This window comes from Scardinius erythrophthalmus, assembly GCF_964197995.2.
Source record: "Scardinius erythrophthalmus genome assembly, chromosome: 10".
NCBI lineage: Eukaryota > Metazoa > Chordata > Actinopteri > Cypriniformes > Leuciscidae > Scardinius > Scardinius erythrophthalmus.
This window is the reverse complement of record NC_138230.1, coordinates 35,812,697-36,101,054: the sequence shown is the minus strand read 5'-3', so window position 1 is coordinate 36,101,054 and position 288,358 is coordinate 35,812,697. Positions and strand designations below refer to the sequence as shown.

Here is a 288,358-nt window from a genome sequence, read left to right as displayed (position 1 = left end):
AAGAGTAACAGTTACTGGCACCTTTTTCCCCCACTTCAAGCACTGGCCTCGATTGTTGTAATATTCCTGTCTTTGCTTATTTTAACATTTTGAACATATCCCTCCACTGCATATTGCAGCCCTTTCTGTCGTGCCCTGGAGGATATGTCTGCTGCATTACTCCAAAACAATCACTTATACCGCTCCATACCTCAACCCAGCCATGTGTCTGTTTCTCCATTGTTTGACGGGCGTAGTAACAATAACTAGGGGGCGTGGCTTTTGCGAACGGTCAAATGGAACGTCCTAAGCCCTTGGTCACTTGGAATCAACTAGTTAATTTATTATTTACATTTTTTTCCCTCTAATAATTTGTTTAATTCAGCATCCAAATGTAAATAGGTGTATTTGGGTTGTTTAAAAAAAAAAAATCTATAATTAATATAGAGTTGTTTCAGACATTCTCTGGTTGTTTGTTGTGGTGGTGATTAGATGAGATTTGTGGTGACGTCACAATCGTACTGCATTGTGGGACATATAGGTGCCTGAAGTGTACATATGATGTAGACTCGCTCCCTCGGTCAAAATCGAGGGAACGAGGGTCTGTCCATAAACTTCCCTCATCCACTTCACGAAGTGGAACGCACTTAAAAATGGCGGCAGGGATTCCCCCGAGGGCGATATTTTTTTTCCCAGGATGGTAGGGGAAGACTCATGAATATTCATTAGGGAAGTCATCCCTCATTGGTCTGACGGGTAGGTTTAGGGCGGGGTTAAGGGTAGGTCATCAGACCAATCAGGGATGACTTCCCTAATGAATATTGTCATGAGTCTTCCCCTACCATCCTGGGAAAAAAAATATCGTCCCCTGAGGAGTAGGGTCTGCCTGCAGAGCCGGAGGCTGCATTTTCAGGACCCCACTTTTAGGACCCAAGCGGGAAGGAAGTCGACCGGAAGTTGAAGTCGACCGGGTGCCGCCATCTTGTAGCAGAACTTCACTTGCGTTAGCAATCCCATTGACTTCCATTCATTTTGGCGTCACTTTGACAGCGAATAACTTTACATCTGAGGCGTTTGAAGACTCCATTTGTCCATTTTTTATTTCTAAAGAAACACGACAATGTATAAAATGCTCCATTATCTTGTAGCTTATGTTATGGCCCCGTAGAAGCAGTTTTTGTAAAAGTAGGCTAACGATTGCGTCATAACCACGCGACTCTCTGTCGCACACTAGAGAGATTACCGTATGGACGGGAGGAGAAGCTCGCGGGCAATCGGGGAGACGTGGAGGCAAAATGACAATATAATTAATCAGAATACTTAGCAAAAGTTTCTCCTGCTCCAAGCTCATGGACAGCTCCTAATCACACTCTCCGTCTCTGCAAGATTCGGAAGGGAATGATTCAGATTTCTCTTGGCACAGCTACTAGAAGACAGACGGGTTGCTCACGTGGTCCGTGTAACGCTTTGCTCGGTTTGAGTCTGCGCGTCAGGAAAGGAAGTGCTAAGAAATCGCTGAAAACGGGCTTCACTTGTCTCAATTGAGTTCCAATGGGGTCGCTGTGTCCATTTCTTTTACTGTCTATGTTAGGACCGCATTTCTAGGACCCTAGGTTTTTAGTGACAGCGCCACCTACCGAATTAGAGGACCAGCGAAGATGGATGACAATCAGAGTGTGAGTATCAAATGCGAATAAATTTTTACAATTGCGATGCATTTAATTGGAAAGTTAACGTAGCAAACGTGATGGTGATTTGCTAAAAAAATAGTCTTGAATGCATAGCCATAGTATTTAGCCTCTAATGCTTGAAAATGAATTGTTAGCACGTTCATTTAACGGAACTGTTGCGTGATAAGCCTGTGTTGACTTATTGACAGCACAATAAAACTGTAGCATGTTCGTTCTGAAAGCTTGTTAATTACTCATTGTTCTTCCATTTTAATTCAGTTAAAATAATCTTAATGTTTTCACTGTCACGTGCTCACAGTCAGCCTGTTTAACGTTACCCACAATACAAGTTATGTGTAGTATGCGTCTACATGCGTCTCATCATTTTGACATGGTTTTATAATGTGTGCTTTAAATATTATATACATGTAAATGTGTATATATATATATATATATATATATATATATATATATATATATATATATATATATATATATATATATGGTCAGAAAAAAAGTCGTGTCAATGTTATTTCTATTCAGATTTCTCAATTGAGATGGGCTTTATTGACATGAGTGTTTCTAGAACCTTTGTTCCCACAACATCAAAACCTTTTTTTTTTTTTTCAAATCTTTGAACAGTATGCAATAATAGTATTATGAACATTAATTGATATGTGTGCACTGTTTGGTAACTAAGAAAAAAAAATTAAAGTGTAGAACATGTTCAACTAAATGTTCCTTATTTAATTCACTTCTCTTTCTCTCTCTCTCTCTCTTAGGAGTCAGTGATGATGTTGTCCAGGAAGTTCTGTTTGTGGTCCACATCATGAACAAATTTGTTTTTGTGTGTGTTCAAGTTCAGTTATTATATATTATTTTGTAAAATATTTTGTGTGTGCAAGTTCAGTTATTATATATTATTTTGTGAAATATTTTGTGTGTGCAAGTTCAGTTGTTATATATTATTTTGTAAAATATTTAGTGTGTTCAAGTTGAGGTGTGATATATTATTTTGTAAAATATACACAATCTACCCCCAGAGTCATTGTCTTCCCTCTATACTTGAAAATGTGGTCGATCTAGTGACTGAAAAGACTATAACATGATTCCTTGTTTATTTTACTTGAGTTATTATATTATGCTAGACCCAATAATTTCTCAACATTCCTAGGAACCAGGTTTAATTGCAATAAATAAAGTAGTATTTGGGTGTAATAAAACTGTAAAACTCTAATGTAGTTGAAACTGGGTGGGTGGAAATACTGCCTGGCACAACTAGGGTCCTGGAAATGCGTTCCTGAGACTGCGGTTCTCCGAGTCGGTAGGTGGCGCTGTCACAAAAACCTAGGGTCCTAGAAATGCGGTCCTAGAAGTGGGGTCCTGAAAATGCAGCCTCCGGCTCTGCAGGCAGATAATATTGCCCCTGAGGGGAAGTGCTGCGTGTCTAAAAAAGTGGACTGGAACGCAGCCTTTGTCCATCGTATGCACACTTCAGAATCTCGCCAGAAGAAGGTCATCCGGGTACTTTTTGCCTGCTCTTTAATGAGTACTGTGAATTCAGATTTACTTATTTTGTCATATTCTGTTTTTCGCAAACTATATAGCTAGGGAAATATGTGAGTGTGATGCTGTGCAATGAAATTGGTCTGCTGTTTAGTCCACTTATCCAATCACATCCACTGTTGAGTTTTTTTGTTGCGCATGGAGGGATTTATTTGGTAAATATGTGTTTCCAATGTAGTTTATTCGCATGTCTTCTTATTAGATAAAAAGTTTATGCGCCTCAAAGGGGTGGTATAATGCCCTTTTCACAAGATGTAAAATAAGTCTTTGATATCCCCAGAGTGTGTATGTGAAGTTTTAGCTCAAAATACCCCACAGATATTTTTATATAGCATGTTAAAATTGTCACTTTTTGAGGGTGAGCAAAAACGCACTGTTTGTGTCTGTTCCTTTTAAATGCAAATGAGCTGCTGCTCCCGGCACAGAGGGTGAAAATTTCACTGAAAATTTCAAAAGCTTTTAGCCTTTTATGTTCAAACTGGAGTCAGACAATGATGGAGAGACTCAAGAAGAAGAGGCAACATGTAGAATACAACAGGACATCTCTGTATGGTTAGTTGATGAATTTATGTAGCAAATGTGTAGTTATATTCTAGTCATTGTTTAGCATATTCTGTCTTGATAATCTATAAATCGTGTTCTGGGGCGAGGTTTATGTAAATTATAGGGTTGGTGATGTCACTAACCCTGGAGGAATGTTGTGTACCAGCCGTTTGTTGTAGTCCTTAAAAGGGAATTTCTTTAAAAGCAAATATCTCCCTTTGCTTTGAACTTTGAGCGTTGTAACTTTGCAGATGTTGTTTATGCTCAAACAGAAACATTACACTCTAACTAAAGATAGAAAAGTGAAGTCATAATCAGCCACCCCTTTAATTGAGCACATACCTTTTTATCCACATTTATAGTGTTATATAGTGTTTCCATCCAGTGTTTTTATGTGATATCCCAAAATGTGCATAAATAGGTGGATGGGAGTCATGGGACCATAGCTAGTGCCCATACCTTAATTGTAACATTGCCAAAAATCCAACACGTTACTATATCCGTTAATTTTGAAGAGCTCTCCCCATCTATTTGTTCACATCAGGAGCGGCCTTATGATGCAGGAGTTAACTGCACCCATCAGCAACATCTCCAGATGTTTGGCTCAGCGGCCGGTTGATCGAGCGCCTCGGGAATACGTGAATCCACATGGAATTTGCATTGAATTCCTTAATTTGCATCTGTCATGACGATCATGGATGTTTTACAGAGAAACATTTGGTAAGACACATTCACTTTGTATTTAAAACCGCGAAAATGCATGTCACTTGTATCCTGAAGGCAGTGTAATTACATTGTAAAAACGTCAAACATTGTCTTTTACAAAGTCTTTTTAGATTTATTTTTATAGCCGGCATTTTAACGTGATGATCCAAAACCAGGAGAGAGATGAGAGTAGCGCTAAACAAATGAAAAAACCAACCAATCTCTTCGGCCTCATGAAGGAAGGAGCTGATAGACTCAAACTGCCTCCAGATGTGTGCCTGTTCTCCAATATTGATGGCCTAGTTTTAGTAGCTTTTTATTAGAGCCAAAATGTGCTGTAAAGGTCAGTCGTTCACCTCCCAGTGACATTTTAACTGTTGAGTCACACTTCTCCCTATGAGTGAAATGCTTGTTCCCGGAAATCAGGGTTATTTGATGTCTCTGTCAGTCTGATCCCGAACAACAGGCGTCCCTCCCCCGACGTTGTTGATCTCCACTCCCTGTCAGGCCACACTGCTAGACTCAATTGGTCGTGTTCATCTCTCTCTCTGTGACTTTAACAGACAGTAATGTAATAACAGGGACCCTGTTTGCACAGACACAACACGTCTCCTCTGTGGTCGCGCAGATTATGCACTTTAAGCCAGTCATTATTTAGAGACACTGAGTCACTAGAGAGTTGAGAGCAATGCAAAACTGGATGTTTATCAGCTTTCTAAGTTTACACATTTGATGGTAAACAGCATAGTGTAAAATTGTTGTTCTACATGATGTTTACTGAGGTAGTATTATTCACATTTGCTTCATTCTAGACCCCATAGTATAACTCAATGAAGATGGTCATGTTCACCTACAAGATCACTTAGAGACATAAGTATCAATACTGAGGATGCACGATATATCGGCACCGTAGCGGTATCGGCCGATATACAGTGCTATGCATAAGTTTAGACACCCATGCTAAAGTTGACTAAAAAGAGGAATAAAAAATCATCTTTTGGAAATTGAACTTAATGCCTTAATTTAAAAAAAGTAGGAAAAATCCAACCTTTAAGGACACCAATTTTCTTTGTGAATGAATAATGTATCGTAAATAAATAAATGTTCTTCCTTGAAATACAGGGTGCATAAGTTTGGACACCCCTAAATTCCCATAGAGGCAGGCAGATTTTTATTTTTAAAGGCCAGTTACTTCATGGATCCAGGATACTACGGATCCTGATAAAGTTCCCTTGGCCTCTGGAATTAAAATAGCCCCACATCATCACATAGCCTTCACCATACCTAGAAACTGGCATGGTTTTATTTCAGTTAGCCTAATAGCTGGTTTGATTTGCATTGAGAGATGATCTTATGGAAAGTACTCCATGCCAATCTCTAGGTATGGTGAAGGCTATGTGATGATGTGGGGCTATTTTAATTCCAAAGGCCAAGGGAACTTTATCAGGATCCGTAGTATCCTGGATCCATGAAGTAACTGGCCTTTAAAAATAAAAATCTGCCTGCCTCTATGGGAATTTAACATAGGGGTGTCCAAACTTATGCACCCTGTATTTCAAGGAAGAACATTTATTTATTTACGATACATTATTCATTCACAAAGAAAATTGGTGTCCTTAAAGGTTGGATTTTTCCTACTTTTTTAAATTAAGGCATTAAGTTCAATTTCCAAAAGATGATATTTTATTCCTCTTTTTAGTCAACTTTAGCATGGGTGTCTAAACTTATGCATAGCACTGTATATGTTCACTTTTAATGTTATCGTTATTGGCCCGTTAAGAAATTTTTGCCGATATATCAAAGCAGATAAATAATGGATTATTTCCTTCAGATGCGCACTGTTCGCCATGATGGTTTTAAATTGCTTGAAATATGATTGGAATCACTTCAAAAAAGGAAAATACAGTTAAGTGCAACATGTACAGTGCAAGTCTGTCATATAGACTACATACAATTACAATGAGAACATTATAATTGTGTGCATGGCTTTTAATGATTAGACTTTTGTTTTTGTAATCAGGCTCTCAAAAAGTATTATGAAAATTTTGATTTATATTTATCGGCCAATATATTGGTTATCAGCTTTCAAATATAAAGAATTATCGGTTATCGTATCTGCCAAAATTTTCAGGGTATTTACTACTTGCTATTGCTAGTCAGGCAGGACATTCATTTTTATAATCATGTTTCTACATAAAAGAAACAAATTCTTCATTTGTTTCTTATGCTCCAAAAAATGCAATGAAAAAAAAACCTCTCAAAACTTTTTTTACTGGTTCTCAGGAGGTTAAGAGAGAGTTGTTGACTGTATTATACATGGATATGTATTAATTTAGTCACTCGCTTTTTGTTTTCATATTGATCCTACAGTAGACTACAGTACATTTTCTCTTTTTCATAAGACAAAGTATTATTGTAAATTAATTAGTCCCCCTGACTAAACATTTTTCAAACAGCAACGGAACAGATTTTTGCCCATTTCGAGTCATTCTCCATGGGGGAGAACCTTTCCACTGCTCACCATGGCAACCTACTTGTGCACTGGGCTGCTTCCAGATCATATGGCGTGAGGTTCATTCACAGAAGCTGTTTAGATGGCCCTTCTAGAAAGCACAGTCTAACAGTACATCATTAGTATCTTGTTTATTCCTCTATATGAGGGATAGCAATAAAAATATGTCAAATGCATTACATCAGACCCCCCCCCCCATCCCATTTAACCCAAACAGCTCCATGTGAGTCAACATGAGTCAGAAATGGAAACCTCCAGCATACCTTGCTATGGTGCCATTTTTGGAAATGGGGATTTTTAGTTAAGTGTTAAACTCAGCTTAGTCCAAGTATGCATTTCAGGATTGCTATATACGTACAAATCCTGGCATGATCAACCGGTAAACAGCTTTACGTTGTCATCGTTGAGGGGTCCAGACATTCAGAGATTCAGATGGGGTCTGAAAAGTCCTGAGATTATATCAAAACTCTTTTTGAAAAACAAATTTGGGAAAATTTTAAACAAAGAAGAATCATTAAATGGTCAAATAAAATAAAAAAAGATTCTGCACAATTTATAGTTTAATATATATAACTTTTACTGAAATTGGTACACTGATAATAAAATTCATAATTTTCCATAATATAATTTGTAAATTAATTCTGAAAAAAATAAATAATACAAATAGAAGCATTTTCACTATAGATCTTAGACTTTTGATCCTCATTGTATTATTTCCAATAAGCGTGAGTGGCACTGTTTGAGATGAATTCTTTTGTACATTTAATTACTGATGGGAATTTTGTTGGATTTGAAATTCTCTCAACAATATTGCCCTTAAACGAAATTCAAACCCCAATTCATTCTCCGGCATTAAGGCCACCATACCTATTGTGAGTACACCCTTAAGTGTCTGCTAGATGTCCACTGCCTGAATGCCTCTGCAAAGGCTCCTTTACTCCAGGGACTAGTTGTCTGCTCTCATCTGTTTGCAGCCCTGGTGCTATATTTAGGCCATACCAATATCCAAATCCACAGCGCCTGATGAGCTGTGTCTTCAGACCAATGAGTAGCCCTGGGTGACAAGGCTTTCCAATAGAGGCGATGTCATTGCTATTCACTGATGCTTTATTGAGACTCCCCATAATGTGGGGAAAGAGAAATACAGAGAGAGAAAATCCTCACACATAAATTAAACCTTCCCAACTTTGTTGCCATGGAAGCTCAGTCCTTTTGGCGAAGCTTCTCATTCTTCAATCTCCATTTAATTAAGGCTCCTGAGCTACCAAAGGCTGTTCGGCATACGACTTTGCGTACATCAGCTCTGTCGGTCACGCGCTGGCTTGACTTGATAATCCACAACAAAGATGCTTGATGCAAAAGGATGATAAACTCACATTTAATAACATACAGAGAAACACCAGCACAAAACGTTAGCACAAGACAATGAACAGACAATGACTGAGGGTTTCAATACACAAAGGTAACAAGAGGCTAAATGAAGGACATGTGTTAGTGATTGGATGGAAAACGAATAAATTGGAGTGAAGAAGAGATTGTTTCATTCTTGCCTTTAAAAAAAGTCCATACTTAAAGGATAATTCCGGTATTTAGCACTTTGAATCTCTTTTCTGGTTTGTTTTGGATGAACTAGAGTGGTGGACACAGAAATTTTGACGATGGGTCCTGTCTTGACTTTTTGACTCGTTTAGAATCGCCTTTGACCGCTTCAGATTGGCTGGCTACGGGCATGCACAAACATGTCCTTAAAACAACCCTTAACGTTCGTTTTTAAAACTCACCGAGTGGTTAGTGGTGTTCGCTGATTTCCAAAACAAGTAGCGTAGCGAAATACAGTTTCTGTCGTGTTTTATTTGACATATGGTAAAATCCCATTGATTTCTGTTGAAGGACTCATTGCTCGTTGATATTACTGCGCTATAACAGAAAAGAAGCTTCAGACTTAAATATCGACACCACTAATCACTCGGTGAGTTGCACAGTTTTGAAAACGAACGTTAAGGGTTGTTTTAAGGACATGTTTGTGCATGCCCGTAGCCAGCCACTCTGAAGCGGTTAAAGGCGATTCTAAACGAGTCAAAAAGTCGAGACAGGACCCATCGTCAAAATGTCTGTGTCCACCACTCAAGTTCATCCAAAACAAACCAGAAAAGAGACTCAAAGTGCTAAATACCGGAATTATCCTTTAAAGCAACACTAAGGAACGTTTCCTCTTCGGTCGCCCTACAGGTTGGAAGTGGAATTGTCCATTACCGCTGTCGTAAATAATTTCGCCGCCCGCAGCCTACCATCGCACAAACGCTCTCACGCACAATGAACGATGTCCACAGACAAGGTAGAGTATGTTGCATGATTTCATGAAAGCATGATGTATTGCGACATCAGAAACGAAGAAAAACTAAGTAATGACTATTGTAACGCTTGACATAAAGCAAGTCAAATTTGTAGTTTTCTTATGTCTCATTCGAACAACAGAAACGCTACCCAATCTGGCAAACTTGCATAGTGTGGTTAAAGCAGAAATAGGGCTGCAAAGCGAATCCAGAAGTGCCTTTCACCCTGTTACGACTTGATGAACCACTGATACGATTTTGGAAACATTATTTTAAGGTAAAAAATGTTACTTAGTGTTGCTTTAATAGTACAGTTGGCAATATGGCTAATACAAGAATGCGCAATGCTAGAACTTGAATGTAAACAGGTTGTATACTATGTTCGTCCAATCAATGACAATGACAAACACCACAGATATGCAAATAAGAAGGCTAACCCAGGGTTTAGTAATGTACAGTGAAACATCAACAAATGAGTACCCAGGATTAATTATTAACCCTGGGTAAATTATGATCAATGTGAAACGTGAAGGAAGATAATGAATGACCCAGGGTTTAGAATGACCCAGTGTAAAGCCCTAGTGTGACTTAGATTTCACAACTGCGACTTTGTTGCAATTTAAATGTAATTGAGGAGATAACAGGCTTCCATACTTTCTCCTAAGCATATGAAAACTTTTTTCGCATGGGCAGAGTTGTGGCGTTTCCAAACCTCTGGGAACTTTACCGTTATAATATGTTAATGGATGGAGTCTTTATCGAGTTTCGTTTTGAAAAAAATACTCCCTGGATGCCAATGGCAGAGATTAGCAGAGAAATGATAATCTGTCAAATCTAATTCGATGCATATGCAGATTCAGTCTCATTAATGCAAAGAGAGCAGAACGGAAACATTTGACCTTGCCGCATAAAAATAAGGCTCAGAATCCACTAGCATGACGCTAATTCAGACTGGGGTGTCCCGGTTTTTGTCCTGGTAATTAAGACAGTCACAAAGAGGCTAATTAGGGCAATCCACATTAATTAAAACCGCTCCCATGTGAAGCTGGTCTCAAATTGGACTTAAATCGAAGGACTAGTGCAAATGTGATTGATGTGTACATAGATAGAGCCTATGCTGCTCTCTGCTCTTTGATCATGAGCCTCTTAAATCGATGGTCTTGGAGCGTATATTGCGCAGCACTAGGGAGTAGTCCATAAGCTGTGGTTTGATTTTGAATCCTCTTTCATTCTCTGTTTAATTATTTAGGGCTGAGTCTGATAGCTTTGTAAACAGAGTAAATTACAAAGTATTTGTACATAAAAGGATACAGCGATGAGATTAACACTTGTTGAAAGTCAACACGATTACGTCAAGACCGTTGTTCAGAAATTGGTCCAGGCTGTGAGCTGACAGTTCAGCCCTGAATAAAAAGAGACACTCTGTTAAACAAGTGACTAGAAGTGGAGACATTTCCTGATGAAATGCGATGGCGGAGATGGAGAAAGGGTGAGAGATAATTGTACAGTAGATTTCACAGTGGAGACTTTTCACGTAAACAACATCAAACAGGGAAATGTTTTTAGTGAAGTGAATGAGATACTAAGATCAGCAGGATAGTTATTCCCTATAGGAAATAGTAGGGATATATGTTAAATTGGTACCATATTGGTCATCATCAACCAATATGTTTAATTTATTGGTATTGGTTGGTATTAAATCTTTCCTATATATACATTTAGATTAACTTTTTGCTGTCATCTGATGCTCTTTAAAAACCCTAATTATTTAATAACACTATTAAATGTAATCCTCAGCAAATCACTAAATGAATATGCAGATTCACATTGTACAATATAATCTTGTGATGCCTAAATTCACTTGAAGCAGTTTTTAGTGTTTTCTTTTTCTTTTATGTATATAGACAAAATAGTATATCATTTTAATATTGGTCGTTTATTGGTTATTGGCTGAAACAGAAGAAATTCTCAACAACTTTTTTCATATTGTGATTGTGAATGAGGGCTGGGACTGCAAAGCTTCAAAATAACAAAGAACGCCAAAAATGTAATAGCAATCCAATTGAACAGACTGAAAATTAAGTAATAATCTTCCCCTCCAATGAACTTTTAACAGTGAATCATTGAATCAGTGAGTTGAACTGAAGAATCGCATCAGTCCGATTTGTGAACCAATCATTCAGACTGGTTTTGTGCATAAGACAAATTTTTAAAAAGTGTACTCATTTGTTCATAAATCGGACTTCGCTACAGGTTTGGAACATGCGATAAACAATGTAAATAATGGTACTTAAATCTCTTTAATAAATACTTACCCAAGATAACATTTTTAAATGTTTTCCATTTTTAACAGTAGCGCCCTACAGTATAGACAAAGTGTGCATTACATCCCATGCATAATTGATAGGCAGTGTTCCACTCGCTGAACAGCTGAGAGGCGCGTGTAAAGAGATATGCACTCTGTTTTTGCCCAGCTAACCTACAAAGATCAGTACTGAAACACGTTCTGATATGCGCACAAAATTGATCTTAACTCACAGGTGCTCTCAGGGTATGTTGAGTCATAAGACCCAGGTGCTTTCAGGGTATGTTGAGTCATAAGACCCATCACAAGAAGAGTCTTATCTGACCACATCAACCCACCTCTGAATTTCTCTAGAGGTACAGCAGCAGCTCAAAGTCACCGTTTGGCACAGTTTGTTGTTTGAGGATATAAAGCCAATTACTCTACAGCATCACTTTAACAGGATTTACTGTTACTGTCATACGCAAATAAACTAATCTGGTGTACTGTAGGTGTCTGTTGCATAGTGAGCCCTCTAATCCACATTTATGCATAATATTTTGTACTCTAATGAAACCTTAACACGTTTATCATAAGAAAATAGTCTCATGTAGTGCTTTGTGACATCTTGCCATCAGCAACAGCAAGAGGGCAGCTCTGTGCATGTCACTGCACATGTGCTTTGATAATCGCTTCAGTCTCTGTGGGAAAGATACTTTGATCAAGAGTTGAACAGAGGAAGCTTTGAACTTCTCGGAATTATTCATTTATTTGGTGGTGATACATTCATAAGAAAAGATTATGATATTCTGGAGTGCCACTGGATATGCCTTACTGATTATGGTTGTATATTTTAATAGGTGAATCTCTTATTGATCAGCGTAAGTTATTTAAAAATATGCTCAAGGATTCCATTTAAAATAATTCACATTGCGAGGGCAATTCAGGAATGAATTATGCTCTTAAAAAGATGCCTTGTGTTAAAAAATTTATTCCCAACCACTCAGTCTTACAGCCTAATTGATGGCAAGATGATGTTCTTCTTCACTGTGTTATGTAATGGGTTCTGATTTGGGGTCTGAATATCCTGCAGGTCTTCCAGAGGATATGAGATGGTTGAATATTGTCGTGCTAAAGGGTTTTGATTTCTAAGTTAACGAATTATGTGTACGTTTTTCACACATGATCGTTGTGTGTAGGTAATCTGTAAATTAGTGTGCCATTTAAATGCAAGTGTTTCCCGAATGAAACACAAGAACTGTTAGTTTTGAGTAATGTGTCTAATGTAGGGAACTATGTTTGGCATTTTGCAAAATGTTTGTTTTAAAAACTGAGCGTAAAGCAGATAATGTGCTTGCAGTTTTGCAGACTTGGTCTGAAGATTAGGTACATGACTGAATGCTTTCACTGAGTGGGCCTCAAGAGTCAAGTACCACAAAAACTGTAATCTAGTCTGAGGTTGTGGTTTGTTTTCTTAATGGTTTTCTAGGATGAGGACATGCGACATAACTGGTCCAATTTGAAGTCAACCAAAAATGTGTTTTCTCCTCCCTTTAAAAAGATGGTAATTTTTCCCTGTAGACTAAAATAAATGTCAAGTCAACTTTATTTATATAGCGCTTTATACAATACAGATTGTTTCAAAGCAGCTTTACAGTGATAGGAAAATTATTCAGTGATGCAAACAGAGTTCATTTCAGCTGTACAGCAACTCTAAAAGACCTTAATGTTAAGGTAAAAATAATCATAAGTGGTCTGTCCATAAAATATGGCCAATACTTCTATACAGACATGCATAGGGTCATAGATCACCATCAGACTAATAAACATCATACTAAAACAATGCAATAAACAAGATCCAAAATAACATAAAATGTAATGCAAAACAATAATTTACATTACTTATATCATAAATAAGAAAAACTATTTAAACCTAAAAATATAATCATATGTGATCCATATGTGGTAATTCGGGGAATGTCATTTTCCTGTTTTTGATTGTAAATTATACAGTAATTCATAGTTTTTACTTGCAGAAATCATAAATTTGACAGTATTTTACAGTAAAATGAATGTGATTTTTACAGTTTACATTTTTTTTACCGTTTACCCTTCAACCGTACATTTTTACATTACTGTATTGTAATGTAACTCACAGTTAAAAAATTTATTTTCATGGCTAGTTATAGTTTAATATAGTAATAGAACATTATTTTATTGAAACAGACCTGCAACCCATTTGTTGATTGATTGTGCATCAACATTGAACCACAGATTGAACCGTTGAACCGCAGAACCTGTTCTGCCGTTTTAAACACAAAAGATTAGGCCTCTCTGCTCCAGTAAACCTGATTAATTTCTCTTAATTTCCAAATAAAAAAAAAAGGCGCATTTTCATGGATGTGTGTGTATGTGACAGTTGATCAGAGGTTTGCACTGTCTTTGTAGAAGTGAACAGATGAAACAAAGTACCACGGAAAAACTTTTATTCATTAGCTTTAATAATCATTGGCACAAGTGGCCATTTCTTGCTCCTGTGAGAAACTCTACACCCATTTGATCAAAACAGCTACTGTTTAGTTGAATGATAATAGCTGAGGAATACAGTTTATGAGGAGCATTCTGGGTCTGTGCAAAACACTCCGGATTGTAAATCAGGGAAAACAGCGTAGACACCATCGTTCATCTCAATAAACCTTCATAAATGTCTCTGTCTTAGCAGTAGCAAGTTTTGTATTTATTCCTAAACTGGTACTTATTTGCCTCAACACTTTTCTCACAGTTCTTACATCAACACTTTCATCCATCTACACTACATAAATAATTCAGCATTTTATGGGCTACAGTAAACCACCGATATGCTTTGGAAAAATGGATGGGTCACTTTAAGGATGGTGCAGATATTGATTTGGAACTTGTGAAAGCCAACCCAAGCAAATGAATTGGGTTGGATAGGAATAATTTAGAATTCCAGGAATAATAAGCCCAACTTTTAGTGGAAACTTATTGCATTGAAGCAATTGTTGAAAAAGTAAATTAAGTTTTTATGTAAATATGTGTGTATTTACATGTGCAACATTACACCGATTACTATACCTAATAACCTGACAATATGTAATGTTGAGAAAACACCTTAAACTATGTTTTTTTTTTTTAGGTTAATGCCGCTTGTAACCTATAATAACATAAGATACCATGATTTAACCCATCTTTATCTGCATGCTGGCAGATTATTCAATGTGCAATCTCTTTGGTGTCAAAACCAGAGAGAAATATTGTCCTGTTTTTTTTCTTGTGCTGTGAGGATCTAAAGTTGACGTTTGAAGCTTGTGAGCTGACTTTGCATTTAAATGCCCCGGTCTTGTCAAAAATAAGTCTTATATAGCTTAATAAGCAGGTAACATTATACGTCATACAGATAACAAGCTTTTCACAACGCTTCTAAGCCTCTGCACAGACGAGCATAGAATTCAGACCCTGTTTCTGTTCAGTTCTCATCAATATTGCAGCAACACTCTCCTGCTGCTGGTGGGCTCCACCATCATTATTAATTTAGCTTTGTTTTCTTTTTTCATTTTTCAGTCTCTTGCTGTTCAGCTGCTGTTATACAAGACTTTAGGCTGACTCTGGTATGAGAGCTGGGGCTGCATTGCAGATGTTCAGTGTTTCTTGGCTTCACATAGTGGAATATTTTGTGACTGAGGGTTTTCCCACAACCTTACATCAACATTTGTCCTTTAAGGCAATCCGCTGCTAATAGCAGTAGTGACATTGACAAACACTTTAATAATTCAAACAGTCTGACCGCAAGTGCTCTTACCACTTACCCTCTAAATTCATTCTCACATACAGCTGAATGCAACTGATAATGTTTGGCCGCTTTTGTTTATAGGCTAATGTTAAATGACCAGAATGGCGCCACCTTTTATATTGACAATGTAATATAAATTGACCATCCTTTTTCTTCGGGGTAAGTGATGCCATTAATATGCACCAATGTCATCGCCTCATCTGTGTACTGAAGGTACAGAATCACCAGGTATCTGATATCGATCCTGATGTCAAGCATGCAGATTGTCCTTGTTGCACAACACGTGTTGAATTTTAAACCTGCCATATGTAAAATTCCCTGATTGATAAACAAGGTTGAGAAAAACTGACTCTGATAGCTTTTAATATTATGACATAATTACAGTTGTTAGATATCCCATCTTTTTTGTAATGAACGTTTTGTTGTACCAAATTACAGATAATGCATTATTCACTACTCATTATGTTAATTCAATACTTATTATCATGACTCATTATGTTAATTCATTATTCATTATCCAACTTTTTTTTTTGTCTGTTGATGCTTAATTTAGTTTTAAATGTTGTAAGATGCTTTTATGGGTGCATTAAACAACAATACTAAATGGACAAGCAATGAGGTGACCTTTTTTGAATTATTTTTCTGAAATGCTATTGACAAAACCCATATTGTTCATTTTTACTTACACTTTGTCATATGAACAACCAGTCAGTAAATCACAGTTCACAGTTAGCTTATTTTAATGCTGTATCTGAATTCGAACATTCTTCCCTCATTATCTCTATTTTTGAAGAGAAAGGGTGTGAGGTCCAAATCGAGGTTTATTAATCTGCTTTCATGAGCACTCTCACTAATGTGCCTCCATGCACCGAGGAACATCCCTCTGCCCTGCCCTGTTGAAAGAGATGTTCTCCTCTATACATTACCCAGCCCTGCCAATATCATAATTACAGTAATATCCTTTATATAGGGAGGCTGCTGAGTCTAAATGACTTCCACATCGTGGAGAATACATGAAAAAGGCAATTTCCTTCACTCTGCCCATGCATCATTTATTTAGCCTAACCCTTTGGTTAGACCACGTGGGCCACAGGTGGCTTTGACAGAAGACATGACTTTATGAGACTAAGAAGCATCTGCTATTGTCAGTGATTGTGAATCTCAAATTACATACTGTATGCACACCGGTAGCTTATTTGACCTTTCAGTCTGCTTGGAGAATATCAGTTTAATATTGCTCTTCAAACACATAATGCACTGTGAAAAAGCCAAATGCATGAGTACCGCGAGAGCTTTGAGAAGATCTTCTCATTCATCCATTAATTCCATTCAGCGGTTTGTGCATCCATTTATAATGCTTTGCACTCTTTGGTTTATACGAGAACATCCGCTCTATTCAAGGTCAGAGGTGAAAGGTGTTCTAGCACCTAGTCAAAGCATTAAGACTGTGAAAAGCTCATTAAATCAATCATCACCTTGTGCTTGTGTTAAGACCTGTGTGCTTGTGTTCAGTGACCACACTTGTTGGGGTTGGTCAAACTTCTACTAAGATTATGGAGCGGCTTGTCCTGCTTCACCAGAAATAGCTCAACCCAATAATCCCCTAACTGAGCAGAGGTGACATGAACAGCGTAAGGATTATCTGTCGCTGAGCGAGACAGTGGCCAGGTGAAAGTGCCGCCTGCTTTACAGGTCTCTGAGTCTGGCAGAAATGTAACACCAGTAACCAGGCACATGGTTTCCTTTGATCGTGTGTTTTACCTTGCAGAACTGCATGCTATTATACTCTGAAGCAGAGGGCTTCCTCACTGGAGGACTGTTTATTTTAATGTTGAGGATGCATGCTGAGAACTTATGCTTGGTTTCTTATTGATGACTGAATCTGTGCCCACAGAATTTAATCTTTTCACTCCTCTGTAAGAAATCTTGCGAGGAGCACTGGTCGAGGCAAATTTATGGTGAAATTATTGTCTTTCCACTTCCGTGTTATGGCCCCAAAAGTGCTCACTGGACCATTCAGTAGCTTAGAATGGCGCCTATAACCAATGCCATCATTATGTTTTGCAACAATTAGGTTGTGAAGGTCTTGAGACAGCTCTTTGCTTTTACTCATCATGAGATGTGTCTTGTGTGACACCTTGGCAATGAAACCTTTTTGTAGGCCATCATTTGGGACTGAACCAGCTGTTATTAATTTCCACTGACAGGGGGCTGTATTGCTTTTTAATTACTGTAAGTTTTCAGCAGTTGTCTTGGCTTTCCATGCCTTTTTGCGCCTCCCTTTCTTCATGTGGTCAATACTTTTTCCCTGTGTCATTTCACATTATTACACATAACTTAATTTCTGAACTTATTTTTTTTGTTTCTTTGTATGTATGGCTTACTTGGGTTGTCACCAACATCTGGTGAACATTTCATGTCAATAGCACCTTTGGAAATATATTTACTGAGAAAAATGATGACGTGTTCAATACTTATTTCCCCGCTGTATTTCCTTTAAAATCAGGGCAGAACATGTACAATAATCTGCAGGTTTTGTCTAGGCCTAGTGGGTGCTTCCTTCTTTGTGGATAGACTGTTGTGATGTTCTCTGGGACTTTGTGTCCAGTGTAAAAACAAACAAAACAAATCCCTGAGGACAATGCAAACTCGTGAATACACAACACTAAAAGAGAGAAAATGCAACTCTGGAGCTTGGCTATAGAATAATGCTTGCCACAGCTAACAAACCAAGAGGGGGAATCGGATGAGGTGCAGTGGAAAAATTCAGTCGCATCAGTTTCTAATTCACATGGAGAGAGAAGAGAGGAGAGAGTTGAAGATATAGCAACACTAATGCAATCAACATCAGCTGAGTCAGAGCTTTGGCCTGGGAAAAGACTCCATACCAGTCATCTCAATACCAGTAACACGGCCACTCAAAACACACACACACATACTCGCTCTCATGGATCATAACATGATCATCCTCAGGATGTATTCTCCCAGGCTTTGATTAATGTATTTTCAAGTCGTTTGCCCAATCTTCCATGAGACTCTTCAGTCATGCTTTATGGACTAGACTTAGTAATGACCAGTGGTGTGATTTTAAAGCAGATTATTCTGTCTCCTATTCATTTCAGTGGATATTAATATCTTAATTTGTTAGAACTAGAATGTCTACTGTTATAATTAAGCTATAAAGTCCATTGTTCTAATCTTGATCTTGGCATTTTAGAAATCGATATCGGGATGGTTTAAAAAAAAAAAAAAAAAAAAAAAAACCTACAACAACAGAAAATCTATATTTTAATCCAGCACTATTTAAACAATTGGCAGATGCTTTTTAAAGTGACCTACGTTGGATTCAAGATATAGATTTTACTGGTTTATTCATTCCTTGGGAATCAAACCCATTAACCTTAGAATTACTGTGTTATGCTTTACTGCTTGAGATACAGGAAAACATTTGAACAGACCTCCATTTAACAGAATTGGTAATTTTACCTCCTATTCATTTCAGTGGACATTGAAATTTGTTAGAACTGGAATGTTCACTGTTAAATCTTCACTATTAAAAATTCAGCTCTTGAATTTGACGATATATATCGGGGTTGTACAAATCTAATACAAAGCAGTTATATGAATTTCTTTTCATTTTATTCCTTTTTAATTCTTGCATATTTGAATTATAACGCTGCATCCTATTTGCTACCTCAATTTAAATCGAGAAACTGAACCTGAGGAAGGCAATTTCAGTTCAATTCTGAGCCCTGTTGTCTAATAATCGAGAAGTTTTGTATGATATTGACTTTAAAACTATTCATGTTAAAGGGATAGTTCACCCAGAAATGAAAATTTGCTGTTGATTTACTCACCCTCAGGCCATCCAAGATGTGGGTGTCTTTTTTCTGAAACAGTGGTCCTTGGTAATTCATATAATGCAAGTCAATGGCTACCGTCACTTTGAGAGTCAAAAAAACATATACAGGCAAAACAAAATGAATACCCGTGGCTCCTGACGACACTTTGAGGTCTTGTGATGCGACAGGAAGCTCACGCTCCAGATTGCCGATGCTTTGGATTACAGGTATGATGCAGTAAATAATGTTCAGTTTTTTGCATAGACAGATCATTTCTCTTCATAAGAACTCAATGTATCGTCAGGAGCCACATAATTTTTTTTTGCCTGTACATGTTTTTTGCCTCTCAAAATGACGGTATATGAATCACCAAGGACCACGGTTTCAGCTAAACATCTTCTTTACATTTCTACTGAAGAAAAAAAAAAAAAAAAAACACCTACATCTTGGATGGCCAGAGTAAACTAACAGCAAATTTTAATTTTTGGGTGAACTATCCCTTTAACACGGTAACACAAAATGCCGCAAGTAGCTGCAAGTCATGATGTCAGAAAGAATGGAAGATTTTTGTCTTGATGTTTGCCTTCCTGGTGGGTCATCATGCATCTTGAGCAGATCCTGCTGGGAAGCTGTTAATTAGCTGGATCTCTGTCAAAGCTCTGCTTGGCTGCTATAGCCTTTAAGATCATGCATTAAGAAGTATTAAAGCTACTTAGTCTCACACCAGAGAGATCTCATGGTTAGGATCCTCCTCGCTTTATTGTGTTTCATAGTCATTTAGTGAAAGGAAAATCTGTTTTCTACATTCTGAAATGTCTAATGACTTAACACCATTGGAGCCTCAGATTCCCAGTATTGTGTCACCGTGTTATTATCCACCTCTCAGCAGTTGTCACGAGATCCCCTCATAGGATCTATCTATCTATCTATCTATCTATCTATCTATCTATCTATCTATCTATCTATCTATCTATCTATCTATCTATCTATCTATCTATCTATCTATCTAATCTGAACCATAATGCACTAGGTTATTGCTACTGCTGAATGTTTACAGTCAGCTATCATTCATGTTTCCCATGTGAGCTTCTTTTTTTTTCCCAGAAGGTGTTGCTGTACCCCTCTAAAAGGGCCCAGACACAGTAGCAGAGGTCCCATTCGGCGTAGTGACATCTTATTAAAACGGCACCACGTAATCCTACCAACACCCTCCCTTGCTTTAAATCCGCTCGTCCGGTGCAGTTCCGTAGACGCACAGCACAGCCTCCTCCTCTAGCAGAGCAGCGCCGCGGCTCGTGTCTCTACGGTAACATGGTGTGCAGCGCGCGGCAGCAGTAGACAGTATCACTGGACCGTAAGAGAAGGCGCTCGCGCTGCTTATCCTGCTCTCCTTCCACAACATATCAACACATCGAGGGAAACTTCGCGTTTTTTGGACACGGTAAGATGGCCAATCAACGCGTCCTGCGAATACTTACTGTAAAATATATATAAAAAAATTAATTCTTAATGACGGGAACGTTGGCTCTCCTCTTGCAGTGAGTCTGTATTGTCAAATAGCATCCCATCATAAGCACGCGTGAAATGACGAGGAAGAGATGGGGAACGATCCCAAATAAAGCCTAGTTTTAAAAAGCGACTAAACAATTGTAATTAGAGTGGAATGACATAAAATAACGCGGTTGCATTTTTTTTTGACCCAGTGATTAATAGTTCACAACACAGGATTTGGGTCATTGTACAGCCTCCGTGTCGTGTGAACAGTACTTTATGAATGAATTGATAGTTTTGTGATTATGACGGATGTAAGGAATGTTTGGATGGGTCAGGGGTCGCGCTCGACGGATGTGCGCGCTTCCAGTAATTCTGTTTTTGAACAGTCACGCGATGCTATTGTTCAAACTGACGAGCTTCTGAAGAGCTCGAGGAAGCGGGACATGAATCCTGCGCAGGCAGCACTAGGCTGCTGGGATAAATCATTAGCCTGCTCTAAAAGTGACCAATGTAAAAAAATTTTTGAAGCAATTATCTACAATGTTTATTGAATCATTATGAGCAGTAGCATACTGTACCTACATAGGCTGCGATAGACTCCAAAAGCAGTTCGGCGTGCATCTTGGGAAAAAAAAGTGACATATTTCCCTTTGTACTGCACAAGTGAGTGACAGAGTGAGTGTATATTTTATGAAGCATTTTTATGATGCTTATTTAATCTTTTCGATTAAAGATGCAAAAAACCCATAGGCTATAGCCTAGCTACCATGTTATATTCTTATTGCTTCACTGCTATTGTAAAAATCAATGAAAATAAACACATGGCCATGACATGGTCAATATTTTATTTTAATAGCCTGTTAATATGCACATAAAAATAACTCACACAATCTAAGGTCTTAGGGGTTTATACCAAAAAAAAAAACTCTAGACAAACCAATTAATGTATGCAATGTTGTTCCTTTTATTAATCTGAGTGACACATCCAAATTGAACTTGCATATGAATGGATCTTCTCCATGCCATTGATGTTGGTGAAGGCTAGGGAGACAGGCTCATCTGTAACAGTCTGTTTGTAATCAGGCTGTTGGTCCCACTGAATCCCTTCAGGACACACTTTATTCAAAGATGCACATTGATCTATGGAAGGGTTATGACATCAGGTCAGGGTGGGGTCAGGGACTTTTCATGCTTAAAGATGTGCTGATAAGTGTACAGTAAAGACTGGGGGGGGGGGTCATTCTAAATTATATTAAACACAAATTTCTATTTTTGTGTTCAATGGAAAAAATAAAACCATATGTATTTGGAACAGTGATCATGGAGCATAATTTAGGTTTTTGTTGGAGAAAATAGAAGATGACAATGACTCGAGTGCTATGTCGTTTCTGCATGCCATTAAACGCCACCATTTAAAGTAGGATGAGTGCTTGAGACACATGATGCATTGCCTTTGTGAGGCCAGAATCTCCTGTCGGGGCTTTTTCTTGGATTTCTCTTAGAAATCCCGTGGTCTCATTAGCTGTCTCATTAGTTCTCACTGTGCTGTTTTCTTTAGTTCGTCAAATCATGTGATCCTCTTTGGCAATGGTAAAAGGCTGAATAGAACGTGGATATCATCCACTCAGTATAAAATGTAACTTTATGGCACACATTATGGTGGAAACACTGGTCCATAAAACATCCACATTACTAGCTTTGAGTTAATGGACATTTGTGATAATATTAGTCATGGCACTTAATCTGAGATAAAGATGAAATTCATGGTCGTCGTTAAAATACATTAAAGTGCCCTTTGCAATTAAGATAATCAAGATATAAATATGGAAATCAAATCACATTAAGTGGCATTATTTTCAATGCAGCATTGAGACTTTTAGTGGTTCTACAATCAAAAAAGCCCACAAACATTTTGAACACTGTGAGTAACCAAGCTCTGTGTGTGCCTTACCTGACCACTGCGTTCCACTCAGCCCGATTGTGGCTGCACTGTGGGATGTGATTGTGAGTGTGAGAACCTTTTCAGGAGAGGATGTGGCTTTTGCACCCCACTGAGAAGTTCTTGCTTCCTTTTTTTTATTGCATACCCAGATCCAGCCTTGCACTGCGCCTTCCATTAGACTGCAAAAAGGCAGGCCAATTACTCTCAGCAGCCGCATTATGGTTGATTCTAAGGAGCTCTCTCAGAACCGCTATGTTGTTCTGCTAGGAAAGTGTGTGGTAGGATGTGAGTATTTGTGTGCTCAAGTGTTTCTAGGTTCGCCTTTGTCTGTGAGTAAATGCAATCGGTGTCATGCAGTTTTTAATGCCCGTTGGCTGCAGAGAAACTTAAGAGCAATAAAAAATCTGTGGCTATTGCTGGAAATGCATGAGTGCCCTTGTTAAAGTCCCCATGAAATCAAAATAGTCACAAAAAGTGTTGGGGCTTTTAGTATGAATATGTTAGCCTTAGTGTTAACTATAAGCTAGTGTGCTCCAAACCAATGACAAAATTCGCATTTAGAAGATATAATTATTTAAAACTAACAGTCTCTCACTTCTGCCAATATGGATCAATGATGTTGATGACATCACTTTGCACATCATCGCCCCCTACACTATAAATATAAGCTGAACCTGTGGCTGAAATCAGTAACTTGTACATACATTTTGTAAAAACAATGGGTTGTACATTAATATTAATATTAGCTCAAATGATCTATAGGGAATTTTAATAATTAATCATGAATATGATTAATATTTTGTATGTTACAGTTACATTAATTTATCGCAGCTGAACTAGATTGATATATGAACGATTACCATAACGGGTTATGGTTCGTCATTACATCAATTGTTCTTATTTCAGCTCGAAGTTATGGGATAACTTTAATGGAATTAATTTAGTTATCAAACAATCTGTTTGTCCAGCGAACAGATTGTACGTAAGATTAACTTAACTCTCAAGGAAAATTATCCTTCTTACAAACACGAGAAAGAGTATCTTTTCCAGGCCTTGAAAAGACAACTTTCTATGTTTGTAAAATTAGCTTACTTAAATCGTAGGCTACCAAGATAAAGCATATAGCTAAGATCGAACATTTCAGGGACTAAGTAACATGGGCAATTAAATCAGAGTCAGTCAAGGGCATATGGAATTTAATAATTGGACTAATACTACATCGAACTAAGGAATACAAGTTCTACAATTTACACGAGTAAATATGTATGTACAGGACACGTAAACAAAATACAAGACTAAACGGATAACAGATGAGAGAGGGAGAGGAAGGGAGAAAGTGAAACTAAAGTTTCAGGACGAGAGAGATCACCGAGATGATCTCAGCATGGCAAAAATCACAGACAGTAACCCGTAAGAGACAACAAAGAAATCACATTGTAAGTTCAATTCAATAATCGATACTTGCATGGCACATGGTTCTCTTTGTATTTGCTGAAGAAGAGCTCCTTTAAGAGCGGGGCGTGTTTCCTCGTGTCTTCGGGGCGCGTAGACTCGCGCGCAGTTTAAAGGTTCACTGAAACGTGAAGTGGCCAGAAACATGATTCAGAGTTCGGTTCCCTTTGTGGAGGGAGTAACGAATATGAAAATAAAACTTAGTAAAGAAAATAAAACGGAGATGAGGACTTCCTAGGTCCCATGGAGCCAGGAATTTCCTCAGACGCAGTGCTCGTGCACGTCCTCAATGAAGAGGAGCGCGCGCCGCGGGATTTTCAACAGAGTCTTTTCCTTTGAGTTGAAGTTGTCGGCTGAAGTTCGAAGACGAAACAAAACTAAAAGACTTAAAGAAAATAAAATATAAAGCCCCCTAAACGGGAGCCATTGATGGTCTCCCTGATGAGGAGGGTTCGAACAAGCAGGAACAAACAAGACGAAAGAAAATACCGAACTCAACTCAGCAGAACGCGGAGTGTAACCGCTTTTCTAGGGCACAGGAATTTCACTCCTCCCTGGGGCTTGAGCCAATTGGAATGCGAAATTCCAGGCGGGAGAAAAGTTCTTTGTCTCACTATGAGTTGGATTTGCATGTTTTATGGCAGTCTTAGGATCATGCCATTTCTACGTTAAACAATTATAACTGCAGTAAAATGCATTTTATCATAATTTGGTATCCATATCTTTCCTACGGGTATATGGAGGTTTAATTCAAGACCAAATTTGGTATGTTTAAAAGCTACGGCCTAGAAGTACCTTCTTACTCTGTAAGATAAGTATTAAAAGTTCGATTAACAAACTGGGAATAAGACTAACCTAAAATGTGATGTGCATTTACAAGTGGGAATGAAAATTGGACTTTTTAAAAAGATCCACATGGCATATCTATGATTGCAACAGGGTGCACATCTGAAACATTATTCCTTTAAGGTTTACAAGAATACAACAACCCATCACAGAGAAGAACAATCGTGGAAAAGAGAAATTACATTCAGGTTTACATATTTCTTCAATGGTTATACATATAGAAAATGTAGGATTTAAGTAAGGTTAAAGATTAACACTGCTCCACTCCTAAAATCTTTGTTGCTGGACATTCCTTTAGGCAATAAAACAGCAAAGTGGGGGGAAGGCAATTGCCAGAGAATATTGTTGAACATTCTCTAACTAAAACACTATTGATTAAAGAATAGATTTCAAAACCACACCTCTATTATAAAGCCAAACTAAATCACACATGCCTAATGTAATTCTACATAAATTAAAGTATATTCTATCCTAATTTAAACACAAAGGGATGTTTGTGTGTGTTTGTGTGTGTGTAGAAAGTTTCAAGTTTCGTTATCTCTCTGTGGTCCAGAGAGGGGAAAGGGGGGGTTCGGAATGTCTCTGAGGTGAAATTAGTGTCGTAAAAGTCAATTGGCCGACTAGCTGGAGCCAAAGCCTGATTTGCACTCACGAGTTCAAAGTGCACCAGCTTTTGTATTCAGGAAGAAATGTTTTTAGCAACACAGAGTATTTGAATTTGTTAATTCAAACCAACGACGAATGATTCGATAGCCAATGTTGTTACAATTTACTATTTTCTACATGGTGAATGGGACATAGTGCATTATAGAGGGAATAGGGAATGATTCAGACAGTGTAAATATGGTTTACATTGGGGCGAATGAAGTCTGGTTTCGCGTTAGTGTCACGCGAACCACCGCAGCGCGCACACAGTCTGCTCTGGTCCAGAGACACGATAACACAGAGCGGATCATATGTGCGAGCCGGCGCAGACCAGAAAACATATCGGACCCAGAATTCTGCACAGAATGTTATATTTTAAAGCGAGATGGAGGAGATTAGGAGGAGAAATGGTTAGAGATTAGGAGGAAACTACGTCTTTACCGAGCTCAACGGCTCATCACGAGCTGTGTTGTAAACTATTGGCTATTTAAAAAAAGGGGAGGGGCTGTTTGATATGTCCCACCCTCTATTCCTGTTTCAGTGAAAACACATTGACTAATGCTGCGCATTTCAAGGCACTTCAGTTTAAGTATAGTAACTTCCATACTTGCAACACTGAGATTAAGCTGCCCAAAATGTGAAGTTGTCTCAAGTACTTCTGTCTCCTTTTCTATGAGGTCATGCTGACCGACAGTGCTTCTGTACGTGGAGTTGAGAGAGCTCTTTCAGTGGATCTTCCCACTGTTCAGATGGGCTGGCTTATTTTCAACATGTACTGAGCCCTGGTGAGTCAGTTCCTTTTGCTGTCATATCTTGGACGACCTTTCATTGACACTGGGGAGTTAAGAGGACCTCTTGAACTTGATGAGAGTTGCACTTGGCATTTAGGGATGACTTTGCTGTAGACAAAGATAAGCAGAGGAAAGCAAATATAAAGTCAGTTGCGTAGGGTTTTCCTCATTTGAGAAATACTGGTTCTTTGTGCAAACGGAGAAAAAGTAAGCAGTGAAGTGTTTTTTTCGACAGAAAAAAAATTGGTAAACCTTCTATTATTCACCATTTTAACTTGTGGAATTAATGAATTATTTGTATTTATTGGCATTTGTTACCCTGAAACCTTTAAGTTAAAAAAAATAAAAAAAAAATAATAGATTTTTAGGTGATACAGCATCTACTCCACAAGGTGTCAGTAAAAAGTTCAAGCCCAATGTTGTATCAGTTATTTAAGAAGATGAACGAAAGCCAGCGAAGCCAAAAGAAAAAGCGCACTTTAAAAATACACATGACAACTGGAATACTGATAGAAAATTATGCTTGAGCATTACTTGCATATTACTTGCACAGCTGGATGTTTCTAACACTTCTAAAGAGCTTGATTACCTGGTTGAGGTGTGTTTAATTAAGGTTGGAGATAAACTCTGCAGGACGTTAGCCCTTCAGGAGCAGTATTGGGAATCCCTGCTCTAGAGTAAATCATAAGGACTCTAATAACTTTGACATACTATGAGAATCCTCTAAGGATTTGCGGATACTAATATACAAAATGAGAGCAACCGTTGAAGGTCAACGCACACAATTAGTCTTCAGACTCCCTTGGTCTGACAGACTGATGTTGAGAGTTATGTCAAGATGATAGTGGACAAAGGTCAACACAGTTTACACAGACACAATCATTATAGGATCAAAGTAAGCCAACCGCATGGCACATTTGTTCCCAGGCATGGGGATTGTGGGGCTTCTCTTCCTGCTCTGAGACTGTGTGCTGTGCTACATGATAGCGGTTGAAGGAGAAATTCGTGCTGAGGGGGCAATTTGCGTTCTGACGAAAGGGGATGTGTATTTTTAGTCTTGGCCTCATCACAACAGGAAATGGGATAGTAGGCTCCATAATGTCTCAACTAACATACTTTTTAAGACATTTCTGTTTCCCTTTCTCCCAACCCTTAACACAATTTTCCAAGCCCTCCCCCTAAACAATAGGTGGAATAGTTCATCCTTATTTGGGAATGTCGTGGCAGTAGTGTGAAGTCCTCAAATAGTTTTAGCATATAGATTTGTGTACTGCAAATATGTCTTAGCCAGACTATATACCCTTGTAAATCACCCTTTATGTTTGTAATGTTTAATTGAATCCACATTGGATTTGAATAGCCATATTGAGTGAGACACTCTCATTAACTCTTTCCCCGCCAGAGTTATATCTTTTTTATCAACACTTGAATGTGGGTAAGTTTCATAAAAATGCAGTATTTTGAAGCTGGAAAAAATTGTGTTTTTTCCAAGACTACAAGGTGCATAAGCAATGATTTTATAGTTTGTTGATTCTTTTTTGTCTTTGTTTTTGATTTTGAGATTCTGTACTTTTTCAGAAGATAAATAATAGCGCCCCCTACCGTTTAACAGTGAAAACAAGGAAACACCAGAAAATTCTGTCAATGGCGGGAAAGCGTTGTCTCATAAATGACGGAAAATTCAAACGAATACTTAAGGCACCACCCACACACTACAAGATAATCGGCTGATTTTGGTCCCAAATTCTCCCCTTTCGACAATCCTATAGGTAAAGTCCCGATTATCTTGAGGATTCTGCAGATTATCTCATCAGATTTTCCTGTGGTGTGAGGTGTGTTAAGAGTGGAGGACAAACGTGCAAGCACTCTGTAGATTGTCATGTGGAATGAAACGATACCAAATCAGAAAGCGAGAGATTTTGCGAGATTTCCCGTGTTCACAGTCGGGACTCTGGTTGTTTGTGACTCTGTTATTGTGCGGTCTGTGGTGTGCTGTCTTGGTCACATCCCTGCACTCCACACACTACAGCAGGGATCAGCAACTCCGGTCCTGGAGGGCCACTGTCCTGCAGAGTTTAGCTCCAACCCTAATTAAACACACCTGAACAAGGCAATCAGTGTTTTCAGGATTACTAGATAGATACAGGCAGGTGAGTTTTTATCAGGGCTGAAGCTAAACTCTGCAGGACAGTGGCCCTCCAGGACCGGAGTTGCTGATCCCTGCACTACAGGAACAAAGTTTTTTTTTATCATTATGTTTGTGGTCTCTAATAATCTGATAAGACTTTAAAAATCTTTTATTGTTGGCCAGCCTTTAGTCTATTGTACATGTTTCGTTTCTCAACCATGAGTTTGCAGAGTTTGAATCCAAATCTCAGGCGTGATAGGAAAGAGTTACTTGTCTTGCTGTCCTTTCATGGGACATGCTGAGGTTTGCATACTGTGCTGATGTGTGGACATCCATAAGGGTCAGCACTTTGAAGATCTGGCTGAATCTGGCCATTTTGAAGCCTGTTTTGCTCATCGTTGGAGACCTACGAAGTGAGAGATCAGTTCTCCTTGACCTGAATACTATGGTGCCCTGGGCAATTAAGGTGTGGTGAGAATAATTACGATGTGGGATGGAGGGTGTCCTCTGAGTCTGGCACATTTTAGTGTGTAGTGTTAAAAATGGGAATGAGCTGCACTACATTCTGCTTCCAATAATGGAAACTTCCACAAAACCCGTTGCACTCTGTGGCATGAAAAAAGTGTTTAAAAAAAAATCACAGAACAAATTAAGACCTGATATCTCTGTGAACGTGAGGAGGATTTATTTTTTGCTGTTAATCCACACTATGGATTATTCGATGGGTGATACTTGGAAATCTAAGCCTGAGTTTTTGGCATTGTATATTATATAGTAGTATAGTCAAATGATAGCAAATAAAATATCTTCCAGCATTATCAATTGCTGTAAGTTGATGAATTTAGATGAAGTATTACACATTTCTAATCATAATTCACTGTAAATGTTTGAAAACACCAATGCACTAGACTTTTTAAAGGCTGTCAGTAGATCAGCTTTTGGCTGATAATCTCAAATCAACCTGGTCAATATATCACTGCTACTGTAGATATATAAATAACTACTATTAAATCTATATACTATTAATAGTATATAGTATACTATCATATACTGTTATTCAATATCTAAATGATATAGTTTAATGATGGGAAATGATTAAATTAAAAATGAAATAATTAACAAAAAAAAAAAATAGACAAATCTGTTAAATATACAAATATCGTCTGATTAATTGTTATGGATGATAAATTGCTGTATCAATTTCCATAAAAGATATTCTTAATTTTATATTCAAAATGACCAATATTTAACAAAAAAATTAACAAGTAAAAAAAAAAAAAAAAAAAAAAAGACAAGCTAGCAGTTTCTTTCATCATCTCAAGTCGAAGTTAATGCAGTATGACACTGGACTAAGGGCCTTTATGAATTCTATCCAAAAGGAACAAAAAACAAAGCTAAATAAAGCTCCATAAAGATCACCTAAGCTTGTTCATTTAAACATGCCAGCCTGAAGAGGTAAACTGAACTCCCCAGCTGAGTCTTGGTTCCTCCCAAGCTTTCTCACGAATCTAACCTAAATATCTCAGGGAGTTTTCCCTTGCTATTGTCACTGCTGTGAGTTTTTCCGCATGAGGATTTTAAGGCACTACTCTGTGTATAGTTTGCTTTTAATGATTTGCATTGTCAAAATGGTTAAATCAATTCAAATTGAATTGAAAATATGGCGTAAAAACCCTGATACGATGTAGTCGTAGCCTCAGAGACTACAGATGGTGCTCTTCTGCTTACGCTCTCCCCACTGCCTGCTTTCTCTTTCCTCATTAGTGGATTCTGAAATGTTGGTAATGGAGGCTTAAGGAACATGTCAGTAGTCTGGCACAATATGGCAAATGGAACAAGCGTCTGTTGGAAGAACAGATGTGATTTGTAAGTCTATAGCAGTTGATGAGTGCCTGAAGACCACCAGAAACCAAGTTAGCAGAATTCACAAGCTCAGACAAGTGACTGCAGGCTGAACTGTAGAGCACAGAGATGTTCTTGTCAGCAGTAAGAGTTTTTAACCTGTTCTTTTGCCTCAGGGAAAACTGATCAACTTCTGAGCAGAAGGGGAAAAAAGAAAGAAAGAAAAACCCAATTTCATCTCTTTCTTCATACATAATAATAAAAACAACTGAAATTAATGAGCAGCTAAACCCCTTCACTTTAAACCTCTCTCCAATTTGCGTTGGGGTTCTGATCAACCTGTCAAGGTTTATTTTTCCTTGCATAACTAATGTTTTGCTCTTCCCTTGTAAAAAAGAAAAGTGCTTAATTGCATTGAATGTGCACTTTTGTTGCGTACTTCAAATCCTAAAAGCATATTTTTACTTGCAGAAAAATAACATTAATGAAATAAAACCTCTCTAAAAGAGAGTACACTTTCAAGACTGTTAAAAAGTGCACTTTGTTTGCTTTGTTATTATTATAATTGCTATTATTATTCTTTTATTTAATTATTTTATTTTTTATATACCATTACTGTTAATTAACATAATCCAAGGTAGTTTGTTATAGGTTGGTGAGGGATTGAAAATGTAAAAAATGCAATCTCTGTACAAACAATAGCATTTGTCTTTGGAATAAAATAAAGAGAAAAAAAAGTGCACTTTGTAATAGATTGTAATATTTACCATAAATGCTTCTCAGTACATTTGGCTGTACACTTTAAAGGAGAACTCCGGTCAATTTTAACATTGAGCTCATTTTAACATTCGAGTTCACGCGCGTGATCATAGGTAACTAAACCTATGCGCGTGAACTCGGCAATCGACTACTTTGGACTTCAACCGAAAACAGGATGTAAACACAGGTATTTGCGCTGGCTTTAATAACATCATTTTTATACATATCTTTCACATCTACTGCAGTCAGATTCACTCGTGTTCACTCTGAAGGAATCACATTTTCTGTGCACTTGTAATGACACATCAAGGATGTTAAGAGGCTAAAAGCAGGTTTAAAACTTGCCCCATTGAAGTCAACAGGGTGCAAATTTTAAAAATAGAATAACTCGGTGTAGGCAACACCTGATTTTTGTCGTTGTTCTCTGTATTGACAGCACTCCAAATGTACAAAAAAATGAGCTCAATGTTAAAATTGACCGGAGTTCTCCTTTAAGTTAATCATATGTCAAATACAATAGAAGTTATTATGAAATTACATTTAAAGAGTCCCACTTAAGTTGGTCAAAAAATCACTCTAAAGTTCAACTAATTGCATTGAATATAAATTCAAACTATAATACATTTTCATTGAATTGTAAATAACATGCAATTAAGGGTCAGGTTTACTTGCGCCAGCACAAACCCTCTGAACCCTCTTCGGGGTTTACTAAAGACACGCAGTGAAAAATTAGCGCTGAAAAGGTGTGGACGCAGTTGTTTTTGTGGCTGTATTGCATATGCATTTGTAGGAGTTTCCCATTCAGATGCCAAATTTATGGGCGGAGAGTATTTAAATTAATCATGCAACGCGATTTACTAGGTTTGTGCTAATTAATTTACTGGTATTTACAGCTTAATTAAATGCCCCCAAAAATGTCCTACTCCTGGTAGATTGCGTTGGTCATTATGGAAATGATCCGCCTGCGTCTGTTCTTAATATTTGATGTAGAAGACTTTGATGTGTCTTCCGATATTGATGGGATGATATCTTTGAATACTGAATTGCTCACAGCCCTTATCACCTCCTTCACTAATAAGATCAGACTCTCTGCGAAAAGCTATTTGTGTTCCTCGAGCTAGTACACTGAAAGCTGATGAGTGGGATTTACAGCTGCAGAAGGACTCGTGCAACAGGTAACTCTGCAGGGATGAATGATACGCTGCCTTCGCTTCACTCCACTGCGTTGCACGTCCCAGGGGGAAAATGGGAAATCCTAAGCAAAAAGTTACATTCTAATTACGTTACCTCCATAATTCATGTTCTCCTGAGCTAATGTGCAGACGGCAGAACAGGAAATTACAACAACCCAAACCCTTAAAAACATGGCCGCAGTTTTTAGAGAAACTGTGCCCTGAGTGCCCTGTGTGTTTCTCTACCCTGATCGTGACTAATGACCTTCAGGCACAGTTTGAGGAGACACTGTAGATATCAGGATTGGGCAGCAGCAGGCGGCTCCACAGCGCTTTGAAGTGATTTATGTGTTTGTGTCTTCTCCTGGCTGAACAGTCAGTTCAGTGCTGGACTGGTTTGCATGAGACCGCGAATCTGGCAGTAGGAACTCGATCCCTCAGCAACTTCAAGCAGGCGGACGTTTGAGGCAGGAATTAATGGATTTGTTAAACTTCAGTGGTTTTGCAGAAGTTCTGAAGTAACTCTCTGGGGTGAATCTAAATTGTGCTAATTGCAATATTTTAATAAGCGTTGCCATATATATTTAATCCATCATCGATAACAGAATACTAGATCTTCTGTGTGCGTTTGTGTAAGCAGGATGTGCAGAGTAAGGTGTTATCTGAATTAATCTGTGCTTGTACAGCTGGGAGATTATCCAGTTGACATATCTCTATGTTGATGTTATGTTGGCATAAAATGCGCATGGAGGTTAACAGTGTTGTAGTCGAGACCAGCTCACTCGAGTCCGAGTCGAGACCGAGACCAGAGAGGGTCGAGTCCGAGTCGAGACCGAGACCAAAGAGAGTCGAGTCCGAGTCAAGACCGAGACCAAAGAGAGTCGAGTCCGAGTCGAGACCGAGACCAGAGAGGTTGGATAACCTAAGGTTGGGTCTAAAAAACCAGACCTAAAGATATCTTCAAGAATATGTAAAATATTTGGTGGTAACAATAAAATTGGCACCATACTCAAACAGTAAATCAAATATACCATGGAATCATGTACACTGTAATGGTAAAAAGGCCACATAGTAGGTGGTGTGTAAAGGTCATTTTATTACAATTATTACTTACAATTATTACAATCAGTAAGTGCTCTTGTCCACATTACAATACAAATAATAGAGAGAAATATGTAAGGGATAATGTATAGCGAGGTGAAATCAGCCTGAATCAGCCTGAAGGGGTTGTATTCATAACAACCGCCTCGCTATACATTATCCCGCTTATTACATGACTACCTACCAAATAAATCAATAATTTGACACAAAATATTGATTTAAAAAGGAGCTTATTGATTTAAAAACTATTATATTGCTTCCAACTGCGTCCATAGCAACGCTCTGTTTTTCATGGCAACGGTGTGTTATTATACTTCGCAGCGGACTGTTATCAAGAAATATCAAGAAATAACAGCGTTTACGCGCGTCCGGGGCGTTTAGCGCGGCGCGGTGGACGCGAATTCGACTCAGTCGCGCGTCCTACTGCACACGAATTCTGTGTGGCTCTTATATGCAAACTGAATTATGGATGATAAGGCAGACATTTTCAATACATAGTTGAGCTAGAGGCTCCACATCACATCTGACCAGGCTCCTGCTGCATTTGCGTGGCGCGAACGTTAGTCTCAAGTCATGCGCAGTTACGCACAAGAAAGTCAGCAATCATTGGACGTTTCAATCAAACAACAATTTAAAGAAATATTAACATACAGTAACAATCATGAAATATTTTGAATGGGACTCGAGTGGACTCGGGAATAAGTCCGAGTCCTAATATGTTCGAGTACGAGTCAATTCCGAGTCAAAATGCACACGAGTCCATGACAAGACCGAGACCATTAAAATATGGTCTCGAGACCGAGTCCGAGTCTCGAGTACACAACACTAAACTAGGGTAACTGTGCTGTATTTTTTCCCCCAATTGTGTTATGTCTCTGTTATCTTGTCCACATTCATATTAGGAGCTGATAAGAGTAAAGTGGCATTTCAAATGGCTGAAAGTTATTAAATTGCACTGTACAGTTTTTTAAAGTCAACATGAAATGATATTCACAAGCCATTTTACTTATGTAATCTGACCTTTCTGGGTGAAATGGGATATACTGTGATTAAAACATGTTGAGAGAGAGAGTTGAGTTTATTCATAGGGAATTTATTGGATCTTGGAAAAACAAGTTGTGGAGAGGTTTTTATTGGCTGAACTTTAAGCAGCCTTGATTTACTGTATGTCAGCTGAATCAGAATCGTAAAAAGAAATATTTTAGTTATGAGTTGTGAGATTGTAGTCTAAATTGAGAAAAAGGGTGATGTAAAAAATGTAAAAATTCATTTTTTATGTTAAACCAACAATATTTTTTTATAGGGATGCACCGAAATGAAAATTCTGGATACACTTGGCCGAAAACCGATACCGAAACTGATTATATATAAATATTTTTTGTATAATTGTATTATTATAAGACTTTTTAATTAAATACAATAATTTAATGAATCTGAATTTAAAACGACTTATTTAAAGAAACATACAAAAATTGGACAGAAAATAGGCCTATATTAAATAATTTCAATATATTATTCTTCATTCAGTTCTATGCAACATAACTGTTTATGATAGTCAGATTTAACGGGATTATTTTTTAACCAATTATTAAAATAAAATAGTCCTATAAATCTATTATTATCAGAGCATCAGCCACACACACACGGAGCCGAATATTGAGTAGAGAGCGCACACAGAGCGACTGATTTGCTTTCTTAGTGTAGAAAAGGCCGCCTACTGATCTAATGCGTAAAAATCATGGGAAGTGCGCTAACCAGATGGGATTTAAACTTTAAATTTAAAGTTTGCGAGCTAATTTCATCCATTAGATCAAAAGATCTGAAAAGTTCATACATTTACCCACCCATAGGAATGCACAATATATTGGCCACCATCGGCAGATATATGTTAATTTTTAATGTTATCGTTATCAGCCCGATAAGAAAATCTGCCGATATATTAGACCCGATAAATAACGGATGATTTCCTTCAGCTGAGACACATCAGATGTGCACTGTTTGCCATGATGGTATTGAATCGCTTAAAATATCCCTTCAAAAAGAAAAATACGGTTAAGTGCAACATGTGCAGCGCAAGTCTGTCATATAGGCTATCAAAAATTATATAAACATTTGGATTTAGATTTATCGGCTATATTGGTTATCGGCTTTCAAATGTAAAGAATTATCAGTTATCGGTATCTGCATCAGTATCGATGCATACCTACCCAAGACCCTCCCCTCGAAGAAATCAGCACAGAAGTGGTCAAAAGTGGACAAAAGAGATGGATTAAAACACCAGGTGTGAATGGTTATGTGTCTCGCTCGTCTACTTGTGATCCTATCAACCAAAATGCATATTAATACCAGGTATAAACAGGGCCTAATTCACCATTGCTCTCAGTCTGTCTTAAAAATTAAAGGTACACTGAGTAGGAATTTCTCCCATCTAGCGGTGAAATTGTATTTTGATTCAAACAAATAGTGCTCTCTAGCGCCTCACTTTTTCTAATGCGTGTTGCAACTACGGTAGCCGTTATGTACCAAGAAGCTATGACAACATGTCGTCCAATAGCACTTCATCGAGTTTAACTATACATGTTGTACTGTTATGCTGCTAGAGTTGGGGTACTCGAACTCGGACTCGGACTCGAGTCCGGTCTCGAGTCCAATTTTTAATGAACTCGGAGTTGTCACGCACTCGGACGAATTTGTACTCGGACTTGACACGGACTCGGACATTTTAGACTCGGAAAATTTGCAGAGTACAGTCGAGTCCGGGCACTGGAGGACACAATATTATTCAAAAACGAAACGAAACGAAACTGCTTACATTGTGTTGTGTCAGTGTTGAGCATTGTAGCCAATCACAGATATGTATATTAAGCGCATGAACACAGTGGCCAATCAGAGGCGTTTTGAGTCACCATGCGGAGAAGTCACTCAAAGCGTTCAGAATCAGCGCGAGTTTGATCCTTTCGCAAATCTCCTAATAAACAACAAAGTCTTGACGCGATATAAATAAGAGATTCGCTGTGCAGTGCGGACAACTTCAGTGTTTATGACGAGAGTTTCAGTGAGAGTGCAGAACGCGGTAAGTAAGTGATGGCTTAAAGTGTGCGCTACTGACAATCTAAATAATATATTTTTTCATGCTTGTAGAGGACCAGTGGTTACGTTCACACTGTAAATTAAAAAGAGTGATAACTGCATTTAAATGTGGGAGAGAATCAGCAGAATTTTAGTCCTGTGAGTCATGAAATTGCGATGATTGTTATGATTTTTGTTACATTGATTTAGCCTACACTTTAGTCATACGTTTAGGCTACATACACCTTGCAGAATCTCCAAAATGTAATATTTATTTATTTTTTAATGAGGATGATCATAAAAACATTGTTTCTATTTAGTACTGCCCTGAAAAATCTTTTTCACATAATGGATGTTTAATAGCCTAGTCCACAAGAAAAAATACAAACACAAAATACAAGACAAATTACATAAGCTTGATTTTAATATTGTGTTTCATTACCTGAATGATCCACAAGTTTTTTACATGGTTGTTCATGAGGAAAAATCCTCCAGCTCCTGCACATTCTTTGCTTTTCCAGCATCTTCTGCATATTTGACTCCTTACTAGCAGTGACTATGATTGTGAGATCCATCTTGTCACACTGAAGACAACTGATGGACTCATACACAACTATTACAAACCCTGCAAACATTTAGTGATGCTCAAGAAGGAAGCATTAGGAGCCAGGGGGTGTACATTTTTAACTGGATCATTGGTGTAAATTGTTCTTATTTTATTTATAAACTCATTAATTAATTTAGTCCTGCCATTTAGAGGCTAAATAAGATATTAGCATGTAAAACAAAATAAGATAATCAAAATAAATAAAAATGTAAAAACGTCATCTTGCTCAAAAGTTTACTCCTGGCTCTTAATGCATCGTGTTATATTCTTGAGCATTACCTTGCAGAATCTGAAAGATGTACGATAGGTAAACGTATGACTGTAACTATACATTGGAATCATTTTGTAAGGTTTAACATATTAATTTAAGAGCTCAGTGTTGAGACCTTTCACTGGAATTTGATTGACATGCGATCTGACCAATCATAATGCAGATACCTGCCATTTTTGTCCGACAAACAAACCAAACCAGATAGTAGATTAAAGTCATTGGACTTGAACTTGAAAAATGGTGTGTATTGAATTCTTTTTGCAGTTTTGATGTTCATTCATGTTTAATTCGTGCTATAACTAGAAGATATTATCAGTTCATGTGCTGCTTGAGTTGAGGCCTATATTAAAGCACCACAAAATGGTGTGTATTGTTTTAATTTCATAAAAATTACAAAATTTGAAAGCTGAGACTTTATTTCATACCAGAAGTAGCCTTGTTTTGTCTGTTGGTGCATTGTCAGTGTCCTCTTTGCTCCGCAATATATATTTCACTGTGTGAGAACATGTGGAGTGAGAGCGGAATGGCTTGTCGGACGTAGTGACAGTAAGAGGGGCGGGTCTCTGTGAAAGGTCAATTTAAAACCATTTAAATCTTTGTGGACTCGGCCGGACTCGACTCGGACTCGGATGTTAAGGACTCGGACTCAAGTGCGACTCGGCCCTCTTTGGACTCGGACTTGGACTCGGACTCGATTGTTAAGGACTTGGACTCGACTCGGACTCGACAATGGTGGACTCGGACCCAACACTATATGCTGCCTATATAATGAATTACACAACCAAGCAAATTGTGATTTAGACCGTAACATTGACTTACCTGTCGAGAAGAAAGCAGGCAACTTCAGCGTCCCTTTCAAAGTCTTTCTCCTTCATTAGCTCTTTCCACCTGGGAAAAGCTATCCCGATATTTACCCTCATTTTATTAATTCGCCGGTTTCGTTTGTTTTTTTGGCGAGGAGGATTCCTTCCCGTGCAGTGCAGCCTTTCAAATTCGCCGATTTCGTTCGACAAGTGCCTCTCACTGATCTCCTTGTCCGTTTCAGCTGGTTTCAGTCACGTGATGCTGTCTCTGAGCGAAAACGCGTTATGGAAACGCGTTGAGGTAGGCTAGTGCTTTTTGTCCCTCTCTGCTATTATAGTTTTTCAAATTGACGGAATGACATGGAAGCCTCCTTGGACTTACCCGTCCAATGTAAATAAAGATAAGAAATTCTTTGCTTACGAGGATAAGTCAGATCATTGGCAGAGGTAATTTTACACCAATGAGGACATATATATATAAATAAAGACTTTGATTTTAGCTAATAAGATACTTAAAAAACTACACAGTGTACCTTTAATCAAGTTTTAGGTATTGTGTCCACAATGAAAAATAGATCAGTATAATAACTGACAGATTGTTCATATGACAGCTTTGAATTTTTTTTTTTTTTGCAGTAAACTCTCTTTAAAGAGTCTTTATCATGGCAGCATGTTTTTCTTTCACGCTCACTGTAGTTTTAACATCTCTATAGCTTAAATAAGTCCTTAGGTTACTTTCAGTGCCTGTCGATAATTTAGCCATCATTCATTTGTTGCTTTTGGGCACTCTGCAAGAGATAACACCACTCTATAGCCTACCCTTTGGGAAAACAATGGCACGAAATGTAATTAATACTAGTCACTGCCTGAGGGGTCATTAGACAAATGCTAAACCTCTTTGTTGTTTCCCACTCCCTTACACATCAATTCTACTTTGAGAAGGCTGTAAGTCAAACTGTGGTCATTGTCCAAACTGCACAATATAGGTGTGGTTCTCTCTCGGTTCCAGTGGCTTCTGTCTAAGAGCATTTTTTCCATTTGAACGTGATCAACGCTAACTTTATGACTGAGAGCAAACGCACATCTTATCTGAATTTTAAAATAGAGAGATTTCAGGTCAAGGGGTTGCTCATCAGTGCAGCATTTCAGAACAGTGAAGTAGATAAGCTGACTTTTATGAGCGCTGTTGCAGTGTTGCATGTGTGTATTTGTGTGTGCGTTTGCTGTCTTTACAGACTGTACAGTAAAGTCAGCCTGGGACCCGACTTAACAAAATGAATTATGTTTTGGCCTGAGTATGTGGCAGATGAATAGAGGATTGGTATTGGCACTTGCAGACTCCATATAAAGCTCTATATTGCGACGTAAAACCCACTGCCAAGTACACATCAATAAGGTGACAGGTAATAAAGCGAAAGACTCGGGTCAACAAGCTCTTAAGAGATCCTATTGTTATCTATTGAATTCCACATCTATAGCGGGGAACTCTAAGGAGGCGAATCTTGATTAGTCCCTGAGAATGAATTTTCATGAATCTCAATGCTCTTGAATTCTTTGAAACTGAATGCCTTTACACAGCCTTTAAACACTGCTTTGCCATCTGGGCTTTTGCTTGCGGCATGAAAGGTATTAAAGTGAATTCAAAAAGGTTGATGTTTGTTTTGAAAGATACTTTACTTTAAAAGACTTTCGTTTAGAGATGCACTGACAGTTTTTTTTTTTTTTGACTCAGTCGCTCTGGTGCATTTCTCAGATCACAACTGAAATTCTTGAAACTTCTTGTTCATCCTCCACACCATCTAGTCACTTGTGCACATCATAAAAGCAATTTCTCATTCTTTTGAACAAGTTGCAAATGCTTTGGTACATTCATGCAGTTCATCTTCTGTTCCCTACATTATCAATTGCTAATGTTATGTTTCTCTGTTGAATAGTCTTACCCCTCAAAACATCTAGCCATTCGTTCATTGCATAAGTAATGTCAAGTATATTTTCTATACATTCTATTAGACTTTTTTTGTAAATTTGTCCTGAACTGATGAATTGTGATTGTAATTGAAATCATTAAATCAATCAACCAATGATCAACCAGTCTAAAATAGCTCAGAGATGCATGTCATTAATCTTCAATTGGAAAGCATATTTAGACAGAGCATAACATAGAGTTACAATTCTTATAATTGAAGAACAACAAGGAAACAAAGAGGTCAACAGCTGGGAAGAAGAAGAGGAGTAGGGATGTGTGGTGGGAAGGGTAGGGAGGCAAAACAGAGGAAGAGTTAGATAAGTCAAATGACATTGGCACGTTTCTGATAAGGACCATTATTGTGAACCATGTTTTTAAATTATGACCTTACAATGGCTGAGGAGTGTTAAAAGGTGTAGCCCAATGATGAGAGAACAAACGCTTCCTCAGTCATTCAAGCATTTCGTAGACAGAACGGGTATGTATTTAAACAATGTGCACTGTACTCTAAAACTGTATACCGACTGGAATGGTTCATACAGTAGTATTTTTACACTTGTATTTTACAGTATAAAGTAAATAAACTTTATACACATACACATGTATACATACAGTATATATAGTTGTCTTTTTTTATATATATATCGCAATGACATTGTACTGTAATTTGTTGACAGACCAACAGTAAATGCATAACTGTGAACCCTGTCCAGTCTCAATCAATCAATATCCCATATACAGTATTGTGTCTGTAATTTGTAATGTTAAAATTAATATATGCCATACAGAAAAAGTGCAGTTTTGTGAATTTTCAATCCTTGTCATCAAAATTGTAGCCATAGTTTACACCTGAAAATACTGACAGGGTACACTATGTTAACAACGTCAATTTTGATGGCACTGATATGCTTATATTATAACTTGCACTGGTTTGCAAATGTTGAGGATGATTCGATAAATGCATTACAGTGACTGAGAATAACTCTTTAAGAATTAAGCATTTTTGAAGCAAATGAAGCATTTGACGACAGCAAAGGTGATACAATGTAAAAATACCGTTAAATTTAAATGATTTCAAAAATCAACCAGTAATCGTTATGATACTGATATATTGTGCATTACTACTTTAATTTCACTAAACTGGATGCCATTTGATGCAGTACCAGTGCAATGAATTAAACCAATAGTGAGCACGAGTATACAACTGAATATAAACAGCATTCCTTTCCAAAAGGTGGCTGTCTATTTTCTTTCAACGTCATGATCTGTTCCTTGTCTGTGAAATGCTTTAGTTAACCCTCCAGCCTAAATGTTTTATACATTCAGATCTTGATTTCATAGGTCATAGATCTCAGTTACATTAGTAAGTTATGTTGCTACAAATAATCGAAGCAGCACTTAGCTCATTTAAAGTGGAATGTGAAATAGTCTTTGTGTGCTTTTGTGCGTGTGTCCTTCTGTTATGGCTCTGTTCTGTCCTCTTGTGCTCTGATGCTGTGCCAATGTTGATGAAGGCCGCTGGTCCCTTTCTGTGACCCACATACTGTAACCATAAGTGCTTCTAAAAGCATGAGTTTTTCTAAGGAGGCGTGCTCGGGGGTGGACCTCTATGTGCCATTTTTTTTTTTAAACACTCCATCTCAATGTCATCTGGCTCAGGCCAGACGACTTGATAACTGGAGGTGTTTACAACAGTGAGAGGTTTTTCCTTCACAATGTAGTGGCACTTACTAATGCAAGCATCACTACTGCACTGTACAATGTCGTTCCAAACTTGTATGACATTCATATACATTCATCGCAGACACTCTTTTGACTTGGACCTGTAAGAAATCACCTAGTTACACACAGCACACCCTACTGTAGTAAACACCTATTCAAACTGCAATGATTATTAAATAAAAATGAATGTGCGATTATCAAATTGCAATGGCTGTGATTTAATTAAATACATATGTGCGCTGCGTGTTTCTTAGTGAAGCTCAGCACTTCATGTGTTCATGATCAGTGTTTTCAGGGGCCGTTTACACAACACCATTTTCAACTCAAAACTGGACACTATTTTTGCATTATGGCTGTTCATTTGCACGACGACAGCGGCGGCCTGAAAATGCAAACTTTTGAAAACGGTTTTTAAAAGTGCAAGCTTTTGAAAACGATACAGTTAATGTCTCAGTTTATAGGTGCGTAGTTTCTGAATGTTTCTGAACACCCTCCCATGGATAATGGCCTGGCATGGATAATGCAGCGTTTTTAATAATTTTCGCTGATCTGTAGCAACGGGGATTGCTTTGACAATAATAAAAAATAATAATAATCTGTTTTTAGTACATCGTTGTGTAAACGTGCCCTCAGAGTGGCTCAGTTCACAGTAAATGCTGCTCCACACAAACTTATCTCTGCATCTGCTCTGAGTTTGGGTCGCTTATAATGTGCATTTGGGAACACAACATTCACCAAACATCTTCCCATTTGTAATGAGAAGTGTTTATAAACAGACTGTTTTCAGCAAAAAAAGAAGCTTTAAGGTTTCCTTCAGTTTTCCACCAAAATAAAAGCTTAATTGAAAACGAAGAAACTAAGACAGCCATAATTATTTTTGTTGTAATTTTACCGTTGTACTGTAAAGTAAAATTATTATTATATTTTTCTTAAATACTAATTTTTTTTATTTTACAGTAAAATACTACAATGGTGAAATCTCTTATTTTGTTTCTTATTTTAATTTAATAACAATAGGACAGTTTTTTATTGTATTATTATTATTATTATTATTATTATTATTATTATTATTATTATTTTGTAGTCATATTGGTGTATAATTACAAAAAAATATTGGCTAAATTATGTAGCCCTAAAAACAGACACAGCAACCTTGTGCTTTTTTTAAATAAATAACATTTTAAATTGCTATCAACTTTTATCAGAAAAATCGCAATTTACATTTTTTCCCAAATCGTGCAGCACTGCACTTATCACATAAAATACCCTTTGCAAATGCATATAAATGTGCAAAAAACACTCAGAACACCTTAGCAACTGCGTAGTAAGGTCCTGACAATCACCCACAATACCCTAGTGTAGTGGTACTGATTTTTGCTAAATCTAGAAAATCTAGACAGAGGCTTGTATTCTATATGTTCCCACACAACTTACTCATCAAGTCACTGATAGAAAGCAACTTTTGTTGAACAGAATGACCCTCAGTCACTGTATGAAATGAACTGGGTTCCTTCTGGAGCCACAGTCTAACCAAATTATTGTTCTTGAAACAATAAACAACAGATGAGCAGTTATTCTCTTTTAGCACCATCTGCATCTCTATCCAGCTTATGACTTACAACACACATACATGCACGTGTGGACACATACACACGCACTCACGGACAGGTCACAGAGGTCATCCGCTCTCCAGTGATTATCAGGCTTACACTCTAAGAGCAGGTCTCTTTTGCTTATTATGATCAAGTGATCTTCCTACAGTATGCTTGCATGAATGATGAGACTTTCTTTATGCATCTCTTGTGAGGGTTGAGAAGGGATAGTGTAATAACGGCACACTACCACCGATGTGTCAGAAAGCTTGTTAACGGAAGTGTCGGTCATACGCTGGGGGAGATGTTCATAGCGCGTGTCCATCTGTCTGCTGATGCCATGTTTTTCTCACATATAATCTCTTTTCTCTCTCTCTCTCTCTCTCTCTCTCTCTCTCTCTCTCTCTCTCTCTCTCTCTCTCTCTCTCTCTCTCTCTCTCTCTCTCTCTCTCTCTCTCTCTCTCTCTCTCTCTCTTTCTCTTTCTCCCCCCCCCCCCCCCTCACAGAGTAATATCTATAATGCTCATGCCATCATATGACCCTACTGTAATCAGACTGAGAGATAAGTGTGTGATTCCTGTGTGATCCGCATTAATAGTCATGATTAAAACAGTGCTAGTGTTGTCTTAGTTCGCTTACAAACCCTGAGCTAGCTTAAACTCATAAAGTTTGTTGGATTTGATTGTTTGGAGTTTCGGTTATATGATGAGATTTCTACTACGGGGCTGCTTAATGCTTGAATCTGATTGGTTGACGAACGTTCTAATGTGTGCAATTATTTTCAGGGAAACGCATTACATTACAGGTCTTGAACACATTACAGTTCCTTATCACTACGCCAAATGATTTCAATTATTTCAAAAGTCCTTATAGACTACAACAGCAAAATAACCAAAACCCACAACGACACTGACAAAGCAAATAAGTATAGTAAACAACAGGATAAAAACAACAGATTATTTCCATGTTTTTATATACTCTCTTTTTCCTGCTCTCTCAAACGCACAAATACGGTACGGACCCACACTCGCACAGAAACGGGTTGTCAGTTTAACAACTGAAAACTACAAGACATTTCTCACTAGCGAAGTAATAAGGACGTTGTCCTTGAAGAAGATAAACTTACAGTTTCGCTATTAGTAGAGACGCTGCTGCCGAACACTGTTGAGAGACTCAGACTTGGGTAATTCACATACGCTTAATCTCTCTCTCTCTTTCTCCAATAACTGCATTAATAACTGCAATAGTCTGCTATCAGTTGCTGAAGCATCAGTTACTAGCTCTAAAATTACGTTTTGGAATTAGTAACGGAGGCTTTGGATGAGATGCGTAAGAAATTAGTCCCACACACAAGCGTTTTAAGGACAAAAACCTGACAAATGTCTTGAAATACATCATCTGAACAATGTTTTGAAATGAGGTAACCGTAGTATAAGCGGAATAACTGACTCCGGGCCGTTTAATTATTAAAAATAATGCACGTCCGAGGTGCATCACCTCAGGTGTGCATTATTTGTCTAATAATTCAAAGGCCCATCATCAATTATTCCTTACATATAATTTAATAAGAATTAAAAATGGAAATGGGAGTGATGCTTGACAATGCAAAATGAGTCACCACAATCCTGGGGTGTTCCTGGTCGGTTGCCAATGTGTTGCTATGCTGAGGTTTGGTTTTAGTGCATTGCTTTAAAGTTGCTGGGGGGGTTCTGCATAGTTGCCAGGGAGTTGCTATGCTGTTGCCAAGGTCTTTTGAGTGGTTTTTAGTGCATTGCTATACAGTAGGGTGTTATGCATGGTTGCCAGGGAACTACTATGCTGTTGCCAAGGTTGTCAGAGTGTTTTATTGTGCTGCTATAAAATTACTAGGGAGTTCTTTGTGGTTTCCAATGTGTTGCTATGCTGTTGCCAAGGTGTATTAAGTGTTTTCAGTGTTACAGTGTTACAGTTTCCAGGATGTTCTGCGTGGTTTCTAGGGCATTACTATGTTGTTGCTAATATGTTCTGAAGGTGCGTTCCATTTGACCGTAAGTGGACTTCGAAGTGGACTTCACAGGGTATTCCACCATCTTAAGTGAGATTCCAATCCGAAGGGAGCGAACATGTTCAGTTCGAAGGGCACTGCGCACGGCATAGGGAATAAGGGAACATCGATACATCACTTCACAGGAAGTGGAGAGCGATGATCACCCAACTGTCATTTCGCGCACCACATCATCACCAGTCAGAACGGTCATAACTAACGATGGAGGAGTTTACGTATGTGTGTAAGTATTCATACATTTTGCCATTGTTATACAAATGACAGTGTTTTTAACGGTTATTGTTGTGAATATTACATATACTATTTTTGATGATTAGAATTTACCTCAGTGAATGCAGCCAGCTTAGCTAGTTTGTGAAGTAAAGGGATTTTATTTTAGGTAGTTGTAAAATAGTGCAATATAATTGTAAATATATAATATAATAATAAAAATTAAAATATGAATGTAGTCCTATTATATATTTATGTTATATCATAATCTGCGCAACCCCGTCGTTGACTTTCTTTGATGACGTTTGCTGGGCGTTTCAAATGAGCGGTTATTGTCAGTGAAGTCCACTTCAACTGATATACCGTGCTCAGGGAGTAGGAGAGCAGTGAACACTGCGTATGGACCCTGTCGAATGGAACACACCTTGAGTGTTTTTTAGTTGATAAGCTGTTGCTAAGGTGTTCGGAGTGGTTGTTTGTGTGTTGCTGTACAGTTGGAAGGGTGTTCTCTGTGGTTGCTAGGGCTTGGCAAACACCAGTAACAAGCAACATTCAGGCACCTAATACTCAAAAATATTCTTTTAGCCCGTGGAATCTTCCATTTGAGGAGGCAGGGATTATGACAGAGACTTGGATTTGGTACAACAGTGGTTTGCGTCATTTCCTGACACCATTCTCCCCTCTTCTCCTCATAATTTCCTGTCCTCTCTCTACTGTCCCATCAAAAAAAAAAAAAAAGGCCAAGCCTCTCTCTATCCGCTTCTAGCCAGCTGATATCAGCTGAAGTCCCTGTTGGCAAGAGGTATGAAATGATGTCTACAATGTGAGCTGACTGAAGGGACCTCACTCACCGAGGACACAGCCTCATTCTTATTTTTACCTCCTTCATTAGCGTCCTTTCTTCATCTTCCTCTTGCTCTCTCTCTCACTCTTTCTCTCTGTCTGTTCTTGTTATTATGTCCTCTAGCCCCTCCCTCTCTCTTGAGTAATGTGAATTAGATTCATTGATTCAGGTCAGGGCTCAACCCCTACTGTCTTCATTAAATCCATACCTAACATAACAGCTGGATGAACCGAGCTGCTGTGTAATGCTACGCTCAAATGTTAAACCAAACATCTAGAAATGGCTTTAAAGTCTTTTCAGACACCAATGTAACGTCACATTGTTCAGCAGCTAATCCGTGATTTGAAATCTGCGTTTAGATATAGCGATTAACTGTGTTGTTGTACACTTGAAGAATGAGATTGGTAGGCACCCTTTAGCATCTGTAATCTTCAAATTTTTATGGATTGGGGATTTCAGCACAGTGTTTATAAGGAGAAGGTCTCTCCTTTATAGACAGACTCATATGTGTTCTTGTATGTCATCAAAATGTCAGCACAAGAATTCATTTTGTGTACATGGTGCAAAAACAGGTTGTAATTTCTTTCCTTACTCCCACACAGAAAGGGGGAAAAGACTGAAAAAAAGAGAAAATGGCTGTTTCAAAATGTAGTGAGCTGTCTCTCTGTCTACTGCCTACATAAGCAGCTGCCTTCTAAGAAAGTATATATCCATCAGGGAAACTCAGAAGTGACTGAATTTGGAACACAAAGGCAGAAACTCATATAGCCACACAAATAGACTTTGGCATTATCGTGTTACTAAGCTAGCAGTGCTCTACTCAGTATGCATGTGATATGTATCAATGTACAAGTGTAAAAATATGCATGAATATTTTTTCCACACAAGTTAAGCATGAACCCTATTCCACAGTCGATTTCATTGGGCAACTCGATGCAGTTACATATCAAGAACAGTTAAGATTTCATGGATTCAGTTCAGAGCTCAGAAAAAAACATGATGGATTAAATTGTGACAAACAGTATGCTATCTATCAGGATATGCTAGGTTAGGGTTGGGGATTAGGGTTTTACTTTATTTAGATGGTCCCTTTAAAGGTGCTCTAAGCGATGTTGGGTGACGTCACTTCTTGTTGACGTTCGAAGTATTGTCAAACAAAAAGGAGGCTAGCTCGACCCTCCATCATCCCCCCTCCCCCCCCTTCCGTGCTTCCTGAAACAGGCTTTTCCGATGTAAATTCGGGACATCACGCGTTCCTTCTCCTTTTCCCTCTTCATTGCTATTTGTTCATCGGAACGTCGTCTCTTTGGTCGTGTGTCGGCCATATCAAAATTCAAGAGAATATAATTCTATAATTTAGTCGTTGTTGTTGTCTAGGACATCTCTCTAGCTAACTCCCCTCTTTCATGCTTCTCTCTCCTCCACTCCCCACACCCCCCTTCATGTGCACGTGCACTAACCCCCCACCCCCCACCCCCACCCCCAAATCATTCTTGTCGGTTATTGGCTGGAACACTGTTTGTTATGTTTCGTGGTCCAGGTTGGCCCAGTTTGTTTCTGTTGCCGTTTGTAGAGCCTGGGCTGTCTACAGAAACCACCTTTTTTTACAGTGTGTTCAGGGGACAGGCAGCTAGCGGATAGTGAGGAGATGTTTGCTGTATGTGACAAAAAATGTTCAGCCTAAAAAACGCGTGACATCACTTAGAGCACCTTTTACATGTTCTGTTGACTATAAGTAACGTTATACCTACATGTCTACTAACTTTCAGAGTTTAAGTAGAGTATTAGGAGACTTTTAGATTAAGTTGACATGTAGTTGCAAAATTACTTATAGTCAATAGAATGTCTGTTGGGGGAGCATCACAATAAAGAGTTAGCAGATATTCAGCTGACAGTCTACTAATACTCTAATGAGAGTTAGTTGATATAAAGTTGAAAAGTTACTTATAGTTAACAGCACGTTCAAAAGGGAACATCAAAATAAAGTGTTACCAGGATTAGTATTTATTTCAGCATTACTGTATGTCGGCAATCAGCATAGAAATGTTTAGAATTGGCTATGACGCTGGGTTTGCGCTTAACTGGTCTGGAGCGAAAAATCACGTTAAAAATACACCGCATCCACAAATATTTTAAATTAGACAGTTTTAAAATATATTGTACTATTTTAAATGGATAGTTTAACAATGTATTGTTGAATAAAATATATTTACAATCAACACTTCTCTTACTTTATCCATCAATTTATTTTTCCTTGGTTTGTTCTTTAACATTAATTTATATAAAAGTCCCCCTTGAACAGACTGACAAACTCAATTGTAGTGTAATAGTGATCCACTGGAGGCAAGTTGTAAAGAGAACCCAAATGCAGCTTTATTTCAAATAAAACAAAACATAAAACATAAACATGGCGTGGCATGAAAACAAAAACCGTGGCATGAACTAGAACTTACACAAAAGCAGATTACAGGGAACAATACTTGACAAAGACACATGGCAAACATGAGGGCTAAATACACAGACTAATGACAAGACAAGGGACACCTGTGAACAATGATCAGACAATTAACCAATGACAAGACATGGCAGGATCACATGACAAACAGGGAATCTGTGACATGTTGCTTGTACAATGAAATAGTAATAGACTTGTGCAATGAAATGGAAATAAAACAATCTTTTTTAAAATGATCATGTTTTTTAATGTATTGTCTTTTAATTTATCTTAATTCAGGATCTTTTCTCAGCAAATAGTGTATGTATAGCATGCTATTAATTTGGTTAAAACTGTTAATCAATTGATAGCCTTGATTTTTTTTTTTTTTTTTTTTTTGAGCTTTACACAATGCATTATGGGATTGCCTTCCCCACCAGGGATACATCCCAAAATGGTGGTATAGTAAAAGGCAGCTTAATTATGCTATCTTCTTTTTGCAACAGCTGGGTGGGTGCCTATGATTTCTTAAAATGCTGCCTACAGAGACAACTCAATAGGGGTTGGGGGAAAAAAGGGAGAGAATATGAAAGGGATATTGTTCATGGAAAGGTTGCACAATTAGAATTAAACTTTAGAGGAATTAAAAGGGTCTTAAGCAAACGAAATGAAGGATAGAGCTGGTGGATTAAAAAGGAAGAGGCAGAGAAAGAGATGCCGTCTGATTTAGAGAGATCAAAAGTCGCTTGTCGGGTTAGATTGATTCTCTGATTACCTCTGTTTCTCATAAATGGATGAGAGATAGAAACACAGGAGTGGGGAAAAAAATCAATTCTGTCATCCTCTTTCCTCTGCCTTTTTATAGATGCAGGAATAAGATACTCTTGTTGTGAGATTCATCTTTTGGCTCTTTCTCCCCTCCTCTGATGCACTCTCTAACTCCCTCCCTTCATTTCTCTTTTCTCCTTTCGGCCTTACACTTTTATTTCACTGGTGTGCAGTGGCTCATTCACTCTCCACTCTCTTGCTGGCAGGGATTTTAATGAGGCTCTTGTGTTTCAGATATGCAGCCTCCTCAGCCCTCAGGCTTTCCCACACAGCAACAACAACAACAACAACAACTCTGAGGCGATTTCACTGAACAGTTGTGGCACTTTTGAATGCGGTACACTAACCGCCCGCAAACTGGTTTAAACAGGCAACAAATGCGCTGAAGTCTCTCTTGTCAGCGCAAACATGCCTACTACTTATGACCGTGCTTAAATCAATTTTTGTTTATGTTGTGCTGAATGATACTGCAGTTGGCACTATAGTGACACCTTGTGGTGCGGATGCAGCATAGTGTAAACGCGAAACAAACAGTGCAGTCCTTTTCCCTTCATTACTCTTCATTCATCCATCCCTACAGCTGGATTAGCGGTCCAGATGTTGCTGACCCACATAGAGGAGAGGAACAGCTGTCTGCAGAACGGGGTGGGAAGGCTGTCCTGGATTTTAACAGTCAGAACAACCACTAACACATGTGGGACACTGTGGAGATAGAGAGGATTACCCCTTAAGCCCAAACATCCAGAGGGAGGAACAAGAGAAACTGCTAAGAACAAGAAAAGGAGAAATACTGTTTGAGGTTGTGCGTGAGCGTGCTTCGGCACATCTGACTTTCTTGTATTTGCTGTCATAGGGTTTTTTTAAGAGCACTTGTCCCAATAAGCTATGTTTTAATGCACTTTTGTATTTGCAGGCTTTACCAGGTGAACATTTTATTGCTCAGAGGTTGCTCGTTCATAACTCAGGAGGCTTAAAGTCCATATGAAAACAGAAATGGTTTATTTACTTTCTTCATGCACTTGCATGTTAGTAGTCTGAATGATTCATCGCTGTACTTTATTTGATAAAGTAAATACTTTTATAATGTTACAAAAGATTTCTATCTCAAATGAAAAATGTATCACGGTTTCCTCTAAAAAATATTAATCACCACAACTGTTTTAAACATTCATAATAATAAGAAATGTCTTTTGAGCAGCAAATCAGCATATTAGAATGATTTCTGAAGGATCATGTGACACTGAAGACTGGAGTAATTATGCTGAAAATTCAGCTTCGCCATCACAGGAATAAATTACATTTTAAAATGTATTAAAATAAAAAAAAATAGCTATTTTAAAGTGTTATAATATTTCTCAATATTGCTGTTATTGCTGTATTTTTGATGGATTGGGGCCTTTTTGATGGATTGGTGAAATTTTGTCAAAAACATTAAAAAAAGTCATACAGACCCCAAACATTTGAACATTATATGCTATACTAAGATTGTGTATCACATACAAGATAGTATGTATTGAAATCTAAGTTTGGACTTTGGTATTTTGGCTAATCAGTTTGTTGAAAACCATAGTCTCCTCTATGAGGGTTTTTTTCGTAGGAGAAAATTCTAAGAGGCAGGATATTTAATCTCCTTTCTTGGAGAAACAAGATATTTAAAATATCTCACTTGTGATTTTCCCTTTGGAATTGGCCATGGGACAGTGTGAGAAAATGTAAGTGGATGAAGTCACTACATTCTTCATACAGTATATTGCCCTCGCCTTCCTCCAGATGTCTTTTGTTCCACTCGTCTTGGCTGGAGCTACTTTTTTTCTTCTTTTAACCATCGGTTCAGCCTTCTTTTATAAAGTCTAATGAGTGTGTAGAGTGCTAAAACTAACGTGACATATCTCAGTGTGAGTGATGACATTCAAGCCCTGGGGAACGGCACTCCTTTCAGTATATCAGCAGCAAGGTGTCTGCTACGCATAGAGAGACATGTCACTTGACATTGCACTGCTAGCCAGTTGGAGTTTTTCCAGCCGCAGATGCAGACATAATTACTTCGTCCTGCAGTTTCAGTTTTACATTGTCTCACCATTTTCTGGTTCTTGTGGAAGGGCAACATAGAACGCATATTCTGTAGAAATCCGGCAAATATCCACAAGGCTGGTCAAGGCACAAAAGCAGACGAAAGCAGTGAAAACACAGAGCCATTTGCTCATCTACTGGTCAGCCCAACACCAACACTTGGCAGTGATGCTCTTTCATCATCACTGGGCCACCCGCCAGTGTAAGCTGCTCCTGCTCTGCATTCTTGCCATTGTTGTTATTTTTTCTCTCTCAACCACATCCCCCCTCCCCCCACTCCCTCGTTGGCCTTGTTGTGGTGTCTGTGCTAAATCATTTACTGTAGCTTCAACCCTAAATGGCTCAGTCTGGAGATCAGCCTCTAGCTATAAGCATAAAGTGTTTGGGACATATAATCACAGGACTTGGCTGAGGTTAAAGACGTTTTGAACCTCAGGGCCTGACTGGGGGTGGGCGGATGGTTGACAAAACTAGTAGCAAGGATTTTGCAAGGAATGGCACAAATTTTAAATGTATGAACACTATCATCTAAATTAGGGCTGCACGATTTAGGGAAAACCCTTTTAAAAATGAAAACATTTATTTAAAAAAAAAAAAACAGGTTTCTTGTGTTTGTTTGTAGGACTTCAGAATTTGGTCAAATCTTTTTTGATATTATAATAATAATAAATAAATAATAACTATGATAACTATTGTAATATTTCACTGTAAAAAATAATATAATAATACCTTTATTTTACAGAATTTATAATTATTTCGTTTAAAAAAAAATGTATTTATTCATTTACAAAACAATCAAGCTTTTATTTTAAATTTCACCCAAAAATGAAAATTATCTCATCATTTACTCACCCTCATGTTGTCATAAACCTACTGTACATTAAGGACTTTCTTCTATGGAACACAAAACAAGATATTTTGAACGACTGCTTTTGGCATACAACGAAAGTCAATGGTGTCTAAATAAATGAACAACAGCAAAACATTGACAAAAGCGAATTTTGACAAATATCTTTTGTGTTACGTTGGAAAAAGAAAGTCAAACAGGTTTGGAACAACATGATGGTAAATAATGACTGAATTTTCTTTGAATGTTCCTGATCATGCCTCTTCTAAATGCAAACGTTTTAAAATAGCAAAAAAATGTACAAGCTAAGCTGAAACTTCATTGGCTGTTTTTATTGCAGACCCACCCCTAGCCACGCCCTTGGCCCCTGTGGTGTTTCACTAAACGATGTCTCCTCCCCCAGATCATGTGTAATACACAGCTAAAACAGTAGCTTTAAATTAGGTTTTCCTCATCTGATCTCTCTCCGCTGGGGTTTATTTCTCTCCCGAGAATACACACACTCAGCATGGGGGGTAGAAAATCAAATCAGACAGGCTGCTATCATCCGTAATCGCGCAAAAATTAACATCCCTGAAAGTGATACAGTTTGGAGGATGTACTTTTTCTCAATGCTTATGTAAGGTAATTTAGCTTAAACTCAAACCAGGCTTTTGCTTCTATCACATACTGTCAGATAATCTTTCTTCATTGAGCTCTCACCGATCCCTTAGCTTTTAAGATAAATGTTCCTAGTGCTCAGTGCTGGATGCTTTCATATATCTATGAAAAACTCTTGTTTGTGTGTAGGCTACTGATCCTCCTCCAGTGTTTTTGTCGAGATGCACGACTTGGCCTCGCATCGCTGCCCATCTCGCAGTAATTGTGGGCGACTCTGTTATTAATTAGCGCAGGTTCCTAACTGTGCTCTCAAAACATCCTGAGAGAACGGCTGTTTTCCTACCTCACATTCGGACCAATTAATTTGTACATTTCCTTTTGCAGCGTTTATTGGCAGCATAAGATGTATTTTTATCAGAGCACTTTTTGTACCCAGGATGTGAGAATGAGTCAGCTCAGAAGGGTGTTATTAATTCACTAATGGATATGTTCATACACACACTCACACACATTGGCTCTAATTATCCATGTAATGTCAGGGGAGACATTAAAGTTCACTGATCTCTGATGGGTGTCACACCAGAGCAAGAGAGTTCAAACATACGTTAGGATTTGGAAAAAGCTTGTGGTTTTTAATTAGCTTAAATTTCATGTTCACAATACCGTGACGGCCTCTAATCACTTGACCCTTGGCCTCGTAACTAAGACTCCTTCTTATTATCACTTGAACTTGCAATCTACTCTAAAATGTTTTCAGGTATCTCCTCATTGACCCTCGTGTCATTTTTGTCGACAGGTCTGACCCGGGGCCTCGGTGTTGTCACTGCGCACAGAGACGTATCATCATGGGAAAACAGAACAGCAAACTCAGGCCCGAGATGCTACAGGACCTGAGGGAGAACACGGAGTTCACTGACCACGAGCTGCAGGAGTGGTACAAGGTCAGAACATCTTGAAATATCCACAGGGGCCCCTAAAAGTATCTAGGCACTTGAGCCACACATGTATGACGTTCATTGCATTACAGACAATATCAAACCAAGCGCCATCATGGAAACAAATGATGCTAGATCTTTTCTCAGAAATAATTACACTTTTCCGACACACGTTGAACGTGTATTTAAAGGGATTATTATCTTTTATTTATTTAGATTTTTTGCTTGACATCTTTCTTTTGTGTTGTGTTATCTGATGCAGTGACATTAATAAATTATTAAGTGCACTGCACAATTTTTTTTGTGTATTTTTGTCTTGTTTTCCAGTACAAATGTCTAAACATTCTTAAAGATATTAAGTCGGTAACACTTTACAATAAGGTCTCATTTGTTAACATTAGTTAATGTAGGCTACATGTATTAACTAACATGAACTATCAATGAGCAATACATTTATTACAGTGTTTATTAATCTTTGTTAATATTACTTAATTAAAATTGATTGTTTATGTTAGTTCACAGTGCATTAACTTATGTTTTGAAATACAACATGTGATTGTTTTTTAATTTCAATGGTTGATTGAAATTAACAAAGATTAATAAATACTGTAGAAGTATTGCTAATTCATGTTAACTAAATAGTTTACTAATGTTAACTAATAAAACATTATTATAAAGTGTTACCATTAAGTCAAAAAATATCTGCCAAATGGGGTAATAAATAAACTGAATTAGTTTTCCCTTTGAATTAAGTTTATTTTATGACTCCATTGGCGAATATTATTTCTTGTTTTATGCATTAACTCACTAAACTTTGAACCATTTTTCAGAAAACTAAACTTAATAATAATTTTGCTTCTCAAGTAAATGTATCTTGATTTAAGAATGTTTAGATATTTGCACTGGAGAACAAGACTGAAAAAAAAAAGAAAACCTAAGGAAAATCAACTTTGCAGTGTGTGACTTTGGTTCCAAACACTCAGTTTACTCTACATGAGTGTAGCAGTACACTTATAGGAACTTTGAACCTTATTTACCCCTAAAATGTGCATATTAGTACCTTGGAATAGTAATATGTACCCTTAAGGTAATACTATGAACCTTTTAGTGGTAAATTAGTGGCAAAGTTTCCTAAAGGTACGATTGTTGCACTTTTTTTCTGAGAGTGTATGGTATTTATCCATATGCATATTTGAACATGAAAACAGTAACCCTTTCCCAAAAAGATGGTTAAATATAGCATTTAGTGTATGTCTCTATAAGTGGTGTTCATGGGAAATGACTTACAGCGAATATGTATCCCAGGGTTGTTTGCCCCTTGTGCCAGAAGGTTAAGGGCATTTGTATGTAAATTTAAGCTATGTACTGTATCATGAGCCACGGAGTCCCTGGGGCTGAAAAAGCTCAGATCATTTTGTGCATTTAAGTACTGTCGGAAATGACTGTAACATTTAGTTTGTACGCGTTTTGTGTAGTGTAAATATAGTTTATGGTCTGACAGGCTTGTGCAATCAAACTATATTTCCAATCACTCTGAGGCACAAGATTGATAAGATATACAGATTACACAATTACACAACTAATGTGCATCCTTTGCTTTTCATTATGCACTTAAAATGCTTTCCGTCTTTATTGGGAATTTACAAACGAGAGAAATACTGAATTGTCCAGTTAGTTATTCAAAAAAAATGACTTGAACACACATCATGTCACATCATGAAATCAATTATGATTTCCAAACCTGCGAGTAGGAACTTCCCAGGAGGACGTGAATGCAGCAATAGACCTTCTATGGCGTTATTATACTGCCAAATGTCAAAAACCACTTATTGTAACATAAGAGTGCATCCATGTAATTCACAAGTGTGATTCTCTTGGCTTACATGCAGATTTTCTTCGCCCTCGCACAAAACTGGACACATGCTCTCAAATATGCAGTGCTCTTTTATGAATTGCCTCTCAAACATTTGTCCTGTGCACTCGTGAATTTCTCAATCCTTGTGCGCTCTAATTTAATTCTCTCTGCTACTGCATTAAACAGTCATTGTGGATTTAACGCTCCTGGCTGTATCAACCAGTCAGAATAGGCTTCCATGACTGACAGATGAAATTGCTGAAAAAATTGCGCATTTGACATTTGGCAGTATAATAACGCTAAACCTTCCGTCTTGGAATTAAGCTCACAATCCCCTTGAATGTTAGTGAAGGATAAAGACATACATTAAAATTGCAGCATCATCACGAGAAATCATTTATGCTGAAATGTCAAATTCTTATAAAGGAGCCTCTTAAAGCATGCCACTAATGGCAATATATGTTGTTCACTCTAAACAGGGGTTCCTCAAAGACTGTCCCACTGGGCATTTGAACGTTGAAGAGTTTAAGAAGATCTATGCCAACTTCTTCCCATACGGTGATGCCTCAAAGTTCGCTGAGCACGTCTTCCGTACGTTTGACACCAACAACGATGGGACCATCGACTTCCGGGAGTTCATCATTGCTCTGAGCGTGACATCACGGGGAAAACTTGAGCAGAAGCTCAAGTGGGCCTTCAGCATGTACGATCTGGACGGCAACGGTTACATCAGCCGTGATGAAATGCTAGAGATTGTGCAGGTCAGAGTCATTCTGTGATGGTTGTGCAACTTGTGCTTTAATCTGCACTATGAATCCACTCTTAATAAAGCAAATGTTCAGTATATTGCATCCATACACTGATTTTCTCAGTGCTCTGATGATTTTGATAAACAAATGTGGATTATTTGGAGATTAAAAGTTTGATGCTAAATGCTAAAATGCTAACTGTCAAGGTTAGTGTGTGCGCAATAACCCTGAAATTTTGGTTAGCCCATCTCCCAGCCTTGTCAAACTCAGACCACATTCACACCAACAACGATAGCTATAATGATAACTATTTTAGCTTTCACACTATTGTTCCGTTTTGTCGTCTGTTGCTTTAAAAGCTCAAGGTCTGTTAGATTCTGATTGGCTATCATTGTTTTTTTCATTCATTAGATGGAAAAAAAAAATTTGTTCTGAAAGTGATTCTAACGATATTGTTTCTCTGTGACTATCGTTAAAATTGTGGTATGGACTCTGCTATTCTTTTATATATTCGATTTTTAGAACTATATCTTTATCATTATAGTAATCATCCTTGGTGTGAACGGACCTTTATGCTTTTTCAATAGGGTAACCATACAGTACGTCACTTTTTTGTGTTCTGTCCCCGACTGGAGTTGTCCTCGGAAATGTCTGTGTTTCACAGCATGTTTAAAACACCCTACAAATACACTACAATAAAGCGTTCTGGGTTGTTTTGCACACAATTTTAAATGTTAGCCATCAAAATGCAGTAATTTGTGATATAATAGGTAGACAGTGATATGAATACAATACATATTTGTGCTCAAAATTCAAAATAATAAGCCAAAGGATCCATTTCCAAAAGCACACACATAAGATAACATTTGAAAATTTAAAAAAAGCTAAATTACTGTATCACAGTATATTCACAACATTTAGAAAATTGTGTGTGATATTTATTTTGTTTATTTTTATATATAATATAACAGTCATAATTGTATATATAATATAACAATGTTATTTGCAGTGGTTATTATTTACTATTTTTCATAGTGTGATTTTTGGTGAATTGTGTTAAAATCAGTTCGGGTCTGTTTCACCTGCAAATATCAATAATTATTTATTATAATTATAATAATTCATGTATATAGAAAAAACTACAAAATATCATCCCCATGTTTTAATTCATAGATAATAAGTGATATTTCAATTATATTTTGACCACGTGAACTAAAACAATGTCCCCGGTTTCCATTTCAGAAATCAGAAATAAGTTTAGGCTTATTGAGCACATTAGTCTTATGACGGTTTGAATTTAGCAGATAACATCTCACGAATTATGGATCAAGAAACCCTCCTGTTTGTTGACTTGTTGAGTGACTTTGTGTCCTTATGTTGGATGAAAGAAAAACATTTGCTTTTATCTTTCATGAAATGAAAGTATGAAAATACTTGAAGGAAACAGATGTAATATTTAATTAATGTTGAGCAGTTTTTACCAACTAATATGTTACTTATTATCAGTGCTCATATTTCATGATCCTTTTTCTACAGCCTCAATATTTTGTCTCTTTTGTTGTTTCTCAAAATGATTAAAATTGATCATAAACCGACAGACAATGTTCAGGATAGCATACTACCATAAAATATTACTATTTCCACATGGTATAGAATGTACAGTATGCTGTGTATATACTACACCGTCTGGTTCTAAAAACAAATAGCACTGTATTCTGACTAAATTACATTTTTTTACAAAAAAATGTAATTGCTTTTTTATTTAAATAGCAATCTATATACTGCATAGTATTCAGCAAGTACGATTCCATTTCAAACTATACATTAACTATACAACAATTCCATTTCAAACTAAACTTACATTCTCCTTCTAAACCAGCAGTGGCTTCATGTACAGTACAAGTCTTCATAATTTGCAGAAAGCACAGAGATGAGAAGCCCGACCCCTGGCGGGGAGATCAAGCACAGACATTAGCGAGCTGTCCCAGATGAATGCTCCCCTGTCAGCCTGTGCTGTGGGAGAAGAGAAGCTATTAGCATGTGCTTAGCATGCTCAGTTGGTACCAGTCTCCCTCAACCAGGCTTGGCAAAGCTCAGTTCTGTGCGATGCCTGACTGGCGAAGCCTGTGGGGAAGATCGTGGCGATGGGGGGTAGCACCCACATTGGCTCTCTTCTCTGTTGGATTAACAAGTTAAATTTAACCGGGGTTTATCCCTGTGTGTGCAGAACGGTGGGATTATCCGCAAGCTCATGGAGGTTACAGTTGGCTGGCACTCTGAGATTGCAGCGTGTTGCATATTTTATCACAGCGGCTGCTTTTAAAAGGTGCAGGGCTAAGCCGAGAGTATGGCTCTAGCAGTCTGCCCAACTGTGAAAATCATTATCCCTCAAAAACATAATTACATAATTACATAATTGATTGACTTAAAACCGTCTTCTCAGATTTAGTGGATATGGCAAGTGTGCTTTCTACTTCATGGCTCATGTTGAATCTCGGTGCAGCATGAAATGCTAATGGAACAGAGTATTGGCTGAACCTGTGAAGGCCAGATAAAGGTGGTCTACGGATATTTTAGCTCTTTTTTTTTTCTTTTTTTTTACCTGGTTCATTCGTATCTCTTACAGGCCATTTATAAGATGGTGTCATCGGTGATGAAAATGCCTGAGGACGAATCCACACCAGAGAAGAGGACGGATAAGATATTCAGACAAATGGACCTGAACAATGATGGTAAGATGTGGACCAGTTCTTGACCGTTTGAATTCATTTTGAATTGAAATCACAAAATGGCCTTGTTTTCCAGCAAAAGTATGTGATTTACAAAATACTGTAAACGGTAAACTGTTTTCCACCAGAACAAAGGCTTGAGAATGTGGCGCAGCATCTATCAATTGTTCACTACCATTAAAAAGTTGGGATTTGAAAAAAATACTTCAGCATGGATGCATTAAATTGATCAGTAAAGTGACAGTAAAGACGTATATAATGTTAGAACAGATTTCTATTTAACCTTCTGGTGCTCTTCGCGTAGTGGTCAAAATTGACCAAATTTTTAAAATTTCAATAAAATTAATTTACTATATTTTAGTTCGATAATGTTTTTTGTTTAATATTTAGTATTTTTAGGGGATTTTATGGTACTAAATTATATTTATGCGGTAGTTATAATCCATTTATTCACTTTTTGAGCATAGACCTGGAAATTTAATTTCCAGCTTAAACTGTCATGAATCTTGAATGCTTTTAGAGCACAGACTTAAGTTTGATCTCTTTTCAAAGACGACACTTGGCAAATTATTGCTGACATGACAACTTAAAAAATGAAAATGAAAAATTTATTGTAATGAAAAATGCACAAAAAATTTAATTTTCAATTTTTATTAAATAAATATTTTCAAAAACACGTTTCACTCCAAAATAGCAAGGAAATGAAAGCCATATATCTAAACAAGTTGTGTTCCGAATGTAAGCTTGATATCTCAAAAAATGAGCTTTCAGTAAGATTTTGTTTGGCCGCAGTACCAAACGTTTCCACTAGATGAAATTGATTTCTCATTCGTTTCCAATTTTTTACCAAGAGGAGCACAAGTGTGACTGTTTTTTTCAGGATCATTTTTTCTTCGAATCATGTCCATGATATAAATTATTTTATTTTTTTTACCTTTACCAAGTTTCATACCATTCCAATGAAGTACAAAATTCAGAAAATATATAATTCTTTTTATAAAACATAAAATTTTCCTTATTCTTAACTTGTATTACAGTTTCCACTAAAATATTAAGCACAACTTTTTTCAATATTGATAATAAGCAATGTTTCTTGAGCATCAAATCAGCATATTAGAATTATTTCTGAAGGATCATGTGACAAAGAAGACTGGAGTAATGATGTTAAAAGCCTGAATATTCAGCTTTGCCATCATAGGAATAAATTACATTTTTAAATATATTATAAGTTATTTTAAATTGTTATAATATTTCACAATATTACTGTATAAAATCCTTAGTTAATAAAGTGAGGAGTAGGGTTTGGTTTAGGGTTACTTGTAATCATGTATGATTTACTGTTATTACTGTAGTAAGTACATGTAACTTGTAATAAAGATACTGTAAGATAAAGTGTCACCCAATAATATAGTCTTGACTGCATTCTAAAAAAATGACCAAAAGATCACTTTCAAGTTGAACTTTTATCATATCGCAATTCAAATTTCAATTATTAATATTATTTACTTATTTTTTTACTAAAACAAACCCAGTTCTTAGCAAATGCAAAGAACCCAGGTTTTAACCCAGGTCAGGTGAGGTCTTGCAGTGTCTTCTCTCAACTATTCCCCTAACCCTTTCCGTCTTCTCTTTCTAGGCAAGTTGTCTTTGGAAGAGTTCATTAAAGGTGCCAAAAGCGATCCCTCCATTGTGCGGCTACTGCAGTGTGACCCCAGCAGCGCTTCGCAGTTTTGAGTCACTCCAGACAACCGGCACTCAATGCATGAAAGCTCTTATATCTCATTCTTTGTGTTCCAGACGGAAGAGTTTTAAGAAAGAAAAAAAAAGTGCAACAATTTTACTTTCAGTTTTTTTTCCCAGAAAGGACATGCGTACATCTGAAGAACAAAGACAACACCTGTCAAGACATCCAAGTCTGCTGCGTGTCATCGGTCCTTGTCTCTGCTAGTGGAGTGCTTTACTCCACACACACACACACACACACACACACACACAAAAGGTCCAGATTTGGGAAAGGAATGTTCCTTTTTAGGAATCGTGCATGCATGCGCTCCCCACTCCTTACAAACCTTTTGTGTTTAACATCTGTGCTGTTTTGTTTCTCTTCCCCTTTGTTTTGTGAGGGCACAGTTCCCCATCTACTTTTTATATCGATATTTATGTGTATATACAGTATAAATGCATATTAGAACTACAAAGGAAGGCAGTTATAGACGTCTTTTTACTCACGTGCATCTTACGGCAGTATTATGTAGCTTCAGGCAGTATCCAAATCTTAGTCTCTAATTGACCCAGTGGACTGATGGACTGAATGTTGGGATTTTTCTGCTCTGGCGCTCATGATCTTTATTTTACAAAGAGAAGGCTGAGGATCCCATTCTTGAATTCTGTTGATTTGAACTTTTTGTTGTTGTTGTTGTTGTTGTAAATATGTGGTTTGCCTCCATATCTCTTTTATTTATTTTTGCATTTTTATGGTGTTTATTTGACCAAGGGTGATTTTATTACTGTTTAACCGAGACGTGAGTCACTTGGTGATGTATTATGAGCAAGTTGTTATTAATGCAAGGCTTTTCAATGCATTGTGGGTAATGTTTGCATCAGGGGATACATTCCGTTGTGTTTTGAATGGAATACACTATAGCACATATCATTTGAAGCGCTTCATCTGTGTGTGTGCGGTTTTATGCGTGTTTGTACGTACGCAAGAGTGAAGGTTTGCATGTTCTGGTGTATGTATGCGTCTGTGCTAACTTTCTAGTATCACTTTGTGTTGTGCAATACGATTTCTTTGTATGCAAGCAAGTTTTGAACCCAGCTCGTGACAACTTTATCCTGCATCGCATGGTACTCAAAATCACCTGCTTAGGTTTCCATCAACAACATAGACAGGAATGTACAACTCTATAATTTATGATCATGTCTCACCTTTAGATAAAAAGTTTGAATACTGAAAGCGATCACTAAGGGCTTATTTTCACTCTTGAATGAACAGGTGTAAAGAGAACGCCACTGCTTTGATTTTTCTTTTCTTTTTATGCAACGACTGACATTCCATGACCTGAATCCTCCAGGTGCTCCTGCTTTGTACAAACCCATCAGCTCATGAACTCAATACATGCCCACTCTCGATACATGTGTAGCTTCCATATTTGTACCGAGGCCATATTTGATGCTGCACCCTCTATGGCAACTTTCCTCTATTATGTTGCATGAAAACCTCATGCGAGGACATAATGATTGTCCCCTTTTACTGACGTTGAAAAATATACTTCTGTGTTTAGAATGTCGCCTGAGAGTGATTCTTATGCAAGTTAATGTTAGGAACTTATTGGTCAACCTGGTCATGTGATCACAAAGTGAAAAGGTATTTAGCGGGGTTGTGCGCCATTCAGAGTTGAATTTAGAATGCCTTTAAAATTCCAATACGATTCCTGAATTTTGATTGTCAGTAGCAAACAGGATGCAAAATTTCATTTGTATAGGAATGTAAGGATTAAAATTGATCATTAAAATTGAAATTTATGTAATTTAAGTAGAAAAGCGATAAATAGATATATTTGCATGACACTTCATAATCTATTCCTCTTTGAACAAACACACTTTCACTGTAAAAACAAAACAAAAAAAAAACTGCTATGGTAAAACCTGTTATTTGGTTAACAGTACGTTTTTGGAAGTGAAAAATTATTTACAGTGAAAACCGTAAATTGACATTCCCAGAATTCCCTGCATGGCGCTTCACATTTGATGTATTTTCATTGAAATAACTCTTTCTTCTTTTTTTTTCTTATCAGTTATGTACATTATGGTTTTATGTTACATCTAATGTTGTTAAATTAATGTTTTCTGCATTACTTTAGTGTCGTGTGTTACCATGATGGTGTTTTGTGTTTGTGTGAATGACATTGTGATGAGTTTTGATTCATCATATTACTTTCTCATCACCACCTGTGTTTGGTCTTTGTCAGTGTATTACAAAGATACAAAACAACAGACATTAGTGACATTATATTAGTTAATTAGATGTTTTTTTAATGTAAAATTTTTGTTAAATCTGTAACTACCATATTTTTACGGTAAATTTTTTTTACCGTTTTTTTTTTACCGTAAACTTCACAGATTTTTTTTTTTACAGTGTAGAGACTTTCTATTGACTTATAGTGAGCTATAGTTTTTCACTGTAAAAACTGTTGCTGCCTTAAATTCAAGTACAATCAACAATTAACTTACACTAAACTGACTTTAAAAATGAGTGTTAGAGAGTTAAAGCAATGCAAAAAAATGTTGTCATAACATTGATCATACATTTTTTTAACAGTTTAATGATAACTAACGCTCTCAGAAACCTTTCTAAAAAAATAAATTTTCATTAAGATACATTTTGTGTTTAGTAGGCCTTCAGCTTTTAAGGCCCAAAGCTATGACCCTCCAAAGTATGCAAAACCTGACACACTCACTTTTGTTTATCTTTCTAGTCTCTAGACTATATTGGCTATAGACAATATTAAATATATCTATATTGTATTGAGACAACACACGAAAGGTGATGATCCATGAGTGACAAAACATTAGATGCGACATACAATTATGTAACATTCGTCTGTCTTCGAAAGAGTTTAAATTGCCCTTGATCCCCGAATGAGGCCAGAGCCATGGTCCGGTTCAAAATCAGATCCAGATGCTGGACCGTTCCAGCGCCGCCCGGTTGAATGGGGATGCGGAGGGGTGTTGGCGGTACCCGGAGGACGCGGAGCGATGCAGGTGAGAGTTGCAGGGTGGCTTGTACAGCTTTGGGGGTCTAACGGGCAACCTCCGCTCCTCGTCTCCTTCACAAAGACTGAGTGAAGGTGCGTAGCGGGGCTCGGGCGCTCCCGGGGTTTTCATCTGAAAAAGAACACAGTGATGCCGCTTTACACTAGGACTGCAGTAGAGTCACCGAACACACTCGTATGGCAAGCCGTTTTAACTTAAATTGTACCCAGCGTTACTCGTAATTGCATTTTTACTAGTAAGAATTCAATTAGAGAGCTCTACAATTCAATTCTTACTAGTAGCAATTACAATTAGAGAGCTCTCTTAATCAATTATTACTAGTAAAAATTACAATTAGAGAGCTCTCTTAATCAATTATTATTAGTAAAAATTACAATTAGAGAGCTCTACAAATGAATTTTTACTAGTAGGAATTACAATTAGAGAGCTCTCTTATTCAATTATTACTAGTAAAAATTCCAATTAGAGAGCTCTCTAATTCAGTTGTTACTAGTAAGAATGCAATTGCAGAGCTCTGCAATTATACATATCTTTAATTTGTTTTTTTACTAGTAAAAATTCAATTAGAGAGCTCTCTAATTGGAATTGTTACTAATAATAATTGAATTAGACAGCTCTCTAATTGTAATTCTTCCTAGTAACAATTCAATTGTAGAGCTCCGTAATTAAAAATGAATGGAAGTCAATGGAGACATATGACTAGTAAAAATTCATTTGTAGAGCTCTCTAATTGGAATTGTTACTAGTAAGAATTGAATTGTAGAGCTCTCTAATTTAATTCTTACTAGTAAAAATGCAATTACGACGAGTAACAGTGGGTACAATTTAAGCACACGTATATGCGCACATACAGGGGGCCATGTGTCAGTCACACATGCGTTAGTATTCTCTCAAGCATCTATTAGGAGGACCGCATGAGTTGTCAGATGTACTGGAAACTTAAAGGATGAGTCCACCTACGCTAAAGCGCTGATCATTTTTAATATTGCAAATTTGATCTCTCTTGAGAATCAGTGCAGATTTGCTTGAGAATTCAGCACATACCAATCTGCTCTCATCTTGTAAATGTTGTTTGTGGAGGCACCAGGGCTGACCAAGGGAGGAGATGGAGACTTTAAATAAGCGGCATGAGAACACCATCTCCACTGCACTCATTAGTATCAATGGGATCCACAAGACTATCGTGGTGCCCTGAGGGAGAGAGAGAGTGAAAAAAATAATTAACCTTCATTTACTATTGCGAGTGCATATTTAGGCTACTGTAAGTGGCCTTGTATTTAGGCCACTTTTTTATTGTTTGCTCCTTTTCTGAATCTGTTCATTATACTTGTTCATTATTTTCCTTTTTTATTGAGATTATACAAGTGTGCATAATAACACGTCAGGGTATATAGAAAGAAAGAAAAAAAATACAGAAAAGTATCTTAAAAATGTGCATATTTGTATTGCATTCAAGTTTTTATCCCAAATACATTTTAAAGTCAGTTTTTAATTATTCAAACAGGATTTTTTCAAACCATTTAACTTTGTGAATAATTAGCAAATAGGCTTAGTAATTACATAAAAAATAAATACTAGATTTTTCAACATCCAACCTTAACATCACCTACAAAATTACCAATATTCTTAACCTCTTTTTGTAAATAATACTGTATACTCACCACATACCATACTGTACATATCATAAAGTATTTTATGTTGTATACTGGCCCATATACACTCTATGATACCTGGTGTGGATGCAGCATCATGCAAAAGCAAACGTTTACAGCTAACAACGCCAATCGAAATGGGTTATTTACACTTTGCCATAATTAGTTGATTCCATTAATTAAAATGTCCAATAACAATGGGGTTACTGAGATGAAACGAGTACTTTTTGGCTGTTTATGTGATCTCAGCTCCAATTAGGCCATTGATATGAAGACTACATCATTTTGAAAATTCACATTACTATTCATTTCTCTATCTGTAAAACTTTTTAATGAGAAAGAAATTAAGTGCACTTTTAATGAGCAGAGAGTCTCATTGAGAACAAAATGATCAAATCCAATGTGCACATTTAAATATCTTGTCTAAAAACATGGATTATGACAGAGGAAAAGGTTATTTCTACAACTATAATTGTGCACATTTATGATTTTTAAGTTAATTAGCACAATATAATGAAATCCAATGTAATAAAACTGCGTCAGAAAAGCAGCAGTTTAATACTGACTTCAACATTGGCAATTCAAACCAAATTTAGCCATAAAAGTTAAAGGCACTATGTAAGTTTTGGTCCTCTAGCAGTTAAAAAACAATACATGCATTGTGCATTTTTAGTTGTGCTTTGGCTCTATGTGACTGTGCGAATGAATTTGGCCCTTCGCAATAGATAATAAACTCTGTTAGAGAGATATTATGGCAATTTATCTGTTCAATAAAACACCTTACTCATCTGTTGAGTAATAAAAACACCATTTTCACATTGCTTTTACATTTCAAATCCCTCAGTTCTTGCCGCATCTCTGAAAAGCCAAGCCAATGTTGATTCTGGTTTTATTACAATCTTTTTGCCCGCAGACTCTCCTCTGTTCAGCATTTTATTTATTTTATAAAACGTATGATTTCTCAGAGGTTCGAGATTTGGCGTGCTCCACGTAAAACTTTTTTGCTCACGCAAGTGTGAGTGACATATGTACGCAATTTCCTGCGAAAACCATCCCAACAGGTCTAAAATAAACACTTACAGGGATTAAAGTGAAAAAAAATCTTCTGACTGAAATTTTTTTTTTAGGCCAAGTCATATTCCTTTAACTTTTTAAATAGTCGAGACCAATAGCGTTTTAAGGGGAGACGTTTTAAACCGCTTTAATATTGCCAGTAGGTGTATTTTAAAAGCTATATTTTAATCTATGAAAACCAGGCATGGAACATACTAATATAATTAATAATTTGCATATATATATATATATATATATATATATATATATATATATATATATATATATATATATATATATATATATATATATATATATATATATATATATGCAAATTATAACACGTTTACACAAAATTTGTTAACACACAAGTAAGTTACTTTTCCCCTTTACTTAACATAAATTGTAAGAATATGACTAATAGTAAAGACTAGTACTAATAAATACAGTGCTATGCATAAGTTTAGACACCCATGCTAAAGTTGACTAAAAAGAGGAATAAAAAAATCATCTTTTGGAAACTGAACTTAAAGGTATAGCGGAGGATCTTTCCGAATTTTAGATAAGTCTCGCCCTCTCCACTTTTTGAAAAGTTTGATTGATTCACCAGAATGATTGACAATTAGGAGGACCAATAGTATAGGGTATCCACCCGGAAGTAAAAAGATCCTCCGCTATACCTTTAATGCCTTAATTTAAAAAATTAGGAAAAATCCAACCTTTAAGGACACCAATTTTCTTTGTGAATGAATAATGTATCGTAAATAAATAAATGTTCTTCCTTAAAATACAGGGTGCATAAGTTTGGACACCCCTATGTTAAATTCCCATAGAGGCAGGCAGATTTTTATTTTTAAGTTTTTATTTTTAAGTATTTTTTTATTTATTTTTTAGGATACTATGAATCCTGATAAAATTCCCTTGGCCTTTGGAATTAAAATAGCCCCACATCATCACATAGCCTTCACCATACCTAGAGATACTTTCCATAAGATCATCTCTCAATGCAAATCAAACTAGCTATTAGGCTAACTGAAATACAACCATGCCAATCTCTAGGTATGGTGAAGGCTATGTGATGATGTGGAGCTATTTTAATTCCAAAGGCCAAGATAACTTTATCAGGATGCATAGTATCCTGGATCCATGAAGTAACTGGCCTTTAAAAATAAAAATCTGCCTGCCTCTATGGGAATTTAACATAGGGGTGTCCAAACTTATGCACCCTGTATTTTAAGGAAGAACATTTATTTATTTACGATACATTATTTATTCACAAAGAAAATTGGTGTCCTTTAAGGTTGGATTTTTCCTAATTTTTCAAATTAAGGCATTAAGTTCAGTTTCCAAAAGATGATTTTTTATTGCTCTTTTTAGTCAACTTTAGTATGGGTGTCTAAACTTATGCATAGCACTGTAAACATTAGGCCTAGGCTAAAGCTATTAAATAGCAGTCCCAAACTAGTTTTTGTTAATACCCAGGGGGCAAAACACCTGTTTTTTAGGAAATCAGACATGGGCTGCTGTAAAAGGTTGTCATATAAAAATGAAATCTATGATGTCTGAGGATCACAACCTGGGTGGCCAACCCGGTCAACAAGCTGCTGGAAACTTGTAATTAGGGTCAAAACAATGTTACCTCAAATTCGGCTTTAACTCCCAGAATCACCCAAACATGCTAAAACGGTTTAATTATATTCATGAATCGTGAGCCATATCTTCCTGATACTTTATGCTAGAAACAAACTGAGCACACCTTTAGAAAGAGTGGAAGATAAGCTTTCATCTGATGCCTTGATTGTACATGTAATTAGAATGTAAGAGTTAACAATGCCTCTTAGTTCATAGGTGGGCAAAAAAAAGAGAAAAAAATATTGAACATTCCATTTGTAATCGGTAGCATTCTTTTCCCTTTGTTGTTGTTACAATAAACAAATTACCATGTAAAGTTAACTTTTACTGGATGAAATCATATTTTGATTTTTTTTTACTAACCAGACAGTCCTCATGGCCCATAACACATTTAGAGGGAATTCAATGTCAAGCCTATAATAGCCTGTCAATTCAAACAAGATCCAAGAAAGAAGTTTACCAATAACTGTGTTAATTGTATACTGCTCTGTTTCTGTATGTACAGTATATCGTTTGCATATTTATGCAATATCAATTATTTGTATTGCAATGTCTATTTCTAATATTCTTTCACAAGTGGGATAGCTTTATTTATTCTATTGAAATAAAAAAAAGGGATTTGAGGATTTTGGGTTAGGCTGGTTACTGTTCAATCCAGGTGTTTGGAGTGTGAGACAAAGGTATGCTGAAAGACTAAAACACACAGGAGTCATGTGTGGAGTAGGTTTAAAAGTATTTACTGATTAAAACTGTTACATTAAGTAGCAATTTGTACCAAAAAAAAAAAAAAAAAAAACGAAACAGACAAACAGATTACAATTCAGGGTGATAGCTAATTTCTGTAATAATGTTTATACAATTTGTTTAGCTGTTTCGGAATCACTGCTGCTGTCGCTGCTCTAGTGTTTCAGCATGCTGTATCACACTACACCCCTGGCAGCGGCATCCTATGTAGCAGGAGCAGTTCTTCTGACAACCTTTAACCAGAGATGGGCACAAATACATCAAAAAGTATTTAATTAAAATACAAGTAATTTGTAATTTGAAAATACAAAAATATATTTTTTACAGTCTTCTGTAGTGTAAGTGTGGCGTTAGGTACATGTAAGAGTCTAGAATATTGCAATATTATTGTTTAGTGCAGAAGATGCGCTTTTAACGTACATGTTGCCACATACTGTCATAATAAAAGATAATTACGCATATAACACTATATTTGTATTATTTAGACAAAAATTAGTTAACGCTGCTGTGAGCGTGTTTCTAATAGCGCGGCTGTGACAAAGTTGACAACTTTCTTTCTTCCGACTGCCATTATCTATTTTTTTACTCTTTTTGAAAGTTGTGAAAACACTGTTGTGGCGTTTTTCTTTTGCTATTTGAGCAAATTGGAACACAAAAATATATATTTAATGTAGTCTTTCATTCACTGCTATAGAAGTTAACCCAACTATGATGCCTTACACTTCTGAGAAACCCAGAAATGTGAACAGGGTCAATAGGATGTGTCACATCACGTGATTTACTTGCCAAAAACTGTGATAGGCAATTTGGTAGTCCTATTTGTATTTTATGTCTATGGTCCTAGGGATAGTTCACCCAAAAAGGAAAATTAGCCCATGATTTACTTACCTGACGTCATCCTAGGTGTATATTACTTTCTTCTTTGAGAAGAATACAATCAGAGTTATATTAAAAAGTGTCCTGGCTCTTCCAAGCTTTATAATGACAGTCAATGGGTATATTTTTCATCAAAGTGCATCTGTCCATCATATGTGCATCTGTCCATCATAAAAGCGTATATATCCATCATAAAAGTGCATCTATCCATCATAAAAGTGCATCTATCCATCATAAAAGTGCATCTGTCCATCATAAAAGTGCATCTATCCATCATAAAAGTGCATGTGTCCATCATAAAAGTACGTCTATCCATCATTAAAGTGCATCTATCCATCATAAAAGTGCATCTGTCCATCATAAAAGTGCATCTATCCATCATAAAAGAGCATCTGTCCATTATAAAAGTGCATCTATCCATCATAAAAGTGCATGTGTCCATCATAAAAGTGCGTCTATCCATCATTAAAATGCATCTATCCATCATAAAAGTGCATCTGTCCATCATAAAAGTGCATCTATTCATCATAAAAGTACATCTATCCATCATAAAAGTGCATCTATCCATCATAAAAGTGCATCTGTCCATCATAAAAGAGCATCTGTCCATCATAAAAGTGTCTATCTATCATAAAAGTGTGTCTATCCATCATAGATGTACTTTTATGATGGACAGATGCACTTTTATGATGGATAGATGCACTTTTATGATGGACAGATGCACTTTTATGATGGATAGATGCACTTTTATGATGGATAGATGTACTTTTATGATGAATAGATGCACTTTTATGATGGATAGATGTACTTTTATGATGGATAGATGCACTTTTATGATGGATAGATGTACTTTTATGATGGATAGATGCACTTTTATGATGGATAGACGCACTTTTATGATTGGCACATGCACTTTTATGATGGATAGATGCACTTTTATGATGGATAGATGCACTTTTGTGATGGATAGATGCACTTTTATGATGGATAGATGCACTTTTGTGATGGATAGATGTACTTTTATGATGGACAGATGCACTTTAATGATGGACAGATGCACTTTTATGATGGATAGATGCACTTTTGTGATGGATAGATGCACTTTTATGATGGATAGATGCACTTTTGTGATGGATAGATGTACTTTTATGATGGATAGATGCACTTTTATGATGGATAGATATGCTTTTATGATGGATAGATATGCTTTTATGATGGACAGATGCACTTTTGTGATGGATAGATGTACTTTTATGATGGATAGATGCACTTTTATGATGGATAGATATGCTTTTATGATGGACAGATGCACTTTTATGATGGACAGATGCACTTTTATGATGGATGGATGCACTTTTATGATGGATAGATGCACTTTTATGATGGATAGATGCACTTTTATGATTGACACATGCACTTTTATGATGGATAGATATGCTTTTATGATGGACAGATGCACTTTTATGATGGATAGATGCACTTTTATGATGGATAGATGTACTTTTATGATGGATATATACGCTTTTATGATGGACAGATGCACATATGATGGACAGATGCACTTTGATGAAAAATATACCCATTGACTGTCATTATAAAGCTTGGAAGAGCCAGGACACTTTTTAATATAACTCTGATTGTATTCTTCTCAAAGAAGAAAGTAATATACACCTAGGATGACGTCAGGTAAGTAAATCATGGGCTAATTTTCCTTTTTGGGTGAACTATCCCTAGGACCATAGACATAAAATACAAATAGGACTACCAAATTGCCTATCACAGTTTTTGGCAAGTAAATCACATGATGTGACACATCCTATTGACCCTGTTCACATTTCTGGGTTTCTCAGAAGTGTAAGGCATCATAGTTGGGTTAACTTCTATAGCAGTGAATGAAAGACTACATTAAATATATATTTTTGTGTTCCAATTTGCTCAAATAGCAAAAGAAAAACGCCACAACAGTGTTTTCACAACTTTCAAAAAGAGTAAAAAAATAGATAATGGCAGTCGGAAGAAAGAAAGTTGTCAACTTTGTCACAGCCGCGCTATTAGAAACACGCTCACAGCAGCGTTAACTAGTTTTTGTCTAAATAATACAAATATAGTGTTATATGCGTAATTATCTTTTATTATGACAGTATGTGGCAACATGTACGTTAAAAGCGCATCTTCTGCAATAAACAATAATATTGCAATATTCTAGACTCTTACACGTACCTAACGCCACACTTACACTACAGAAGACTGTAAAAAATATATTTTTGTATTTTCAAATTACAAATTACTTGTATTTTAATTAAATACTTTTTGATGTATTTGTGCCCATCTCTGGTTAAAGGTTGTCAGAAGAACTGCTCCTGCTACATAGGATGCCGCTGCCAGGGGTGTAGTGTGATACAGCATGCTGAAACACTAGAGCAGCGACAGCAGCAGTGATTCCGAAACAGCTAAACAAATTGTATAAACATTATTACAGAAATTAGCTATCACCCTGAATTGTAATCTGTTTGTCTGTTTCGTTTTTTTTTGTTTTTTTTTGGTACAAATTGCTACTTAATGTAACAGTTTTAATCAGTAAATACTTTTAAACCTACTCCACACATGACTCCTGTGTGTTTTAGTCTTTCAGCATTTAGTTGTCAGTACCTTTGTCTCACACTCCAAACACCAAGATTGAACACTAACCAGCCTAACCCAAAATCCTCAAATCCCTTTTTTTTATTTCAATAGAATAAATAAAGCTATCCCACTTGTGAAAGAATATTAGAAATAGACATTGCAATACAAATAATTGATATTGCATAAATATGCAAACGATATACTGTACATACAGAAACAGAGCAGTATACAATTAACACCAGTTATTGGTAAACTTCTTTCTTGGATCTTGTTTGAATTGACAGGCTATTATAGGCTTGACATTGAATTCCCTCTAAATGTGTTATGGGCCATGAGGACTGTCTGGTTAGTAAAAAAAAAATCAAAATATGATTTCATCCAGTAAAAGTTAACTTCACATGGTAATTAGTTTATTTTAACAACAACAAAGGGAAAAGAATGCTACCGATTACAAATGGAATGTTCAATATTTTTTTCTTTTTTTTTGCCTACCTATGAATTAAGAGGCATTGTTAACTCTTACATTCTAATTACATGTACAATCAAGGCATCATATGAAAGCTTATCTTCCACTCTTTCTAAAGGTGTGCTCAGTTTGTTTCTAGCATAAAGTATCAGGAAGATATGGCTCAGGATTCATGAATATAATTAAACCGTTTTAGCATGTTTGGGTGATTCCGGGAGTTAAAGCAGAATTTGAGGTAACATTGTTTTGACCCTAATTACAAGTTTCCAGCAGCTTGTTGACCGGGTTGGCCACCCAGGTTGTGATCCTCAGACATCATAGATTTCATTTTTATATGACAACCTTTTACAGCAGCCCATGTCTGCTAAACCCCCTTTGCCCCCTGGGTATAATACAATGTTGGTATGAGCCACTACAGTCATTTAAAAATATAAAAAATAACAAAGAAAAATAGTGGCATTTTGGGGTTATATGGAAACGACAGTTACCATGGTGAATACACAATATTAACAATAACTGTTAATGAAACATGGAAACTGGTGAATAGAATGAGAATCATACCTGCATTACTTTTATTTCGTGTAATTTACAACGTAACGGCGTTGCATGCTCGTAGTTTCTTTTGCACTTGATCAGTGAAGCAATACAGCGCGCGCCGCTGAATTTGCGCGTGCAATTGAGTGTGCGCTACGAGAACAGGATAACGACTGACAGGACAAGAAAGTCCGTTTTTTTGAGGTGAAAAGCTTTATTTCAGCGTACACTTATGTCACTGCCTGCCTGGTAGTTCCTATTGTGCTGGGTTTTCTGAAGTAGTCATGATTCGCCTCTCTTAACATAACATGCTCTAAACACGCACGCAGTGTGGAAAAGGAGGAGCGGAGGCGCGGGGAGCAAGGATCACAGCGCAAATTTGAACTATATCGATGTGATATGGTCTAATTCCATATCGCATTTAAAAAATATATCGATATATTTTTTATATCGATATCGCCCAGCTCTACCTGCATTATAAGTGTGTCACTGAAATATAGTTCTACCTCAGCGCTCAGCTGTAGCCTGACATGCACTTTCCGTGAGCGGTAATTGAAAACCCGGAGTGGACTATGAGCGAAGTGATTACAGAGTGCTTAGAGTGGAGAGAGGAACGTGCTTTTGCTCCACTCCAGGCTTTGATCACATCCCCCTCAGCAGGGTGAATACACCTCGTCTTTCCTTAATTTAAGACCTATTCAAACTAAAATTAAGATATTTATTACACTATTTGAGAAATGAAAGCCTATTTACGGCCTTAAAATTATGAAAAGTGAATTTAAGACTTTAAGGACAGACTGGAACCCGCAATGACGGAAATCCGTCATAGACTTGCTGCAATTAACGGAAATCCGTCGTAGCGACGGAGAACTTTAATCCCTGCACTTATAATAGGCTTACTATAGTAAATCAGTGTAAGGCAAAAACACGTTTTAGAAGAAGGATTGATAATATCTCATAATTTACATTTAGTTCATTTTTGAACAAAAAAAAGTTACATAGTGTACCTTTAATGTAGAAGTTTCAATATTTAAGCACTCAGAAAATAATTAACTTTAAACTGCACATATTTCTTCAACAGCCATTCAACATTTTCTCTCATTTCTCCTTTGGTACTTACAAAAATACGAGTGGGGTCAAAAGGACACTCATTGGCCATGGTAAGATGACTCCTGCCATCATCTCTGTAGCCACAGTAAACGAGTAGTCCCTTGTCCCCATGAATTATGGTCTTTACCAAGGACACCGTCAGACCGGTGACTGAGGCAGCAGCCACTAAACCAGCTAGAGCACTTAACATGAGCAGTGACAAGGTCTGCAACACAAGAGAGATGTTTTAACAGTATTAGCAAAGAACAATTAAACTCAAGCATCAGGCAAAGGACTTTCCTTGCAGGCTTTTCTATAACACAGGGGGTTTTTGTACATTCTGAGCTCTGAAGGCACAAGCTCTCTGACAAGCCAGTGATCAAACGCTAGTGAACTCGACACAAGCCCTGATGAATGAGAGAGGAAGCAGGTGTGTGTCACTGAGGCAGAAAGAAGAAAGAGGGAGAAAAAAAAACGTACAGAGAAAACTGACAGAGAAAGCACAAACATAAATCAATGACAACAATTTCATGGGTTTCTTTCCTGAAAAAAACTCCTCAGGTATTTGTGCAATCATTGTGGAACAACAGCAGAAGAAACAAAATCCCTCAAGAACAGGTCATTGCTATTAGAACATGATGAGAGGGTGAATATATGCAAATTTAATATTCAATGTCACAGTTAACCCCAAAATCCAAAGAAGAAAACAATAAATTAAATTTCACAGTAAGAATAAAGCTTATTTTTTATGTCAAATAATATTAAATAGCCTATTGACAATTAAGCACATTTCCCCTCAAATTTCATTATCATAATATGTCTGAGGATATTTAGGTATATTGTAACTCCCATTAGACTCAATTGATTTATGGTAAAATATAATAATAATAATTTACCATTTAAATTATATAATTACACACCATTGTCACAATTATGCATTACCGTTATGAGAAAGATATTTTTGTTATTATTCTCATATTTCTATGAGAATATGAGGTGGAAATTAGCTTAACTGTCTTGTAAATAATGTTAACAAAAACACTAATGAACTTAAATAGACGTCTTACTTTTGATTATGAAGTGAAATATGAAGTGACCTGAGGTTTCATAGATTTAGTCTTTTAGGCATTACAAGAGAATCTGTGTGGTTTTAATTACAAAATGTAAATTATAGTTATAACCGAGACACATAATTTGTGTACGAGAAGTTCCTACTTACCAGTACCCTGTTCTTCTCATTTTTGGACAGAACAATAGTCAATATCCCAGTAACGACACCCTAGATAAATAGAACAGCACATTATTATGATTTCTTCTCAGCCCCCAAAATATTTGAATGCAAATATTTCGAAAATAGCCACACTTAAAAATAAATGAATGCCATCGCTCTAAATACACACAATGAAAACAATGTGAAATTTATTTGAAAGAAAAATACCACAAGAACATATTTCAAGCAAGATATTTCACAAAAATGAGTTTGTTATGGTTTTAAATGAAAAATAGATTACAACAGAAAGTATTTGGACAGTTGGCTGTCAAACATTAATGGGTCATGTTGATGAACTACACCTGTAGTTATTTTACAAGTTAAATATACTCTGTAAACAAATGGCTTGTCTGGCAGTATGCAAAAGACAGGACAAAATATTCCTCTTGTTGATAAGATCAAATTGCCCATTTTGCAGTTATGTCATGCCTCACCAGCAGGCCCGCTGTCAGGGCTATGACGTTAGAGATGGCGCTTTCCATGGCCTGTCCCCGCTGGAGGCTGAAGTGTCTCAGCACCACACCATGGACCAGAGCGCCCAGCAGGAAGTTCACATGCCCCACTAACACCATACTGAGGCCCATCTTCATCAGCCCCTTCTGCTCCTCCAGACTGCCACAACACACCCCTGAGAGAGAGAGAGAGAGAGAGAGAGAGAGAGAGAGAGAGAGAGAGAGAGAGAGAGAGAGAGAGAGAGAGAGAGAGAGAGAGAGAGATGATGGGATACCAAATGTAGCCAAGAGCTCTGTGCTGACTTTACTGTCATTCAATGAATTTACAGCCTCCAGTACTTTCCGCTCAACTACATAAACACTAAGTTAAGACTCGGAGAGGAGACAAGGGTCGTATCTTATTTCACATGGCTGTGCTGACAAGCGTTACAGATATTCTGCTGGTGTGCTCTGGGAAGGACAGTGAAAGCTGAAGGAAAGATTAGAAGTGGAGCGGAGTGGTGTGGGTGGACATTACTTCACAGCAAACACAAAGGATTCACTGAGGACTGAGTTTGGGCTGCAAGAGAGATGTCACCTCAGTTAATCATTACACACTTTGTACACTTGGCACAGCAAACTCAACAGAAAATGGCTCGTTGGACTTTTGGGAAATGAAAAACATTTTGCGATAGTGATGGGGAAATGCTACAGAGATACATTTTAACATGATTTCCTAAGTAATGAGTCCTGCGGAGTGTCATTTGCTCGGTACAACCATAAACAGAACTTCAATAAAGCATACTATTTCTGATATATGAAGTGTTTTTTCACATAATGACAACAAATATTGTACGGCTTTTCTCAGTATTGCAAACAGAACGAAAATCACCTGTCAACACTTCAACTCAGATTCAAAATCATTTATGAACATTTAGTTTGGTTGTCTCTGTAACTCACCTGAATTACTCATTGAACAATGTCCTCAATAGTTTAAGCCCTCGGTTAGGTCATGACACTGTATATATTCCAGGAGAGAGGAGTTGTACCTCCTGTCTGTACTGTCCTGATCACACGTGTTTGTGTGCAGGAATGTGCCCCGGATATTCCCTTACAGGTCAGCCGTTGAGGGTGGTAAGTTTATAAATCATTTGTTAAATGTTCTGATATTCTGAAAAATATTCCAGCAACTGGATTCAGAGTGTCTTTAATGCCGTGTATAATTGCATAAATGATGTAGATTCTCTCCACAAGAGGGACACAAACACAAAGGGGAAGAGAACTGCAAGAAACAGTTCTGCCAGTAGGCTAAAACGTTTTCTGTTGGAGAACGTTTGAATACATACGCCTATGCTTTCTTGTTGGTAATTTATATAAAAGTGCTCATGTTTAGGCTACTTTATAATTATTTATTACTATAGCCTACTAGGCTATACTTCTTTTATATTATTATCATCGCAACAAGTAAAGCATAGTAAGAGTGCAAAAGTGCCACTAGCTGAAGGGGGAACAAAACCAAAGCACATGATAGCCTACTATATATGGCAATAAATTGCAAGATGACAATGAAATGGTTAATAGGCATAATGAAGGCATGATTTTGAATCAATTTGAATTTTATGTTAAATGTGGGGCATGTCAAAGTTATGTCATACGGTGAGAGCCTTGAAAAACAGGCTGAGCCCATCACAGATATGTAGCGCCCTCTCTGTTTTCGCGGCGGTACTTCGGCTCTCTTTTCACACGGTATACCGCACGCGGGCATCATTAGAAAAAATACACCACCACACCAATGTATTACCGGTAAATAGATCAGATTTATATCTAAAATAAGATTTTTACGAATAAAATAATTCCTGTTATAATTGGTAATTTAATATTTTTATGGTTTCAACATGCTCATATTTAAAAACTGCTAATATAGGCTACTGGGTAATATTCACCATGCACTCTTGGGGTTCCATATATAACATTATGGTTCTTGTCTCAATTTTAAAGAAAGAACACTTTATGACAAAAGGTTTCTATATAATGAGAAAGGTCTTAAATGATAGCATAATACTTTCATGTTTAACGGGTTATTTCAATTAGAGATAAAGTTTACAGCTTCTGTTTAATTCATGAAATTTAATCAAAAATAAATAATGTATTTTAAAAAATTAATTAAACCTAATCCTTAAGTCAGGATTTTTTCGCTAAGTGTTTTTATTGCTCTTAAGTCATGACAAACAAGATTTTAAATGATATACATTTAAGAGATTTTCAGATGTCCACTTGAGTGGACAGTATGTGATTTTGGTTTTAACTGAAGATATACTAGGCCTATATTAAACATAGGCCTATATGTAATGTCACAGCAATATTGTGTATGTTTAACATGTTTTTTTTTTTTAACAAACCAATGAGTAAAAAATTTTTTTAAAATTTTTAATGATTTAATCCTGTGATCCTGTGAAAACCATAAAATATATACAAAAAACCGACCAGTATGGCTAGATGAAGAACTTCATACAAATTGAACTTTAATAGCCTATCAGAACATGAGGACATGATAAGATCAACTGTCAAAGTAGCCTATGTCGATTTACCCTTATTAGCTGTTCATTCTGATTATGTTCAAGATGGACACGTAGCTCTCCTCTCTGAGAAAATTCAGACTGAAATATATTGATCTATTGATGTTTTCAGATTGTGGAAAAATACAAGTTTTACGTAATCCGATTACTTTTTTGATGTAACAAGTAGCCTAAAGCATTCAGCATGTATTACATAATCAGATTACTTTTCTGATGTAACGAGTAAAGTAATGCATTACAATTTACAAGTAATTTACATTACTAAACATTACTACTCACATTGCTTTTTGAGGCTACATGCAAATTACATTCTAATAACACAGATACATTTATTATACAACCAAAAAAAGTTACTGCAGACAGAGTATTTTCAAGAACAGTCACAGTAATAATATGCAGCCTTTTTTCTCGGTTTTCTCTATAGTCACTTAGCACCCATTTGATTTTTTTTTTTTTTTTTGCCTTTCTACTGTATAGGCAGCCAAGTTTTATTGAAATCCCATTTTGTATCCCAAGTACACATTTAAGTGTGGGTTTTCAGTACAGTCTACAAAGTGCTATTTCACGTCACATCAGAAACTGTATAATAACCGTCTCGTTGGACTGCATTGATCTAGTAATGTTTATTCTGGCAGATAAGGGCTGTTTTCTATTTTCTGTATGGCCAATTTAAAAAAAGAAAAATAAATGAAGAATATTAAAGTGAAAGCTGAAGAAAAGTTCAAGGTGCTTCATTTTAAGTAGCCTTTACTTGCTCTTTGTGATGTCCTTTTGGCATTCATTTCTGATATATGACTGTATTTATATGACATTTTTTTTTAGAATGAGTAACTCAGTATCCTATGTGATTAAGGTTAATCGGAACCATTGGTTCGTCTTTGATTTGTAAACAATAAGCATTTGTTGCATGTTAATTTGGAGAATAAAGGAAGTCCAGTTCAGGAGACAGCCAGCAGCACTAATATCATCCGAGGGAGGATGGTCAGCAGACTACTCTAATATTATTGTCTCCTGGATATTATCTTGATTGTCTTTGCAGGCCGGAGTTGCTAGATGGATCATCCGTTTATGTCTGTGTAAGCTGGCTCACTCATATCAGCCTTTCAAAATGAGATACAGCATTTTCCAGAGGGGCATCAATGCACACCAGGCTGGTGATCACCAGTAATACAGCTGAGATGGATTTCTCTGTAGGCTGTGTCTCCTGAGGACAGGGCTTTTCATTAAGAAGATGAAAATGAACTGGCATCTAAAGGTGAACTGACCCTGCAGTAAAGTTCATAAACTTTCTGAAGACCATTCAACCTATTGCGGTTTATTACGAATGAGATGTCTGTTTAAACTTGTTGTATCACTCATGTTATGCAGCATGAAAGTATGAAACATTAAAAAAATGAAAATGGTCATGATACAGTTGCCTAAAGGGAATGCAAATTCTGACTCTCATCAATGTCATTTTCATACTGTATTTCTTGGTCATAGGATGGGGGAAAAAAATATTTTGTATCACAACCCCAAGAATGCATAAAGCGAGTCAAGTTGACCTGTATTCATTTCCTATGGAATTTTGAATCAACACAGTATTTTTGGATATATTTTTGTCAATAAAACTTATTTTGTTGAAACTTTATGGATTACTTTCAGTTGACTTTTTTGCACCAACCCTGTGTTTGAATATGCATATCTCCCTACTATATAGTAGGTGAAAAGGCCTATGTGAAAAGACATCTGAAGGCCACAAAAAAAAAAAAAAGGAAAAGGTACAAACTCTGGCCAAAAGTTATGCTTAGAAAGGTGCACATCTTATGTGGAAAGTTCTGTCTCTGTCTGGAAGGATCATTTTCACATGTTCTGTGAGAAATGTGGGTAGTGAAGGTTCAGACTAATAGCCTATACTTTACATTAGATCTAAATTAGTTAGTTTGTTTAGAAAAGGTACAACTGCATTTTAAATAGAATAAATGTAATCTTTTGTGATGCATAAAGGAAAGTGGACAAATAAACATGTTTGATATATTAAAAACATTTTTGGATCATCAATTATTTTAATTATTTAATTAAAGAAAATCATTAAATCCAACATAAATCCTCTTTGTGTATTTAGTTTTTATTGGTTCATGCATTCTAGGGTTAAAAAAAAAACATTTCCATAAAAGAGAACACATTGTTGGTTGTTCGTTCATGTCAGCTAATTTAATGTTAAGAAATGGGACTTATTTTTTTTTATATAAAAATGTTATCCAATAGGCTATAATAAAATAGTATTACATTGTTCACTAAAATATATGGTGTCTAACTTATTGTGTTGATAATTAAATATTTAAGTAATTATGTGGAATTGTTTATTTGTATTTAGGCTAATTTTATTGTTTAGTCTGTCTTGATTTATGTTTTTGTTTTTCATTCCTCTTGTAGAAGCCTCAATTTGATTGTGCTGGATGAAGGACTACTCATCTTGCACAATGCAATAACTAAATGATACAGGATTAATATAAATAAAAAACAAAGATTTATTTGTGGTCAGCAGTATGAACCTCATGTCGACAGTGCAAGTAACATTCCTGGTGCATCATTCACATTGCTGTGTGCAAAAGAGGAACGCATGAATCCATACAGAATAGCAGTCCTGCGAAATCGGACAAACGTAAACAAACTTGACAAAAAGTACATACATTTTATATTTCACATCTACTCCCGAATATTTGCCCAAAGAACTTGCAAAATCTTTTTACATGTCATTAAAGATAGCATGGGAGTCTCTTCTGGCATCAACTTCCTGCATCCACATGGGACTGTCGCTGCGGGTTGAGAGGTCAATTGTTGACTTCCATATATCCAGTAATATTATGCTGCGGCATCCCAGGACAATGTGACCCTCCTCGGATCACCTTCATTAGCTAGTTGAAGCTCCTCGGAGTGCAAGTGAGCGCACGGGAGGGCCAGGATTACACCCAGGGTGTGCACCGACCGCTCTCCAGCGGCACCAGCTCAACTCCGGCTGCAGTTTGACGGTAGCGCGGGGAGGTAAGGCGGATAACTGCGTGATAGGCATAGGCTATAGCTTTTCATGCTAGCGGCATTACAGTTACTTTAGCGCTCTGTGCATCAAAGCTGTGCTACTATGAAGGCATCTCATACCCGCACTCATAAGTGATATTGTGAGACGCTAATCCGTTACAAAAACTAAAGCAGCGCATTTGTTTGTAGAAGTGCACGACTTTTACGCGTTGTCTGCCAGAAGTAAAAACCGTGCCAAAGTCAGTGGGTTCAGCTGCAAGTGTGAAAACAAAGGCGAAGATAATTCATTTTTGTATGCAGTTGCACAGCAGCGCGTGCCCGCTGGGGCTAGCCAGTTAGCGCGAGCCTGACACAAAATAAAATCATGATTACAAACGTGCTTTATCTGTTATTGAAGGTCTTTATTAAAGCAGACGTAGTCGAGTTGTTTGTATCGTTACTCTAGCATGAATAACCGACACATGCTGACTGGCTGTTAGTAGTTATTGTGATGTTTTGACAGCCCCCCTTGTCCCCTGCGGGTGACTCCTCGACCATGCGACAGTGGTGCCTTCCTGCTGTGGCTCCACGCGCAGAACCGCTCCCAACGGGCCGATTATCACCTCAAATATCAGGTAGGGCAAAGAATATGATGTGAAGCATTTTTTTAAATGAAGATAATCAAGCTAGATTTGCATTTCCTGAAGGAATGTCAGTGTTTGCAACTGCAAGGTAGTTAAAGAATTGTAAAGTACAAAGATAAATAGATAAGAAAGATATTTGAGATTGGCAGTGATGTAAAATATAGAAGAATAACTAGATGTGTCCAGTGTACCTTTTGGAATTCACCAATATAAATATAAAAATAGAATATAAAAAAGGTGTCTTTATTTATTCACCCTTCATGTTATTTCACACCTTTGACTGTTTATTCTGTGAAAAGTGCATTTTTAAAGAATCCTGCTCACTATATATTATATAATGAAAGTTAATGGGGACTGGGGCTATCAGGCTCCAAAATGAGAAAAAAGTACCATACAAGTATAATTAAAGCTTGTGTGATGTATTCCAAGTCTTATGGAATAGCTTTGTGTTATTCAGTTCAATTAAAATTTTATTTGTGTAGTGCTTTTACAATACATAGTTTCAAAGTGTAAGGAACATAGTTCAACATACTAAACTTGAAGTAAAAAAAAATAAATCCATATTATTATGCTCTTTTTCTTCTTTTTTCCTGTGCAAAAAAAGACCACAAGCCCCTTCTCCATTCATAATGCGCTCTGTTTGTTTGAGCATTCCAACCAACCTGACACAACAACACTGGCTCAACCAATGGCATGAGTTTAGGGGAGGGACATCTGTTTTCCTGACCAATAGCAGATTTTTGCTGTTCTATAGTGCCCACCCACATTTCGGTGGCTTTGGTTTCCAAAGTATTTTTCTTATACATTTTTCCCCATAGGGATTTTTAAAAAGTCTTATTTTAAGACTCATAAGCCACTTAACCAAACCAGCTATGAGGTGATTGTGAACTTTTAAAAACAAATTCCAAAAACTTTTTTTTTTTTTCAGAAATTTTTGTCCAATTTTTAAATACTTTTTTCAAAGTTTTAAATAAATTTTTCAAATCAAAGTACAAGACTGTGTAACAGCTTTAGTGAAGGAAATATTAATGCAAACATTAAAATATTTTAGTTGTTTAAGAGTGTTGGGAAATTGACTTACATTTGCAGTGCTTCATGAGAGTGGGCGGCACAATTTGCTTGTCTCAATTCTTTGATTGGTGGAGATTTCTCTGCAGAATCATTCATGGGTAATGTAGATGTTCACTAGGTATTCTGCTATTAAATGCGATTCTTTTTATAAGAAAAGTTCAAATAAAGCGAGCTGTTGGCTTCAACATTATTACACACCATTGATTTAACAACTTTGTAGTTCACAGTAACTCTGTCTTTAAAGGTTTATAAGTTTTCATAATATAGTGTCCAGCATAATCTCTTGTATTTTACACTCATTAGGAATGGTATTGGTGGAAAAGTTTTTGGTGTACTGAAATCTATGTATTCTAAACTTAAATCATGTGTGAAAGGAATTGATGGTTTAACTGAGTATTTTGGATGTACCATTGGTGTACAACAGGGCTGTATGGTGAGTCCTCTTTTGTTTATTCTTTTCCCAAACGAATATCTAACTATGATAAAGAAAAGCTGTAAGGGTAAAGGTATACAGATTGAAAATATCACAGAAGTGCAGACCTTGTTGTATGCTGATGATATGGCCAATGTGTCAGATACAATTGGTGGATTGCAGAAGGAAATTGAACAGCTCGAAATATTCTGTAACAGAGTGAATTTGGGTAAAACTAAAGTTATGGTTTTCAGAAGAGGGGGCGTTTTAAATAAGAACGAAAAATGGTATTTTGCCGGGGAACAGATTGAAGTGGTCAATGCTTATAAATACCTGGGTATGTGGTTTACACCAAAATTGTCATGGTGGAAAACCAGACAACATTTAGCAAACCAAGGAAAGAATGCAATGCTTTCTTTATTAAGGTTTGTTCGTAAGCAGAAATGTAGCTGTAACCAAGCGCTGTACTTGTTCGACCATATGGTTGCACCTATCTTATATTATGGATCTGAGATATGGGGCTTTGAGCCTGTGGAATGTATTGAGAATGTTCAGTTGTCCTTCTGTAAGAGACTCTTATGTATCAGTTCGAGTGTGAGCAATGTAGCTGTTTTGGGCGACCTGGGTAGATTTGCATTATCCACTACCTATATAAAAAGATGCATAATGCATTGGATAAAATTAGTGTCCATGCCTAATTACCGGTATCCAAGAAAATGTTATAATATGCTCTTTCAGTTGGATGAAGTAGGTAGAAAAACATGGGTTACCTGCATTCGAGTTCTATTGTATCTCAATGGTTTCTCTAGTGCTTGGGAGGCCCAAAGTGTAGGTGATACAAGAATATTTACATCTATTCTGAACCAATGATTTAGAGAAAGAGCACAGAATGCATGGTACACATCAGTCTTAGATAATAAGAAGTTGAATATATATTCACAATGCAAATCAATGGTTGTACAGGAGAGCTACATTGCATCTGTATATAACATACAGTTACGATCTTTGTTGTTATTCAGATGCTCTGGACACTGTTTGGCTATTGAAACGAGTAGATGGAGTAATACACCAATGACAGAAAGAATTTGTAGTTATTGTAAACTAACTAATATCTCTGCGATTGAAGATGAGAAGCATTTTTTGTATGACTGTTCTTTGTAAATGGATCTGCGTAAGAAATATCTGAGTGATCTCATACTTGTTGGTGATGTCTGTGTTGATGTGTCACAGGTTTGTGAGTCAAAACATGCATGGAGATTAGCATTGTACATATATCATGGAATGAAAAAAAGAGCATCTGTCATGCTATTGTAACGTTGGAACTATGGGCCGAGAGGCCATGTATTCCTGAAATAAACTACTACTACTTATCATAAGAAATCAATCAATTCTTACTCCCAGAACCCCACTGTTCTGCTATTTTTGTTGTTGTGGTGACATTAGTGGTGCAGAAACTACACACTTCTCATCTGATGTTTAATATAAAATCAAAACAACATAATTAGCTTTTTTTTTTTTTTTGTCTTTTCTTCTCCCGCAGATGTCAGGATGGAGTGTTGTGATGTGGAGCCGCGCTATACCATTGAACAGATCGACTTGCTCCAGCGTTTAAGGCTGTCAGGGATGACCAAACCTCAGATCATTCAAGCCCTTGAGTCTTTAGAGAGGCTTGATCCAGACCATCGAGCCCCATGCTGCAACAATCACTCGGCCCCACCCAGCGCCCCTACCTCCGCAACCCCCGCTGCCCCCTCGTCCTCCTCCTCTTCCTCCTCCTCTCTTACCTCAGCCACCACACAGACCCCTGTCATAGATGCTGCATTATCACCCAGCAACAGCTACGATGCCTCGCCTCCACCCCTGTACCCACCCAGCGGAGTTCAGAGGTCGTTTAGTTACGACTTGGCAGAAGAAGACTGGGATCTGGAGGAGAAGGTGGAGGAATACATGAGGTATTTTTTTTATGAGAGCAATATATTAGCTGCTTCTGTGGGATTCTCTTCTCAGGTCTACTGAGAGGAAGAGATTAATATAACAGTTGATAATGACAGTGAACGTCCCTGAGCAACAGTGTAATTTTCCTAGAACAAGAGCCCTTTCTGAATCAGGTCAGGTGGACAGTTGGTTCAGATGGATACTTTTTGTAGCTTTTTTTGTAACTGCTTTGGGTCTGCCACATAATATTTTCCCCATTTAAACATATATATAATGCAAAACCCCACGTTTTATAAAATCTTTTAAAGCAGCTGACTTTAAAAGATTTTAATGCTTAATGAAAATTAAAACCTAATGTTTTGACTTTGTCAATGTTATGCTTGTCTTTGTTTGGACTGTAGGAGAGACAGTAACCTTGTGAAAGAAGAGATAAAGGCTTTTCTCAATAACAGAAGGATCTCACAGGCAATTGTTGGACAAGTCACAGGTACTCTGAATGCTTTCAGTCTCGCAATGGATAAAATAGGGTACATGTTCATTTTCTAATTATGCAAAACCATCAGAGAATGGGTAACAAAGTATTTTTTTACTAAAACCATTTAACCTATATTAATTTACTGTACATTCACAAAGTATGAATTATTTCCTGTGCTGAACAGGAGAAATATATTAGTAATGTTTTTATTTACTTGCACATCAAGAATGTCAGACAGGGAAAATCTAGGCCAACCAAAACATTGACATGGAGGAAAAAAATCAGCAAGCATGTGAAACTGATAATATCTTGCTGCAAAGAGGTCAGAGCTGATGAAACATGCGCATAGAGAAGATGGATATCGAACATGACTGCACAACAAACTTGCTTTAGTCTGTGGAAGCAACTGATTGCAAGTTCAGTTTGCATTTTCATCCCTTAGTTAATACGTTTCCCATTACTTTACACAGATTATACTATACAGTGAAAGATCAACACTGGATATTATAAGTTACACAGAGTACAAATGCTTTTACTATCAATAATCAGATTTTTTTGAGGACATATGCTTTTTTACTCATAATAGTGTGTTTGTTTGAAATTAAAGTTAGTTGGAAGTCAATATTACATCAATCACATGCAGGAATTTTATTTAATTTTACTTCAACAATATTTTAAAAATGGCTAGAGCCTACATATTTAGATAAAACCACACCATTTTAGTAATATTTATGTACTATTATAGTTTTTATTAGTATTTTGAATTAGCTTTTATATTTTCAGTTTTAATTTTTTTTGTTTTGTTATTTTGCTTTTGTCAGTTTTTGGAAACCTGTTGCAGCAAGATTCCATTTGTTCATTATGTTAACTACATTAGTTAAGATAATCTAACAATGAAAAAATATTCTAAAGAATTTATTAAAATCATTGTATGTTAATTTCAACATTATACTAATACATTATTAATTTCAAAAGTTGTATTTGTTAATATTATGTAACGGACCTGAGCTAACATGAGTTGTGTTTTTATTAACTACCATTAAAATAGATGAATAAATACTGTAACAAATAAATTGCTCATAGTTAATGTATTGACTTACGTTAACTATTGGAAACTTACACTCACCTAAAGGATTATTAGGAACACCTGTTCAATTTCTCATTAATGCAATTATCTAATCAACCAATCACATGGCAGTTGCTTCAATGCATTTAGGGGTGTGGTCCTGGTCAAGACAATCTCCTGAACTCCAAACTGAATGTCAGAATGGGAAAGAAAGGTGATTTAAGCAATTTTGAGCGTGGCATGGTTGTTGGTGCCAGACGGGCCGGTCTGAGTATTTCACAATCTGCTTAGTTACTGGGATTTTCACGCACAACCATTTCTAGGGTTTACAAAGAATGGTGTGAAAAGGGAAAAACATCCAGTATGCGGCAGTCCTGTGGGCGAAAATGCCTTGTTGATGCTAGAGGTCAGAGGAGAATGGGCCGACTGATTCAAGCTGATAGAAGAGAAACTTTGACTGAAATAACCACTCGTTACAACCGAGGTATGCAGCAAAGCATTTGTGAAGCCACAACACGCACAACCTTGAGGCGGATGGGCTACAACAGCAGAAGACCCCACCGGGTACCACTCATCACCACTACAAATAGGAAAAAGAGGCTACAATTTGCACAAGCTCACCAAAATTGGACAGTTGAAGACTGGAAAAATGTTGCCTGGTCTGATGAGTCTTGATTTCTGCTGAGACATTCAGATGGTAGAGTCAGAATTTGGCGTAAACAGAATGAGAACATGGATCCATCATGCCTTGTTACCACAGTGCAGGCTGGTGGTGGTGGTGTAATGGTGTGGGGGATGTTTTCTTGGCACACTTTAGGCCCCTTAGTGCTAATTGGGCATCGTTTAAATGCCACGGCCTACCTGAGCATTGTTTCTGACCATGTCCATCCCTTTATGACCACCATGTACCCATCCTCTGATGGCTACTTCCAGCAGGATAATGCACCATGTCACAAAGCTCGAATCATTTCAAAATTGTTTCTTGAACATGACAATGAGTTCACTGTACTAAAATGGCCCCCACATTCACCAGATCTCAACCCAATAGAGCATCTTTGGGATGTGGTGGAACGGGAGCTTCGTGCCCTGGATGTGCATCCCACAAATCTCCATCAACTGCAAGATGCTATCCTATCGATATGGGCCAACATTTCTAAAGAATGCTTTCAGCACCTTGTTGAATCAATGCCACGTAGAATTAAGGCAGTTCTGAAGGCGAAAGGGGGTCAAACACAGTATTAGTATGGTGTTCCTAATAATCCTTTAGGTGAGTGTATATTAAAGTGTTACCTTTCTGTAATATCACTTTTAATTTTTTTTTAGTCTGGCATCTTTGGTTTTATTCTGGTCTTTTCCTGTCATTTCCTTTTGTATGACTGTGTGATCTTCTGCAGGTATCAGTCAGAGCTACATCTCCCAGTGGCTTCTGCAGCAGGGGCTTGAGATGAGCGACTCCAAACGCAGGGCGTTCTATCGCTGGTACCTGCTGGAGCGTAACAGCCCAGGTGAGCTGTGCTTCCTCATCAGGGAGACGACTTTCCAAAAACAAGGGCGTGGCCTGAATTTTAGGCTTGGGGCTGGCTTATGTTCAGTTTTTTTTTTTTTTTTTTTTTTTTTTTGGGTCTTCACTTGCCATTCTGCCATATCTTCCCTATATAGTTTGCACGGTCCTTGAAGGCTTTACATTTGAAAATTCAGTGTTATTGAAGTGTTATTGTATTGAGGACATGCTATGTCGTCGCACCGAATTGAAATGAAATCAACTGGTGTCATTTCCCATCAGTTATGCGCTTAGGTTAATGCTGTTCTTGGCACATCCAAGAAGTGTAGGTTGCAATCAGAAATTAGCTTTAAAGCCTTTTTGGCTGTAACACCGCCAACACTCGCATCATCTCGCATTTATAATACAGAAAACATGTTGATGCTTGAAGGAGCTAATTAAGTAATGTGACGCCCTCCAGGACCACTTCTGCTCTTCATCTCCCAGGTTTGACCCTCTTCTGTAGCTCTCAGTCCTGATCCTGGGTTTGTCAAATGCTGGTTTTCATGTCCTCTTTGCACTGAAGTGCAACTAACACCTGACCCTACTAACAAAGCCCTGAGCATGACGCTTTTACATTCTCTGCGGCGCTAGAGAATTGAGCATGGCTCCAAGAACCTAATCACGTTGAATGTCTATTAACGCTGCTATCTACAATTAAGTTTTACTTACTTTAACGATCTACAAGGATTTTCATTGAACGCTATGTTAATATTTGTTTACGGTCATCACCATTAATTGCAAGTTTTCGGCCTCTCGAAGGGGCCCTAGTTAACACAGTTTTCTGATTGCCCAAATGGGTTAAAGGAATCAGATGGAGTGAAAACCAGCATGCTCAGGTCCCCAGGAGCAGGACTGACACTCCCTGGAATAGGCAGAGAGAACTGCTGATGCACCTCCTCCCCTGGTACTCTGCTCACCAAGCCCAGTCAGGTAACGTCCACGCAGCAGGGAAACACTGCTTAAGTTTACTTAATTACAAATGGTTTGGGAAATTAATATTTGTTCTCTTTGAGTCTTAAATCACCTTTTCACTATCTCCAACAAACATTACACCAGAAGTCATTCATTTCCAATGGAGAGTAGTATGTGAGCTGCGTAGAGTTTTGATTATATGCAATTTTTGGATCCTATTTGAACTCTGAGTGCATTAAAATATTTAAACTTTTGTGGCCAGACCTGACCATATGTGATGTATTCTAAGCAGAACTTTTTTGAGTGCAAGTTGAGAGTTACAGTACCAATAGTTTTGCACTAAAATGCGATTCTTTAAACACTACATAAATCATTTTCTGAAATAATTATTATATAATGATGATTTTTTTGTTGATTAACCCTAGAAAACTTACTATGCTTTAAAGTCTTTTAGAATGGCTATTTAGACTTAAAGGGATAGTTCATCAAAAATAACACCTGGGTGTCATTCTAAACCTTTAGGATTTTCTTTCTTGTGTGGAACACAAACTGAGAAATTTAACAGAAAATGTAATGCAATGAAAATGGATGGGGACCAGGAACAGCTATGGCTACGATTCACTTTCATTGCATTGAAAAGAGCAGTGTGGACATCCTTCTATAAATATCTCCTTTTGTGTTCTAAGGAAGGAAGACAGTCATGCTGGTTTGGAACAACTTTAGGGTTAGTAAATGACACAATTTGTATTTTCTGGTGAACCATCCCTTTAGTTTGTTTTTAGCTACATGTGCAGTGAATTCATATTCTACTGTTATTTTGGTTTGTGTGCAATAATGTTCATAACAGGCACCACATTGTCCATGCGTTCACTGGTTAAAGAGGAGCCCGACTGGAGGTTGGCTGCAAGCCCCGCAGACAGGGCAGCGGTTGGGCCTTTTAGACTGCGCAGAGGTAGTCGCTTCACCTGGAGAAAAGAGTGCCAGTCAATCATGGAGAGGTAAATGACAGAGCATTACTGTCTTTGGCACCATTTGGATTGTAATAGTTTCTCAGGGTGACATCTGTAAAAGAACATATGCATGGCTCCTTTAAGATAAAACTCACAAAGACAAATACATGCTGCAGTTAAAGGTGCTCTAAGCGATGTTGGGTGAAGTCACTTCTTGTTGACGTGCAAAGTATTGTCAAACAAAACTGTTTCCTGTTGGTTGGTTTCCAAGTCTTGTTCTGATTCACTGTGTTTGTTCTCATAGTTTCTTTATAGAGAATCAGTATCCTGATGAGGCCAAAAGAGAGGAAATTGCCAATGCCTGTAATGCTGTCATTCAAAAACCTGGTAAGTGATTGCAATCAGTATCTAAGCCGCCTCAGAACCAGACCAGTCATATCATAGCCATGCCATATTTGTTGCAAATGTACCCCTGCCTCACTGAATGCCAATTTACTTTAAATGATGAATTTCTTGCATAAATGTTGTTTCAGGATGCAAACTGTCAGAATTTGAACGAGTCACTGCGCTCAAAGTGTACAACTGGTTTGCCAATCGGAGAAAGGAGATGAAGAGACGTGCCAACATAGGTGAGACTGTAACAATCATAGCCTGACACTCGCTGATTTGAGTGAAACACAAAAATCAGAAGTTTATCTAGGATCCCTAAAGTTTTAGTTTTTTTCCTCCAGTACTCCATGTGGAATATTTCACACATTAAGCCTCCAAAACGAATATTTCAGTAACAAAATCACATAGTGCCTGTCTGTGGGCTGTCTACTTGTGTGATTATGAAGTACCGTTCAAAAGTTTTCAATTCAATTTTTAATGTTTTTTGAAAAACCAAGGTTAAAATGCATAACAAACAAGCAATATAGTAAAAACAGTAAAGCATTGTTACAATTTAAAAATATCTTTTACATTTGATTACATTTTAAATGCATTTTATTCCTATGATGGCAAAGCTGAATTTTCAGCATCATCATCACTCCAGCCTTCAGTGTCACATGAAGCTTCAACAATCATTCTAATATGCAGATTTGTTGTTCAAGAAACATTTCCAATCAGTTGTGCTGCTTTATATTTTTGTGGAAACCATGATGCATTTTTTCAGGATTCTTTGAATAGAAAGTTTAGAAGAGCAGCATTTATTTGAAGTAGAAATCTTTTGTAACATTATACATGTTTTTACTGTGACTTTTAATGAATTTATTGCAAAAAAAATCTTAGTGTATAATCCCGTGACTTGTAGACAGGCAATTACATGTTTTTTTTTTTGTTGTTTTTATTGGAAGCATTCATTTCAGTTTGAGACATTCTTTATTTTTCTTGACAGGAAAGCCTTTGCAGGATTTTTAAACTGTCATCGTTATCTCTTTATACTAAACGCTTTCTCTCTGTTTCACTCAGAGGCTGCCATACTCGAGAGCCATGGGATAGAGGTGCCGAGCCCCAGCTGCCACTCCAACAGTGAAGAGGTTGAGGCTCAGGAGTTTGGAGATCAAGTCATGAGTCAGCGTTTCTCTGAGCAGGTTGTTGTAAATGCACTATTCGGACTGCTTTTGTGGTCAGGATTGTTTGTTTGAATGTGACGGGTTTGTTTCCAGGAGGATCTCTCCCAGAGAAAAGACATTGAGCCAGAAGGTGCCATGCTACCTCCTGTGGAAGTGGTGTCTCTTCCAAGCCCGGCCTCTCAACTCATGGAGCGGAAACTGGATGAATCGAAAAGAGAGGCCATCGATGACGATTAAGCGATGAGCCGAGTCATACTTTTGTTCCAAAGTGGCTTGACGTGGCTGTTTCCAGCCAAGCCTGACACACTCAATTCTCTGGTGCCTCTAGTGGTAGGGAGGCCACTCTATGTATCTACAGTAATCACGCTTGTAGTAACGGCAATATTTACTCTATATAGTATATTGTGCATTCCAAGACCGTCTTAACGCTTCCTGCGAAAGGGAAAGATGCATAAGGTGCAAACTAGTAACTTTCTTATCACGCTAAAACTGTTTTCTTTCATTTCTCATATACAGCAGTTTCACCTGGTATTATCTCGAGCAAGCAGTCTAGAGAAACCTGCAGGACAGGTGTTTAATTTGACAGAAGGGGCGCACTGAACCCAGTTAGGAGTCTGTGTGAATTTTAGGAGCTGAACAGTCTCTTAGTTGTCATATGCAATAGTTAAAGGACAAGATGGGACATATACACCCCTGATAGATACACAAACTCAGGTAGAACCAAACTTGGCAGTTGAATGAGAAGATCCATTTTCACCATCATGGAAATCAAAAAGTGTTTCTCGCAATAATGGTTCATTGTGTAGAAATGTGACTTGTCAAGCTTACCAAACTGTACATATTATTTTTCACTTCTTTTTTTCAGGTGTAATCTGAAAGTAATATTCAGATGATCATGGCTCTCTTTTTGTATACTCAAAGCTCTTTGTATCCAGCCACTTAAGCTATACTGACCCTGACTAGTGTGAGGGGTCTAAAATGCTTCAGAAGTTTTCCCCCTTAAGTATTATTTGCTATAAGCATCATTTACTTACCTATTTAATAATGCAGTATGTAAAACTAAAAGTATAATATCAGCATCTAATGCAACAATGCAGCTGCTTTTCAATGAATTGACATATACAGTTTGATTTTCTGCATTTTAACGAAAGCCAAAGCTCGGCCAAGTTGTAAAACAATGCATTTTACATGAACATAGTTAAATGGACTAAACGATTGCTTACGGCACATCAACGTGCCACGGTGAGAAATGCTTTGAGCGTGTAAAGGCTTTAAGCTGCCCAGTGTGATTATTCTGGCCTATCAGCTTTGTACACACACAGGATATGATGCTGCACGCTGTCAAGGCCCCCTTACTGTGTGCTTTTTTCCTAATGACAAAACAATAAAATGAATAGACAAATGTAGTGTTGAGTTTGAGTTCAATTTATAAATTGTGACCCTGGATCACAAAACCAGTCACATGTCGCACTGCAATAGGTCAAAATTAAAAATGGACAACTTTAAAGGCGATTTTCTCAATGTTTCGATTTTTTTGCACCCTCTGATTCCAGATTTTCAATAGTTGTATCTTTGCCCAAATATTGTCCTATCCTAACAAGCCACTCATCAATGGAAATATCAGCTTTCAGATGATGTAGAAATCTCAATTTCAAAAAATGTACCTATGTGACTGGTTTTGTGGTCCAGGGTCACAATTATTGTTTTTAAGGTAAAACTTGCATTACTGGGCATGATGTTTGGGGTCGGTAAGGTTTTTATTATTATTATTTCTGAAAGAAGAGTCTCGTGCTATTGGGCCACCGTATAATGCTCAACAAAGTTGCATTTATTTGATATAAAATTCAGTAAAAACAGTAATGTTGTGAAATGTAATAATACATCACAATATTACTATTTAAAATAACTGTTTTCTATTTTAATATATTTTAAAATGTCATTTACTCCTATGATGGCAAAGCTGAATATTCAGCATCCATTACTCAAGTTGAAATAGAAAGATTTTTTTTTATATTCTAAATGTCTTTACTGTCACTTTGATCAATTTAAAGCATTCTTACTAAATAAACACATTCAAAAATATGTTTAAAAAAAATCAATCCAAGATATGAATACTCTCCTACTGACTTCCACTTTCTTCAAAATGTAATCCAAAGTAAAAATGTATGATGTATACTTTGCCGACCTACATAATCCTGTCAAATAAATTGCGCTTAGTCTGTTTTAAATTTGTTTTTATTGTGACTGCTGCCTTTTACAGTGATATTTACTGTTGTTTACCTTGTATTAAAGGTACATTTGATTTTGCTTTTCATTTTAGGCTCAAATGTGATTGGCTTTTGAAAATCTTGTATAGCAGTAATACAGCTTGTGTGTACGTGCTTAACTATATTTTGGGGACAAATTTGTACCCAGAAGTGACCAAAACCTAATTGGTAAATCAAATGACGTCCTCATTGTAAATCTAGTATAAAAATAAAGTAATTCAAGATTTCTTTTTAAATGCAGAAAGTTTTGTGTGATGGGTAGGGTTAGTCTAAGAGGATATAATATACAGTTTGTACAGTATAAAAACCATTACTTCTATGGAATGTCCCCATTTGGATATCCAAGTAAACGTGTGTGTGTGTGTGTGTGGTGGTCGACACCCAGCTCTACAGTGGGATGTTGATTGTGCAGCAGTACTTGATTTTTAACGGTTTTCATACCAGACGCCTTCACTAAAGGTATGTTTCACGTTGAGTATATCACTTCTCTTCAGACTTATTATTCCAAACAATGCGCTAAATGGGTGGTCGGTGGTTCAGCTATGTTATAAACTGCGTATACCGTTAAATGCTTGTTGTGTGTTTATATCCAGTTTATCCAAGACTGCGGGGTGACTGTTTAATGCCAGTTTAACTTTCCTGGTGTCGACCGCTGTCAGCCGTCCTGTTTTCTCTTTACATTCTTCTCAGTGAACGTTCCCACAACGTTCACTAATGTTTTGTAACGGTAACGGTTATGTAAACATTAAGTTATTAATATTTAAATAACCGTTACAAAACATTTAGCGAACATTTATACAACGTTCTTAAAATTATAATATGACATGTTGATTGGTTGTGTTGCTGTCCATGGTACTGCAGGTGCACGTGCGTCAGAGCAACACTGTGTAATAGACACTGTCGTACAATTGGAGGGGAGTTATAAATCCCGTCAAATATTACTGGAACTTGATCTCGAAAAATGAACAGAAAACTCTAACAGAGTCTCGAAAAATATAATCATTCTGAATGGTTGTTTGTCACAGGGAAGATGGATTGTGGAAAATTACACGACTTCACAATCAAGGCGTTAGGAGTGTTTACACAAGAACGGCTAAATTGCCTCGCCAATATTGTGGCGAATCCATCATCGCAAACAAGTGGCAAGTAGTCTGCAGCTCACTGTCTCTCCCTTTAAATACACTCACAATATAACAAAAGTATTTTGCTATAGCTAGTCAAGATCATTTTCACATTCTTGTAACTAAATAGCCTAATAAACAAACAGCGTATGTGTCCGCTGCTTCATGATAAATAGGTTACTGTCACTTTAAGGACAATTTTGTTATTTTCAACCTAATGTGCTACATATATGTGGAAAGCTTATGTGTCAACTATAATCATTAATTGTTGTAAATAAATGTTTATTACTGGTAATTTCTTTGTTCTAATGGGTCTGTTAGGTCTAAGTGTCTTTAGAGCTGATGGCAACATCACAGTTGCTTTTCTTTTTTCCCTGGACTGGTGTGTGAGGCTGATAACACATGGTCAATAGCTGGGGATTGGGCTGAGAACGAACCTAACAAGTCATGTATTTTACACGTGCATTTCTCAATATCTTGACTGGATTAAGAGCTCCATGGTATCAACTATTATATTCGGTGAAATTAAAAGCTATTAAGTTATTAAATTGACTTTTTTTATTGTTAGTATTAAATATTATCCTAATTTGTCATGACAAAGAAACTCAAGTCTCATTAATGATAGAACTGCTTTTCATTTGAGTTAAAGTTAAGGTGATTTTTGTGTAGGCCTTTGTTTGTCATTGTAATATACTGTACCTCTCTTAATGAAAGTAAAATTACAATTCCATTTCGCTGGGTGATTTTAGCTACAAATAAATTTTAACTATTGAAACATGAAATTACTTAAAAAACATCCGTATAAAGCAGTGCTTTCTTCAACAACAACAACAACAACAACAACAAAAATCTGATTTACTTGTAGAGCACTTTGGTCAGCAGTTGTTAAATATGCTTTATAAATAATGATTTATTTAATGACTGCATGATTTCACTCTTGATTTAATGTTTGATTTAATTTTTTTAAATATAGATTAGAGTTAGAATATGTTAGTATATTAATAATAATTGATCCATTTAAATACATTTAAGTCATCCCGTCGGCCCCTTGGAAGTTATCTGAGGCCCCAGTTTGAGAACCACTGGTATTTATGGGATGATTTCTCAGAACATGACCAGTAGAGGGCAATGATGTTTATAATGTATCTCTTGATACCTAATATGAGGATGAGACACTATTATCAGTGTATCATGTACAGTAGGGCAGTTTGCATATCGCTCAAGGCTGTCTTCACTAATTGTAGCCTAAGTCATTATCAGTGCTCGGCAGTAACTGATATTTAATCTGAAGTACGTAATTAGATTCCAAAAAATATTATGCTTGTTATTAGATTATATTAATTTTTTAAATATTCATAATCAGACTAAAGTTGTTTTTATTGATTACATACACATGATTACATGATTTTATTGATTCTCATTAATTCTTCTTTTTTTATCTTTTAAATTGTCCTTTCTAAAACAGCCTATGTCTTTCAGTTTTGTGGAATTGCACAAGTCAAAAATATAACTTTTTTTGTTATTAAAAACAGGTCTAACACAAAAAGTAATGTAACATTACGGTCCATAAAAAGTAACGCAATTAGTTGCTTTTTAGGGAGTAACACAATATTGTAATGCATTATTTTTAAAAGTAACTTTCCTCAACACTGGTCATGATAATGACAAACTTTGCAGTGAAAATACTGATACTATGCAAGAGTAGCTTTCCCAGTTTGTTATACATCAAAAAAGGGTTAAATTAGCCACAGTCTGCACAGTATAGTGTAAAATGGGGTGAGACGTTGTAGACACTGCTTCGAAGCACCAATACAATTATGGTAACGATTTCCCAGTTCCATGTTAAAGAATCAGATTTCCTGATCAGGAGAAACTTTCAGTCTATACAGACTACCTTATTTTCATGTTGACAGGAAAATATCTACCCTGCCCGTTCCTCTGTGTGGGTCATATTCCTTCTTTAGTGCTCTTTCTCTCCGTGGCCCCTCCCCGTGGGAAAGCTGGCCTCATGTGATTGCGGTGGCCCATACTGGAAGCTGTGGTTGCAGCACTGACTCTACTGGTGCCAAAAGAACAGAGGACTATTCCCACACGTCCACACACACACACTCATGCCTAAATATTCACTAACATAAACAGCATAAACACTCTACGCACAATCACACACGCCACTCGCATGAGAATCTGCCCAATGTTTCCTCGTTGCGCCACATCCCTCACAGACACACAGTCCCGCCACAGTCTAGCACACGCATACTCACATTCCATGCCCATTTTAAAGCTCAAACTGGGGAAAGCACACAACCAACCAAACAAACAACAACCCAAGAACCAAAAAAAAAGCATCACTTAGACCAACACTTTGATGTGTTTTAATTGCTCTTTTAGTGGTAAAGCACATGATTATTCCGTTTTCATGGTCAACGGCAATCTTAATTTGAGACCGTCTTGTAAATGATGCATACCATCTTTCCGGAGGTGTTGTTGGAAAGCTGCTCTGTTTCTTATAAATCAGACATAATGGATGCCCTGTCATAGCATTTGTTCATTTGTACTTTTGTGTAATTGCACAGCACTGTCACATCTTTTTATTCCTTATTTTTTAAAGTAGGCCTACCTATGCATCAGCACTTGAAACTTATTATTTCGCATTCAAGTCGAAAACATATCATGGAAGTGACTCAAGTAAAGCAAAAGTCTTATATTGCGAACAACAAACCCAAATATCTGAACATCTGAATTCAAAATGATGAAAATGATTAATTTCTAGCATTTTTAAATGGAATTACAACTTTATTTTCATGACATAAAGCAAACCATGAAAGTTGAGTGAACTTTCACTAACACCATTTGATTTTACTAACAATATTATATATTGCTGTTCCCACCATGTTTCAAATCAGCATGCCCTTTCCAACGTTACTACTCTGCAACGTGTGTATCTTTTACATGGAATTACTACTTTGTTTTTATGACATAAAGCAAACCATGAATGTTGAGTGATTAACTTTAACACCATTTGATTTGCTTTCTAATCAGTGATCTCTATACAGACATATTAAATTATCTATATTATATATTGCTGTTCCCACCATGTTTCAAATCAGCATGCCCCTTCCAACGTCACTACTCTGCAACTTGTGTATCTAGTATTGTGAGTTTCCTACTTGTAAATAGCCTACGACTTTGCTCTGTCATTCCTGTGATTGGGATTTGTAATTATATTTCTAACTCCACTGTGGAATATTTGATTATGATTGGTCAATCACCGCATTCAGTGATCAGATAACATTACCTAATATTCGCAGTCATCCATGGCAACGCTATATAGCCTATCAGGGCATTCATCCGGTATAGCCCCTGGTGATACTTTGGGAAAAGTTTCATGTTGTGTCAAGCCTTCTTAGTGTTTTAAAAATAGCGATTTATGATGCAATCATAGAAGTGCCTCAAGCACTCCCATTCAAAAGGCAATTTGACCGAAAACGAAAATACGGTCAAACTTAAAAGTGGCGTTTCCATTCTAATTATGATTTTAAACAAAAGTTTGCCTCGGGTAGGTTAACAAAAAGACCCTAGGTTGCATTTTGGCGAGAGTTACCCTTTAAGTGTTTTCCGAGACTTTGTTCTTGTTTAAAGGTAGGGTAGGTAGGATTTTTATAAAAAACTTTTTTTCAAATTAGTTTAAACTGTCTTTATATACCAATACATAATTCTGCAATAAACACAGCTCATTATTTCCATTCGGGACGAAACAATTGATTGGTTTGGGCGACTGTCACTCACTCTCTCAACCATGGCTACCACCCCTGTTGCTACACTCTAAAAACTGCTGGGTTAAAAAATAACCCAACCTTAACCACACTGCTGGGTCACTATTGGACAGAACACGCGCTGGGTTGGTTTGACCCAAGTGCTGGGTTTTCCCATTTGACCCATATTTCTGGGTCATTCATTTGACCCAACCAGTGGGTGAAATTAACCCTCTTGCTGGGTTAAGTCTTACTCATGTGCTGGGCTATTTCTTGTCTCATTGCCTTAATAAAATTAGAAACAAATATTTGTTATATTATGAATTTAAAATAATTATTATCTCTGTAATACAATAAACCAGAGAGGCCACTGTATGATTTCAATCTCATTTTTTATTTTATTTTATACATTTCTTTAATACTTTTCTTTGTTAATGTTAATCAATGTCAAAGGTCTGACATGTCCCCCTCATTTCATCCCTGAGGCACAAAATGTGCAGCAATTAACCAGTCATCTCATTTTGTAAATATTCAACCATGTTGGTCCTCACCTGTTGATCAAGTCAAGTCATCTCAATTTACAGATTGTATCAAAGCAGCTTCAGTGATACTGTAACATGAATATAATACAACAAAATTTGTTTCTAGAAGAAAATTGCATCATCGTCCACCTTAAGGCAAATCAATAATATTGTTGAACATTAAATGTCCCCAACTAAGCAAGCCAAAAGCCAAGGCAACAGTGGCAAGGAACCAAAACTCCATCAGTGACAGAATGGCGAAAAAAACCTTGGGAGAAGGTTCAGGCATTCAGTTCTCCTCTGGCTATCGAGCGAACAGTGTATGATTATGATCCAGGCAGCATTACAGGTCAGAGGTCAGATTGAATAAGAACATTCAGAATATTATCCAGTTCATTTGGTTGAAGATTGGAGTCATCACTCGCATATGGAGACGGGTTTGTTGAGGATCAGTCGTGTCGATGAGGCCTTCAGAGGGCTGATGAGGCTGGCCCTTCAGGGATGCGTCATGGATGGGTCCAGGCGCAGGTCCACCATCTGATCTGGATACGGCCTGGATCCGCCTGACTTCAGTAAACTTTAGAATGAACAGAAAGACATACATTAGCATACATGCCATTCTTCTTATTAAATAATGAATACACCAGGTGTTATAGGAAAGTGTCCCCGGTTCCGGCTGACCTATGCAGCCTAATAATCATTTAACTGATTTGAATAATAGAAATGTATAATGTTCTATATTAATTCCAGGTAAAAGAGATGCGTTTAAGTTTAAATTTAAACTGACAGAGTGTGTCTGCTTCCCGGACAATCACTTAGAGTGTTGCAATAAAACTGACATGCAAGTTAAGCTTTTTTTGTGGAAGTATCAATTTATTATTGAATATGCAATTAAAATTATTGCAAACATTACCAAATGACCAAATGTGCAAAACAAACAAAATGTCCTATTGCAAACTGAATAGTAATAGTAATAAAAGAGTAATTTTGACAAATATTATCAACATTAAGGCATTAAAATAAAACATTATTTTATTAAAAGTAAAATATTACTGTAATGTTGATACAGTGTCAACATTAAAATTCACAAACCCACAAAGCTGCTCGTTAATCTCCTGACTGGCAGCGCTGATGATCGCCTCGTTTAGATGTTAACTTGCACACAATATAAAATGAAAGATGACATGCATGGTGGTAGGTATCTATAGGCTATCATGTAAGTTTACATTTTTTAAGTTTTAAATATTGACGATCATTCGTTCAACTAAACGGGTATACTTTTCTTCTCAAAACTGGCGCTATTTCTCCTTTCCTCAGTCGATGTTTATAAAGATTGCAAGTCATACATTTACTAAAAAAGGCTATATCAAGGCTCTTGAAAGCCTTTTTTTTTTGGCAGAAACGATGGTTTGAGACATTACAGAAGACACACGCAGACTGTGCTGGAACTTACCTCAGTCACTTCTTCAGACGAGTATTTCTAAAACTACGCCAGCAGACTTTTCACTCACAACTCACTTGCTAGACTAACGTACATTAGAGACTCGTTTCCCGCTGATTTTACGTGCGAGCCCTTGTGAGGGAAACTGCGCGTATGGATTTCATACAAAAGCTTTTCTCACTTTTAAATACGCAACGTCCACAATGAATAGGCCTACGATAATTACATGATGAATTTAGAATGAAATTTTTCAGAAAGGCTGCTGATATATCTGGTTTAATTTCAACTAAGGATTTAACATGCGGCATTTTGTCAAAAATTCTAACCAGCTAGCTGTGGCTAATTAATGTTTCACAGAATAAATACCTTACCCCTCACACTTCCATATCAAAGACTGTATGTTGAACAGTGAAATTAGCTTGCTGCTACCACCACAACTTATTAAAAATATAGGTAAACATATTAACTTACCATAAAACACTGCCTGCTCCGAGTGGCGTGCTCCTCAAGTCAGAAGTGAAGAATCCAGAAAGTTCCACAAAGAATGAAAAAAGTAACCAGTTGCTGGGTCAAAATAACCCAACCAGCGGTTTATTTGTGAATGACCCCCTTACAACTCATTTGACCCAGCATGAGCAACCCAATAATGTGTTTACAGTACCCCAAACAACCCAACTGTTTGACCCAGCACAATCAACCCAACAATTTGTTTACAGAAACAACCCAGCATTTTTTAGAGTGTAGATCTGCCCATATGCGCGCACCCGTTTGATTTGAGGAGGCGTGGAACCTACGAAGAGTAAAATTATGGCAGAGAAAGAGCATTCAAAATTCAAAGCACCTGCATATTCAGTCAGCGAAGGCAAACAAGGCAAAAACTACTTCCTCGGACCCTGGTTGCCCGCACTCTTGAACGACCTCCTCTGCTTCGCCCTCGACCCCGGACCTGTCCGCGAACCGAGGATGCGGTACTTGTCACCGGAGTGTAACGTTAGTCCTCATCGGAGTCAACAATGTTTTCATCATGGAAACTCTTACATGCAAAACACCGTATATGTTATGAATCTTACACGAAATTCACCTTCATCACAGTGTAACTGATGGTAATGGAAAAACGTGTATCAATGCAACCTGTTTTTAGCTTTGCCTTATAAATATAGCTCGTTACCTATAAATATAGCTCGTTACCGAATCAAACAAAGTATATTTTAAACTAAAAGAAATCTTATTTGTTTATATTTATAGTGATAAAGTTAGGTATTTTATTACATGTGATTCTGACATGATGTCACTGCATGCACTGCACTCCTTCCTCTCCACTCGTCTCAGGTAAATAAATGCATCTTCCAGCTGAGCCTGAGCGTAAAGCCGAGTTCAGACTGCACGATTTTCAAAGTAGTCGGGTCACTGTTCTTTTCACACTGCGTGACTATCTGGGGTAACATTCAGTTGCTGGTGTGTTCACACTACACAATGCATCGGCGACAGGAGGTTTCGCATTGCATGACTTTCAGGAGGAAGAATCGCCGACAACTTCTGTCTGGTCCGCAAACTACGTTTCGCAACCAAACACATGCGAGAAGTGATAAGGAAATAGCGCAAAATCCCGCGTGCGTAGACCGCAGTTCTCGTGCGAGACTGAAATTGTTATTAAAAATTAAAGCCTGCAAGAGGCTTGCGATCCAAATTGTCTGTGCACTGATTTGCAGCGAAAAGGAGAAAAAGAAAAACATATTATGCATGAGGAAATGGCTGGGAAGACAAGGGGAGCAAGGACTGTGTGTTCTGCAAAGAGAGTTGGGGGTAAATAAATAATTTTGCAATGTGCTGCTGTTGCTGCTGGTCAAGCAAATGTTTGTGCTTGGTTTCTGTTTGATATAATTGTAAATATATCTATTAAAATACTGATATTGTGGCCTATAACTCCTCCCCGAACACCCCGCTACTCTGTATTTTGCTCTCTCATTGGCTATCGGTCACCGCCGATGTAGTTTTCAGTCAGAACACTTTTCACACAGCAGGATTTTGAATCGCCGACAGGTCCAGATATTTAGCATGCCAAATATCTCACGGGTGTCGGCGACTCGTCGGCGATTCTCTCAGATCGCGTCTTTGCTCATTCACACTGCGTGATTGTCACTCGCGTGAACGAGCACCGATTTGCCTGTGATTTCGGGCATTTGTCGGCGATTTCTCAAAACCTGTCGGCGAGCCAAAATCGGGGCTAAAATTGTGCAGTCTGAACTCGGCATTAGGCGTCGCGCGTTCATGTGTTTTGGGGGCGTGGCTTTGGAAGGAGCTCAGAAGGGAGGGGGTGGAGTGAATGGAAATAATGAGCTGTGTTTACAACAGTCGTGAGAGGTCTACAGACACTCGATTTTTATACTCTCTTTTTCAGAGTACTTACATTTTAATTATGTATTGGTATATAAAGACAGTTTAAACAAATTTGGAATGTTATTTTTTTTTGAAAAATCCTACCTACCCTGCCTTTAAATGACCTCAAATTACTTAAGTAGGCTATATATTACTGTTGCTATATTCGTCTTTGTTGCTAGGCAGATTTGTTTGTATTTGTTTTACTATTTTTGGCAGACACTGTAAGATTATATACAACTCAAATCATTATTTCATGTCCACGTAGCTATTTATTTGGTGCGTATGCGATGTAGGAAGTTTACAGTCAGCTGTTATTCTCCGTTCCGCGGCGGCTCCTGATCAACCTGTCAGGGTTTATTTTACGATAATATCCCTTATAATCTGTCTGTTTCCTGAATGTAAGTGTGAGAATGTGTGCGCAAAGAGATTTTTACTTCCTGCGTGTTTTGAAGTTAGTTTGGTTTCACTCTAATTACAGCCTGTTTGGAGAGTGGTTGGCAGAGGCACTGAGAGGGCACACAGTGTTCCTGGTTTCCTCTTGCTGTTGCAGGATCAGGGCCAGCAGCCACCATGGTTTCACTGTCTGAGTGGCCGCAGTACCGCAGTGTTCTCTTCTCATCAACCTCTCTGGAGACAGCTAAAGAAAACAGATGCTCTAAATGGCACCTTGCTTTAGAGTCTATAGCACCCAGAGGAGTATTTCAGATAAGAGTCAGTTTAGTATGGTGAGTAGGCAGCAGGCTACATCTCTGCTTTAAATTTTGTAGGCACTTTCTTTTATATTTGACTCACTTTTTAATTGGCTCTCTGATAAAATAACTCAGTTGGTGTCCAGTATAGAATAAATGTATATATGTGTATATATATATATATATATATATATATATATATATATATATATATATATATATATATATATAGCTAATAGGTTTCCATTGATTTTTTTTTTTTTTTTTTGATTCAGGAAAATTGTACATTCAGAATGTCCCTGAGAGAGTTGATCATCACATTTTGCTCTAGTGCTGCCATCTTTTGGTAGATATATGTACTTGAATACACAAGTAAGTGAACAAGAGACTGGAGTTATGGCTGCCTAAAATGTAGCTTCGCTGTCACATGAATACAGTAAATTACATTTTACAAGTAGAAAAGTTATTTTTATTGTAATAATAATATTTCACAATATTACTGTTTTTACTTTATTTTTGATCAAATAAATGCTGCCTTGGTGAGCATATGGCTTCTTTCAAAAACATTAAAGAATCTTACTGACCCCAAACTTTGAAACAGGAGTGCATATCGTGAGAAAACATTGTAGACTGTGAGAAAAGCATGATATTACAAAAACAACATGTTCTTTCCTCAACTGAATAATTGTTTTTATGCGCAGTGTATCTATAAAATAGTATCTATAAAATTGAATAAAACAGTTGTTTTTAATCTTGAAGGAATAGTTCACTTAAATTAAAATTCTGTCATCATTTCCTCACCCTCAAGTTGTTTCAAACCTGTATGTATTTCTTTCTTCTGCTGAACACAAAGGAAGATACTTTGAAGAATGTCGGTAACCAGACAGTTGATGGACCCCATTGACTTCCATAGTATTTTTTTTTTTCTTCCTACTATGGAAGTCAATGGGGTCCATCAACTGTCTGGTTACCGACATTCTTCAAAGTATCTTCCTTTGTGTTCAGCAGAAGAAAGAAATACATACAGGTTTGAAACAACTTGAGGGTGAGTAAATGATGACAGAATTTAAATTTTTAAGTGAACTATTCCTTTAATGATTTGCTCTCGTGCTGCCATCTTCTGGAAGCTCAATGTACTTGCACACACAATTAAGAGAAGAAGAGGAACGCTTTTTTTATAAGGCACATTTCTCTTTATGTAATTTCCTCAAGCATTTCCATCTCAAAAATATGATATATCATGTCAGAATCCATAGCAAATGAATGTATAAATGACAGAGTAAACAAATACACTAATATAAAAAAAGATAAAAGATCAGAGTTCTAGAAAATTCCAGTATCTGGATCTCAAAATCCAAGTTCAAAGCACCGAATTGCTTTGAGCATTTCAATTATCACATCAAGTCTCTCAGAGAGTTGCATTTACCTTTGATTTTGACTTGGATTATACAGTCCGTTTAATTTCCCTCCTATTTGTCTCTGTAAACATAATCAGACTATTTCTAAATGTCATTTGAGTTGGAATAGTAGATGGTACTGAATAAACATTTAAATTTGAATTGTCCAATGCTTTGTAGTTCCTTTTAAAGGTGGTAAATAAGTTCAAATGACCAAGATTTATTTGTCCTTTCAGACTGTCATGAACTCCGAACTTCTCCGTAATGCTGATTCAGAACGCCCCGATTTCTGTGCCCCAGGCCTGTGCGGACTTACTGGAGGTGCGACCTGAGGCTGGAGACCCCAGAGGGGCAAAGGGTCTGAAGGAAATCTGGGGAGGGGAGGAGTTGGAGGAAGATGAGGAGGAGGATGGGATTGTGTGTCCGTCAGGTGAGTGCTGTTGAAGTCTGTGAGGATGGCCGGGTATAGAGGGCAGTCGACGCACCGGGGTCAGCGCTTGACTCATTATCGCCCCCTGGGTGCCCAAAGATCCCATTCGCAGGGCCGCTGTAGGGTAGCCGAGCATGGCGGCGGTGGCATGGGGGAGCATATCCCGGCGGGCGTTTGGGGGAAAGTGGGTAGATGTGACTGGAGACGAGGTGGCTGCTAGCTGAGGGAAGGAGGGCCAGGGCCAGGGAGGAAAAGGTAGAGCGGTGGAGCTCTGGAGGACAGGGTCCAGCTCACTGGCGCAGTGGCTGAGGTGGGACACCAGGCGCGCGCCGATGGGGTCTGAGGATTCAACCCCCTCCAGAGAGCTGAGGTATCTCACCACCTCCCCGACACACTCCCGAAAGCCCAAAGTCCTGTAGTCCACTGCCAGAGCACGAGCATCAAAGTAGCCTAGGAGAGAGAACGCTTAAATGTTCTGTTTGAGAAATACATACAATAAAGCAGGAATTTTCAGACTTTTTGATGCCAAGGAGGACCCACAGTTATAATGATGGAGGAAACTCCTTCCTAAAATATAAAAGCAGCTATAAATGCTTTTCAAAAGTTTGTGGTCTGGAAAGGAATTTTTACTTTTACTCAGCAAGGATGCATTAAATTGATCAAAAGTTAATGTAAGGACTTTTCAAAATTGATAATAATAACAAATATTTCTTGAGCAGCAAATCAGTATATTAGAATGATTTCTGAAGGATCATGTGACACTGAAGTCTAGTTATATTGCTGAAAATTCAGCTTTGTAATAAATCACAATATTTGACAAACTTGTCTCACAATATTTTAGTTTTTACTGTATTTTGCACAAGACCACAAGACACTTCTTTAAAAAAAACATTAGTGTATATTGTGAAAACAATATTTAACATGATATTACAAAAACAACATTTTGTTTCTTCAATGAAATAATTGTTTATGTTGTAAAACAGAACAAAAAGATTAAAATAGTATCTGTAAGACAGTTGTGATTAATCTTAATGATTTCTTTACAAAGCAGAAAAAAATCGAATTCTGCATATTTGACATTTTTCTTTCTTTCTGAAATTTCACAGGAACACCCTGATTCCCTGAATCCCCCAAAAAGATATTTTGAAGAATATGGATGACCAAACAGGCCAGGGCCTATTGACTTCCATAGTATACTATGGAAGTAAATGGGATCCATAAATTGTTTGGTTATATTTTTGTGTTCAGCAGAAGAAAGAAATTCATACAGATTTGGAACAATTTGATGGTGAGTAAATGATGACAGAATTTTATCCCTTTACGTTGAATAATTGAGGTTAGGGGCGTGTTCAAATCCATAACCCAAAGTTTGAGCAATAGAAATAGTAGCAATATACTGTAATGAAAGCTCTTCTGAAATTTCGGTAGCACTTTATTTTACAGTCCCCATGTACATACTATATACTTATAGTAATTGCAATAACTGGGTAATAACTCACAGGAACCTACCCCTAAACCTAACCTTAACCCCTGTAGTTACCTTATATTACCCAGTACTTTCTTAAGTAAGCACACTGTAAGTGCACGTACTGTGAAATAGAGTGCAAATGAAATTTCTTGCTCCACATCTTCTCTCACCTTTGCCGCCCATGGCATGAAGCAGTTTCAGATGATCCACTGTCATCTGAAGAATCTCAGCCTTCTCCAGTTTAGAGGAGCCCTGGTCAGAAGGGGAGAAGGTGCTGGTTTTTATTACAATTTTGTTGAGCCAAAAACTCAAAACTGAGCCAGTCTGATCGTCTTACCTGTTTCTCGAAGGCACTGGGTACGAGTCTCCTGAGCTCTGACAGACTGTGGTTGATCCTGTCCCTGCGCCTCTTCTCAATTATCTGAGGAATCCAGCGGAATCAATTTAAAGTCAGAACGACGATTCGCAGTGGAAAGCATTTGCTAACTGAATTATTTTTGTGGCCGAGGCCTAGTCACAGCATTCTTAAGATCAGATTTTGGAAAAAATAACAAGTCAAAATAGGAAAACACAAATCAAAGTCAGACAAGAGGGCTCAAACTGTAAAAACGCACGTTGCTGCAGAGAGTCGTATTGCAGGCACTTACAGAAGAGATCATATATGAATGATATATTTGGTCTGTTCTTGAACAAGCAGGGCAAAAACAGAGCTGGATTGACGTAAACTCACCCCTCTTCTCTTCTTGCGCGCCAGGATCTGTGAGGTACTGCCTGGAGACATGGACCCAGTGACAGGGCTGAGCGAGAGAAAGAGCGAGCGGGGAAGGGGACAGATTAAAGCTTTGATGTCAATGCATATTGTTGTCATTACTGTACTTAATACAACGCAGAAACGCTGTTGCACATCATCAAACCCAATCTAATTTGTCTTTGGGCACAGCTAGACACGGGAGCGCCGGGGTAAACAGAAAACAAGATTATTTTGGTTTAACGAGTTTTTGGACATTATTGTCAGATGGCAGATATGTTATGATTTTCGCGTCGTACGAAAGCATTTCTTTTTAAGCTCAAAAGACACGATGATTACATATCCGCAGGGCAGAATGAAATAGTAGCTTTTGCATGCTCTTTGAGCACATCAGTACTCTGCATTATCCTTCAATGTGGATCTGGTTTGCATGGGCACTCTCTGCTCTGCCAGCAGAATGACACTGTTTGTTTTTGCTTTTACTTTCACGCATAACTATTATTTTTATATCACATTATTGTAACTCCTTTTAACATTAAGAGACTTAACTCACAAACATTCCGTTTGTTTAGAGGGAAAGAGTCAGGGAAAGAAAATGAGTTACAGGAATAAACTCTTGTGTAGAGCTTTTGCATTCTGGATGAGAGTTTTCAAAGATGAGAAACGATTGGTAGGGCGCAATTCAAAAGGACCAAATGGCAGCTGCGTGCGTCTTCTGTCTGCTCTTGATTTGTGTCGCAGCTTTACTGAAATATCAAAAAAATGCAAACGGACAGAGAAGGAAAAAGCATGCTGAGCTTTATGCTTGTCAGTGGCACAATAGAAGATACACCTCTCAACAGTGTCAAATAAGATCGTAATGGGCCCCTATCAGCCGTCCTGCTTGACGGTGGCCCTATTTGTGATTTTGACAACGTGCATGTCCGCTCACATAAACTCCTATGTCATTGCGCTCTGGTGACTTGGTGTGCGCTACAGTGTGTCTATGTCCATTTAAATTAGGGAGGGACAACAACAAGACGGTTTCTGTAGAATATTGGCTGTAATATTAGCAATTTGATGTTTTCTCAAATGTTTGTTCGACATGTCTTCACTGTCACCACATGCAGAATCTAACCTCCTATTTTAAATGTAAATAAGCAAACCTGGCTGAAAAACATAGATAGCACAATAAAAAAGAAATTGTGGTCACACTTTATTTTAAGGTGTCCTTGTTATAGTGTAATTACACAAATAAGTACTGAGTAATATTAATTACCAATAAGTACATATATAAACTTATATAAATTTAGGGTTAGAATTTGGGTAACATGTTATGGTTACACTTTATTTTAAGGTACCATTGTTACAGTGTAATTATATATTTAAGTACTGAGTAATATTAATTAACAACATGTACTTACTATAGGGTTAGGGTAGGATTAGGATTTGGTTGAGGGTTAGTTACATGTAATTATGCATAATTTACTGTTATTACTATGGTAAGTACATGTAACATATGTGACAAGGACACTGTAGAATAGTGTTACCCATTCTTATTTTGTTGCACATGTTAGTTAATGTAGTAATAACTATAAAGTATGCATAATTACATGCAACTAATCCTAAACCAAACCCCAATCCTAAAGTAAGTACATGTAGTTAATTATTATTACACAGTACTTAAATGCATTATTACATTGTAACACGGACACCTTAAAATAAAAAGTTTTGCTTAGTGTTAGTTGCTAGTAATTATGCATAATTTAATACTAGTATAGTAAACACATGTAATGTGTAAAAGACACATTAAAATGGCCAAATTAGAATTGCTTATCCTGGCAAATGCCAACAAATTTAATAAAAACATATAGCATGTTGTATGAATGCTAAACATTTCATATCTTGTTATACACAGCAGAGTGCATGATAAACGCCCATGTATAGTCGAAGATACAGCTATCAAAAAAACACCTTGCATTTTGACCATCAAAGCTGCGATTTTGGCACTGTAAAGAGATGTCACTTGGAAATTTCGAACAAAACTTAAACTCATCATGAATATCACGTTTATACTTTCTGAGCTGCAGTGTGAGCTCTACATGTAGAGCGACTGACAGCTATATGTCATCGCCACACGTCAGGTCCTCACCAGTAGCCGTCCTCCTGTCCGACATCGATCAGTTCGTCTGTGTCCGAGTCCGGGGAACTGTAGTCATGAGGTCTCTTCATCGCCACACCTCTATCCCTGCGAGGGGAGGTTGAATCGATGGAGCGATGGAGACGTGCGGTCCTGTCGAGATGATCTCAGATGATGGATTCCTCCTCTGTCCTTCAAATGCAACAGTAAGGAAAGCAGCCACCTTCTAATGCGAGCACGCCCCTCCCTGTTTCCCTTTTTTCCTCTCCACCTTCTTCCCCTCTATTTCTCCCTCTATCCTCCGTCCACAACACAAGCACGCTGCTTGGGAGTCTTATTAGACCTCTCTTGCTGACTAAGTCTGGTCCTTGTTTCTGCGTTTATGTGTAGCCGCGTTTTGACATATCTAGACCCCCTAAACAAGACAATGACAGTCCTCCTTCTTCTGTCTTCTCTCACTTTTCCTGGCTTTTTTTTACCGCTCGGCCACCCTGGCTACACTCGTCTTCTTGCTCTCTGTTGCAACAGCACAAGTGACCGAACTTGGGCACTTTGGAAAAGTTGCCAGTTTTGGCTCCCTCTTCCTTACCCTCCCACACTCCCTCCCTCCCTCCCAGCCCCTCATCAGCCCTCCCTTCTTTCTCTCTCTCTCTGTCATTTCTCTCCTTTCAATTAGCCTCTTCTCTCCACTGTCTCATCTTGCTCTTTCTTTACCCCCACTCTGTCCCTCCCTCCTTTCTTCTGTCTCTGTTTCTCTCTGTCTCCTCTCTTCCACTCTTTTTAATTAGTTCGCCTCCCTCTCTCCCAGGACAATAGGAAGAACGCTGTGGGAATAGTGTCTTGGATTTCGACCCATGCACACATACAGTGGCGCCAAAAAAGTATATGGGCACTTAAGCCACACTTAAAGCTCTATGGATGTCATAGTGTTAGATACGAAATATCAAATCAAGTCTGCAAATAAATGATGTTAAAACTTTTCTAGCCATTTTTGCAATTACTTTGACCTAACTGGTGTGGAAGTGATTTTTAGTGTATGTAGTTCATACAGGTGTTCTGAGTTTCACTAACATTTGACAACCAGAAATTGTCTCTAATGTTTTGCTTGAAATGTGAGCTTCTGCTTTCTTTAATTTAAAATAGTTTTCTTTAAATTAAATAAAAAATACATTTGAATTTAAAGTACTTGGACACATTCAATTTGATTTTGATTTAAGCATGTGTGTTTTATTCCTGTCATGTCAAAGCTGAATTTTCAGCATCATTACTTTAGTCTTCAGTGTCACATGATCCTTCAGAAATCATTCTAATATGCTGAGATTTGCTGCTCAAGAAACCTTTCTTATTATCATCAATGTTGAAAACATCTGTGCTGCTTTTAACTTTTTTCCCCAGGATTCTTTGATGCATAGAAAGTTCAAATAAACTGCATTTATTTGAAAAAGAAATCTTTTGCAACAGTATAAACACATTTACTTTCACTTTAGATCAATTAAATGCATCTTTGCTGAATAAAAGTGTCTTTCATAAAAGTTATTGATCTAAAACTTTCAAACAGTAGTGCATATATTGTTCACACGAACACTCAAACCTTCATTCTCAATGTGACAAACTATGTGGTTACTCTGTGAAAATTCACTCTGTGCCTTTACACATCGACTAAAATCACTGCAACACCAGCTGGTTTCTGAAAGTGCTTTTTGAGTGTGGTTGTGTCCAAATACTTTTTGTATCCAAATACCATTCAGAATCTGTTTTTTTGTAGCATCTACACAGCAGAGTTTGAGGCGGGATTATTTGTTCAATGTGTTAGGGAAGCTTTTGCTAGTGCTAGTGACAGATTTACCGACTTCACCTTTAAGAATCAACTTTCACTTCATTTTGATGGTCCCTTTAACACATTCTGTTGACTATAAGCAACATTGCACCTGTGTCTACTTAGAGTGTTAGTAGAGTATTAGCATACGGTTAGGGTTAGAATAAATTGACATGTATTTGCAAAGTTACTTATAGTCAGTAGAATGTCTGTTGTGGAGCATCAAAATAAAGATTTAGAAGATATTTAGCCGACAGCCTTACACTCTAATGAGAGTTAGTTGACAAAGTTACTTGCAGTCAACAGAATGTTCAAAAGGGAACATCAAAATAAAGCGTTACATGATCAACTGTTAATAAACATATTACTTGACCACTAATCTTAGTCTCTGTGTTAGTTACGTGCCTGAGTCTGAGGGACAAAGCAGCTCTGATAGTGACCATGAACTGATGCCCTCTGGGGAGAGATGAAGAGAGGTTAAGAGAGGATTTAGCCACTGAGTGTCTGAACAGAGGATCTCCTAAAGGATGACAGCATCACGGTTTCTCGTGTCAGACGCGCTGCAATTTCAAAAGAAACTTTTCACTTCACACTATATAGTGCTAAGCACGTACATGTTCACCCCCATCCACTATACCGTGGGAAACTGTAGGGCGAGAGTAGCCATGGTAATTCGAATTACAAGCGCCTGGCAGGAGTTTGCTGTCAGGAAAGGTACCTTACTGACCCAAGAGCCGCAGCAGCATGCCCTGCATCACACAATACCCGACCCACCCTCTGCCTTCCTGTTAGCCTGCTGCTTTGATTCCATGGGGCCGTATGCAATTATATAAGTTTCCTAGTGTGTATATGTTCGTGCCAGTGCAATTGTGTTGGACAGGCAGCCTCTCTGATGCAATTACATCTAGGTGCGGTGACCCCAAGAAGAATAAAAAAACAACAGATACGCTCTTCAGAACGAAGACAACTGTGTTTGAACACTTGTGGGTTATCAGATGTTAGTGGAACATTTTCATAGTGATGAACTATTCCAGGCAGTGTTGGGGAAGCTAATTAAAACTGTAGCTTACAAGTTAATTACAATTCCAGTCGAGCTGTTGTTTTGAAAAAGTAGTAAGCTATAAGTAACAAAGAAAAAGAAGCTAACTACAATGATGTGACTGTAAAGGCCATTGAGAAAAAGAAGTGTGCTTAATTGTATTGAATGTGCATTTGTAGTGTACTTCTAATCTAAAAAGTATATTTAAAAAAACTTTTCTTGCAAACAATATAATATTAATAAAATAAAAGGCCACTTAAGTGTACTTGAAGAGAGTACAGTTTCTTGACTTCTTCTTAAAGCTACACTGTGTAATTTTTTAAGTTGATTCTTAGCAAAAAACACTTTGTTCTTTCAAAATGATATGTGCTCATTAATGTGTAATTACTTCTACTAATCAAGTATTCTCGTAAGCGTAGAATCTGCCATTTAGAATACATACGAGCGAGTCGCTCGACTGGCGGCAGCCATGTTGCGCCTCCATCTTGAAAATACATTAGCCAAAGAGGGACTTACCTGGAAATTCAAGCTTCGCCTTTCGCGTTTTTACACTCAGTGGCACCGTGACGAATGCGAGGGGGAGATTACTCGCGACTGCCGGCAGATTTGAAATAATACGGCCACCGTAGGAGTTAAAACGCCCTCGGAATGGGAGGGGCTAGAAAGTAATATTCAGTTGGTAGTCATAAACAATTTCACCGCTAGATGGGAGAAAATCCTACACAGTGTAGCTTTAACTTATGTAAGAACACTTTTGAAAAGTACACGTGATAATAGATTAAAAGTTTTACTCTCTGAAGTACATTCGAAATAATTGTAATAATCTTCTGCATCACACGTAAAGTGCATGATTGTAATTTTAACTGTAGTGTGTTATTGATTAAACATTACATTTAGCTCACATTTCAATATATATTTTTTGAAGTATATTACTTCTGGAATAAGTACTCTTTTAAATCATTCTAAAGTGTACTTTTTCACAAGGGGGGCAATATGTTTTTTCAAATATAAAATATAACTGTTCAATTATATCATTTTTGATTTATTCGGGAACCATAATTTTGCTGATACAAAAACAATGAGGGGTTTTGAATGAAAGAGCAGTCTCAGTTAGGTGACAGTATCAAAAAGGTAAATTTATACCAAATACAGCCACAAAATAAAGACTAATTTACATAAAAGTTTTTTTTTTTTTTTTTTACATTTATCTCAATTTATTCATTTACACGTAAAACAGTTCAAGCAAACTGGACTTTTCAATGCTACACGACAAAGAGAGAACCATTGTGGATGAATTGATTCACTAGAGATAAAGCTAACTTTTTTATATGAAAGAAATACTTAAACGAACAATGCTAGGAGACAAAGAACTGTTTAGGATGAGTCAATTCACTTGAATAATTTGAAAGAAGACTCTTAAGTTGAGTACATTTCATTCATTTCTTAGCCCACACAGTAAAACAGTACACAGTAACTCTACTTTCACCCTGAAAAATATTAGTAGCACTGCTAAGACACCTGTTTAAAATTACTTCATACATCCACTGAAAAAAAGAGTTGTTTGCCATTTGGTTTCATACTTTATTATGATTTCAAAAAAGCATGCTTTTTTTAAGTGTCAATTGAGTGTCCAAATACTTTTTGGGGCCACTGTACATGCATGCGTGCGTCTGTCCATGAGTTTTCCCAGGGTGTGAGCCATATAAAACGCATGTTCTTGTTCAAAAGTCTCCTCTCTCCTCCTTTTAGAGATGGATGGTGCAGCAATTAGCAGAGAGCGGACGTATGGCATTTGACCGTCGCGGGAGGCTTATGGTTTGGTGTGTGAGTCAAAATGAGAGATCCCTTTATCCCTCCATCCTCCCCCGACTCCATCTCCTTTCATTACCAATCCCTCTTTTATTCGGATCTGGATCTCATTTCCAGAAAGCAAGAAGAAAGGATCTCGAGAGAAAATCGGCCTTTCGCCGTGTCTCTGCTGTTATTTTTGTTGTCCACCCGCTTCAAAGCCGAGCTTTCTTCTCGTTCTCCGTTCTGATTGTTTTTCTTTTTCAAGATTTTTCTGCATCCTTCGCTTCTCCCCCTTTCTCCTCCTCTTCCTCTTGGTTTTTGATCTTTGTCATGGCACACTTCCTCCACTGATGACAAATTAAGGGGGGGAAATCACAGTGGAAAATGGATGAGAGCAACAGGGGGAATTAAGTAAATAAATAAGTTGATCTGTAAAAATAGTTTGAAGGGGGAAAACTGAGAACAAGAGCCAGAGAACAAAGCGAAAGCTGGTATTGAGCAAAGCGGCTTCTTACGCTCTTGGTTGGCCACTTCAGTGCTTTTGCAAAGCCCTCCCTCTTCACCACAACAAGAACAGCTCCACAATTGAAATTAACAAGCTCATATTTTTACGATTCTCTCATAGAAAGAAGAGCATGCACACACACACACACAACCGCCTGCTTTCCGTTTTTCACATACAGTCGAGTCAGAGTCACACGCACAAACACACACACACACACACACACACACACACACACACACACACACACACACACACACACACACACACACACACACACGCAAGTTAATGTGCAACTTGCATATTAAATGTTACTGCCAAATGACAGCAGCCAAACTCACAAGCTCTTCCTCAAGCGGTAATCGTGTATTAATTCATGCTGACACACACACACCCACACGCCCACATGCTCTACCACATCTTGCACGACTTTTCTCCCTTTATGTGTAAATCTCAGCGGCTGACCCCAAAATCAGCCCGTGTTTTGATGTTCCTTTTCATTTGGCTCTCTGAGTGTTGGAGTGCTGAGGCCCCACTGCAAGCGATGGCAAATCCCACAGGGACTTATCTCTCCTCCAGCCACGAGAGGAATGCCAGACACTGAGGCCTGCCCACTTTAAAGCCCACAAATGACACAGGTCGCATTGCATGAATCTGTGTATATTCATGGACATGTGTCCTCAAGAACAAATGCCCTGAATGCATGACACATGTCACAACTGATCGTGGTATTAAGGCGGAGCCTCTACGGTATGCTTGCAATCACATGAAAATTCGTTAATCTCTTTATAGATTTAAAGTTTTTATAACTATGTTTTCATCATTTTTTTTAATTATGTAGACTACTTATTCTTTATATAAGTAAGTGGTTATCCATGGCTAGCTGTGCATTATGATTTCAATGCATGATGTGGAGGCAAAGAACCTCTGCATAGTGCATTCAACTCATTTAATGCACTGCTAGTCATGGATTATCCTGCTTAACCATGGTCATTTGCCAGCATTGGCAAGTTAAAGATGTTAATGATTTTTGCTGCACTCAATTTGACTGGAAGGGCCTCTCCGCTTTAAATCAGACATATGCTAGAGATAAAGCAGTGCGTTAAGACATTTATTTGATTTAATTAAAACATTTATTTGAATGAATTAGTCTGTCGAGAGAGAAAGATGTGTTTGAGTGAATTACCTGCTTCTGTGCAGCTTCTCTCTACTAGCAATGAAGCCGTGAGTTTAATTACTTCAAAAACAGCAATGTTACAACCTCCTTGCTGAGTGATATAACGTAGCAATTCAGTAGCGAAGTTATTTTATTAAAGCTGCAGTCGGCAAGTCTGGCAGATTGAGGGGACTTAGCCAAAATTTTTAATGTTTACAACTCTCATGCCCCTCCCCCACTACCACCAAGCACCCTCCCATTGAGTTTGTGCTCGTCAGTGCGTGTGCGCCAGATTTTCTGTGAACGCACCCGTCTCTTCAGCATCGAAGCATCATTTTCTTTTCCTTGGTTGTTTTGGACCTCCTAGCTCTGATTGTTAACCGAGGAATTGGAAGCTTTTTAGTAGATTTTCTCTCTGCCATCACGCTTCGTACAATCCAACACACCTGCGAACTTCAGGCGTGTGCATGTGATGTTGTAACGTGCGCGAGAGGGGAGGGGGGATCTGTGGCGTGCACAAACTGTGATTGACAGTCAGATCTCACACAGCCCTGCTGTGCTGATTGGACCAGAAGAACCGGGAGCGGTGGATTTTTGCTAAACAAATAACAGGCTCCAGGTGGAGGTAGATTTATGTTGTTCTGTCAGAGCATAGTGTCGGTTTCAATGAATATGATAAAAAAAATCTTTTCAGATCCAATTTGTGTGTCCCATGCCACTCTTTCGTTTTCCGGAATATCAGCATTGGTTTCTATGGCAATGACGTTACGTTGGTAGGTATATGCCAAAAACAACAACAACAACCGCAACATGGAGGGGTTTGCAATACAGATGTTATTTACAACATGACAATGTGTAGCCGCCGCGCTGGACTAGCTACTGCCACTTATGAGGCATTGGCAGAAACGTAGGAGGCTGTTTCAGCGGCTTTATTCCGTGCTGTCGTCTCAAAACACGTCACCGTTATATTGTCATTTTCTGCTCGTCCGGCACAACACAACCTTGTGTCTGCAGCAACTTTCAGCATGTTTCCTATAACAGCGTCTGACATTTACATTTTACGTGGCGTGAGAAAGTAAACCACGCGAAATCCAATCAGAGCAGTCAGACTGAAACGGATTTGTAAAAAATGCATTTCATGTGATTTTTTGTCGTTCACACTTGCTAAATCTGATCGGATTTCAATCGGATATGCACTGACAGTCTGACAGTCTGAACAAGGCTTAAGTGTGACCAAAGTTATGTAACTAACTATGCATGTATGTGCTGCAAAAAATGTAGTAGCAGTGGTCCCATCCAGTCAGTGAAAGGTCATGTTACCATGATTTACACGTTCATGATGACAGAGCGACAGCCGGCGTCTCCTGCTATCAAAAGGCCTACGATTTCAGGCAGCGAGTGAGGCGGCCTCCACCCTCCATCTCTGCCAGAGGAAGACAGCAACACTGTTTACTCACGCAGTCATGCCCGCCTCATCCGGCTCCCAAAAGATAAATAAGAAGGGCAAAAGCCAACAAGAGGAAGCAGAAAGGGCCCTTTGTGGCTAAGAGCGAGGTCCCTTTCAAGCTGTTTTCCCACAGCGCCGAGCCCCCGATAGCGGGCCTGACTGCGGTAACTCTCGCTGGTGCCGGTGCCCAGACGGGCCGGGTAGGCCTCACTAGGCCACAAGCAGCCATTGTCTGTCGCCACAGAAACCAGCGTCTTCATGTCAGACATGTTTTTCTGTTTGTTTTCTTTTTTTTGTCTTTAATGTGGCCAGGGGAATGTTTCCTCCCCTTCTCCCCCCAACCCATCCACATTTCTTTCCCTTTTTTTCTTCTCCCTCCAAATGTTGTCCTCCTCCCTCTCGTTCTTGCTCCATCTCTCTTTATTCCTCCAAAAGATTGTCATTTGTAAAGCTCTTGAGCGGTAGGCAGGCCCTATCTTTGTCATGGTGTTGTGGCCTGCCTCTCTCATTTTTTTTTTTTATCTTACTTTATGAGGTTTTGGCACAAGCTCATACTTTTTCTGACTTGAAACAGGGGGAAAAAACACTCAAAAACAACAAAACCTATCCCCAAAGAATTCTGTCGTTCCCACGCTAAGCCAATTTTCTCCTCTAGATTTAACAAGCTCCAACAACAGAAGGAAAAGGAGAGTGGAGAAAAGAGAGAAGATCTGGTTATGATTCGAGACTCTAAACTAAGAGAGGATGCCCCACAGACATCGAATGAGAAAAACAAATCTGTAAAAAAAGAGAAGTGTTTCTATTTTTAAGAGTCTAAAGAATGTCACTGTGTGCCATGACTCAAAGGATTTGCAGCTCCATGGTAATCAGTTCATTCTGACTGAGATCGTCAACCACATCACACGAACTACGCCATCTTTTATGAGCTGGGCAAGAGGAGGGGAAGAAACGAAAGTCAGAATAATTTATTTTGTGCTCGTAGCCAGTGCCACAGCATTGTTTTGGCAATGTTACTCTAAATGCTCTTCGGTATTCGCTTGCAACCACTGTTTATGTTAAAATGGATGTTTTATGTAGCTGAAATATCTTCTTGGTTTTGTGTTTAAATTTTCAAGTAATTTACAACTCAGAGGTGAATTCACTAAACATTTGCCAAACTTTTGCACACACAGTAATTCAGTGCAAAAACCTGCATCTTATTTACTTTACCTAACCCCAGGGTAAGCTTACATGACAATAATGTACTAAAAACATTTTTCACATACAGACGACACCATTATAAAAGTGATCCCCGTTCACACTGATCCGTGAAAACTATTGAAAACGCTGTATTATGCATGCCAGGCCAGTAGTTGGAGATGTCACTTTGTGAAGATACTACGCGGCTATAGACTGAACACGTAATAAGCATTCGCATGATGTCACCGGTTTTACAAATAAAAATAAAAAATAAAAAACTTGCACTTGAAACCCTTTTTCAAAAGTTTGCGTTTTCAGGTCCCCAAAATGTTATAAAAATTACGTTAACGTTACAAAAAACGTTACATATAAAAAGTACTACGTTTTTAATTGAAAATGGTGTCGTGTAAACATGCAGCCCCTTCTTTTACTCGCAATCTAGTTAAAACTATGCTAAATTAGCTGAAATTTGAAACGTTTTGGCAAATTGGGGCTTATTCTTATGAATTTGAACATTTTCTACAATCATGCTTACTTCTTCTTCTAAAAACATAAATTCATATGAAATCCTCACTTCGTAAAATAGGCCTAGTGGTTTTCTCAAGATATCAGGTTGGCAGGACCAAGAGTATTAACATTAATTTACATTGCAAACTTTTCTATACAGTATAACAGACTCATTATTAGGAGATCCTTTTAAATCATATTCTAAATCAAAATTTTAGCAATTTTTTATGTCAATAACAGTTGCATTTTTTATGACATTTATCAATTTAAATTTAATAAATAAATGTAATTTTAATTATGAGGTATATTGGCCCATGTATAAATGATTTAAGAAATTATGTGTTAACAAAACTTGGAATTTGATAGATTTTATAATAAAGAATGTGAATGTATCATGCGTTTTTGAAGTTGCTTCTAAAGCTAAAAAAAATTACCAAAACACGTGGTCATTTATATGAGATGTATGGTCCTAATACTTTGCATTGGAAAACCTATCATAGCATTCCAAAGAGAGCTAAGTTTAGCTTTCCAAGAAGAAGAGGATTATGTGTTCAGGACAGGAGGTGTTGTTGAAAGGATGGGCTAATGTTAAATTACGCCTGACATAATCAGCTACAGATTCTAACTGAAAGCTAGCACTAGTTGTTCAGTTTGGGACTGATGAACAGCCAATCACAAACCAAACCACAACAATCTTTATCTGAGTATAGTTGATTACTGGAATGGCTTATTTGGTGGTAGCATATTCAATATGTGCATGTCTTGTGCATGTCTGTTTACTTTATAAAGGGGTGGTTGATTATGATTTCACTTGACTAACTTTAGTTAGTGTGTAATGTTGCTGTTTGAGCATAAACAACATCTGCAAAGTTACAACGCTCAAAGTTCAAAGCAAAGGGAGATATTTGCTTTTAAAGAAATCGTTTTTTAAGGACTACAACTAACCTAACCCTAAAATTTACATAAAAGTTAGGCTACATACGCAGTCCATGTTGAGAAGAGGAAGAGTTGTGAGCACATTTGTGAGTCTGCTAAAGCTGTCGCATTCGTCTTTTCACATGCAATAGAGTACATAACACACATGCGATAGCATGTCACTCTGTAGGCATCTTACAACAGTTCCCACATGAGCGATTTTATTGATTATCATGACAGAATATGCTTGAAGATAGTTAACTCCACATCAGCAACATAAATTCAATAACTAACCATTCAGAAACGTCCTGTTGCATTCTACATGTTGTCACTTCTTGAGTCTCTCCATCATTGTCCGAATCCAGTTATACATAAAATGTAGAAAAGTGCTTGTCTGTGTGAGGTAATCGGAGCTGCTAACACACACGAGCTCTTGAAGCTCCGCCCTTCTGTGCGGGGAGCAGCAGCTCATTTGCATTTAAAGGGACACACAAAACGACACGTTTTTACTGACCCACAAAAAGGGACAATTTTAACATGCTGTAAAAAATGATCTTGAGCTAAAACTTCACATACACACTCTGGGGACAACAGATACTTATATTACATATTGTAAAAAGGGGCATTATACCACCCCTTTAATAAACAGACCATTTCAAATCCACTGTCAACTGAGAAAAACAGGCAGTTTCAAAAGTTAATGTATGCGCAGTTCTAATCAGAGTCTTGATGTAGCCTACATGTAAACTCAATTTAAATGGCTTTAGTCTGCCTTTTAGTTCAGGATTAGCTCAGCATGTAGTTTGGTCTTAGTTTCAGTGTTTGGTGGGTGTTGGAGAGCTGTCAGTCTGTGGTCAGCCTGGATGATATTGAGGGCTGCAGGCCTCCAGCTCTGTCCACCACGCTGCTATGTTTGAACTTAATTACAACCAGTCGGCCCTGTCATTACAGCCCGGAGCAGCCGAGCGACGGCCGGCCCGTAGGTAGTGGCGGCAGAATCCCAAACAACAGCGTGCAGTCACACACTCTCTTGGGCAGAGCAAACACACATTGGGATGGACACAGACGTATCCAAACCACACAGACACAAACAGAAACACAGATGCAAGCGAAGACCATTGTCACGCACTCCACATCAACACAAACTAAATCCTTGCCTTGCAGCAGACAGATTATCATGCATTCATAAATCATAAAATAATCATTCTCTATCAAAGCTGTTTCATTGACAGAACTGTGGTGTAATTAACAGAATAGTCGAACCAGAAATTAAAATCATGTTATTATATATATATTTATATATTACAATTTGTTTTTAAATGCTTTTTATTGGAACACAAAATACACACACACTTCCAAAAAGCATGCATACTTAACTTTACGAACGTAGGCTTAATGAAAAATATAAAAGATGGAAAAGATTAATTGGGGAAAATCAATAAATTTATGAATAAATTATTACTGCTATCATGTAAATAATGTAATCATGAAAATTTGAGCATTTTACAAAATAATCTAATCTTATTAAAAGTACTTCATTTTTGGAATCTGATTACATATAATCAGTTACTACACACACACACACACACACACACACACATAATAATATTATGACAGTTTTAAAATAACTGTTTATATATTATCTATTTTAAAATGTAATTTATTCCTGTGAATAAATATTTAAAATAATAATAATAGAGTAAATATACATAATAAAAAACATAAAAAATATACATTTGTTTTTGGGTGAACAATTCCTTAAATAAACAGAGGAATGAGAAGGAAGGCAATGAGTGCTGCAGATCTACAAAGCTCTGCTTGTGGCCGGAAGCGTGTGGTTGTAGCGACAGCAATTATTACTCTCCTTTGCCTCAAATAAAATGATAATAAAAAGGCTGACATGTTTAATTCTGGCAGTCGCCGGCCTGGGAGAGAAAAAGAAGACGCGCGGGGCACAATGAGACATCGTCTCTGAGTGACACAAGGACATTAAGTTGTAATTACAGAGAGACGAGATTTCCTTTCTGACCACAGAGGAGAGTGGTGTCTTCAGACTGCAGAGGGGCGCCGGTCCTATTAAGGCCCCCAAAATTGGTATCATATCACCAAGACCCCCAACTGCACCCCCCATCTGATGTCTAGATCCTCCAGACACTTTGTGGTGTATTATGACCGTTCCACCTCAAACAAACACACCCACCTACCCGCCCACAACACGCACGCACACAAAGGAGACAGTCGAGGCTCTGTGTCAGATCTTGTGATCAGTGTGCGAGGGGTCTGCGCTGGTGCCTCAAAACAAATTCCTCACATTCTGCGATAATTCAAACGTTTCACGGCGCAGTTTTTGCGTCCATGAGAGGCAGAGCTCGGGAATGGAAAATGCCACCATGTCATGGCAATCTCTCCCCATTGTCTCTCTCTTTAATCAGAGCTCTTCTGTGGCTCTAAATATCCCAGTGGTGTGCATCTACGCCTGGGAAAAAGCAGCTCTTTGCCCCGCTCAGTCCCAAAACACGCCATCGCACCCGCACTGTCTGTCTCCTCGCATATGATGACAGGAAAATTTTCACTTGCATTCTTCAATCTTAATGTGTAGGAGCACCTTAGGAGATCTGAGAATGGCAAAAAACAAAGGTTCATCATATTTATGACACATCCAAAAGTGGTGAATCAAAGCACTTATTTTGGCTCTTTTGTGGGGGGAGCGCTCCATCTTGAAGCAGGAGCATCAGCATTTGATTTAGGGGAGTTTAAAGTTTGCAGGATTCAGACAACACTCTGGTTTGTGTATATAGGAATTATAAGGATGAATAGTTTAAAGCCTTACAGCAGACATAGATTATACTGTACTTGTCATAATATAATAAATGTGTTTCAGTGACAGAACTGAGGCATGGTTAATGGAATAGTTTACCCTGAAAAGAAAATATCATTATTATATTTTATAGTAATAAATATTATTAGATTGTTCAAAACCCATATGCTATTATTTTTTTAATAGACCCCAAAAGAAAATAAATTTTAAGAATTTTTCAACAGTTGTTCATCGCAATCACTGGCCAGGAAATGTCATACTCTATATATATAATTATGCAATATTATAAAAAGTTATACGAATTTAAAATAACAGTTTTGCATTCTAATATATTTTGAAATGTAATTTTTTTTTTGGTTGCACACCTTATTTTTGAAACAACACACTATCGCACTATTGCACTGCATCTGTCTCCTCGCATGATGTTAAGAAAATATTAAGTTTTGGGATTTTTAATAAATATGGCCGGGGACTTTTGTTTTTGCTGTTTTCAGAAATCCTATAGGTTGCTCTTACATTAAGATTGAAGAATGCAACTTAATATTTTTTTGTATTTTCAGATTTCGGATATCTGAAAACGTCAAAAACAAAAGTCCCCTGCCATATTTATGAAAAATCCAAAAGCGGCGAATCAAATGCACTCATTTTTGGTTCTTTTGGGAGGAACACTCCATTTTGAAGCAGGAGCATCCGCAAGTTTACAGGGTTCAGGGACAACTCTGTAGCTTGTATAGGAATTATAAGGATGAATAGAGTTTTATGAGGTGCTATAAATTTCATTTTCAAAAGAGGGTGTATGGCGGCTTATGTCCACTCGCCTACCCTGCGGTTTACTGGGGCCACCATGAAGCCTTTGTGTTCTGTGGGTTTACCATGGGAAAATTCTGCAAACAAATAACTCACCCGGTGACCCATCAGTGTTAAAAATCACTTTCGAGCGCTGTGGATTGTGATGCATGGGTGCGGTGCAGCCTGCAGGAACTGCATGTTTGTTTTATCTCGATCCAAATGTTAAAAAATAGCTATTTTCAGGCTAAAGAGAGCAAATAAACACACATTCCATTGCAGACAATGAGGGTAGGCACATGGTCTGACATGAGCTGGCAGTACGGGCATGTTAGGATTTGGGCTTTGTGAAGACATCAGTCCTCACTCAGAGCAGGATCTATTTCAGAGCACATGTGAGTTTGTCATCTTGTCTCACAATGGTGGTCGACCACTATGCTGAAAAATAAACTACTTCTCATGAATGTGCTGTTCATCACCCTGTCAGCTGTGTAACAGTGCTGTAAATTAGCACTTGTTGAATCTTTTGACAATACCAACTGTTTCAGGGATTTTGCTCCCTCGTCTGGTGATAGTGGTAATTGCACTTTCTTCATTGCCCCTTTTTCATAGTAGCTATATCATCCACCTTATTTTTAAAGGGATAGTACACCTAAAAATGTATTTTATTTACTCACCCCTCATGTTGATCCAAACCTGTATGAGTTTCTATCTTCAGTTGATCACAAAAGAAGATATAGGCTACTAATGTTGACTGCACCCATTTACTATTTTTTTTCCTCCTATTGCAGGTCAGGTCAGGCGACGAATGGTAATAATAATTTTAGCCCAGTAAATTGACACGTGTCAGGTTTGAGAGTAAAAGAGACTCGGTACCGGCAGGAATATATAGCCTCTATAAGCTATAATAGCTAAGCTAAGTGATTACTGAATATTTTGACCCATGTTTCATCCACCAAACTATAAATTCTTCCTGTGAATTAAAGAAGAAAGTTAATGGCAAAAAAGTCCACAATTCATTCATCTATATAATTTAATTTAAATGAATGATAAATTAACGGTCTCCTTATTTCAATATATTTTAATGAAGTAATGAGTCATGACGACAAAAAATAAAAATAAAAATAAATAAATAAATACTATAATCAGCATGGCATATGGGAATGACTACATAACGGAGCTTGAAACTATCTCTCGTTCGTCAGAACTGAACTATTTCAGTTCGTCAGTCCTCTCTTCGGTTGTACAGTCTAAATCAGAGTGCTTGTAAATAAGTCGCTGACACCCAAAGTAGTGCACTGCACTATATAGGGGATAGGGGGCGTTTTCGGGGTTACTCCGCCTTACTCCGCCCGCTACTATGGCAGCGACAGGAAGTATAACGTAGAAATCAGGAAGCAGCTCGGCAGGGAGACATTTTTAAAAGACCATCATGAACAAAAACAAAACATACACTTGAATGTAAGTATTTAAAAAATCACTATTGTCTAAAATTCAAAGATATAATTTTTTTTTACATACTTCTTGTTCCGTGTGGACGCAAGGATTGCTTCCCATAATTCGGTTATTACTTAACTCCATTGCTGTGAAACACAATGGTAAAATAACATTTTGTTATTCGTCAATTATAAGCATTGATGTGTAGCACGAGCTCGATTTGGTCAATTTTTGATATTATTGTGACAGTGATTCGATTGTCTGTTTAAATATCCCACCTTAAATATCTCACCTTATGGTGAATTGTGCATTCATTTAACAGTGTGACAATGTTATGATGATCGTATGCATTTCATTCTAGTTGATTAGTTTCGTTGTTCAGTGGTCAAAATATCAGTGAAATCTTACAAAAAATTATCTGAATTTAAAACGGGAACAATGTTTTTTTTTTGTTGTTGTTATTTATTTATTTTATAAACTGACCGTAACTGGTTGTACAATTTACCAAAAATCACACTATAAACAATTATTACGGTAACCATTACAAATAGCAAGCAGTATACACACACAAAGCATTAAGAAATATTAAGAAAATTACTTAAATGCGTAACAAAAATAAATATGATTATGTATTAATTTAACTGTGAATATACCTTTTTACCTTATAAGGTGTTATTTTATGCTTTGTGCTTTTTGGAAATAGGTCTTTAATTGGGCTTATCATTTTATATTTTAGGCTCAAAGCACTAATTATGTGCTTTTTGCAAATGTAATTGTTGCAAGTGTTAGTAGACTTTAGTTAATGATTATTTTCATTTTTAATATCAGGATTTACTTCCACTCAACTAGTTTAGATGTGTGACAAAAAAACGGGGACGTCTCGTCACCCTATTTTATCTGTTTGTGAAGCTTATAAGAGTTTGAGAATATGCAATTATTTCATAGGATATCTTTCTCATGATCATTGATTGATTTATTTTTTAACTTCTACCCTGCCAGAGAAACGAATGGCTGTCCTACGGTGAATATGGAGGTTCCTTCCTATCTGTCCAGGCTCTTGACTGAGCTGAACGAACAGCGTAAGAGGGACTTCTTCTGTGACTGCAGCATCATAGTAGAGGGACGTGTTTTCAAAGCACATCGAAATATTCTCTTCGCCAGCAGTGGTTATTTTCGAGCTTTGCTGGTGCATTACCTGAAAGACAATGGCCAGCGACACAGCACGGCCTCTCTGGACATCGTCACAGCCGAGGCGTTCTCCTTCATCCTGGACTTTTTGTATTCGGGTCACCTGGACCTGCGCAGCGAAAATGTCATTGAAATAATGTCAGCTGCGAGCTACCTGCAGATGACCGATGTGGTGAACTTTTGTAAGGGCTACATTAAATCATCCCTGGAGATCTGTAACAGGGAGAGGGAGAGACACAAGGACCGGGAGGGTTTGGAACATAGTGCAACCCCAGTTTCAGTCACCAGTGCCCCTGTGGCATCCACTTCCGAAGCCGACCAAAGGACCTGTCAGGTCACCGAAGCCCTCAGCCCTGATGATGCCCCAACGGCTGCTATCTGCACACCAGCGGCCACCAGTAGTAAAGACTCAGAAAGCGAAAACTCTCAAGGAGCATTTCTCAACCATCATCCCATGAATGCTCCACTGAAGGTCAGTCCAGGCCCGGATTTAGTCAACTCGTCCACCCCAGGTCTGCTTCTGGGGTTGGTGCACCCCAAAATAGAGTATGACCCTGATGAAGAGGGCGAATCTTCACGAGAATCCAAAGAAACGACTCTTTATCAAGGCCCAAATCACGATGGAGAGCGAACAGTAAACACTAGCCCGGCTCCAAGCACCGAGCGCTCCTCCGTATCATTTGCTAACTGTCCTATGAAGCAGTTTCCAGATGTGCTGTACAGAGGGGGGATGAACCCTAACCGGGACGAACACTATTCCCAGAGTTTGGGGTACGTTGGGTTCGGCCGTGGCGATGATGTACTTGGTCCTGCGGTCCCCTGTGGGATGGAGATTCAGAATGACTGGTATGGGGATGATCCAGGTGAGGGATGCTGGATAAAATTGCTACAGCAACACAATCATTTTTGATTTGTGTCGTAATTTATATTTGTGTTTACACAGGGAGACTACACAAATGTCCGTTCTGCCCATATACAGCCAAACAGAAGGGCATTTTGAAAAGGCACATTCGCTGCCACACAGGAGAAAGGCCGTATCCTTGTGAGGTGTGCGGCAAACGCTTCACACGACAAGAACATCTTCGCACTCATGCAATTTCTGTAAGTCTTCATAAGCCCTGAGGAATATTTGAATGAATGTGTAGCTATAGAGCTGCCAAAGATTGCTTAAAAGTATTGCACACAGTTAACCCATTTGTCGAATTTGCTATAAATCTGTTTCATTTTGTTCTAAAGACTGGCCAGAGTAAGAACATGAGCAGGTGTCAATATTAAATGCATTCAACAGGTTTGAATCACTCAGAAAATGTCATGCGTTTAATAGAAATTGAAATTAAGATAATTTTATTTCTTTTGCGCTTTTCACAATACACAGTGTTTCAAAGCAGCTTCAATCATGTTCATCTTTTTTTTAGGGATGCACCGATTGGGAAATTCTGGGCCGATACCGATACCGATGTTTAACATAACAACTTGGCCGATGGCCGATGCCGATGCCGATGTTTTTTCTTTTTGTTATTTATTCCTTCTTTTGTGCCACTGAAACATACAAGTCTTTCGGCTCTTGATCACACTATCCTAGAATGAGCACAAATTCAATCAGACCAAGCAATTTATGAAACAAAAAAAACCTTTAATGTCACTTTCTGGTTGACAGTTATAACCTTATTTATAAGTTCTTTTTCAGTTGTTATGAGGAGCAATATGAGAGAGAAATTTGGTAATCATTGTCTGACCCAACAAAAAAAACATTATAATATTCATTTTATTTTTCGTGTTCGCATTTATGAGGGAAAAAACACGGGTGAATGTTCATATTAAATTTTAAACGCGCACGCGCTCTTCTGCGAGAGAGAGAGAGCCCCGACCGCGCGCGCGCTCTCACTCACTATTCAGAGCGGTCAAGCTTCCCCGTACTTTTTGACAAGCGTCCTTGACAGGGAGGCCAGAGCTTCTTTGCAGCTCAAGTCGGCGGCGGTGTGTACAGTTAACGCTCTATCTGTTGACGGCGCTGAGGGAAAAGCTCCCGCCACTGGAAGAAGCGGTCGCCGCCCATTTGTGTCCTCCTGCGCACCCATCAAAGCCGTGCAGAACGTCTTCAGCACTCGCGGATCGTGCATACTCCGCCGCTTCTTCTGCTACACACCATGGTCGTTCTTTTCTCGAGAAAAGGAGTTTTCTCATAGAAAAATAAATAAATAAATGCGTCATTGTACCCAGCACTTCTGAAAATGCACTTCCGAATGCGTCTCTGTCCCCAGCATATCAAACCAAACTGACGCCCATGTGACATCGGCGAATGTCATTTTTATTTCCCGATGGCCGATGGCAGTTAACGAGGCAAATATCGGCCGTTACCGATGTTCAGCCGATGCATCGGTGCATCCCTACTTTTTTTATATCTTCATGCCTATAGTTGCATTTAGCAGGTTAGAGCTGAATGATAAAATGCATTAATACAAATGCACTACATTAAAAATACAGGCAAATTGAGGTGGATTGTGATCAATTATTTTATCGATTTATGTATCAGTATATTTAAATCTTTATTTTTTGTTTTGAAGGTCCATCGCTCCACATGGCCCATTGTTTGCAAAGGCTGTCGTCGAGTGTTCTCAGGCATTGTGTCCCAGGGAATGAAGCGTTTTGGACTTTGCGATGGCTGCACCTTTGTTACTACAACTAATGAGGATCCCTCCTCCATGAACCTCAGCATTCAGTCTGAAGCCATGGAGAGGGGTGCTAGAGACTCTGATTGGCCCATGTTTATAGTGGAAGGGGATGAAGCGGAGGCGAGTGCTAGACAGGATGATAAGCAGAATGTTGCAAAGCAACTTGGGGAGAATGGCATGGTTGGTTCATTGCCATAGTTGCACTTGTTTACCAAAAAAAAAAAAAAAAAGGACTTTGCGAAGTACACATAGTTAAAGCCTGAGGCAGGGTGTGACCAACATTCTACTGGTAACAAACTACCGGTTTGGTCACTTTCTTTAATATATTTTTGTGGATTAGAAAAGACGGTTAATTATTGGGTGAAATTAAAAGATTAATTTGTACTCGAAACATTACACAGCTGGGAAGGCTTTGAAACATTATGTTTGGGTTTAGTACAAATTTACAGTAGCTAATTGTGGATTATGAACATATTTTGCTGTATGACAATGAGGGCACAACAGATTTGAATGTGTTGTGGCAGTTGTGTGAATAAATATTTTATGCTTTAAAGTGATCTACTTTAAACACTTTTCAGGGATTGTTTCAGTGGTCTTGTCAATTCACTTGTTAGATAATTATTTTTGTTATTTGCCAAGAAGTTATGAAAGTAAAAATGCTTGTTTTTTATTACATTTTGTTTTTGTGAAAGCAATTAAAATATCTTCTTTATTTATATATATATATATATATATATAAAAAAAAAAAAAACATTTACAGTGTATTGATCAGTACTGATGGGAAGTTGGGAACCCTTTTCTTTTTACTAGTGTAGTCTGATTCCTGAGCAGATGACTCTTATTAGCCTGTTTATTTCAGTGAATCAAAAATATCCAAAAACTTATAAAAACATAAGAATCGGGAACAACTGTTAATTGTGGTCCCGTCCCCATAGATATATAAAATAGTCAGGGATCTTTTCTTCAATCCACTTATGAGAGTTATGGCAAGTTGGCCGGACCAATATGGCGGCGCTGTTGACGTACGATCCAGCGGCCAATGAGGCGTCTATGTATTTTGCATGTGTCCAAACTGCCCATTTTGCAGGTAAGTCATGGGTTTTGTCTCATGTGAAATGTCATATGATAAACCAGGAAATAGAAACTGGTTGTTCGGGTTTTTGGTTATGTATATCAAGTGTTAAGGGAAGTCGGCAGAAATCTTTCTAGTGCAGAAATTCACTCTTACTGATCTCAGTAAACGCGCGCGCTCACGTCGGTGAGGTGTGATCAACCATGCAGGTGAGTGTGAGTCAGATATCGCTGGTTCTTTGTCTTCTATCATGCGCCTCATCAATTGGTGCTCGATATACACCAGACTGGGCCAGTCTGGACGCCAGACCTCTGCCTGAATGGTACGACGAGGTGAAGTTTGGGATCTTTGTTCATTGGGGGGTGTTTTCAGTGCCCGCGTTCGGCAGCGAGTGGTTCTGGTGGAACTGGAGAGGCGCACACAAATCTGATTATGTCCAGTTCATGATTAAAAACTACCCTCCTGGATTCAGCTACACGGAATTCGCACCTGATTTCCACGCGCAGTTTTTTGATCCTGACGAGTGGGCTGATATCTTCGAAGCTTCAGGAGCAAAGTAGGTACTTGCTATATGCAATATGCTTGTTTATTCTAAATATTTGTAATTTTGTTTTTCATTATTTTCAGATATGTGGTGCTCACGTCAAAACACCACGAAGGCTTCACAAATTGGGGGTCCCCATATTCCTGGAATTGGAATTCTGTTGATAATGGACCTCACAGGGATCTTGTTGGAGATTTGGGCAATGCAATAAGAAAGAGGTATTGTGTAGATAGATAATTGCAACAAATGCTACAGTATATCTTTTTATATATACATATTTATCCATACATTTTCAATGAACTGTTTCTTTTTTCCTTGGCAATAACTGTGCAAGTGTATTATCCCTAATTTAATAAAGTAACTTTTTCATTTTTTTTAGATCTCTGCATTATGGACTCTACAACTCTCTGTATGAATGGTTCAATCCCATCTATCTGAGTGACAAGGCAGCTGGTTTCAAGACTCAGGATTATGTTGCAAAAAAAGCTATGCCAGAACTCATCAGTCTTGTCAACAGGTACATTTGCATCAGTCATGTGATGATACAGGCTGGAGAGGGAAGAACAATTGTTTATAACATAAGCCTGATTGTTATGTTGTATTTTTCTGTGTAATGATAAACCTTTACAGCCTACATATTGTATGGTTTTACATTTAAGAATCCGTTCATTGGTGATGTTTTTAACATCTCAGGTACAAGCCAGACTTGATTTGGTCAGATGGGGACTGGGAAGCACCTGACACTTATTGGAACTCTACAGAATTCCTCGCCTGGCTCTACAACGACAGTCCGATCAAAGTGAGATCATCACTTCATGCCATTCTTATTTTAGAACGGTCTCAAATTGTAATTCTGATCATAATGACTGCATTATTGTGCAGGATGTAGTGGTGACCAATGACAGATGGGGGAACGGCTGTTACTGTAAACATGGAGGTTATTTCAACTGTGCTGACAAGTTCACTCCTGGACAGCTGCCCAATCACAAGTGGGAGAAATGTCAGTCAGTGGACACAAAATCATGGGGGTATCGCCGAAATATGAAACTAACCGAACTGATGGATCTACCATCCATCATAAAGGTGCGATGTGTTGCTATTGAGCAAGAGCACTTCCCTCAGATGATATTACTAGATTCCTGCATTAAAAATAATGTATATGAATGAAACATGGACACAAAATTGTATGAAAGTTCATGTGGTGTCTAATGAGTCAAGTAAGTTTTTAACCTCTCATATGTTGTGACCGCAGGACCTGGTCTACACCGTGGCCTTAGGGGGGAATTACCTGTTGAATGTGGGACCCACAGCAGACGGCGTGATCGCACCTGTCTTTGAGGAGCGTCTCAGAGGAATTGGAGTTTGGCTGAAGATCAACGGTGAAGCCATCTATGGAACTAAACCTTGGAGAGTTCAAGCTGAGAATGCTACTGTTCTTACCTGGTGAGTTGATGTTTTTATACATCCTCTTATCTTTATATTCCTCACAGGTCCTTTGAAAAACTTTCAGAAGCTCCAGCTTGTGTTGACAAGTCAGTAAACTGATCATATGATTGTCATAAAGGATTTGAATTATTCTTGGTCTATATAAATAGCCTGGATTTCTTTGATTGAGTCAACTAATAGTCTTGCTTCCTTCTCTCACTGTTTCTGGAATGTTGGTTTGGACTTAATTAGCCCACTCATTATTTTTTTTTAAATTTTCCTTCAATTCCAGGTATACTTCAAAAAACACCAGCACTGTGTATGCGATCTTCACCTCCAATCCCATGCAAAACTCCTTTAAGCTTTCTATGCCCAAAACCTCCGACAGCACAGTGGTAAATATTTATGAATTCATTCGAATTTAGGAATAAAATGTTTTTTTGTGTTTTTTTTGTAAGACATCAATGAATTATCTGTTGCATCTCTGTTCAGGTGACTTTGTTGGGGAATCCTGAGCCTTTGAAATGGGCTCCTCTGAAATCAACAGGACTGATAATTCTCCTGCCTGATCTGCCTTTCTCACCCGCTGAAGCCTGGACACTCAAGCTGGACGGGGTGGCCTGAAGCCTTTAAACTTTAAAAAAAAAAGATTTTAATGACATTTGTATAAATTAGGTTTTTTATTTTTATCGTAGACTAATTGATATGATTGCTTAATAAAAAATGACCAACTGAATGACACACCAAAACCAAATGTCATTTTTAATTTAACAATCTTATAGCATTGCATATTAGATACCTTGGAACCCAGGGCTAAAATGGAAACACATTTTCAACTGCTGCTAGTGTCATTTTATTATTTGCCCAAAATAAACAGACTTATTGTGAAGGGGAAAAAAACTTTGTAATAGACAAAGAGGGTGAGACAGGGTGTGCCTAATATTCTACTGGTAACTAACTACCAGTTTAGTCACTTTTCCTTTATATTATTTGTTCAATAGAAATGATTATTTGGAAATGAATTATTTGTTGGAATTAAAAGGTTAATTTTTATTGGAAATATTAGATGGGAAACTTGTGTAATGTTATGTGTAGGGTTTTGTATACATTTGCAGTGGCTATTATGGATTATGTTTGAATAAATATTTGTATATTTTAAAGTACACTTTTTAGGGACCATGTCAGTGGTCTTGTGTATTAATTTAAGTAGTTAACTGTTATGATTATGTCTGCTGTCATGAACCTAAAAATATGCTGAGCTGAACGCTTTTAGAGCGGTTGCAAAAGAAAAGGTGGTTAGTTAGCCTATATTTATTTAGGCTATATTGTAGGCCTACATTATTTGTAGACTAGCCTATAAACATTAGTTTTGCTATTTATCAAGAAGTTGTTCAAGTCATATTGCTTATTTTTTTTATTGTGTCTTTTAAAAGGCAATTAAATATTTTGTTTTATAATATTAAAGGTGGTAAAACTGGCATTTACCCTTTTACAAAAGGAACAGAGTGCCAGGGATCGGTTCGAACGGGAAGCGAAAGCTATTTCTTTCACCAGAATGTACCGATTCCTGTTCCCGAACAAACGTTAAAACTCATTTGGTTCCCCATCCTTTGTTACGAGTGGTTATAATGGAAGTCATGTGCTGTAGTCACATGATAGATGGCATAATGGTTAACCAGGAAGAAAATACAAGCTGGTTGTTTGGGTCTGCATTATGCTGAATCATAAGTTAAGTCGACAAAAATCTCGGAAAAATGCGGAAATGTGTGCATACTGACATTCATACATTAGTGTGTGTGTTTGTAAGTGATCAATCATGCAAGCGAGTCTGAGTCAGATATCGCTGGTTCTTTGTCTTCTATCATGCGCCTCATCAGTCGGTGCTCGATATACACCAGACTGGGCCAGCCTGGACTCCAGACCTCTGCCTGAATGGTACGACGAGGTGAAGTTCGGGATATTTGTTCATTGGGGGGTGTTTTCAGTGCCTTCGTTCGGCAGCGAGTGGTTCTGGTGGAACTGGAAAGGCGCACATGATCCTGAATATATCCTGTTCATGATTAAAAACTACCCTCCTGGATTCAGCTACACGGAATTCGCACCTGATTTCCACGCGCAGTTTTTTGATCCTGACGAGTGGGCTGATATCTTCGAAGCTTCAGGAGCAAAGTAGGTACTTGCTATATGCGTTAGCATGCTTCCTGTTTGTGGTTTACGTAGGCTATTTATAATTTTGTTTTTCATCCTCAGATATGTGGTCCTCACATCGAAACACCACGAAGGCTTCACAAATTGGGGGTCCCCAAATTCCTGGAATTGGAATTCTGTTGATAATGGACCTCACAGAGATCTTGTTGGAGATTTGGGCAATGCAATAAGAAAGAGGTAGCTATGTGTTCTTTTAGAGACTGGTAACAAATGCTACATTGTCTTTCCAACGCGGAAATATCTGGGGATACAAAATATATATTATCAGGGCAGGGCCTAGGGGGAACCATTACAAAACATACCTATATGCATACTCTAGTAGATAGACCTCGTCTTAGATCAAAATTCAGTCATTTAAGTATTACAAAATTATATTTTTCAGCAACAGGGATGTCTTCTTTTACTGTTGTTCTTTATAAAAATTAAAGAATCATAAAAATCACATTTAACTGAGTATGAATACAACTGAAAAATAAGTGAAAAATTGTTTTTGACTCCTCTTTAGAGAAATAACATAGCTAAGGAAACCCTTCCTTGAACATATAATAAAGTCATAAATGTCCATTTATTATTTTGAACTGAGTTTCTTTGACTTTGTTTGGAATTACATATTTATTGACAAATACATTAAATATTCTTTTTTAAGATGCATTTCGCCCCGAAATATTAACAAATTCCCCATAGATCACCTGAATAGCTGAAAATGTCTGTAAACAAATTTTTCCTTTGTTAAACTAGTCTATCTTAAAAAATAGACATACATAGTTTGAGTGCATAAGGAAATTTAATATAGTATAATTCGCAATGCTTCATGGGACTGTGTGTGACGCCCTTGCAGAATCATGGGTAATGTACTTTTTCACCAATAATTTGTTAAATGTGATTATTAAACTTCAACTTCAGCTGACACGAAGCCTTGCACATTCACATTTTTAAAAAGCAAATTCAAACTTTTCTGAATTTTAACCAAAAATGTTCAATTTGTTGTATTAGGTCTCTACATTATGGACTCTACAACTCTCTGTATGAATGGTTCAATCCCATCTATCTGAGTGACAAGGCAGCTGGTTTCAAGACTCAGGATTATGTTGCAAAAAAAGCTATGCCAGAACTCCTCAATCTTGTCAACAGGTACATTTGCATCAGTCATGTGATGATACAGGCTGGAGAGGGAAGAACAATTGTTTCTGACATAAGCCTGATTGTTATGTTGTATTTGTCTGTGTGAAGATAAACCTTTACAGCCTACATATTGTATATGGTTTTACATTTATGAATCCGTTCATTGGTGATGTTTTTAACATCTCAGGTACAAGCCAGACTTGATTTGGTCAGATGGGGACTGGGAAGCACCTGACACTTATTGGAATTCTACAGAATTCCTCGCCTGGCTCTACAACGACAGTCCGGTCAAAGTGAGATCATCACTTCATGCCATTCTTATTTTAGAACGGTCTCAAATTGTAATTCTGATCATAATGACTGCATTATTGTGCAGGATGTAGTGGTGACCAATGACAGATGGGGGAACGGCTGTTACTGTAAACATGGAGGTTATTTCAACTGTGCTGACAAGTTCACTCCTGGACAGCTGCCCAATCACAAGTGGGAGAAATGTCAGTCAGTGGACACAAAATCATGGGGGTATCGCCGAAATATGAAACTAACCGAACTGATGGATCTACCATCCATCATAAAGGTGCTTCCCTCAGATGATATTACTAGATTGTAAAAAATGTATATGAATGAAACATGGACACAAAATTATATGAAAGTTCATGTGGTGTCTAATGAGTCAAGTAAGTTTTTAACCTCTCATATGTTGTGACCGCAGGACCTGGTGTACACCGTGGCCTTAGGGGGGAATTACCTGTTGAATGTGGGACCCACAGCAGACGGCGTGATCGCACCTGTCTTTGAGGAGCGTCTCAGAGGAATTGGAGTTTGGCTGAAGATCAACGGTGAAGCCATCTATGGAACTAAACCTTGGAGAGTTCAGGCTGAGAATGCTACTGTTCTTACCTGGTGAGTTGATGTTTTTAAACTTCCTCTTATCTTTATTCCTCAGTTCCTTTGAAAAACTTTCAGAAGCTCCAGCTGTGAAAGCAGTGTCACCTAGAGACCTTTATCAGTATAACAGGAAGCATGTGAGAAAATGATAATTTAAGATTCGTAGGCCACTGCATTAAATTATTGCCAATTATAAGTGCCTCACCTAATTAAATTAATATTCATGATGAGCCAAGTTGATAGGGGTAGGTTGAAGTGAAAAAGTTGGAATCTAGAGTGAACACAAACTTTTACCCTGAAATGTTGACATGTGACCACATTCTTGGTCTTTTATAATTAGCCTGAATTCCTCAACTGTGATTTTGCTTTCTTTTCTGCACGTTTCTGGAGTCTTAGTTGAGTTATAGTTAGCCTGTGATGTAGTTGCAATTAATAAAGCTTTCACAGCTTTAATATAATGTTTCATATTTTCCTTCAATTCCAGGTATACTTCAAAAAACACCAGCACTGTGTATGCGATCTTCACCTCCAATCCCATGCAAAACACCTTTCAGCTTTCTATGCCCAAAACCTCCGACAGCACAGTGGTAAATATTTATGAATTCATTAGAATTTAGGAATAAAATGTTTTTTGTTTTTTTTTGGGTAAGACATTAATGAATTATCTGTTGCATCTCTGTTCAGGTGACTTTGTTGGGGAATCCTGAGCCTTTGAAATGGGCTCCTCTGAAATCAACAGGACTGATAATTCTCCTGCCTGATCTGCCTTTCTCACCCGCTGAAGCCTGGACACTCAAGCTGGACGGGGTGGCCTGAAGCCTTTAAAACAACTGATTGTTTTAATGAAATTGTCAGGGATGTGATATATATATATATATATATATATATATATATATATATATATATATATATATATATATATATATATATATATATATATATATATATATATATATATATATATATTTATACAGATTTCTGTATTCTCCTACTTGACAAGTATGAACTATGTGAATGGCGAAATAGTCTTAATCATGAAACAAACTGCAAAATGCAGTGTTTTTGAATACATTTATTACAGCCAGCTCTAAATGAGAGTACAAATCGGCAATGGCAAGTTTACAGTATGAAACTGTTGGTGTGAATTATCAAATCTCAAAGACTAAGATTCATTTATGTAAATATAGAGTTGGATATTTCCTCCTTTTTTTGGCCACATGCCTGGTTTTTGTAATACATGTGTTTTAAGAGTTTTTTTTATGAATCAAGTTTATTTTTTATTGTAAAGATTGCTCAATTAAAATGACCAAGTGAAAGACACATCAGAACCAAATGTCAGTTTCAAAGTTTTTTCATCATTGCATTTAAAGGGATAGTTCACTTTGAAATTAAATTTTGGTATGTTTTCAATTTTGTTCAAAATATTCAATTTTGATATTTTTAGGTCAAACCGTTCTTGTCTCATTTGATGCAGGTCTATGGACACTGTCTCAAAGAGCATGCACAGAGTCCAAATTAAAACAATTCCCCATCATCCAAATTAAACAATTCCCCATCGTAAGTACACATTGATGGCCTAAGACACGAAATTAACGGTTTGTGTGAGAAAACGAACAGTATTTATATCGTTTTGACCTCTTATACATAGCCACGTCCAAGTGATCTGATCTGAGGGCGCAGTATAGATATATACACTAGATGTCGCCTTAAAGACATTCGTTCCAATGAACTGCCGTAGACAAGGCGACATCTAGTGTATATATCTATACACCAGGATGCGCCCGCGCCCTCAGATCAATTGGACGTGGCTGTGTTACAAGAGGTAAAAACGATATACTGTTCGTTTTCTCACACAAACCGCTCGTTTCGTGTCTTAGGCCATCAATGTGTACTTACGATGTGGAATTGTTTAATTTGGACGAGGGGGAATTGTTTTAATTTGGACTCTGTGCATGCTCTTTGAGACAGTGACCATAGACCTGCATTATACGACTGACAGACAAGAACGGTTTGACCTAAAAATATCAAAATTGAAACTACTGCGGAAAAAAAGACACCTACATCTTGGATGCCCCTTGAGGTAAGCTAAAACATACCAAAATTTAATTTCAAAGTGAACTATCCCTTTAATGGTTTATCATTGCATGTAACATACTGTACCTACATGTGGATAAAATTGAAACGTCATTTCAGTTGATGTTTGTGTTATTTTACAAAGCAAACTTAATAACTTACAAAAGATAGTCATATATACTATTTAAATTTTATACATTGGTCATTTTATACATTTTCTTTCAATTAGGACAGGTTTTGTATTTTGTTTTGGGACTGATTGATTATAGATCTTATTGATCTTAGCCTCATTGATCTGAGGATAAAGTTCACCTCTGTGTAAAAGAAAGCCTGTAATACTCAAAATTGTTTGTGTGGTAGCGCAAGTGTGGCTGTAACAACGTATGCACAACTCTGAGGCCTTGATCTTTGCAAGCACATATGTGATACATATATAAACATGAACATAGTCCTGAACATTAATTCATTGTCAGCAGGCATATCACCTTGTAGCCCAAGACTGGTTGCCCACTGAAGCTAAGCACGGTTGATCCTGGTTAGTTCCTGGATGGGAGACCTGGGTAAATTAGGTTGCTGCTGGAAGAGGTGTTAGTGAGGCCAGCAGAGGGTGCTCACCCTTTGGCCTGGTTGGGTCCTAACAGCCCAGTATAGTGATGGGGACACTATTATGTAACAATACACCATCTTTTGAATGAGACTTTAAACTGAGATCCTGACTCTCTGCGGTCATTAAAAAGCCCAGGATGTCCTTCCAAAAAAAGAGTAGGTAAGTGCTTTGAGTGCTAAGAAAAGCGCTATATAAATGTAACAAATTATTATTATTCATTTTCAATGGAGGGCATTTTTGACCAATATAAGCTCAGATCAATAAGACCTACAATCAGTCAGTTTAAAAAATAAATACAAAACCTGTCCTAATTGAAAGAAAAGTTGCCAAAGAGATTAAATCCAATATTTGGTGATAATAGCTTAACAATTTTTATTAGCTATTTTTTGTAGGCCGGTCATTTTTTACCTTGAACACCGCAAGTGTAAAAATGGGGAAAATACGTTTTAGTCCAATGCGATAAAAAAAAAAAAAAAAAAAAAAACATTTTTGGGGATGAAAAAAAAAAATCCATTCCAACATCCAGCTTAAGGAATATAAAGCAGTGCTTGCAGTAACAAACAACAGACATTGAAAAATGATATTATATACATACTAGAAATAATTAAATGCAAAAAATCTATATATATATTGGTCAGGGATACATAGTGAGCATACAATGTGCAATAAAAAAGCTGTATATATAGCACATAGCAAGAAAACGATGTCAAAAACATTTAAATTAAAATAATTTTAATTCTTGGCTATTTCATACAGGAATTGCACATCTTAAATACAGTTACATGATTATATTTTTAGTGTACCATGTGGATCATAGCAGCAATCTTTATTATTTTTAAGTTCAAGGGTCACTTGCCAATGATTTCTGTATTTGACAACATAAAAAATTGAAGGACACGTAAAGTCCTCTACTACTACTCCAGCCCTCCCTCTCTCTCTCTCTCTCTCTCTCTCTCTCTCTCTCTCTCTCTCTCTCTCTCTCTTATTTCTCATGAGTCCAATCATTGATTCAGAGGAGCAATACCTCTGCTGGACAGGAGGAGCTCTGCACATACTGCAGTGCTGAGCTGAGCTGCAGTGACTGCGCTTGTGTGTGTATGTGTGTGTGTGTCAGACAGCCATAGGAAACACTTTTATCACTGCTACTGCTTCTGCCACTCTAGACTGAATGCAGGCGGAGGGGGGAAATAGAGAGAGGAGAGAGAGGGAAGGAGAGAGCGTACAGGCCTTGCCAAATAAAGCCATGGGGGCCTGGGCAGTGACGGCCCTTTCTACACTATAAATACGCTGTTCTTCAGCCGGTTCGGGTTTGGTGCCTGGAGCTCTGGACCAGTGACTGCACCAGCCCGTCTCAGGAGATTCTCATATACTCTCAGGCCTGTCACTATGCCCCGGGTGGATGCTGACCTCAAACTGGACTTTAAAGATGTCCTTTTCAGACCAAAGAGGAGCAGTCTGAAGAGCAGGTCTGAGGTAAGAGCATCTGCTTGCTGTCTCTTTTAAAAGAAATTTGTGCCACTGGCCTTGGTCTTGTTATACCTGAAAGACTCATTTAAACTGAGTACCAAGGGAGCACCATGGCTGTTTGGGCAAAGAATGAAACTGAAAATTAGGATGACCTTGATGAAGTTCATCTGTTTTTCATGGGGCCCATGTTTAAGCTTCAACCAGAGGCAGTTCATCAAGCTTGATCAGCAGACAGTGCTCCAGTATAATGTTGGTTTCTCTTTATCTTGTGGTGTTGTGTCTTGAAACAAGTCCAGTGCTTTTCAGGGTCAACTGACCAGGCTAAGGAAAAGCAACCTGAGAGCTAGTGCTTTCAAAACATGTTGGCATGCTTCAAGCCTATTTTTAAACATTAACAGAAGCAGATTCCACTGTGGTGTAACTCTTGGTCACACTATAGGTCCACCCAACAACACATAATGGGACCAAAACATATGATTATCTACATGGTTTGTATGCCTGTAATTCCTTCATATTTCTCCCAGACTTGTTCCAGTTAACGTGTAGCTTTCTTAGTTAAACAGCTGCTTTCAAAATCAACATGCTAATCTGTCAGGTTTACAACATTGATCATCTACTGTATATTCTGTTCATTTTTTCCTATTGGTGTCCTGGCTGATTCAGAGGAGATTTTCACTGCAGGATGACGTAAAAGTGCCGGTCAGATCTCTGCGGCTGGCTAATCTGATGGATGTCACTGTACGGGCAGGAACAGTGGTGTGATTATATACAGGCTCATTAAAATAGAAGAGCAGCTGAGGGTCTCTTTATAACCTGCAGTAATCTATCACTGACCTAGCCTTAAACATCAACAATAAACGAGAGGATCCCAATCTTATGCCTGGATTGTCCGTGAAATGTCTCTTCAAACTGGTGAATGGTGAATTTGTTCCCCACAGCACAAAGCAGTTCATGATTATTCATAGGGCAGTGTAGTGTGACTGATGTGACTGCAGCAGTTACTGGAACTGGAAATAACCAAGAACTGATTCGGAGAACCTGAGAACGTCTGTGCATGTGTGTGTGTGTGTGTGAGAGAGAGAGAACTTCTGTGCATATCAGTTTGCAATATTTTTTTCCCGCAAGCAGACAAAATGTCTTAGTTACGTATGTAACCCTCGTTTCCTGAAGGAGGGAACGGAGACGTTACGTCAGTGGTTGACGAAATGGGGTTTCGCTAGAGAGCCCTATCACCTCCGAGTATTAGAAAACGAGCCAATGTTATGAAAATACCATGGGTCTGCGGAATTTGCATCACAAACTCCGCTCCACTGCGTGGGTATAAAAGGAGCCGCGAGTGCAATCTCACATTATGTTGCCTGCTGAGGAGCCGAGACTGTGCGCCCTGGCCGTTTCAGCGGCACAGCGGTAGTGGAACGAGGGTTACATACGTAACCGAGATGTTCCCTTTCAGTCAGTCACTACGAGTTACGTCAGAGACTGACGAAATGGGGGTCCCAATCTAATTTCGCCACTGCAGCTGTCTTCCAGTGTCCTGCGCAAGCCACAGCTCACTGTTGTGAGGCTAGCACGAGCGAAGGGCCAGGCTAACGCAAGAATACCGAGGTACACTGGGTAGCATATCCCAGGTGGAATATGTAACACAGTACCTACCCGAGGGAAAGACACGTGCTCGGAGGAGACTTACCGTGGAAATACACACGTGGCGGGGAACCATGCACATGGAGGCACCTAGCCAGTCACGAGGGCTGACCAACCGGGCATGCACTCCGGTGATGGCATTAACAGTGCAGGAGGAACTCAGGGTCTATGGAGAACACATCTGAGTAAAATAGCGCTCGGATCCAGTCCGTGGAGTGGAATGGCGCAGCAAGCGATGACACAGAGCAGGTCCTAGCTACTGGCCACTGGGAGCGAGTACACGAGAGGACACTGGCTCTACACAAAGATTGTAGAATCTTGTGAATGTGTTAGGTGTCGCCCAGCCTGCCGCTCTACAGATGTCTGTTAGCAAGGCGCTATGCGCTAGCGCCCAGGAGGAAGCAATGCTCCGAGTGGAGTGTGCCTCATCAAAGGAAAATGCCTGCAAGTCCCCTACCGTCTTGACGGAGGCCAAAGCAACAAGGAGCGCCGTCTTCAAAGAGAGGTACTTAAGCTCTACTGAGTGCAATGGCTCGAAGGGAGTAGGACCACTGCAAGGTCCCAAGAGGGCATATGTGGGGAGCGGGGAGGATTTAACCTCCTTGCCCCTCTAAGGAACCTGATGAGCAGGTCATGCTGTCCTACTGTCTTTGACTCCACAAGGTCGTGGTGCGCAGAGATCGCAGCCACATAAACTTTCAGGGTGGAAGGAGACAGCCTTAAGCACCTAAACACCGCGATAGCCATGTTCCTGCAATGAGAACATGACTCATCCACGAGCGCTACCTGAGCGTGATTAAAGCCCAAACACGCGAGGCAGCGCTCGTGACCGTCAGGCGGATGGACCATGCGCCCACAACCAGAAACACACGGGCAAGACATCTTTAAAAAGACGTGCCCGTGCAGCTCTTTTAGAAAGAAAAAGCTCTTTTAGTAGTGCTGAAGCGCCCAGGGGAAAAACACGAGCCAAGTGCAAGCCACTGCACAGACCAGCAGCAGGATCGTGAATCCGCTGAAATGCGAAGTCATACCAACACCGACTGAAGAGCACTCTTTGCTTTGAAAAAGGCGAAGGAGAAGCACATACACACTTCGGCTCCGAAGCAAAAACATAATGCGAGATTGAACTCGCGGCTCCTTTTATACCCTTGTGGTGGGGCGGAGTTCGCGATGCAAATTCCGCAGACCCATAGTATTTTCATACCATTGGCTCGTTTTCTAATACTTGAAGGTGATAGGGCTCTCTAGCGAAACCCCATTTCGTCAGTCACTGACGTAACTCGTAGTGACTGACTGAAAGGGAATTATAGGGAATTATAAATGATTCAATCATATTCTGATTATAGGCTATACTACCGTTAGCAAGTTTGGGGTTGGTATTTTTTTAAATAGGCTTCTTACACTCGCCAAGGCTTCACTTATTTGATCACAAATAAAGTAAAAACAGTAATATTGTGAAATATTATTACAATTTAAATTAACTTTTTTCTATTTTAATATATTTTTAAATCTTTCGTATTTTCCAGAAAGTCGCACCTGACTATAACTCACACCGGGTCAAAATTGCATTGTTGAGGTTGCAATTTTATATGATAAAACTGCATATAAATTTTGATAATAATAATAATAAACAGATAAGTTGCATTGATGTGTCACATTTTATTATTACATTCAGAAATAATGTAAAATACCATAAAATAATAAATACCATAAAATACAATAAAAGCTTTTAAAAACACCTTTTTCCATTGAAATTGCAAACAAAAAACAACTAATAATAACAACAACAGTGTTACATCTTGTCAATCAGTAGAGCAATCTCAAGCATTGGCAGATACGCATATTAATGCACATGTAAATGTCAAGTAAACATATTTACCTAATTGACATGGTTAGAGGTCAATATTCCATTTTAATAATACAGCTTGAATAAATCTAATAAAAATTCACCTGAATATTGGGTAATATAACACCTTATTCAGAATATCCTTTGAACATTTATCTGAACGTGCAAACAAAGGTAAATCTGGGTGTATTATATATACTGTACAGACAATTGTATCAAGCTATTGAAGAAACACATTTTTGGATGTTTTTCAACAAAACAGCAGATATAATGGCAACAGCAGAATTAAAATAATAACTACAAATCGTCTGCTTATTGGTTCCTCATACCAGTAATCAGATGCTTAAAAATAAATACCACCAAAAAAAACCAAACATTTTGTTTAGGAAAAAAATACAGTAATATCCATTGAATGTGCATGTCTTTATTCTAAATGTGCTGACTACATGTGAATGAGTAATCCAATGGCTGTGGAGCATGGATCTTAATCAGAAAAACTATGCAAAATATAGGCTATACTGTATGCAATATGACTGCTTGCCTCACTCTTGTGTAATGTATCAATATGTTTTGTTTCAAATCTCAAACTAGAACAGACGGATACCCCTGTTTTTATTCAGAGAAAGCACTAGTGCACTTTGAACACTGCATTTGACATCCACCAGATGTGGAGAATGACTCCAGTTAGATGTGTCTAAATATCTTTCAGTTGTAATATATTTGAGTTCATGCTTGAATGGGTTACAGGGACTGGAGAACAGGATATAGGAGCACAGGATGTTTGGGTTGATTATGGGTTTATCCATTAAAATGAGGCTCTTCAGACGCCGGTCACATGTACTGTTTGTATGTTTGAAAAGTAATTTCCTCTTTATTTTTTGTTCTTGAAGGTTGACCTGCAGAGGACCTTCACATTCCGGAATTCAAAGCAGACATACAATGGAATCCCGATCATCGCTGCTAACATGGACACCACCGGCACTTTTGAGATGGCACAGGTGCTCAGCAAGGTGAGTGCTTCTTTAAACAAAGCACACTAACGGAAGAAACCCAGCACCTGCGTCTGAAATATAACCCAAGAAAAGTCTTGTTTTACTATGTTTTATCTCTGTGATTTATCACTGAAACATAATTAGCTGTGTCCTGTTTCCATGCACTGGGATCAAGAGGCTCTTATATTTCTGTCTGTCTCGGAGCCAGACACTTTGCTGGTCTCTCAGACATCTCTCTGCTCTGTCTTTCAGCACACTCTCTTCACAGCCATCCAGAAGCACTACTCCCTGGAGGAGTGGAAGACTTTTGCTGCCAGCCATCCAGAGTGCCTTGAGGTGAATGGACAAAAATGTTTTTCTTGCCTCGCTTAATCAAAAGAAGTTTAATTAAAAAGGTATAGTCTATCAACTGCCTAACAATCACATTGATTTATATAGCTCGTTTTACAATACAGATTGTTTCAAAGCAGCTTTACAGTGATTAATGCAACAAAGATTGTTTTGGCTTTACATCGGCTCTAGTCATTGTCTAGCTTAAAAATAAAAGTTTTTTATTGATTAATTTCCATTGAGCAGACATGACACTGTTTTCAACTGAAAACAGAAAACTTTTAATGGTTTCAAAGTGCACGTGTTTGAAAACGGGGTTTGAAAGCAGTTATCATCTCCGTGTAAACGTCAAAAACTTGAATCGTATAAGAGTTTATTCTATAGGAATGCACCTTTGAATGCGATTGTGCACAGGCGTGTTGTAGTCTTTCTTCACAAAGCGACATTGCCAATTACTTGTCTGGCATGCATAATACAGTGTTTTTAGTTGTTTCCGCGGATCCGTGTGAACGGGAATCATTTTTCGTGAAAAAAAACTTTTGTCATGTCGACAAATAACTAAGAACCAGGAACACCCTAGAAAGGCCTGGCATCCCCCATGCAGGTATTATCCTCAGATCACCCTAGTAACGCAATAGCAGCAATTAGCCAAAATACCCTAGCAACCACCAAGCAACTAGCCACAACAATCGAGCAACAGCTAAGCAACCACCTAGCAACAGAGGTGTAAAGTCCAGGGGTCAGAAAGTCAAAGTCCTGCCATATGTTTATTCCACCCATGAACTCAGCCTGATTTCACTAATTAGTTCTATCTCCTGGCTGAAAAACTGTGCTAATAAGCAAATCCAGGTGATTGGAACAAAATACTGAGGAGGACTTTTACTTTCTGAACCTGGACTTTACACCTCTGCCTAGCAGACACAGAAAACATTAGAAACCATAACAAGGCATATTCTTTCCGACTTCAAATCTGTCTATAATAACCTCAACAGACTAACACTATGGACGCTTGTTCTGCCACTGAATAAAAATAAAAAAGGTACCTTTTATCTCACAATTCTCACCTTTTTTCCCCTCGTCATTGTGAGTTTACATCTCACAATTCTGACTTTTTTTTCTCCGAATTGCCTAATATAAACTCACTGCGAGAAGGAAAGTCAGAATTGGAGATAGAAACTCGAAACTTGCGAGGGGGTAAAAGCAATTGCCAGTTTTTGACATTATAACTGGCAATTGCCAACTGGCAATTATATCTCACAATTCTGAGGGGGAAAATGTCATCAGAATTGTGAGATATAAAGTCGCAATCATCTTTTAAATGTTTTTATACCGTGGTGGAAACAACCTTCCATATTAAAACACACATTAGCACATTTAGCTTTCTAGATGGAAACTTTCTTATTTCTCCACAAAGTACCTGCAGTGAATCAATGAAGCCTTAAAGGGGTCATCGGATGCCCATTTTCCACAAGTTGGTATGATTCTTTAGGGTCTTCATGTAAAGTTTATACATACTTTGGTTAAAATTCCTCAATGGTTATGTAAAACAACACCCTTTTTACCTCCTCAGAATTAGCTCTGTTCACAGCGACCCATTTCGGTGCATGTCTCTTTAAATGATAATGAGCGACTGCTCACCCCACCCCTCTCTTCCGTGGGGCGCGTTGACACCAGACATGTAAAGTTCTGCCTTGGCAGACAGTATAAAATAGCTGAAGGTGGAAATATGCTAATACGGGATAGTTCGTCAGTGGTTGTGGGCGGAGCATGTCCAAATGGCTTGATTATTGAGAGTGTTTAGGCTTTTTGAGGATTAAAAAAAAGGAGTGAATGGATTTTTTTCATTGTATGGTGGTTGTGTCCACACACTGCAAAGACTCTACATTTATATGCAAACACCTTTAAGCATATATACCGTCTCATCCTCAGCATGTTGCGGCCAGCTCAGGCAGTGGAGTGGCGGATCTGGAAAAACTGTCCAGCATCCTGGAGGCCATTCCTCTCATCCAGTACATCTGCCTGGACGTGGCCAATGGCTACTCAGAACACTTTGTGGAGTTTGTCAAAAAAGTTCGGGAAAAGTTTCCTAAGCACACCATCATGGTGAGATTTTTGCCTAAACATAATATAACAAGCATCATAAGTATAGGCTATCTGTTTGTGTTTGTTGAACAACAAATGTCATATAACAAAAGGATCTTGGTCATTTAGGCAGGAAATGTGGTGACAGGAGAGATGGTGGAGGAACTCATTCTGTCTGGAGCTGATATCATTAAAGTGGGCATTGGGCCAGGTAATCGTCCTTCATATTAAACAGCATTCCTTGCAGTATCTGGAGCATGTTAATGATGTTTGACAACACTGTGATCTTTAGGTTCTGTGTGCACCACACGCATTAAGACCGGTGTGGGTTATCCTCAACTGAGTGCTGTTATTGAGTGTGCTGACTCGGCCCATGGACTGAAAGGACACATAATATCTGTGAGTGGAGTTTGAACTTCAGAAAGACGAGAAAGACGAGATTGAGAAAGACGGCAAGAAGTTCAATACTTTTTGTGCGCAAAAAGTAAACAAAAATAACGACTTTATTCCACTATTCATTTCCTTCTCTCTGGGCCTCGAGCTATTTCACGTAGTGTTTTTGCGTAGCGCGTCTGTGTTGTACGCATAGACTGGTTGTACGTACAACACAGACGCGCTGCGCAAAAACATCTTAAACTGTGTTCCGAATATGAACGGAGGTCTTACGTGCTTGGAACGACATGAGGGTGAGTCATTAATGACATAATTTTCATTTTTGGGTGAACTAACCCTTAAATTAAATCTTTAGTTTTTAAATCCATTAAAGCCATCCTTTGAAGGGTTAGTTCACCCAAAAATGAAAATTATGTCATTAATGACTCACCCTCATGTCGTTCCAAGCCCGTAAGACCTCCGTTCATCTTCGGAACACAGTTTAAGATATTTTAGATTTAGTCCGAGAGCTTTCTGTTCCTCCATTGAAAGTCAATGGACGGCATACTGTTCACGTCCAGAAAGGCAATACAGACATCAATCAATCTTAAGTTTATCAAGCGACGAGAATACTTTTTGTGCGCAAAAAGTAAACAAAAATAACGACTTTATTCCACTATTCATTTCCTTCTCTCTGGGCCTCGAGCTAGTTCACTTAGTGTTTTTGCGTAGCGCGTCTGTGTTGTACGCATAGACTGGTTGTACGTCACACGCATCACACATGACCAGCGTCGGCCAATAGTGAGCCTACGTGTGACGTACAACACAGACGCGCTGCGCAAAAACATCTTAAACTGTGTTCCGAATATGAACGGAGGTCTTACGTGCTTGGAACGACATGAGGGTGAGTCATTAATGACATAATTTTCATTTTTGGGTGAACTAAGTTTAATGCAAGGCATAGATTGGTAGTTGGGAACCCACATACAAGTGACATCACATTACCACAAGAGGGCAGCATCCTCAATTCTATTCCAGTGTTTCCATACCATGTCAGTTTTATTTGTTCCATCAGAAAGGCTCAAAGGCTTCATTAACACCAAAACAGACGTGTCATGTGACCTTTTTTTTTTTTTGGCCAACCCGGAAGTTGGCATCACCCTGGTTTCCTGGACAAAAACCCAATAGCTAATATTCCACTAACTTTTGGATTATTACATAAAATAAGTTTTGCGACCAACAAAAGTTTATGATTCTTACACATTTTGCTCATCATGATGAATTTCGCAAATGAACACAACTTTAATGAATTTTGAAACCTAAATAAAATTGGCATAAGCGAACTAGACTATGGCCGCATGACTTCAACATCACCATCTCTTTCAGTCTTTAAGGCTGTAAAAGCAGGGTTATTACTGATGAATTTTTATGTTGTGGAATAAATTGTTAAAGTATCTTGATATTGTGTTATTGTGTGGAACCTGAAATGTTAAAATGCTAACTCATTTGCGAGTTTTGGCATTGCAAAAATATGGCATCCCTGCAACACGCTATTAATTATTTTTATAAACACTTTTTAAGTAGTTTCTTTTCATCCTTTAATGAGACACATAAGCTTGTTGAGACACAATATTTAACAGTTCTAGTTGCAATCATGGAGAAACCAATGGTGAATTTATTTATAAATAAAATTCAGTTAAATTGCAATTTCTGTTTTAAAGGTTTGACACAGTAAAATCAAAATTCATTCCAAGGAGCCCAAAGCAACTTTGGATTCAAATAAAACATTTTATCAGCGCATGCATTTTTGGAAACTGAATAACTGGGAATAGACCTTTGCGTCAAAAGTGCCCCACTTTACCATTTGAGCTAAAGACTTTTAATTTTTGACAGGAATGAAAGCAATGCTCTTGAAAGTTGTGAGTGGCAAAATTAAGTGATCTATGACCTTTGTACAGCGCATGCCATTTTAAAGACTGTAAGTCTATCCCTCAATGCTTTCATCTACATTAAATTCAATATGGCGTCTAACCAGACTAAGGTCTATACGAATGCTTTTCAACTGTGCTTTACTTTATATGACCATATAGCAGTTTGTAAAGCTTTCTTTTTTCTCTAGGATGGAGGCTGCAGTTGCCCCGGGGATGTTGCCAAAGCTTTTGGTGAGCAGTGATGAGTGGTTTCATGTTTCAACAATAAAAGCATAATTTTACTGTTTTTGTACTATTATAAAAGTTATTATATCTATTGTTGTCCTACTATGGCCCATTCACACCATGTATTCTAAAGAATAGTCCACAGCACAACTATAACGATAACCACACCCCAGCTATTTAATGATAAAACATTGATAGCCAATCAGAATCCATCTTGCTTTAGGGAGCTCAGGAATTTAGGAGACGACATTGTTATCGTGCGTTGTGTGGATGCTAATATTATTGTTATAGTTATCTTTATAGTTATTGTTCTTGGTGTGAACGGGCCTTTAAGCTATCTAATAATACATTTTCATTAGGCGCTGGGGCAGATTTTGTCATGCTGGGAGGAATGTTAGCGGGACACGATCAATGTGCTGGTGAAGTCATTGAGAAAGACGGCAAGAAGTTCAAGATGTTCTATGGGATGAGCTCGGACACAGCCATGAAGAAGTACGTCGGAGGGGTAGCAGAGTACAGGTGAGGATGTTTTCATACATTATATAGGGCATATTTATGCCAATTCATTTTGGGGTTTAAGTGCATTTGTGGCATTAAGGATGTATGGCACCACAGCTACATAAATAACTGTGATATTGCAGGTCATCTTATGTGTACATCTGTTTATGTGATTTCAAGGGCATCAGAGGGCAGGACGGTCCAGGTGGCCTACAAAGGTGACGTGGAAAACACCATCAGGGACATCATGGGTGGTTTGCGGTCCACGTGCACATATGTAGGAGCTGCCAAACTCAAAGAACTGAGCCGCAGGACGACCTTCATCAGAGTCACACAGCAGTCTAGCCAAATGTTCACCTAGTCCCACAGGTTAAAAAAACTTGCACACTCACAAATACAGATTCACCATTCATCACCTAGGTAAGGAATAGTTCAGCTGCTAATGAACATTCTGTCATCCTTCTATCAATTTGAATTTTGGGTGAAATGAGCAGCATAATTCTACCATAAAGAGGAGAGGAGAGACATTCATGAACATATTTCCCTCTGTCTTCCAGTTTTCTGTGCTCCATTGATACTCAGGAACCTTGCTGTATACATTTTTTTTTTTTTTTGGAAAACCAGTGTTGTAGCATGGCTCAGTTTTGTTCATTTACAGCCTTTAAGTTCTTTAAAGTATGCAATGGGGTTGCATCTGTACGAGAGGATGAATAATGAAAACATCTAAGTCTCTTGACAGGAAAATACTAGAGTAATATGATTCATTCTTTGTAACTATGCGACCCATTCTCTCCCTATAGTATAGCAACTGAAAGAAATGCATGCTAGTGAAGAATTTACACACCAGCAGATGATCTTCTCTGCCACTTTATGCTCGCTCCTGTGTGTTGTGCTCTAAGTTTGAGTCGATTTGTGCAGAGATTGGTGCATTGTGTACTGTTGTGAACTATTTCTGCTGGCCTGCTTCCTTTGTGATTGTACAATGGGTGTGGTGGGATGTCATATCAGACCAGAGGAATGTGAAAACTCCAGCACCTCATTTCTTCAACATGCCTTGTGCAGTTTAGATGAGGTAGAAAATACTGGATTAAATGTGTTCAGTAAAATATTACATATGGAGGAATAAACATCTGAATGAAAACTGTGTCCTAAATACCTTTCCATTTTTGTTAAATTATGTGATCAAATATGTTATTGTGGAATAATGACCGGCTGATTGTACATACTTATATATTATCTTCATGCTTCCGTTAAGAAAAAAATTTGTCTATATAGAAAATTTGCCCATCATGGGATCATTTTATGTATTTAGTTTTAATTAATTTGAATTTTATCAAAGCTTATGAATTAAACAGCTCATAAACATACTTTAACACTAGAAAAATAACCAGTTTAAGGTACAGTAGATAACCTTTGGACCTCTAGCGGTTAAAAAAACAAAACTGCATGCATTTTGCGGAAGAACATTGTTTTGGTTGTGCTTCGGCCCTGTGTGACTGTGTGGATGAATATGGTTCTTTGTCCTATTGCTCATAAAACACTGGGCGTAAGAGAAATAACCAGTGTAGATGGAAAGGATCTCAAGCTAACTAGCTGAAGAGTTACTGTAGCTTTACCCATTAATAGACACAGTACTTCCTTGAAAATAAATTACAGCACTCACAGCGCTAAAATCATAATTAAATTACCCTTCACAATAGATAATGCTTCACAATTAACTCTGTTAGAGAGCTACATATGGCAGTTTATTGGTTCAATAAAATACCTTACTCACCTGTTGAGTAATAAAAACACCATCTCCGCGTCGCTTTTACAACATTTCAAATCCCGAGTTGCCATGATAGCAGACGTATTTTCACCATTAATTTTCCCCATAGGGATTTTTAAAAAGTTTTTGTAAAGAGTCATAAGCCATGAACTAAATTAACCAGCAATGAGGTGATTCACAAAAATCACAACATTTCACAACAGACTGTGTATTTGACGGCTTTAATAAGGGAAACTATACAATCCCATGACGCATTGTGAATGCCATGATCATGTTATGATTAAAAACAATGGATAAATATAAAACTATTGATTTAAAAGATGCTCATTGTGTAGAGACAACATAATTTAAGTTTATTGCAAAATATGTGAATTTTGCACGCAAATCTTTTTCTTATGCACTATTCTATAACGTTTTGTATAAATAGTGTGAGTAGCGTGTTCACACTGAAAATTCCAAATAGAAAATACCCGGATGCACTTAATTAACCGAATTGTGGAATGTCGGACACTTCATGCAGCTTTGATTACGTAGTGGAGGGGGAGGGGCTAGACTCAGATGTTGAATGACAAAATAACCTTATAAAATTCATATACTACGCTGAGTAGTATAAGTGCAGTGTATAGAGTGTCATCCCTATGGAGAAAATGAATGTGATTTGGAGCCTACTTCCGGAACCTGACTGTGGCACTCTATTAGGAACCCAAGCAAATCCCATTGGCTCAAAAGGTGCATTCAATAATTAAAAACAATTAACAATAATTATGAGATTTCAACGTCAGTGTTCACGTCCTAGTAGAGCTCGTATTACAACTTGTAAGCTGGGAATTTTTTGAGAGCTCCTACTTGTACCTGACCGCTGAAGATTCATTTAGGAGTCGATGGTGTTGCTATAGAAATGCATAATTCCTAGCCAGAGCTCAGAGAAGAACATCATGTGTTGTCATCTCGAAATTACAGTAATTACGACATGGCGTGAGCCCAGCTACAGACCCGATTTCTCACGACACTGGTTTCTGTTGATATACAGGTAGGCTATTCCTCTTTGCCATTGAAATATATGACGGCTGATTTCAGTGATCGACCAATCAGAATCGAGCATTCCAAAAAGATGTGAAATGATTTTTGATAAACATTCCTGTGCCTGGGGGAGTCTTCATCACACACAGATTTTTTTTTTCCATTAAATGTGTATATTCAGACTTTTATAATCAACTTACCTTCTTTTCAGACTACTGTACTGTGGTTGAAACTACATGGTAACACAAAGACAGACAAGCAGACAGAGCTGAATCAGTTTGGGCTCATTGTGCCAGCCATTGCGGTTTCCCACACAGTCAAGTGTGGGTTTGTCGTGTCTGATAAGATCTCAATGTCTTCCATCTAGACTTTTTCAAATGAATGATCCAGCGAATACTCATGGCCGCCACCTCCGCCAACACCCACACTCCATTGACTAGGTGCGCTGGAGTCAAAGAAGCCTGTGGAATACCTGCATTTGTTTGAGAGTGTGTGTTCATGTCTGTCGGCAAAATAAGCCCACTCTATCTGACAAAAGCACCTTTAAAACCCCGTTCTCACAAATCACAAACTCCAAAAAGGGTGCAGTTTGCAATTGGCACTGTAATTTTTATTAGTACGTGTATACTGCAACAATAAACTTGTACTGGTATACAGACAATTTCTTTTTTTTTAAACAAATTTGTTCACAACCTGAATCAAATATTGTTTTGTTGTTCAGAATAATGAAATAAGTTCTAACTAGAAAACCGGCAAGCACCATCAAAGAAAGGGACCAAAAAAATCCAAGAAACAACGTGAGTGTATCCTACAAATAGACACACCACAATTAGAAAATAGAATTTCAATTCAATTTTTTTTTATATTAGTTTTCTTTCTTAAAAAAGCTAGTGCAAGTACAATATTTTACACAACTTACAGAGTATGCACGCATATGGAAATAAAATGAACCAAAAGAGCAAAAACAAATTGCCTTTCACAATTATTTCCTGGCTTTATATATAGATATATATATATATATATATTTTACATATATTTTCCTTTATAAGTAAGGTGCAAAACACAACTTCCTGTCCCAACAGCCATCGCTTGCTACTGGCCAGAATCCTCAAATACAATTCCAAGAAAATAAAACCTCAGGATTGGATGTGACATTCAATTTTTCAACTTTAACAGTCTCGCTCAACATTTCTGCATGGTGTCTAACTAACATACTATAGGTCCAGTAAATCCACAGCACTGAAACTATGGAGAAAACAACAACACTGACAATATGGCAACCTACTGTACCTCCACTAAGTCAATGTTTTTGAACAGTAGGCAGAGGTCCAATCCGGAGGTTTTATGATCGTGGATCGTTCTGCCCAATGGCAAGTGAAAAAAGAAACTAGAAAAAGCTTCCATTTCCCCTCCAATGGAAGACTTCAAATCTCTTTATGACACGACCCGCAACACCTTTAGTCCAGCAAACATGGGGTATTACTGCTATATCTGAACCCACTCCTTCCTGAGGAATGACCAATGGCTTCCTGTTTCATGAAACACATCTTAACATTTCAATCTCAAAAAGCGAAAACAAACAGAGGGAAAAAAATTTCGAGGTGGCTGGACATGTGTGCACATTAAATGATAACCGAACTCTGTTCACCTGACAAGGTGTACATAGTGTTATTTCACCTCCTGCTAATAGTTTATCAGGCCTCAGCTTTCAAATCATGGGTCGATTATTCATGAGAAACTACCTTCACCATTCATTCAGAATCTACACAAAACATACTTGGAAATGACTGACATGTTAAAATTAGGCCTGAAAAGATTTTACAGAGTACAATTTTACAGAGACATCTTATTAAGCATTCATTGGCAAGAAATCCAGAATTACAAAATGACCTTTTTTCTTGACGATATGTATAGTTGTACAAATTCTGAAGGATAAATACACGTTACGAGGCTGTTGATTGCTATGCGTGAAGGTGATGTTGTGTATGTGAAAACAGCATCTGTACACGAGTCGGTTCCGGCCTGTGATGGTCAAAACGTCCCTGGCGTTTATTCTCAGTGGTTAACCATGGTTGAGTGTCCAGTTCAACCCAACAGTGACAAATACTCCTGAAGATTCAACATGAGTCTCATTCCTGCGCTCTGGTCAGGCCTGGCCAGATGAGGGTAACAGAACACAGGATGTACCTCTCTCTGAGGAAGCGTTTGTCAGTTTAGCGGCTCACCAAAACGACGTGAGAGACGAGGGCCGGGCATTCCTCCTTTTTTAAGGAGTGTGCACTGCTTTAGCACTGATATAGCTGAATGATCATATATCAATTATAGCATTAACAATAAGACTAGTTACAATACCCATATCAAGCAGCCCATACATCAGGGTGAAACAAAACCATAACGTGGGCTTGTAGAAGATTCTCAGCCTGAGGTTATTAATCCAGCTGTTTGGACAATTGACAAGATGTCAAACAACAGTCAAGTTGAACAGAGAAATCCTTACTGATTTTACAACTAATTTCAAAGAAAAGCAAACTCAAAATAAAGTTGTTTTTCAATGAGAGCCACAATAAAAGAAAAACTTTTGATTTATTTTTCAAACTGCTGAAACTCGCAATCCAACATTCATCTTTTTTGTCATTTGTGCCAGAGTAATGCAAGTAAAAACAAGGAAAAGTCAGCGGTGCTCCTCTTATGAGAGAGAGAGAGAGAGAGAGAGCCGTCACAGAGTCGCTCTTAAAAACATTCATTAAAACACTTTCTCTTGTCTCCTACCATGATAAAAGAGTGCTACAGAGGAGACCGAAGCAAAAGTACAAAGTCCAAAGTACATGAAGCAAGGTCAAATATAGAACCAACATAAAAATAAAACAAAACAGAACGATGGTGTTCGAGCACACATCAGTACAACAAAAAGTAAAGTCATCTCAGGTTCGTAGAGGACCATTCAAATGTTATTTCAACTCTCTGTCCTCGTCGTCTCAACCCGTTGGACCCAGGAACGGGCCGAGACGGAGGGAATTCGTATTGGAGGGGAGAAACTGCGATGACACCATAGTCTCACCCTATCTTCCTCAGGATTAGAAAGTGCTGAAACAGTATTATCAAGTCTATCTATTCTATAAATGACAAAAATGTGCATTTTGTTTTCGTTTGTTTCTATAAAAGTGGTCCCCACTTTGATGAGGTCGATGAATCATTTCTCAGTCTTTTTTTTTCAGTATCTTGCATGTGTGAGGATCTGGGCTTGTGACGTCAGAAGGACAACAGGCAGACGGACAGATAGCTTGTGATGCGGACAAACAGACTGATACAGACGCTTTCACGGAGACGGACAGAGTGTTTTAGGAAGGCCTCATATGGTGTAGAGACATTGTGGGAAACCAAAGCACAGGGCTAATGAAATGAAACTTATTCTGGTTACAGCAGTTTAACACACACAAGAATATATATATGAATATATATATATATACATATATATATATACATATATGTATCTTTACATGTACAAAAACCTTTCAAAGGTCACACAACCTCCTCGACACACACACACACACATTCACACCTCTTTCCCATCCCTGAGTAAGCCCAAGGAAAGATTTTGACCTTTATCAGAAAAGCAAATGATGTTGTCATAATGTCAGACACAGCAAACTCACCCCTCTGCCAAAGTAAATGAAATGTGCAACATTTCAACAAAGTGAAACACAATATTTGCCATATTTACTCACAAATAGCAAAATAAAAAAATAAAACCCACAGGCTACAAAGAATACAATTTGTGGGAGAAGGTGTATGGGTTACACTTTATTTTACAGTACGTGTACTTACAGTGTACTTACCCAAAAAAGTACTGGTAATATAAAGTAACTACATGGGTTAATGTTAGGTTTAGGGGTAGGTTCAGAGTTATAACCCAGTTACTGTAATTGCTATAATAAGTACACAGTATGTACATGCGTAACAGGACTGTTAAATAAAGTGCTACTGGAGTATGAATGGAAACAGTGCTACATGCAGATGGCACAAACAGTTACGCGTGAAACATGTCAAGCTTGAACAGAAGAAGAGTTTAGAACATCACCAGTGGGGTTTGAGTTTCATGTGACATTGGTGCTAAAAAATAGGTGTCAAAACAGCAGCCCCCACTTTTAATGTTCTCTTATTTCTCTTGTCTCTCAGCACTGGAGGTCATAAGAGACTATCATTATCAGCACAATAAACCACCAGCTGTACCATGTGCATCTTTTATTCTCTTTGTTTGTGATGACCATTAAATGTGATGGCACAGAACATCTGTGATGTTTCATTCATTCAGGACATCGCACGTCAAGCATATTTAATTCATTTGCAGTTGGACTTATTCCTCAATATCAGATAAACAAACAGCATGGATGTTCAAATTAATGTCGAAAAGTCTTTAAGTTAGAAGTCCAAATGCAAACAAAAGACATACTTGCAACACTTGCTTGTCTCCTGGTCGATAACAACTGATACTTAAAAGTCAACATGAATCATTTTTACGAACCTATTTACTTCCTCCATTCTCATTCCAGGTCTCATTGTGAGCAATTCATCTGTGCATGGTACTTCAGAGAATTACCACTTAATATCACTTAATGGATAATCTTAACCAATTAGCTATTTAGGTATTATTTTAAATCTGACTGCATTCTGGTATGAAAAGCCAACTTTTCTTATTTAACTCTGGAATACATCACATTATGGAAGCAAAATGGGTTGAAATGTCAATTCACATTGAATTCAATAGGTATCGTAGGTGAGTTACATTACAAGTAAATTACAGTCATAAATGACCCCCCCAAAAAAACTAATTTCGACAGGCCAGGCAATATGAAACTCCATCACAAATACTGTCAAGGTTCTATGGCTATGAATGAGAGAGAGACAGATTAAAAAGAAGAGAAGAGAAGAGAAGAGAAGAGAAGAGAAGAGAAGAGAAGAGAAGAGAAGAGAAGAGAAGAGAAGAGAAGAGAAGAGAAGAGAAGAGAAGAGAAGAGAAGAGAAGAGAAGAGAACGTTCTTCAACTGTAGCGGGTGTGCCGGGTGAGAAAGAGGTCGCACGTACATGCCAGGCAACAGAAGGTAGCTAACGGTTGCGGTTGGGTAAACATACTCTGAGAGAGGCGTACTGGTTCTGTATGGGCACCTGAAGAGCATCTGGAGGTCACTATCGATTACGGGTTAAGACGGCTAGGAGGGGACAGACTCTGTCACTGCATATTAATTTACATTTCTCCCTGAAGTTACTGAGGGCTGGCTGTGCAAACCGCAAATAAACCTAAAGAGGATAAAAGACAGATTGCTGAGGTCGAACAGAAGATCTGGCATTGATGTCCGGTTCTCTGTTTTTTTTGGTTCAGCACTAGAGACTAGGGGTTATTGCTACGTGCTTTTGTTCGGAATGCTTCTCGTGTACGTGGAACCGCACTGTGCAACCAGAAGGAGGCAGACTGTAAAATGATCGAAGCAGTGAGCAACATCGAAACACTGATCATTACATGAAGAGAAGAACAACAGTGAAAGATAAGAAAACCCAAACAAATGCAAGACCGATTCGCCATTGACAGTCATGTTCTTGGGGTGGTTCAATGGACAAACAATATCACATCTTATTTCTAGCTTTTGGCCCAAAATAAACACAATGAAAATATCAAGTTTGATTGGTTGAAGCAGATACATCCACACATACAATCTAAGCAAAACTAAAACACGCACATTACAAGGGGACAGAGACGCCATGTCAAATGGAAAAAAGAAAAAAATGCACGATTGTGGTGTTGATCTGAGAAACCCTGTTTTATTATAAAAAAATAAAGCATTTTCAAATAGTATATGGGGTGCACTCACCCACCCTCCACCATTCATTAAATCCATCCGTCCATCAATGCATCTTTTATTTTCTACTATAACCCTTCTTCCTGCCAGATCTTCACCAACCCAAGCTAACTTGAGTCTGGCCGCTCGAATGACGAGGTTTGCAGGCTACAAGCTATGACATCATCCACCCCTACGGAGCGAACGCCTTGACAAAGCACCGTGCACAATCCTGCTTTCATGTGTTTGTGTGTAATTCAAACCCCTTTAAAAGGGGCTTCTTTGTTTTCCTAATGAAAATTAACCAAACAGACCTGCAAACCAAGCAAACATGTCAAGAAACTGCTACATTTTAGTAAAAATTGGGTTTTCGGCCCTGTCCTGTGCTGGCAGAAAACAAAATAAATCGTGTTACTATCTCTCCAGATGTGCAAATTGCAATATTCTTTTAAGTAGAACTTAAATATCTATTTATAATATGTGTGGTATGTACACACACACACACACACACACACACACGCACACACAAACACTCACGCACACACAAATATTCTACAGATCACTAAAATTACTACATGACTGTTTTCACATACTGTACGTTCGATGAGTCATGGGGGACGGGACTAAAAACGTGCTCATGTAGTCTTACGCTCTCGTACAGTAAGATAGATATAGCATTTGCAGCTCTATACATGTTAATGTACAAAAAAATACATGACATATTTCAACATGATTGAAAATTACCGTAACCGTGTACATGTGTATAAGCCCGTGTGCAGCTGCACACAAACTCGCATGCGTGCACAACCACATACATTGCTAACAAACAGGTATATGACACCCTTCGATCCTCCAAAGATTTCTGTAGCCAGAGTTTCTCACTTTCACGTCAACTCTCATATCTCTTGTAAATATATAAACAGTCTCTGTATTTATTTCCATCTGCATTCACACTTTCATATGACTCTTTTTGCTTTAAATGACTTTAAATGGCAGTTGTTTAAAGGGCCACGGCCTCTTGTGCCCGTCTTTACTCAAGCCGTCAGCTTGCTTCAGATGGCTAAGCCAATCAGACGCAATGAAAAAAGTGCTTCCTTTAAAGCAGTCCTCTAGGGGACAAAATCTCATTGTTTGCTCTTTCATCAACAGTTACATTCATCCTTTCACGGCGACCCTTGTGAGCAAATCACCTTCCCACAGAGTGCCACACAACATCAAATTCATGATACGGCATACAGTACGGTGTTCATGTTAAAAGATCAACAGAAAATAGTAGTAGCAGTAATAATAATAATAGTAATAATAATTAATATAATAATCATCATCATTTGACTCAGTTGACTATCAGCTAGTGAGCATGACAGGTGTTAACTAAGTGCTTCAGGACAACACTCATCTCATCCTCCTCAGACAACTTTCGCTCTCTTTCTTTCAAAATAATCTACTTTCTTTTGTTTGAACAAAAAAACAGGTGAGACTGCACTAAAAACAAGGGACTACTCACCACTGTGTTTGTATGCATCAAGAAAGAACCCATCCTGTGTCTACGTAAAAAATTACCCCTGATTGCAAGGTTTACACATTCATCACAAAAAAAAAAAAAAAAGAAAAATCTACCCATCAAGGTATGATGGGAGGGTTTGTAAAGTGAGACAGAAAATTAAAACATGCAAACCTACAAAAATAGTTAAATAAAAGGTTAGACAGTTGGATATATAAAAATAGACTCGTCCATCTTCCCTGTTTAAAATTATAGTTTCGTCTTTCAATGGGGCAACTGTCCCCGCTCAATGACATCATCTCTCTTGGCCGGTACCATAGTATTTGGAAACCTCTTCTTGCATTTCAATAAATGTTAATATAATCTATGCTAGTCTAACTGCGCTGATGATGCTGCTCTATATTGTTAGGATTGATTTGGATAGTCTCTTTTAGTCACAGTTAAACAAGATGGCTGACATCATGTAAACTCCTGCAACCAGTGGAGGAGTGATTTCCGTTCTGCCACCATTAGCAATTTGTATTCACACCAGTTGTTCATCTTCCCTTACTAACATTTTCAGGTTCACTCAGCAGGTGAATGTTTAAATTGCCACTAGGTGTAGTTGAACCAAGTTTGTCTTAGGACATCATAGGTGAGAGACTGGAGAGACTTAGCCTTGTTAGCTGTGACTGATTGTATATACTGAAGCCTTCAGGATATCATGCAGTGCTCAGTTGTCTCATTACCTTCTCACCTTGTACTACATCTGCCCTGAATTTGACCAATCAAATGAATTGCACCAATTGTTTGTGTAATATTGAATACATCTATTACAATGTTAGAAGTGATCATGTACACACTCAGTCAATTTAGCCTTTAAGTATAGTAATCTGGATAGAAAAAAAGAACAAAACAAAAAAAACATTCTGAGGGCAAATTTGCTTTTAAAATCTGACAGTCCAAAATGTGTTCACTTGCCAATATTTGATCTGCCTTCGATACTGATTTTAACCTCTTGAGGGATGAAGGAAGGCTTGGGGAACGTTAAAGGGGGCTCTCCTTCAGGATTTTCTACTTTGCAGCCCTCAGGGGCTGACCACCTCCTTTTACGGCCTGTGGGTTTACCACCGGACTCTGATTCAGTGAGCGGTGGTGCTTTGCAGATGTCTCTTTCGCTAAACCTCAGTTCTCCATTCTCTCTATTGCCTTGACCGCCTCCACCTCCCTGATCTACACACTGCCCAAGTCCATTTTCCTGTTCTGAGTGCCGAACACCTCCACGTGTGCCGCTTGAGAGTGCTTTGGGTGGTTTAAGGGGTGGACCAAGGGTAGGCGCATCCAAGACTTGCCCCTGGCTCTTCTTAATGGAGCCGTTCCTCAGGTTTTTCAGGGTGAGAGAGATGCAGACGTCACCCACTGAAAGCTTGGTGCATGGCAACTCGAGCAGCTGGCTAGTCCGTTCTGGACAACAGGATGACCAGCCCTGGCCGAACACAAAGAAAGGATACTCTACTAGAACCTCCACGCTGACCTGCAAGAAAAAAAGGGAGGCAAAAAAGAGGAAATGGAATTCACACAGTAGAAGTCATGCACAAATGCCTGATGATATGAATGAATGTCTTTGCTAAATAGCATCTGTTAATCAGAGCCTCTCAAACTGACAGACTTTAGAACTGCTTTTGAGTGGGTGGCCCCATCTCAACTCCCAGACAAACGAAGCAGATTTTTCATACAGCCTACTCACAGCACAACAGAAGGAAGCAGAAATAAGGAATGACTCAATTCTGTCAGTGAATCCCACACAAACTAAACAAAGATGCCATGGGGACAGCCAGGGGAGGGATTATGGAACAGGGAGATGATTTCAGCTGCCAATTTACCCCACATCTAGTTACACTGATTGAGTGCAGGTGGAGTTCATATAGGAGAACATTCACACACTCAAAGCATATAAAAAATAAACTTAATGACTATCATATGGTTATTCAAACAGATGATAAAAATACATGAAAGATGTAATAAAGTAAAGAAGATCCCTGGGCATTTGTAAAAGGCGTAAAGATTTTTTTTCCCAGTGAGCACTGTTAAATATGAAATTAAATTAGCCATCTTTGGATACCATCCGCATATTATAAAAATCTCTTTAAGGGGCAAAATATATTGGCATATATTTCCACTGAAATTCCCCCTCTTAAGACAGAAGGATTCAAATGACTGTGATTCTAATGTGAATGATAATATAAAAAAAATGCACTTTATTTACCTAATAATAAACATTCCATAAAAATATACAGTATAAACATACTTATGAGCATTTGAAAAATCATTGCAATAGTAATTTAGCAAAAAACAACATGTGCTATCTGTTCATAGGGGTGGGCAACATAAGCAAAAATATATATTCTAGAAAACATTTATTTTGATTACAATATAATTACATAGGGGCTTAGCCAATAGTCAATTTCATTACATTATTTTTTCAAATAAATTCTTTTACTACCATGTGCCGGCGGTTCTGTACAATGATCATATAAAAAATGTATATAATTTGACAAATTTCTACTGTTATTTCTACTGATACAGTATATCGCCCACCCTTATCCTTGTATAAATGGGAAATAGAGGCTCAGGTTTGTCATCAAACATTTCTAGCAACTGTAAAGCAAAAATGTATTACCCCACCTGTGAGCGATGTTCTCCTACAGCAAACTGTATAATAGCGAAGTTAGGTGTATGACTGCTGTCGATTCGCTCTACAGTGCTGGAGTCAATCTTCAGCTCATTGCTGATCTCAGCACTCTGAATGAAATCCTCCGTCTTCAGGTCCTCCACCCGCTTTAGTTCTCCATCTGCCAACTGGATGATGGAGCCCTTAGTGAAGTAAGGGGGCAGGGAAGGGGCTGAGGGTGGTGGTGGAGTCGTCAGCAGGCTGGTAGGGGCTGGAACCACAGGCAGATGCAGCTGGGCTTGAACCACAGCTGGGGCAGGGTGGGAATATAGGGCTGGAGGTTCAAAATTCTCCACTTTGGGGGCCGTTGAGGTGACGAAAGCATGGGGCAGTGCCGCAGACAAGTGCGTTGTGGTCGATGTAGCAGTATCGGTTCCACTTACTGGGATGATGACCGGCTGAGTTCCAGGGATGACCAGGTGCTGGGGTAGGCTGGTGTGGTAGCTGAGAGATTGTTGGTGCCCTGTGCCGGCAATGTAACCAATGATGGGCTGCTGGGTGGAGTAGAAATTGGTGGAGGGGAGGCCCAGGGACAGTGACTCTGTGGTGTTATGCGTGGTCTGGATAACTGCATGAGGAGACAGTGTGGTAACTGCTCCCTTCAGATTGTCCACAGGTGGAGGGGGAGGAGGAAATGGAAGGGAGGCAGAGGAGGAAGAACTGCGGGACACAGGTTTGCCTGCACAAATCCCTCCTTTTTCAGTGTGGGATGTTGGGGGAGGCAGCTTGTCCAGTGAACCACCGGGATCAGCAATACTGGAGCTATGACTGTTTGGAACCAGCACCAACGAGGTCCGCATGGCTGTACTGTCCTGCGCGTATTCAGCAGGTAGCACCACATGCCGAGCCTCATAGTGACGTGGGCTCTGCTGCTGGTGAATGTGGTGCTGATGGGAGGAGGAACCCCCTTTGGCAGTGCTGCCCTGCTTCCCTGCACTGGACTCGGGAGATGGACCAAAGCGTCTGTCCTTTTCCAGCTCTCCGTTCAGCACCACCCTGGACCTTGTCTCCTCTCTCTTGGGTAAAAGTCCATCAGTGTACTGAACTAAGACCTGCGAGGGGCCACTGAGGGGGAGCGTGTGGTGAGGGTGTAAGTGTAGAGGCAAGTGAGCATGGGGTGATGGAGCAGTCCGAGGGGATACGCTTAGAGGAGAACCAGCAATGTGGACGTATTGGGTGGAGTGGGCTGAAGAGGTGTTGTCAGTTGTGACCAGGCCTGAACGGCCCAAATTATGGTGATGGTCAATTTTGGATGCTGGAGAAATGGAGGTGCTGGCATAAACCTCACGTTGTGTGGTAGTGGTGGCAGCCGAATGGGGAACTAGTGGAGAGATGTAGCCAGCATATGGTGCAGTATATGGAGAGCTGATGAAATGTAGATTATGAGGCAGGGGTGTGTACTGGATGGTGCCAGTAGGCTGAGAGAGGGGTGACGTGTACACTGCAGGTATTGTCGTCACTGTAGGTAGAGCTCTGGTTGAGTGCGTGGATGAGGAAGGAACGCTTTCAGCCATGGCTGACAATGGTTTGTATTGAGGCCCCTCAGGTTCTGCGGAGGTGCTGATGTGCTGCCGCCCTCTGTCATGTCCGCTTGCCAGACTGGCAAGCCAGGCCAGGTTCCCCCCACGCTGGCTATCACTTGCAGGCGCCATCACCATAGGCCTAACCTCTGAGGGCAAAGTGCTTGCTGGGATTTCACGCTTCTTTGGAGGCAGGCATTCATTGCTCCGCTCCTGGTTTGACTTCATGGTGTCTGAGAATCTTGTACCACACTTCCCCCTGTCTTTTCTGGCTCTTTTCCACTCCCTCTTGGTCTCAGCTTGTCTTGCTAACAGAGTATGCCCTCTCACTGATTGGCTCGAAGCGAGGATGGGGATGGGGTAGAGAGGAGAGTGGTGGTGAGAGGGGAAATGTCCTGTGCCTAAGGTTGGATGGACACAGATTTCAGTCTTAAGCAATGGAAGTCACACCTGCTGTGGGAGAGCGGTCCATGCAATTCATGTGGAATCATTTCCCTCTGAGAGCGAGTCTCCAGGACAGCAGGAAGAACCTGAAAAATAACCAAGGCATTATTAAGGTTATTTCTGTTTTAAGACAGCCCTATTTAAACTGTCAAGACACTTTAAAGTAAAAAGCTAGTTCAGTGCATTCAACAGCTTTTCAAAATATCCCTATACATGTGAGTATGCATCAGTATCTTATGGATAACACTCATAGTGTGTGTGTTTGGAGTATGTAAGTGGACCACCTGTAGGGCAAGATGGAACACACAATGTGAGCATCATTGATAATGAACCGGCACTGCACTCAGGGCCTATTTGAAACCAGCAACGCATTCACCACCATGCAACACACAATCACAAATTAGACTGGAAGCTCATCTACTAGGCTATACTGTGAAAACGTGATATAAACGTCTTACAGTTTAAATGGAATAGCATTCGTAGCCCATTTTACTTCTGTAATGAGTCATTTTTCTAAAAAAGGATATTCAAAGAGAAAAAAAGAGTAAGCAGGGACTATTTTATCTATCACGCATTGACTGAATTGTGAAAAGTGGGTGTTTATATGGCATTATGGAGATAGATTTGAATTGACAAATGACTTGCTTTCAGTATTAAACGACTACATTAACCAACAGCCCACATTTCTTAGGTGACATCAAACAAAAGAAAACATTTCAGAGATGAAGCAAGTCACATATTGATGCAAGATTACAAACAGAAATGTTTTTTTCTTTGGAATAACATGCACTAATGAATTAATGAAAAACTTTCTAATTGGATGGATTTGATGTTAACTTTAAGAGCTCTCCATCAAAGTAGGAAGCCAGTCCCTTTTTCTTCTCCCTCCCACTCCAGAGAGTATGGGGATACATGTGACGAAACAGTGATGTTGTGCAGTGTTATGGCTTGTTTGACATTTCTCCCTGAGCTCTACTGATTGGACCCATTCAGCTGCGTCTGTTGTCCAGAACTGGTGGGAGGGTGGTTTTGCATGATAAACAGGCCCTGATGATTTAACAAGTGTCGCAGTGCTATAAAAGAGCAGGCGGATCTTCTGTGAGGGAAACCTCCCCTTTAAGCCGGTCTGTATAGCGGCTTCCTTTTTTGTGTGTATGCAACACTTATACAAAAGTAACTAAATGTCCCATAGTATTACTATGATGTTTTAGATATGTACAATGCTAGCATCATGTTTTTTGGACACAAAAGCATCTATGGTTTACTGGACATGATGACACCACGCTAATATTGCACTATGGTAGCAGTATAGTATTCTTGGATGTATCTTGAAGTAACAGGTATCAGATGGTATTACCATAGTATATGCAAGTACCATGGTAATACTATATGATGCACTGTACCATGGTGTTGCACAATACTATGCTTGTTTAGACATGGCAATGTATTCTATGAAGTATGTAGCATGAAGAACCAGATAAATGACGTGGTATATGAATATGGTGATCATTTAGAACCATGATGTATATCAAATTACCATGGTATTACCATCCGATACCATCACTATATCACTGAAGTGTGCCTGTCAAACTCTATTTCCTCAGACAATGTTTTAAAATTGGACAAAATAAGAATGATAGTTTTGTTCAAAGTTTATGTTTAGGTTCACAAAGTTCATGCCATCACTTAAAGCAGACACAACAGCCCTCAGCTGATTACAAACAGCAGGAGCATGTCCTCTCTGTTTGCTCTTAAGTCAAAGTAGTGTAGAAAGGTTACACAACAGCTGAACATCATTGATTGACGCTATTGACATTGAGCAGGGTGTTTATTCTCAGCACTCTCTCAATCAGTGTTTTCTACCTCTTTTTTCTACTTTTCACCCACATCCAGTTACACTCTCATTCCTTCCCTTTGGCACATATATCTTTTCATCTCTCTTTGCCCCACCCCCAACCTCTCTTGTAAGTCTTCTTCCTTTACCATAATTTGCATCAGACAAGGGCAATCAAGCGTGTTAATAACCCAATTATCATAATCATTTTAATTAATGATTTAAGTAATCATGCATGGTAGATGACAATATTATCCAGATGGTATTATAACTTACTCTAAAGATAATTCTAAAGGTTTAAACTGGTGTCTGCCAGGTCCTTGAACACTTGTGGAGAACTAAAATCTTTATGATGAGATTATATTTGAAAACTGATTAAAATGGTAATCAGTGATTCATTGTTCCCAGTTTGATGTACGATACATCTTGGTTTAGTCTCTGTCTGCAAAAGCATATGATATGATATACGCTTCCCATGAATTAAAGCACAACCAAAGACACTCTTCTGCATTTGAATTTGTGTACTTATCAGCCACATATATAAAAAATTAAATCAATAAGGTAAGAAAACCTTGGGGGAAAAAGAAGTAGCAGAGTACTATGAGCTGGACGGCTCTTTTCATGTATAACTGCAATAGGTACCAAGAAAGTTCCCTCTGGTTAAATTGTACTTGTTTGTTTATTTACTAGTTTAAACATCTCAGTACATTTTTGTGGTTGTTGTTAGCATGTCATAGGTCAAGAAAATGCGGGTAAAAGGACAATGCCACCATGGCACGTGTGGAATGTACACTTCCAAGAATGTACTGATGACTAAGTACAAAGCATGACTGGTACTAAGACTATGTCCAAACTATGGAAGTCAATGGGGTCAGGTTACCGACATTCTTCAAAATATCTCATTTGTGTTCAGCAGAACAAAAGAAACTCATACAGGTTTGGAACAACTTGAAGGTGAGTAAATGATGACAACATTTTCTTTTTTGGGGGGGTGAACTATCCCTTTAATAAATATTTAGATATATTTATCAAAATGACACTAATAAAAATGGCAAACATGCACAGCAAAATTACTAAAACTTTAACTAAAATTTAAATTAATACAGAAGTTGGAGCCATAGCCTTGTGAGTATCCTTAATATCAACCTGATTTTGAGTCTCAGCTCAACCTCAGGTCAATAATTTCTCATTCAAAAAACTGTAACAAAACAAAAATAATACAAAACAAATACAACAAAATATGAGCTCAAAGGAAATTTGAGACTATTAGCTGTTGTTTTTATCATCTCATATTAGCCTATATTATTGTAAAAATACATGGAGTATTCCTAATTCTAAAAATGTTTTTGTCACACAGTAAGACTATTTAAATGAAAAGCAAAAAAGCAAAAAGGTGTTTAAAAAAATTCATTAAAAATACATTTACATAAATAATCTAACAATATTATGTATTTTTTTTATTAATTTTTAAAAAGAAATGTATGTATCATTATATAATATTATACAGAGTATATACATATAAAATATATATTATAATAATAAATTAATATACATTTATAATTAATTAAATTTTAACCTAAGTCTGACAAAAAGTTCAAGTCCCAACTTGGTTAATTTCTGATCCTGTTTCGCTCTCTCCTCTCCTATCACTATCCACTCGACTTCACCCATCCAATAAAGGCAAAACATACAACTCAAAACTTTGAATGAGAAAATAATTGACAGTACAAAAACAAAACAGTTATAACTAAATATCAAATCAAATCATTTAAACTCAGTCCAGCACCAACCCCAGGAACTGGAAAAAAGTTTCAGACGGAAAAAACATAATAAAACTCAGTCTGTCAAACTGACAGATAATATTATAGGTATCAACCTCTATGGACAACTCTGACTGTGGCTGCATGCTTTCGTAGTATGTACTAAATAGGGATGTTTAGTACATACTACGAAAGCATGCAGCCACTATATTACAAAGAAAAGCAGAGCAGAAGAGAAAGAAGGCCACAGTACGAGAGAGAGAGGGAGGGCGTAGTATATTCTCAACTGACTGCAGCTTACACATTTCTATAATGAATGTCTGATACTGTAGGGAGCCAGTTAGGATTAATGACACTGATGCAAATGGCTGGTATTTTGTGTACACACACACACACACACACACACACACACACACACACACACACACGCCTCAGTGTGTCGCTGTGGTATCCCGGGGAAAGCCAAGTCCTAATCTTTCACAGTTGGGTCCTCTCAGCCCTGCCTGCTTATCCCTCAGGATTAAACCCAACACACACACACACACACACACACACACACACACACACACACACACACACACACACACACACACACACACACACACACACACACACACACACACACACACACACACACACACACACACAGAGTCAGTCAGTCATATTTATAGAGCACATTTAAAACCAACAGCTGTTGGCCAAAGTGCTGTACAAAGTGTAAACAGGTATCCTAATGAGTAAACATAAAACACAGAAATAAACAATACACTTTATACCACTAGGTCCACTTATGACCATAAGCAACAGCAAATAAGTGGGTTTTAAGCAAAGATTTAAAATCAATGTATGTTGGTGCAGTCTTTATGTAAGATGGCAGATTGTTCCAAAGCTGTGGAGCGGCCACTGAAAAGGCACAATCTCCTTTCAATTTTAAACGTGTCCTTGGAACAGTCAGCTGTAGACTACTGGTTGACCTAAGTTTTCCAAAAGCATTATGGTGGGATGAAAGGAGATCAGAGATGTGTGGAGGAGCCAGTCCATGCAATCCCTTATAAGCAAACAATAGTGTTTTGAACTCAATACGAATGTTGAGTAATGTTGGAAGCCAATGGAGAGAGAACAACACTGGCACACACACACACACACACACACACACACACACACACACACACACGCACACACACACACACACACACACAGCAGGGAGGGAGCGAGCAATCTACTGACCTACATTAGCGAGAACACTATGCTACACCTACACACACACACACACACACACACACACACACACACTTGAAAAATAGCAAGCACATAGCAACAGGAGACCAGCACAGAGGCTCATTCAAAAACTTATTAACACACACACAACACGCACACACTCAGACACACACCTCCACTGCTTCCTAACTGTAAACTAAGAGCGTAGTGAGAGTTGAGAGAGAGAAAGAGAGAGAGAGAGAGAGAGAGAGAGAGAGAGAGAGAGAGAGAGAGAGAGAGAGAGAGAGAGAGAGAGAGAGAGAGAGAGAGAGAGAGAGAGAGAGAGAGAGAGAGAGACTGCAGTATAAAAGCCTTGTCAGCTGGATCTTGCTGAGCGCACAAGGAACAGAACAGTATCAGATGACCTGAAACCTAAACTTATTGTCCTCCATCAGCCCTGGCAACACTATGAATCACGTCCCCGGGGCCTCAGAGCCACGGAGAACCGCGGGGACAAATCAGAGACATTAATCAAAGACATTCACTATGAATCTAACACAGACATGAATGAGAAGAAGCATGGGCTCTTCGAATGCATTTCTCTCCATAAAAACCCACTCGCACCGCAATAATGCAGCACAACATGTCATCCACTGAGATCTGTGGGCTCCATTAGTGGGTCAATGGGAGATGACCGTGAGGATGACCAGGTTTAAGTCAATATAACCTCATTATTCATTATTATTGACAAGAATGCAACTCTGTGCACACAACCAAACGCATTGATTTAAAATACAAAAACTTGGAAACAACTATCACAATAAAAATAAAACCATGGAAGGCAATATATCATGTATTACATTTATTTTTATACTGTGCGTGTCATGCTATACAGTAGTAACTAAAATTATTCCAAACATAATTTTTCAATATTCTTGTATAATTATTAACCATGATTTTTATCACGTCATATTAATTGAGAAACTACATGAAATATTAGAGTATTTCTAAAAACTGATATATCTGCAGAAAAACAGAGTTTTACATTTTAGAGTAAAAAACTATTTTCTGAAAGGACCTTATCCGACATTACCTTTAAACACAACATAATGCAAAGGGTAATTCAAAATACGGATAAAACATCTGAAAATTCATTTCACACCAAATTCATTCATATTAACACAGTATTCATCGGGGCCTATTTTTACAGACTTTTTATTTACAAACTTAAAATTATAAATATAATATATATGCTTACATATATAGATTTTTTTTATATAATTTTAAAAATAAGTCATATAAAGACAATAAAAATATATAATATAGATATGTATACTTAAAAATGTATATCTACATAATACATAAGATCATATTATATAGATATAAATATAAACGATATATACAGTGCTGGCAAATAATACAATTATGTAAATAAATTAATTTACATTTATAATTTAATACATTTTAGCCTAAAATCTGAAAAAATGTAAGTCTACTTCTTAAACCAAAAGTGACAGCAATCTCAAAACCTCTAGTGAGCTTATTACTTCATAGGTACTGATAAATAACAATAGCATAAAATAACAGTTTAGAATTCATCTAAGATGCTCAAACGTGCTGTCTAGGCAAGTAGCTCACTAGCATTTAAGACACAACCTTGCTGTACTGTAGATCTTTCCACACTTTTCTGAGGCGCTTTCCCTTTAAAAGGTGGGCAGATACTCACAAACTGTCCCAGTGCCTGATCTCTACAATGAACAGCACAGAAATGGATAGAGCGAGTGAAACGGAGACAGGTTGTAAAGTAGAAACGACGTAAGGAAATAAGAAACAGAACACTCTCAGGAGAGAGAGAGAGAGAGAGAGCGAGAGAGCTTTGTAGCTGCATGAAGAAGTGCAGCTGAATGACTTGCACTTTCAAGTCCAGAGATACTCATAAAGAACATGAATCCTAAAGACAGAGTAAGAGAGAAACTGTACTAGAACTCACTAATGTTTCTGTGCCTTATGAACCATCACAGTTCCATCATTAACGCTCAACCACTTCATCAATACCAAACCAGAGAACTCGTATTACAGTCGACTGCATATCTTTTGGCATTATCATCAATCGAGTAAAGAGTTTTGGAGTCTTTACTCTAGCAATTTGCACACATTACACATAGTTTGTTGTGCTTTTTTGCTTTAAAAAGCAGCTTAATGCGCCAATGTGTTGACTACTAATTATTTGAATCTATTTTATAAGTTCAACAAAGCGAGGATCTTTTTAAGTACCACCTGAAAGCTGCAGTAATACCCTTGGCTACAGTTGAGAAACACACTGTAACTATAACAGAGAAGTGCTAGACACAAATAGACATTCACAATCTCTAACATACATGCATTTGAGTAAAACACATTGTAGTGGGAGTGCATAAAAGCTTACCTTGTTGTTCAGAGAGGCCATTTGAGTCGCTCTCTCAGTCTCTCCCTTGTTCCCACAGGAGCCACACAGACACAAAGACACCCTGACACCTTACGGAGGTACAATGGTGTGGCCGGCATGAACAATGGCCCTTCCTGCTCTAAGTCATGGCTGTGGACAGACACTGCCCCCTGCCCCTCCGGGCCCCGTGTGTCACACAGGAGTGCTGAGCTCTGAGCCCTGCCTGCAGCACTCAAACGTGCGTTATGCAAGGCCAAGCCAGGCCATCAGTTCTCCCCTCCCTCTCCCTCGCTCGCTCACTCACTCACTCGCTCGCTCAGCTCCTCCCATTCCTCACCTCACTGCGCACCATCAACTTCATCAGGTATTCATTCAAAAAAGACACATGCCAGCTGGCAGCGTGCCCAGACTACACTGCTAAAGAAAGAGAGAGCGAAATAATGAAAGAGAGGCAGAATGAGGGAGGAGATCAGGGAGAGAGGGAGGCATGTACAGAAAGACAGAGGAGGGAGGCGAGAGAACGAGAGTACGAGGGAAATCGAGAGGGGGGAGAGAGCGATTGAGATTAAACCAGAGAGAGATGAAGAGATATGAGGCGGTTTCTTCTGCACTTCTATGTCCCTGAGCGGTTGATTATTATTCAAACTAACAGATTTTCTTTTTGCTAAGCGAAGATCACATTAAATCTGGAAACTTTTCAAATGCCTTTTTTATGTTGCTATAGATTTAATTGCTTTACTCTTTTTAATTCATCACAACATTTCACAAAATCTATTATGAAATGATCTAAAGAGTAAAACCAGCACTAAGCATTACTATTGTAAATGCTTTAGTTTAGGGTCGGTAATATTTTTAAATGTGTTTGAAAGAAGTCTCTTATGCTCACCAAGGCTGCATTTATAAAAAAAAAAAAAAAAAAAAAAAAAAAAAAACAGTATTTATACCAGTGATGGCAAAGCTGAAATTTCAGCTGATTTGTTGCTCAAGAAACATTTCTTATCATTGTCAATGTTGAAAAAAAGTTGTGCTGCTTAGTATTGTAGTGGAAACTGCGATACATTAAATTGAAATATTTTGTAACATTATACGTGTCTTTACGGAAACTTTTGATGAATTTAACGCGTCCTTGCTGAATAAAAGTGTTAATACTTTATATACTTTAAAAAAAAAAAAAAAAAAAAAAAAATATAATACTCAAATTACAACTGTGGCATCATACTTGTTGACCAAGAACACAACAGTGTCAGTAAATATCAAGCACAAAACATCAAAAACACTTTGGTTACACTTTAATTGTTACAGTGTAATTATACATTAAAGTACCGAATAATATTAATTTACAACGCACTAACTATAGGGTTAGGATCAGATTTGGTTTGGGTTAATTGCATGTAATTACTGTTATATTACTATAGCAACATGTAACGTGTAACAAAGACACTACAATAAAGTGTTACCAATGTTTTTTATTTATTTATCGTGCATAATTTCTAGTCAAACTGAGTGTCATTTTAACTGTGCTATTAAGGATACAAACAATATGAAATTAGCCTTGGCAAGACTAATCTACCATTTTAATGCAAAAATGTCTCAAAAGTCATTTCCATCACAGAATGATGTCAAACACAATACAGCATTATCAAAAGTGTATTAAGGGGGTTTATTTTCTAAAAGTGCTTCATAGCTTAAGAAATAGGCCTAAAGACAGACTACTCTCCCTTACATGTGCATTATGCACTCCCACACATGGCAGAAGAGCACACACAAACACAGGCCCACACACACTTCCACGGAGAGTCACGGCATTCCCCGGATTAGAAGCTCATTTCAGGTGAGCTCAATGAAAGCACAAGGGCATTTTGATGCTTATCCCGTACAGCAACATCTCATCTAATTGGAGATCTCTGAACCTCTTAGTTTCTGCACCATTTAAAAATCATATGCCATATAAATACTAGAAAGAACTGTTGCAGTTCTACTAACTCACCAGCAGGTGGTGCTAGAGACAGCAACGTCTCAGATTCATTGCTAAAGGCTAGAGTTTGTTTAGCTGACCTAGTTAGCTATGCAGTTTTGATAAATATATATTCTGCTCATTGGTTGTGAGGATGGTGCGGTAAGAGCGGACAACAGAAATGTCTCCCACAAAGGAAAACGAGATTCACTCTTAAAAATAAAGGCTCGTTATTGGCATTGATGTTTCTAAGAAGAATTCCATTGAATGTTCCATTGCACAAAAGGCTCTTTATAGAGGAAAAAGGTTCTTCAGATTATTAAAATGTTCTTTACACAAAAAAAAAAAAAAAAAAAAAAAATTGAACTTTGGTTGTTCTTTTATTTTAAAACTCCTCTTTTGGAACCTTTATTTTTAAGTGTTGAAAAAGAGGGTGACAGCCAGGGTTATTAAAATTAATTAACAAAAAACATAAAAAAAAATTGTTACTTGATATTAAATAAACGTTAAATGAAAAAAGATATTTACTTGTTATATTTTAGGTTTAACTTAATGTACAAAAATGATTATAATAGACAATTTAAAAAACTCATGAAAATGATAAACAGAAGTAATTATTAAAACTTTAAGATCAAAATTAAAAATATATAAAAAACTAAAATAAATAATTTAACAATACTATCACAGAATCTCAAATGATGCTAAAATAACACCAGTGAAAGCTCAAACATCCTCTGTTTACGCTCCATTATTTAAGAAAACAAAGTATAGCTTAGCTAAAGTTCTCTACCATGCCTAGAAGGAACACGCAGACATTTTCTGCATTTCCCACGCTGATTTTAGTGGAAAGTCCGCAGATGTATGTGGTATGGATTTAAATGTGGTAAAATGTGTTTAATGAAATATTAGACTATTATTGCTAGCTGAAAACATCCTCAAAATAACCAAAATATGGAATAAAGTACACAGAAGGGGTGCTCAGAACTTTGTGAATGATGCTTGCTGAAGTTCTCCGTGCGCAGACTCCATGTGGTCCAACCGACGAGTCAATTTAACGCACGACTGAACGCGTCCCTATGGGCCGTGTTATGGAAAGCATGAGGCAGTCAGAGGTTGTCAGTGCTTTGAGCTCGGGCTCGGTCATTAATGTGAATCAATCTGAAGCGCAGCGCATGACGGGCACGCAAGGAGTTCCCTTGTTAGGCAAGGGAGTGTGTGCTGTTTACAGAACCGCAGTCAACAAAACAAGCGGCACGGGAAGGTTTGCCTGTTGCTGTGGCAACAAATTAGCTATGCTCACCATTTCTGAGCCTTTGGGGTAATTCAATTAGTTTTCGTGTGTTTACTCTGAAGCGCGTGCAGTCACCTGAGAGATTGATAAATGGACGGGGGGGAGGGGGGGGGGACAAAGAGATACAGACAAGAGATTATGAGGACAGACAGAAGTAGAGTAGGATAAAAAGGCTGCATCTGCTAACTACCTGATAACATAATATCCCCTTAAATTATTTTTGCAGGAGATGAAGCTCTTCACAGCGGAGAACATCTTTCTCCTCTCTACAGATTGCAGTCATTAAGTAGGAGAAAAAGAGTCCCAATTTAAAGTCCCCATGAAATCATAAATGAGGTTTTTGGGCTTTTAGTATGAATATCTTAGTCTTAAAGGAGAACTCCGGTCAATTTTAACATTGAGCTCATTTTTTTGTAAACTTGGAGTGCTGTCAGTATAGAGAATAACGACAAAAAATCGTTGTTGCCTACACCGTGTTATCCTCTTTTTAAAATTTGCACCCTGTTGACTTCAATGGGGCAAGTTTTAAACCTGCTTTTAGCCTCTTAATATCCTTGATGTGTCATTACAAGTGCCCAGCTAATGTGAGTGATTCCTTCAGAGTGATCACGGGTGAATCTGACTGCAGTAGATGTGAAAGATATTAATAAAAATTATGTTATTTCAGCCAGCGCTCATACCTGTATTTACATCCTGTTTTCGGTCGAAGTCCATAGTAATCGATTGTCGAGTTCACACGCATAGGTTTAGTTACCTATGATCACGTGCGTGAACTCGACAATCGATTACTATGGACTTCGACCGAAAACAGGAAGAAAATACAGGTATGTGTGCTGGCTGAAATAACATCACTTTTAAACATATCTTTCACATCTACTGCAGTCAGATTGACCCGTGTTCACTCTGAAGGAATCATCTAACATGGCTGTGCACTTGTAATGACACATCAAGGATGTTAAGAGGCTAAAAGCAGGTTTAAAACTTGCCCCATTGAAGTCAACAGGGTGCAAATTTTAAAAAGAGGATAACACGGTGTAGGCAACACCGATTTTTGTCGTTGTTCTCTGTACTGACAGCACTCCAAATTTACAAAAAAAATTGTTAAAATGTTAAAATTGACCGGAGTTCTCCTTTAAGGTTATCTGTAAGATAGTGTGCTCCAAAACAATGACAAAATTTGCATTTAGAAGATGCAAGCACTCAATACTTAAAGTCTCTCACTTCCGCCAATATGGATAAATGATTATGATGACATCACTTTGCACTTCAGCTTCTAATCAAATTTACTCTATGAAGCTGCGGCTGAAATCAGTCAATTGTTCACACAATTAAAACAAATGAATACGGTTAATGGCACATAGTGCACTATATAGGGAATAGGAAGGGATTCAGACAGTGTAAATATACTTTCCATTAGGGCGAATGAAGTCTGATTTCGCGTCAGTTTCACACGAACCGCCGCACAGAGATAACACAGAGTCGGTGAATACCACAAAATGTATAGGAACAGCTTTAATTCTTTGGAATCCTGTCATGCAAGTCATAAATTGTGATATATTGCACATTATTCAAGAAAGACTTTCAGTTCTTAAAGACTGTGAAACTGAAATGCTAAGCAACTGACAAACAATCATAAACTAAGCGATGCTTGTCTCGTTAATTATGCATGAGCTTTGTAGAGTTGCAGAAACACTTCCTGCTTTTAGTTCCAGCATCTGAGGGAAGTTAAAAGGGTCGAATACAACAGTGCTGGCAAATGTGTAACTGGAGAGATATAGAATGATATTATATTAATTTTAAGATGACCAGAGCGAGCATTGTTGAGCTGTACTTCTCCAATGTAATCAAAGCAATATAATATAATAAATATAATATAATATAATATAATTAATATCCACTATTATTTCAAAAGTTTAGGGTCAGTAAGATTTGTTTTAAAGAGTTTTTTAATAATAATTAATAATATACTAATTAAAATTCATTAAAATGTAAGACATTTTATTTCAAATAAATGCTGTTTTTAAAACCTTCTATTCATATTCAGCAGCACAACTGTTTTCAACATTGATAATAATAATAAATGTTACTTGAGCAGCAAATCAGCATATTAGAATGTGATAATTCAGCTTTACCATCAAAGGAATAAATAACATTATAAAATATATACAAATAGAAAAGTTATTTTAAATTGTAATCATATTTGATAATATTACTGTTTTTACTGTAGCTTTGATCAAATAAATTCAGCCTTGGTGAACATGAGACTTCTTTTCTAAAACATAAAAAAAACCTCACAGACCTCAAACTTTAATAATATAATATAATAATATATATTTTTTTAATTAATAAATTAAAGTGTAAAAAGCTTGATAGTTTCAACAGTGAAAGCATGATCCCAGGTTGCATCTGGTCTTGAAATCATCCAACCTAATGGCTCTAACATGGTGGATGCCCAGACTATCACAGGCACATCTATTTTAAACTCTAACAGTTTCTTTTATCAAATTACTTGGAAACCCGAGTTAAAATCATATCCAAGTACAACACTGTTTTATCCTTGACACACGCTGCTCATCACAGTATGTATAAATAAACCTGAATAAAAAACTATAAATTCAAACAGCAATATGCACATACATAAAGTTTTTTTTTATTCATGCTTCTATAAATAGTTATAGTTCTGTTTGCCTAATGCACAAAATGATTGGTTTCATATCCCAGGTCAGGTGTGATGCACTCTTGCCATTTGCCAAAGAATAAGTTAATTCCGTGTGAATCTGACGGAGCAGTGATTTAAAAATCCACTCAAATCTTCACAGGAAAGCTCTGCACCATTCAGTGGAATGTAACCACCCTCTCACAGCCAGATGCGTCCTTTTACATGCACGCACACTGAATGCTTTCAGACTGATATGCATTTTCACAAGCAGACCTGAATAGCAGCGAGCCTTTGATCGCACCTGCACGAGAGAGAATGGCTGTGACTCCCTCCGACTGTCTGCTGTTCAGCTGTGGCTTCCCTCTCTCTGCTTCAGTGTCACTGTGAACTCCAGAGACGTGTCGCCAAGGAGACACATCAAAAGCTCTATACATATGCAGAATGCGCACCCACGCATACATATGTGCATGAAAGAGGTCTCCCGCACAAGACTCCCAGCATGCACATTGCATACAGTACTACATTACTTTTAAAGGCATAGTGCAATTAAAAAAGAAAAGAAAATTCTGTCATTACTTGCACTCATGTTGTTCCAAACCTGTGTGACTTACTTTCTTCAGTGGAACACAAAGGGAGATATTTTGAAGAATGTCCTGGCTGCTGTTTTCCATATTATGAAAGTGAATGGGGCTGTCAAAATGTTGCAGCATAAAAGTTTCATTAAACAAACAGTCACGTGACTTTGTAATACTTTTGTAATACTAAAAACAGTCCACATGACTTTGTAACACTTTTTAGTATAATTTTGCTCAAATTTAATTCCTTTAACCCAGTTCCAACAACCAACCACTTCTATGATCATGTGGAACATTCTCCCTTGCTTGTATCACCGTCATCTGGCACTAACAACCCAACAATGACTCATTAGCTGGGTGAATAGACAGATTGGCAAAGAGAGAGCAGCGCTACAGTCATACCCAGCATGCCCAGCAGCATTACAGAGTGGAGCATTAACCCCATACTGAGCCCTGAGGGGAGAGGAATGACTGCAGATTAACTTTATGTGCTTTTAACGTAAGAGCCCACAGCAAAATGTGAAGGCCGAATGCTGAGCTAACACCAGTGAGACTGCAACACTTCAGTCAGAACGAAAGTATTCAACTCTTCGTCTGCTTGAGTGTGGGTTACCAAAAGAATCTTACCAATCTCAAACTCTTAAATGGTGAGTGCATATAATTTCATTATACTTTTATAAAAAAAAAAAATCCAATTTTAATTAAAAAATCTGATTTGATAGCTAGTCATATCAATTTTCAAATTACACAAAAATATGAGAGAGAAAAAAACAGGAAACTATAGGCTATAGATATAATTAGTAAAATGTATCATGCAATTCTTCATGTTTTGATACAACAAATATATGTATGATCGTGTTATAATAAAAATAAAAAACGTCCTGAAGTATAGTAAATTCTTTTTTCTGTCATTCCCCTTTAAATCGAATTCAATTAAATTCTTAAATTCTGAATTTTGTCCTAACCTTGTGTGTGTTCAGTTCTATGTTCCTGAATGCTCCCTCCAGCACAGAGAGGCCTCATTCTCTCTTTCTGATAAGGGGAATGCAACTGTAGCCGAACAGAAACTCAGACCTGGCTCTGTTCATTCTCTCTCAAGTCTGAGGGTGTAACTATAAATGATAAATGAGAGTGAGGGAGGTCTCTGAGGTCGGCCCAGTCAGTGAACAAAAATACTCGCACACACACACACACACACACACACACACACACACACACACACACACACACACACACACACACACACACACATATATATATATAGAGGCTATAGTTATATATTGATAGCTTTGTACATGAATGACATCTATGATGACATCTATGTTTTAATTAGCGTGTCCGATCGGAGGTGCACATTGCCATGGTGCTTGTGTCATTCTGAAATAATACTAGCACTGAATGACCTCTAAATCTGAGTCACAGAAATGAATAGCTCTCCTCTCTCCACAGAGACAGCTCCACAGAGCCAAAGCTTCAATTGAGTTCGAAAAGTGGAGATTGGATGCACATAATTGCAGACGTATGCCGGAATCTGGTTTCGACCTGAAATCGATTTCACGCCTGTGTTTGTCCTCAGCGCAAACAGTTGCCGGTGCCTCTGTGTCTTGTCCGCCGCTACCGCTCGATGTGTCCTTCTCGCCTTCACTCCATTCACAAGCGGTCCTAAATCCGCCACTATGCGAAGTGTGTACCAGTGTGTGTGTGATGGATTACAGAGAGGCAAAGCACTGCTAAACCCCTCTATTACTCGATAATCCCACAGGAGTGTGTACACACGCTCACTAAGAACATGCAGACGTACTGACAAATACAGGCTAAAGATACACACGCTTGTGACAAATAAGAGGCAGAACAACACACACGTTCAGAGGAAACTGGGTTCGAGCAGTTTAATGGGTCAAGTTTCAAACTAGCACCAAAATATATTAAAAGACACTTTAAAGCAATTACACAATCACTAGTAATACATATAAATGAATCAAAGCTTACATTTATAAGTATACTATTACTATTATGATTATTATTAGATATTATGAGCGCCATATTACAAGCTGCTTATGAGCTCCTATCAATTAAAAAAAATCCAGCAATACATTTTTATCATTAAATATTTTATTTTTATAATACAGTTTTTCAGTAATTTTTTTAGAAGTGATATTCAAATGTTAAAAATAATGTTAAAAATGAATGAATATTATTAGGTATTATCAGCAGTACATTATTTTTAATATTAGGTATTGTGAGCAGTATATTATGATTAGTATTAGGTATTATGAGCAGCATATTACAATCAGCTTATTAGCTATCAATTGAAAGAAAAATGCAACTGCATAAAATTATCTTCTAAAATTACTTGAAAATAGAAAATAATGAAAAATACAAACTAGTGGTCTCAGACTTCTGGAAACAGTATAAAAGAATCCATTTTAGTAATAAAACTATTATTTAACCAAACAATAAATAAACACAATTAGTGTGTGTCCATAGCACTGTAAGAGCTCTCTGCTTCAGTGCCCCGCCACTCGCCGTCCTTTTGCATAAAAGACCACCGACCCATGTAGCAGCATGCAACACGCAGCCACAAACCTCAGAGCAACAGCCCATCATCACGACTGTACTGCTGAGGAAACCGACCCCTGCATACAAACTCACAGCTGCATCACGCCGAACCCGCAAAGACAGAACATAAAAGTGGACCTCCACCAAACACACACCAAAGCACAGCATGAGGCCCTGTTCAAAGCCATTCACACACTGTGAACCATGCAGAGAAGTCTTTATGTTCCTGAGAGAGCAGGGCCACAGGACTCAGGCTCTTTGAATTGTGGCAAAATGGGACGACGTGATATTGTTTTTGTGTGGCCTTGTTTGGCTCCGCCGTGGTGCTGGCCAAACTAAGACAGACTGAAGGGTTGGTTTGAGGACACTGCTGTGATCCATAACAATACTCACGTCTGCCCACACAGCACAGATTGGCTGATGTCCTGTACACATCATCAGGTCTGGGTTTGCGAATGTTACTGCATTAGATAACAACATACCATACCAAAATGACATCTTGAAAGAAATAATGCTAAAACTACATTATGATACATTTATTTTGCATTTTATTTGTTTTATTCTGCTTTAAATAAAAGGTGCATATCTTAAACCATATAGATGAAAATGAATTTGTGTCAAATATATGTGATCATTTGAGGGATTGTTATTAGTTACATATTGCTGCATTTAAATTATTTTATAAATTACTACTACTACTTACTATTACTTACTACTTAAAAAGTTACTATAGATCAAACCTGCACCTTTTGTCATTGTACGCTCTGCCCTTATTTTTATGAAACAGTTTGCGTATAAATTGTGCTTTAGGTATCTTTCTTCAAAACAAATGTCATTTGGCTTGACATTTTGGTAGGACATAAAAAAAAAGAAATGATAATAATAATAAAAAAATTAAATAAAAAAAATATTTTTAAAAAAATAGAACAAGATTTAAAATAAATAAAATAAAATAAATTACATAAGGGTCATCGGAAGCATAATTCAAATCCTAAACCAGTTCAAAATCATAACACATTGTGCTGTGATCTCTCTGTTCAGGCTAAACAGAGTGATATCTCCTATCCTGCGAACGCTCTCTTTAGCAGTCCTGTGATCATTCATTCATGACCAATTAAAGATTTAGATAACACTGAGGTAATAAATAGAGGGTGAGAAATAAGCGTGACGGGCCAGCTCCCCACACAGACCACCTAAACCCGAAAACAGCACGAAACCCGATAGCATGAGAATCACACGACCTGGTGCGAACGAGAAAGAGACTACAGTGATAAATACAGCCGCAATGAAAGACCCCTGACGGTGCTTTGAGTTTATGTACGAGCCAAACAAATATACACTCTTTTATTCTTGAAGCTCATAAAACACATTTCATGTTTTTTCTGCAAGCACCACCAACGTCATTTTTTGCCATTTTGACCTTTGCTGTTGCTTAAACATGCCCTGTGATGTGGGTTACAAAGCAGAATATTGACGATTATTCATTGTGAGTAATCAGAAAGACAAAAATCCAGCAAATGTCAAACGTACACTCAATAAATCAGGATTGAGGTCGACCTGCAGCAACACTTCTCAGAATTTAACTTCACATTCATAGTTTGGCTCTCCTTGACCCTGTTTTCAAAGGACAAGGATTTTTAATATAATCTCTATGAACCTTCATGTTTCTATCCAAACAAAGTTGTTGGTTTTACGCAGAGAACGAGTTTGTAATGCAATTCATGCAACTTGACGCCACATATGAATTGTATGTCTTCTGCGTCGAGCTCCGCACCTCTGACCTCAAGCTCGTGCACACCGGCAGAGGGTCAGCGGGTCACCTTTCACGAACACCACCAAATCCCTGGCCTGTTGGGAGCTTGTTTGGAGGTATGTAATTGATTTCCAAGAATAAGCTGCAGTCAAAAATCATCCAGGCTGGTAACAAGTAACTAAAGAGTTTGAAGATAATATCAGCACTTTTTTCAAGAGTGATGGAATGTTAATCCTTGTAAAAAAAACTATTTGTGAATGCATGCACTTAATTCACACTGACATCTAGATTTTCAGCAGTAACAGTCTGACCTCTTGACCCAGTCTGTCAGACATAAGACCTCTGCCACCTGAGAATAAGAGCAACAGTTGTTTGGTTTCAGGCACAGCTTAAATGAACCACTTTGGTGATTAAAAAGGAAAAAGCAAACATTTGTGCTCTTGAGTCCCTAAAGGCCATTCAGTGTAAGAGGTTGTTTGGATAAAGGATAAATGTGTGAATGTGTGTGTATTTAGAATGAATGTATTATTAGAGTGAGCATTAGTGCATTGTTGAGTATCAAAGTCATTTTTAAGGGAAGTCAGTTCACTCTGCAGTCATATTCGTAACACCTCCAGGTAGTTATTTCTAACCATAACTGAACAGCTCCTATGCTTAAATAAGTTAAGACTAATTAAATCATTCTAAATGATCAAAATCTCAAAATTATCAAAATCTCAAAACAAAAAAAAAGATAATTTTACAAGTGAATTTAAGCATCACTCAATTATAATGTACAGTATGAAAAATGGATATTAATTTGGAGATTACTAAATAATGAAAAAATGTTATTTACATTTATTATCTCTTAAAAAATATATATTTTAAGTGAGCATTAGATGAGAGCATAGCTAATCTAAATGTAAAAGAGGAAATAATAAGCATGAACAATTAAATATCTAATATTGGCCATAGCAATACAAATTAAATATACAGAGGATTATTTTATAAATTAAAAAAATTATCAATAAATCAATAAAAACAAATAAGTGATATGGTACCAATCAATCATGCATCCAATTTAAAATCAGAAATAAAATATGTCCTTAATGTCTTTATTAGCTTGAAACTCATTACAAAATAAATAAATAAATAAATAATAAAAACAGTATTTTTAGTTGTATGTATTTATAAACTGTTTTCCTCATGGGGACCAAAAAAATGTCCCACAAGGTCAAAGATTTCTGTTATTGCCATTTGTGTGGGGACATTTTGTCCTCATAACGTAGGGAATAACACACACACACACACACACACACACACACACACACACACACACAGAGAGAGAGAGAGAGAGAGAGAGAGAGAGAGAGAGAGAGAGAGAGAGAGAGAGAGAGAGAGAGAGAGAGAGAGAGAGAGAGAGAGAGAGACCAGTTTGAAAAATCCAGTGTCTAAATAAAGTACAAGATATGACCTTGACTACATAAACTGCACCTGCGAGACAAACTCTGCAGTCAAAATAGCCCCTATTAAGACCAATAATTAATATTTTTTTAGCTCTAAATGAATATAGTTGGTCAGAAACAAGTAACTGCTACTCAAAAATTTGTAATACCGCCATATTGTCACAGTCAGATGGTCATCCCTGCTGATTCCCACCCCTAGGTCAAAGGTCAAATGAGTTCTGGGAAGTTAATATCACAGCGTTTCAGAGAGCTGGATGTTTATTCCTCTACCATTCTTTCAGTGTTCCAGAACCTTTGACTTCCAAGCGGCTCCAGCGAATGAGGGCCAGTGTGCTGAGAGACATGTTTATGCCAGCAGTGGACGATTCATTCTGAAAGTTCATTCTGAACCCTGAGCTCTTAAAAAGAATGAAAATAGATGTTTGATACATGTCTGCATGTGAATGTTTGAAAAAAAAAAAAAGAATCTAAAAGCGTGCAAACAGGTGCGAACGGGCACGTCTATGTGGATGGTGTTTATGCTAGTAATTTATTTATTCTCCCTCTTTCTAGAAAGCGCTCCGCTGAGATCACAGTGTGAAAGGACACAGTTTTAAGTGCTGAGGGGGAGAGGGATTCAGGCACAATGGAATGCCACCACTACTCCTGCCAAGAACACTTTTCCCATGCGCCCAGGAGCCAAGACTTCCCCCAACAGCCAAGAATAGCACTGCTGTCCTCACCAAACTCTCACTCTCACACACACACACACACACTAAGCAAGCATAAGGCTGGGTTCTGCAGCACCCAAACTTCCAATGAGTCATGTGTGCAGGACACACACCTGACAAAAAATGTATTGTTGTTGCTTCATGTTGTTGTTGTATGTTACATGTGTTTGTGGAACACAAAAGAAGACATTTTGAAAGATGTCCCCGTGTATTTTGTCTTCCCAATGAAAGTCAATAAGGGCCAAACACTCTTAAAGAGGTCATATTATGCCCTTTTGCAAAGTCATGATTTTGTTCTTGGGGTCTACTAGGATAGGTTTTCATGCTTGGATGTTCAAAAAGCATATTTTTCCACATATGTGCTCTGATTGGACGGCTGCACCAGTGTGTTGTGATTGATCAACCGTTTCGAGTGTGTTTTGGAAATGTCATGTCCCTAACCATAACCATGAGTTTCAACATACTACTAATGCAACTCAACCAGGCATCGCCCCCTTTATTGTGCATGTCTTGTGTGGGAATTATTTATAAATGAGGAATATTTTAATGTATATGTTCCTGGAAGAAAACTCAAGACTACAATCGAGGCGTTTAAAAATCTAAAGAACCAGTATAAATAGTACAAATAACCTTCTTTAGGTTCTGTGGATGCTAAAGGTTCTTCATGGTAGCTTACCATAGATGCCAAAAAAGGACCTTTATTTTTAAGAGTGAAGAGAACACAGAAATTTGAAATCAAATAAGGTTGAGTAAATGATGACAGCATTGACTATCCCTTTAATGTTTTCATAAGCACATGGCACTTTGATCTTGTAGATCCTCCACATTTTTATAATGACATCACACTATAAAAATGGACTCTGATGCATTCAAATGTGCTCTCAGCATCAATTTGTCGTCCATTTCTCTAGGCTATTTTTTTTTTTTTTTTTCAAATGTCTTTTGAGAAGAAACCAACAGGAAAAACACATGCCGAACCCAACCTTTGCCATATTAACACTTGACGGAAGATTAGGACGTTCAGAAAGCATTAGGAAGCGCAGGGTAAAAAACAGCAGTGTGAGTGTGATGAAATGCTATGCTTCACAACGCGCACTAAGAGGCCAGTGACCTTTAACAGGATGAGAGCTTTTACTCTAAAAGCCGACAATTGGTTAAAGGAGCCATGGAATAGTAGAACTATCTGAGATGAAAAACTGAGCGAGCGAGACAGATACAGAAAAAAGAGCCTCAGCTCATGAAGTACTAATTTTCATACGTCTCTGTTAACCTGTTAACCGTTGCCAGAGCGCGGGCGCACTGAAGCGGTTTTATTTATATATAGTTCAAAGTTACTATCAGATTTAATGTTATACCTTGACAAACTATACATCATTACAAAGATATAAGACTCAAGTTTCAGAATTTGACCACTATTGTATTCTGAGAAGCTTATAGCGACAGTTATTTCTTAATTTGTGTCAGGAGTTATGAAATGAAAAAATGAGTCGATACCTTTAATATGAATTATGCGCGTCAGCCGCTTTCATTCATAAAAAAACTCCCGTGCTGTCGTCATGACAGCGATACAGAAAACAACGTCCTTCTAGGCTTTAGCTCAAAAATGTGCAGATTTGGAGAAATATTGATATATTCTCGTAGGTTTACATCAGATTTCTATAGACAGGAATAATATTTATTGAATTTATACCCAAATGCGTCGATGTAATCATTATGAGCGTTTGCATACTCTGTTAATGTGTTTTCAATTCATACCAATAGCCTGAGGGCGCCCTCGCCACCCTGTGCACAGTATTAGAACATGAAGAAGTGCCAATCATGTGACAATCCAGGAAGCCTCGAACACACACACAGCTAACAACAGATCGCGCTGTAACATGGAGAAACAGTCGTTTTGAAGACAATAAACATGTTTGCTATGATATTTGAGTTACCTGTGTTTTTCAATCCATGCCAGGTATTTCCATAATAATAGATTATATTTATAATGTAATGCTAATCTATATAGAATCGTTGTGCAGAACAGTATTAGACATTCTCTGACAATAGTATATTTTCTGTCTGATTTTTTTTATCTGAAGCCAAATTAGATCACAGAAAATTATTTAAAATACTCGATTTGCTTTATAAAGTAAGTTTATAAGCACAAACATGGTTTTAATCTCATAAATTGTCGTGTATTGATGGTGTGCTAAGCTAACATGCTAGCTAGCCCTAGGTGCACCTGCCACCTAGAAGTTATATTTTTATTATTTTTTGAAAGCTTACTGAAATGTTTCTTTATTCAAGAAATGCATTAGATACAGTTTAAAATGTAAGGGTGAACTTTGAGAAAAGAAATTGGTGATTGAAAGTGAAACCATATGAATAGCCTGTGAATAGCCAGTCGTTAGTAACTATAATGCAGACAAAAGAAATGCATATTTAGAGCCATAACCAGGCTGGAGAGGTGTGAATGTGTGCAGGGGGAGACTGAGACTGAATGGGGCTCGTTTGCACCACAAAACAATAAAGACAATATACTGGATAGATGGTTAGAAGATGGCAATAAACATCAGAAGCATCTTAGCGTCAAATCAAAATAAAGTCACATGACATGGTCTTGAAAAACATTTCACTAAATACAGAGTTTTGGACTTACTACCTTAAGATTTTAAACATCAAATGTTTAGACATGTGGCATTAGCTGTAGTGCATTTCTAGATTGCTCCAGGGCCAACTTCAATTTTATTTTCATGAGGATATTTCATAAAAAATAATTTCTAATAACTTTACAAAACTTTGAAGCTATTTATAACAATTTTTGTCATTATGACAATAATTAATTCTACATTTACAATAAACTGCCAGGTGTCAGCTTTCAAATGAGATCATACTTGTGCTTTTAGTACAAAGGGTTCATGAACTGTATCTGTTTCAGTTTGGGTATGTCATTTCTTGGGATTTTTCAAAAGTGGGGTTGCAGCTTAACAGGTTAATTACCCTCAAAATGAGCTTATATCAAGCATTTCACAGGCCTGTCCGCGAGCAAGCACTGCCTGTCTGGCCATTTGTCTCTCGTATCCTGATTTTCTGAGTAGTCATGCGCTGATATATTTGCCAGGCTTATTAATCGGCTCATATTTGGCCATTTTGAGATTATAACTGCGTCTGTGTGGCTGATTAATTTTGGTAGTTGCCTTTGTGTCAGTTTCAGTATGGTCAGAGACAATTTATATGAGACATGCCACTTCCTCAATCCTCAATACAACTATATAAGGAAAACCCGTAACGGCAAAGATGGCGGTTGTATGCACATGTCCCGCCCCTCCCGCTGGAAAGCCAATCATCTGCTTTTAACAGTCAGCAGCTGACCACTAAGGAGCGAATGTACAGTGACGTGAAATAACTGCCATATTCAACCTGTGCTTTCGCGCTGTGGCTGGCGCTGAGCCAAAGACGGACGCGCTCAGCGCTTGTCATAGGCTCTATCACAACTGTTCAGTGTTTTAACCACATAATGTTTATTTTAGGTTTCAGACATTTAAATACATATAATTGTTTAAGTGCTTGGCACAACACCGGCATTCTGGATAGAGACGTAAATGAAGTTTGGTGTCCTGAACGTGAACCCTTGCGCATGCGTAGTAAAGGTATAACCTGTGGGGAAAAAGGCATTTTAAACCTTATTTTGGGGCAAAGTCATCAAACTTTTTCAGCGATTTTTATCATATTTTACTACTGTTTCTATACATGCAGTTTTTATGTCACAGTGACCAGTGAAAGTGCAGTTCTGACTTTCTGCCCATTCATTTAGATAGGAGCCTGGTCTTGTTAGTCCGAAATAGCTGCCCGGAGGCGTTGCCAAGATGGCGGCCGAGTGGCACGACTTGCCTAAAAGGACTTTGGTATGGTCTATGATTAATAGACATTTTTTATGCAACAATTTTACATTGTCTAATTTAATACATCTTTTAATGAATTCTATAATAAGGATATCAATTTAAGTAAAAAACTGAACTGAAAAATAAGCATGAAGAATCCTTTACATTGTATAATAACTTTGTTTAAAAAATTATAAAAAATTCTCAAACCTTCTACATGGTAGTTTACTTCTGAATGTTGGCTAAAATCTGATATATGTACTTCAAATTTAGTCTCTCTCTACATTTTTTAAAACATAAAATAATACACATAATTGTAAAATTAATAAAATCTAAACAAAAATCTATAAAAAATAATTGCATAATATATGTGTAATATATATATATAAAATTTCTAATATACTTTTAAATAATTCAAATGATAATCATTTTAAAATAAAGTCTATATATACATAAAATATTATACAGAAACAGCACTACCACATTTAAAAACGACATTTTTGCACTACAATGTATATTCTACCAACAGGGGGCGCTTATGGGATTCATTCACAAATCTACTTAAAATCTGGGTTTGTGACCATAAACAACAAAACAGAAATTCCTGATCGACATCAGGCATGTAATGCACTTGAATTAGATTAGATTAGATAGACCATGCCTACACTCTTGAGATCATGGGCCTGTTTACACACATCTCACATGAACATGTGTATTATTTGCTAATGAGACACTTGACTGACATCTCTGAACCCGCTGCACGTGCACATGCCAGTGTGTGAGCATGCTACAGTAAACCTGTGTGTTACAGTACGCCTGCGACCGACCACGCTTCAAGCATGAATCATTAAAGCTGTGTTGTCCCAAGCGGTTTGCACTAGCTAGCTTTTTCCTGGAGGTGTTTTACGTGAAAGCCCAGCTTTCATCCCCAGTTGTGTTGTTTGGTAAACAGCTCTGTTGCTAGGCAGACCTATATTATTGCTCCACCAATCAGGGCCTGTATTGACGAGTGAATAGGACACAGCTTAAGCAAGAGTTATTTTTACAATTGCTCTCCAGATAATGCCCCTGCACAAGTAGTAAAATGCAAAATTAAAGGTCATGGCTATCAAAAAGTACACGTGTGTGTGTGTGTGTGTGTGTGTGTGCGCGTGTCCTGTAGTCATACCTCATTCAGTTGCCTCCAGTGTTTTAGTGAGTGTTGTGGCCCATTGAAGTTGTTACAATCCCAACACGATTTGTAGTCTCAGTGCAGGCCTCCAGCAAAGCCTACGGACACACACACACACAATATTATAATAATAATACAGAGCTAGCAGCATATACACAGTCACCAATAGGACACACTCCTACCCTTGAATTTCTGTCCTGTCTTAAGACCGTGAACTAAGCGATGAGCGAACATGATCCACGTACAGATGCACTCAGGTGCATTTACTCCAGTAGTAACACTCATACTACTGCAACTCTGTCATCTTGCAGCTCCACTCCCTTCAGACGCTCACAACACAGAACGGACCGCTATGGAAACCCGAGTAACAAGACAACACAAAGGCGGAGGTGTGGGTGTACAGTGAGTGTGCTCTTAAAATAAAGACGGTCCTCATTAGAGCTGCTCTCAGATCAGAGTTGAGCTCAGAGGATCTGCTGCTTGACTTTGTTTGGTTTCTTTCAGTAACCACCTGCGGTATTCCATAAGGCATAAAACGGGAATGACATCACATCCCTCAACTCTCAGAAGCACAGATCTTAGATCAGTATTCAGGAGTAGGACTCCACAGCACAGATTGCAGATATCAGCGAGGAAGCCGTGTATCATTTATCTCTGGGGCATTACGTGAGAAATAAACTGTTGTCTTTAGAGGTTTAGATAGCGGCAATCTATTTCCAAGCGACATACCCTCTGCTTATGTAGCATTTGTGTTGTAACTGGGAATGTGCAAAAATATTTTTAAAAGTTGACTGGTCAACTAATCTTTCGTGACTGGGAGCCCTGTATAAAAAGGCAGATTTTAGGTTCACTTGAGCCTTATTTGCAGCGATTCATAGCAATCAAAAAGATGCTAATACTCTAATGAATGGAAGAGAACTTGGACTATTTTCAACTAGATACGACATATTAAAAATACTACGCTTGTGGCAGGATGCTTAAAAAATTATGACGCAATGGGTAAAGATATCAGTCTGCATGTGTGTGGTTGTAGCAGAGGCATTCCATAAAAAATAAAATGAAGTAAAATAGTAAATAGAAATAAAAAGTTTTGTGGCTTTTAGTCCATGTCGTAGCTTTGAGATCATTTTTATGGTAGTCACTCCTGAACGCTGACCAAAATCATTTTTAGCAGATATATGCATTTCACTTGTCTTTCACTTCACCTTTACACCAAAAAACAACAACAACAATACAAATAAATGTAATTAATTAAATAAAAAATGAAATATAAAAAAATATCTAAAATAATTTAAATAAAAATATGACTATTATATTTAATATTATATTAAATATATTACTATTTTTATTCACACACACACATATATACATAAACATTTTTAAATAAATTTACATTATATATTTTAAATAAATTATTGATTAATTTGTATTAATAATTCATTAATATATAATTTTAAAAATAATATAATTATATAATATAATTCTTAATATACCTTCAACAGATATATGAATTTCAAATTCAGTCTCTCCACTTTTATACCAAAAAATAATAATAATAATTTATAATTATTAATAATATATATAATGCATATAAAATATTAAAACATATTTATTAATATATCATTTTCATATCTGTTACCAATCCCCTAGTTGCAACAAGGAAGCAGGTTTTTATGGCATGAGTTGTGATGCAAATGAGGAAGAGAAGAGGTCATGGTTCATGTCAATGTCAATGTCATTTCATGCTTTCTTTGCAGTGATTAACAAGTATACACTTCTGCCATATCGTCCAATTCTGCAGATTAATTATCCTCTGTACTTCTTTGGCAACATTGTATTTTGGCAGGGGTGCTGATAAAGCATCATTGATGAGAGAGATAGAGTGAGAGAGAGACCAGACAGATGGTCGCAGCGGGTGGGTGCAGTAAAACTTGTGACAACAGCCATTAGTGCTACCGGAGTCTGAGACCGAGGACAGATAGTGGGATGTGTGAACATGTGAACGAGGGAGAGAACGAGTGAGAAACCTGAACGCAACAGAGGAGAAAATTAAGACACAAGTGCTTTAGACAGTCAATATAACATCATATCTAGACATACAGACCATGCTTTGCTTTGATTCCCAGTTTCCTATGTGCTTGAGAAGCTTAAAACCCATTTACATTCTTAAAGGGGTGGTATAATGCCCTTTTCACAAGATGAAAAATAAATCTCTGATGTCCCCAGAGTGTATATGTGAAGTTTTAGCTCAAAATACCCCACAGATATTTTTATATAGCATGTTAAAATTGTCACTTTTTGAGGATTAGCAAAAAAGCACCGTTTTGTGTCTGGTCCTTTTAAATACAAATAAGCTGCTGCTCCCGGCACAGAGGGCGGAGCTTCAAGAGCTTGTGTGTTAGCAGCTCTGATTACCTCACACAGATACACACTAAAATGTCTTTTATGTTTAAACCGGAGTCAGACAAAGATGGAGAGACTAAAGAAGAAGTGACAACACAGAATGCAACAGGACGTCTCTGAATGGTTAGTTGATGAATTTATGTTGCTGATGTGGAGTTAACTATCTTCAATTAGCATATTCTGTCATGATAATCTATAAATCGCTCATATAGGAACTGTTGTGAGATGCACACAGAGTGACTTTCTATTGCATGTGTAAAGACGGATGCTACAGTTTGAGCTGACTCACAAATGTGCTCGACTACAACAAAACTTCCTCTTCTCAATATGGTTCCCGGGGGTGGGGTTTATGTAAATTTTAGGGTTATTGATTTCACTAACCCGGGAGGAATGTCGTGTAGTCCCTACCAGCCGTTTGTTGTAGTCCTTCTTTTGCTTTGAACTTTGAGCGTTGTAACTTTGCAGATGTTGTTTATGCTCAAACAGCAACATTACTTACAGTAAGTACTTACTAAATTTCCCAAAATGTATAGTATATAACAGCACACTGCATGCGATAGTATATCCAAAAACGCAATGCACTTTCATTTACAGTGTGAAGAACGTAATATTAACTGTGGTTGTAAACATCTTGGTTCATTATTTGTTTGATTATTAAAATGATTTCTGATGTAACAATGTAACATTATTATTTGAAATGTTTATTGTTGCAAAATGCAAATGTTTTCACAGTTAAAAAAAAAAAAAAGGTTGCATGGGTGGAGAAAATAATGTTAACCAATAAAATCAAGAAAATAAATATAAAACAACTAAATATTCCAGAAATATTTCACATTACAGAAGTTAAAAGCTTCCAAATGTTGACTCACATTGTCCTTGAGGATAATAGAAAAGCAGCCCAACAACGTGAATTAATCATCGTGAGAAATCTCAATGGTCCAAAATCGCACTCTACAAAGCTGTGTAATAAACATCAAATATGTTCTGAGTCTGGCTGTGACTGTGTGGCGTCACACATTTCCACAGACAAATTGTTGATGGAATTTTGTTGTAATTTGCAGATTTTTGTGGTGGAATTAACCTGTTGTAGTACTCACTAAAACACACTGTTTAAAAGAGGATTTAGCTGCTGATTAATTGCCAACACCAATGCACTACATTAAACACACTGTAGATTCTACTGCTTGATTCTCCTACCTCAAAATGTCCACAACTCAGATGAGCTTCAGAGCGCTGCTACAACCACAGCATGAATGATCAATCTAACCTAGAGTGATGAGGACATCTGTGTTACTACAGTGAGAAAATGATTACACCAAGTGCTGTTCATCAATAGGTAACCAAGCATGATACTAATTCCATTGAATCTATTTTGAATTTCCAGAAATCTGAGGTTAAAACTAAATCTTGTGGCTGCATGCTTACAGTATATCTGAAGTATTTAGCCTTTTTAGCATGTGAAAAAGACACCCGTAAACACAGTTACTGACACTTTAATGCCTTTTTCTTCTTTCAAGTGTCATGTGGTTGTGGCTGTGGCCACAAGTCATAAACAGCAATGGGGTAATTCTTGCAAGCTCAGTCTTTCAGTCATCGTCATTTAAACGTTTCCCTGAATGTCACTTCCCCTGATGTTCCTATCAGCTCTAGGAGGCCAATGTGTTGGGTAAACATGGGTAAACAGCAGGGTCACTAAGGGTCAGTGTTTAAGGTGACATGTATGTACAGTATGAGAAAAATGCTTTTAAAAACAAGATGGTGCACTTTTACTTGCAGGCTCAAAGGACCCCTTTGGATTGGTTTATTATGTAATTTCAACAGTACCCTTTTCCATGTGTCCTCCATAAAGTGTTTCAAACGTGGCAGATGGACAGACATGCTGGAATGACTGAGACTGTTCAAATTTATAACCAAACCTAAAACAATATAGATATAGGAAGTGACACTAAGCAGAAACAATTTTTTTCAATTCCACATCTTTTGCCACCAGCAGAATTTAAATGAAATCGCCGTATCTTTTCCGTTTTCACTCTGTTATCACTATCTTTGTCAGAACCTGATAAGGGATCAGATCACATCAGCAGGGATTCTCTTCTCTGTAAAGACTTGCTGTTAGCTCTTAACTAACAGTGCATTTCAGCAGCGGGTCTAAACATTAAACTTTAACAAGCAACTCATATTGGACCATCTGAGCTACAGGAATCATGTGGCTAGCTGAAGATAGATGAACATTACCGATCAGACTTTTGAAGGTGAAGGTTTTTCACCTGGTGGATAATACAATTGTTGGAAAATATACCTATAGATTTACATTGACCTGTGGGTGGCATTGGACTTTTGACTTTGACTCTGTCTATGATTTTTGCACTTGAGCAAATATAGTTACTCATACCTACAGTTTTGTGGGAATCGCTGTTGTTTAAGGGGTTCAAAATGAAAATGTCTTGATGTCACATTCATAATGGAAAGGGTCAGCACATTTTCTAATGCTGCTTTGCCCTCAGACTCAAAAGCCCTTAATGTTACATGGGAAATGTCATATCAGACTGGAGGAAAATTATTAATTCAGACACATCTTAGATATCTAATATTGCCAGCACTGCAACTTGTTTGAGCATGCAAGCACTCACGCATACACAAACAGGATCCCTTTTCCTTGTACCTGTTTGTGGTTCCTAAAACAAGTTGGTCTTCTCAGATTCTGCTCCACCAAGTTCATTCTAGAGTAGTGTAGTGTACGTGTGTGATACACAACAGTACAGAGTGTAATGTTTCTATGTGCAGACATAGGACAAGCAGTAAGTCAATACCATCCTTGCAGCAAAGCTTGGTTAGCAGGGAAAGAGACAGAAAACAGAAAGAGAAGAAGAGTGAAGGACAGAGAGAATGATGGGGGATGATAGATCAAGAGGTTACAGGAAGGTTTAGGGGTCAGAGGCCTTTAATTGCCAGATTCCCTTCTTCCATGTACCTTCCTGTAACTTGACCGAACCACATCTGCGTGAGCAGGGAATGGAATTAATTTTTTGCTACAGCTACCAATAGTGGGCTAATTTAGAAAATGTAATATTTCACATTTTGGTGATTTACTATCAGAAATAGTCACCATGTAAAATAAACAAAGTTAAAACTTTAAAACTTATGTTGTATTTTTGACTCGGATATAAGTGAGTCATGAAATATGATTCAGTTACAGTATAATCAGTTTGGAATGATTCTTAAAGCGTTAGTTCACTCAAAAATGAAAATTTTGTCATCATTTACTCACCCTTATGTTGTTCCAAATATGTAGGAATTTCTTTCTTCTGTTGAACACAAAAGAAGATATTTTGAAGAATTTTGGTAAGCAAACAGTTTACAGTAGCCATTGACTTGTTTTTCTACTATGAAACTCAATGGCTACTGGTTACCAACATTCTTCAAAATATCTTCTTTTTAGTTCAACAGAGTAAATAATGACAGATTTTTCATTTTTGGGTGAACTGACCCTTTAAGTAGATTGTTTGTATGACTTGTAACACTGAACTGATAATTCAAACGGATTTGAAATGACATGAGGGTGAGTAAATAATGACAGAATCTTAATTGTAGCATAATCTGTTACTAAAAACCTGTGTATTTATTCTAAAATGCATTGAACATGTTTAATTAGACCTATTAGATAATACAAAGTTATTTTAAATGTCAAATCAAGCATTCAAACATAATGATGCATGAATGCCTCATACCGCTGTCATAAGGTGCACCATATGCTTTGCACATGGAGTAATCATGGTGCTTTTCTTCTACAGATGGAAGTGTCATGGCCGACACCATCTCTTTTCTCACCGGACAGAGAGGAAACAAGATGGAGTGCCTCAAAGGAATTCAGCAGCAGGTGTGTGTGTGCATTAGGAGGACAGCAAGTTGAAAGCCTTCCTTCTTTCAACCTCCGGAATCCAGCACACACACACACACACACACACACACACACACACACACACAGTCGTGTGGTGAGCATGCTCAGTAGCTCGCTTCATTCAAGGTCAGCGCTGAGAGGCAGGTGATGACATCATTACTACAGCAGCTCTGTTATTTCACCGATCAATAGAGAAGCAGAAATGAGTTCATCTGAGCTAAGGCCAGATGGCTGGAGCCACCCAATGAGAATCTGCTCCTCCTCAAACACACACACACACACACACACACACACACACACACACACACACACACACACACACACACACACACACACACACACACACACACACACACACACACACACATCCCACAAGCACCAGCAAAGTGAGGCATCTACACTCAAAGCAACAGGAAATTCCCCTATATCCGACATACACACACGCGCGCACACACACACACGCACACGCACACGCACACACACACACACACACACACACACACACACACACACACACACACACACACACACACACACACACACACACACACACACACACAAACACACACACACACACACACAAACACACACACACACACACACACACTCAAACGCATCTAACCAGGGTAGGCATCTCCAGCGTTTAAGGCGTGTGGCTGCGTTTGTAATGATGAGAAATGACTTTACACAGGCTCTGTGCAGAGGGATGCTCCCCGTTTCCACAGCAATGTTACAGTCTATTCATTCCACCATTTAACATAATGAGACAGGACTAGTTTATTCAGCCAGGAAAAAAGCAATATTTATACACGAAACAAGCGTAGCAAACCAGTGACTCATACTAGAGGACGGATGTCTCTGTATAATATTAATGGAGGAAGGCTTTGGCGTATACACTCTAATATTATCAAAAAATGTACCTTACAGCTCTGGGAGTATGTGTTTTAGTATAACATATTATGGGTGCCAAATGTAAAAGAAAGTGTGTTACAGAATAATAATCTTTTAATAAATAAGTTTTTATAAAGGAGCCATTACCATATAATAGAAAAAAAGATGTACATGGAGACTTTCACAGAAATATGCTAAATTATGAATGCCAATATTAAGTAAACATCAAGCTAATCTGTTTTTAATGAATGAAAATTTATAGACTTAACACCCTGAACAATTTGCATATAATCTAAATGTCAAGCTTATGATTTATATTTGGATTTTTTATTTAATATAGATTTTTTTATTCATTTAACGTTTCATATTTCAGACGAATATTTAAACTTACACTACAGTTCAAAAGGTTTGGTCTATAAGAATTTTTTTTGAAAAGTGAAATATATATATATATATATATATATATATATATATATATATATATATATATATATGCATACTGTATTTGTAAATGTATTATTTCAAATAAATGCTGTTCTTTCGAACTTTCTATTTATCAGTGAATCCTTAAAATAATGTATCAGGGTTTAAAACACTAAGCAGCACAACTGTTTTCAACATTTATAATAATAATAAATGTTTCTTGAGCAGCAAATCAGCATATTAGAATGCTGTGACACTGAAAACTGGAGTAATGATGCTGATGCAGCTTTGACATCACAGTAATAAATTACATTTAAAACATTAAAATTTGAAATAGTTACTTAAAATTGTAATAATATTTCACAACATTACTGTCTTTTTACTCTATTTTTTATAAATAAATGCAGCCCTGTTGAGCATAAAAGACTTCTTTCAATTAAAAAAATCTTACCAACCCAAAACCTTTGAATGGTAGTGTAATTTAAGATTATGGTTTATATTAATACATAATTTTAAATTATTAATTTCTTTTTAAATTACTAAAGCATAAATCTAGGTTAAAATGAAAAATAAATCAGGCCTTTTTTTTTTTTTTTTACCAGGGTAGTCGAACATTGATACCTCAGCTGTAGATATAGTCACAAATAAATCATGGCAAGCGTAATCGTGTCATTGACAATCACAAAGCCTGTCACTCAACCAACAATCACCATTCAATACCTCCCTTTTGTGTGAAACTACTGGAGAGGTACAACAGGAGAAGTGGATATCTCTTCCACACACACACACACACGCACACACACACGCACACACACACACACACACACACACACACACACACACACACACACACACACACACACACACACACACACACACACACACACACACACACACACACACACACACACGCACGCACACGCACACGCACACACACACAAACTCATTTACAACTGCCTAAAAAGCCACTCAAAATCTCAAAAGCTCCTGGTCACACTCAAAGTAGTAAAACTCAATCGGTGACAGGTTCATTCAGGGCCGTCTTTGGGTCATTGTGAGGGACTGATGGAGAGATAGCTTTGTGCTTCCTGCGTTTCTCCTGCTGTGCTCAGCTGGGACAAATGCAGCAGTAAGTGGATAGTGTGAGGGCAGGTACTTCTCTCAGGTTACCGTGTCGTACCCCAGGCTGACCTCATTCCTTTTAACTTCTCTCTTTCTCTGTCTGTCTCTCTTTCTCAGTGCTGAGGGCGTCATAGGCGCTCCTTTTCTCTGACAACCTGACTGACATCATTGTCATCCCATCATGTCAACGTGCGTGTGTTCTCTAGTTTGGCACCGTGGTTCTTATTCTGTCAAGGATTTGTTTACCACCTTCTGGAAACAAAATATTTGAAAGCTATTTTCAATAACAAAGGAATAGTAAAGGAATAGGAACCTACAAAATGTGTGACATGGCTCTGAATATCTCGATATAGTAAAAGACAAGCAAAAATGTGGAGAAAAAAATCCATCAGAGGAGGCCAGTGTTGTTATCATTAACTGTGACTAAAACTATTACAAATATTTTTTGTTAATTGAAATAAATCTGAAATAAAATATAAATATTAGATGATTTTCTTGGTGAAAAAAAAAGTTAAAATTAAGATTAAGAAGTACTAAAGTAACTAAAACTGAAGAAAAAAAATGTCATTAAAAAAGCTGAATAGAAATATTTAAAAGAAACTAAAAGACAAAAGCATGTAACAAAATAACTAAAAAAACACTAAAATAACAAATTGCATTTACAATTTTTTTAAACAACTATAATACGATAAAATGCAGTGTTCTTTTCAACAATTTATCCTATACTAACATGCCTAATAAAAAAAGTTTATTTTTATTCATTTTTCTATTTCATGCATCCAGGTGAGTCTTAATCACTGCACGAGTGTAAAAAGATGCTGACGACGTACTACATTCTTTTATTTTGAGTTTTAATTTGAAAAGTTTGCGCTTTTAAAGAAATGTTTGGCACTAGATGGTTCAGACAAACAAGAGCTTTGTGACTTGCTATTGCTACTTACTGTTAAAACATGAAGTCGGCTTGGCGCAGAACATAAAAAATATATAAAAGCAGAATTCAAGGCGCGCTCGGGTCTATTTATCTGCAGTAAGAGAGGACAAGCAAATTAATCAAGCACCAAAGCAAACACACTACATATGCGTAGGCTTTTACTTTAAAGCACCCTCAAGCAAACCCCTGCAATCAAGCCTTATACAAGCTCAGACAGCAAAATACATCATGTCTAAGAAAATGAATCAAAGCTACAGATATACAAAGGCAGATGGATAGATACAACACAGTGAAAAGGGAGTATATAAAAGAGAAAGAGAGTGAGAGACAAGAACATGGGAGAAAGATGGGAGAGTTTATTTATGCAGATCTTCAGACGTTCAAAGCCCCTGATGACTCCTGGGAGCCGGCTAAAAGTGTGTATAGGACCGCCGCTTCTTCAGCCCCCTACTGTGAGACAAGCCTGAAAGCGAACCAAACTAGCTTTGTGCTAGTTCATGCATTCATGCATAATTGATAGTATATAGAATATTACGGCTATGCAGAATTATTAAATTCTCCTTGTAACTCCTTGTAGATAGATTATGTAAAGAATAGTAAATTCAAAGGGAAGATAATGTATAGATAGCCTACTGCATTTATTTTCATTCTCATATGAACAAGAGGCTGATGCAGTGCTGTTTTTACACACCAGATGGCACTGTATTTCACCTTAAAGTGATTTAATGGGGAAACTAGAACAGTTCTGGAATCAGTGTACACACAAGTATTACACTGTGTATCACTCTCATCTGCAGTCAGTCCTCAATGGGAGTGTCTCGGAATGATGAAGTGAAATCTCAGGATTTGCACAACATAATTACATGTATGCGTATATGACACAGTGGAAATCACCGTGGGAAGAACCTGAGGTATAATAATTGTATGTGGTCAGGCTACCATATGGTCTCATTTTGCGTTTGAAAAGCAGTGCGTTTGAGCCTGACAACAGGCTGTAAAACACCTTTCTGTGGCATGTGTCCTAACCAAGTTGTCGGTCCACACTGAGAGTGAAAAAGCCGTGTGATGTGGCACAACAAAAACCTCAGAACGTATTTGATGTTTGTAGTTGAGTGGAGCAGGATTTGGTATATAATTAGTTAAAAATAAGCTGTTCAAGTTAATATAAAGTTATGTACATTTTATATGCAATATTATCAATATTGACTGTTTTTGCTCTATTCTATCAATGAAAATAGTTCCAAACAGTCAGAGTAAAACTGTTGATCTCTGATTAACACAGTGGTGTTTCGTTCCTGAATTATTCAGCGTTTTTAAATGAATCGGGTGAGTCAATGATTCAATAACCCATTCATAAAGACATTAATTTGCTTTGTTCCTGAATGTATCATGAAGACAGTGGGCCCTATCTTGCACCCAGCGCAATTGACTTTGTACACCGACGCATGTATCATTCCTATTTTGCACCCGCGCATAGCGGACTTTTCCCTCCACAGATGCACGTCGGTAAACTAGGAAATACACTTGCGCTCCCCAGGGCGGTTCAGCGCAAAGAGGAGGCATGTTCCGGCGCAAACGTTCCTTCATGCTATTTTGCAGGTTTAGAAAACAATTGTGCCACTAACCAGGAAAAAATAGTTTGAAGTCAGTGGCGCGTTGCGCATGTTATTCATAAGCTATTTTAAGGGCGCATGCTTGGCCATAATCAATGTAGCGTGTGCACAACGTACATACACTTTGATTCTCTCATCTACACAGAAGCAGCAGTTTTCATTTTTGCAAATCATACATTATTACGATAGATAGATAGATAGATAGATAGATAGATAGATAGATAGATAGATAGATAGATAGATAGATAGATAGATAGATAGATAGATAGATAGATAGATAGATAGATAGATAGATAGATAGATAGATAGATAGATTGGCTGTGAACCGCTCCTGGCGCGCGCCTGGCAAATCCGGCGTTATAATAGCAATCCGCCATGGAAAAAGCGCGTCTGCTCTTAAAGGGAATGTGAGATGACGCTCTGATTGGTTTTATTTCACGTTACGCCCAAGACCCGCCCACAAAGTTACTTGCGCTTTGCGCTTGACACTTGCGTTTCAGATCGTTAAAATAGGGCCCAGTGAGTTGCCACCATCTACTGTCAGTTTTAGTTACAAATTTAAAGTATAACTTAATTTCTTCAAACATTATCTATATTCAAAATGTTTCATATTCAAAACACTAATCTCATAATATATGCAACTGTAACTGAAGTAGAAATGCATTCATGGCATCTCTGAGCTGCAATGAACTGTGTACTGTAAAACATCTAAATGCCACTTCAGTTCCACCTCTGCAATGCAAAATGTTTTTTTTATACTGATTTCATTTGAATGGTAAAAGTCATATAGCCTCATCTGATTATAATTGAATTATTGAATATATTAAAGAATTTACATGAAAGGGGACATCTAAAAAAAAAAAGATTAGAAAAGTTCCCTGTATAAAGAATTAAAAAAACGGGGCAAATATCTCCTCGTAATGGAAATGTTTCAGTCATTGCTTATAGGTTTAGGTGTAAGTTTTTATCTGGCTTTACAGAATCCTGCAAAGTTTCCTCCTTTTCTGTGTTATAGAAATGTCCACCCAAATGAATCCATATACCACTGCGTGAGAGAATGAAAATGTTCTGTCATTGAGTGTACATCGGTTATTACAGTGCATTATGGGATTGAATGAGTCCACTCGATAATGTCCTATATAGTTTTGTGCACCACTACAAATGGTTGTTCCCATAAAATAGTGCACTATTTAAATGTGCAGTAAGTGATATTTGAAAAACACTGTTGAAAGTGGATCAGACAGAGCCAATTAGCAGTAGGGGGCGTGTACACTCATGATGGAGCAGAAGAGAGAATGAGCGAGAGGGAGACTGTAGAAAGAGAGATGGCTGAGAGACATTACAAAAGAGAAAAGGTCAGAGGAACATCACTGGAAAAAAATTATTACGATCAGGCAAGAGCTTTAGGACCCGTGTTAATATTAGAAAAGCTTATGGCTGGAGAGACATAAGTGGGAAAGCTAGAAAACAGACGCAGAGGTTGCGTTGTTTCTGCTCCATATACGAGTAACAAACTCTTGCTTGTGTATATTACTGTACTCTATGTTCTTCCTTGTCATTCGTTCATTCGTTTATTATCAACAGTGTTCTACAATAATTCTCAGAAATCACTTAGTGCACCTTTAAGTGTATAGAGGGTGATTCCAGACAGTACAAGAGACTGACAAAATCATGCCGCTCACATGCTTGGCTCCAGCTGTATGATTTAAAGTGGGACCATCCCACCCTGTACAGCCATCTGTACAAAAACCTTCATGCCTGATTTGGAAATGGTGTAACATGAAGTTCTACACTTTCTGCAATGGCAAACGCAGTTTGTATGCAAATGTTTTGAAGTGGGTGGGTATGTGGGTGGTTTCTTGAGATCACTACAATATGGTAAACAGCACAAAACCTGATTAAACACCTCCAGGTCATGAAGTCAGCGTAAAAATGAGAAGAAGAAAAGAGAGATAGGTAAACTCAAATGAGGGGGAACCCCGGTGCAAGAGGCTACAGGTTTAGAAAAGCAGCTTTTAAACAGAGCGTGATTAAAATATAATATTTCTTCAAGTATTTTTAGGGCATCCCACAGCCTGTCACTGTGAGGACAACAAACAAGCAGGCATGTAATGCTTACATTACACTTACACTATGCTTTTCAAAATCTCATCCATTATTTGAGAGATTCCCGTAATGACATATCTTGCCTTATTGCCTTTCTGTTCCTAAAAATTCTTCTCCTCATCTTCAAAGCCTTTCTATCATATAGTAGAGTGAGACAGTGTCTATTCTGAGCAAACTGCACACAATACAAAATCTGTGCAAGAGGACGTCATAAGCCCCCGTTTAACTGGGTTACATGTCGCTTTGAGCATTCGCATACATGAACTCCAAATCGCCCTTTAAAATGCCCTGAAGTGTGCATGTTTGAACGAGAACGTGTCGTGAGTGTCGCTTTAAGAGCGACGTGGTGTTTATTGAGGCAACCACACACTGCGAGTCTATTTATAACCTCTGTCTTTGAGGTCTCCATTACATTTGCATGGGAACCGTGCACACACACTTCCCTCGCATCACATTTACATATGCCGTGTGGTTTTCCTGCTGTGGGTAACCATTCCGCTGGCTTTAGATATGTGTCTATGCATGCATTTGAGCAAACATGTTTGCGTGTTATGCAGTCACTATTGCATTAGTAGTCCTCTAACTCACATGCTGCCCTAGGCAACATCAGGAACAAAAAAAAAAAAATAATTAACTGTGATTTTTCTACCCATAAAATAAAATAAAAAATTACCTATGTAGTACTAACATATATTTTTTCACTCATGTTTCTATAATAAAATAAATTAAAATGATGAAATAAAACAAAAATATGACATCTACAGGTTTAAAAAAAAAGAAAAGAATTAAATTAAAATGCAAAATAATACAAAATTAAGCAAATTATCTATGTACTCTGGTATAAAATAAAATTATAAAAAAAAATCTAGTGACAGTCTGTTTTCATAAAATAAAAAGTTTAATTAAATAGAAAAATTATACAGAATATACAGATATAGAATATAGATGTAGAAATTACTTATTTATAAATCAAAATATTAAATTCAAGTTTTCACATTGGTATAATTAAATAGAAATTATATATATATATATATATATATCCATAATTAAGTTAAATAAAAGCATATGTATAGAAGGGATGTGCCTGAGTACTCGGATGTGACAGCGCCGATTAATCACGCAAACGGTAATATTTATACAGTTAAGTGCAAGATGTGCAGCGCCAATCTGTCATAAACATATAATATTATAATGAGAACACTATAGAATTCCCTTAGCACGTTGTTACAGGAAGAGTGCATTTACAATGAAAGTAACACTTTCTGGCTAGCACGTAACTTACTTCAAGTTGTAATGTTCTATTTATGTTGTGTATAAAGGATAGCTGATTAATCTCATAGGATGTGTCATATAGAACGGGCTAGATGTAGCAGTTAATAATAATTTATTAATCTAGCAGTCATTTTCTAGTCATACTTTTATATTTTGATCAACATATTTTCATATTTTTATTTGTCAACATTAATTTTCGTAACCGTTTTACGTAAAATATTTTCACTATCGCCATGACGGAAACGCCCCACCCTGCCCCCCTGCACAAGCCCCGCCCCGAGAACTTGTTTTTGAGACTCAGTACTCAAAATTAAAAATTTACAAAAATGTCCATCCCTTACCCTATGCAACACCAGAAATAGCTGCCACCCTTGGAGACTATGCCTATATTGCCCACGCCCACATTTCTTGTACTATTGTAGCCACAATTGCTACAACAGTGTGAAGTAGTACATGTGAGTGTTTGTCAGTCAGAAGGCTGTGCTTTCATTTCTCGTTACTACAGTGTGTACGTGCATGTGGTTTAGAAGGGCGGTGTGTACTCCAGCAAAGACAGCCACATGAGTGTTTATGATGAGTCACTGCCTGAAACAGCAGGAGGGATTACTTACACTCACTACACAAGCGTGTGAAAGTGAGCATGTGTGTATACATGTGTGAGAGTATTACAGCAGTGTGCAGAATCTGCATGAGTATCAGTGGCCATGTTTAAGTAAAAGAGGCCAGATCTGTACCCTTTCCACGCGTTTCGGGTAAATGCAGTCTTGAGAGAGCCGTTGTGTTGCAGATCCCAGGCAGGCGATCGAATAAAGCAATGCAAAACTGCAGCCAAGCACAGTAACACCAGATACACTCACTGAGGAGCGACACGGAAACTCCTCCTACTCCTATACACTTCTCTGTGCTTGTTCACCGAGCTGCTGTTCTTAAACTATATCAGTGGTGTTCTAAAATGAAGATAATATATTAAAAGTAAATTCATGTCCCAGTTACACTTAATGTTGTCACATTTCCCTGGTTAAATAAACATCACATAAAAAAGTGATTATTTATAAGTTATATTATTAAAATAATAACTAACTGCGGTAACAATTTAATATATTTTATTTGTGGACTGATGTTCAGCTGTTCTTTTTAATAGTCAATTTATTTTCATTGGTCATCAAACTCGGCAAACACTAGTCACAGACATGAAGATGTACCTTTAGGGTAGGTTTACATGACAACGATATGCTTAAAATGGAAAAGTTTTTCCTTTGAGTTTTGAACACCATTGTCAAAACGATCCACCTTCACACGGATTTGAGTAAAAAACGCTGTATTCTGCTGCCAGGCCATTAGAAGGCGATGAAACACTATAGATTGAACACGTAATACGCATGTTATTGTTTTCAGAGATTTGCTTTTTTGTTGTTTACACGGAGACTGTTTTCAAAAACTTAAACTTGGAATCCCGTTTTCAAAAGTTCGCGTTTTCAGGTGCCCAAAACGCAGTTGTCGTGTAAATGAATCGTATATATAATAAAGGACATTTGGGAAACTGTGCTTCAAGAGAGAGGGCGGGTGCTAAGTCTTGTTTTTCACACACACATAACAACATGATAGCAACCACAAAGAACACACTAGCAACTGCATAGCAGCATGCTAACAACCACTGAGAACACTTTAACTTCTGCATAGCAACATGCTAACAACCAGTCAGGAATATTGTTCTGAGAATAATTATAATAAACAAATATTTTAGGTGGGGTTAATTTTATAAATATGATTCTCATGTTCGTCCACACTAAGTCTTCTGTCACAGGCTTTAATTCAGGCACAATGTAGAGGTCATTAGCTGTGATAGCCACTGACGTGGGCTGATCCTTCCGCTCAATGCTATTTGCAATCCAATCAACCTTGACTAGAAACCCAGCTGGTTTTACAGCTCTTTCCATGGGCAGCGAATCACGGCAGCCTACAGCTCGCTCGTCCAATTTACAACCATCGATGACCCTTTGCATTTAGCATGCTTAGCATTTCTGCCAGACCAAGAAGAAAGAAGGAGAAACCGAATGGTTTCACAAACTTAAGTCTAAAAGGCTGAGTCAACCGCACACGTGCCCTTTCATGCACTTTATCCCCAACATAGGTACATTCACAGACAAGAACAGATGCTTACTAAGTAGCGTGCACACTCATATTCACTCACACAAGCAGACGCAGCTGAAAAGGATTTTCCGATATGCTGCAAAAAAAATCCTATTCTTAATCAGTGTCTTGTTTTCCAGAAAATATATCTCATCAGTCTTGAAACAAGATCATTTTACTTGAGAGGCAAGATTTTAAAATAAAGCAAGGGTGATATCAGTTATTTCCCCTTTCGATCTGATATAAGTACGATCAATAAATCAAAATTGTTGATCAATTCTATTACTCTATACCTTTAGTAAATGGATTATTTTTATTTTCAGAAGTTAAAATGAGTAAAAATACCCAACAGACATTTTTGAAAAACACAATATTTCACATTTAAAACTGGCAAAAATAAAAAATTGGCAAATTATCAGATTTATTTTTTGTTTGCCCCTGCCTAACCATTATAGGAACCTTTTAACTTAGCAAACATCACACAAACACATCATAGCAAATGACACATTGCCGTTATTCAGAGTGGAAAAACTCCAGATGTCGTTTGCCTGCTTTTCTGTCATTTCTGTCTTTTCTCTATCCATTCTGTTTGAATGAGTGCTGTGACTGTCTGTTGCTGTCTATCATTTGTTGTCAACATTTCTGCACAGTAAAATAAGTGAAAGAAACGGTTCTAATCTTTCAGAACTATGCTAATACACATTTTGTTCACTTCAACGCTTATTGTAGTCATTTTTAAAGGGGGGGTGAAATGCTTTTTTATGCATACAGAGTTTTATACACTGTTAAAGAGTTGGATTCCCATGCTAAACATGGACAAAGTTTCAAAAAATAAATTGTACGTTTGTAGGAGTATTTCTGTGCCAAAAATTCTCCTTCCGGTTTGTCACAAGTTTCGGAAAGTTTTTTTTCGAGTATGGGCCTGTGTGACGTCAGATGGGGCGGAATTTCCTTATATGGGTCCTAAGGGCACTTCTCCCAGAAGGGCGCGGGCACGCGCGCAACCGTAGACCAGAGCAAGAGAGCGAAAGAAGTACGCCCACCAAAGCGCTATGCTCGGCTTTAGGGAAGTCAATGTCACCAAAGAAGTGGGTTTTTGGTTGCCAGGGCAAGACAACCCTGCACAGATTCCCAAAGAACCCGGCGTTAAGGGACCAGTGGATGGAGTTTGTTTTTCCAGAGCATCAACGGAGTTGTGCAAGACTGTTTGTTCCCTGCATTTCGACGATGATTGTTTTATAAACAAAGCCCAGTTCGACGCTGGATTTGCAGATCGTCTAATGCTTAAGGATTATCCCAACGATAAAGGTTCACGGTCATGCTTTGAAACCGCAGGCGGTGAGTAAAACTGCTTCAAATGTCTGAGTGTTGTTAGCTATCGGCGCGAGTCTGAGGTCCTTTAAAGGGGGGGTGAAATGCTATTTCATGCATACTGAGTTTTTTACACTGGTAAAGAGTTGGATTCCCATGCTAAACATGGACAAAGTTTCAAAAACTAATTTGTACGTTTGAAGGAGAATTTTTGTTCCAAAAATACTTCCGGTTTGTCACAAGTTTCGGAAAGTTTTTTTCGAGTATGGGTATGTGTGACGTCAGATGTAACGGAATTTCCTTATATGGATCCTAAGGGCACTTTTCCAGTAAGATCGCGGGCGCGCGCACACTCGTAAACCAGAGCAAGAGAGTGAAAGCAGTTCGCCATCAAAGCGCCCTGCCCGGCTTTTGGGAAGTCAATGTCACCAAAGAAGTGTGTTTTTGGTTGCCAGGGCAAGACAACCCTGCACAGATTCCCAAAGAACCCAGCGTTAAGGAACCCGTGGATGGAGTTTGTTTTCCTGAGCATAAACGGAGTTGTGTAAGACTGTTGTTCCCTGCATTTCGACGATGATTGTTTTGGAACGGTGAGTAAAACTGTTGAACAAATGTCTCTGTGTGTTGTTAGCTCGGCGGGTAAGCACAGCTAAGCTTCGCCCACACGGCCCGCCCCCAGCCGCTCGGTTTTTTTCCGGAAAGACTCGGTACAGTCTATCTTTCAATTAAAAATATAATAAAACAAAAGACTTTTTGGAGATATGAAGGATGCAATATTACTCTATAGGTACTCAAGATTAACAGGAGATTGAGTGAAAATGAGCATTTCACCCCCCCTTTAAGCAAAATAAAATCACAAGTTAAAAGTTAAATCATTAAAAATAAGTGATTAGAAGAAATATTCAATTATTATGTTTACGTGAAACCAAGTAATACGCAATAGGATTGAATAGCTTTCATGTAAACACCTCAATCCATCTGACTGAGCCTGATCTGAATTAAATTTTGAGTTATAAGGGGTGGTGGATACCTAATATAATCTGATCAAAAGGAAAAAAAATAAGCATGTAAACACCTGAATGTGACTATTTTCTAACTTCGATTCAGAAGTACTGTACCTTGCACACATGCGTAGTGCCAAAATGCGTAGTGACAATAATTATTGTTCTAAAAAAAATTGGTATATTTATTATAATATCATAATAGTATAATATTTCAATTTAATAAATACTATAATTAAAAAAAGTATTTCTAGATTTTATTTCTTACTTTCTAACAGTAATGTTTAACAGTTCACAACATACGAACATCTCCCAAGAATCCTGCTAAAAATGGCAAGTTATGGTTACAGGCTTTATTAAACCAACGTAGGAAATGTATTTTGATTTACAGTCATTTGATAGGTCTTCACTGCACACACTAATGTCCCAGTGGGATCACCAGTTAAACGGCTCTAAATGGGCAGTATGGAGATGTGTGCAGGGCGCGGGGGCCGACATAATTGGTTAGCATTGCCAGTGCCATCCTCCTATTTGTGGCAGATTAGGGCTATCCACAGTTTGACAAACAGCTTTCTACACAACGCACCAATCATGGCTTTTTATCCCATTTTGGGCATGAGGAAGAAGGGCACTAGAAAGGCAGCAAATTACATGTGTCATTATTAATGGACCAGCGCTTGTGATAATGCATCAACATTAAGGCCCACACATTCCACACACACAGCTTACTCTCTCCCCACAGCTGTCTGCACCTCTCAGCAGGGCTTTTAGTTCTCAATCAATCAAATCCACTACCTCTTACACAATCATGAAGACGTGTGCACACACAGATGCACGCGGCAACACGTATATAAGATGCTCAAATCAAGACACTCTAGAACAAGTCTGACATTCTCACAGTCATTAAACACACTAGCTTGCACACACACAAATGCCATGACGATAAGTGTAGCAGAAGGTCCAAAATAACAATAAATTGCCAAACTCCCACGTTCTTTAATTGAAACCTGCTTGCTTCGCTCTGTTGCGCTGCACAAGTCTGGACGGGAAGTATTTGAGATCAAGAGAGCCAAGAACAAGAACTGAAACATAATTCCTGTGGAAAAAAAAATCCATCCATGCCGCTGCTTTCAGAAGAAGTGCTTTCCATAAAGTGCTTCCATATTGTGCTTTAATACACACCAGTGAGCTGTAGAAGAAATGAATTGCCATCTCTGTAGCTCATGAGAACGATGAGGTCAGATTATACATCTAAATTTAAAAAAAAAAAAAAATTCTATTTAATTATTTATTTATTTATAAATATCCTTCAGTTTTTGGGGAGTCACACCACATGACATTTTACAACCTGAACCAGCATTGCCTTTCAAAAAAAGGTCAAAGAGACATGTTGACCTTGACACACACACACACACACACACACACACACACACACAAACACACACACTATGATATAATTTCCTGTTTTATATGTATTTTTTCTGTACATTAGTTAAACCACATATCCTTAATTTGGCAGACCATTTTTCCACCATTTTCTTAAATATATATATATAAAAAGATGAATTAGCAATGAAGCAAAAAAATAAATATAGACATAATTTAAAATTTAGGTTAAAATATAGAAATATTAATAAAAAAAATGCCAATAAAGCCTCATTAAAATAAAAGATTTTAATAAGACTTTTTTATTTATTACAATGTCAGGACAGTTACATTATCCTGACAATTTTGACTTTATAAACCCTAAAGATATCAAAATGATTTTAATATCAAAATTATGCATATAGAAGAGCAAAAACACTGTCAATGCTGGCACTTTATAATTATTCCCACATAATTCCCATGATGTGCTTTACCAGGGTTTTTCCTGGATCAAAACGAGGCGGAGGTGGTAAAATCCTGATCATGTATTTTAATAGTAAGATAATTACAATACCAACATATAGCATCATATAGCCTACTGTGTTTTCCACAGTATTTTTGTGGGTGGAGTTCGGTACCTCTAGGGGTGTCCGCCTTGTAATTCTCTATGCAGGAAAAACCCTGGCTTTACTACATACCAGTGTACAGAAAACGGAAGTGCCTCTCCATACTTCCTGAGAAGAGCAGAAAAGCATTACTACTAGGAAGTTGGTCTGTTTTGGTCAGTGCATAATGTTTGTGGCCACAGTTTATCTGTTTATACACTAGTCATATGATAGTGAATACAGTCCAGTTGAGTGGGAGTTTAAGTGCCACTTCACCACACCATCAGGCAGAGAGAGAGAGAGAGAGAGAGAGAGAGAGAGAGAGAGAGAGAGAGAGAGAGAGAGAGAGAGAGAGAGAGAGAGAGAGAGAGAGAGAGAGAGAGAGAGAGAGAGAGAGAGAGAGAGAGAGAGAGAGAGAGAGTGGTCTGGCTTTGAGATTTGCTGCCCAGATGGGTCCCTTGTTTTCAACAAAGTGTTAAACAGAAACAAACCAACTAAAACAAATGGAAACTCCCCCACACATCCATTAAAACACACTATAGGCACACTAACATGTCTCATCCATATATTACATGATATATTACATCATATATGCACTGATGGCAATTCATTGCTGTTGCAGCGATCACTCCCATCTTCTCATTAATGATATGTGCCCTTGTCCTACGTGCAAGATGAGGAGGTTTCTTCAGCTCTCAGGCTCACTCTCACCTAATCAATGTGTTCTGCTTCTTTACGGCTCCTACAGTGTCTACTGCAAATCATCCTGATCCATTTATCTGTGTCTCAGTCTGTAAGAATATCGAGATCAGGATGTGGTCTTGAGGTGATCTACCATGCAGTGTGATCGATGAATCGATTAAGAGATCTGTCAGTGGGTATGCAGTCTCTATGTGTTTCACAGGAAAAGTGTAGTGTGGGTTGGGAATCAAGGATCGTACATGTTCAGAATTGGTTTTGGATATTAAAAAACACAGAGCCAAATATTTTTGTGATACTTGGTTCTGTCAACAGTTTCTGAACATGTATTAATCAACGCGGAAAAAATACCTTAACAAAATTCCTGCAGAGATACAAACGACATGAAGTTTGGGGTCTGGATTGAATGTGATAAGAGAGAAATAATACAATGAAAAAAATAAATAGTCAAAACATTTTTCCATTGTGTAGTTCCTGCTTGAATGCATGTCACAATAAAACGTGATTCACAAACGAGTGATTCTTTTGAGCTGGTTCTATTAAATGATTCAAAGTGACTCACAAATGAGTCTTGAACTCTTAAACGGCTTACGCACTGAATTCACTCTATTTTAACAATTTTAGCAGTAAAATACACTCAATCAATTTTAACAATCTCTTCTGTGCGCCATCCAGCGCTTCACACTCCAGTTCAGGAGGTGAAGCCCTGGTGTAATTTTTTTTTATGATAATATGGTATGGTATTATTGTAACGTCTAGTTTAGTATCATTGTTAATTTAATTTATGCACCAGTTCTGTTTGCCATTGATTACTCTCCCTTGCATTTAAGTCCTCAGTTTGCATTTTGAGTTCACGTGGTTGTTGTCTAAGTTCCTGTTTTTTCTAAGTACTGATATTAATGACTGTTCTTGTGAATCCTTTATATTGCACAATATAATCCACAATATATTGAAATTGTCTAAATTTTACATATTTGTACTTATATCAAATGTGCAAATAGCAAATTTGACACACTTTAAGTTTTTACTTTTTTGTATCACATATCACATTATTTAACTTTTAAGTTGTCTGATGCAAACCCTTCATTATGTTCTGTGGTGTATCAGTGTTTGAACCAATCACTCTTTCCCATTATCCATAGATTCTGAGGGGTCATATGGCTCAATTTCCTCTAGTTGTTCATTATGGTACACACAACACTGACCCAAGGTTGGTGTAATTATGGGTGCTTATATAGCAGCACTGCTTACACTGACAACCTCAGGGCAGATACAGAACAAGCCCTCAAGCTTTTCACTGTTGCCCTTTGGAATTGTGGGAGATGATAAACCACAACCTTGACTAAAACCAGACCTAGACTCAAAAGTGCATGAGAAAAGGAGAAAGCGAGAACGAGAAATACATTTCCTATATAGATTAAGAAAGATACATTTCCTTTATAAGTTCAGACTGTAATGTGCAACCCGAGATCTAGAAATGACATCTTTGTATGTGCTCCACATCTAATGGGTGTACGTGCAAGTTCCTTTCACATGACTCATATCAGGGCTTCAATGAACCTTCCAACAGGCACCGCTTTGACCTCAACACGAAAAGACAATGCTACAGAAGGCCGATTTTATTAACCCCATTCTCTGACTTTCTGTCATGCATTAATACTAAAATCGTTTACAAGCTGATAATTATCTTCCTATTTTGGTATAAATAAATATAGAAAATTCTATAATATTTTGTCTAAAACTAAAATCAATTGTTTTAAATGCTCAAATTAAAAAAGTGATTTTAGGAATCACAAGAATGTACAGTACAGTATGAAAACTGATGTACATTTTGATATTTGCTAAATATTACATTTAACAGTGTTATAAACATATTAGTGCCTTTAAAGATGAACTTAAGATGACAGCAAAGGTAATCTAAATGTAAAAATAGAGGAAGTGATTATGGACAATTAAACATCCAATATTGATCAATGCAAAACATTTTTAAAAACCTCTAATATCGGCTGATTACCGATGTGGTATAATACTCTGCATATATCGTTCATTGCAACTTTTTGCCTCACCTTTATTTACTTTACTTACCAAAACCTAGTGTTGACATGAAGGTGCCTAAAATCATCTATTAATGAACCTAAAAGCTCCATTTCCCATAACAAGTCTTCACTTCGAGTCAGGGATCACCAGGTGTTGCATCACACTTTCCTAGCCCTGATTAGAAGTGTGGAGGGGGCTATTAAAAACATGCTACTCCTTCATTTTCATCACCTCTCATGGCATAAGATATGCTCTGAATCGAGATGGAGCTGTAAAAAGGCGTACAGAAATGCACAAAGACTAAAAAAGTAACATAAAAATGGCAAGAACCCTGTCAAAGAGATTTCACAATCACTCCCTCCCTACAGGCTTTCCCATTTCCCACCTCTTCTCAGCCTCATCGCATGCTTTTCAGCGAACCCTCGAGCCTATACGGAAAATAACACAGCAGCCTCCATTGAAGCTGTGAACTCGAAACTGTGAGCTTGTATTTTTAGGTCTAAAGTAACAGCTCTTCAAACACAGATCTCACGCCGACGCAGAAGGAAAGATTATAACTGTACAGACAATGGATACAGCATGTGACATTCATAATCGAATCAATAACGTAATGCACTAAACAGACTCTGTAACAACATCACTGTACTCCATCAAAATTCTCCAATGAGCTGACCAAATGAGGACATCCATCATTTTCCGGCACTCCTCGTCCAGGCCTGTTTCTCGTCACTTGAGTACGGATCGACTCCTTCTGGACCTTGATACTGTATATACTCTTAAAAATAAAGGTTCTTTATTAGCATTGATGGTTCCACTAAGAACCTTTAACATCCACAGAAACTTTTCATTGCACAAAAGGTTCTTTATAGTGGAAAAAGGTTTTTTAGATTTGTAAAAATGCTCTTGACACTGTAAGGCCCGTGAAATTGGTCCAATGGAGGTTTTCCAATAACACAGGGAAGGTCTCACGTGCTCTGTCCTCACTCATGCGAAGTATTGGTTGGTTAAATGCAATATATTAATCATATATTTACTCGTTTATTTCATCTGACTCTATAAATTAAAGGGTTTTAATAATATCTGTGGATCATTAATCATGAGTGAATGTTTGACTATTCCGTTTAACTCTTTAATGAAAATAATATCAAAGTCAGTTAGAATAATCAAATGTAACAATTTATTATGTCAGGTAAATGTATCATGCCAATTTCATAATCAATTCAAAGATAATCGATACAAAACATCAAATGCTCTGGAATAGAGAGAAGATGCAAACCCAACATTAAGAAATACGTGAGGCTGAGAGATCTATATCTCTCAGCCTAACGGACCGATCTGAAATACAGAAAAGGCCCCGATCTGCCTGCTGTACTCCATTAAATAGCCAGACCTCTTTCACATGTAAACATGTGCTAACAATAGTAAATTTGCATTCTGAGGTACACTGTAGCACCTCTTGGGGGGGGTGTGACCATTTGCTTGAGAGACCAACCCCTCCTTGTATGCTAGTTATCCATAAACCTTCAAAAACCTTATTACCTTGTGTTTGACTTATTCTGAGATGAGAGAATTGTACCAGTCGCACTGTGACATTTTAAACGATACCAAACATGAATATACTCTGTGATAATCATTCACATTAAACTATACATTTTCTTGGGTGAAATCAGGTAGTCACCTGAGCATGAGAGAGAGGGGGTGAGGGGAGAGGGAAGGAGATGTAGATTAGATGACTCAGGGGTGAGACTTTCGTCTCGATGGTGCATGAGAGCCAGTTCAAATGGTAATCTCCAGAGAGGTCCTTTTGTCCTCTCAGGGCCTGGTTACCCCCAAAACAGACCGTCTGGAATTTCCTAATTTATCAATTCTTACAACACTAAGAAGAAAATGGTTCTTTCAAGAACTGTTCTTTAGGGAACAAAAAATGTTTCTTCTATGGCATCGCTGGGAAAACCCCATTTTGGAACCTTTATTTTTAAGAGTACACACATTGAATGCTTATCACATGTCATGCTCACACGTACAGTCAAACAGTAAATGAATCAATTGGCTGTCCCAGATTCTTTCATCATTCAACATGTGTTTAATGATTAGCATATGGACCAGGACCATGAGAACAGAGCCCAGGCCACATATTTTAAACAGCACTGGGGGTATTTTATTACTGACTCAATGCCTAGACCACATGCTCATGAAAGACACAGTGACCTATCAGAGCGTCCAGTGTGAATTCCCCGCATCAGCCTGTCTGTGAAATTAGGCTGTGCAATCTTTCATACTGCTGCAGTTTGTTTCCTCTCCAGTCATATCAAGACTACCTTGATTCAAAACGAAACCTATACAGTATGATAAAGTCAGTCAAAGTGCAACAAAATTCGCAACCTATAATATTTCCATGATGTTACATATGTCGAAGTGAAAAAATATATAGCTTGTGCATCCTACATCAGCAGTTCTCAACCTTTTTCAGGCCAACACCCACAATGTCCAACACATTGTTCAGAGATCCAATATGCAGGTAAAAATATTTCTTCTGGTACTTCTGATGTAATGATGATAAAGCTGCTGCAAGTTAAAAGCACTGTTTTGAAACAGAAACTTGGGAGTCTGTCATGATCTGTGTCATTAGTTGTCATGGACATTCATTAAACCATCACACCTCTTCGTTATTTAGTCATCACTGTTTTTTTGCATCTTTATCATCATCATCCTCTGACCTAAACCATGACAGGGTGTCTATTTATAAAATATTAAAAATATATTAAATATATATAATATAATAATTAATCGCAATTCATTTTGTGATTATTTTTTAAGTTACAAGAATTGTATGTTCTTCATTAAAATCTGAAAAAACAATACATATTATTATTATTATATAAATAAATTATATAAAAATAATTATGATTAAGATATATTCCTAGTGAAATTATTTTCATATAAATTATATTAAATAATACTGTAATAATATAATAATAATAGTAATATAACAAAAAATAAATAAAATTGTTGTCCGAAGCCTTTTAGTTGTCCGAAGCCTCTTAGTTTTCCGAAGCCTCTTAGTTGAGAACCACTGGCCTAGATGAGATCAGCTGACAAGCAAAGTTGTTTCTGATTGGTCAGTACACCGTTTGTGTTGAGTGTGTTGATTGGTCATCAAACATGTTTTGAACACTTAGACTAACATGCACCAGTGAATTGTGTGAAACAGAAAGACCAGAGGACCAGAAATGACCACTAAAATAAACAGGGTAAAAAATAATTTGGATTTCACGATGACTTTAAGCTAGGGCTGTCGCGATAACTGCAATATCGCAGTACCGCGCTACTGACAAGCCAACCGCAGAGGAATTCAAGTAACCGCAGCAACCGCGATATTCGCGTGCTTTCTTTTTTCATAAGGCTATAGCCTACCTTTCTTGTTTTGAATTTCGTGCATGTGAATTGAATGTTAAATGAGTTAATAATGATAATAAGACGTGATGATCATGGTTTTATCATGGTGATTTGTACAGAGGCATCGTGGATTTGCACTTAAGCCAAAGACAGTGAATGAGAGAGATCGACTGAGCGTGTGCGATTACCTGCGTCTGTCTTTGAGGTCAAGTCATATATTCGTGAAAAGGTTGCCGTGTCCAAGGAAAGTTAAATATTTGTCCTGTCATCCTTTTATCATTTAAAATAAAGGGTATTTACCATGAATGGCATCAGTGACAGCGCTGGTCAGCATCCACAGCGCGAAGAACTCACGGTCGCGGGAAACAAAACTCAGTGAGTCACGCATTGAATCAATGCCGTTTATCTCTATTAAGTGAAGCTTCAGCGTACCCATGCGACACACTGCTGGTCAGCTGAGCCTTGAAAAGTGGAGCTCAAAGTTACATATAATTAACCTTATTTCACTACTATCTTTTAATGAATCAATCAGCGTTTTTTTGAACGTGTTGTTGAATGAATGGTTTAATGACTCACTCAAAGACCGTCCTTTGCCGTAACAACTGCGCGCTGAGTGACAGGCTTTCAATGCGCAGAGAACCTGTTTAGTTTCGATTTATTGGTTACTGAAAATGTAGCCCATTCGTTTTTGTGCATGCTGACCACATCGTGACACTTATTTATATAGCAACAAATAAATCAAAATAAATTAATAAATGCGGTAAAACCGCATATTGCGCTATTGAGCCACTCAAAATTACCGCAAGGGAAAATCCTTCACCGCGACAGCCCTACTTTAAGCTTTTGAAAATAGCAACAGCATGACTTGAAATAGGCAGCTATTAAAAAATACAGCAACATTTTCTCATGTGCATGCCTTGTTCTGTACATCATATCAAATATAGCTGACCACTACTATAAATTGCCTTTATGACATTATAGCGTCACTGGGCACAGCGACATGTCATTTGACCCGAGTGTAGTGTCACAGCCCTAATTAAAGGATCTCGGAAATGGGCGATTATCAAAAAAAAAAAAAGCACATTGATAGTTTAAAAAAACAAATGAGAGAAAAGTTATGTAGGGGTGAGAGACATTTGATGGATTGGTCATCAATTGTTTGGTTGCTATCCTAACCCTATCCATCTTGCACCCTCTATTAGTGTACGGGTTCCTACAACACTCACGTCAGTCGTGCCGCTACCAGGGCATCAATTCAATTACAACACACAGCACTGGCACTGCAATCTGCCCTGTGACCATGGAGACGAGGAGAGCGTAAAATAACAACACTGCTCTCATAAGTCTCACTGTTCAAATGGTAGTTCCACTGCCACTCAACTCAGTTCTTAAATAGAAGCTCCATTTCTTATCCATTCAGGTCTACTAAACCCCCATTGGTCCTTCTGAAGGGTTAAAATGGACTTGAACTGAGAGGTTACATCAGCAAGCTTTGATTCCGATGGTGTGAGGTGAGAATCTTTCATGCTGGCATGCCGAAAGATGGCCTGGTCCATTTTTAAATGTAAAACCGATGTAGGCAGCGGCTGGCTCATTTGTCACCTGCCTTATCAGTGACAGCAGCCTACCCTGTGTGCTAGCCAAGGCTGTCAGGAGAGAAACCTGAGGAAAAGCCACCCAAAGCAACCGGAGGATATAGGATGAATACCAACTTCGCCCCCTCTTCACACCCTTGTATTGGTCCGAGGCTCCAATCAGTGCCTATCACTGTCGGGTGAAGAAATGTGTGTTATGAGGGCTCAGGAAACCTCCAAACAAACATGACAATAATACAATAAGGAGAAATGCATAGATGGATGTAAGGATGGATACGGTAGCAGAGTTGGTGGGCGTCTATTTTCTGTGGTGGTTATGAATTTATGGACACACTTATTTTGCAACTGGCCTAACAATTTTATCAATGTTGAAACAGTTCAATATGTTTAATATTTTTGTGTTACTGACCCCAAACCTTTGCATGGTACAGTATTATATATATATATATATATATATATATATATATATACACACACACACACAGCATCATATATATTTATATGTACAATTATTCATGTGTTTAAAATTTTTTCATAGATTTGATCATAGAACATCAAACACATTCTGATTGGCTGAGATTGTGTCGTTTAGCATTTTTGCTGCAAACTTGTCATACTCTGAAATCCCCTTTTTTTAACGAAAAAGACATTCTGAAATCCTTTTCTTGCTGTGATTTCCTTTTGCCTGTCTTATTTCTTTCCCTCTCGAAACCCTTTTGTCACCGTCACGTCACAATCACAGTATGTAGTTCAAACATTCAAAGCAAATACGTACAGTGAAAAGAATAAATGCCTTTACTTGCTGATCCCATAAAGCTCTGCTAGACTGAAAAGACGTTCCTGCACACAATGCGATGTATTGTATGTAAGCGTGCAGGTTCAAGTGCGAACGCACACACAGACACGCCGTCACACCTACGAACCCCATGCTCTCACTCACTAAACAAGTTTTCACTCACTCAGAGTTGTGAGCGAAGTGAAACACCTAAGCGAGTGTGAGAGTGAGAGAAAGAGAGAGAGAATGACAACCACACCTCACTCATCATATTCATCTAGACGGAGAGAACAGGTTGTCCATCGGAATGACTAGAGGAGCATTTCCACCACCCGTATTAGTATTAAAGAATTAACTTTGCAAAACCATTCTAGCCCGGGTCTCTATATGTGTGTGAGTTATGAGAGAAGGCCCAGGCAAGGACAAGGGAACTGGCCAGGCATTTTAATTATTCAGAGTCAGCGCTCATTTACAGAAGAATGGCTGCTTCGACTAAGCTCCGAGCCTGACATATGACTCACATAAAGGATTTAGCAAAGACCAACTGGAAGTACATCCATGCTAATTGAAATGTATTTCTATTAGCAGAATGATATAGTGTCTGTGATATGCACTACTAGAACCTTCATTTAGGGCAGGGCGGTGTTTACACTACATAGTTGAACGATGAGCGCTTGCAGTAGCATAGTGAACATGCCCAATGTGCAAATCACAAGAAACACTTTTATGGTTCTATGAGGTCACTGTTTATGTGATTTTAGTATAAAGTCTATGACTATGTTTATAAAGTAATACTAGCACACTGCTTTATACATTCTGTGCAGTATATGGCAGTATACACTTATGTCTTTTAGCAGTCTGATCAAATAATGATATTGAAATCAACATGGATATTTCTTCTGGTTTATTCATCACATTTCATCATTTAAATAAATAAAAACTACACTAAAATATTTATTGATGCATCACATAAAATAGTGTTCATGTTACAGAACACCCAAATTATTTTGTGTCACCTGTGTTGATTGGTCAGTAGTGTCAAGTAGTGTCTGTGTTCTGGTTGCTGATTGGTCAGTATAGTTTGTAGCAAGTGTATTGACTACTTAGTGCTTTGGTCATAGTGTGTTGACTTGTGTTGGGTTTGCATTCATTCATAGTCAGTGCCTATAATGACTTGTAAGCGCTGTGTGTTTTTACTGGAAGGAGACTCTGAGTCACTGTCTTTGCTCTGACGTGACATTACTTCTCTGATCACGTTCTGGTTTTGTCTATAGTACTCACTCACGCACGCACACACATACTCACACACGCACGCACGCACACACACACACACACACACACACACACACACACACACACACACACACACACACACACACACACACACACACACACACACACACACACACACACACACACACACACACACACACACACACACACACACACACACACACACACACACACACACACACACACACACACGCATATCTCTCTGGATCCCACTGCTAACATGCTCTAAAAATATCTGCATCAGAAGCTCTCCTTGCTGTGTGTGTGTGTGTGTGTGTGTGTGTGTGTGTGTGTGTGTGTGTGTGTGTGTGTGTGTGTGTGTGTTGGGATGAATCATTCAACCAGAGACAGCTACTCAACTGGTCCCTCACTCTGTCTCTGTGAATATGAAAGAAATAGAGAGAAACAAGGGAACAGAGGAAGAGAATTAAAGAGGGCATGATTTTCCAAGAATGGACTACTGAATACATGCTCTAACAATTCCAACCAAAGGCTTCCATCCAAGGAGGCAGTGACTGCTCAAAAATATGACTAAGAAAAATACTGACAGTATAGAAAATAGAGCAAAACAAATATTACAAGATAAAAGTGTGTTTTCCAAAGATTTGTTGACTAACGGTCTCAGAAGAAAGTGACTATGAATAATAGCCTAATAATTGTTAGCAGAAACAAATTGTTCTATTGTTTTTTCACTTCGATGTGACTTAAGTTTGTCAATGTAAACAGAACAAAAAATATTATTGGTTGGTTAATATAATAAAGTAAATGGGGTTTCATATGGCTGGGGATTTCAAACATTTCGATACAAAGGACCCTCAAATGAGATTAATATTTTCAATATTCTACATTTTATAAAGACCCTTTTATACTGGATGAGAAGAATTCTACGTATGGTATTATCAAGACAATTGTGTGCTACATTACCGTATGTATAAGGCTTTTTGTTCTTCATTTGACTAAATTCAAAGAAGAGATTAAAATATTATCTGACAAATATTTACTTTGTACTTAATACAGTGATTTCTCACTTTTCTACCTAATATTTATTAATGTTAGATTTACTTCTATAGCACAAATACTGTTCTGGTATATAAATTTTAATAGAGAATAGTACCTTACTAAAGTTACAACAACAAGGAAGACAAGGTTACCAATTAAAATATAGATTACTTAATTAAAAAATAGATTTTTTTTCCACAAAAATGTGTTTCAGTTGTAATTTCTTATTGTTCAAAACTAATGCTGTCAATAGAATTAAATGATTGTGAATGCTGTCATAATTTCTGATAAGTCTTTAAAGGGGTCATATAATGCAATTTAATGTTTTTCTTTTCCTTTAGTGTGTAATCTGTTCTGCAAAGATCTACAAAGTAACAGAGCTCATAGTCTCCCACAAAGGGATTTATTCTATCTAACAGGGAACCCTGATCCAGACCTGCCTAAAACACCTTAATCCAAATCCAAATTACCTCCTCAAACCTCCACATCACAATGTGAAAAATTGGCATAATGATTATGCCGACTCGTGCTTGAACTGATACGGTAAAAATCGACAACATTATTATTAACTGTGTGTTTACAAATGCTTTGAAGCCTTGAAAGCTAAAGCTTGAGATAGTAGATAGTAAGGGGCGTTACATTTCCAACACACGCTTGAGGTGTTTGGCCAATCACAATGCACTGGGTCAGCTAGCCAATCAGAGCATTCTGAGCTTTTCAGAAGGAGGAGCTTTCAGACTGGGAGTAGAGGAGCTACAATAATGCACAGTATGTGAAAAATGATGTTTTTTTGAACATTAAATCATGTTAACCTATTCTATAACACCCAATAATAAAAAAAAAAAAAATTTGTTTACTCGGTTTTTTTTTTTATTATTTTTCCCCGCAGAACTCTGTTTGAAAAAACCTGCCATGAGTTTAATAAACCATGAGTTTAATAAACATCAAATGTAAATGTACATATCATTTGCTAACATGAATTTATCCTCAGAGGGGATATGAATTCATGAATTTATTTCAAAAGTCACGGATCACTATATGCAAATGAGCGTTTTCTGGTGTCGCTGCATGTTTTGTATGTGTTGATTAAACACTGCTGTGCAATGTTTGCATTTTCACAAGGGTGTGACAGATACGAGCATGCTAAGGTTTGCATTCCAAGAATTGTACTTCCTGTCAGTCAAATGAATCAAGTTTCACTATGGATAGCAATAAAGAGAGCGCAGGAAAGAGAAGTGAGGAGAACGTGAGTGAGAGCAAAAGGGCAAGAGCTAAACAAAGTAGCGATTGCCAGAAAAATAGATACATTAATCTGTCCTCTCCCTCCGAGGATCCATCAAATCCGGCAGGACCCGTCAATCACGGAGACCTCAAGCATCTTGCAGCACATTATGGAAGCTGCCCGTTCTGTGAAAAAAACATTTACGCTCACACACACTGCCTACGATAAACTCATCACCTCCCCTGCCTTGCACCTTATCTGCCACATGTCTTTCTCTCACAGCTTCAGAGCGCAGAAGGACCTGACGTGTCCCTGCCGAAGGCTTCCCTTTAATTCTTCCTCAAAATCTCACATGAAGAATGACTCATCTCTCCCCGTCTCGGCGAAATACTTGATCTGTTCTCTTCTTTCTGGCTTCTTAGTGGCCAGTGTCCCTGAACCAGACAAAACAACCTGCAGGAATGTATAAGAACAACTATGATTTATTTATATGAATATCTTATTGTCCACTAGTATCCCATTTATCTCAATAGTAGCGCAGGACCACTGAAAGTGCAAGATTTCTCGAACAAATATGATGAAATTTTAAAGAATGCACTGGTTGTTTTTTCTCCCTTGCAGTTGCACAGTACTGGGAATGAACAATACAGATGCAAAAGCTCTAATAAGCATAAATGTGTTATATCCATTTAATGAAAACATTTGTGGCTGGATCAGATTGAAATTTAAGCAGAAATATAAGTTGTCATTGGCAAATTTTCATCTCCAGTGAGTCTTTAATTGCTGAAACTTCAGATAGTGAGTTTGGTTTTGTGAACTGGATCAACTGGACTCCTCAAAAAGATCTGACTGATCTCAAAGAATGATTCATTTTTTTACTTCTCATCAACAGGCCAGGGAAAACTTGAAGTGGACTTAAATTTCAGTCTGTTTGACAGATAAAGCATCATAAAGCTACTTTTTGAAATATTGAAGCTCCAGTCCTCATTCATCGTGATTGCATGGAAAAGAGTGACCAGGACGCTCTTCAAAACTTCACCTTTTGTGTTCTACAGATGAAAGTTATAGGAGCCAAAACAGAGCCAATCAAAACATATTGGTCCAACGTCTTGCTTGATATTCCAGTGTGGGTGGGGCTACACAGCGAATAAAACCGTCATTGTGAGGCCATCAAAACGTCACGACGCATGGAAAGAATCTATGCTAACTGAAATAGCCACAAAAAGGTTTGGTTGCAGTAAAAGAGGATATGTAAAAAGAGTAGACAAGGATACATAGTCGTCACTGATATCATAATGTAACGGCATAAAATAATAATGCTAATATGTGGATTTGCAAGGTGGGGAAGATAAGGATGTTTCAATTGTTTTGTTTCATTATCTGGCTGAATAAAGTGTGAGAAAGAAGCACCCGTTTGATAATAACTTCTATGAAAAACAGCAGCTCCTTTGAACTCATTGTTCGTGAGACATCCGTCCTGCGGCTGACCTTTCCTCTTAGTCTTTATCAGGGAGGCCATGAGGGAAATGACAGCGCTTCAGTACGTCCAGCGCGTTTCATAGCAGTGATGATTTTTTAATTTTCTTCATGTCTTTTTCATGTGACACTGACCTCCTATGACCAGCAATCCTGTTCATTCACAATATAATTTCATATAACACCTACAAGGATTATTTTACCATTGTAAACATATTGTTATTCCTTTTTTAGATCGAAATCGCTGTTGAATGTAAACAGATTATGAAACTTCTCTTCCCCAGTCGCCCTTGAATCGATGCAATTTCTCTGCAGAGGAGAAATTATCTCCCAATAAGCCGCAGATATTAAAGATCATTATGCGACGCTTTCTGTACACAGTAACTCTATAGATACTAAAGTGGCTGCATTGTTGTGCAGTTTGTGCCGAGGGCTGTGGAGAGGACAGACGCGGAGCTTGTCTTATCGGCACAAAGACTCACTTCAGGATGGACTAACTGGAAACGGGCCAATCGATGGAGTTCTGCCTTGAGCTTGTGGACAATAACACAGCTGAAAAATAACTCCAGCCCTCCCTTTTCTCAGTCTTTTCCAAAATATCGCTGCTGTAAACAATGGTGATGTAATGAGTTATTTTGTCACTCATTCCAAGTGGAAATTGTAAACATTCATCTATGAGAACAGAGATATGACTTTGATATTATGAGATGTAAAAATAGCGTGGTAAGTCATCTCTTGGTAACAGCATTATGGTCACCGTGTTCAGATACAGTAAACAGGGGGCGCTCAATGCTGTAATGAAGACATGAAAAGTCCCTTTGCGGCAGAAGAACCTTTCTGCTTGGTACACTACAAGCTTTTGGTAATTACCAGAGTGCCAGAGAGCATATTAATAAATTCATGAGCTCTGACTCAGGTAATTAACTCATTGTTTAGTAATTAGAGATCAGGAGAGAGAGAAAGAGAATGAAAGACAGAGAATGAGAAGAACATTTGTTGGAGATTAAAAAAAATCAAGATATATAAATAAGGATGAGAGGATGAAAACAACAACAAAAGGAATAAGGGATGTCAAAATACTGCAAAAAAAATACCTAAAAGTAAAATATAGAAAACTTTATTTTAATTATACATACACTATAAAAATAAATAGGCCTAATAATGATTTCTATTTCAAATAAATGCTGTTCTTTTAAATTTTCTATTCATCAAAGAATCTTCATGGTTTACACAAAATCAGCATATTATGATTTCTGAAGGATCATGTGACACTGAAGACTTGAGTAAAGACTGCTGAAAATTCAGCTTTGCCATTATAGGAATAAATTACATTTTACATAATATTAAAATATTAAACTTTGTAATAATGTCACAATATTACAGTTTTTTTATCAAATAAATGTATCCTGAGCATGTTTTCAAAATCATTGAAAAATCATTTCATTTCATTTGTAAATATTAGTATACAATATGCAGTCAGTGATCTTTTATTGCAAAATAACCCAAAAGGACCTTGACTGTACATTATCCAGTTTTAAACAATGGTATAAACCAAATAAGTGGGAATGAAATATTGATTTGAGTTTAATTTATTTTATTATTTGAGAAATAAGTGAATTTGGAGTGAAACAAGAGACACAACATACACGGTAACGTAGCAAATCAATTTAGTGGTCATTATTCAAGTACATTTAACCATAAAGGCCAATTTTACACACTCTACTTACTTGGGGCAATAATTATCCCCACACACATTTCTCGCTCACATATTCTGGTACTCACTGGAACTAAAATAGTCAGTTACATGTTAAAATTTTACTTTCGACTTGGTACCGAAGTACCAGTACTTTTGACATCCCTACTGGAGACTGATAAAAAAAAGGTTAAGAGACGTGAAGGACACCGAATGAAGGGGAAAGAGAGAATGAGTGGATTTACATTTCGACCAATGAGGGGGGACAGGAGTAGAAAATGCGGGAGTGTGAAATGACACCAGAGGCAGAGTGAGATTCCTGTCAGAACTCAAAGCTGAACAGACACTCCTGACGGGTTTATCCACGCACCGCTGGGCCTGACTACAGCTCAACCGGCATCAGATCCCGTCCCCACAGACACGCTACACGCAAACACACAGCCAATCCCACAGAAACGTCATCTTGCATCACATATCACATTCAGTCTATATGTGCACTAACGCGCTATGACAGACTGGAAGCTTCTTCCTTTCCAAACAGAAGCTCGTAGTCAGGATGGGAAGTGAAATTAGTTCCACAACAGAAGCTAAATTATTTCCACTGTCTTATGGCGCTAAGAGGGAAGACAGCTTTTGGAGGATGAAGATCAAACCTTTGATGAGGAAAAGGTGGGCCTAAATGTTTAATAACGTGACTACCACATTTCTACACTCGCTGTGGCAATTTAAGGTAGGGTAGGCATTTTTCAGAGAGACTAGCAATAGCGAGCCAACTTATATCTCCAAAGCCACGCCTCCTCAAAACAACATAAACTAACACAGCAAAGAGCAAACAAAAGCATTAAACTACCTCATGTCTCAAAGCACATAACGTTACAATAATAATGAACACAAACAAAATAAAGAGTACTGACCTGTACCACCTGATTGCTGCAGATTCATTTCGCCGTTGATAAGTGTTCGAGTCAAGAACCACTTCCAAAAATGACGTGTATACATATAAATACATTTAGACCACTTAACTTAGTGATTGCTATCAGGATGTAAAGAGATTTTCAACCAGCATAACAAAAAATGTTTCTGGAACAAATAACCTACTTTGCCTTTAATTGAAATAAAACCTTGGCTTGGAGCGATTAATTGGAAGGACTGCAATTGTTTTTGATTTTTAATTAAATAAATATATGCACAGCGTGTTAGTAAATGCTACTCCATCTCTGAAAGCACTGCGAGTTTGAGTCACTTATAACGTTCATTTGAAAAAGCAAACATCTTCCTAAACTTGTAATATGAAGCATTTATAAACCTGTTGTCTAACAAAAGGCATTTAATAACATTTTTGCTCCAAACTCACTTCATACATCAGTTGAATGTTTGAAATAACTTCCTTTTGTGTCTCCAAAATGTCTCCAAAAAAAACGTCTCATCGTCCATTTTTTGTCTCATTGTGTGTGTGTTGTTTTTTTTTTTTTCTCCATTCAATAAAAGTCAATGAGGTCAAGTGTTGCTTTTGAAAATATCTCATTTTGTGTTCCACAGAAGAAAGTCATAGGGGTTTGGAATGACATGAAGGGGAATAAATCTTTTTTTTATTTTTTGGGGGAAATATCCCTCTAAGATGGAAATAAACATGAAGGCATAGACTGTGAAACTCAGTGAACAAAAAGACACCAAAACACTATGTGATCACAACAAAAGAAAACTGGAGGTAGAAACAAATGGCAAACAATTGAGAGGACTTTGAAAAAGAGGAAGTCAAGAGTTGAGTCAGCAAGTGAAAGAGAGATAACAAGTAAATGATCAATGTGTAGAGAAAGAAGAACAGAAACATAGACACTTAAAGGGGTCATGAACTGGATTGTTTTATTATTTTATAATGTTGCCTGGGGTGCCCTTATAATGTTAGTATGATTTTTATATCAAAAATTGTCATAATTTATAAATAAAAGCCATTTTTCCAAGCCTGATTTCAGCCTCAGGTTTGAACGCTCCGTTTTAAGGGGCGTGTCTGCTGTGAGACTGCAGTGCAAACGCCGACTGCTGTGATTGGCTGACATGCTTGCATATGAAATAGCTAGTATTACATGAACTCTCTCGAAAACTTTTACTACGTTTTTACTATTACAGCTATCGAGATTAACAAATCGTGAAAAGAATCGTTTAAAGCATTATATGTAAATCTATTCCATCACATGAAAGGTTGCAGCATGATGAGCACTGAGCGGATGACAGACAGTCTGTTGATCGCGTGAATAAAGATCTTATCATTGCAATGCAATTTTTGCACTCTCACAAATGCTTACACCAAATCACAATGCAAACACGATGTGAATACACAGTAAGAGCTTCGTTGTGTAGTGTAACAGTGTCATTATTTCATCACGAGTTTGGTAAGTGTCCAGATAAGCCCTCGCGGCTCGCGCTGTGCTGTTTGATTGACAGCTTGGGCGAATGGAAATGGATCGTTCTTTGATCGCTTTCTGTATATAATTTAATAACAGTTTAAAAAAGATTATTTTCATAATACTACGAGAAATTATGTGAAGTTGATCGTTTAGTCACTGATGCATTAATAGTATTGAACGATTTTAAGAGAAAGATATCTGAACTTGAATAATTACACATCAGAAATCACTGATCGCAGATCAGGCATTAGAATACACATGGTTTACTTACATGTTGCTGGCAGATCCGTCGGGAAATTGTGATTGACTGATTTAATAAAGTTTAACCATGCTGGAGTCCGAAGGAAGCTTATGCAGACTGTCTTCTTCCACAAACAGGCACGCACAATATTTAGTAAACAGCATGTTTATTGCTTGGAAGTAGCTCGATCCGGTTTAGCAATCATCATGTCATCCTATGTTATTTAGCATGTTTGGGTGAATCGGTGGGCGGGGCTAAACAGGCCGTGTTGAAGTAGGCGTTGATCTTCTTTTGTGGAGGCGGTGTTTTATCCTCTTTGACGTCATAGATCCCCACTTTGAAAAAGGAGTCGTTTGCTGAGCCTGATGTCTATAAAAGCTTTTATTGGACTAACAAGGTAGTTTTCAGTTCTGAAACTTACAGGATATTATTATAGTATGATGATCTCTTATATGTCAAAAGCTCAAGGAAAATTTGATTTCTCAGTTCATCACCCCTTTAATACATTTCCACGCAGCTGCGTGATGAGGCTGACCTCCCGTCAACTGTCTTTACACACAAACACTACTGAAAAAAGGACTGAAAATATTCTAATTTTTTTTCCAGTAATCACATCTGACAGAAAATCCTACAGTACAGGCAGAAGAAAACACAAAAGTCTAGAGATGAACCTGTCGAACAGCCATAAATCGGAAACGGTTTTTAGTTTTATTTCGGCCAATCTCTACTGCGGACTTGCACACAGACTGCATTGCAAACATTTCCCAAAAATCAAGCGTAGCATTAGTTCTGGCAGGTCACGTTAGTCAAGCTCGCATCAGCTGACCCTCAGCTGATCCACTTCTACCTATAGGAATATGACGCCTATCACCATATACATATATAAGCTCCTTCAGTATTATCAGCAGCTATCGCGTTTCTCAGGAGCTAATTACCCTCCTCCCTCCCCAGCTCCTCCTCTCGCCCAGTCAGGATTTGACATTCTGATTCCCCTTGAATCAGAATAATTATCGAATAATGTTGTTCTGTTTACCCCAAGGGGGGTTATTGCTGCTCTCTCCCTGCTCTTATCCACGCTAGGCTGCATGGATGCGCAGGGAGTTCTCGCCCAGAACGGAACCATACCGCCAATCCAAACTGTATGCTAATTGTCAATCATATTTGACGGTAGTGGTCCTGACAGAAATGTAATTGTGTGGAAATTTTACGAGGTCTGTAAAAAGGACTTTAACACAGGCCAGAGATGAGACAAGCCGAAGACGGATGCAAAGAAGAGATATATAATGTAGGTATGAAATATAGAAAGAAAAATATAAATATTGAATTGGGGGAGGGAGTTTATATATATATATATATATAAGCGCCACCTACTGTCAGAAAGTGAATTTGCAGATTCATTCAGTCCGTCTGCTGTTTTTGTTTTGTGCGGTCGTCTTATGTAACAATTTCACAAATCTAAAGTCAGACCATTCTGTTTTTGCTTAAAATCTTGTACTTGTAAAATTATACAATCTAATTCAAAACAAAAACTTCTCATGCTACGTGTGTAGGATCATCTTAGTCTGAGATGCCTCCAATTTCAAATGGCTACAGATATTTTTTTGTTTAAGATCAGTGTGGCCTGTTAAAGAGCAAATAAACAACAAATAAATTTGCTTAAAGAAAAAAAATCGGCAACTGGTATCAGAATCGGCCATTTTGCTTGTAAAAAGAAACGGAATCAGCCATGACAAATCGTGATAGGTACATCACTACATAAGTCTCTCTTTCTCTTTCATAAGAGGTCTATTACGAGTACATGTGTTTTGAAGTTGGAGGTAAATAAGCTTGACCTAAGAAAGTATGAGTCTTGTGCACAAGCCAATCTAGAAACGTTCAAGTGCAAGTAAACTGCTGTCTTACCCAATCGGGAGGATACAGGTGGATCTTGAGCAGGTAGAATGTTCCGATGTTCAATCGGAGAGAAGGGTCCAGCTGAAAGCACTGTGATGGGGACGAGTAAATCTCTCCTCCTGCTGTCTGAGGGGACGGCTCGTGATTCCCACTCTGTCTGTCCACGTCTGCGTCTGTCTGGCTCCAACTACCCTCACCATTCCCTGCCACATTCAAAGACAAAGAGGTTTAGGCTACACTTCAGCAATGAGCTCCAAGCAGCTGTTGTGCTATATTACATTACATTGTACTGCTAGACTGTATATTTGATCATGATTGGGACTACTGTTTTGACCAATCAACATCCAGAACTGAAACTGTGTTTTATAAATTAGCTTTAATTGGATAATCATTTTAGATATATACTAAATATGCAGATATACATTTATATCTATCATTTATTAAAACAAATGTGTTCTGAAATCCTCTTGCAATGCTACTGTCACTCCTCTTGAATATGTAACCAAGGTAACAAGAGACTAGTTGAAAATGTACTTTAAATAGTTTCAGCCATATGATCCAGTGAGACTTTAGGTTTAGGATTTACTTTACTAACAGACTAAAACCATCCATCGAAAATAAAAAAGATTAACTAAGGATGGATGGATGGATGCTTTATTAATCCTGAAGGTTATTCAAGGCATCGAGCAGCTTATTCAACAAAAAGACACTAGGACACACAATATCAAATACAACAAATATAATTGATAATAACAACCCATATATTTTTTTAAAGAAATTATTACTTTTTCAGCAAGGATGCATTAAATTGATCAAAAGTGACAGTAAATATATAGTTACAAAAGATTTCTATTTCACATAAATACCGTTTTCTTTACCTTCTCTTCATAAAAGTATACTGAAAAAAAGTATTACAGTCTCCACAAAAATATTAAGCAGTACAACTGTTCTCAACATTAATAATAATAATAAATGTTTCTTGAGCACTAAATCAGCATATTATAATGATTTCCGAAGGATCATGTGACACTGAAGACTGCAGTAAAGACTGCTCAAAATGTATCTTTGCCATCACTGGAATAAATTACATTTAAAAAAAAAATGTATTTTAAAATAATAATAAATAATTCTTACAATTACCGAAGAAGTAAAAAAGTAACACTGCATATAATACATTATATTTATTCAATTACAAACAATACATTTATCTGATTTCATTCGTTCATCAGTAAGTGTACATTCCTCTACGTAAAGCCATTTTTTTAGCCATGTTTTTTTTTCTTAAACTGCCTGACCTCTCTGTCCAGTTTAATGGTTCATTCCAGGACTGAGCGGTATGAGGAAAAGCTGTTTAATCAGAATCACTCTCTGGGTCTCTGAAGCTCCTTGGGGAGACCACATTCACAAAACAAACATTGGACACTATTTATAGATGCCTGTCGACATGGCAACCACTCTTTGTTTGTTTGAATCAGAAACTATTTCTCCTTTTTTCCCCTCAAATGTTTCGCTTCTTGCTTCAAAGCAGACGCTGAGACTTAAGACGCTCCGTTGTCTCATTTTGCTCTGGTATGTTTCTCTAAAACAAGAGGCAGGATGGAGGGTATGCTCTGGCAGGACGATACGAGTCCTTTTGTGCGTTTGTGTACAAGCCTGTGCTCTTAAATATTGCTGTGTAAAATCTATTCCGAGTAAACCACAAGTTAATCTTGTTTAGATGCCATCACCTATGGCAACAAAGGTGGCACATACAGTATTTACGTATGTAAAGGAGTCACAAGCTGTTTACATCAGTCTAAACCAGATTGGGTTGAAATTTTATTTGAAAAACTGCAGGTCAGTTTCACATCTAATTGAAAGAGCAACCCATTGACTAAAACAAACCCTGGTGTGAGTTTTTTGTTCAGTACATTAAGGTCACAGATCTGGCAGAACTGAAAACACACAATTTAAATTAATTTTCTCCATAGAGAAATTGATTTTTAACATACATAATGTAAACTTTTCAAGACTCTCACTCCTATAAAAGCATTGCAACTGACATAAAAGTACCTGTACAATCTCAAACAACTTATGTATTTCAATAATTTGCAATAACCTTCAATTATATTGTGGTTTATATGGCATAATTAGTAGTTCACTCCCTCAATGATGTGGTACATGGTTTAGAACTCGTTATTAAAGCTTAATTTGAAATTCCTATGGAGAAAATGAATGGGGAAAATCATTCTTGATCTTTACTGGAACCTTGAGTTCTGCTGCTACAACACTGAATAAAGACTAAACATTTTGTGAATCAGACATGCATACAAACAGGTATTCGTAGACACACGATTATACTCACATATAAACCATCACCCTTCCTTGTCTTAGTCAGCAGCGCTGAGTTTTGCTGACTGTCCAAAAAGGCAGGAAAGAATATTAATGTCTGTCTGATGCCCTGCCCACTGTTAGTCAGACACCTCCCACCTCTTTCTTCATAGGGATTACATACATTACACCACATTACAGGATATCTTGGCTTTATTAAGTTGCTATTCAGAGAACTATTTTAGTTAGTCATAATAATAGTACTAACAGTTAGTCATCTGATACGTCAAAACATAATCACATCTCAGTCAAAATAAGATATAGGCTTACTGGCACAGTGGTAATTAGGAAGTGACTAATATATCTATATATACACATCTATATCTATATCTATATCTATCTATATATATCTATATCTCTCTCTCTCTCTATATATATATATATATATATATATATACACACACACACACACACACACACACACACACACACACACAAACACACACATGCAATAATAACATTATTACAAATTAACATTCGTTGTTCATAATTATGCAATTGTGATAATGTATTATGAACAAATATGAATTAACAATAAAGAATATATATATATATATTTATTAAAAAAACTTTAACCTAGATAAATGCTATCTAGGATATCTAAATGCTAACATTAACCTTATACATTGTAAAAGAAAAAGTTATTTATTATTAGTTCATGATGCCTAATGCTTTAACAAATGTTAATGGGCTGAACCGTATACTTTAAACTTATTAATCTGCTTAACTAGCCAAACTTTACAGATTAAAATAAGATCACTTTTTAATGGCAACCAATTCTTACTATGATATTTAGAATAAGCATTAGCATTGTGACATTGTAATATTACCTTACCGTAACTTTTTCTCTTCTCGTACAGTTTGTATTATTTTACATGTCAAACTGCATTTCTGCCTCTCAAGTATCTAACACAAAAAAGAGCATCTCCTGCTTTCACAAAGAGCAGTCTCTGTTTCTGTTTCCCAGAATTCAGCAGCTGAGAATGGCTGCAGGCTGCCGTTTCTCTCTCATCTATCTGACCAGTTACAGAAGTGTAATGGGTAAATGGCAGCTGACCACAAACAGTCAAATTTGTATCACTTGTATTTGTTCCTTTATGAAACAAGTCAAGAGATAATATTATTCACATGCTGCTAACAATGCTAAGTGAAATGTCTTGATAGTCGACTGTGTATTTTTTTGGACAAACTAAACCAAAACACAGTCATGGAGTCTTTTTTTTTTTTTTTTTTACAAATCCTGTTTTTAATATATAGCCTGTCTGTCTACTAGAATATGTATTTTCATCTGCTGCTGACTGACGCTTAAGTATACAACAGCATAAAATGCACTTCTGTCTCTCATAGCCCAATTCTCATTTCTGGAAGAGAAATGGTTCACCCCAAAAAACAAACAAAAATGCTATAGGGTTATTACACATTACTCTGAAGTAGGAGAACATAATAACACAAAAAAGGCAGACAGGAGCTTTAATCTCCCACTAACAAAATGACCTTCACCACTCATATTTCTACCCCTATGGTGTGTGAGAGAGTGTGTGTTCCAGAGGGCTTTCAGTCTTTAGAAAATTCATAATGTCATAAGTTCATCTGCCCATTCACATTAGCAGCTGTGTTTAGATTAGGCCTACTAAAGAAAAGGTTAAAAATGTCTTAACCTCAACGTTCCCTCTCTTTCACACACACACGTGTGTTCCACTATATTAGTGAGGACATCTCATAGACTTTGATTGGTTTTATATCAGTATTTACATTTTCCATGGACTAACCCGACCTCTACCCTTACATATAAACCTCACAGAAACCCTTGCAGAACACTAGATCTAAATAGAAAACATGATTTGGCCAATTTATAAGCCTTTTTAAAGAGGACATATTATGCTTTTTTACAGTTTCAACTTTCTTTAGTGTGTAATGTTGCTGTTTGAGCATGAAAACTTTCTGCAAAGTTACAAAGCAAAAAAAGTCACTCCAAAGGGAGTTATTCTCCATATCAGTGCGCACTGTTTCTGAACTCCCGAAACGCCTCCATTTTAGTCTTGAGTTTTCTTCTGCGAACATACACATCACAATAATATGAGTTGCATTAGTGGTGTGTTGAAACTCGCAGTTATGGTAAGGGACGTGACACTTCCGAAACACACTTGAAGCGGTTGACCAATCACAACACACTGGTCCAGCCAGCCAATCAGACCACATTGCGCTTTTCGGAAGGAGGGGTTTCATAGGGACTGGAACTAAACAGAGCACTACAAACAGACTGCGAAGAGTAAAATATGTGCAGTCTGGCCCAATCGTTGGTGTTCAACAGGTTTCACCATTACTGAGGATATTTTTGAATGGACATTTTGGGCCTCACAAGCATCGTCAAACCTGTACACACACACAGTCGGTTTAATCCAAAATGTTCCTGTGTTCCTTTGTTCTCACCATAATCAGTTACCATGGATATTCATTTAATCATCACAGCTGTTCATTATTTAGTTCTTCAACATGTGTATTTAAGTTCCTCACCTTCACTCATTCTTTGTCCGGTATTGTTTGTGTATGGCACACTGTTTCGAGTTGTTGACTTATGTTTAATAAAGACTGTCATTATTTGTACCTTCTTCTTCATCATTGTATTAAACCGTTACAGGCAGATGATACAACTGCAGCATGCGCTTATGATAAACAGAACAATATTGTACATTGGTGTGGATGCTAATATAGTTATCGTTATTGTTATCATTTTTGGTGTAAATTGGCCTTTACTTCTTGCACCCCCTAGTATACGCTGATTTCACGCAGCCGCCATTTTGAAATCGAAAGTGAGGCTCCGGTGGGAAGAACCCCGGAAGTAAAGATAAACAACAATGCCTTGGACTACCAACCTGAAGCTTCTGCCGCGATTTATACTATTGGATGTTAATATCCAATATAGGATATGTATATAGTTCATTCCTGCTTCTTTTTTTACTTTCTGAATTATAGGCTATATAAAAAAATTATTTTATTTATAAATGAATTTCACTGTATATAGTCTAAAGTATGAAAGAAATGTATGTACAGTTTTAGAATTGACACAACATCATTAAACACAATACGCCATCGCATTCACGACTCTCCTGTGATTAAAGGCGACACTTCCAGTTTTCTTCCCACCAGAGCCTCGCTTTCGATTTTAAAATAACGGCTGCGTGAACTCAGCGTATTAGTATTACCAATTATTATTATTCAGTCTTCAACATCAACAACACAAATATGGGAATTTACTCCCATTTAAAGGGTAAGTTCAGTATTTTACACTTAAAGCCCTGTTTACAGATCGTTTCTGATGAAATAGAACGGTTAAGATTAAAATTTGGACACATGCTGCTGTCCCGAGAATTTTAGGTTTCTTTCGCTTTCCCCAAAACCTCTAGAATGGGTGTATAGGTGCACTGGAACAATACTTCACAAAACGCATTAAACTTTCGTTTACAAAGACCTGAAACTCACCGAGTGGTCAGGGATGTTCACTGATATGCTCACACAAAGATCGTCGCAAAAGATGCTTTCCAACAGGTGTTTTACCATTCGTTGTAAAACTGTGGATCTATTTTTCCAAACGTCTCACACCCGTAGATTCTTCCGTTGAGAGCTTGAATAATACACTCCAGCCCAGTTGGTGGCGATAATGCACCTTTGCCAATTGCAAGCAAACCACTGGCATTTCATTGAATACACAGAAGAAGCAGAAGAAGAAGCGGCGGAGTAATACCGTACCTCACACAGCACATTCAATACAAGTCAATGGAGTTGGACAAAAACTACGATAAAACCTGTTGGAAAGCATATTTTGCAGCGATTTTTGTGTGAGCATATCAGTGAACACCCCTTCCCACTCGGTGAGTTTCAGGTCTTTGTAAACGAAAGTTTAATGCGTTTTATGAAGGATTGTTCCAGTGCACCTATACACCCATTCTAGAGGTTTTGGGGAAAGCGAAAGAAACCTAAAATTATCGGGACAGCAGCATGCGTCCAAATTTTAATCTTAACCGTTCTATTTCATCAGAAACGATCTGTAAACAGGGCATTAAGTGTAAAATACCAAACTTGTCCTTTAAAAATTATAGTTATAATTATTATATTTGCCATCTTAATTATATGGTTAGTTCAGTTGTATTATTTGCATTTAGCATTGTTGTTGTTTTTTGTCTCGGATGTCCGCAATCCCTATCAGAAAAGAATGTTTGCATAAATGTTTTCTATGTCATGGCAAGCGCTCGTCGAAAATCACGTCACCAACTCTCATTGAAAATGAAAGACTTCGGGTTTCTGTCGCTACGAATCGCTGTCAATGTGAACGGCCCTTTAGAAACTACTGAATGAAGCTCCTGGCACACACACGCTGGGCTCAGCGGCAGTTACATAACCGTGAACACACACCCCTATCGGTCAGCTCAAAGTTCTTCTGCTCACTGCAGATGGCTGACCTCTGACCTGTCAGCGCGCAGCAGCCAGTCACGCAGCACACTGCTGACATGGATAATGAAAACACATACAAACACTCCACCCAGAACAAGCTCCATGACAATGACTAGTGAACTGAATGGACTCTTGCTTCACAGTAATAACAATGCGGCCCACAATCTAATCATTAAAGGGACAACTAGAAAAAATTAAAGGGGGGGGTGAAATGCTAATTTTCACTCAATCTCCTGTTAATCTTGAGTACCTATAGAGTAGTACTGCATCATTCATATCTCCAAAAAGTCTTTAGTTTTATTATATTTATAAAAGAAAGATAGGCTGTACCGAGTCTTTCCGGAAAAAAACGAGCGGCTAAAGGCGGGCCGTGTGGGCGGAGCTAAAGCTGTGCTAACGCGCCGAGCTAACAACAACACACAGAGACATTTGTTCAACAGTTTTACTCACCGCCCGGTTCCAACTCACGACCGCGAACCTTTATCATTGTGACTGCTCGATCCTTAAGCATTAGACGATCTGCAAATCCGTCGATCTGGGCTTTGTTTATAAAACAATCATCGTCGAAATGCAGGGAACAAACAGTCTTGCACAACCTCCGTTGATGCTCTGGAAAAACAAACTCCATCCACGGGTTCCTTAACGCTGGGTTCTTTGGGAATCTGTGCAGGGTTGTCTTGCCCTGGCAACCAAAAACCCACTTCTTTGGTGACATTGACTTCCCTAAAGCCGAGCATAGCGCTTTGATGGGCGTACTGCTTTCGCTCTCTTCTCTCTCTGGTCTACGGTTGCGCGCGCACGCCCACGTACTTCCGGAGAAGTGTCTTTAGGACCCGTATAAGGAAATTCCGCTACATCTGACGTCACACAGGCCCATACTCGAAAAAAACTTTCCGAAACTTGTGACAAACCGGAAGGAGCATTTTTGGAACAGAAATACTCCTTCAAACGTACAATTTATTTTTTGAAACTTTGTCCATGTTTAGCATGGGAATCCAACTCTTTAACAGTGTAAAAAACTCAGTATGCATGAAATAGCATTTCACCCCCCCTTTAAAGTTCTGTCATCATTGATTCACCCTCATGTGGAACAATTAGATGTTATAAATAATATCTAAAATATTAGAAATTAGATATTTTGAAGAATGTGCTAGCCTAGCTGCTGTATTACATAAAATTACTATTAGCGTGTAAATTAATTTGTTTGTGTGAACTATACCTTTAAGTCCAGACATGAGACTGAGCCTTTAGTCGCTTTATGACATGAACGTTGATAATCTGGCAGTTTAGTATTTGCTGTTCTGAACTTGCGTAATGTGTGTGTCCATGGAGTGCAAACGCCATGTAGTTTTATTCAAGAGAGCTTGGACTTGGTTATTTGTTTGTTGAAGATTTTTTTTCCACTCAACAAAAATGATTGAGAATCTCTAGCTTTTTAAACCGATCCACATTTTGATGAAAACTACAGGTTACAGAGGCATCGGTGATGAGGCCAAGACTGCAGATCCAAATACATTATGAGACAAAGGGATTATGATTGGCTAAACCATCCCCACTGTCATCATATAAAGCATTTACCCCAGTACGTATATTTAAACAACATTATACACTAGGGATAGACTAGTCTATTTTCTTTTCAAAAGCACAACACAGTTATTAATCCTTTCTACTGTAAATTTATAGTGTAATCAAAGTTAATGCACTGAACATGTTTCTATAGCCCTGTTAAATTTGCCCACAACATTTGGGACATTTGACAAAACTGGATAACTTCATTAATCATCATTTTCTAATTATTTACCATTTTGCACACATTTTCTGAAGTTCAAAAATAATGTATCAAACCAGTCTTAATAACTGATATGGGGGTTAGACAAAAGGAAGCATGTTTCATTCATCATTCTCGTATTGCGCAGCACATTTGAGCTTCAACAAGAGGATTGTTCTTGCGCATCAAGCCGGTTCAGTTGATCTTCTGTTTATGTTAGCTGATTAATGTTTATATGTGAATAATAGCCTAAATTCAATCTGTTCATCATATTAAGCGACCGAGTCTCTTCGGAAAATTTAGACTAAACCACTTAATGGATTAGTTTTATATTAACTTTTTGAAGCGCCAAAGTTTGTTGCGTTGCTGTCTATGGAAGGGACAGAAATATCTAAGATTTCATTAAAAAGATCTTTATTTGCGCTCTGAAGATGAACGAAAGTCTTGTGGGTTTGGAACGACATGGGGTGAGTAATTAATGAAATAATTTGCATTTTTGAACTAACCCTTTAAGTACAGCCATTTCTTTGGAAGTAGTAGTAGTGCAATTAAAAATTGCTGTAGGCATACACACTTAGGAAAAAAACTCTATATAAAAAAAAAAAAAAAAAAAAAAAAAAAAAAACCTTTGCCAACATCAACCTCTCCCACATACACACAAGACAGCATGCTCACACACACCAGGCCTCCGCTTCTCTAATTCACTTGCTATGTTGCTGCTGGTTTGTTTCACAACACTGTCACATCCAATGAGATTCTCTCTCTGTGTCCTGGCTTTCTGCCACTAAGTAAGAACGACACAGTAGAGACCCTCTCGCTGTCATTCAGACCAAACCCTCCCCTCCATCAGCATTACTTATCAGCGTCTGGTCACTGTCAGCCCATGCACGGCCCAGTCAAACACACTGAGCTCTTTACTACAGAGTAATTCCATGGGCAAATCCACAGAGGGTATAATGCAGGGATTAGAGCTGCAAGGCATTACAATCCAAAACACACACTTCAAACGCATCTCTATTCACCTGCCTTCTCTCTCTCTCTCTCTCTCTCTCTCTCTCTGCTCTTTCAATAATTACACATGCTGCCCTAACAAAAACATACTCTGGTGTTACCAGATGGTAATATTTTGACATATTCCACGACTCTGAATGAATGCCATATTCCTATACTATCGTGTTTACATGGCATACAAAGGTGCTTCAAATAATTACATGCCAATACCATCACACCATCAAGTCCAGTAAATCAAGATGGTTGATTTATGATAATGCCATGTCCAAAACAAAAAACTAATCATGTCAAAATGACAATGGTAAATGGCTCAAAAACAAGACTAGTAGCCTAGTACCATGGTACAGGTCCAAAAACAATGGGGGTATAAACAATTCAGTGTCATCATGGTACATGTCAAACAAATCATGGTAACACCATGATAAAACAGTGGTGGCACCATGTCTCTAAAAAACAAGGTAATATCATGGTGCATGTTAAAAAAAAAAACATAGTAATACCATGGTACATATGTAAAAAATGTACTATCATGGCACTTACCTAAAAACAAGGTAATTTCATGGTGCATGTAAGAATAAGGTAATAGCATGGTACATATATATATATATATATATATATATATATATATATATAAAACAAGGAAATCCCATTGTACATGATAAAAAAACCTAGCGATAACATGGTACATCTATAAACAAGGTAAAACCACAGTACATGTCTAAAAACAAGGTAATACAATGATACATGTAAAAAAACAAGGTAATATCATGGTGCATATTGGCACTTATCTAAAAAACAAGGTAATAACGTTACATGGTGCATGTAAAAACAAGATTATATCATGGTACAGTAAATATAAAAAAAAGGAAATTCCCTTTACATGTATAAAAAACAAGGTAATACCATTGTACATGACAAAAAAACTAGCAATAACATGGTGCATGTCTAAAAAACAAGGTAATATCATGATGCATTTGTAAACAAAATAAGGTAATACCATAGTGCATGTCTAAAAAACAAGCTAATACCACGGTACATCTAAAAAAAAACAAGGTAATGGTATGTCAAAAATAATTATAAAAAAAATAGACAAAATAGCCTCACTTAATAATGCTGGATAGCTAACAATGATCTGATCGGGAGAATAAAAAAAATAAAAAATTGAACAACAACATAAAAAAAGTTGTAAGATATAATTTTCCTTTCAGTACACATTATTTCATATTATAAAAGTTACATACATCATAAAACGATATTACTTACCTTTCACAATCAGGCTGCCGCTGATGTCCGTTGACTGTGACTGGACCGTTAATATTTGAACCATAGAAGCGCGAACGCATTAGGTTATGACTAAAAATAACCCAACGACGTGAAATGACCCAACACATTTTAAAATAACCCAACATATATATTCCAATATGCATAAATCAACGGTTGGGTTAGAAAAAATAACCCAACGTTTTTTACTGTGTAGTACAGCACCATAACATGAAAATAATTATAAGACAGAATTTTAATATTAGTGCAAATAATATGGAAAATGCCCCCAAAAAGGCTATATCATGGAACAGTACATGTTCAGAAATCATAGTGACATCCTACTTTTTTGTACAAGATGTCTCTACATCTCTCTTCTCTGCCCTCTTTCGCAGAGCATAAAGGATGAACACAAGCATGTGCTTTACGGAAGTGGGGGCCTCCTCACAGAAATCCGTGAAAGCAGCACAAACAGAGCTGGAGTGAGAATGAAACACCACGAGCTCACTGATGATCCAGCAACGACAGTCAATCGCGTGACACCCCCGCCGCGCGTGTATGTGCGCACATGCGCTATAGGCCTGGCAGACAGTCAGCGGGGACCTGCCGATTCAATCAAGCGGGAAGGAAGTCGACCGGAAGTTGAAGTCGGCCGGGTGCCGCCATCTTGAGCGGAACTTCACTTGCGTTAGCAATCCCATTGACTTCCATTCATTTTGGCGTCACTTTGACAGCGAATAACTTTACATCTGAGGCGTTTGAAGACTCCATTTGTCCATTTTTTATTTCTAAAGAAACACGACAATGTATAAAATACTCCATTACCTTGTAGCTTATGTTATGGCCCCGTAGAAGCAGTTTTTGTAAAAGTAGGCTAACGATTGCGTCATAACCATGCGACTCTCTGTCGCACACTAGAGAGATTACCGTATGGACGGGAGGAGAAGCTCGCGGGCAATCGGGGGGACGTGGAGGCAAAATGACTATAATTAATCGGAATACCTAGCAAAAGTTGCTCCTGCTCCAAGCTCATGGACAGCTCCTACTCACACTCTCCGTCTCTGCAAGATTCGGAAGGGAATGATTCAGATTTCTCTCGGCACAGCTACTAGAAGACAGACGGGTTGCTCACGTGGTCCGTGTAACGCTTTGCTCTGTTTGAGTCTGCGCGTCAGGAAAGGAAGTGCTAAGAAATCGCTGAAAACGGGCTTCACTTGTCTCAACTGAGTTCCAATGGGGTCGCTGCGTCCATTTCTTTTACTGTCTATGGATTCAATCCAAACCAACACAAGATTTCATGACTCTGACAGCACAACCTTTCAGCCTTCCCATGCTCCCCTACAAACGGTTTGTTTACATTACAGCCTTGGAATGGCCAGATAAAAGGTCGCAAAACCTTTCAGAAAAACTTTTTCTGTCACTTTCAATGAAGACTCTTACATAACAGCTCCACAGAAGTTATCAACCCGTCAGTGAAACAGGAAACGAACGGTTTACTGCGTAGGCCTACTGAACTGACCCTCAAAATCCTCGTTGACGGTCGGGTGTAGGACACATGATATGACTAATTCTGAAAACAAAACCTGTTTTACAAAGCAGAGCTGTTTTTCCAAAGAGCTACCCAGTGACCTGAGTATGCCCGTCATGTGACCCACCTTGTGATTTTTATCAGTAAGAGTATTTAAGACCTGCACGCCTGGGGTGAAAATGCTTGTTTGTTGTAAGATAGTTATTTTTATTTGTCTATATCAGGGTATCTGCAGGGTTTTTAGCATAAAATGTACAGCTTTTTATGATCTTTAAATTCATTTAAGAAAGGGGAGTGTTATAATGAAATATGCATCCTGCATAAAAAGTAAAAAATGGGTTGTTTTTTTGCATAGGTCTGACCAAAAACAGCAGAATGAAAATGCAAACTCACTCCCTGAGTCCCTGCCAGTAGGTGGTGCTTATGGAACAGCAGTGCTTACCCCGGTAACACCTGTAAACAAAGCACTAGAATGAGGTGAAGAGTCTGCAGGTATGATATAAGCACCATTAAGAAAACATTGTCATAATTCACCAAGAGTAAATCAATAAGCAATCGCTTAGCATAAATGCGTGGTAGCCAGGTTATTCATTGATTGCGAACTGCTCTGAAACCGCGAGCCTGTAGTACACGCATAACTTTTACTTTGAAACATGCAGCACTCTCTTTTAATTAAATCACATCCATTTCATTTAATAAAATGTTTAATAATCAATCACAATACACTATATTCCTGTTTTACAGTGCCCAAATTTAAGACCACTTGAAATGATAATTTAGACTTCTCTTATAACATTCAAGACACTTCAGACTTTTTATTGCCTTAACTGTGATAAAACATAATTTAAGACTTGACCCGTGGGGACCCTGCTATATGATCACTGTTCTGTAAAACTAAAGACAAAAAGTGTGCGTGTTTGAGTGTGTATAGCAGACACATCAGGGTCCCTCATTTCTTGTCTCTGCGGGTCTCTGTTTGCGATGACCCTGCTTATGTAATGAAGGATGCAGAGACACACACACACACTTACTCTAAGGAGCTTCTTGCTGCTGTTATTCAGCCCACACTTGGTCTAAGGATATCTGCTAAGATCTGAAGCCTTCTGGTGTCCGGCCTTATTATTATTATTATTATTATTATTCATTACTAAATAAATAAATACTGTAGTTCATAACCTTGTGGGTTGAAACGATTGTTTTATATGTTTGAAAGAAATCTCTTATGCTCACCAAGGCTGCATTTATTTGATCAGTGAAAAACGTAATATTGTGAAATATTATTACAGTAGAAAAAAACTCTTTCTGTTTTAATATACATTTTAAAATGTGATTTATTTCTTTGATGGCAAAGCTGAATTTTCAGCCCTTTCAGTGGCACGTGATCCTTTAGAAATTATTCTAATATCAACTCTTGCATTGTCAATACAAGATATTGACCAAAAATAACATCTATTTCCATCAAGAGGGGAATACATTTTTGGTCAAGATATTGCATTGACAATGCAAGAGTCCAGCACTCCCCAAAGACTTTCAATGAATTTAAGACTCAATTTCATGTGTGAAAATTATTCTTCATACTCCCTCCCAACCATTCTTTCACAATTTGAGCCTGATGAATCTTGATATTGTTATCCTGGAATATGGCCATGACGTGTCTTCCTACATAAGAAATGGAAAGCTACACACTCCATCAATTACGGCTAGAAGAAATGTTTCCAAGCATATAACATGCTAGAAACATAATAATCACTGCAATAATGATCCTTAAGCATTTGCTTATTTAAATCCAGACAGCGACTTTTTTATGGCTGGGCAGTGTAGCCACAGAAGAAGAAATATACATGAAGAATAAATTCACAACTCTGACGTTTTATTGGGAGAAAAAAACATATTTATGACCAATAATATATTTTGTCAATACAATCATCATGCGCAGGTGTGGCAAAAAGTTAATTTTAGGCCTTGTACATAACTCAATGAACTTTAACCTCATGGTAAACTGATATAAGACTCCTGAGAGGTACCATGGATCAGGGGATCCCACAGTTGAAGTTTCACCAATGACCCCATAGTTTCCACACACCATATCGATTGCAGCTCAACGTTCAGTCTCCGACCCACGCAATACGCTTACAGATTCAAATACAAGAACACAAGAGGCCCGAAATAGCTCTTCCCTGCATATACTCACCCTATATAAACCGCAGAGTACACACCCATTTCACACACAACATTACATAAAAGCGTGTAAAGGCACCTTACTCGCACGCACACAAAAACACAAGGTGACACACGCCCACACAAACATACATCTCCTTGACAGTCCATTCTGAAGATGAAAGACTGAAAGTGGGGCAGATGATGACAAGAAAAAATGAAAACGACTGCAGTGGTAGAAATAAAAAGACCCCCTCCTCCTCCTCCCCCCTCCATAAGCATAAATACACCAACACAGCTTCACTTCATTATACGGTCCCATTCAAATCCGCATCACCAGGGGGAACGGGCCAGTCAGCCCTGCAGAACCACAGAGAAGCACCGGGATAATTGATAAGTAATTGAGGGAAAGATCTGGGGTCTTTTAATTAACCATAAGAGAAGCTCTGCACAATTTTAAGTAATGGTTACCGAGAAGCCCTTAAGAAGAATTCCCAGATTAGACTGCTTCATGTCTTTTCAACTGACCTATTTAATGGAAAAACTTCTTATCAGAAACAGAAATACTACCAGTACCATCTGACCCCTAGTGATTAGTTAACATGATTAAACTGCAGTGAGAAAATGAAATAAACCAAGCGAGAGTGGAGAGCTGTCATCTATGGAAACAGAAATTAGTTGACTTTGATACCATACAGATTATTTTATGTTTGTGTGTAAAAACAAGCATTCATTATTAGTTATTAATTTTTAAATTAAATAAAAAAAATTTTCAGCTTTTTGACAATCATAAAATTATTATAAAACAAAATAAAAATGTACTTTCATTTTTTTACCCTATTATATTTATGCTATCTAAACTACAACGATTATTTATTAATTATTGTTTTTTTAGCTTTGACACAATAACACAAATCAGTAGAAAACAAAAACATGGTGTGCATTATAAATAATAATATGATCATTATTATTCATTTCTTTATTTTTATCCCATCATATTTATGCAGTCGTTTTGTAAGGAATCCCTTTTTGTGAGGAAAACATTTTCGAGAAAACAATATTTTGTTTTATATCGCCATGTCCCTTTAGGGGCTCTGTAGATTCTTGTTATTTTAAATAATATTTATGCAAAATAGTTTTTCAGTCAAAACTGATCCAAATGCCTAACAGTTGCCCAAAACACTAATTGTTTTAAAGTAAAAAAAAAAAAATGAAATGCTCCACATTGCTCATATGAGAAGGAAGGGCTATGAAAAATAAACAGGAATAATTATGCAAACACTTATGCTACTTTAACACTGTTGTTTCCTATTGAATGGACAGTGATGTTGAGTGCTATTCTTTGGATAACTACTGATAAATATTAAGATTGATGATGTTATTGAGGATAGCTATCTAAAGTTATGTGTGCCTTGCCATGAAATGCGGTTCTTTTGAAAAATAGTTAGACTGAATGGTTTTTTTTACCACACCAAACAAAACAAAAATCCTCTTTACAAAAAAAAATGAATACAGAATGCTTACTGAAGGGCTGATTTATCCTCTGAGATTTGGGAAATTGGAGTAACTATGGAAAGTTGGTGTAACAATGTGTAATTCCTTTACAATGTATTACAAAATCTGCTCTCAGGCTTAAGAGATTAAACACCACCACCGACGACAACAACAACAGCAAGTACACTGCTTTCTAAGCTAGAACAGGCAGGATTGTGAAATATTACTATTGATGGAACGATCACGAGCTACACTTGGCAAACAAGACTGTGAGAATTCAATGAAACCTGCTAATCTAGCAAAATCTGAGCAGTTAGAGCGAAGTCTACGGCACATCATCTGCCAACGTTTTTCACACAGGAAACTATTTGGAAACTGTTACGTTCCCTTGTCTTTGGACTTGAAAGTTTGAAGGCTCGCCGGAGAATGGGAAAGAATGTCTTTGTGCTCAAAGTAGACTATCCTTGAAATTGCGAGTCTACCATATAATGTTTCTCTAAGGGTGGGTTCCTGTCAGAGAATGCTAAAAAAAAAAAAAAAAACGCTGCCTCCTCTCTGAAGTTGTTCAAAGCCCAAAAAATACAGTGCTATTCTGTGTTCCACAACACACCCCATTACCCCGCTGTCTCTCTGTCACCGGCTGAAAGAAAACGCCAAAGCTCGGCTTGTGTTCTAATGTTAAGGTAACTAGTATGAATGTGTTGCTGAGAACACAGGCGACATGAGTCAAATCATTTCCCCAACAGGAAAAAGAAGAAGCCTCCAGCCCCTTTCTGGTATGCCTTTCCTGATGTAATCTCCAGAACAACACAAGCACGCTCAGCGAGATGGCCTTCTTCCCAACAATGACCCCGGCCACAGCAAACACTGACATCTGTTTATTAAGTTCATGGACACTCAAGGTCACATCATCTCAGTCAGCGTCAACTAGAAATCCTTGTAAGCTAGTCTCTGGGAGCTTGTTATGCATTACGTACAGACCTTTACTTGAATCACAATTGCGATGAACGTGGGAACGTGCCAGACCGGCTTGGTTTAGTAGCATTTACCATGATATGCATGGCTGGTGCTACACTCAGTCATACCAGACCATCTCCATGCATTTATCAATTGCACACGCTGAAGGTTAACTAAAAGGTTGGTAACTGGCTAGTGATGCACCAAAATTTCAGCAAAAGAAAATATTTAGCTGAAGATGAATTTTCAGTTTTCCTGCAGTGACGTTTAATTAGCGATTCTCCAATGGTGCATTTTGATGAGGTGTCAGTGTCTATTTTGTGCAACAATATAGATAAGCTACAACAGGTTAACATGTCAGCTTTGTGGATGCAAGGGCTGGGTATGCTGAAAGAAACAGCACAACTGATGTGTATCATGTGTTATGTAATTGTTCCATCAGTGTTTCAATTGCATGAAAACGTCAATAAAACAGCTTGTAAACAATGTTACACACGTTACCTCAGGAAAGCCATTCAATGACCATAAACGTTAGTTAGCTAGAAAAAAGAGAGGAGCATTTTGCTAAATAAGTGCACTATATTACATTTTCAGTTTCATGAAAATAAAAAAATTTCAGTGCATCACTAGTGCTGGCATGTAATGTTACATTAACTAAGTGGATCCAGGACTTTTTAAAATAATTTATTTCAGTAAGTTTATTTTATTTAAAGTAATAAAAGTTTTTAGTTTTATAGTTTTAGTTCTAGCTAACTATAATAACCCTGGTGCTGATTCCTTGCAGACTTTGAACATGCCCCTATGGAAGCTTGTTTCCACCACAGAATAAAAAAGGTAATTGCAAATTTTTATCTCACAAATCTGACTTTAGAATTGCGTGATATAAAGTCACGATTGTGTATTATAGAGTCAGAATTGAATGATATAAACTCGCAATTCTGAAACTTTTTTTTTACTTAGAATTGGACTTCTTACTCACAATTACGAGTTTATATCTGACAATTCTGAGAAAAGAATTCAGAATTGCGAGATATGAAGTCGCAATTGCGTGTTATAAAGTCAGAATTGCGAGATATAAACTAAAAAAAAAAGTCCGATTTATATAAAAAGTATAAAGTCGCAATTTAAAATGTTTTATTCTGTGATGGAAACAAGCTTCAATATGTCCTAACCACAACTGAAGAAGAGAGATTTATCAAGTTATCTAGGAAATATTTTCTGTTATTAGATGGTCCTTTCTCATGAAATGGATATCTGTCTGCATTCAGCCAGATGAAGTAGAGAACTCGCCCTGTGCCCTTCCCTTGCGCCTGCTCTCCTTCTCACCTCCAACTGTGAAGGGTAAATAAATAGCAATTCCGGACGTGACATGAAATGTTTAACAGAACCAGTGCCAAGGCTGTAGTATCTTTTTTGCTTACCACACCTCTCTCCCTAAAAAAACAACCCTTCAGACACAAACAAAAAGCCCTCAAAACTGATCAATCATTCGTTTTGTTGTGGATATGATGTGTTTTGTTTCATGTATGGGAAAATTCTCTTTTACCGTTCCAGCAAAACCATTGACTTTATTTACTACGCTCAATATGGATTTCTATGATGCCCTTAAAATGCATGCTGCGACGAGCAGACCTCTTTAAACCTGCATTAAGAATCAAGTGTGGATCTGCAGATGTCACAGACAGCTAACATTTCAGGAACAAGAACCATCGACAGCAGAACATCCTCTTGCCGTGTACTACAGTGACCCCTTTTCCATGTGCTTTCTGAGATGGCGGTTTCAGTTGGGTAACCATCACAAGAGGAGTACAGTTAACAAACAGATATCTGGACTTCCTGTGCAGTAGCTTATGGTAAAAAATCTCAGTCACTGCTGACACCTGGGATACCGCTTTACACGGTGGCCTTCAGATTAACCTCATTCATCTGTGTCAGGCCTCATCAGTCCACTGCCTGCTGCTCATTCAACCTGCAAACCTCCCCATCCCAAAGCTGCTTCAGCAAGCTGACAGCTGTTGACTCTGTGCAAGAGACGGCCTATTTAGCAAGAACCTTCACATTTATCATTAACAGGCTTTTTAGCTTAGATATAAGCCACTCGATTTTCTCATAAACATACATTTTGCATGCAAAATAGCAAAAGTGGCTAAGGTGTTATGATTGCTAGCTATTGCTTACTGTCAAAAGAGTCCACCCTCAAGTTTCAATTATATTTCGGTCTCTATATATGGTTTGTGATGTACGCCATATCAGTTGAGATTAGAGATATTTTAATTCATACATATGCATATTGGATATTCATCGGCCAGAATTGGATATTAAATTGTTCATGCTCATTTCCTCTATTTTACATTTAGATTACTTTTGCAGTCATCTTATGCTCACTTAAAGGGTTAGTTCACCCAAAAATGAAAATTGTGTCAGTAATTACTCACCCTCATGTTGTTCCAACCGCGTAAGACTTTCGTTCATCTTCGGAACACAAATTAAGATATTTTTGATGAAATCTGAGTGCTGGCTCTCAGATTCACTATAGGCTCACTATTGGGCGACTCTGGTCATGTGTGATACGTGGTGATGTGCAACACAGATGCGCTACGCTATTACACTACGTAAAAAAAAAACTCGAGGTCCAGAGAGAAGGAAATGAAAAGTGGAATAAAGTCGTTATTTTTGTTTGTTTTTGCGCACAAAAGGTATTCTCGTCACTTTATAAACTTAAGATTGAGCCACTTGGGTGACTCCAATTTTTTTCATTTTTGGGTGAACTAACCCTTTAAAATTAATCTTTAAAAACACGAATAATTTAAAGTTAAAGGGATGGCTCAGAGTAAAATCAACCTAGGTCCTTTGCACCATGACCTCGAGCCAAACACCCCGCCAGAAGCCTTTTTTTCCTTGGTCGAACATTATTAAAATTAGAGCTTATTTAGAGATATCAGCTGAATGGCTTAGCGCAGGCGCTAATGGATCCAAGGATGTATCTCGTAAATTACCTCACTAATAATGCCCAGAATGGTACCAAACTTCTACAGTAGTACAAATAGGTTCTGTACTCATAAAACGAGGCATTGGAAAGTTTAAGTACATCAGGAGTTTATTCAAATAACACTACGCCCGATGGCTTATGTTACCGCAAACCCGGACGCTGAGGTCACTTCTGTTATTTGGGAAAAGCACATAAAAGTCCTGGCAGAAAGCGATGCATAAGGATGTAGTGTAACAACAAAATATAATTTTTTTCCGAAGTTTTGACAACTTAGTGTTAACTAATAATTGTTGCAAACTGGTACTACCAACAAAATACTAGTGCATTCCTGGAAATGGGCGTCGTTACACGACTACATCCTTATGCATCACTTTCTGCCAGGACTTTTACAGGCTTTTCCCAAATAACGGAAGTGACCTTGACGTCCGGGACGGCAGCATGAGCCATCAGGCAAGTGTTATTTAAATAAACTCCTGATGTACTTACAAACCTACAGATAGGAACCTATTTGTACTACTGTAGAAGTTTGGTACCATTCTGGGCATTATTAGTGGGGTAATTTACGGGATACATCCTTGGATCCATTAGCGTCTGCACTAAGCCATTCGGCTGATATCTCTAAATAAGCTCTAACTTTCATAATGTTCGACGAAGGGAAAAAAGGCTTCTGGGGGGGGGTTAACTCCAGGTCATGGTGCAAAGGACCTAGGTTGATTTTACTCCGAACCATCCCTTTAAATGGAAACTTCAGAAAATCTGAATTTCAGCATATGCAACATTTAATATTATATATTAAGATTTATATTATAAATTAAATTATATAGGCCTATATTTAATATTATAGCATAAATAGAATATTTATAATGACAAAAAAAATGATTTAGTAAATAAATATCCATTTTTCATTCAGTACATTATAATGTTGCAAAGCCTAAATTCACTTGTAGCATTTAACCATTTTATTTAACAAATAACTTTTTCATTTATTTAGACAAGATATTAAAGAATTTTAATATCAGTGCAACACTATTGTTTTCCCGTTTTGCTCACTCAGAAAATGAATAACACAGCTCTCATCAATAAACCACATGATTTGAGGATAGCTAAAGTTTAGTTACTTAATATTCAGGCCTCTAACTTAAAAAAAAAAAAATCACCACTAAAAACGCTAGCCAATGGAAGACAGACAGATTATCCTTTTATGATACAACTAACAGTCATTAAATAATACTTATGAGATCTGTGATCTCCTCCAAATGATTTGAGAGCTGTATAATGTTAATGAACACACTCAATTGTTCTCAGTGTGCCCACGTTGAGAATTTATGTTTTAAGTACCTCTGGCTGACTCAGACACACATTGTTGGAGGGATTGATGGAAAAAGAAGAAGAAAAAACAGAGCGGTAGAGATGCGAGAGGGAGGAATGCTTTTCTGGCTGACTCCTCTGAGAGTCTCTCTGGAAAGACTTTACGGGATTTAAAAAAGGGGAGCGTCTCTCCCTCCAAAGTTGGCGCGTCTCCACCGCTCCAGTGACATCATTTAAGAGGGGAAATGGGACGGAACTGGGATGGCCGTTTGCTTGTTTTATCTCAGCATGCAGTATTTTGCTTCGCGTCGGCCTGGTTTTTCTCTGGTGCGTCTCCCCTTTGTCAAAACCACACTTTGTCTATTCAAGGCCAACGTTAACTTCAGGAAATTCCTTCAACGTACTGTAACTGCACTAAGTACAGCTTGTAGTGAAGTCCCTGCACCCTGCCCAAAAACTCTGCATTCTTTCCACAAAATTCACCAAGGTGAGTAGTTGCTAGGGACTTCACATCACCTGCATAATACAGCATGCATATTAAGGAAATACTCAATCATGCCAAACATAACAGTGGTAAGGGTGGATTTCGGTATTCCACGGATTGTTTGTATCCATGCAGTTTTCCTGTTATTGAATTCCTCTCTCGGTGCATATCCTCCTTTGTGCTGGAAGTATTCAATCCTGATACCCACTGTGAGACCCATGATGCATGGCAGGTCCCACTACGTCCCTCTCACCTGGTAAGGTGGAGACATCTTCCGGTATATTCCCACCTCTGTGGGCCAATCCTTTGTGACAGTTGCGATAGTCCTTTCTTCCCTACTGTGGCGTATATCTGAGTGAAATGGCTTCTCGAACAAGAAAAATGTAGGGCGGGACTTGATTTTGTCCACCAGGAACTGATTGGATGGTTGTGGTTTGCAATTGCTGTGATCTCGTGTGAGTGGCCGGTTGCAACGTCATCGCGCCGGTAAACGCATCATCAGAGAAGAGATGTCGTTGCAAGTGGGAGGACTTATATTGGTTAAAGATTACGTGAGCACATGAATAAAAAAAAAATGATGTGCACGGAATAATCATTCATAATAAATATTGCAATATTCCATTAAAAAATGTTGATGTCATTTACTGTAAAAAAAAAGTTGGCGAATTATATTTTTAAGTACAATCAACTTGGATGTTTAAGTCATTTCAACATTTCAAAAAAAAGTTAAAGCAATGAATAAACATACAGTATGTTGTCATAACTTGTTGATCATATCTTTTTTTTTTTTTTTTTTACAGTGTGGTGACTCAGAAAATACTGAGAACTTTTCAAGAACTGCAGGAACATTCATGTGAATTTCTTAATATTTTTCTTAAGAAATGTATTGTCATCTTTCTTAAGAAGATTTTCGTGAATTCGTTCTTTATGGAATCCCTACTCCCACACTCTCTCCTCTGACAATCAAGCTGCCACTCCAAGGAAGTTTAATTTGTAATCCCGCCCTGTACTGCATGATATGTGAGGGCAGACAGAAGTATGCTTTGCGGCTGAAGAACATTGGTGGTCCTATTTATCTGCCTAGTTGCATCAGGAAGGATGGCATCTTGGCAACAGGAAAATTGGTCTTCATTTGTGTGTTCTCTGCTTCAGGGCTCATAACATGCTGGTCAAATGGTTCCAGCTGCCCTTTGTTTATGAACTATATGCAAAACAGTTCAAAACAAGCTAAATTTATTGCTGCTTCAAAATGTAATACACATCAGATGGAAAGGAAGAAGCAGAGATGAGATATTCAGCCACATAATGCTCTATTATTTAGTCATTTTCATACTAAAATTATTACTAGTGACATGAAACATGAGACTGACAGTAAGGAGCCAAAAATAGGTGGGCAATTTTTCTCTACCAAGTTCCTCATTACAAATAAGGCAATTCTAGTTCCAAACTACATAGTGAATGCCATTAAAAATGAATGAAGGCCAACTGCTGGGATAAAAAGGTTGAGAGACATGAATGTACACTAACACTGCACAGATGTCTAGCTTTGTGCAGAACCTCAATAACAGACAATTTTTGCAATATATGTTGAGAATGAGGCTTTTAGACACATTTTTCTCATAAATTCTCAGAACCATCATCCTCTTGCACATTGATGAACTGCAGTGCATAACAGACAACTGAGAAACATTAAAGAGATGGTTCCCCTATAAATGAAAGTTTCATCATTGACATCTTCAAAATTTCTTTATCACTTATTCACCTTTGTGTTATTCCAAACCAGTATGACTTTAACGAAACACAAAACAATATTTTTAGCATGATGCTAAAGCTGCTTTATCCCCACTCAATGAAAGTAAATGGTGACTACTACTGTAAAGGACGATTTTTGGTCAATAAGGACATAACTTTCAATCTGTTCACCACACTCAGCTTCAAATGACTTGCAAAATAGTGGAAGAGTTATTTATGATAAGTTATTTATTTATCTTTTTCTTCTTCTTTTTTTTACTTGCCAGCTCTTTGTCAAGTCACATTTATAGTGATTTTCACAATGCGTATTGTTTTAAAGCAGATTTATAGAAAATCAGGATGTTAACGTTTATGATATCTTAATTTGATATATCTTCACACAGCCAAGATTTGCTATAGTACATATTGCTTTGCATGAGATATACTATAGAGCAAATCTCGACTGTGTGATACTTTTGTGATCCCCATTCACTTTCACTGTATGGAAAAGATTGGCATGAATATTCTGCTAAACATCTACTTTTCTGAAAGTCATACAAGTTTGGAACTATAAAGATGAATAAATGAGTGCTGAATTTTGGACTAGGCCTATCCCTTTAAGGAGGCTTCAAGCGAGGGTTCTGCTTAAGGATTTCACAAACAGGCCTTTTCCATGACAAGCTTAAAGCGGATTTTCTACGTGTTCTAAACCAGCTGCACATGAGCGTGAAGCTTTGCTGTTCTTTGTTGCTTTCATGGTGAAAGAGTGGCATCAATAGTGGCTCTACTGTCTGGATATGCCCAGAGGGAGCACCAAGCACACAGATATCCGTACCAGAGGAGAATACCGGCCCATAGAGGGGTCATCGATCCCAACACTGACATAGAGCCGCTACACTCGTGCTCTGCCATTCAGAACTTCAGCTATCGATTCCTTCGGAGCCAATCTTCACTACATTGTCTCAGATCAGCTGATGCTGCCTTGAAGTGCCTTCGCATGCACCTGATAAGCTGCTACTTCCAAAGTAGCCAGCCGATCACAGAATTTAAGCTGGAAACAAAATACAGAAGTAGACAAAACCAGACAACTAAGCTTCTATTTATGGTGTTTCAGCATCTCAGTGTGACTTGATTTATTTACTGTGAATCAAGCCACACTGAGACTGTATCATGAGCTGTACACGTGTGAAGTTGACATAATGCCACACTTCACTCTGAAACCATCAGTGTATATATTTGTTTGCTGGGCCAACCACCAAAATAAAAGCTTGATGGTGGTTTAATGGTAATGCTGAAATTAGTTAGTGAGTGTATTATGAAATACCTTTCTTTAAATAATATTTTATGTTGTATCACATTGTATTATTGCAATATATTTTTATATTTTGTTTAATATTTTTTTTTAATAAAAATCATATTTTATAGTCATAATGTCAAAACAGTGGGAATGTGGAAACTCAAGTGGAAAGATTTTATTTCAAACTCTTTTATTCAACTTATGGTTACTGAAAAAGGTTTAAAGTGATAGTTCATTTTTCAGACGAACACATTTTCAGTTATTTTAGAAAATGTCTTAGATCTTTCCGTGGTTATAATGTCAAGTTATGGGGTCCACTCCTTCAAGTCCCAAAATGTGCATGCATCCTTCACAAAAGTAATCCATCCGGCTCCAGGGGGATAAACGAAGGCCTTCTGAGGGTAATCCGTGCGGTTTTGTCGTAAAATATACATATTTAAAACTTTATAAATGAAAATAACTGGCTTCCGGCAACGGTCGACGCGCGTTCACGGGAGATGTATGCCGGCGTATGACGTAGTGTTTGATTTAGCTATACTTTGTTCTACGTCACGACGCTTACTACGCTACGTCCTACGTCATACGCCAGCATCCATCTCCCGTGAATGCGTGTCAACCGTTGCCAGATACATTCCAATATCACACATTCTAATATCATGCAGCCCTACTTGAATCTATACTGAAGCGTTGCCTTCCACCAACATGTTTAACACCCCAGGTATCGCTTGCCCTGATCATTCATGTGCTTTTAACTCAAAATCACAATATTTCTGACTTGTTAAGGCCTCACAAGTCTATTAAATAAAACTTTAAAGACTTAAAAATGACTCCTGGCCATCCAGAAACCACATACACATAAGTTAATCTCCAAGCAGTAGAGCCTGTATATGAATTCTGAAGGCTTGCATGTGATTTATTCATGCAAGTGCTTTATTTTTAACTATGCTTCTAGATGGATGAAAAGATTAATTGATGAACCTGAAACGCCACACTTTGACAAAAAGAATAAGAGGACCTAAATACATTTTTTTTTAAATTACATAACATCCTCAGAACAATGAACAGTTTCAAGCACGTTCACGTTTATCCCATTGTTCAGCTGAAAAAGAAAAAGCTTCAATTCAGGCTATACATAAAGCCATCACGGGGAGTCTAGAGGAAGACGAGCAGCCCGCACGCTGACATCCACTCATTGGAGAAAGGAATGTTTTTCATCTCGATATAAAAAAAAAAGCTCTTGAGCGCTGCAGTACAAAAGCAGGTTGGGGATGTGTACTGCGCCCATGGAGGGAGAGCAAATGAATAGAGCTGAGAGATGAAAGAAAAGGGCTATAAAGGTCTGGAAACAGAATTGCTCAATCGATCCCATTCCCCTCCCATTCCTCGCCTCCTTCTCCCCACCTCACACTCTCTCTGTGCTGTGAGACTTTGACGCTGTGAAAGGACATTGAACTCCTGTAGACTCCGTTTAAACAGGGTACTAGCATCTAATCACAAGCCTACAGAGATAAAAACAGGTGTAAATGGGGTCCAAAATGTTTTGTGATCAAATCTCTCACATCACATTCAGAAGTAGTCGAAAATGCACGTGAGTACATGGCATTTGTAGTGTAAACTCTAATCCATTTTGAGGCGTCCAGGAAAGCAGTGAAGGCCCGCCTACTCACCTGTCAAACAATCACTAAAACAAGAATTTTAAAGTCAACATGAAAGGAAAATTCATGTTTTTGATCTTATTGTGAACAACTTGTCCATGCATGTTGCATTTTTTAAATAATTTTTTACCTCATAATTTTTAATCAAAATGTCATAAAAGGATCTTTGGGCGAAATTACAGACTTTTCTCTGGTGACATACGCAAGACTTCTCCAATAATTTCGTATACATAAAAGCTGTCCCTCTCTTACAATATGATGACATGTCAGTAACATCACCTCAATGCTTCATACTTGTCATATGACATAACATCAATTTGTCATAACACAAGCACCACTGAGGTTTGATGTTATTAATGTGATACCATAATTGAAAATGGGTTCTGTATACATGTGTTGATCAATGATTTGATTTTGATAGTGAATGGCTCCTAAAATATTCGTTTCCATTTTAAGCTCTTTGAAAATACGTGTCTGTGACAACATTTCTGCAAAATGATTTTTCGTTGCCACCAACACTAAACTCTAAACCCTTTTATCATAACTCATGTTTCACAGGAGTGTTATCGAGCGCTCTGCATCGTAAGTGCAATGCTGTACCAGGTGAGCTACTGAGCAAGTTTACAAGTAAATTAGAAAAGCCATTCATGTGGATCTGATTATGTGTTGCACACATCTAAATGAATTACTTTACAAATCATGCCCTATGGTAAAAGTGGAAAAGTTCATTTCAGCTGGAAACTGACATGAATTGCATGCAAAAATGTAGGTGGAGGCATGTATGTCCAATGAGCATAGGTTGAAAATGTACAAAATAAAAAAACTTAAAACTTAAATTAAACCACAGGACTCATTTTACCTTGGAACTTTTGGACCCCATTGACTTTCATTGTATGAAAAGCTGAAACATTATTTAAATAATGTCTCGTCTTTGAGACATTAAACCGAGATCTCTGTGGTCATTAAAAATCCCAGGATGTCCTTCGAAAAAAAAAGAGTAGTGGTATAACCCTGGCATCCTGGCAAAATTTGCCCATTGGCCTCTATCCATCATGGCCTCCAAAATCATCCCCATATATACTGCTTGGCTTCATCACTCCATCTCCTCTCCACCAATAAGCTGGTTGTGGTGGGCGTTCTGGCACGATACGGTTGCCGTCTCATCATCCAGGTGGATGCTGCACATTGATGGTGGTTGAGGAGATTCCCCCTTTTAATCCACCAGCACTTGCCAAGAAAAGCGCTATATAAATGTAACAAATTATAATTATTATTATAAATATCATTTTTGGGTTCTGTAGAATAAAGATAATAAGAATGGGTGAACTATTCCTTTAAAATAATGCAAAGCATTCTGCACAAACATCACGTGTGTGGCAAGATTAAAACTCTAAAGTATATATGGAACAAGCTGCCAGGTGCATACAGCAAAAGATGGCCAATTTGTGATCAAATAACCAAGACTCCATGAAGTATTAGATTTAAGGGGCAACACAGTGGACTGTCATCCCTCAGATTTCAATCACAGAAAAGCAGCTATAGGCAAGAAGGTCAGAGCTAAGAGAAAAACTTGGCGTAACATTACGCTGTGCCTTTTATACTGCAGAACAATGCCACCCGAGTCTTGAGTTCATGCATGCATACCTGTGAGGGAGTGTACTTTAAAAGCTTGCCTGGATAGGTCTAACTTGAACCTAATTTCCCAGCAAAGGGTGAAACCAGGTTGACTTTAGGCTCCACCCCTCCGATGTGTAAACAAATTTCTTGTCCAGTTGGCTCTACTCACCATTTGACTAAATCTTTCCCCGTCAATCACAGTGGAATTATGTAAGCAGTGTCTGCAGGTGGAGGTGTGTCCCTCCATAGTTCACTGGCACTCGAGTGTGACAAGTTAACCTTGCATGCATGTCACAAGCTCAGTTGGGTTCATCGAACTCAACTCCACTGACACTATAGTAGTTTGAACAGCGCAGCTACTAAGGAGAAATAAGAATGGGCACTTCACAAGTGGCAGGTGTGTGTGTAAAAACGAACAAATGAGCAGACGCACTAGTGCAATTGTGATTAGGCCACTCGGTGTCTTAATTACTGCTCATTAGCATTTAAAAGTAAGTGGTAGTGGGGCCATTAAAAAGAGATTTGCCTACCGAGTTATAGCACTGAGCAATTCACCACCGCACAAATCCCTCTGAAAAAAAAGCATTCACTGCATAATCAGAGCAGACAGCTTAGTCCCCAGGTTGCAAAGGGCAGCCCATACTGTTTGAAATGTATTACAACCACACAAAAAAGGGGAAACACTAATCCGCTCGCTCTCCGAAACAATAGGATTTTCATTAAAAGCACTAGGATTTCTTAATCATCCAAGAGTCATGGAAATGTACACTAATAATAAACCAAGCATGTGGCGGCAATACTCTGCAGAACACGGTGAAACTGCGGCACGGTGACCTTGCAAACAATCCGCCTTATTTATTTGAACATGCTGGTCTTTCAACAAGAAATCAAGCGAGTAAATTTCATTTCTCACTACGGCTGTCTTCTTTCTTTGCCTGTTTATGGCATGCGAATTCTAAAAGTGAATTAAATCTCTTCAAAAAACTGAATCAAAAGGAAGATGTTTTCTTTCTATTTAAACAGCCCTTTGAGAGTAACAATGTTTCCACATGGAATTTTTTTGCTTCGCTTTAGCTGCAAATGTCCTATAAGCTGTAAATCTGCACACAACTAAATCCAGAAATGTAAGCTACTGTATATACATTGCATAGAACAGAACAGAATATATTAGAATATGCTGCATTTGTCCTATCAACAATGAACCATTGCATAATTAAGTCCATTCAAAAGCAAAAGCTCTACAGTACACATTGCATCATGGTATAGTATAGTATAGTATAGTATAGTATAGTATAGTATAGTATAGTATAGTATAGTAGTATTAGTATCATTTATACATTCCAGTATAGTAATAAATTCTTTTTATTTAGTTTCCTCTCTACACTGATCTCACTATAAAGTTGTGCGAGGGGTATATGTCTAAAAGTGTGTAGTCATGCCTTCATTTGCTAGGCTCAGTAAGGTTATATATGTATGTTTTATTGTTTTTAGTAATAACTTAAGCACTTTAGGCAACAATATTGCTATTAAATGTGCTATATTTAAATAAATAAAAGTTGAAGTATAGTTTAGAATACAGTGCAATAAAGTATAGTAGTATAATATAAGCAACTGTCCCATGATGAGCCATAAACCTATGAGCCACAATCAGCTCAAAAGTCAAAACAATGTGTTAAAAAGTATAGTGCGGCATGTCATGGTATCCTTCAGTATAAAGTGTAACATAACTGTCATATGACTTGTGCAGTAAAGTAAACCTCATTCAAAATGATTAAGGCTATTTGCACAATATAGTTTAGTACAGTGTACAGTATGGAACTGTTTGTAAAATGCACAAACTCAAGGCTTCATGTCGCATAGTATATTAATAAACAGAACACACAGTACAGTATATTAGTATGTGACATCATGATACTGGCCCTAACGAAAGACCTACTTAAGGCTGTCTTAACCAACTGTTTACATAATCAGAGCTAAATTGCACCGTTTATTTAGTAAAGCAACAAAACCCGGCAATGCATGTCGGTCACAATGCATCTAGCGCCCCATCAGCCCTGCCAACATGAAATATACACAGCAACCGCTCATTATATAACCAGCCGGGATGAACCGAGTGACATCACGACGGGATACACTCAATGGCTGCGTCTCCAAACCTAGTAAGGCTGCCTACCTAGACAGCAGTATTGGAGTAAATTCAAAACGCGCCAAACAAATCACACTGCGTTTTAGGAATCATACATTATGATGCCCGAAAACGACGCGTAGCCTACTGGGTATTAAAACACAGCCAGTTTATATATATATATATATAAAAAAAAATAATTAAAAAAAGTGACAGTGAAACGGAGACAAATGTTGTCGCATACTATTAAGGGCTATTATCAATTTAAAAGACACTTGCATAAACCGCGTCGCCGAGGAATAAACAGTGCACAAGGTTGAAATTGCAACTCTTACTAAAACTTCCGCGATTGTGTTTTCACATCAAAAGCCTTCCAGCAAGTGTTGACTCAGCAGAAGTGCGCACGGACACGGTGAGTGACAGTGTCTTTAAAAAGTACAGCTGACTGATCATTAATCCACCGATAACTTGATGTTTAAGTCTATCAGGAGCGATGGAAGAAGGCGGGGTGGCGCAGTTACTCCAGCCCCGGCGAGAGCGCTCCCTGCTCGGGCTTACAGCTCGCAAGTAACCGCCCCGCTTCCCGTGCGCTACTTCAAAGTAGTTATATAATTTTTAATCGAGATGACAAACAGCACATCTTGTACGTCTCGCCCAGTCGATCGCAGACAGGATGACATAATAATTAGTGCAAATGTCACAGTAAATATTTACAAGGGTTTTTAAATAAACGTCACATTCTGTTCTCCCTGCGTCTTTTAGTTCCCAGCCATTTTTCCCAAGCAAACCCAAAAGACAGTTTTGTGCTGGTAACAAAAATGCACGGACTTACTGTACGGTCTAAAGGGCAGGGAAGCGCGAGGCTCTCCGTGTTGCCAGGGGCTCCGTGCGTTCTCGCGCACTACCGGTGGAATCGTCTCCCCTCCGCTCGTACAATGATGTCTGCTGCAGCCCGAGCTAATAGCTCTATCGCTCCGTGCCCCCACCTCCAGTGAGTGAGTGAGTGAGTGTGTGTGTGTGTTTGACGGAGGGAGTGAGTGTGTGGAGGCGTGCGTAAGAGTGTGTGTGAATGTGTAATCCAAATATGGAGCAGTTGGCCGGCCCAGTTAAAGAAGGGGTGGGAGGTTGTTCCATTAAAAAGTATAAGAAAAACATAATGACGTTGTGGCTCCGTAAACAAATCGTGTTTTAGAATAAAAAAAGGTTATTTAGTTTCTCTAATTTAAATGACAGAGCGGCGTTCAGCTACTATTTAGTACAACAACACTGGGAAGTTGCACTAAAAATGTTCAATTCGCTCAGAACAGGGAACGGGAAATTGAAACGGAGTGGAGCTGAAGACGAGTGATTACAGAACGCTATGAGCCATGAATCTGTCACTCCGCTCCACTAATTTAAAGCGATCCAGACCGGCCTTTAGCCTGTACTTTAGTAGTCAAACTAAGCTTGACTGTGTGGCATCTTTTCAACTTTGCCAGCGATAATTCTTTGAAGAAATGTACAAAATGGACGATTTTTGTCTGAAATGTAAGTTTCTCACTTTTAATTTCTTCATTATATTACTTATTAATGAAAGCAATATAACAAAAATATCACAAATAGCAGCATGTCAGTAGTTACCCTTGGCCTTGTATTATAAATAACTGAATTATCTGCATGATTTTCCCCCCAAACCAGTTCAGCCGAATTCATCAAGAAAAGTTCAGAATTCATGGATTTAGTTCAGCCTTCAGAGATATCATGGCTGGACCCGATCACAACAAACGGCAATATATTATCTATCAGAATGTGCTACCGCTAAAGCTATTTTAAAATTAAATTCGGCATGAAATGTAAATTATGATATCCTTTTCTTCCCTTTTGTGACGTATACGAGTTAAACGGCTTTTCGAACAAGAAAAAATGTAGGTCCGTATTATCCACTTATTTGAAATGCGTAAGTAAGCTATTTCCTAAGTTGTTTCAACATGACATGTAGGATTATTGTTAATTGTGCTAAGGCATTCCCGTTTAAGTAACAATGGTAGTCTATAATATTTTCTTTGAATATTTACTCTTGCAATTTAAAACCCATTATGGAGGTGAATAGAATTAGACTAAATGTTAAACGCATGCACTCACACACTGACACATTGTGGTCAGTGTTTGGGAAGGGACTTTCCAGGAGAGTTTGCGCCTGTGTTTCTATGGAGACTATAACATAACCATCCACCACCCTGGAATACATCAGCATATGTGCACTATTATTTAAGAGTTTCAGCACAGCATTTGGTCAAGAAGTTTTACATGTTCAAAACCTGTAAATGCAACATTTGAGAACATTGCCAGAACAACCAGATCTTTAGGAATTACAACAGTCCTCAAAAACACTCAAAAAAGAGTGGGATAGATAACTGAGACATATCATATGTAAAAAAAAATAATAATAATATGATTTTCTTTCTTCTGTGAAACACAAAAGGTACATTTCTGAAGAATACGATGACTGCTCTTTTCAGTATAATGAAAATGAACTGGGTTTATCGATTCACAAAATGACAAAAAATTAGTATTACAATAGCACAAAAATAATTTTGTGAGAGGAACAGACTTAATTTTAAGTGGTTTTTTACTGATAATCGTCTCCACTGAAGCACTGAAATGAACTGGAAAAATGGTGCATTCTTATGCATCGCGTCATCAGTCATTACTGATGTAGTGTCTAATGAGCTACAGAGAGGTGAATAACTTAAACTTACAGTAAACTTGTTTGTCACACAAATATCCTTCAAAATACTTGGAATATAGTGTGCAAGAGTCATATGAAGTGCATTCTGACAGCCCCTTGTCACTTCTATTAATAAGTAAAACAATGACATCTTTATTTTATGAGAATCTAAGTGGCAGAAAACTGATAGTAAAATACTGGCGATCTCAAAGGCCCTGTCTCAAACGAATCTAAGCCTTCCTCCGAGTTCGCACTTTCATGATGCAATGGCACTTTTGGCCCTATTTTAACGCAAGCGCACTTAGGGCGTGTCCGAAGTTTAACAACGGAAAAAATGGTCGGCGCGCCCGACGTATGGTCTAAAAGGGTTGTCCCTATTCTCTTAATGAGCAATGGATGTGTTTTGGGCGTAACGTGCAATAAACCAATCAGAGTCTCATCTCCCATTCCATTTAAAAGCCAGTTGTGCTCACGCGGATTCACTATTTACATGGCGTAATATGCGAACCCAAAAACTGAACTCGTGCACGAGTATAAAGCGCGCGAGCAGACCATCTACGGGACAAAGTGTACGCGTGTTTGCGCCTACAGGCGCAAAAATACTGTGCCATTAACTTTAGACCAGCTCGCGAGCACCTTTCTGAAACCTAAAATGACAAACGGGACACCCTACGGTCTTGTGGAGTTAACAAACACGTGCACGTGGCGGCCTATAAGTCCACAAGACCATAAGTGCATGAAGTGTGCCATTTGGGACAGGGCCAAAGACTGTTGCAAAGGATAAGAGTTAGTGTGAATGTGTATGTGTGCATGAGTGAGTGGCAAGCTCTCTGTGGATGGGCTATTGATCTTCTGTGAGGAGGGTACGTTTAGGCCTTTCCCTGTGGGCCTGCTGCTGTTTACACTTTGTGCCCTAATGATCAGCCACTGCTTCTCCAACCCACATCCACATGCTAGACCACACAATCATGCACTGCCTTTTAAAAAAACACATGCAGCATTATTCAATATGAAAATGAGGGATGTTAGAATTTTCCTTTCTCTAAATACCAACAGACTGAGTTGTCTGTACCTGTTTTCGCACCACACCCAAGCACTGAGACTATCTGCCTGTCAAATCCACTGCACAGCATGCACAGCACTCCTTCTTCCCCTGGCATGTCAGATGTTCATCTGTATATCAGCCACGCACTTTATGCCAGTCTTTACTCCGCCTGCAAGCACAGTCACGCTCGGTAGGCATCTTGTCAAGTTGTATTCACTATGATGGAAGGACGTGTTGATTCCCATACCTTATTTCTGCTCTATTATCGCAGCCACAGATGTCTTGAAGTTGAATAGAGTTTGGGCTGTCTGAGGAAGAATGTGTGCAGATTATGGGAAATGGAAGAGGGTTGTTTCTGAATGGGTTTCATCAAGACGTCTGCCCTCTACTGGTCACAGAAAGAGGTTTATTGTCATGGAAGGTCTATAAGATGCAATATTAACCAACTGCAGAACCACAGAACCATACGTCATAGCAGTGTGAGGACGACAGCGCCAGCCTAACAGGCTGATGCCGGAAGTGGGCGGGGTAAAAGCATCTAAGGGGTGGAGATGGGTATGTTTAGGGGTGGGTTTAGGGATCAGGGGGTGGAGATGGGTAGGTTTAGGGGTGGGTTTAGGGATCAGGGGGTGGAGATGGGTAGGTTTAGGGGTGGGTTTAGGGGTCAGGGGGTGGAGATGGGTAGGTTTAGGGGTCAGGGGGTGGAGATGGGTAGGTTTAGGTATGGTATATGTAAGGTGGATATGTATGGTATGCAGTTCCGGCATCAGACTGTTAGGCTGGCGCTGTCGTCCTCACACTGTTATGACGTATGGTTCTGTGGTTCTGCAGTCAGACCTATCTCATAAGATGAGTGATTTCCTAACTGAACTGAAGCATTAAAAATATATATTGTGAAATGTGAGGGGTGGGTCATTGAGAAATAAAAGTGTTTTAATAAAGAAAAGGAATAATCTATTTAGTAGAAATGTACTCTTTGTATTCATGCTGGTGTCCAATGGTTTTGACGAATTATAACATATTTGCCTTAAATCTTGAATACATGTGAGTGGACACATCTTAATTTTTTTTAATTAAAAAATATATTAAGGTAAAAAAATGAATAAGACTTTTTCTCTTTGTTAAGATATCAGTTGTATCACTTTATTTTAAAATCTTCCCCCAAAAAAATTACAATAAATATTCATTCGTAAATAAAGATATATTCAAGGCAGTTTATGAATGAATTGCATTTTTAATTAAATTAATTTTTGACCCAAAAGTAATGGCACACATTAACATGAAAATAGCTTTAACAAAAACAGAATAGAATAAGTTCTATACTTTAATACCAAGTTCAATACTAAGTTTTTTTTTTTTTTTTTTTTTTTTACTAAACCAAAGTATGAAAATAGCAATTTCTCATTCTTTGGCAAACAACGCTTTAGCAAACATCAGTTATTACACATAATAATATAGAATAACAACAGTAATTGATGTATTTTTCAGGATAGTCCCTGCGATACTTGGCTGAAAAAGAATCAGTGATTTTTTTCTGCTGTATGTCGAGAGAACTTTATATTACAAGACGTTCCGCTTGAGCTTTTAGCAAATAGAAACTGCCCACACAGGTCTCTCTAAATTAGATTCATCTGTTGTACAAACTTGACAGGGAAAATATTCCCTTATCAGCCCTCACTCTCTCTGAGCTCCTTATGAGTTTCCACTGTAATAATAATTTATTGAATGTGAGATTGTCTTGTTGTGATAGTGGATAATGCATCACTAAATCAAACCTCTTCGGCATTTTTCACAGTGCTGCGCATACATTCTTCAATCTGTGCTGGACTTCAGAGAACGTCTGTGTGGATGATCTCTGTACTTGTAGCTGTAGACATGAGAACAAATGCATGTGTGGGTGTTTGCTTTTGCACACTCTTCTCTAAATTTATTTTACACTTAAATGAACTCAACAAATAAAGAGTGCTAAGGGATTTATCTTGAGCAATAATCTTACATCTACTGCCAGAACACTCTCTCCTCCGATCTTTAGTATAAATGTTTGGTCCGCCTATATAAACAACTGTTATTTAAATCATACTAAAAAAACAGCTTAAGAGATTTCAATGTATTAGCTACATATTAACTTGTGGATTTAGATGTGTGTTTATAGCTATATTGACACTGTATTATGACATATGTTTATGTTTTTAAGTTCATATTCATGTCATATGAAGGGTGGTCTACACGTGCAGATGTTATCGTGCAGTTTGACAAATATAGAATCTGTTATTTTATAACTGAATTTTTGAAGGACAAAAATAGGAAAGAGGGATGTAGTAGGCCTACTGTTTAGAAGTGAAGGAGAAGAGAACTGCTGCAGAATCATCTGTTTAAAGTCTATATTTGGGGTTTTTCCTTTTTTATACCTATATGTTTTATATAGATAAGTTTTTTTTTTATATGATGTATTTATGTATATGTTTCAAAAGCTTTTTTTTTTTTTTTTTAAAGAGGCCATATTATGCCCTTTTACATACTGTTGATTTTGTTTTTGGGGTCTACAAGAATAGGTTTCCGTGCTTGAATTTTCCAAACACATTATTTTTTAAAGGGGTGGTTGATTATGATTTCACTTTTCTAACTTTAGTTAGTGTGTAATGTGTAAGGACTACAACAAACGGCTGGTATGGACTACATGACATTCCTCCCAGGGTTAGTGACATCAATAACCCTAAAATTTACATAAACTCCGCCCCCATAAATGTAATTTATAGATTATCATGACAGAATATGCTAATCAATGACTAGAAGATAACTACACAAGCTACATAAATTCACCAACTAACCATTCAAAAATGTCCTGTTGTATTCTACATGTTGCCACTTCTTCTTGAGTCTCTCCATCTTTTTCTGACTCTGGTTTGAACATAAAAGGCTAAAAGTTTTTGAAATTTTCAGTGCATGTCTGTGTGAGGACGTAATCGAAGCTCCGCCCTCTGTGCCGGGAGCAGCAGCTCATTTGCATTTAAAGGGACACACACAAAAATGGTGCGTTTTTGCTCACCCTCAAAAAGTGACAATTGTAACATGCTATTTAAAAATATCTGTGGGGTATTTTAAGCTAAAACTTCACATACACACTCTGGGGACATCAAAAACTTATTTTACATCTTGTGAAAAGGGCATTATACCACTCCTTTAACATATTTTACTTTGTTGCAGCACCTCACTTCCCAGTCTGTCTGGGTTTTTTTTTCTTCTGTCTCTATGAAGCCCCTCCTGTTGAACAGCGTAATGTGCTCTGATTGGTCAGCTGGACCAGTTTGTTGTGATTGGTCAACCACTTCAAGCGACTTTTTAACACACTACTAATGCAACTCAACCATGACGTAAAAACAAACGCCCCTCACAAATGTTTTTTTGCATATGCCTTGGGCAGGAATTATTTAAATTAGGAATTATTTCAATTAGGAATATTGTGACGTGTACATTCCAGGAAGAAAACTCAAGACTACAATCAAGGTGTTTGAAGTGGACTTTGTGCTATGTAACTTTGCAGACCTTTTTCATGTGCAAACAGCAACATTACACACTAAAGAAAGTTGAAAATATAAATAAAAGCATAATAGTTCCTTAAAATAAGTCATGTGTGTCTGAGGAGCAAACAATAGCACTTTTTGTTAGGATCTCAGATAAAACACAGATACATAATAAAACAGTTCTGTCATTATTTATCACATTATTGTTTACAAACAACTTTATTGTGTTAAAGAAACTGTTTTCTATTTTAATATATGTAACCCTGGACCACAAAACCAGTCACAAGTCGCACGGGTATATTTGTGGCAATAGCCAACAATACATTGTATGGGTCAAAATGATCGCTTTTTCTTTGATGCCAAAAATCATTAGGATATTAAGTAATGATCATGTTCCATGAGGATATTTTGTAAATTTCCTACCGTAAATATATTAAAAAAATTGTTTTTGTGAGTGAATGCAACACAATCGTGAACATAAATGCACAACTTTAAAGGAGATGTTCTCAGTGTTTCGATTTTTTTGCACCCTCAGATTCCAGATTTTCAATAGTTGTATCTCGGCCAAATATTGTCCTATCCTAACAAACCATACATCAATGGGAAGCTTATTTATTCAGCTTTCATGTGGTGTATAAATCTCAGTGTCCAAAAATTGACCCTTGTGACTGGTTTTGTGGTCCAGGGTCACATATGTTAAAATATAATTTATTCCTGTAATGTTAACGCTTAATTTTCAGCAGTCATTACTCCATTCTTCAGTGTCACATGATCCTTCATAAATTCATTCAATATCAATATGTACAGTAACATTCCTTAGTATATATATATATATATGTGTGTGTGTGTGTGTGTGTGTGTGTGTGTGTGTGTGTGTGTGTGTGTGTGTGTGTGTGTGTGTGTTTTTAAAGTCATAATTAACAAAGCAAAATTAATGGTTGGGAATCACTGCTTACTACAACTGATATATACGAGGTATTCAGTCACTGGTGTGACACGAGCAGACAGGCAGGCACAGACAAAGCCGGGAATTCTCCAGCGGATATTTATCAGATGACAGTGTAGTGTAAACCTCAGCATGGCATGCTGTTTCACATTAGCATTTCACATCCCTATCATTCTCAGCATTCCATGTGTCGTGGAACATACATTCAGTTATCTGGTGCTTTTTGCATGCCATGAATTTGAAGCTACACACGGCTCTGAAGCAGCTACAAGAAATAGTTCTCAGATAAGACATGAAGAGTGCTATTATCGTGCTATTAACCACCCAATTTAATCAACATGTTTGATAAAGAAAGATTAATGCTAATCTTTGTATGCCTAATGCGATCTTCAGAAAATTTAGCGTTAATTAGTGGTGGGAAAATCCATGAGAACATGCAGAGTCAGGGAGAAATCTTGCCCCTCTCCGTCACAGAGCCAGATAGAGCAAGCAAGCGACAACATCTGAATTATGCAGAACACAAGATCAAAGGTAACTCATCTAACACTTATCACGCCACATTCAGTAACACAAGGCGGGAATCACAGAGAAACTATAAACCCCCTTTGGAGCTCTCTCTCTCCTTTGAGACTTTGAGGTGCTCTTCAGATGGACGGTTAATGCCCTTCAAAGCATTTGCACCTGGAAAAGAGGCTGGCTGAGGAACCTTGCCATTCCAACAGTTATTTAGTCATTAGAGAGAAAACACTGATGTAGTTCCTGAAGCATAAGTGATGTGAGGTTTAATTCTGACTTCTTGAAGTTCAATTGGACTATTTCTCATTATGTTGATTTGTTTACAGTACAATGCTGTTGCAAATGTTCAGTGCATGTGTGTGTGAGGTAAAAGCACACGAGCTCTTGTAGCTCTGCCCCCTGTGCCGGGAGCAGCAGCTCATTTGCATTTAAAGGGACAGACGCAAAACGGTGTGTTTTTGCTGACCCTCAAAAAGTGACAACTTTAACATGCTATATAAAAATATCTGTGGGGTATTTTGAGCTAAAACTTCACACACACACTCTGAGGACATCAGATACTTATTTTACATCTTGTGAAAAGGGCATTATACCACCCCTTTAAATTCAGAATTTTGTCCAACCCTGCTGAGGGTGAGACCATGTCCCATAGGGGCCGTTTACATGACACCGTTTTAAAAATGTAAAACATTTTGTCCGTTCATCTACACAACAACAGCATTTCATTGTCGTTTAAATGTACCCTTAGTTTGCACAGTAATCCAGAAATATCGGTTAACATTATCCGTTATGATAATAGGGCTTGGTGGTGACATCAACTGTAAAGGAAAATCATTATAGAGTCAAAGGATGTTACCGGTACTACATTTTGTAATGATAAATCATGCACTGTAATACCAGGGATCAGTTCTGATTTTATGCTAACTTTAATCTCAGACAGCTCAGTTATATGCTTGTGTTCGGAACAAGTGAAAGAGGCAGAAAAAGTGAGTAAAAAGCCGAAGGAGTGAGAGAGAAAGCCATTGGTTAAATATTGACATATGGAGAGAGCAGCCCTGACGATACATTAACCCCCTGTCACTTACTAGCTCACACACACACATGTAACACGCAGTGACATTAGCATGCTATACAGCATGCAGAGTGTGTCCCTGTGAAAGAGGGGTCGATCTAGGGGTGGCTGAATTATGGATGAGAGAAACAGCGGCAGGCGGTGAACAAAATGGGAATCAGCTTTCGTAGTGGTTGCTGTAAACTGTGGTGGAACAGAGATGGACGTGAGTCAATGGGGTTTATGAGCTGAACTGATAGGGAACTGGTGGGAATTTCAAGGGATAAGCAAGATGCATCAAATGGCACAAACTACTAAATGAGTTATAAATTCAGACTTGATGTGTCTGTAGATCAGTGGTTCTCAACCAAGGGGCCGGGACTCACAAGGCATTAGCACACTTCCAAGGGGGCTGCGAGATCGATTTAAAATAATATGTTTTAAAATAAGCTAAAATCAAGATGTAAGCTGAAAATAGATTTCTTATTTTAATTTGTTTCCTGGCTTAAATTCCACCATAGTTTTTTTAAGAACCAGGGTTAACATGAGCATATGCACGCATATTAATATATATTATCAGGTAGAAATGTAGAAAATTAATTTAAATTAATTGTTAATAAAAAAGTGCAAACCACGAAGAACATTCAGCTATTGGGATTATGGTATTTAATTATTTATAATTATTAATTTAATTATTTAAATATATTGCCACTCCCAGTTTCTTTAACCCTTAAATGCATGAATGTTTCACCAATCATTATTACATATTCAAGTCTTTAGTGACCCGGATCTATTTTCAAAACGGAATAATTTCTACCAGTTTCGATAATATAAGACTCTCCTGATAGAGAAGGGTCACCCTTCTCTATCAGGACCCTGATAGGAAGGGTTCCCAGTGCATTCAGCATCTGGCTCATATTCGCGATCTCAAACATATTCTCAAAACTATCATTTTCAACATCTTCAAAATCAATATTTTGATCACTGACAGCTTCTTTAGCAGATCCACCATCAATTGACTGTGACTGTGATAGCATTCAGTACTTAGTAAATCACTGAGCCATTTCAAGTTTTGCTGATGATACTTCCTATTCTTTTGTTTTCTGCCTGCGGTAACTATGAGTGAAACGTCACTTCATCATTCTGTATCAGACATTGCCACCTTGTGGAATAAAGGTGAATGGCACTTATTCAGTCATCAAAAATTAAATTATTGTTGTGCAGAAAAAATATATACTTACACTGTTATACACCTTGGGTCGTTATCGACCCTATACAATTTTTACAAAAAATAAATGGGAAAACAGGCATTCTTTATATATATATATATATATATATATATATATATATATATATATATATATATATATATATATATATATTATATACATTATATATTCATAATGAATTAATTTAGGAATGCTTAGAAGGTTGAATGAGGAGGAGGGCAGTGAATGACATCCTGGGTCACTAAAAACCTGAGGTACGCATTTAAGGGTTAAATACAAAGCTTAAAGCAGAATCAGAAATTTCTTGGGGGGCCTTCAAGTATTATCTTTGGCAATGGTGCATCAAAGTGTTGGACATTTATGACAATGGAGTCATAAATGTTTGAGAAACAATGCTGTAGATTACTATTGTGTTATAAAAAAACATTATTTTTCACATACTGTACATTATTGTAGTACCTCAAGTCCAAAACCACACTTGACCCATTTGACTTGACTTGACCCAAACAATTAGACACTCATATCTTCTTTTGTGATCAGCGGAAGAAGAAGAAAAGAATACAGGTTTGGAACAACACAAGGGTGAGTAAATATCATAGAATATTATATCCCTAATTTGAACTATCCTTTTAATACAAAGTACAAGTGTTTTATTCTATCACCAATCTTTAGTACTAAACATCACTGTTGACAGGTGATATGTTTTTTGTGTGTAACTGCACAAAATCAATGCCAGTCACATTGATTAATCATGTCAAGGAAGAGTTCAGTCATTGCTAGAACAAGGACAGACAAACACAGCATCATCAGAAACTTTCTTTTCAGATTTCTCTTTTTTTTCATGAGCTGATTGCTCATTAGCAGCGGATCTGCAGAGAGATGACGCTCCTTCGACACGGTATTTTGACTAACTGACTGAGAGAACAAACTGTGAAAACGCGAGAGTCTATCTATCGCAGCATCACATTTTCACCTTAATCTTTCATTCCTATTAGTGATGGAATGGCACATGAACCTGATGACCTCAATCCATCCATTGATGTTAGCATCACTGAAGCATGTACAGGTATGAGTGCGTAACTTCCTCGTGACTGCAGAGTTCGCTGTGGAAAACAAGTAGTAATGCCACGGTACAATTAAACAGATGATGGTCTCAGAAGATCTGACAGAAGAAGAGACAAATGTAGCACTTTTCTCTCTTCATGAGTACTTCTGTTGTTTCTAATGACTGGAACAACTTGTTTATATACATTAAAAGGTACACTATGTAATTTATTTTCTCCAAAATTAAAAAAAATATATATATAATAAGACAAAACATCATCAATCCCTCTTCCAAAATGTGTATATTTCTTACCCTGAATCACTACTGTAAGCCTATTATAAGTGTTTATACTTTAGACCTGGCACGGGGTTTTTTGTGTACATACCAACCTCACTCACCCGCGTGTGTCTCATCATATCTGTAAATCCAGAAAAGTTGCAGCTACTTTGAAGTGTGTATGGTGTGGCAGTGGCATAGGCTAATAGGTTAACTCCAGGGAATAATCTTTTTTTTTTTTTTTTTTTTTTTTAAAGGTGAACAGAGGACATTCTGCTGACAAAGAGAATGTAATAAAATGAAAATCAACATGGGAGAACTGAGCGATTTGAAATGTTGTAAAAGCGATGCAGAGATGGAGTTTTTATTACTCAACAGGTGAGTATTAGGTATTTTATTGAACAAATAAATTGTCATATGTAGCTCTCTAACAGAGTTTATTGTAAAGAATCATTTATTGTGAAGGGGCATATTCATCCGCACAGTCGTCCAGAGCCAAAGCACAACTAAAACAATGTTCTTCCGCAAAATGGATGCAGTTTTGTTTTTTAGCCACTAGTTACAAAATGCACCTTTAAATTAGAGTTTCAAAGTAAATTTTAAGTACTTTACTTAAGATACATTTTTTACTCCACTGTATAGAAGAGCCAATGTTTATCCAATAATCTCTGAAAATTCTAATACAGATAGGATCAAGATTACAAAATGTGATCGCTGATAAAAAAGAAAAGTTAATAAATTAACTGCATATGTCTGCTCTTCATTCTGTTTGAGCAAAATGAGAGAAAAACTGCTCAAGATGGAGTGACTGTTTATTATTATTTAGAATTTTGATTAATAAAATAATTATATTTTAGATTTTTTCCTAATTTATAATGCACACACACACACACACACGTATATTATTTAATTTGTAACCATATATATTCTTTAATTTGTATAGAGAATGGGAGGAGTGGAGAAATGTCATTAAATATTTACTTAAATATGTCTGTGTTCTCAGTATAGGTGTTTTAATTCAGATTTGTCTATGCACTACACTAAACAACATATTTCAAAAGAAGCCTGGGGCATGTGAAGCTTATTGAATCAACATTATCCAGCACACAACGTACTGTAAGAGCAGCGTCTGATAAAGTACTGATCAAGTGTCCCAGATCTTTGGTGCTTCTGAAGGGTTGTTGAGCATTTTTCGTGGCTGTTACAATGTACACTTTTCTTTAACTTATTTTTTTGTTCCCTAGTTTCTAGGTCAAGGGCTCCCCCTATGGCAGACTGCCAGTTGTAGCCCAGTCTCACATAACTCAGCACAATAAATCAAGCCTCCTCTGAGTTTCTGCAGCCCTGCCCTAGCAACCTGAACTTGACACATAGTGCACACACTTTATTACTCGCAACAGCTAATAGATAAAGAATGTGTGTATGTGTGTTTGTGTGTATTTAAAATGAATGTCTTTCTCCCTGCCCTCTGGCGAGTTACATAATATGACAGTCACAGTCTGCTCACAGTCTGGTTGAGTAACTGGTTTAACCTACAGCTGGATTCTCTTCAGGGAGTTTGTGAGTGCTTATGTGAGATGTTTGTTGCACAATAGGTAAATATATAAGAGGTAGATTGAATGTAGTGAGATTACATGGGCAGTTTGAAAAGATGATTTTGAAAGTATGGTTTTAAACAAACATACAAAAACATGTTTAATAATCAAACATATGTTAAAGTATACTTTTTTACGCATATACATGAGGGTCTGCGTACAGTGGTATGTGACGCAAATTACATCACCAGAATCAGGGCCTTATAGCTGGGCAGGTTGTTGCTGTTGGGCCCCCTTGAAATCAGGTTTTGGTAGCCCTGATTTATGTAATGCACAATCACATTGAATTTGTTTTGAACTAATGGCAACACTGTCCCGGCCAGATGTTTCACAGAAGAAAACAAAACTAAAGGTTGGTTACACAACAGTGATATACTAAAAACGGAAACGTTTTTCCTTCATTTTCGGCGTACAGATGACAACGTTGTCAAAGTGATCCCCGTTCACATGGATCCGTGAAAACAATTAAAACGCTGTATTATGTATGCCAGGCCAGTAGTTGGCGATGTCACTTTCAAAAAAATAAACACTAAATGCCTATAGACTGAACAATACACATGCCATTTTCACAAATGCACAATTTTGTAGTTAACAGTATCGTTTTCAAAAACTTGAAACCCATTTTGAAAAGTTTGTGTTTTCAGGCCCCTAAAATGGCGTGGTCATGTAAATGAACAGCCGTAATAAAATATTATAGTTGAAAAATTGTGTCGTGTAAACGGCCCTTAAAGATACGGTACAACCACTGATCTAGATAGAATGACATTATATAGATCAGTGGGTACAACACCAACAACAGACATACCGGAGACAGCAACAACAATAGACGCCCGCATTGACAAGTGCTTGTGTGAGGAGGTCTATTTTATTTTAAGACATTTTTGTCAGTCACAACTTCTGGAGTAAAAAAGCACAGACACTGGACAAAGATGAATCTTTGCGGATGTGAAGTAAAAATCAAAAAATTTGCACACGCTATTAAATGGAGTAGGCCATACTTTGAAAGGCTATGCGTTCGACTGTATCCATATGCTTAAAAAATTTAGTATAATTTGGGCTTTAATATTCTATTTACCATTTAAAAGTTTGATTTAAAAAAATATATATTTTTATTCAGCAAGGATGAATTCAATTGATCAAAAGGGACAGTAAAGATTTTTTAAATGTTACAAATGATTTCTATTACAAATACATTCTGTTCTTTTGAACATTTCATTCATAAAAAAATCCTGAAAAAAAAAAAAAAAAAAATATATATATATATATATATATATATCATAGGAATATATATATATATATATATATATATATATATATATATATATATATATATACCACGGTTTCCCCAAAAATAAGCAGCAGCACAACTATTTTTAACATTGAAATGATTTTTTTTTTTTTTTTTTTTTTTACTTGAGCACCAAACCAGCATATCAGAGGGACGGATTTCTGAAGGATAATGTGACACTGAAGACTGTAATGGCTGCCATCATCATAGGAATAAACAGTTATTTTAAATTGTAATAGTATTTCACAATAATACAGTTTACTGTATTTTTTATCATATAAATGCAGCCTTAAGAGAATAAGAGATTTATTTGATAAAAAAAATAAAATAATAATTCTTTCCAAACCCTAACTTTTATTTATATATATTTGTTTTATAAATCAAAATTGTGGGAACAGACCATTACAAAAAAGGGAAAAAAAATCATCATGAAAATAAAATAAAGTTACTGAATTTTGCACTGACATAAATTTGTGTAAAAACAAATAACACAGTAAAACATGCCATCAGATCTTCATTGTTGAAGTAAGTTTTTACGCATGTATATTATGGACTCAAATGGCACCTTCTATGCAGAATGACCCACAGGTTTTTGTAAGCAATCACTGGAGAATGAAGCATCTGTGAGACTGAGAACAGAGAATAAACTTGGAAACTACACTGAGCACAAGGAAGGGATGTGAACTGACTGACACAGTCCTTTCAGAGGTTACAGAGATGCTCGCTCACACAAACACACACACATCTCACTACTGCTCCCCTGAGAAGTTCAGTTAATGTGTGCGCGAATGCCATCTGAACAACTACAGATTCTTTCAAGCCCCCATCAGGCCTGTTCTCGCCAGTTGCTTTCTATTCTTCCCCAGAGACTTCTGACATTCTGTTGTGTACTTGCACCCAGTCAGCCATTCACCTCACACTCACCTTACACACTCTCAAAACCCCCTCCCTCATCTGACCCTTCACTCTCGAGGCGAATAACAGCGTCTGCTGAATGATGCTCTGTGAGGAAAACAGTCCTCATTAAGCAAACCAAGCTGCTATCGTTCCTGTCGCCGGGCTTTAAGACAAAGTAGAGGCTACGGTCCAACAAGCCCTCCTGTGGTTCTGTTGTGTGCTTCAGTTCAGTGTGTTTTTTAATGTTTTCTTGTAATTCAGTTCTAGTCCTACACATCTACAACACTGGCGTGACAGTTTCAGTGATTAAATCTCCTAAGACGTGACTCAAAGTGATTTCAAAGCTACATTAATCTGAATATGCTGAATGTAAGCCATAGCATTTGTCATTACCCTGAATGAGCTTTGGAGCTTGCGTTAAACAACACTGCCATGACTATTTTTAGTGGTGTGTAATCACCTCTGCTGAGCTACAGTGTGAAATCTAGTGCTTCTAGTCATACTACAACAACAACAAAAAAGCTGTTTAAAACATGATATAGAGAAAATAAGACTGAAGACTGTAATGGCACTTGAAAATTCAGCTTTGCCATCACAGGAATACATTAAATCTTTCAAATATATTTAGATTGAAAACTGTAGATTGTAATTATATTTCACAACATTGCTGTTTTTACTGTATTTTATGATCAAATAAATGCAACATTGTGAGCAAAGGAGACTTCTTTCAAATACATATAAAAATATTAGTATATATACATACAGTATATATATATATAACACCACTAGTTTCATTAGTTAGTCATTATGAGCAATATATTTGTTACAGTATTTATTCATCTTTGTTAAAATTAATTATAAAAAATACTGTTAGTTCATCTTAGCTCAGGTGTTTGTGTGTGTGTGTGTGTGTGTGTGTGTGTGTGTGTGTGTGTGTGTGTGTGTGTGTGTGTGTGTGTATACAGTAGCCTACGTGTGTATGCATACATACTATATGATAATGATTCTAAAATAAAATGATAGCACACAGGGCCAAGTATGTATTACAGTAATAGAATATAATTTATTACTATACTAAATTATATTAATTTATTCAATTAGATTAAGAGGGAAATAAAATGATATAAGATACATGTTGGGTCTATTCCCTGTATGTCAGAGTCAGAACAGGCAGCCAGGTACTACAACATTTATTAGTGAAATAACTCATCTTTTCCTGGTGAAATGTCCCTTTATTAGCAATGTGCCCAATTCACAGCATCACCATAAGAAAAATCTGTGTTGTGTGCAGTGCTATTATTGGTAACTGAACACTATTAAGGTGCAGTTTCTCTCATTACAGCTGAGAGCCATGAGTCAGAGTTACTACTGCATCCTTCAAATGACTTCTGCTGCACGTATCAGAGCCAGGGTTATAGAGACAAGACAACACACCCACACAAACGCATACAGCCACACACAGATGGCTGGCCTCTGCTGCAGTGTATTATTTGTGTGATCCCTCACTCCATCTTTGCCGGGCTATTTTTAAAAACCCTTGCAGCGCGCGGCCATTCTTAAATGCATGCTGTCAGTCAGCAGGTTCACAGATTAGGCTGTTTTTCTACCATCTGTGACCATATCTTGTTTCGCGTATACAGTATCGTCTTGTACTGAAGCCTCCAGGCGTCAGGAACACAAGTTCGTGTTGTTGGGAGCGCGGTGGGCATGTCAGTAAGGTCGTAAAGCTGTGGGTTATCAAACTCAAAACATATGGGTATTGATCATGGCTGTCGCATGTAGAAATGATGCAGAAAAGATGGCTGGTATATGCACTCATACACAGTGGCATAGCTTTAAAAAGCCATTAAAAGTATGAGACTACACTGAAAATCTGAGATCTTATTAAAGGCACACTATGTAAGTTTTGCAGTTAAAAAACTGCATGCATCTTGGTGAAGAACACAGTTCTGGTTTTGCTTCGGCTTTGCATGACTGTGAGGATGAATATGACCCTTCACAATTGATAATGAACTCTGTTAGAGAGCTATTGTAATTTTTCTGAGCAGGGCCGGCGCATCCATATAGGCGAACTAGGCAATTGCCTAGAGCAGCACTTTTGTAAGGGCGGCAGAATATGTGCCAATCGGGAATGAACAATTCACAAAATAGGCTATATGATTTGCTGAGCTGCCGCTGGGCCGCCACTATGGGATCAAATTCCCGCCAAATATATAGCGGTCGCGTATAAAAAAATAATAAGCGTGAATCAAAAATTTAAAAACACATGTAAAAATATATTGCACAAACTGAAAAAAAGAATGCAAAATGATCAGATTAGCAAACAACGTGGTCACGGATCAAAATATAATAAGCGTGAATAAAGAAATAACAAGCATGAATAAAAACTTTAAACACATTAAAAGTTATTTTGCACAAAACTTAAACTTATGGTCATGCTTTGTTAAAAAGTATGGTTTTATTACTGTGTACTTTGTGCTTTCTTGCATTTTCTGCTCATATTTTACTCTTTTGTATGCTTGTGATGTTTTTCTCTTCGCTCTTCTTTCTATGTTCTGCGCTTGCTCTTCCAAATGTTGCAGTTCGAGTTTCATGTAAATTAGGGCGGGCTTAAGCGTCACCATTGGTCCACTAGTTCTAGATTGACAGATACTCCTCTAGCCAATCAATCGAAGAGGGGAGTTGACGTCACACCAATGCGACTCGTGGCTACTGATGCTTACTTGTTATACAGGGGAAGACGACCATCAACAGGACACCTTTAAACTGCATGTGTGCCTGCTACTCAAACTGTTGCCGGTATACGTATACCTGGCAATATGGTATAGTTAAATTTGTCATCCTAACAACGACCTGTTACATTAATGCCTGTCTGATGATCCATCATTCACCTCTAATGCACTTGACCTGGCACCGCGAGTGTCGATCTTCTCCGAGCAGCCACCACCTACTGGCCGTTTTACTTTCATATTTAATCAATAACAAGGATGTGTAATGTCGGTCCTGGGTGCAGGGTTTAGCTCCTTCAACCCTAATCAAACACACCTGAACCAGCTAATCATCGTCTTTAGGATATTTAAGACAGGTGAGGTTTTTAATCGGAGTTGACGCTAAACTCTGCAGGACACCAGCACTAGAAACAACGTGTCTATCGCTGATGGAGATGTTGCTGTATTCAAATTTAAAGCTATATTTAAAACATTAATTCTAAAGTAATATGCAATTATGTAGCTATGTAAGTAAACACAGTAAGTTTGTAATAAATCACTGTATTAAATTCAACTGGTTTCATATCTTCTCTGTAACACAATCATTTTCAATAATCTTGTCAAATTTGGCGAGGTTAATAAAAAAAAGGTAGGCAATGCGTAGCGGCGACAGGTCAAAGTCCTAAAGTCTTCAGACAATGGCCGTTTTTAACTTAGTTTTTGCAACGAATTGTAGTGTTTCATAATTGCAGGATGTTTCGCTTACAGCAGCCTTAACATATTGACATCATGAGCCAAGTAATATTGTTTAACACCAATTACCAGTGTGCACATTAACATTCTCATGTATCTAAAAAAAAATGAATTTAATTATTTATGTCCAGAGTTCAGATAGCTTTACTGATTGAAAGTCTTTGTAAAGTTAAATTGAACTGCCGTCTTCCCTTGTAAGTGTATAGCACTCCTGAAAAGGAGTATAATGATTAAAGAAAAATGAAATAAAAGAGAGTGCAGCAGTGCTTCTTTGTTGTTATATTTACTCAGAATGAAGTGCTTCACGGGCGCGCACCACCCACTGAAGTGTGCGGTGACCTATTTTTTTACAGTCTATGGCGGTGACGCAATCACGCTGGTATGCCAAGCGAAAATAATTAATTTAATAAATGCACATATCAAAGCACAAATAAGAAATTGAACAGTATATAAAAGTATTAGAAAAATAACATTTTAAACATAAACAGCTTGTACCACGAGTCGCATTAGTGTGACGTCAACTCCCCTCTTCGATTGATTGGCTAGAGGAGTATTTGTCAATCTAGAACTAGTGGACCAATGGTGACGCTTAAGCCCGCCCTAATTTACATGAAACTCGAACTGCAACATTTGGAAGAGCAAGCGCAGAACATAGAAAGAAGAGCGAAGAGAAAAACATCACAAGCGTACAAAAGAGTAAAATATGAGCAGAAAATGCAAGAAAGCACAAAGTACACAGTAATAAAACCATACTTTTTAACAAAGCATGACCATAAGTTTAAGTTTTGTGCAAAATAACTTTTAATGTGTTTAAAGTTTTTATTCATGCTTGTTATTTCTTTATTCACGCTTATTATATTTTGATCCGTGACCACGTTGTTTGCTATTCTGATCATTTTGCATTCTTTTTTTCAGTTTGTGCAATATATTTTTACATGTGTTTTTAAATTTTTGATTCACGCTTATTATTTTTTTATACGCCCGCTCTATATTTGGCGGGAATTTGATCCCATACGCCCCGCCCCGCCCCGCCCTCTGCTCTCGAGTCATGAGTCATGAATGAGTGATGGGAAGTTCGGATCATTTTTACTGACTCTCTTGTTCGATCTCGTTCATCAAAATGAACGAATCTTTATTTGAGTCATTTTGTTAATTTAAGTGGCTTTAAATGTTACACTTTTAACAGCCAAATTCCCCGATCACATCCACCTACGCATATAGAATATGTATATATTTGCTTCCTCTTGGCCTACTAAAGTGTTCCTGCAACGGGAGTGTTCTCTGGCTAGAGCGCAGAACAGTGGAGTGTGTGTGGACAGAAGTGCATGCCTGAGCTTGTGTTTTGGGTTAAGCTGCGTTGCTTTGACATTGTGGAAAATATAATAATAGAAACAAAATGTATTGGCCTTTTTACTGCTATTATCAATCTAAATTAATCTCGTTTTTAATTTAACTTAAAAAGTTTTTCTTTATTTAAATTTTGTTTTTCTTTATTTAAATTTTGTTTTTCTTTACTTAAATTTTGTTTATAATAAAATAATCAAAATCTCAATTAATCTCGTTTTTAATTTAACTTAAAAAGTTTTTCTTTATTTAAATTTAAATCCGTGTATCATTCGTTCAATCGTTTTTTGATTTAATATTGAAAGTAGAAAAATGAGAAAACAGTTCCTTTTTCGATTTTTCATTTTTTCCAAAAAACGAAAAACAAGAATTCAGCTTGATTTTTCGTTTTTCGTTCAGAGGTAGCAAAATTAATAAACAGCTGGAAAATTCGATTTCTACACGTGGGCGGGAATGAAACGCCCCTTTCCTCTGATTTGTCAGCCGAAGATCAAACTGTCCCGTCATCAGTTCTTCCTCAGTTCTGCACTGCAGAATAAGACTCCTCCGTTGTGTGGATTCTTAACGCGTTTATTGCAACTACATTTAATCTTTTTTTCATCAAACAACCAGACTAACGAATGGTTCGACACAACCCGTACTGGGAAATAAACTAGACAGGGCTTTCTTCTGTGTAGATATAAATTCACCTAACTTTATGCTTTGCATCAGCCTAACATGGTCGCCCTCGATCGCCCAGTATTTTTTTTTAAATAATAAATGTAGATATAGATAATCAATATAATTAGTTGTAAATTAAATATTTTAACACTTATAGAAAAAGAAAAGAATAATGCATTGACTATATATAGCCTAAGCCTAGGCTATATTAACATAAACGCATGAACTGTCATTCAGACTGACTATCTAACAACCGGAGAACAGAGAACAACAGAGATATTAAAATACATACTCTTCTGAGTTTTATAATGTAGGCCTTATTGTGTTTTATTACAATTTAATAATTTATATCTCAAAGATGTGCGCTTGTGCGCAGTGCACTGGGTCATGTTGAGAGGGAAACAAACGCATTTTATTATTAGCCTATTCAGAAAAAGACCGGTAAATAAAATTCAACATTAACATTATAAACACTATTAATAACATATAGGCTATTTCTATGCGTATTTTACTTCCCCTTACCATTACTTCCCCTTTGACATTTGCCTATGTCAAATCCTTAAATGAATGGTATTCAGAAAACAACAAGAATAAAAAATAAGTAGCCACGTATAATAAAAATATATAGCTTATAATAATAGCCTATTGTGTCCTTTAAACAACATTTAGCCTATTTTAAACGCCAAGCCTAAACAAATTTAGGCTATTTGAATCGAAACTGAAACTGTACCGACGTTGGTTTCGCGCATCTCGGTCCCAAGTTTCCATATTTGCAATGCAAAATTTGGATGCTAACTGTAAAGAAGGCTTTAAACTTCAGTCGAGTCCCAATATAGGCCTACACGTATAGGCTAAATCATCATCTTCACAGCATGGGAAATGAGTTTGGAATAACTGCTGTGCGGCACAGCCTTTATATTGTACAACAACAGACGAATTAAATTAAGCAGAATAACTTTTTATATATTTGGTTGACTGTGTTTTATTTTAATAATGAACAGGCTGCGATGTCAAGTTAGCAATGCCAGAAGTGAACTGATAATAGCCTATGTTGTGAGAGCGAGCGATGCGTCGGCGCCATTGGATTTGTTGCTCAGCAGGGGAAATAACTTCGTTATTCGTTACTCTGTCATTCGAAACAGTAAAAATTTATATTTTTATTTGTGTACATTCAAAATGACTACAAAATGTCATGCCTTTGAAAAATAAAGAAAACAACATGATTTCTACTTTAGTGCGTCTCAGTCTCCTTGAACATCTTTCTGGCGCACACCAAAAATGAACCAAAATAGAGTGAATAGCCTTCGGACGCGCCTACTTTTCAAAGTCAACATTTAGATTATTTGAAGTAAAATGTATTATATAGTCACTTAGGAATAAAACTCAGCGTGGTTCATGATAAAAAAAGTACAGTTCGGAAAATATGAAAATAGCAAACCCCTGGCACTTGAGAACTCTGGTCTACAAAGAAGAAAGCCCCGTCTAGTCTATTCCCCAGTACGGGTTGTGTCGAGCCATTCATTAGTCTCGTTGATGGAAAACATGAAAAAGTTGCAATTAACGCGTTAAGAATCCACACAACGGAGGACTCTTATTCTGCAGTGCAGAACTGAGGAAGAACTGATGACGGGACAGTTTGATCTTCGGCTGACAAATCAGAGGAAAGGGGCGTTTCATTCCCGCCCACGTGTAGAAATCGAATTTTCCAGCTGTTTATTAATTTTGCTACCTCAGAACGAACAACGAAAAATCAAGCTGAATTCTTGTTTTTCGTTTTTTGGAAAAAATGAAAAATCGAAAAAGGAACTGTTTTCTCATTTTTCTACTTTCAATATTAAATCAAAAAACGATTGAACGAATGATACACGGATTAATTTAGTTTTTCTTTATTTAAATTTCGTTTTTCTTTACTTAAATTTTGTTTTTTCTTTATTTAAATTTTAAATTTAGTTTTTTCTTTATTTAATTTTTTTTCTTTATTTAAAATTTGTTTTTTCTTTATTTAAATTTTAAATTTAGTTTTTTCTTTATTTAATTTTTTCTTTATTTAAATTTAGTTTTTTCTTTCTTTAAATTTTAAATTTAGTTTTTTCTTTATTTAAATTTTAAATTTAGTTTTTTCTTTCTTTAAATTTTGTTTTTCTTTATTTAAATTTAGTTTTTTTCTTTATTTAAATTTTAATTTTTTTTTTTCTATTTAAATTTTGTTTTTGTTTATTTAAATTTTGTTTATCTTAATTTAAATCAACCCTTTACTGTGTCAGTAATTTGTTATTCAGAAAAATATAGACTACCTTAAAGTATTGCTTAATTTAACAGACCTGTGTGTGTGCGTTTTATATCACTAGTGCAGGTTGCAGTGTGAGGCGCGCCGCTTCCTGCTCGCGTTGTTCTGCACCAAATGCGACACTGCACTCCCTTGTGAAGTCGATTGGATGAACGGTTCTCGAAATAATCAAAATGCAAAAGGACATACAGACACATAGAGATTCCTGCCTTTATTAGAGAGAAGAATATGTACTTCATCAGCACCCTCTCGAAGCTTTGAATATTCGATGTTCATTAGGCTACTATAGATAGTAATATAGGTATACCGAAGCTTCGAAGCTCAAAAAATATGGTATTCGGACCAGCCCTAGGGGCGGCACAATTGTTTTTCACCTAGAGCGGCAGAAGTGCACTCATCGGCCCTGTTTATCTGTTCAATAAAATTCATTAGTTACCTGTTGTGTAATAAAAATGCCATTTCCACGTAGCTTTTAAATTTCAAATCCCTCAGTTCTCTCTATCTCCGTAAAGCCAAGCCAATGTTGATTCTGGTTTTATTACAAGTTCTGTTGCATTCTCTTTTTGCAAGCAGACTCTCCTCTTTTCAGTGTTTTTTAACGGGTGATTCCTTGCCTGGAGGTTCAAGATTTAGCGCGATCCATCACAACCTTTTTCACTCAAACTAACCTATGCCAATCCCACACTCGGGCCGTCACTAGAGGGGCAAAAGGTGGTGACAATTTCAAATTGATTTCAACCGAGGTAGAGCCACAGCAACAACCCGCCCCGAGGCCCCGGGGCCCCGGATACCATTTTATACTTTTCTCGATTTACGGATATGACGAGACACACAAGGGCGAGTGACGAGACACACAAGGGCGAGTGACGTATACGCAATTTCCAGCGAAATCTATCCCGACAGGTCTAAAATATAAACACTTATAATAGGCTTGCTAACCATAGTGAATCAGGGTAAGACAAAAACACTTTTTGGAAGAAGGATAGTGTGTAGTTTGAAGAAGGATGGTGTATTGACTCATATACATTTTGAACAAAAAAAAGTTACATCGTGTCCTTTTAAATCTACAAATAAAGAGAAAGTTTAGCCATTTAGAAAAGAAGTCAAAATAAATATTTTTAAATTCTGCATCTCTAGGTCACTAGTCAAATAAGCACATTTGTGACAGGCTAAATTGTTCTTCAATTAAACTTTTCACTCAAAATGTTATGCATTTCATATAATTTGTAATTAATAAAATAGAATATAATTAGAAAAATGCAAAACAGAAGAATTTTTACTAGAGGTATCAGACTTTTAGATTTGGACCCCACTACACACACATATTGGATTTTCATGTTTTATGGGGTCATTCCATATAAGGATTTGTATACTGTACATACTGTATATTCTATCCCCTAAACCTATAGCCATCACAGAAAACATTACAAAAAAACATAACACTGTGATTTATAAGCTGTTTTCCTCATGGGGACCAAGAATTTTCCCCACAAGGACAAGGATTTTGGATATTGCCATCTCTGGGAGACATTTACCAGGACCACACACACACTAAACATGCAAAACACATACAAACTGAGTTACACAGGAATGTGTTACCACCAGACGGAGCTACTGAAGGTCAGCTGCAATAATGTTGTGTATCTGAAGTGTGTCTCTTTAACCCCTGCTCCTGCTCATGATTATTTTGGAGGTATGAGCCACAGGCCTCTCGGCATAGAGTACA

The 288,358-nt window shown here is 37.7% G+C and overlaps 9 protein-coding genes across 20 annotated transcripts; 6 read left to right on the top strand and 3 right to left on the bottom strand.

The window, feature by feature from the left end:
- Nucleotides 1-20,386: 20,386 nt before the first annotated feature.
- Nucleotides 20,387-63,971, top strand: hpca (hippocalcin). 5 transcript variants are annotated; one of them, XM_081375686.1, is made up of 6 exons: nucleotides 20,549-20,686; nucleotides 38,410-38,468; nucleotides 54,121-54,265; nucleotides 56,594-56,875; nucleotides 59,490-59,595; nucleotides 61,229-63,966. In XM_081375686.1, exons 3-6 carry the CDS (start codon nucleotides 54,170-54,172, stop codon nucleotides 61,324-61,326), a joined length of 582 nt encoding a protein of 193 aa, XP_081231812.1. In that variant the 5' UTR covers nucleotides 20,549-20,686; nucleotides 38,410-38,468; nucleotides 54,121-54,169; the 3' UTR covers nucleotides 61,327-63,966. The 5 variants fall into 5 exon arrangements, with proteins under 5 accessions (XP_081231811.1, XP_081231812.1, XP_081231813.1 ...); XM_081375685.1 differs by lacking the exon at nucleotides 38,410-38,468 and having other exon boundaries at nucleotides 20,387-20,686; nucleotides 61,229-63,971; XM_081375687.1 differs by lacking the exons at nucleotides 20,549-20,686; nucleotides 38,410-38,468 and adding an exon at nucleotides 26,288-26,409.
- Nucleotides 63,609-78,036, bottom strand: tmem54b (transmembrane protein 54b). The gene is made up of 6 exons (XM_081375684.1): nucleotides 77,698-78,036; nucleotides 76,741-76,934; nucleotides 76,256-76,315; nucleotides 75,068-75,262; nucleotides 65,413-65,559; nucleotides 63,609-64,479 (listed from the first exon to the last, which is right to left on the bottom strand). The coding sequence occupies exons 1-6, from the start codon at nucleotides 77,708-77,710 to the stop codon at nucleotides 64,264-64,266; spliced, it is 825 nt and encodes a 274-aa protein (XP_081231810.1). The 5' UTR covers nucleotides 77,711-78,036; the 3' UTR covers nucleotides 63,609-64,263.
- A 4,084-nt stretch (nucleotides 78,037-82,120) lies between these two features.
- LOC308697813 (homeobox-containing protein 1) lies at nucleotides 82,121-94,273 on the top strand. 2 transcript variants are annotated; one of them, XM_081377403.1, is made up of 11 exons: nucleotides 82,145-82,337; nucleotides 82,834-82,945; nucleotides 85,978-86,389; nucleotides 86,774-86,859; nucleotides 89,308-89,418; nucleotides 90,261-90,386; nucleotides 91,216-91,366; nucleotides 91,623-91,705; nucleotides 91,852-91,947; nucleotides 92,768-92,889; nucleotides 92,965-94,273. In XM_081377403.1, the coding sequence occupies exons 2-11, from the start codon at nucleotides 82,867-82,869 to the stop codon at nucleotides 93,106-93,108; spliced, it is 1,410 nt and encodes a 469-aa protein (XP_081233529.1). In that variant the 5' UTR covers nucleotides 82,145-82,337; nucleotides 82,834-82,866; the 3' UTR covers nucleotides 93,109-94,273. The 2 variants fall into 2 exon arrangements, with proteins under 2 accessions (XP_081233530.1, XP_081233529.1); XM_081377404.1 differs by lacking the exon at nucleotides 90,261-90,386 and having other exon boundaries at nucleotides 82,121-82,337.
- An 11,945-nt stretch (nucleotides 94,274-106,218) lies between these two features.
- Nucleotides 106,219-111,729, bottom strand: heyl (hes related family bHLH transcription factor with YRPW motif like). The gene is made up of 5 exons (XM_081377636.1): nucleotides 111,216-111,729; nucleotides 109,067-109,133; nucleotides 108,674-108,757; nucleotides 108,507-108,588; nucleotides 106,219-107,318 (listed from the first exon to the last, which is right to left on the bottom strand). The coding sequence occupies exons 1-5, from the start codon at nucleotides 111,293-111,295 to the stop codon at nucleotides 106,711-106,713; spliced, it is 921 nt and encodes a 306-aa protein (XP_081233762.1). The 5' UTR covers nucleotides 111,296-111,729; the 3' UTR covers nucleotides 106,219-106,710.
- A 14,795-nt stretch (nucleotides 111,730-126,524) lies between these two features.
- zbtb8b (zinc finger and BTB domain containing 8B) lies at nucleotides 126,525-131,128 on the top strand. Its single transcript, XM_081377635.1, has 4 exons — nucleotides 126,525-126,620; nucleotides 127,596-128,647; nucleotides 128,728-128,885; nucleotides 130,349-131,128. Exons 2-4 carry the CDS (start codon nucleotides 127,624-127,626, stop codon nucleotides 130,652-130,654), a joined length of 1,488 nt encoding a protein of 495 aa, XP_081233761.1. The 5' UTR covers nucleotides 126,525-126,620; nucleotides 127,596-127,623; the 3' UTR covers nucleotides 130,655-131,128.
- Nucleotides 131,129-131,424: 296 nt separating this feature from the next.
- Nucleotides 131,425-134,733, top strand: LOC308697923 (tissue alpha-L-fucosidase-like). 4 transcript variants are annotated; one of them, XM_081377632.1, is made up of 9 exons: nucleotides 131,425-131,543; nucleotides 131,901-132,084; nucleotides 132,156-132,290; nucleotides 132,452-132,589; nucleotides 132,766-132,871; nucleotides 132,955-133,155; nucleotides 133,325-133,515; nucleotides 133,790-133,892; nucleotides 133,990-134,661. In XM_081377632.1, the coding sequence occupies exons 1-9, from the start codon at nucleotides 131,462-131,464 to the stop codon at nucleotides 134,119-134,121; spliced, it is 1,272 nt and encodes a 423-aa protein (XP_081233758.1). In that variant the 5' UTR covers nucleotides 131,425-131,461; the 3' UTR covers nucleotides 134,122-134,661. The 4 variants fall into 4 exon arrangements, with proteins under 4 accessions (XP_081233758.1, XP_081233759.1, XP_081233760.1 ...); XM_081377633.1 differs by lacking the exon at nucleotides 131,425-131,543 and adding an exon at nucleotides 131,562-131,737; XM_081377634.1 differs by lacking the exon at nucleotides 131,425-131,543 and adding an exon at nucleotides 131,569-131,737 and having other exon boundaries at nucleotides 131,814-132,084.
- Nucleotides 134,734-135,178: 445 nt separating this feature from the next.
- On the top strand, nucleotides 135,179-138,566 carry fuca1.2 (alpha-L-fucosidase 1, tandem duplicate 2). Its single transcript, XM_081375769.1, has 8 exons — nucleotides 135,179-135,666; nucleotides 135,748-135,882; nucleotides 136,699-136,836; nucleotides 137,015-137,120; nucleotides 137,204-137,404; nucleotides 137,540-137,730; nucleotides 138,200-138,302; nucleotides 138,400-138,566. The coding sequence occupies exons 1-8, from the start codon at nucleotides 135,314-135,316 to the stop codon at nucleotides 138,529-138,531; spliced, it is 1,359 nt and encodes a 452-aa protein (XP_081231895.1). The 5' UTR covers nucleotides 135,179-135,313; the 3' UTR covers nucleotides 138,532-138,566.
- A 2,857-nt stretch (nucleotides 138,567-141,423) lies between these two features.
- On the top strand, nucleotides 141,424-159,599 carry gmpr (guanosine monophosphate reductase). The gene is made up of 9 exons (XM_081377488.1): nucleotides 141,424-141,868; nucleotides 146,240-146,359; nucleotides 146,594-146,677; nucleotides 148,601-148,774; nucleotides 148,883-148,964; nucleotides 149,046-149,152; nucleotides 151,245-151,287; nucleotides 151,641-151,800; nucleotides 151,960-159,599. Exons 1-9 carry the CDS (start codon nucleotides 141,782-141,784, stop codon nucleotides 152,138-152,140), a joined length of 1,038 nt encoding a protein of 345 aa, XP_081233614.1. The 5' UTR covers nucleotides 141,424-141,781; the 3' UTR covers nucleotides 152,141-159,599.
- atxn1a (ataxin 1a) lies at nucleotides 155,151-263,764 on the bottom strand. 4 transcript variants are annotated; one of them, XM_081377486.1, is made up of 6 exons: nucleotides 263,597-263,758; nucleotides 245,344-245,403; nucleotides 232,574-232,767; nucleotides 191,767-191,867; nucleotides 164,564-166,659; nucleotides 155,151-163,412 (listed from the first exon to the last, which is right to left on the bottom strand). In XM_081377486.1, exons 5-6 carry the CDS (start codon nucleotides 166,355-166,357, stop codon nucleotides 162,852-162,854), a joined length of 2,355 nt encoding a protein of 784 aa, XP_081233612.1. In that variant the 5' UTR covers nucleotides 166,358-166,659; nucleotides 191,767-191,867; nucleotides 232,574-232,767; nucleotides 245,344-245,403; nucleotides 263,597-263,758; the 3' UTR covers nucleotides 155,151-162,851. The 4 variants fall into 4 exon arrangements, with proteins under 4 accessions (XP_081233612.1, XP_081233613.1, XP_081233611.1 ...); XM_081377487.1 differs by lacking the exon at nucleotides 245,344-245,403 and adding an exon at nucleotides 234,909-234,960; XM_081377485.1 differs by lacking the exon at nucleotides 245,344-245,403 and having other exon boundaries at nucleotides 263,597-263,764.
- Between the last annotated feature and the right edge of the window lie 24,594 nt (nucleotides 263,765-288,358).

Coding starts and splice junctions, on each gene's coding strand:
- hpca (XM_081375685.1), top strand. CDS start 54,170: ATGGGAAAACAGAACAGCAAACTCAGGCCCGAGATGCTACAGGACCTG. Junction 56,876..59,489: donor AAATGCTAGAGATTGTGCAG/GTCAGAGTCATT, acceptor TATCTCTTACAG/GCCATTTATAAGATGGTGTC. Junction 59,596..61,228: donor AATGGACCTGAACAATGATG/GTAAGATGTGGA, acceptor TTCTCTTTCTAG/GCAAGTTGTCTTTGGAAGAG.
- tmem54b (XM_081375684.1), bottom strand. Junction 76,316..76,740: donor CCCTGACAGCGGGCCTGCTG/GTGAGGCATGAC, acceptor CTATTTATCTAG/GGTGTCGTTACTGGGATATT. Junction 75,263..76,255: donor ATGAGAAGAACAGGGTACTG/GTAAGTAGGAAC, acceptor CTTGTGTTGCAG/ACCTTGTCACTGCTCATGTT.
- LOC308697813 (XM_081377403.1), top strand. CDS start 82,867: ATGCGACAGTGGTGCCTTCCTGCTGTGGCTCCACGCGCAGAACCGCTC. Junction 89,419..90,260: donor GCTGGAGCGTAACAGCCCAG/GTGAGCTGTGCT, acceptor AATGGGTTAAAG/GAATCAGATGGAGTGAAAAC. Junction 91,706..91,851: donor TGCTGTCATTCAAAAACCTG/GTAAGTGATTGC, acceptor ATGTTGTTTCAG/GATGCAAACTGTCAGAATTT.
- heyl (XM_081377636.1), bottom strand. CDS start 111,295: ATGAAGAGACCTCATGACTACAGTTCCCCGGACTCGGACACAGACGAA. Junction 108,589..108,673: donor CCAGTGCCTTCGAGAAACAG/GTAAGACGATCA, acceptor CCTTCTGACCAG/GGCTCCTCTAAACTGGAGAA. Junction 107,319..108,506: donor TCATGCCATGGGCGGCAAAG/GTGAGAGAAGAT, acceptor TCTCTCTCCTAG/GCTACTTTGATGCTCGTGCT.
- zbtb8b (XM_081377635.1), top strand. CDS start 127,624: ATGGAGGTTCCTTCCTATCTGTCCAGGCTCTTGACTGAGCTGAACGAA. Junction 128,648..128,727: donor CTGGTATGGGGATGATCCAG/GTGAGGGATGCT, acceptor GTGTTTACACAG/GGAGACTACACAAATGTCCG. Junction 128,886..130,348: donor TTCGCACTCATGCAATTTCT/GTAAGTCTTCAT, acceptor TTTGTTTTGAAG/GTCCATCGCTCCACATGGCC.
- LOC308697923 (XM_081377631.1), top strand. CDS start 131,732: ATGCAGGTGAGTGTGAGTCAGATATCGCTGGTTCTTTGTCTTCTATCA. Junction 133,156..133,324: donor ATCTACCATCCATCATAAAG/GTGCGATGTGTT, acceptor TTGTGACCGCAG/GACCTGGTCTACACCGTGGC. Junction 133,893..133,989: donor AAACCTCCGACAGCACAGTG/GTAAATATTTAT, acceptor ATCTCTGTTCAG/GTGACTTTGTTGGGGAATCC.
- fuca1.2 (XM_081375769.1), top strand. CDS start 135,314: ATGCAAGCGAGTCTGAGTCAGATATCGCTGGTTCTTTGTCTTCTATCA. Junction 135,883..136,698: donor GGCAATGCAATAAGAAAGAG/GTAGCTATGTGT, acceptor TTGTTGTATTAG/GTCTCTACATTATGGACTCT. Junction 137,121..137,203: donor ACAACGACAGTCCGGTCAAA/GTGAGATCATCA, acceptor ATTATTGTGCAG/GATGTAGTGGTGACCAATGA.
- gmpr (XM_081377488.1), top strand. CDS start 141,782: ATGCCCCGGGTGGATGCTGACCTCAAACTGGACTTTAAAGATGTCCTT. Junction 146,360..146,593: donor TGGCACAGGTGCTCAGCAAG/GTGAGTGCTTCT, acceptor TCTGTCTTTCAG/CACACTCTCTTCACAGCCAT. Junction 151,801..151,959: donor GGAGGGGTAGCAGAGTACAG/GTGAGGATGTTT, acceptor TGTGATTTCAAG/GGCATCAGAGGGCAGGACGG.
- atxn1a (XM_081377485.1), bottom strand. CDS start 166,357: ATGAAGTCAAACCAGGAGCGGAGCAATGAATGCCTGCCTCCAAAGAAG. Junction 163,413..164,563: donor TAGGAGAACATCGCTCACAG/GTGGGGTAATAC, acceptor TTTTTCTTGCAG/GTCAGCGTGGAGGTTCTAGT.